This window comes from Amphiura filiformis, chromosome 9, assembly GCF_039555335.1.
Source record: "Amphiura filiformis chromosome 9, Afil_fr2py, whole genome shotgun sequence".
Lineage (NCBI taxonomy): Eukaryota > Metazoa > Echinodermata > Ophiuroidea > Amphilepidida > Amphiuridae > Amphiura > Amphiura filiformis.
Genome location: NC_092636.1, coordinates 34,113,629 through 34,343,099, shown reverse-complemented (window position 1 = coordinate 34,343,099; position 229,471 = coordinate 34,113,629). Strand labels below are relative to the sequence as shown.

Below are 229,471 nucleotides of genomic sequence, written 5' to 3'. Positions count from 1 at the left end.
TATGGTCACTGCATACCTTAGTGCACCTGTCGCAATATTTCTTTAAACCTCCTATGTCATGTATGCTCCATGAGTCACTCTTCAGTAAAGGCAGGACTTAAAAAATTCTGAAATAGGTTTCGCTAACTGGAGGCCATGCCTGGACCACAATGTGGATACTTTAATTAACTGACCCTCTGTCGTGGATGACAGCTTGATAAACCGAGAATAAGAACAGAACATAATCTGAGAACAGTTCAATTCCTACCACCAACCTTCTTTACCCTGTCTCAATTTTGCCATCAAAATTGTATGATATATGCCAATGATTACACTTTCATTTGACAAATGATCTGTCACCAAGACTCTCCCTGCATCTCTCAGAAAACAACGATGAAAACCTTCTACTAGACTGGAGTGATGATCCTCTTAGGGATGGGAGATCCAGGTGCTTCCCTGAATGGAATCATAATTCCAGTGATTAATGTATGTCTTATCACCTTTAGCTAAATATAAATGAAACTTGTCTCGGTCCTCATTCTAAGTGTATAGAAGGTGTGGGCCTGGTTATGTCAATTGGTATCAATTTTATGCATGAAGATTCTAAGACTCCCATCAAGAAGACACTCTGGAATACCTAAATGTTAATGGATTTATGTTGAAAATACTTTCATCAGAGTTGTTATATTGTTTGGCTTATTTGGTTCTTTATTCATTACCAATGCCACTATACCAGCACGTATATCATTAGTTCTGACGTCATCAAGTCTTTTGGACCTTGGATGATCTTCAAGAACGCTCATTCTATCCTTGAACTCTCATAACTCCGTAACCATACATGGTAGATAGGTCAAACTATACTTTTTCTGAATCCTGACTAGAGGAACCCCTTGCTTGTATTTTTAACCAAGTCCGAACAATTTTGAACTTGACCTCTGTGTAAAAATTCAACGACCTTTTCCCACCAAATAAAGGTGCTGTCGAAATGTCTCCATAACCTTATTAATCAGCGTTATAAGTACTCTATCTCTGTCAAATTCAGCATATTTAACATGATTTGCACGATTGTTTTTGTTTTTTTTGTTTGTTTTGTTACGGGAATTTGTTGGCTTTTGCACTATTCGCAGAACATTTAAAATACATACTAATTTTGAGATATCTTCAACGCAAGTAGCTTTTAGCGCTGTTTTTGTTTGGAATATAATATTTAAAAATAAATCTACTTCAAATAAAACATACCTATGTTAGTATAAACATTTTGTATCACAATTCAAAACAAAACATTGTATTATATGCCTCTTTAACTGTACCTATATCAAAGCTAGCATCACGAAAAAGTAAGAATTTGAGGGTAATTCATAAACTATTCTAATTATTTTCCCTATGAAAAAAACGAAGTCGCTTTGCAAAATACGGCACCCTGTAATAGATTCCGCAATCATCTTGGTGGTTTGACATCTTTGAGGAAAGGTACTTTCTATTTTTTTTAATGATACGCCGTCCAGCGCGATCTACACAAGATTGGATCAACCAAAACCAGTGGCGCTGTTGTTCATGAGAAATCCTATCAACGCCGTTCATTGACAGAAGGGACGATTCACCCTCGGAAATCAACTTCTAATCGACGTCTGTAGATCAGAAAAATTTCGCAGAAAACAATAAGAAAAAAAAAAAAAAATTGTCTCTAGGGGTCAATAGGGGTCTTTCTACTTATAACTCAAGAACGGTATGTCACAGATAGGTCAAACTATACCTTTTCTGAATCATTATGGCCAGAGGTCAGTTTTGACAAAATCTGAGCAATGATGAAATTTGAAACATGTTGCATGAAATTTGACACTTGTTGACACCTTTTGACATTTTTTTTATTTTTTTAGCTCGTCGTTTTCTACGCATTTTTATATGATCTACAGACACAGACGTTGATTAGAAGTTGATTTTTGAGGGTGAACGATAATGAACTGCGTTGATAGGATTTCTCATGATGCAGCGCCACTGGTTTAGGTTGATCCAATCTAGTGTAGATGGCGCTGTAAGACATTTCCAGAAAGGACGAAAGGACCTTTACGCAACTAAGATGTCAAACCTTCAAGATGATTGCGGAATCTATATATTACAGGGTGCTGTATATTGCAAATCGACTTCGCATTTTTCATATGGAAAATAACTAAAATAGTTTATGAATTACCCTCAAATTCTTACTTTTTCGTGATGCTAGCTCTGATATAGGATAAAGCTAAACCTCTTTGCCCATAATTTTAAATAATTAACTGAAATTGCCCAAAATTGATTGAATTGCCCCAAATATGACCTTCAACACGTTAACCAGGGTTCAGAAGCCTTCCGAGTTTTCAGGGAATTCACAATTGGATGATCTTCATTTCTTAACTGCTTTGAGTTTAATGAAACTTTTTTCAGCAGCTATAATTATGACTTAGTATTTATTAAACAATTACGTTTTTCCAGTCCAGCATGTCCATGAACAAACTGTCTGTCCAAAATAACGGATAGATGATGCTTGATACCCCACCCATTTCCAAAATTGAGTCAGTCACCATGATCAAATTCCCTGAGTAATTCTAAGGATTCCGCTTAAAGTTCAAGACGATCTATAGGGCGAAATCTATCTTTGATATGCCCCAAGCTCCCATAGATAGACGCTCGCATTGACATAGTATGAATAGTAAACACATTAATAACACGAGGCTTTTTGTTGGCTTGTCAATCGCTTCGAGTCCGATTTCTAAACTGTCGGGGCATTGCACATCATTAGGATTCGTCGGTTGGAACACTGATGGAATTTTGTCCAAGAAGCCTTTCATTATTTCCCTTTTTCTTTGCACTCGAGGATTCTTTAACTGGGGTTATGAGGTTGAAGCATGCCTTGCAGGACTGGCCCACTTCCCAAGTCCCACTAATACAGACTAATAACAAGTTTGAAAAGTGTATAACTCGGCTGAGCGATATACTATGCATTTCTTTGTTTACAAATTTGCACACTTTCAAGTGACAAATTCTACACTTTCAAGTTGTAGTTTGACACCATCAAACTAAGACCACACGGAGGTGAATGTCATGCAAAGGTGAATAGTTTTCTATTGTCATGACATCAAGTGATGATTTTGAAGTCGACATATTATACGTATTATTAAAGGCACCATCTGCAGTGTTCCCTATGAAAGTCTCAAAATATTTGAAATTATTTTTTTGTAGATATGGCTTAAAAGTGAATGATAAGTCAATTCTGAGCATAGGTCGTTTTACATATAGGCCTAGTAAATCGACAAAAAGGAGAGAAAAAGCAGTAATGTGCAGATATTGAGCTTTATTGCGTCTTTCTAATAAAGTGTTTGGTACGGACAGAGACCACCGATATTTTCCGAAATGTCAAATGATAATACTTATTAGGTCACTTTAAGTCTTATCACTTGCACGGTATGTTAGTCCCCCTCTGTCTCACAAAAATGCAAATATTTGATTTTTTTATGATTTTTTTTCCTGACCAGTGACAATGCTTTTAAACAAAATTACCATCTCACTTTGAAGAGACCGTAGTTCAAATCCGCATTGCATTATTTTGTAGCATATACCTTTGATATCTTACACTCTGTTATATATTATTGTATACCACACTACATCTTGCCTTCAGGGATTTCTATTCAAGACATTCTGACATCAACATTTGTGAATGTAACTTAATGTAAAAATTATCATCTAAAAAGAAGTCACGAATGAATTAAATTTCGCAATAAAGCTATTGGCAGTCAGTTTGCGCGGGAGACCTGTCATTGTCGATGTCACAACAGGTCACATAATAGGGTGGGTGAGTCAGCAATTTAGATGTTACTCACATACCAGCATCAAGAATGAGGAGAATTGTTCATCATCTGTGCATCCCACATCTCATTCATTTGGTATAGAGCATTGCACTATTTAACCGAGGCCACCAGTCTTTTTTCCAGAGTCACATTTTGGAACCATTTTTATGGTGTGGTTGGTGGAAATATGATATCTTTTTTTGTTCCATTTTGCGTCAGTTCGTTTGTTTGTTCTTTTTGAGAACATTATGAACAAAATATGAGTAAAGTATAGCAAGATAAAAATTCTGAATATTTCTCAACAGCTTCAAATTTCCCGGCTACCAAAAGTGCGGTAATTGTTATAAAATAGATGGCTATTCCATTCTATACACCCCATGGAAGACATGAGCTTAATCTTGCACACGGGGAATATGAATTTCAAATGGGGTTACCTGAATGGGTGACTTCATTTGAACTATACACCCCCTGGTGTGGGAGATTATGTCTCCATTCCATAGGGAGGTATGGATTTCAACTGGAATAGCCCAAAATATGCCACTCGTCGTTTGATCAATACAACACAACCTGTCGACGGATTTCTTTGTCGTTAATAAAATTAATTTTTCTGAGCAAAAATATATCAAAAACATTAAATTTCAGGCAGTTATCAACATGAAATCAAAAAAACCAAAAGAATAATTACCGAACACAATCAAGCTATACTTGCACATAAAACTCAACATTATACTTTTCGTTATTGAAATTATTATATTATTTCTTGAGTTGTAATATTGAATTTAAGAAAGCAAAATCATGATCTTAATCTCAAACATCATATGTTTATTGAGCTTGAACACCTGCAAAGGTCCACAGAAAGTTCAAAATATATATTTGACATTAAATATTTTCTCTTGTTTTTCTTTCAGATTATCTTGAACGCGATATATTTGAGTATTCAAAAAGAGCCAACGTATTCTTACCAAGATCAAGCTATTCTCTTATTGGTCTTTGTTAAATTGCATTATATTGCATAAATGCCCTATAACATAAAAAGCGGATTTAAATTTTTTATTTTTACAATCAAATCTGCGTGAAAATGCCGCACAGTGTTTTTTATTTTACTGTACCGTGTGGTTTGTCGTAAGCCAATTTCTTCACGGTGAAATTGCGCTCCTTTTCATGGAGTAGGGGTTTCCACAACATTAACGTGTTGACATTTTTTCCTGAGCGATTAACTTTTGTAGCTTTCCTTTTGATTTGACAATGACTTTTGCCGGCGGCATGAATTCGTTCTTGATTCCTTTTTATTTATGGGCGCACGAATCCAGTCTATTCTATCCTTTGTCGTCAACTAAAATTGAAAATATAAATATATGTTTCTCTCCACTGGCTTCGTTTGCAGAGTTCGTGTCCGCTTGCTGGCCTTGCTTATGTTTTTGTAACAACTCGTACGACAATACAAGATAATACTGAATTGTATGTTCCATCAGTCTAGGAAGGCAAATGCAATCTGCCTTGCTATAAAGTAAAGCTGATCCAGAGGGTAGTTTGAAGGTTATTCAATCGTATACCGCATTAATGCCAGTGTGATCTTATGCTGGAATGTTCTTAAATTAAACAAATTATACTTGTACTTTAGCGTCAAAAATTGCCAAAATTTGTATAAATTAAAATTGTATGAGTTGCGTTAGGATAATTCAAAACGTCATTTCTTTTTAACGTATACTGCTACACTTCACATACACAATCATTCCGTTGGAGGCATGGTAAAAGTTGAGATGTGGCCTTAATGCTCCATTTTCTTGAAATTCATGGTCAACTGAAAGAACAATTTTCAAAACCATTAATGACAAATGGCATGATGTTATAATCATCATCAAATCAGACATGGTCTTGAAAATTAAACGTTGCATTAAATGACTCATATGAATTCAAGATGAAACAAAACAACATACCCACTAATGCTATATGAACCAAGAAAGCTTAGGGGCAGTGCGGAAATATCGATCGAATGGTTGTAAACAGGGAATTGTACGTGTCTGCAATTTCACTCCGAAAATTGGTTATGAATATTTGCACTTTTTTCCATATAGTTCTTTGCCGTTCATAATGTAGTCCAAAAGGACGAATTAAGCAAGTCTCATTCACGTGTGAATTCCGGGGTGACGATGTCCTATGAGATGCAGTATAACAAACCTATTAGCTCAAAGTTAATTCAAAATAGTAACAGTCAGTCCCAAGAAAAAATCTCACTCTGTGTGAGGATCTATCAAGTTATACCACTTTGAAATCCCATTTAGACGAGATAAACGGTGAAGGATAATGAAGTATAAGTGCAATTGTGACATTTGTGACAGATTTGATGCCAATTGTTTTAGACAGATCTGGAATTGCAATCACATTTGTTAATTCGGTTATCTTTTGCTTTGAGACAGGGAAAAGAAAAGAACATTATTAAAAAAAAAAGTCTCCGGCAATCACAATATTATGCCTTATAAATATTTATGTTAAAAAAAAAATTATCAAGCACAAATCACATGGTTTTATTAAAAACAAACTCATATTGACCTTTAAAATAAATAAAAACAGCAGTCTCTCACCACGCGATATTCAAATTTCCCGGGTACCAAAATTGCCTAATGTGGCAATGACGTCCCAGTAACACAATGAAGGCTGATGACAATTGAGCACAAATAACCATGACGTCATTGCCCTTAGACAATTTCGGCGCAGGAATTTTGAAAATCGCGCATTGAGAGCCGGCTGTTTTTATGGTCAATATGGGTTTCTTTTTAAATAAAACCATGTGATTCGTGCTTGATAATTGTTTTTCTAATATGGCATAACGTTGTGATTGCTGGAGTGTTCCTTTAAAAATGACTTTTCAGGTTACACTTTAAGAGAGGATAGCGTGATACAGCAGTTAATATAGTTAATGTTTTTGGCGAATACGGTTCGGGTTCGATCCCCGGTTGAGCAAAATTCGCTCTGTCCAATACTGCATTTGAATAGTGAATAACCAAGATTTTGAAACCAGTTTTGATCAGGGTAACGGCATGGATGTTGGTACGCCCTTTGTGGGAGAACAGTGGCTGAAAAGTAAATGATCCACCCGGATGGATTAAGAAATCATCAACATCAACAACAACATCAACAACCGAACAACAAAGTTTTATTTTGGTGGGTTTCAATGGCATGCTTCCAAGAACAATGGATTTTTCTTGGAACACGTTTTAAGCGACTGGAATACAAGAAGATGTCCAAACAACTGGTATGGTACGCAGTTGTCTCGCTGGTTCCATGGGACGTAACAGGATCTTATGGAATAATGAAAAACACAGAACCATATAATTGTAATTTGGTGGAGCCCATTATGGCGCGAAGTTATGCATATTAAGCCTCAAGGATTGTCAGGATAGGAGCATCCATCCAAATCCATTGTCGATACAGCAAGTTTGTTAAAATACTTTTCATATTATATACGCCACTAACTAATTGTGTCTCCTACTCTTCTTACACACAAACACACCACAATACACCCCACACCCCGCATATCACACACATTTACATCCCACCCGCACAGCCCCATCACACACTTTTTTAAGCAATAGCAAGGTCTTATGTTATTATAGCAAATTATGTTAACCCAGTAACAGGAAAGACAACATTATTGGCAGCCTTGCATCTCACTTACATCATCACTACACATATAACTAAAATTACGCACGCACACAAAGTCTGACACCACTGCACATATGCCCATGTGCCCCGTATACACTCGCGAGTCTATTTAAGAAATAAAATTTTACGTTATTGACAAATTCTCCTTCAAGGTTAATCCAGTACAGCATTATTGGCGGTCTTGCATCTCACTTACATCATTACACCTAGGCATATACCACTAATATTACGCGCACAAACTCTTTCGCCACTCACACAACACGACCATCATACACCCCCCCCCACCCCACACAGATCCGTTTTCAGCAATAAAATTGTTTTACGTTATTAAACATTCTTTATCAAGGTTAACCCAGTAACTGGGAACACACCCCACCCCCATACATCAATAACACACACACCCACCCCACACCCACACACACCCCTTTAAGCAATAACATTGTATCATATTATTAACAAACTCATCTGTAAGGTTAACCCAGTAACAACATTATTGTCTGTCTTGCACCTCACATCATCACTACGCATACCACTTATATTTACGCACACAAAGTCTGTCGCCACTCTACATACTCCCATCCCCACACGTCAATCACACACCCCAACACCCCATCACAAACACCCGTTTAAGCAATAACATTGTATCATATTATTAACAAATTTATCTGTAAGGTTAACCCAGTAACCGGAAAGACAACATTATTAGCTGTCTTGCATCTCACTTGTAAACATCACCATATACTCCAATATACGTGCACCAACAAACACACCCCGTCGTCAGTGAACACATTGGTCTCATCGGTCTCACCCCACACAAACACATCCCACTAACACCCACATCCCCACCCACACACATCCACCCAACACACCCCCACCCAGCATTGGATTTGATAACCCATTTACACATGTTCCACCTACTGTGTGGGTTCGTTTATTGATTTCCTCATCCTCACTTACTGATTTACTGTTGAAAGCATAGCTCTTGTGCTAATAAGTTTGTACTTACCCACACGGCATATATCTTCTAAATGTATCTATATTTCTATATTTTTGTTTATCTCATTATTTTTAATACTGACCTTTGTAAAGGTGCCATAATAACACGCCCTGCGTTTTTGTGGCATCCTCATCATTTTCACCATTTTAACAGGTGTTTGTAATAGCTTTTTCATAACCACTGTAATTATTTGTATGGTTGGAATTTGATGAAATAAAACTGAAATAAACAGAACTGATCTGATCAAATACCCATGTATAAAAATATCACGACCTTGCAATTACGCCCAAAAATAATTGTTTTATTGGCGTAACCCGACCGACCCTAAAAATAGGCCCGACCCTAGAAAAATTAAAATAAAAAAAAAAAAAAAAAGTTCCAAGGCCTTTATCAAACGCAACTTACCATGTTTTCAGGTTTAAAAGTAAAAAAAAAATCTTCTATACACAGTTCGTTCGCAACAGGTAAGACACCATTTGCTATGGTTACGCCTCACTGCACAAATCAAAAATAATACGCACGCGCCCCTCCCGTCACTATACACACCTCATCCAATAATACACCACCCACCCATCATGCGCACACTTTACGTTAAAACAATAACGACGTTGTCTTACATTATTAGCCATTCTTGTTCAAGGTAAATCCAGTAACAGGAAAGATTACATTATTGGCTGACATCTCATATATATCGCTACACACATCACCAATATTTGCACACAAACAAGCACACCCCAGTGTACTCATCCACAACTTACCACTGACTAACACACCCACATGCCTCACACACACCCCACCCTCCACTACACATTCCCACTCGTGTTTTTAAATAACACGCTGTTACCGCTATCCAAGATTCTTCTTCAACGTCAGTCCAGTAACCGGAAAGGCAACATTATTGGCTGTCTTGCATCTCACATGCATCATTACACACGCCACTAATATTGCACACACACCCCAACAAACATTGATACCACTACACCCAAACCACCACGCACCCCCACCACCCCACGCACTCCCCACGCCCACACAAAACCACCCCGAATTTCCCAAAACAACAGCAACAACAACTAGATGCCACAGTAATGTGTTTTACCAAACACGAATATCTATGCCCGTGACCACACCTAACCCCCTTCCCCTATTCACAAACGAAAACTTGGTGAGCACCATGTGAAAGCACTTGTCTTAAGCTTGTAATGCTCATAACACTGGACTGGCCCACACTCTCTCTAATACCCTACCAAGCCTTCACTCTCTTGTATACCCCCATCAGACCATCACTCTCTCTAAACACCACCAGACTGCACCACACTCTCTCTCTCTTATACCCTATCAGACCCTCACTCTCTCTTATACTCCACCAGACCATCACTCTCTCTGAAACACCACAAGACTGGACCACACTCTCTCTAATACCCCACCAGACCCTCATTCTCTCTAATACCCCAGCAGACCCTCACTCTCTCTTATACTCCATCAGACACTCACTCGCTCTAAAAAAAACATCACCAGACTGACCCATACTCTCTCTAATACCCCACCAAGCCTTCACTCTCTCTTATACTCCACTATGCACACTCTCTAAAACACCAAGAGACTGAACCACACTCCCATCTCTAATACCCCACCAGACCCTCACTCTCACTTATACTCCACCAGACACTCACTCGCTCTAAAACACCACCAGACTGGCACACACTCTCTCTCTCTAATACCCTACCAAGCCTTCACTCACTCTTATACCCCATCAGACCCTCACTCTCTAAAACACCACCAAACTGGACCACACTCTCTCTAATATCCCACCCCTTAACCAACCACACCCCTTGTCCCATCATGACAACCTTTTGAGGTGGTCCAAGGAACCAAAATCAAAACGTCTACACATTCCCTTATAAGAGAGTTTTTGTCAAGTGATCAGTTTCCTTGACCTTTATCATTGCAAACATGATACAAAGGTAGCTAACAAAATACTACCTATTGCGCTACACTGTGTTAATATGTCGTACCTAGTTTTAAAGCCTTTAGACTTTGACCTCTGGGGATGCGGCTAACAAAGAATACATCTAGGGTCATGGGTCATCATTGTACTAAGTATGAACCATGATATACATGTAATGCTCATAACACTGGACTGGCCCACACTCTCTCTAATACCCTACCAAGCCTTCACTCTCTTTTATACCACCATCAGACCATCACTTCTAAAACACCACCAGATTGTACCACACTCTCTCTTGATACCCCATCAGACCCTCACTCTCTCTTATACTCCACTAGACCATCACTCTCTCTGAAACACCACAAGCCCGGACCACACTCTCTCTAATACCCCACCAGACCCTCACTCTCTCTAATACCCACCAGACCCTCACTCTCTTATACTCCATCAGACACTCACTCGCTCTAAAACATCACCAGACTGACCCATACTCTCTCTAATACCCCACGAAGCCTTCACTCTCTCTTATACTCCATCAGACACTCACTCGCTCTAAAGCATCACCAGACTGACCCATGCTCTCTCTAATACCCCACCAAGCCTTCACTCTCTCTTATACTCCACTATACACTTACACTCTCTAAAACACCACCAGACTGGACCACACTCTAATACCCCACCAGACCCTCACTCTCTCTTATACTCCACCAGACACTCACTCGCTCTAAAACACCACCAGACTGGAACGCACTCTCTAATACCCTACCAAGCCTTCACTCTCTCTTATACCCCATCAGACCCTCACTCTCTCTAAAATACCACCAGACTGGACCACGCTCTCTAATATCCCACCCCTTAACCAACCACACCCCTTGTCCCATCATGACAACCTTTTGAGGTGGTCTAAAATCAAAATCAAATGCCTAAACATTCCCTTTAAGGGTTTTGTTAAGTGATTAGTTTCCTTGACGTAAGATTCAGACCTTTATCATTGCAAACACGGGGAGCTATCATAATACTTCCTATTGCGCTACACTGTGTTAATAGGTCAAAATTACCTATTTTGCTTTTAAAGCCTTTAGACTTTGACTTCTGGGGATGCTGCTAATATAGAATACATCAAGGGTCATGGGTCATCATTGTACCAATTATGAACCGTGAGGGCGCTGTAGTTCTTGAGCTAGAGCTGTTTGAAATTTTACACATATTGCTCACTGTAGCCCATGACCTTTGACCTCTGGGGTCGATGTTACTGCAGGAAGTATCTAAGGGTCATGGGTCATCATTGTACCAAGCAAGAACCCTGAGGGCGCTATAGTTCTTGAGCTTAAGTGGTTTTAAAAATTTACACGTATTACCCCCTGTAGCCTGTGACATTTGACCTCTGGGGTCGTGGCTACCATAAGTTACTTCTAGGGGTCATGGGCCATGCAGTATACTAAGTATAAACCTTGAGGGCGCTATAGTTCTTGAGCTAGAGATGCTTCAAATTTACACATATTGCCCCCTTTGTAGCCCATGACCTTTGACCTCTGGGGTCGAGACTACCCTACGAAATTTTTAGGGTCATGGGCCATCATTATACTAAGTATGGGCCCCGAGGCTACTTTAGTTCTTGAGTTAGAGGAGTGCAAAGAAGTGGTCTTAAGAAGATGAAGGAGAAGGAGAAGAGTCCGAAGACTAAACACAACAAATACAATATCTATGCCCCGTTGCACGGGCATAGCACGGGGCATAGATAAGAAGGCGAAGAAGGAGAAAACTAAACGCAACGAATACAATATCTATGCCCCGTTGCACGGGCATAGATAACGAAGCACCACACTGTTATCTAACAGCAAATAACATGGGATGAGTGTATCACATTTGATCACTAATGAATAAAGGAGGCGGCCTAAATGCTTCATCCTGGCAGGGTGTAAGACAATGCGAGGATCGGAAATAAATGAAGCAAGCCCAAGGAATTATCATAAGTCCTGATTTTTTTCTGCTCTCTCAATAATTTATTATAGGTCAGTTTGCTCCAGCTTCATAAAGATTTTATTACTGATCACAAGTCTTACAAACCTCTTATATTAATATTTAAAGATTTGGTATAATAACGCACTTAGTTATTCTGTCTTTGATATACAACTAAATGCCCATTTAATGTTTGGTTATGTTTCGCGAATGAAATGTATAAAATATTACAGTTAATGTTCATACGTGTGGTAGTAGGTAGATGGTGTAAATAAAAACATATCCTTGTAAATGATTAAACGTATACGAGATCTTTCTTTCACTACCTTCCTGTAGCCTACCTGGTACAAAGATATCAATGTCAAAACAGCAGCACAGAAATTGATTAGGAGCACTTGGTTCCCTGACACTCCCATGAAGTGTAAAGCTGAATTTACAGCTTTGTTTTTAACCAATGAGATAGAGCGCTTTTTTGTTGCGTTTGGAAAACCGTGCTACATCATTGGTCAAATAGCAATCGCTCCTCGCCTAGCGATGGAGTATAAATTCGGCTGAAAAAAAACCTAACCCAATACTTACGCTATACGAACTGACTGACCTACTTTGCAAGTTTTGACCTTTAGCAACTTAATATTATTGACCAAACTGACCACAGCTCAGACCGAATTTGATATCCTTGATTGGAACATGAATAAAAGATTCATGTGCTGGCTGTCCTTTCAATTAATGAAAAGAAATCTTTTCCTACGGACTCTATATCTGCAATTGCAAGCTCGTTTCAAAATGATCAAACCCCCCCCCCCCCCAATCAAAAGTACAACTTTAAAAAGTAGACTACCACTGGCAACCTTTTGTTCTATCGATCAGATGAAAATTACAATCACAAGCCAAAATTAGCCATATTCGATTTATTGTACAACTTATATTCCTCGACTGCCGCTAGTCTCCATAAGCAGAGATAGTCAATTGCTAACCCTCTTGGGGCGACCGTCGAAATGCGCAAGATATACTTGCGTGCCCATCTTTTTAAATCAAATTTGAATGTTTACCTTCGGTTAACGTTTTAATCTTATATCTTGAAATGCGGATTGCAATTGGGAGCAAGTTTACGTATAAACATGGACAATATTAGACACAAAATGCGAGATATGTTGATGATTAGGAAGATAAATTTAACAAAAAAATGCACTTGATTTGTGTATGTTTGAACCGTATGGCCTCCAGTCTCCATAAATCTTTTCCGGGACAAGTAAAGTGGTTTTTCACCCATAAGCAGTAATCCATATTATCGTGATACATTACATGTATTTAGGGCTATACTTCAATGCTAAATATTAACCAGTAGCAAACAAACAAAACCATTTTGTTTCGTAAGGGAAGGATTGTGCGATAATTGTCATTGATTTCAAAGCTCTGATACTTAATGCTATCGCCCTCCAAACATGAAATTGTCATTTGTGCCGCCAGATTTGCGGAATGAATTATGGTTATTGTTATAGTGTTACATTAATTACATGTACGAAGGGTATCTACATCATGACATGAAAACATAAAACGTTGTCTTTTTCATTTTGCTGAATCACATTTTTGTTGTAAAAACACTGGAAGATAAGGCAAGAAAAGTTTGAACTATATATCTTGGATTGATTTCATTCAATGAACCAGATAAAAGAAACTTTGAAACAATTTTTCACAAAGTTTAGATAAACCAAAAATGTCGATTTCAAGCGATGCGCTTTTTGTTAATGTTCATACTTTGAAAAATGCTGAGATGTTTGTACAAGGGTTCAAATATATAGGATCCAGCCATAAATATAAATGCATTTAAGGAAGTTCAGAATTGGGTTGTATAATCATGCGTACACTGCCTCTTAAAGCTTAAATTGATACGGACGTATAATAAATAATAACGTAGAGTTTATGTTTATATTCTAAACATAAATATTTATTCTATTATGTGCAAGGCATCGTCCCTGATCAGTATATAATAATAATTACACGCTTATGGAATGCAACAGTACAGGGCATAAATCATACACATATTATGATAAAAGTTCATATATATTTATATGAACTTGTCTGTGCACGCGATCTGGGCACAAGAATCAACCTATCTTTACGGTACAATAAACAGTCTCTATTCTGTCAATAGTAGTCAAACATATGAATGTTACCTAATTTTGACGCAAAGGGTAGGCTTAATGAATTAGATGTCTATAATAATTTGCCAATATTACAATCACGAATCATCTGTCTTATCGTATACACGATTAAAAATTAATGTAGGCTAGCAAGGTAGTCGCCAATTAGGGTTCACTACACACGACACGGTTTGTAAGTGAACCAGTTCTACATTGCAGGTCTAATTGTCTTGTAACATGGAAATAAAATATCTTGGTATTTGATAGGAAATTAGCATACACCTGTAATTGAAACATAAATCTTCGCCATGAAAAATAGGTTTGTCAGTCATAAGATATGTTGCTCCTATTGTTGCTGTTGTTGCTACTGCTACTGCTCATGTATGTTTGCTTGTTTTTGTGTATCTCTGTTTTGTTTGATTACTGTCTGACCGTGCCTAAACACGCTTGGATCCTAATAGGACCAGACTCAATCAAAGCTTTGGCTTAAAATGCTTGCATACTTTGAAAGAGAAAGAGAGCAAAATTTAAAAAAGTATTAAACAGCGGGAGAAGTAGGTCGCTCTCAACAAACAAGCAAAAATGTAACAATTTTACTCTCAGCTTTTTTGGTCTAAAGTCTAAAGGAAAAATTCGTAATCCAGTCTCTATTGCCAGAGAGAGGGAGAGACGAGGAGAACGTGGCGTAATTATGATGATGATTGCCGGGATATTGACTTGGGAAAAAAATCCTGAAATTAATTGGCATTATCAGTAGATTAAATTCAGACTTCCGCTCTCCATCCATCATTTAGAACTGGGTAAATGAATCATGAAAGTCAGTACTCCGTCCTTCGGAGGGGATGCTAAGCCGTCGGCCACGGTGTTCAAAGAGCCTTACCTGTACACGTAACTCGTAGTCAGTTCCGAAAAGAGTAGAGTGTTAACTCCTGACTGTTCCCAACCCATCCCAGGTTTCAAATGGACTCCAATGGAAATAAGCTTAAGATTCTTCGGTTATCCAAGGTTGTCAAAACTGAACAAGTCAAATAAATAATTAAATACCCTCCCCCACCAAAAAAAACCCACAAACCACACACACACTAAAGATTACTTCAATTTATTGTTAAATATTTGTTTTGATTGTTGTTGTGTAACTGTTGCTGTTGTTTACTTATTATTGATGATGTGGATCATGGTTAAATGTATGATGAATGGTGTCTTCATGTGTTATAAATTGTGGTTGGGATAATGGGATAGTGGCAGTGACAGTGTTTTGGCGCATCTTAAAGAGTATGTGTGGGTGGGTGTTGATATATGAATATCATGTTTTGCTACACTTACATGATGACATTTACCCTAATTTACTTGTAACCATTTCTTTTGATCACCGATACCATTCCATTGCGTTCTGTATTTAACTTAATAACATTCTGCTTCTCATTTTACACATATCTGATAGTCAGTGATATTCAATAATAAAACGGAAACCATTTGTAATGTCCCTATTTTTGACGTAAACACACTTTTCTTTAGGCAATTTTCTGCCGTTATTTGTGCCATCATAATATCACTAAAAATACCTGGACTGGAAAGACTAACCTAATATAGTAGAATTCTCCTTCCGTTCAAATGACGTTATAGTCGTTGCTCGACACACTTACCTGGCCACGTGGCTCATTTAGATATCTGCAAAATGGCACACGACAAACAAAGTTGTTTTGATTAATTTTTCCATTACACTGAATCCTAGGTGAACTTGATGACAAAGAGCGAAAACAGGTTTGGTATAGCCAAATATAATTATGTGTGTGGAAATACCGCCATTGTACCGTACCGTGAAATCACTTAACTGTTGGCATCAATGAGCGACAGTGGGTGTTAATAAATAGGTAAAAGGCAAACTGGCAAAAAAGGGCAAAACTGTAATCTATTCCTACAAACCTGCAACATGTCGGCAGAACATTGTTTTGAGATAAATGCCTTTAAATGATACATACCATGAAATTGATTTGGACTTTTTTGATGTGATATACCTATATTACGTATCAAATCGAAAGAGTAACTGTAAAAATCGAAATGTATTATAGAGAAAAGTATGGTTATTTACATCACCAATTGCCTTTCGTCAATCTACATTCAGTACTGTGCAATTGGAAAAATTAATTGCTTCATTTCTCTACATTGACACTAATATCTACCGTTGACAAATTATACCATATCTTTAAAAGTACAGATAATACAATGGCATATTTAGTGTAATTTTCAACCATATTTCATAAACTTTACAGCTATATACAAAAATCATAAAAAGTGAAAATGGGCTATTCCAGTTGAAATCCACACTACCCCTGTGGAAGATTTTGAAAATACATGTATCTTTCACAGGGGGAGTTGACAAATGTAATTGGTTAGGGTTAATCATTTTGAAACCCATACTCCCCCTGTAGTATGGCTTTACCTATATCTTCCACAACTGGGGTGAGTATTTCAAAATGGAAGTTACCCAATTGTCTATTCTATTTAAAACTCATACTCCTCTGTAATAGCCCAATATGACCATGTTCCTGGTTTTGCGGGAATGGGTTGCAAATGCGTTCATACAGTGTATGGAAAAACAACTGTAAAAGTGTGAGAGGCCCGTGAAGTCTTAGACACAATACATTTGATAAAATCTAATGAACTTTCCTGCCAAATTTTGTTAATGCATTAGTATTCTGGATCTATATAGCAAATGACGAAACAATGTACCGATATTGCTGTCATGTTAAACTATAGGATTGGTAAAACGTGCTATACGATATAATAAACATTTAAGCTCCATTTTTGTCTAAATCTATTAAGAATGACAAGAAGTATGCAGATAACCCAATTGTGAGGTTCTTGTTTCATTACCAAGCACGAGGAGACACAATTGTGCTACGTTGAAAATGAAATAAATAAACACGAGGAAATTTGAGAGCAGACAGACCATTTTTAAGTAAATGGAAATTATAGTTTCTTTTAAAGATTTTTGTTTTGATTTAAAAACTATAACAGGCGCTGGCTGTCTACATTTCTATTTCCTTTTTTTGTGTTTATTATTCTTTCTCTCTCTCTCTCTCGCTTTCCTTCTCTCCTCTCTTTCTCTCTCTTGTTCTCATTGTCTCAGAGCAGAAATATTTTGAAAATAAATTGAAGATTGTTCTGTTTTGATTTTAAAACTCTAACACGATTTCTTCATTTCTCCCTCTCCATTTGTATTTTCCTTTAATTCTCTCTTTCTCTCACTATCCGAATCTATCGTTCTCTCTTTCCTTTCTTATCTCCCCATTTCCATCTATCCCTCTCTCTTCCCTTCTATCGCTACCTCCCCTATCTCTCTCCCTCACTCGCTCTCCCCCTCCCCTATATCTCTGTCCCTCTCTCTAATTATTCTCTTTCCATTTCACTTGAGTAAAATGTTCGATATATAAACCCACTGAGAATGATTTCAACTGTCGACCCAATTATTCAATGCTATGTTACTATAACATTGTGCTATGAGTATACATTGTTGGAAAGTGCATCTGAGGTTTAAGGGAATAGGACTGACTCGAGAGAAAATTAATTGTTAATGATGTCAACGAGGTGATGGGATGAACACCAACTATCTATAACCTATAAAGATATTGAATCATGCATAATATGGAACAGTATTCGCCACTTGCACGGTTCCGCCATTATGCACTATGTGCGGGGAGAGCCTCGAACTGGCAGCATACATGAATGGGAATCGAACCAGTCATATAACATTCTGTGTAAGGTTACGTAATTCTTCCTTTCATGTATGCTGCCAGTTCGAGGCTCTCCCCGCATATAGTGCATAATGGCGGAACCGTGCAAGTGGCGAATACACCAATCCGAGAGGCGTTTACTGTATCTGGCCCTCTATTGACGGCAACACAGATGTACCAGAGCGGGATATTTAATTCGTAATTCAATACTCATGATTGTGTATTGAATATCACTGCTGTGTATAATTCCCGGGTACAATTCTGTATAGCACACAATAAAAAATGGATGGAACCCCCGACCTCGGGACACCGCAGTTATACATCTGGGACACCGCAGTAATGGCGAAGTCGGATAGGTGTATACGTACCTGATAAAGAGCGTTCTGGATTCGTTCTGTCAGACCGCGGGGCGAGTGCGCGACGCATTGCTAAAGAGAAAGAACCTTTTAACCTTAATTTGACAGTTTTTTGAAACCGGGATTATCATCCACTTGGTTTCCATCGTGATCATGCCATTATTAAAAACATATTAAAAACTTTAGCGTGATGTGCACAAGTCTGCTAAATTTTGGCAATTGTCTGCGCTACTGTATATATTATTATTATTATTATTATTATTATTAAAGGACATTTCTATAGCGCTCTACAGATAACACAGCGCTTTTGCTCCAAAACAAAATACACAAGAAAAACTAAAAAAAACAACGAGAAATTACTGATTTGGAAAAAGATATGTCTTCAGAAGACGTTTAAAAGCAGCCACAGATTCCGCTTCTCTGACATAAACAGGGAGCTTGTTCCAGTGCTGGGGCCCGAAAACGGTGAAACAGCAATCCCCGGCTCTTTTACTGGAGCGAACTGTATAGAGCCTTGTTTTGTCAGATGTTGAGCGAAGCCTGCGACTGCTTCTAGATGAATCTGGATGATTATAAAACGTGACAAGATCTTGTAGATATGCCGGAGCAGTACCTGATATGCAGTTGTATGTGCAACATGATTTTGAAATTAATTCTTTCTTTCACCGGGAGCCAATGGAGGGTATTCAACAAATCGGCAGAGCACCTGTCTCGTCCACATGCAAAGATCAGCCTGGCAGCCTTATTTTGGAGACGCTGCAGCCGTTTTAGGTCCATTTCACGGGCACCATACATGAGGGAGTTGGCATAGTCTATGCGAGACAAGACATGCTGTAAGGCAAGGCTCCTTTACCAACCTCATTCATTCATGGAATGACTAATTTATATAACGTTTTTCTTGTATTGTACAATACTTTATGAACTGGTTGTCATTTTTAGTTGTTTGGAGTATTCTAGAGTATTCAGATTTTCTTTAAATAACATAATGAAGATGTTTTTGTTATTATTAACACAAGATCGTATTTTAATACATCTTTGCTTTTTAGTGTTAATAAATTAACACTCCTATACTTTATTGTACACTCCTTAGCCATTAACGTATTCTAGTGTTTATTAAGTATTGCTCTGCTGTTTGTGCAGTGTAGCTGTTGTTATTGTTGTTGTGACACAAGTAATATCTTCGATGTTGTTAATGAATTTTTATCGTCTATATTGTTATTGTTATTATTATCAATCAAAGTATTATTAATGACAGTTGTATTGTTAGTATCTTTTGTTTTGAATAGAATTTCCAAGATGTAAACTCACCTCATACGCGCCATTACCATTATTATTATTTCTCGGTGCGAGTATAAGAATTATTATAATTATAAAATAAATTTGAAGTGTCAAGTTTCATTAGAGAGCTACAGATAGTCATATATTTTTAATTTACACTATTACTTGTAGCTTGACAGCAGCGTTGTAGAACACAATTCCAAAAACCTCATATAAAAGCAGACTTATCAATACATTACACACAAGGTTATAGAAACAAAAGATAGAATGATGTTGCTGACGTGATGATAACAACTTTGGTACCCATTTTGAAGTAATATAGATCATGATTGGATTTTATTTTGTGAAACAAGAGAAGGTCGTTTTTGTTATCAAAATTATTTTTCAAAAGAAGTCGTTTCTAAGCATTTGTAATTAATTTTAAATGTTAATGCATATCTAAAGTTAAGAATGAATCAATTAAGAATTAAAATGAATGTCCAGGTCCTTGACAGTATTATGCGAATCTTTTTTAATAAACCATGCAAACCGTATTGTGTCTTTTGTTGTTGTATTTGTTTAATTTATTTTTTAATTTATTTGTGTGCTTGTTTTCGGGTTGTTGCTTTTTAGATCACATATTTGAAGTCTGTATTGCAGACGTAATATATCATGAAAATAAAACATTGTTGTTGCTTTTGGTTCTTTGTATCACTCCCATGTATTGCTGCCATTGCCTCCAGGCATTATTGGCTTTCACACGACACAAAAATAACAAAAATAACATTTGAAATGAAAAAGATAGACTTTACAGCTCAACACACATGTTATCCCGCTTCATTCTCTCAATACTTAAAAACATGGGAGTTAAAGTCAAATACATAATCTTCATGACACCCAATTATTTGGCAGTTATTTGTTACTTTATCCATGGAAGAAAGAGATAAGAAGGAACCACAACGAACGCATTCACTTTGTCCACTCCCTTTACCGACATTTAGTTGACATTGTTATTCATGAGGATTTACTTTGATCAATACCCCGCATTAAATAGGTGATTGGTATTGTATTCCATGTATTTGCATGTCTTCTGGAGCGTGTGTGAAGGATGTTTTGAACTAATGACCTTCCGTGCAAGCACCCTATAGGATTTTCTCTGGTGACGTGATCATCGGTCATTGATGGCCTACATCTTTTTCTTCCATTTTGCCAAATTTTTCCGAACTTTGATGACTTTTTTCTCAGAGTTGGCAGTCTTTGGCACTGAAACGAGTTAGCTAGTTACGATTATACACATATAAACTATTAAATTAAACAGGTTTTATGTACCGGACTCAACCGGAACATTGTGCATTATTTAAGAACATTTTACATCTATTTTTCATCGAAAAAGTCACCAAAATCTTACCTTATTTGCTAAAGATGAAACTCAGCAAAAAAACGGCCGATTTTGATTACCTTTTCGATGTTTTATAGGACATTTTCTACACAACACCATCAAGAAAACAGTTTGACTGCAGATCCCAAAACAAAGCTACTATACATGTTCAGAGCATCAGTGAAATTCCATAATCTTACTTCTGGGTAGCGTTTGTTTGTTCGTGGATGGGTTTGTTATAAATTTTTTTTTTAATGATTTCGCCAAGCATCGATGGCGGTAAATGGATCATACATGAAGGGAAGTACCATTGATAGCTTTTCTTTTCATGCGTCAATAGATAAGCGGATTAAAACTTGGCCGATCGAAGTCGTTGTGGTTCCTTCTCATCTCTTTCTTCCATGCTTTATCCCATTAGTGACGTTAATTATCCTGTATGCCACACGCAGATGAAATTAGTTTTAAAAGAAGTTGTTAAACCATGACCACGTTTTGTCGCCTGTTCCGTTGTTAGGATCATTTACTGCAAATTTCCTTCATGCATACTAGTAACACACAAAGGCAAGAGGTTTATATTGCTTCCTAAGTTGATTTTAAGTTCATATCTATAGAGAGATAGATATCCGGTATTCCACATGTGGGCAGGTGAGGAGGTTTGAGATCGACTAAACTAAGGATCATCTACACACGTACGTGGTCAACTGTCAATTTTGGTTCGTGAAGAAGATATATAGCAAAAAAACCCACTGAGTTACAGGTTATGAGTCAATGTATTTTGTGCTAATTGAATTACACAGTCAAATGAAAGGCTTTGTTGATTGTATCCTTGATTTCTGGTAGTTTTCGCATAGAGACGAACGACAAAATAACTAATTAGGCCTAATCACCGCTTGTGCTATAATACTGACTGTAGAGGGCGGTTTATCGATTGTCTTTTCATTTACATTTACATTTACATTTACATTTACATTTACATTTACATTTACATTTACATTTACATTTACATTTACATTTACATTTACATTTACAAGTAGTGATTCAGGTGACATTTCATTAGGGTTTGGGGGCAGGAGTCAGGAGCGGGATTTGTGATGATATCATAGTAGCGCCAAAATATTGAGATCCTGCTCTCTGATTGGTCAATTATAAGGTGCTGCACCCCCAAACAGTGGAATGACTCATGAATAAGGCAATTATGCAAATGAATTGCTCCTGAACAAATGCCCTCATTTTGGGGGTTGCTCCTTAAGGAGCAGCCCCCAGGAGCTAGCTTCCTGTCATGTAAGCCGTGAAAGGGGACCTATTTTTTTTAAATGTTGTATATAAATTATACACCAGCCTGCTTGATATAAGGTTGTACACTAATTTCAACATTGGGGTGAATATTGGAAGTACTGAGAACACATTTTGAATCGTTATTGGCAATTATCATGATTGTCAGTCTAGTAGATGATTTTGTTCAACCAGGAGCTACCAGGGGCGTTTCATGAAAGCTTGTTAATATTGGTATAGACTTATTAAGTATTTTGTGATGAAGGTGATGGGTTCTTGGAGTTTTTTTATTTTGCATGAAAGGATAAAAACCAAATTGCCACTCTTTTATATTCTTGTTAATAATAAAGGCATATATATGCAACATTTCAGATTAACGATATTACGTCTCTTTTTAGTGACACTATTTGTCTAGGTTCGTCTTCATTATGTTTGTCGTATACTGAATTTTCAGAGTATGGGTCTTGTCTTTTAAATAAATTTTCTTCGTCAGTACATTCTCATGTTCTTTCATCGCTTAATTGATATTTTTGCTTGGCCAAAAGATAAAACACACTAAGATTTAAAGAGACACAAAGATATGCTTGTACTATTTTCTTCAGTTCATTCGACAATAAATGTCAAAATGTTTTATTTATTTTGCATTTCCTTAATTGAGAAGAATTATAATGTTAAATACACATCATGAATTTAATGCAATAATAATCGTTGTGGATGTTATATAAAACACAAGTCATTTAAATACACATTATACCAATTTGTGGTCAAATATTTAAAGAGGGGTTACTAGTGCGGACAGTACTGTTGGGTATTGTAGCAAATGTTATATACTTTATATACTAACTTATGGGTATCTTGTTTGGTCGTAAATACACATATTATATATACACCTATATTTATCAATACATATTCTAAGCATAAAGAACTCCACGAGAAATAAAGTAGCAAGTAGAAATGTGTGGTACATTTTAAAAATCTTTTATTATAGACTTTCAGAGGCTATTTGTAAACATTACATGATGTTTCTTGCACATAATTTATAAGTATTAATTATACAGTTATACAAGTTGTGAATTATATGAATTTTACTTTAAATTTTGAAATCCTAATTTTTTTAACACATTTCTCATGTTTACACAGCATAACTTGAAATGTTAAGTACCCATTGGTTTAAAATCATATAGTTATGATAACGCTCCCCATTGTTTTTTCTTTTAAATGGTTATATCTTGACTGAAAGTGATATTAATATCATTTACAGTTGTTTTATGTGTTTTAAGACTAAAACGTGGCGGTGTTGGTAAATCAAAGTTTAGTTCCTATTTAAATGCCGTCTTCATTATTTATCAGCTTCCATTCCTTCATCAGCATCTTCATCATACAGGAACAGACCATCGAATTTGTCTTGATATTTAGCCACCACTCTTTTGATAGCTTTGTTAATATCCACGCCATTGTCCATTTTGTATTCAAGCTCTTCCGTGATTTCTTGATATAGGTCATCATCTTTCAAATGAGCATAACTCCATAAAAATGTGGTAAAATGTTTTAAAAAGACACGTTTAACAGCCCACAAGGTCTTCGTGTAAGCTGTTTCCTTAGCCTGCTCTTGGTCCAATCCCTCGGCAATGTACTTTTCATATTTTTTAGCTCTCATCTCTTCAGTGTCTTCCATGGCTTGTGCATACCATTCTTGATATGTACTATTGTCTTCCAATTCATCGCTTGTCTCTTCATCCGATGACTCCTCCTCAGATTCAGAATTATCTGCTTCAGAATCTTTGGATTCGTTGTTGTCATTTACTTGTGAATCATCCAAGTCCATATCATCTACTTCTGAATCACCTTCCTCCTTTTCAGACTCTTCTTCCTGATGTACATTTTTCTCATGTCGCGATAGATCATATTTGCGAGTGAACCCTCTATCACACAAGGAACACTGGTGACGTTTAGCAGCAAGAAAATTCATGTTGACCCTTTGATGGTTTGTGCACAAATGACGAGAAGATGGACTGACATTAGCATAAATGAACTCATGATTCAAGCCATGATAAAACTCATTTTGATGCACTATTAACACAGTGCAATGTTTTTAGATACACTATTGACGCTGCGTAACGCTTTTGAACGCACTATAGACGCTGCGTAACGCCTTTGAACGCACTATCGACGCTGTGTAACGCTTTTGAACGCACTATTGATGCTGCGTAACGCTTTTGAACGCACTATCGACGCTGCGTAACGCTTTTGAACGCACTATCGACGCTGCGTAACGCTTTTGAACACACTATCGACGCTGTGCAATGCTTTTGAACGCACTATCGACCAGTGTTGTAGGTCTCGAGACCAAGACCGAGACCAAGACCAAGACCAGGCTTAGCTGGTCTCGAGACCTACAAAACTGGTCGATAGTGCGTTCAGGAGCAATTTCCATTTGCATAATTGCCTTATTCGATGAAAGAACATGAGTCATTCCACTGTTTGGGGGTGCAACCTTATAATTGACCAATCAGAGAGCAGGATCTCAATATTTTGGCGCTACTATGATATCATCACAAATCCCGCTCCTGACTCCTGCCCCCAAACCCTAATGAAATGTCACCTGAATCACTACTTTTACATTTTACATTTACATTTACATTTACATTTACATTTACTTTCTTTATTTGTAAGCTGCCATACTTTGACTTGATATGTTGAGGAGACGAATCTCAATTTCAAAGGCATTTTGTTCTTTCATTTATCATAATTCAAGGTAATTGTAATAAATGGTGCAATCAGTGGTAGGATATTCTAAAGGAACTCCCAATAGTTATTATTGCACAAAGTACATCAATACGAACCTTGATGCAGGCGAACCATAATGCAAAAACGTGTAACGTTTCTATCTTGAAATAAGTTAGATATTTCCTCAGACATTTCACCTTGAACAGGTTACATATTGTTGTAATAAACCTTCTACAAAGCATGTTGTAAATGGCAATATTGCATCCCACCTCACAACTCGGCATACATAACTCGTTATCTCATACCACCCAAAACGTGTTCTGTTCATATCGGTCAGGTTTTATTTTGTTGATGTTGTCTTTTCTAGCGTTTATTAGTGTTACTTTATGCATCGCCTGTCCCTACCAATAAGGTATCATGGTATAGGTTGTTTGAAGAACCTTGTGCACTTTAATGCAACATTGTCTACTCCGGTGACATAAAAACCTTCACTTTCCTTATTTGTAAGCTGCCATACTTTGACTTGATATGTTGAGGAGACGAATCTCAATTTCAAAGGCATTTTGTTCTTTCATTTATCATAATTCAAGGTAATTGCAACAATTGGTGCAATCAGTGGTAGGGCATTCTAAAGGAATTCCCAATAGTTATTATTGCTTATTGTTGCTCAAAGTGCATCAATACTAAACCTTGATGTAGAGGAAGAAAACATGATGGTGCCGAAGAGAAGCAGACGGTGACGACGAAGAAGTAGAATAATATTAAGGGGTGGGGTATGAACGTTTGGACAGTATTTATTGTGGGACATAATAGAGCACATCAGACACATCGAATTGCATTCTGAATACGAAGAATGTCCTTCTGATATCAAATAATTTTGATTTTTTGAAATTCGCAATGTAATACACATTTTATGGCAAATGATTAAAATTGATATTTTTGACATTTAATAGTACTCGAAGTAAACTTGATAAATCTGATGATTTATACTTAAAGTGCATGTAGGTGGGATAAAAAGCCGACGATCAAATGAAAATTTTGACCTTTCGCATTGAAGATATGGATTTTGTTTCCTGAAACACCAAAAAAAAATTAGGTATTTTTAGAAAAAAATTATATCTTCAATATGAAAGGTCAAAATTTTCAATTGATCGTCGGCTTTTCCTCCCAGCTACATACACTTTAAGAATATGTCATTAGATTTATAAAATTTACTTCGAGGACTGTTATATATCAAAAATGTGAAAAATATAAAATTTTAATAATTTGTCATAAAATTTGTATTATATCGTGAATTTCAAAAAATGAAAATTATTTGATATCAGAAAGACATTCTTCGTATTCAGAATGCAATTCGATATGTCTGATGCGCTCTCATGTCCCACAAATAATACTGTCGAAACGCTCAAAACGCTCATTCCAGATCCCTTAAGAAAGAAATGGTATACTTTATGGCTATTAATCTTTGAAATACGTGTATATTCGCTAAGTTACGTGTGAGATTCATACATTCAATAATATAGTCGTTATAGCCCATTTTGAGTATAAGCTCAATAAATACTAATGCATGTCAAACTTTGATAGATTATAATATCGCTAAATGCGAACAATAATTGACTGCAATTCATCATTTGTTTCAAAGCATTTTGCCATAGTGTCATTATGTAATTGTTTGTAGGGCACAATTTGCTTTCAAAGAAGAGATATTAACACCCCCATGTTAAACGGTAAGAGAACAAGAGAGGAGAGAGGAAAGAGACATTTTTAACTACAATAGAAAAACGTATAACAAGCATAGGAAGAGACAAGTGAAGCAGAGGGATGAGACAGAAATATATGAGTGGTAAGAAAGGAGAATAAAGCAATATCATGATAAAGCGACGGCTTAGTGCCAGAGGTGGGTAAGTGCAAATAGCTGCGCTGTAAACATTTGGCAATTTGCACACAGTATATCGTGTCATCTAACACATGGTATCTACACATGGCAGCTACACTTACTCACTTCTGAGCATGAGGGAAGGAGGAGAGATAGTATGTGGAGTAGAAGGGGTGAAGAGAAAATTTCAATACAAATATTCAAATGCAAAGGATGACAGAGAAAAAGAGATTAGGCAAAGTATTAAATAAGCAGAACCCCTTTATTTCTTCAAGTAGTTGAAGAAATATGGAAGACAAATACTGTTGACTATTTGACAAATCTACGTGGTCTCGTGGTACGTGTTACATTTCACGAACCATTTATGCACAAAATTGCAACCTTTCTATCTTGAAATAAGTTAGATATTTCCTCAGACATTTCACCTTGAACAGGTTACATATTGTTGTAATAAAACTTCTACAATGCATGTTGTAAATGGCAATATTGCATCCCACCTCACAACTCGGCATACATAACTCGTTATCTCATACCACCCAAAACGTGTTCTGTTCATATCGGTCTGGTTTTATTTTGTTGATGTTGTCTTTTCTAGCGTTTATTAGTATTACTTTATGCATCGCTTGTCCCTACCAATAAGGTATAGGTTGTTTGAAGAACCTTGTGCACTTTTATGCAACATTGTCTACTCCGGTGTCATAAAATCCTCCACTTCCTTTATTTGTAAGCTGCCATACTTTGACTTGATATGTTGAGGAGATGAATCACAATTTCAAAGGTATTTTGTTCTTTCATTTATCATAGTTCAAGGTAATTACAATAATTGGTACATTCAGTGGTAGGGTATTCTAAAGGAATTCCAAATAGTTATTATTGCTTATTGTTGCTCAAAGTCCATCAATGGTAAACCTTGATGCAGGAGAAGAAGGCAGAGCATATTAAAATGATAGTGAAAAAGTAGTAGAAGAAACGGTAGGAGGAGGAAGAGGAAGAAGAAAGTGATGATGAAGAAATAGTAGAAGAAACTGAAGGAGCAGGAAGAAGAAGAAGAAGAAGAAGAAGATAAAGAAGGCAAAGGAGCAGAAATAGAAGAAGCAAAAAGAGAAAGATGAATATAGACGTTTCCTCAGACATTCGCCTTGAAGAAGCAGAAGTAGTTGAAGAAATAATGAAATACAAATACTGTTGACTATTTGACAAATCTACGTGGTCTCGTGGTAGGTGTTACATTTCACGAACCATAATGCACAAAAGTGTAACGTTTCTATCTTGAAATAAGTTAGATGTTTCACCAGACATTCACCTTGAACAGGTTACATATCGTTGCAATAAAACTTCTACAAAGCATGTTGTAAATGGCAATATTGCATCCCACCTCACAACTCGGCATACATAACTCGTTATCTTATACCACCCAAAACGTGTTCTGTTCATATCGGTCAGGTTTTATTTTGTTGATGTTGTCTTTTCTAGCGTTTATTAGTATTACTTTATGCATCGCTTGTCCCTACCAATAAGGTATAGGTTGTTTGAAGAACCTTGTGCACTTTTATGCAACATTGTCTACTCCGGTGTCATAAAAACCTTCACTTCCTTTATTTGTAAGCTGCCATACTTTGACTTGATATGTTGAGGAGACGAATATCAATTTCAAAGGTATTTTGTTCTTTCATTTATCATAATTCAAGGTAATTGCAATAATTGGTGCATTCAGTGGTAGGGCATCTTAAAGGAATTCGCAATATTTATTATTGCTTGTTGCTCAAAGTGCATCAATACTAAACCTTGATGTAAAAGAAGAATAAAGTGATGGTGCCGAAGAGAAGACGACGATGATGAAGGAGAATAAGAAGAAACAGAAGAAGGAGAATAATAAGAAGAAAGAAATGGTATGGTTATGGTTATTAATCTTTGAAATACGTGTATATTCGCTAAGTTACGTGTGAAAATCATACATTCAATAATATAGTCGTTATAGCCCATTTTGAGTATAAGCTCAATAAATAATAATGCATGTCAACGTTTGATTGATTATAATAAAACACAAGAAGACCCTATAGATATGATAAATAATACATTGTGAACAATAATTGACTGCAATTCATCATTTGTTTCAAAGCATTTTGCCATAGTGTCATTATGTAATTGTTTGTAGGGAACAATTTGCTTTCAAAGAAGAGATATTAACACCCCATGTTAAACAGTAAGAGAACAAGAGAGGTGAGAGGAAAGAGACATTTTAAACTACAATAGACAAACTTATAACAAGCATAGAAAGAGACAAATGAAGCAGAGGGATGAGACAGAAATATATGAGTGGTAAGAAAGGAGAATAAAGCAATATAGCGACGGCTAAGTGCCAGAAGTGGGTAAGTACAAATAGCTGCGCTGTAAACATTTGACAATTTACCCACAGTATATTGCACTCATCTATAACACATAGCAGCTATTTCACCTTCTTCTGGCATAAAGCAGTCACATAAGTGGGTAAGTGCAAATAGCTGCACCCTGTGAATATTGGGCAATTTACACACAATATATTGTACTCATCTAACACATGACAGCTACACATGGCAGCTATTTTACTTACTTACTTCTGGCACTAAGCAGATGAGAAGAAGGAGAGATAGTATGTGAAGAAGGGGTAAAGAGACAATTTCAATACAAATATTCAAATGCAAATGATGACAGAGAAACAAAGATTAAGCAGAGATTACATTGGCAGAGAGTAAAGACACACGGGGAGAGATGAGAGGAGAGAAACGGAGATATACCACATATCCTTGTAGCGATACAAGGGGAAGAGGGGAGGGAGGGAAAGGAGTGAGAGCTTACATAATATCCTTGTTGTGAAACAAGGGAGAGGGGAGGGGGTCAGGGAGAGTTTTTAGGGAGGGGGCGAGAGATAGAGAGAGATGGGACCGAGATGGGGTGAATACGGAGAGTGTATGAAAGAAGGGAAGAAGAGAGATACCACATATCCTTGTAAGTTGTAGCGGAGGGAGAGGGAGGAGGAGGGGGAGAATTATGACACAGAGATAACATGACTACGAGCAGATATGATAAAAGTGAAGAACGATCTTATTGGAGAGACAAAGGGACCGGGAAGGAGGGGAGAGATAGAGGGGAAGGGGGAAGAGATAGATCGCGAGAAATGAGAGAGACTTAGAGAGAGAGAGAGAGGGAGAGAGATAGAGATATAGAGAGGAGCAGAGACACACAGATATGCATATTCCACGTTGTTTTTGTAGTTTTGCTCATTTCCTTTTACAGTCTATGGGATTTACTGAAGATGTTGTGTAGATTTGTCACTTAAATTAAGCAAACACTTGCGTGGGAATTAACATGATTAGGAATTCATCAGTAGAGTCGGAAAATCTATGTTCGTCTCCGATGCAATGCTATTAAAGGATCTATGTTGTACATGACATTGTTAATGCTTGACATACGATGGCGCAGATGTTGAAGCATACTAAGAGATGTGATTTAAATGTTCACCTTGTTTTAAAGATTTCTTTAAAGGTAAGAATATTCAATTGATTCAAGCCATCTTATTGAATAAATGCAAGGCTTGGTGTGTGTACTTACTCAGATACATACCGTGTTAAATCGCAAATATCAAAACAATCAAACTAAATTTGCATTGTTTACATTTTCGTTCAAATTTCCCGTACCATTTGAGTAGATAGGGGGTTACATCATTAAATTATATCATGCGGAAAATGATGCTTAAAATTAAGGCACATTGTCATGGGTGGTGTTGGTAGATTTTACCGAAGTTACCAACATCTTCGAGGATTTAATGAGCTTAAAGACGGATTGGAATGCAAGTGTTACCTTTGGGAAATGGTATTAGTCGAAGCTATGTTATTTTATATGTTCTCAACATTACAGTGGAAAAACTGCGGATTCTTAATTTTAAGTTAACCTATGATTGAAAAGAGGTCATTGTACACAATGAACTTTCATACTGGTAAGTCTCCATTTAATCGACTTACCCCTTTTAATACCTTTGGACCATGACTTCTATTATCATGATTACTGCTACTTTTGTCAAAACTGCTCTTTTGCGTTACTATACTAGTACTAGTAACACCTTTATAAATACTAAATAATACTGTGAAGTTCACGACCTGAACTTGAACAGAAATGCCTTATAAACAACATAGGTTACCCTTTTGTTGTTTGTTTCCGCCAAGAAAAACATATGAACAAAAATACGTAAAAAATAAGAGTTATACCCGATGGCAAAGTTGTACTCCAATTCTCCCTCTCGTGCCGTTTTGTTTCCGATTTGTGCCGAATCATTGATTCTTTACATTTTAGTTTTGATATCAATAGGCTGATCTACGTTGTACAATTTTCTACCTGTTTCCGGAAAAATTTAAGGTCAATCACAGGAGAAAGTTCCTTTTCAATGATTGTGGTAGTTTATTACATACTCTAAAGTTAAATTAATCAATTAATAGTATTAATTACTGCGTAAAAGATCAATGGACTCTTGGAGACAAATAGTGGTGTCGTTCACTCTTTTATCATGTTTATTATCTGCATCTGTTCATTTTCAAAATTTAAATTTTCAGTTGCTCAATTAACATCATAAGGACAAGCTTTTCCTTACTTCGATTGCAAAAAAGCACAAAAGTTGGATAAAACAAGGAGAAGAGAAGAAAAACAATCGGGACAAAAAAAGCAAATGAAAGCGGAACTTGACACGCGTAAGTATGGTCACTGTGACACAACGAATTTCAATCAATTCACCTGATAGAATCAAGTTCTTATGAAAATAAAATATAATTATGTCTGTAGGCACGTCTTTTTTAATCCAATGGTGCTAATTTTTCTTAGATTGCTTTCGATAAATCTCATAAAATAAATTATTAAAAGAATTTATATCATTGTTACTTCCACTATAGTAAATCGTGACCACGATTAGAGACTCGGCAATAAGAATTCTACAAATTGGCGCTCTATTTAAGATGGATTCGCCGACGGGCCTTTGCTGTAAGCGTTGATATATAATTCTATTGAGTCAAGAAAAACAAAAGGTTAAAAGTAGAACAATCTAGGTAACAAATTATTTTCTTTGGCAATTTCAAGATATTGATTACCACACCTTACACAGACTTGACCCACTTCAACCTTGTATGTGGTTAAGAACAAAAAAGCACCTATTAATCTGAGATTGGATTTCATACACTCCGTATGCTCCTCCAGGTGTAAATAGTATAAGGTGGGAAAAGGAAAAGCGAAGTACCCAAGTTTACCAAAATATTGACACGATTTATAAGCCTTGTACATCTTATGGCTATGTACATATCGTCCATTCAAATAGAGACTTTTGCCAAAAGGTTATTTCAAAAGTTTCTACCTCAAGTCGCAATATGATAGTTTTCTACACACACAGGGGTACTAAAGGTATATCATATGCGTATGGAGATGTCGCCAGGCTTTAGAACTAGAACATTAGAAAATATAGAACAATTGGTTTTCATTGAAGGCAGAGTCTGGATCATTGAATGTTACTGCCCGTATTCATTCATCATTTATATGAAAGGTTACATAATATAGTTTTTCATACTTCATACTTTTTCATACTTTGTCGTATGTTTTCTGTCGTCTGCTCTCTTTATTACCAGACTTTTTACAGATCAGAATAATAATAATAATAATAATAATAATAATAATAATAATAATAATAATAATAATAATAATAATAATAATAATAATAATTATAAAGATAATAATAATAAAAGCTATACTATCTGAAAACAAATAAAAGAAACGTTCATGTATTTGACATCTATCACTTGAAATACAAATTGAAGCAAAAAATTGACTTTTGATATAAAAAAGAAATTTAATTGGTTGGTGATGTTATATTACAGATGCAAATCATTATTATAGTATGTGATTTAGCTCACCACATAAACCTTCTAAATCTTCACCGAGTTTGAATGCCTTACAATGATGATCAATGGTGGTCTCATCATTAAACAGTTAAACAAGCATACTTATGACCTCAAGTTGGGGAGTATGAATTTGGTACCCATTATGTCCAAAATGTTTATTAGATTAGATTACCATAAAAACGATACAGTAATCTTTATCGGGGTTCTATGTAAAAATTACATAGGTTTTTCATCATTTTTTGAGCGTTCATTTTCACTAAATTCAAAAAATATTGCGACGTATATAAAATTGAAATAAAATTCTCCGCCTCCTAAACAACACCAACTGTACCACAATTGGGTATCACGAATCGTTATACATGCTGTGCAGTTAATATTCATATATTCCTTTAAACATAGGATGCTTCAGTTTTTACACATAAAATATTTCAGCGAAATCCCGCCTACTCGGCTATTTCAAAAAGATAACCAGTCTTCCTTAGAATATGCAATAATTAGCATTAAAATCAAGTTGTTTTTTACGCATTTTAAAAACGCTTGGCCCGATCACGAATGCCACTGTGCTACAGTCAGTGTTACATTTACGGCATATGATAAAGTTGTATCGATTTTTATCAAATGTCACGTAAACAAACCCTCACAAATAGTTTGATTTGATAAGGTGACCTGACTTGAAAGAAAGTAAATTCAACAGGAAAATGGTTTGCAATATTATCCATTCTACTCAAAAACTCTACGCTGAGTAGATGAATGGATACGTCATATTGTGCCTGAATTCTATCAGATTGATCTAAAAAACCTTGGGTTTTTAGAATGTAAGTCAGTGTGTTCTTTAAGAAACCTAGCGTGTTATTAAGTTACGTTCTATTTTTCGGTTGACAAGATGCCGCCGCAAGAGTAAAACCGTGATCAAATGAAGACGCCAAAGGGGAACGCTCTGACAGATGACTTATTCAAAAAATACCAACAAAAGTCTTTCTATATGTACTATAACATCAAAGACCTGTGATTTATAGTAAAAGCATCCAAGACAATGTGTAGGTGACATGTCATATGTCGTACAAAAGGCAGGGAGAGGCCATTAGCCATGCTGGGAACTTGATTTGAGAGAAACTTGACTAAACAGCAACTGGTGATCACGATTAAAATGTCTTCCTACTCAGGAAATTTATGACTGAAGAATGGAAATACATTAGACATTCTTATATGACTGAAGTATTGAAATACATTAGACATTCTTAGTAACATTTTATTTGATACGCCTTAAAATGGTGTAAGTGAGTCGTATAACATTCAAAGTATTGGCTAAATGACAATTTGTATTATCCTTTTGATGACACGATATTTGATATTTTCACCTTTGTATTATTATACATGAAACAATGGTGGTGGTAATAGCATTCGTTCTTAGCGCTATCATACTTGTATAAATGATATGGACACGGATGTTACACTCACATTTAATAGGCTCAATAGCAATTTGAACATGGGCATGATGTATCATGTTACATTGACATTCTTTGCTTCATGTCAATCATGCTCTATAGTCGTTGTTGTGGTATCACTCTTGATTACAGGTGCATGAGTAAATGAGTTACATGCAAACTTAGTATAATTTTATTGTAAGTTTCTCGTACATGTTTGGCTCTGTACCATTACGTCTTGCTCATACTGAAAACGCTTATTCTATTGAATGTGCTTATAACGCTCTAGAAAAAAGTTCTTGGCAGAAGTAGAATCATCTGGAGAAAGGGATTCTTGAAAACTGTAAGAACCCCAAAATGGTTTGTAGAGCCATAAAAATTAATAAGGTTCTGTATTGTATACAGGACAGCTGCAGAACATTTTTAAGTTCTATGTAGAATACGTTTTCTAAGATTGCACCGATACTCCAGATGTTGCAGACAGAGTATAAGAGAACGGACAGTATAGACGCAGCTTTAGAATAGAACATTAGAATGAAAAAAAAACGTGGTTTAGTTGAAGGCACTATCTAGTTTCTAGGCTGTAACTAAAAGTTACTGTACGTAGTAATCTTTATTTATTTATATAAAAGGTTACAAAATGTAATATTGATGTTTTGTAGTTTTGTGATTAAAATATGTATCTGTTTTTGTCGTCTGCTGTCGTTATGCAGTGTTACAAAGCCAATATTGTTTTTCATATGCGCATAGTTTTGTGAATATTTAGAGATTGTCGTATGTTTACTGTCGTCTGCTGTCTTTATTACCAGTCTTTTTACAGATCAGAACGTGCGATGGAGTGAAATATCAGCACGATTCAGCAAAACAACGCAGACGCTTGTGGCAAGCAGATTAGAACTGAATTCTAAAAAAGTACTTTTGTTAATAAACATTAAAGTTGTTCTATCTTAAAACAAATAAAACCGAAAAGTTAGTGTGGTACTTAATGTTATTAGCGTTCGTTGAAAAAGTCAAATAACATCTGAAATACAAATTGAAGCAGACATTTGACTTTTTATGTACTGGAAAGAGATGCGAATATTTATAGTGAAATTAAATTAGGATAGGCCTATTGGTGTAATCACTCAGGCTACATCAACCTTCTAAATCTTCACCGAGTTTGAATGTCTTATTATGAACCACCATGACCACGGAGGACTCATTTCTAGTGGCACAGTTCGTTAAACAATAGGGTGTGGCAAAAACCCCCACTTTTGTGTCTCGGATCGACTTGGAACTGTCGGAGACTTTTACTGGGGTACACACTACTAAGTACTATGTGCTGAAATATCAGTTAAAAGGGCATTTCGTGATCCATAGCATCATCCCCCCCCCCCCCCACTTTTCTCAAAAAAAGTTGAGATTTTTATATCACTGGATACCTCTGGCTACATAATGTTTGTGTACAAAAAATTCTTGCAGATTAATTCGTTTAGCAAAGATATCGTGAAATTTTAATTTCGTTCTGGTATACCAGAACGAAATTACAACACATTGTGTATGGAGCAGTGTAGGCCCCTAATACACATAATCATGCATAACTCGCAAACGCAAAATCAGAATCAATTGAAATTTTGGGAATAGGCTTTTTTCGGGGATATCTACTGAAAAATGTCATAAAAAGAGGATGCTAGGATCACGAAATACTCCTTTAAGATCGAATCATGTTTCGCCCAGGCGGTAGATTTTCACAAAATCCCTACTTATTTGCTATTTCTTGGCTAAATTTAGCGGAAGGGTAGCATTATGAGCATTTCCCCAGTCAGAGGTCAAAAGGTCACATGGCCTTGAAAATTACGGAGAAATACGTTGTCACATGACCTTTTAACCCCTGGTCAAGTCAGAGCTGCTCTAAAATCATATTTCATAATATTTTTTGTGCTTCAAACTATGGCAATTGACTGGGTAAAATGGGAAAATACTCCATAATACTACCCCTACCATTTAATTTAGCAACTCTAATACTGTAGAGATATTTACCTACATACCTGTCCGACTGTCCGTAGTGAACACTAATTGTAGCCATATTTAGACTTTTTACTACCTGGTGAGGTTCTGGAGGATCCCAACAAACTATCCAAAGTGTTTAATATTGGTTATGTTGTCATATGAATGCCTACTTTTCCCAGGTTGTTCTCACAGACTTCTCTAGTTATACAGTAAGAAATAGCAAATGAGTAGGGGTTTTGTGAAAATCTACTGCCTGGGTAAAACATCTTACTATTATTTCAGCACAGTAGTAGTATGTACCCTAGTAAAATTATCTGCGAGTTCTAAGTCGATCCGAGGAAAAAGGTGTTTTTCGCCACAACCGGCATTGATTGGTCACCCCAGGTTAAATAAGAAATAAAATAAATAAATAAATAATAAAATAACCTGTGACAAGCATAGCTGAAAATACGACCTCAAATATATTGAGAATAAGGAACTGTGACTTGATAGATTGCCCTATTTGAGTAGTGTATGGATTGCAATACACCCAGCACTTGACAGATATTGGAACCAAGAACAATAGCACAGCACGAGTACCAGCGTATAGGTATCTTATTAATATACCCGTATCCATTTTAAATAAATAAACTGGGAAGCTAGATTACCTACAGATATCGTTTCCTTTACGGTGTATGATAAAATTATAGTAAAATTGTATCGATTTTTATCAAATGTCACGTAAACAAACCCTTACAAATAGTTTGATTTGATAAGGTGACCTGACTTGAAAGAAAGTAAATTCAACAAGAAAAGGGGTTTGCAATATTATCCATTCTACTCAAAAACTCTGCGCTGACTACATGAATGGAAACGTCATATTGTGCCTGAATTCTTTCAGCTTGATCTAAAAAACCTCGGGTTTTTCAAAGTGTAAGTCAGTGTGTTCTTTAAGAAACCTAGCGTGTTATTAAGTTACGTTCTATTTTCGGTTGACAAGATGCCGCCGCGAGAGAAAAAACGTGATCAAATGGAGACGCCAAAGGGGAACACTCTGACAGTTGAGTTATTCAAAAAAATGCCTAAAAATAAGAAAGTCTTCCTAACTTATGTAATATAACATCTAAGACCTGTGATTTATAGTAAAAGCATCCAAGATAACCAGATAATGTATATAGCTAGGTGCATGTGCCATTCAAAAGGTAAGGAAAGGCCATTAGCCATGTTGGGAAATTTGACTAAACTTGAACTGGTGATCATGATTGCAAATTGCGTTTCCGATTAAAATTGCTTACTACTCAGGGGAATTGGGAAATGGACATTCTCAGTGACGTTTTATTTGGTTGCCGCAGTGAAATGTCATCTAAATGAGTCTAACATTCAGGTATTGAGTGCTATTTTCTAAAAAATGTTATCATCTGTAGTTTGACACAAGTGATATTCTCACATTCGTACCATACCACATGAACACGTTGTAGTGATACAGAGGGTGACAATAGCATCCTCTCTCCACGTAAGCTGCGCTAAATGATACGGACGTTACGCTGGCATCCTATAGGTTCCATGGCAATTCGAGCATGGGCATGAGTTAGATACATGACGGGATTTTGAATCGATTCCACGTACATTCGAAGTCTTCATTGTTATACAGGCAGGTGGCGGTAACTAACATTCTTGGCTGTATGCCAACATAGTTACAACCATGGAGCTATCATATCCGTGGAGATAGATTACGTAACGCATTGTTCCTTTGTGCCAATTTGATTTACCGACAACCTATTCATCGAGAGGTACCTTTTGTTCAGGACAAACTAACCTGACAGCATATTAACGCTTTACCAGGTGAGCTACTGTCAATAGGTGATCAAAAGAGTGTCACGTAAAAGCGCCCACTTGTGTGAGAGGTACCTTTTGTTCTCATTCAACCCACGGGAATGGTTGAGTCTTTGTCAGCACACAAAAGCACACTTTACCGTCGTTGTACAACTATTTACCACCCATCTTAATTTAGGCGCCTCATTTGAATAAATTCAACAGAGTTGCTGATCGATTACCCGTTACAACGTGCCATTGCTGCCAGATATATAGGTCTATCTGTGTCACTTTCTATAATTAACTACTTCGCAGTATATTTTGTTATCATGGTTTTAAAAACCAGTGGAAAGAGTGGGAGTGAAGGAGGGGTTTAGGGGTGAAACGTGGAGAAGCGGATGGGTGGTCGAGATTGGAGGGGAGGGGAGGACCGTTTGCTATTACACAAAACGCTTCTACTTTAAACCGTTACCCAAGAGTGTACGGGTACCAGGTATAAATAGATGTTGTAGAGAGAATAATAAGAGAAATAGACTATCTACATGATCTAGACGCAGCTTTAGAATAGAACATTAGAATAGAAGAATTACTTTAATTGAAAGCACTACCTGGGCTCATTAAATGTTACTGTGCGTAATAATTCTTAGTAGTAATTTTGTAGTTTAGTGAATATTAAAATGTGTCTCTGTTTTTGTCGTCTGCTAGTCGTTATGCAATGTTACAAAGCCAATATTGTTTTTCATAGTGTTGTGAATATTTAGAGATTGTCGTATGTTTACTGTCGTCTGCTGTCTTTATTACCAGTCTTTTTACAGATCAGAACGTGCCGATGGAGTGAACTATCAGCACGATTCAGCAAAACAACGCAGACGCTTATGGCAAGCAGATTGGTACTCAATTCTAAATAAAGCAATTTCGACTCTCGCCAATAAATAATAACGTATAATTCTATGATCACCAACTTAACCCTATCAAAATGCAGATTTTGGTATCAGGTGAAAGTTCAAGTTCTCATTAACATATTGAAATTAGGAGTTCCAAATTGGTATATTTCCGAAGAAATCGTCCAAAAACTGTCAAATTAGTCTCAACTGTGGTATACCACGTTTTGGACTATTAATGCAGCAGTTTTTTGATGATATCTTCGGAAATACACCGATTTGGAACATTTACATGAACAAGGAACATTTACATGATCTTTTTCCATGAATGCTTGAAAGGGACAACATTTTATGTTATACATAAGTTTTAAAGAATTTGATTTTCCAAATATATCAGGTCACCTTCCTTTAAGCCGAGTGTGATTGCAGGGACCATATTTTTCCAGTTTTAATCATTTAACTAAAAAACTGCTTTGTATTTATTAACATAAATATTGATCTAATAGGAAATAAGTTAAGAAACCCCATTATCACACATATATATATTTCAATAGGTCTTGCCGTTCTTGAGTTACGGCCGATAATATAATCAAAACGAAACGAAAATTTTGGGTGTTTTCCTCCTCTCGAGAAAAATCATGCACATGGGGCTGAACTGACACCCTTAAGCCTATATCATGCATTGGAATCTCCTTTATAGAACACAAGCCATTCCTCTTGTGTGTCAACTTTATATTTCTCATTATGTGAGTGCAAATACCTATTGATCAGGCTCCCCTCTGACCCGCCTTAAAACAAATAAAGTAGAGAAAAATTATTTGGTACTCATATTATTAGCGTTCGTTAAAAAAATTCAGTATTTGATTTGTTATGCAAATTGAAGCAAAAAATTGACTTTCGATATTGCAATATTTTGTAAACGCATAATACAGTGAAATTAAATTTGGATATTGGTATAATCACACAGGTGCAAATCATAATAGTACGTGATTTAGCCCACATTAACCTTCTGAATCTTCACCGAGTTTGAATATCTTACTATGAACCATGGTGGGCTCATTTTCAATATAGTTCAATAACCTTCATTAAACAAGCATAGCTCGAAATATGACCTCAAGTTACGGAGCATGAGTTTTTGGACCGAATATGTTCAAATGTCATTCTTTGAGTGTACAAGTATATTGAGAATAAGGAACTGTGACTTGATAGATTGCCCTATTTGAGTAGTGTATGGATTGCAATACACCCAGCACTTGACAGATATTGGAACCAAGAACAATAGCACAGCACGAGTACCAGCGTATAGGTATCTTATTAATCATGTTAATATACCCGTATCCATTTTAAATAAATAAACTGGGAAGCTAGATTACTTACAGACATCGTTTCCTTTACGGTGTATGATAAATTTATAGTAAAATTGTATCGATTTTTATCAAATGTCACGTAAACAAACCCTTACAAATATTTTGATTTGATAAGGTGACCTGACTTGAAAGAAAATAAATTCAACAGGAAAATTGTTTGCAATCTTATCCATTCTACTCAAAAACTCTACGGTGACTACATGAATGGAAACGTCATCTTGTGCCTGAATTCTTTCAACTTGATCTAAAAAACCTTGGGTTTTTCAGAGTGTAAGTCAGTGTGTTCTTTAAGAAACCTAGCGTGTTATTAAGTTACGTTCTATTTTCGGTTGACAAGATGCCGCCGCAAGAGGAAAACGAGATCAAGCACCAAAGGGGAACACTCTGACAGATGCGTTATTCAAAAAATACCTAAAAAGTCTTCCTTTTTATGTAATATAACATCTGAGACCTGCGATCTGTAGTAAAAGCATTCTAGATAATGTATATCGACTGCTCGGTGCCAGAGGTGGCTAAGTGCAATAGCTGCCATGTGTAGCTGCCAGTGTAGATGAGCACAATAGTGTTTGTAAATTGCCAAATGTTCACAAGGCGGCTATTGCACTTACCCGCTTTTGGCACTGAGAAGTTGATATGTGACATGTGTCGTACAAAAGGTCTAAACCACAATTGGTGAGCACAATTGCAAATTGCGCAACCGATTTAAATTTCTCACTAATCAGAGAAATGTATAACTGAAGAAGACATTTTCTTCAGTGACATTTTAGTTGGTACGCCGTGAAATTTCATAAGCATGATAAGTAAGTCGTCTAACATTCAAAGTAGAGGCTACATGCCAACATGTGTTTCATCTTTGGCATCACATGTCAAGTGAAACACAATTTGTGCCACCCAGAAAATAATGTAGCTGGCGACAGGTGGTGACAAAACAAGCCAATGTAAGAATAAGGATTGCTGTTACAGGTGCTATAGACATTCTTGGCTGCATGATAACCGCGCATGCAGTCTAGTCTTCATTGTTATCAGTTATATAGACAGGTGGTGGCTACCCACATTCTTGGCTACATGCCAACATACTACTACAAAGTCAAGTGTACCAGATAGGCTATATCGCTTGTGCTCTTGAGAGGATAGCAGAGTTACACGTCGACATGAGTTATATGTCAACTCGCTACGATGCAGGTAACAAATGTTTCCCTCACCTGGTTTTAAGTAGGTATATCATGTACAGCCTGTCTAAAACAAATTGTGCAAAATAAAGGGCCATTTTCACTTGCACAATTTTTTTTTGAGACAGGCTGTATATCTTGTCACCAAAATAGAATAGAACATCTAGGAGCACTGTAGATAGAACAATTGGTTTAATTGAAGGCACCTGAGCTCATTGAATGTTGCTGCGCTTACTCATTCTTACTTTATGTGAAAGGTTACAAATGTAATATTGTTTTTCATATTTTTGTGAATATTTAGAGTATTTATTGGTAGGTTTCCTGTCGTCTGCTGTCGTTATTACTTAGCAGTCCTTTTACAGATATGACAGATCAGATCGTGCCGATGGAGTGAACTATCAGCACGATTCAGCAAAAGAAGATTGAATCTAAATTTTTCAAAAGGTCAGTTTATCGACTTTTTTGCGAATGAATATAAAGCTTTTTTACCTGAAAAAAAAATCAAATCGACAAGTTAACACGGGTAGATTTTTCTTATAAATTCATGTTGTTAACGTAAAAAGGTTCGATATTTACTTTTATTGTATAAAACAAATGAAATTTGTTGGTGTAAAGAGATGGTCCAATATTTTATGTAGTATTAAACTAAAATGTAAATGTTTAGTGGAATCATGCAGGTGACGTCCAAGTCATTATTTTACTATGTGATAACCCACACCAACCTTTACCTTTTAAATCTTCACCGAGTTGAATGTCTTCATTTCAATACATCCAGTTCTTGACAGATATTGAAACCAAGAATAATATCACTATCCACTATCAGTACGAGTTATAGCCTATAGGTATCTTATTAAAAATATCCGTATTCATTTTAGATTTATAAAATGGAAAACTATATTACTTACAGCCATCGTTTCTTTCACAACATAAGGATAAAATTATAATGGGAATGTATCGATGTTACAAAATGTCACATAAACACACCCATACAAATAGTTTATTTTGATAATATGACCTGACTTGAAAAGAACATAAATTCAACAGGAAAAGGGTTTGCAATATTATTCATTCTTCTCAAAAACCCTCCACTGTGTAGAAGAATGGAAACGTCATATTTTGCCTGAATTCTTTCAGCTTGTTCTAATGAAGATGTAAGCCAGTGTGTTTTTTAAGAAAGCTAGCGTGTTATTAAGTTACGTTCTATTTTCGGTTGACAAGATGCCGCCGTAAGAGTAAAAATGTGATCAAATGAAGACGCCAAAGGGGAACACTCTGACAGATGACTTATTCAAAAAATACCAAAAACGTCTTCCTATTTTATGTAATATAACATCCAAGACCTGTGATTTATAGTAAAAGCATCCAAGATAATGCATAGGTGACATGTGTCATACAAAAGGCAGGGAAAGGCCATTAGCCATGTTGCGAACTTGATTTCAAAGAAACTTGACTAAACTACAACTGGTGATCACGATTGCAAATTGTGCATCCAATTTAAATTTCTTACTACTCAGGGAAAATTATAACCGAGGAATGAACTACATGAGACAATTTCGGTGACATTTTAGTTGGTATGCCGTGAAATGCCATAAGTGAGTCGTCTAACATTCAAAGTATAGGCTACATGCCAACATTAGTTTCATCTTTGGCGTCACATGTAAGATGAAACACAATTTGTCCAACCAAAAAATAATGCAGCTGACGACAGGTGGTGACAAAAGAACACGATTCTTGGCTAGCGCTGGGAAACGTGTGTTAGTTGTGTCAGTGGTATGAATATGGACGTTTTACCTTCACATTCTTGGGTCCAAGCCAATGTAAGAATAGGCATGGCTGTTACACATGTACAGGTGTTATACACATTCTTGACTGTATGATAACCGCGCACACAGTTTTCATTGTCACATAGGCAGGAGGTGGTTACTCACATTCTTGGCTATACTACAAAGTCAAGGGTATCAGATATAGAGCTCGTGCTCTTGAGATAATAGCTACGATGCAGGTAACAAATGTTTCACTCACCTGGTTTTAAGTACACATAATTAAGGTATATCATTATCTTGTCGCCAAAATAGAATAGAACATCTAGGAGCACTGTAGATAGAACAATTGGTTTAATTGAAGGCACCTGAGCTCATTGTGTGACCCTTAAGGGTATCCGTAGGGAGAACACTTTGTTTTACGGCCAGGTCTGGCCAGGTGCATGTTTGTTCGCAGTCTACAGGTGTAACTAGGTTGTTGTATATTCTATAATTTTCCTGGTGTGTTAACTGTGATTACATCTAGACACCAGTTTATTTTTTATTTGAACGGGACCCTAATTTAATGAGAAAAACGCCCAAAAAGAGAGGCCCGGCAAAAGCCGATTTGCAGACAATTTTGTAGCTACAGACAGCTCGTATTCCATATAACAACTACGGAAACCAATCAGTGCCAGAAGTGTTGATTTATATTTCATCCACTTAGGTTTGGCTTAACCCACTAAAAGGTAAAACTTTAAGGCTGATCATTTTATTTATAAATGTAGTGTGTGTGTAAAAGTATATTTCTCAAAATGGAGGAGAGCGCCTATGACTATTGTCCGTTCTGTCTACATGGTCTATGATAATTATTTTCTTACCGAAATATATTCACTTAACACAGACCACGGTTGCCAAACAAATGAGGGCAAACCGCGGGTCAAATCATTGAAAAGTCGCCCAATATTTTTTTTATTAACCGTTGGTTTCTATGAGATAAAAAACTACCAGAAGTCGCGTAAGCCAATGTTGAGAAGTCATGCAATATTTTTCTTAACCATCAATTGGTGTCTATAGGACAGGAAATTGTCGCGAGGAAAATCTTCAAAACTCATCCTATTGCTAGGCCTATTACATCGCGGGTTTGGCAACCCTGCAATATATACAGTTATATAACATCGCACCGCATTGTGAGGTGAACGAACTGAATGTTGACATTCCCTCATTTCAAATATATAGTTTTGGTTTCTCTTTTGTTCAGAAACCAAAAATCAAGGGATTAAAAAGTAGAGCTGATCTGATCTGCAATCATAACACTATTATGCTGGGAGGACACAGTATAGGGTATATAACCAGAAGTATACAATAGCCTATTGTGCTATCATAATTATTATCATGATTGATATCGGAAATCTATCCCGCGGACGACAGTTGATGCTCTCTGTCGAAGGTAGGTGGCATATTACACTCACGAGTTCTAGGCCTAGAAATCATATACATGCGCGTATACTGAAGGATGGGGTGGGGTGGGGAATTTGTTTGTTTGTATGAAACATAAACGATGCATGGAGATGATTTGATTATGAATTAGTTTATTATCCCCGGAAGCACAACCCATACCTCTTTAAGAGGGGGCCCTCCCTATATAACCACCTCTTTCCTAAATTACCCCTTTCCCCTCCTCCTCCCCTACATTCGATATCTTCATCTCGAGCTCTCCTCCCCTTCTCTTTCACTTCCAATGCTCTCTCTCATATGTTTCTCTCTCTCCCGGCCCATATCCCCTTTCCTTCAACCCCCCCCACACACACACACACACAATCTTCTCCCCCTCTATCTTCTACTTTTTGCAGTAAAATTGCTTCTAGTAAAAGTCATTAGGTTATTAGAGGTCATATAATGGCCTTCCATCGATTCTGGTACATGGGATTAAGGACATGAATAGATTTTGTTTATAGCACCTATACAATTACAGTAGTGGCCCTTTTGTAATGTCGAATGCAAATATTTCGATGGTCTATATATTTTCACAGTGAAACCAGCTTAGGCTATTTCGTAGTCTCAAGCCAATGCTTTCAAACTAAATCAATGCTTTCAAATGTAGACTGTTTTGTTCGACTTCTCTGCTCGTGAATATTGCACTGCGAAATTTAAACATTTCTTTTGTATACTTAGATCAGGTAACTCGAAAATCCTGTAATTTTATTCGTCACACCACTTATAAGAAACTGAAACCAAAACCGAAACTACCTGTCACAAATGTTTAGTTTTAAACAAAAGGTAGAAACAAAGAGATCGATATCTTGTGATTCAAGTGGTTAGGCAGGACAATAGGAAACCACGTGACCAAAACCAAAACCAAAACTAAAACTATATATTTGAAATGAGGCATTGTATTCAGGATTTAAAACAAGAACTGTCTTTAACCAGACAATGCGGTTGGTATAAAACATAGCGTGTGATATCATGATATCAACTTCAAAATCTAAAAACAAAAGTAAAGAAATAATTTAGGGCGAAATAAATCAACAGCGTACAGCAGGTGCTATCTTGTCAATAATGATAAGAGGAACATGAAAAACCCAGCAGAGAGCATGCACCCCAGTAAAGAGTTAAATAAAGCAAGGAAAAATCATAATGTGCAGAAGGCCTACTTTTCGGATGATATTCACAGAAACAAAAATAAAGAACTAAAGATCTAAAAACAAAAGTAAAGAAAATGAGGGCGAAATAAATAAACAGCGTACAGCATGTGATGACTTGTCAATAACGATAAGAGGAGCATGTACCTCAATAAAGAGTTTAAATAAAACAAGGAAAATCATAATGTGTAGAGGCCTACTTTTCGGATGATATTCACTGAAACAGAAAAAAAGAAATAAGTTTAAAGAATTATATATTTTAAGATTAGATAATGAACAATCATACATAAAAATGTGACAGGTGTCTGATGATATTTATACACTTCGAGCAAAAAATAAAGAACTACTTAACACGCGACATAAATAAATAGCCATATTTTATGAACGAACTGAATGTTGACATTGCGGACCAGGATTTGAAACAAGAACTGTTTTCAAAAAGAAAACGCGGTTGGTATAAAAACATAGCGTGTGCTATCATGATATAAACTTCAAAATCTAAAAACACAAGTAAAGAAATAATTTAGGGCGAAATAAATAAACAGCGTACAGCAGGTGCTATCTTGTCAATAATGATAAGAGGAACATGAAAAAAACCAGCAGAGAGCATGCACCCCAGTAAAGAGTTAAATAAAGCAAGGCAAAATCATAATGTGCCGGAGGCCTACTTTTCGGATGATATTCACAGAAACAAAAATAAAGAACTACGTTAGTACGTTTAAAAAATTATATAATTTGATTAAATAATGCAAAATCATACATAAAAATGTGACATGTGTCTGATGATAATTATACACTTCGACCAAAAATTAAAAAAATACTTAACACGCGACATAAATAAACAGCCATCTATCAAGAATGACAAGAGGAACATGAAAAAAACCACCTAATATATGAGAGCATGCACCCCAATAAAGAATTGCTTTAAAATAAAACAATGAAAAATCATGACATGTGAAATGTATGTTGATACACTTATAAATAATACTCAAGGGTGAAATAAAAAACACCTTATCTACCGATATTTCCACAGTTAAACATACTCAGTGATCACTTGTACTAAAACAAAAATAAAGAAATACTTCACAAATGATAAGAGGAACACATAAAAAATAAATAAGCGAGCATGTCCCAAAAAAATTAGTAAAAGATAAAATAATGATAACACGTACAAGAAGGGGCAAAATATTTGTCGCAAAAACTTATTAAATGCTCATTTGCTCTAAGATATTTAATGTTTGCAATTTACTCCTAGTTTATCATTTATTTATTATTTATCTAGGCTTATATATCTTTTATTTATTTATCTATTAATTTATCTATTTATCAATTTATTTCAATATCATTATTATTAAGTGCCTATTTATAATGATATTTAAATCTATCAACATTATGCTTACGTCATCCAGGAGTTATTATCCCACTTGAAATCGCCATATAAACACAAATTAATAAAGAAATACCCAATGGGTGAAATAAAAAGCATGATCTATCTTTTCAAGAATGAAAAGAGGATATAAAAATATAACAGAGCATGTCCTATAAACATGATAAAGAATTATTTAAAATCATGCATTACATCATGACCAATTTTAGTTAGGCCAGAAATTGGCCTAACTCTCCATAGAATCCCGTGTTAAAAAGTTATCCGCAATCCAAAGTCAGTAGTCCACTTGGGAAGCTAACAAACAGAGGGCGTACGGTGACTGAAAAGATTAGATGTGAAAATCTATCAATTGTGCACAAATAATAATCAGAGTTTTAAGCTTAAATGCAATAGCCAGAAGCACAATTGGCAAGTGGAGTACGGAGAAGTCTAGCTACACCCTGGAAGGAAAAAAAACAGTATTTGAAACGAGGAAATGTGCAATATGACTTAATGTAATACATTAGAAAAGGCTTAAAAGGCAACTATTAGGCCCTGATTCATATTTAATCATCATTTAGGCCTGTAAATTAGATTGTCTGTGTAAATTTAAGCGAGCATGTCCCAAAAAAATTAGTAAAAGATAAAATAATGATAACACGTACAAGAAGGGGCAAAATATTTGTCGCAAAAACTTATTAAATGCTCATTTGCTCTAAGATATTTAATGTTTGCAATTTACTCCTAGTTTATCATTTATTTATTATTTATCTAGGCTTATATATCTTTTATTTATTTATCTATTAATTTATCTATTTATCAATTTATTTCAATATCATTATTATTAAGTGCCTATTTATAATGATATTTAAATCTATCAACATTATGCTTACGTCATCCAGGAGTTATTATCCCACTTGAAATCGCCATATAAACACAAATTAATAAAGAAATACCCAATGGGTGAAATAAAAAGCATGATCTATCTTTTCAAGAATGAAAAGAGGATATAAAAATATAACAGAGCATGTCCTATAAACATGATAAAGAATTATTTAAAATCATGCATTACATCATGACCAATTTTAGTTAGGCCAGAAATTGGCCTAACTCTCCATAGAATCCCGTGTTAAAAAGTTATCCGCAATCCAAAGTCAGTAGTCCACTTGGGAAGCTAACAAACAGAGGGCGTACGGTGACTGAAAATATTAGATGTGAAAATCTATCAATTGTGCACAAATAATAATCAGAGTTTTAAGCTTAAATGCAATAGCCAGAAGCACAATTGGCAAGTGGAGTACGGAGAAGTCTAGCTACACCCTGGAAGGGAAAAAACAGTATTTGAAACGAGGAAATGTGCAATATGACTTAATGTAATACATTAGAAAAGGCTTAAAAGGCAACTATTAGGCCCTGATTCATATTTAATCATCATTTAGGCCTGTAAATTAGATTGTCTGTGTAAATTTAGCAGGATCCGACTTTTTATGACGACTTTCAAAATGTGTTACATTTCAGAAACACCAAGCTGTTTGTGAGGTGGCGTTAGCTGTATGGGTTATAGGTTGAACTTTTTACAATATTTCTGGGGAAAAAAATCCTGAAATCCATATATTAATTTTTACAATGGATGTCGTCATCTGACCTTCTGCTTGCAGAAAGGGGAAGTTTTGAAGAACTGAGTTGTTTTCCCGGCCCCTGTCTGTACAGAAAGTCAGTGGGGTTATTTACTGGTGTGCACCCTAAAAGGCCCTTGTCATAACCAATGGTGGCGGCATGATTTTTCCCGTGCATGAGGGTTTAGGGAAAATTAAATTATATGTCTAAACTTGAGGTTGCATGTGTAAAACATGGTCTTTTTTAACGCATGTTTGGGGTATTGAAATGATATTTTTTTGTCTTGCACAATCATGGTAAAGATCCATGTCATACATAAGAGATTATAGGACATACAATACTTGGTAGGCCTAATGATAATGCGTAAACTTTGTACCTGTTAGGGAACTGAAATCAGACTGAAAACACAAACGTCATTCGAGGCTCTGTCTCACCAGTTGCATTTACAAGGCCCTTGTTATAACCAGTGGTGGCGGATGATTTTTTTCTGGGGGGGGGTCACACAAGGTTCTGAACAGAAACGTCACATACGGACCAACACACACTACCGAGAACCGCGAATGCCGAGAACCGCGAAAGCCGAGAACCGCTCTAGTTGAATGTTGCTGCGCGTACTCATTCTTACTTTACATATGAAAGGTTACAAATGTAATATTGTTTTTCATATTTTTGTGAATATTCAGAGTTTGTCGTATGTTTCCTGTCGTCTGCTGTCATTATTTAGCAGTCCCTTTACAGACATGGCGGATCAGAACGTGCCGATGGAGTGAACTATCAGCACAATTCAGCAAAACTTCGCAGATGCTAAAGGCAAGAAGATTGGAACTCAATTCTAAGAAAGTCAGTAAATCGACTTATTTTTTCCAATAAATATAAAGCTATTCTACCTGAAAACAAATCAAACAGACAAGTTAACATGGGTAGATATTATTTTCTTATAAATTCATGTTGTTAACGTAAAAAGGTCCAATATTGACTTTCATTTGGTGTAAAGTGATATTCCAATGTTTTATGTAGTGGTAAACTAAAATGTAAATATTTAGTGAAATTATGCTGATGACGTCCAAGTCATTATTGTAGTATGTGGTAACCCACACCAACCTTTAGCTTCTAAATCTTCACCGAGTTGAATGTCTTCATTTCAATACATCCAGTTCTTGGCAGATATTGAAACCAAGAATAATATCACAAGCGCGAGTTATAGCCTATAGCTATCTTATTAAAAATATCCGTATTCATTTTAGATTTATAAAATGGAAAACTATATTACTTACAGACATCGTTTCTGTCACAACATAAGGATAAAATTATAATGGGAATGTATCGATGTTTACAAAATGTCACATAAACATACACATACAAATAGTTTATTTTGATTATATGACCTGACTTCAATGAATGAAAATAAATTCAACAGGAAAAGGGTTTGCAATATTATCCATTTTACTCAAATACCCTACGCTGTGTTGATGAATGGGAACATCATATTGTGCCTGAATTCTGTCAGCTTGTTCTAAAGAACCTTCTTTTCAGAATGTAAGTCAGTGTGTTCTTTAAGAAACTTAGCGTGCACTGAAAACAAAAACTCGTATTATGTAAGCTGAACTAAGCTTTTGTTTAGTAGGACCACTAGTTTCCCCTGGTAAACTAGTTTTTAATGTCGAACTAAACGTCCATCTAGTATGCTTGGCTAGTACAGCATGCAGTGAGGGAAATTGTTAGTACGGACATGCCGAACTATGCCAAATTATGGTACTTTACTAATAAGTGAAAATTAGTTGTACCGCAAAAGTCGGTCCAACTAACTTTCCTGGCTTTACGAATTGGTAGAACGAATCATGGTTGTGGACCATACCAAGGGTTGTACTAAAGTTGAAATTACCGCCCTTTTGATCACATGACATGACTCTTATGACAAATAAAGCTAGTAGAGCACATGCAGCTGTAGACATAGCACATCTAGCTACATCTAGCGTCTTGAGATGGACATTTTAGCCCCGAATGCCCCCGATTCTAGCCCGTTAGAAATGGTCGAAGAAATGGAAAGGTATGTTTTATTGACATTTTTACCAAGCTTGTTTTTGAATAACTTACAAACCATTAGAATTTGAAATGAGATTATAAATCGGAACACAAATGTCATGATCATGGACCATGGGATTGTGCATGCATGGTTGAGGCTGCCATGGCTGCCGAATTCGTGGGAACATGTTCATTATGCCATGTGTAGTAGAAAACAGGGCTCGAAAAACGGGGCCAAATCTGTTTTTCAAATTCTAACCATGCTAAAACAGTTTGTAAGTTATTAAAAAATACAAGGTTGGGAAAAAAGGTCAATAAAACGTACCTTGCCATATCTTCGACCACTTCTACCGGGCTAGAATTGGGCTAGTTCCACAGACTAGTTCAGTCAGCTGAACTAGTCGAACATTAGTACAGAATGCCCTATTAAAAAAAATAGTCGTACTTGACATCGTTTTTGATAGTAGAGCCCATTAGTAGAACACCACAATATATTAGTAGAGTCCCTAGTAAGCTCTAGTAGGTCTAGTTGAACTAGTTTATTATATTACTAGGTCAAGGTTGAACTAGTATTTTGATAGTTAAGTCCCTAGTGTATCCTGACCTACTAACATATAGTTTAGTCCAGTCCAGCCATATTAGTTACAGGTTAGTCGTACTTGACATTGTTTTAACTAACTTTTCCTTAGTTAGTCACCCCAAGTTTCGTTTTCAGTGTGTTATTAAGTTACGTTCTATTTTCGGTTGCCAAGATGCCGCCGCGAGAGACAAAAACGTGATCAAATGAAGACGCCAAAGGGGAGCACTCTGACAGATGAGTTATTCAAGAAATACCTAAAACTCTGCCTATTTATGTAATATACCATGTAAGATCTGTGATTTATAGTAAAAGCATCCAAGATAATGTATAGGTGAGATGCACTGTACAAAAGGCAGGAAAAGGCCATTCGTTATGCTGGGAAATTGAGAAACTTGACTAAACTTCCAACTGGTGCATGATCATGATTACAAATTGTGCATCCCATTAATATTTCCTACTAATCAAGGAAATTTATGAGGAATGAAAATACATGAGACATTTCAGCATAAAGGGTTTGCAATATTATCCATTCTATTCAAAACCCTCCGCTGTGTAGATGAATGGAAACGTCATATTTTGCCTGAATTCTTTCAGCTTGTTCTAAAGAACCTTCTTTTTTTCAAAGTGTAAGTCAGTGTGTTTTTAAAATAACCTAGCGTGTTATTAAGTTACGTTCTATTTTCGGTTGACAAGATGCCGCCGTAAGAGTAAAAATGTGATCATATGAAGACGCCAAAGGGGAACACTCTGACATATGACTTATTCAAAAAATACCAAGAAACTCTGCCTATTTTATGTAATATAACATCTAAGACCTGTGATCTATAGTAAAAGCATCCAAGATAATGTATGGGTGACATGTCTCATACAAAAGGTAGGGAAAGGCTATTAGCCATGTTGGGAACTTGATTTCAAAGAAACTTGACTAAACTACAACTGGTGATCACGATTGCAAATTGCACATCCAATTTAAATTTCTTACTACTCAGGGAAATTTACAACTGAGGAATAAAACTATATGAGACATTGTCGGTGCCATTTTAGTTGGTATGCCGTGAAATGCCATAAGTGAGTCGTCTAACATTCAAAGTATAGGCTACATGCCAACATTTGTTTCATCTTTGGTGTCACATGTAAGATGGTGGTGACAAAAGAACACAATTCTTGGATAACGCTTGGAAACGTGTGTTAGTTGAGTCAGTGGTATAGACTGTATGGATATGGGCGTTTTACCTTCACATTCTTGGGTCCAAGCCAATGTAAGAATAGGCATGGCTGTTACACATATACAGGTGTTATACACATTCTTGGCTGTATGATAACCGCGCACACAGTTTTCATTGTTACAAAGGCAGGTGGTGGTTACTCACATTCTTGGCTATACCACAAAGTCAAGGGTATCAGATATAGAGCTCGTGCTCTTGAGATAATAGCTACGATGCAGGTAATAAATGTTTCACTCACCTGGTTTTAAGTACGCATAACTAAGGTATAATTATCATTATCTTGTCGCCAAAATAGAATAGAACATCTAGGAGTACCGCAAATAGAACAATTGGTTTAATTGAAGGCACCTGAGCTCATTGAATGTTGCTGCGCGTACTCATTCTTACTTTACATATGAAAGGTTACAAATGTAATATTGTTTTTCATATTTTTGTGAATATTCATAGTTTGTCGTATGTTTTCTGTCGTCTGCTGTCATTATTACTTAGCAGTCTTTTTACAGATATGGCAGATCAGATCGTGCCGATAGAGTGAACTATCAGCACGATTCAGCAAAAGAAGATTGAATCTAAATTTTTCAAAAGGTCAGTTTATCGACTTTTTTGCGAATGAATATAAAGCTTTTTTACCTGAAAAAAAAAATCAAATCGACAAGTTGACACGGGTAGATTTTTCTTATAAATTCATGTTGTTAACGTAAAAAGGTTCGATATTTACTTTTATTGTATAAAACAAATGAAATTTGTTGGTGTAAAGAGATGGTCCAATATTTTATGTAGTATTAAACTAAAATGTAAATGTTTAGTGGAATCATGCAGGTGACGTCCAAGTCATTATTTTACTATGTGATAACCCACACCAACCTTTACCTTTTAAATCTTCACCGAGTTGAATGTCTTCATTTCAATACATCCAGTTCTTGACAGATATTGAAACCAAGATCAATACCACTATCCACTATCAGTACGAGTTATAGCCTATAGGTATCTTATTAAAAATATCCGTATTCATTTTAGATTTATAAAATGGAAAACTATATTACTTACAGCCATCGTTTCTTTCACAACATAAGGATAAAATTATAATGGGAATGTATCGATGTTACAAAATGTCACATAAACACACCCATACAAATAGTTTATTTTGATAATATGACCTGACTTGAAAAGAAAAGAAATTCAACAGGAAAAGGGTTTGCAATATTATTCATTCTTCTCAAAAACCCTCCACTGTGTAGAAGAATGGTAACGTCATATTTTGCCTGAATTCTTTCAGCTTGTTCTAATGAAGATGTAAGCCAGTGTGTTTTTTAAGAAAGCTAGCGTGTTATTAAGTTACGTTCTATTTTCGGTTGACAAGATGCCGCCGTAAGAGTAAAAATGTGATCAAATGAAGACGCCAAAGGGGAACACTCTGACAGATGACTTATTCAAAAATACCAAAAACGTCTTCCTATTTTATGTAATATAACATCCAAGACCTGTGATTTATAGTAAAAGCATCCAAGATAATGCATAGGTGACATGTGTCATACAAAAGGCAGGGAAAGGCCATTAGCCATGTTGCGAACTTGATTTCAAAGAAACTTGACTAAACTACAACTGGTGATCACGATTGCAAATTGTGCATCCAATTTAAATTTCTTACTACTCAGGGAAAATTATAACCGAGGAATGAACTACATGAGACATTTTCGGTGACATTTTAGTTGGTATGCCGTTAAAAATGCCATAAGTGAGTCGTCTAACATTCAAAGTATAGGCTACATGCCAACATTTGTTTCATCTTTGGCGTCACATGTAAGATGAAACACAATTTGTGCAACCAAAAAATAATGCAGCTGACGACAGGTGGTGACAAAAGAACACGATTCTTGGCTAGCGCTGGGAAACGTGTGTTAGTTGTGTCAGTGGTATGAATATGGACGTTTTACCTTCACATTCTTGGGTCCAAGCCAATGTAAGAATAGGCATGGCTGTTACACATGTACAGGTGTTATACACATTCTTGACTGTATGATAACCGCGCACACAGTTTTCATTGTTACATAGGCAGGAGGTGGTTACTCACATTCTTGGCTATACTACAAAGTCAAGGGTATCAGATATAGAGCTCGTGCTCTTGAGATAATAGCTACGATGCAGGTAACAAATGTTCCACTCACCTGGTTTTAAGTACACATAATTAAGGTATAATTATCATTATCTTGTCGCCAAAATAGAATAGAACATCTAGGAGCACTGTAGATAGAACAATTGGTTTAATTGAAGGCACCTGAGCTCATTGAATATTGCTGCGCGTACTCATTCTTACTTTACAGCCTGTCTCAAAAAAAATTGTGCAAGTGAAAAGCGCCCTCGTTGGCAATTAGAAAATACAGTTGTGACATATTGCTTAAACCAACGTCAAGGGCATAGTCTTAGCTCTCTAATGCCGTTTAGTCTGTTCAATTTGCTTGTTTTAATCTCGAGATATGCTTACTTAACAACGAAAGGGTAAAATCACAATTGTGCCACTTTTGCTAGGGAATAGGGTTGTACATGTAAATCAATGATAGCATCAAGTTTATCAAGAGTTCCTTCGTGAAATCAAAAGAATGCATCAATTACACAACAATACAAAATTGTTTTTAGTGTTTTATCATGATAAATGTATAATGATTCTCTATTTCCACTTACGACAAATTAAATAATAAATGAATATTTCACATTCTGCTGTAAAATTAAATACATGTGCATGTCAATGATTTTACCATGGTAAATACTGTTCTCTTTGTCATTCAAGACATGTTAAAAGACAAACAAATATTGCACACTTATAGGTTAATGAACTTTGACAAGTTCATGAAATTTGACAAATTAATGAAATTAGACAAAATAATGCACGCGCGCTGGTGTTGATGCGTCTAATGCACGAGCCCCGAAGGAGGGAGTGCATTAGACGCATCAACATCAGCTATCATTGATTTACATGTACAGCCCTATTCCTATAGTTAAAGTGGCACAATTGTGATTTTACCCTTTCGTCGTTAAGTAAACATATCTCGAGGTTAAAAAGAGCAAATTGAACAGAACAAACGGTATTTGAGAGCTAATACTGTGCCCTTGACGTTGATGTAAGCATCATGTCACAACGGTATTTTCTAATTGCCAGAGAGGGCGCTTTTCACTTGCACAACTTTTTTTGAGACAGGCTGTATATATGAAAGGTTACAAATGTAATATTGTTTTTCATATTTTTGTGAATATTCAGAGTTTTTCGTATGTTTCCTGTCGTCTGCTGTCATTATTTAGCAGTCCCTTTACAGACATGGCGGATCAGAACGTGCCGATGGAGTGAACTATCAGCACGATTCAGCAAAACTTCGCAGATGCTAAAGGCAAGAAGATTGGAACTCAATTCTAAGAAAGTCAGTAAATCGACTTATTTTTTCCAATAAATATAAAGCTATTCTACCTGAAAACAAATCAAACAGACAAGTTAACATGGGTAGATATTATTTTATTATAAATTCATGTTGTTAACGTAAAAAGGTCCAATATTGACTTTTATCGCATGAAACAAATGACATTTGGTGTAAAGTGATATTTCAATATTTTATGTAGTTATAAACTAAAATGTAAATATTTAGAGGAATTATGCTGGTGACGTCCAAGTCATTATTGTAGCACGTGGTAACCCACACCAACCTTTACCTTCTAAATCTTCACCGAGTTGAATGTCTTCATTTCAATACATCCAGTTCTTGGCAGATATTGAAACCAAGAATAATATCACAAGCGCGAGTTATAGCCTATAGCTATCTTATTAAAAATATCCCTATTCCTTTTAGATTAATAAAATGGAAAGCTACATTACTTACAGACATCGTTTTTGTCATAACATAAGGATAAAATTATAATGGGAATATATCGATTTTTACAAAATGTCACATAAACATATTCATACAAATAGTTAATTTTGATGTGACCTGACTTGAAAATAAAATAAATTCAACAGGAAAAGGGCTTCCGATATTATCCATTTTATTCAAATACCATGCGCTGTGTTGATGAATGGAAACATCATATTGTGCCTGAATTCTTTCAGCTTGTTCTAAAGAACCTTCTTTTCAGAATGTAAGTCAGTGTGTTCTTTAAGAAACCTAGCATGTTATTAAGTTACGTTCTATTTTTGGTTGACAAGATGCCGCCGCGAGAGACAAAAACGTGATCAAATGAAGACGCCAAAGGGGAGCACTCTGACAGATGAGTTATTCAAAAAATACCTAAAACTCTGCCTATTTATGTAATATACAATGTAAGATATGTGATTTATAGTGAAAGCATCCAAGATAATGTATAGGTGAGATGCAATGTACAAAAGGCAGGAAAAGGCCATTCGTTATGCTGAGAAACTTGACTAAACTTCCATGGTGCATGATCACGATTACAAATTGTGCATCCCATTAATATTTCCTACTAATCAAGGAAATTTACGAGGAATGAAATTACATGAGACATTTTATGTGGCATTTTATTTGACTTTGTCAAAATGTGTATCATCTATAGACGAATCCAACGAGCCAATTGGGCAGTCACAACACCGGTTTGGTGCTGCGGGGACCCAGGATGTGGTCGGCCATTACTGGGTCCCCACAACACCAGTTTGACTGCCCAATTAGGTGGATTAAAGCCACTTAATATTCGATGTTAGATTCTTTTGTGTTGTAAACTGTCATCATTCTTTTGTCTACGTGTAACACGGGTGATAGAATGCAGTTAAAAATACCCTCCAAGGCCGTATCATTTCACATTTTAGGTGAGATGGAGCCGACGGGAACCCAGCTATGGTTGCCATTGAGGTGTAGGAATGCGTGAAATTGGATTCGTCTATATCTATAGTTTGATACAACAGGTGATATTCTCACATTTATACCACATGAAACAATGTAAAGTTACAGGTGTTGGCATAGTATTCTTTGTTAGTGTGGTCTCCAAAGTTAGAGGACATTTATATTATTGGCTCAATCAGGCCCATTACACTCTATCATACTGCAGTTACTGTTCATTTTCCTATACACAATACACAGTGCTCTCACCATTGAGGTGTGACTTCCACAAACAGTGAATGTTAGAAGTATATATAGGGCATTTCCTAGTTAACGTCACTGTGTGAAAAATAATCGGCCAATATTTATTGTACTCTCTGAAATTCTTGGAAATATAGTTTTGTAACATGTCCTAAATTTTTAGCCAATTTAGCTATTTGGAAATATTCGCACTTTGGTGTTTTAGTAAGTAGGGTGCGGCCTGGCCTGCAAAATTCCCTGTGTAAATCGAATGCAACTTTTAGTGAATGTCACTCACTTGTAGACCGCTCTCTTCCGGAGGGCATTAAAGCTAAACCACTTGACGGATATTTTTGTACTTCATGTCAATCAAGAATAATTAATGTATACATTACGTGTAGGCTAAAAACTGAAAAACTGCAAATGTTCATACCTCCCTGATATTAGTATGTAAATAACAGATAACAACAAAAACAGCTCCCATATCTGTCCATAACTTTGGTCAGTGCAGCGAGTCATAACATTTCAAGCGGGAGATTATTGATTGACAAAGTGCCATATTTGGGCATAAGTTCAGTCCACCATTCAATGTGGAGGATAGACTAGATTTTATCGATTGATTTTGCTGGAATAGTTTCCTGTTAACCAGGTTTAAGTACTGCAAAGGTCGAATCATGTTTGCTGTGCAGTATAACTGCACTATGTACAAACTTCCTATAGACGAATCCCACGAGCCAAGTGATGGTCAGAATTCATCTGGGTTCCCGGCGCACCAACCTGGTGTTGTGACTGCCCAATTGGGTGGATTAAAGCCGGTTAAAAACCGATGTTATGTTGTATTGTGTTGCAAACTTTCATCATTCTATTGTCTACGTGTAATACGGGTGATGAAATGCAGTTTAAAATCCCCGCCAAGGACACATCATTTCATATTTTAGGTGGAATATATCCGACGGGGACCCAGCTATGGCTGCCATTGAGGTGTAGGAATGCGTGAAATGGGATTCGTCTATACCGACTTGGATGATCTCACAAAAATGACCGATCGATAAACCGTCGCTCTGTTAGGTCTTCTACCTGCCGTTCAATGAGAAGAGACCATAGAGCCCTAAGGTTCAAGCTCTGTTGGAGAGACTAATACAGCGGTTCTGAATTTTGAGCAATTCTCGAGTCACAAAATGGCTTCTCAAGTTTTCTAATTTTTGTGTTCGGAATGATTAGTGATCAAAATGTTTAAAAATCTAAATAGGTATCCCTGCAACACATTTTATTTCTAAAAGGTAATATTAACAATCTATGAATGAGTTACGTAATAAGATTATCCAAAGAAAGTATACTCTGGTTGCTCTACGAAAAAGGTATAAAAATCACAACGACTAATCCCTGCAATTAGCCCCGGCTGATTTCCCATTATAGAGCTATCAACATAGTGTGAAAAGTGTGCCAACAGGTTTCATAATAACATTATTACATAACAAATTCTATCTTTTGGATTGTCTACTGTGGTTTATCATTGGGATGGGCTTGTCTAGCTGGGATTGAAATTGACCAAAGGGGGTAATTATCAGTAATTGGGCTTGGATTATTAATCCCTTTTTTCGTAGCAAATTACGATATTTGTTTAAATGTCGTCTGCCTTATTTTATACGTCATGCTTACCTTATTAGCATATAAGGCACTCTTGCACTGTCCAGGTCTTATACACAAGGTTCCACTCTTACGCTGTCCTCGGTTTTGCGATCGAAACGGCGTCTCTAATTGGGTACTCTCAGGCTCAATGCCACTTATAACATTGGCATGGTGGTAACAGATGTTACATTGGCATTCTTGGCTCCGTGCCAACCGCAGTCAACAATACCATGGCAATTAGCATAGTGGTGGTTCCTCACATTCTTCGCTACATACCAACATACATGTACTGCAAATGGTATGGTAACACTCTTGCACTCTTATCCATTACATATGGCTGGCTCATGCTACAGTAATGTTATCGTAACTATGGTAACAGGTGCATCACTCAAATTCTTGGCAATATGCCAAGTTGCAAACGCGTCAATTAGCTGATACACATTCATTCGTATGAACCTAAACACTTCAAACTTCTGTGAATATATTAATACGTGGAATATTTTGGCCACTTCAAAAGTTACTAAATCTACTAGCCGATTGTAGAAGACGTTGATTTAAGTTGTATTGAGTAGTTGTCGATAGGTAGACGACCGCATGATTACGACGAGTCGTATAAATAATGACTGTACATAGAACCGAAAATAAAACACGAAGGATGTCACGGGTATGAAGCAGTGAACAAACTCTTTTGCTTTTGCTACTTAATTTATCATTCTATAACTGTGAAAATGGCATACGCAGATGGGGGAATGTTCCCTCTGAGAAGTTGGAAAATTTTGAAAATTAAAAAAAATTTTACGCAGAATAGTTAACTAAAATTAGATAACATTTATCTATTATGTAATGATGCTTCTATTAAGTGACATTTCCACTGAGAAAAGGACACGCAGCAATGTAAGCGATACCTTAACTGTTAATGCATGTTAATAACAATGAACGTAATGTGATCGAGATTTTCTTTGTTAGCGATTGATAAACACAAAGACATTTAAAACAATTGGAACAGTTCTCTAACAGCTACCTATAAAGCACAATTGATACCTCTGCCCTCTGATTGGAACGCTCTGACAGATGACTTATTCAAAAAAAAATAACCAAAAAAGTCTTCCTATTTTATGTAATACGGTATAGGCCTAACATCTAAGACCTGTGATTTATAGTAAAAGCATCCCAGATAATGTATAGGTGACATGTGTCATACAAAAGGCAGGGAAAGGCCATTAGCCATGTTGCGAACTTGATTTCAAAGAAACTTGACTAAACTACAACTGGTGATCACAATTGCAAATTGCGCATCCAATTTAAATTTCTTACTACTCAGGGAAATTTATAACTGAGGAATGAACTACATGAGACATTTTCGGTGACATTTTAGTTGGTATGCTGTGAAATGCCATAAGTGAGTCGTCTAACATTCAAAGTATAGGCTACATGCCAACATTTGTTTCATCTGCCACATGTAAGATGAAACCCAATTTTTTCCATCAAAAACTAATGTAGCTGACGACAGGTGGTGACAAAAGAACACAATTCTTGGCTAGCGCTGGGAAACGTGTGTTACCTGTGTTAGTGGTATAGACTGTATGGATATGGACGTTTTACATTCACATTCTTGTGTCCAAGCCAATGTAAGAATAGGCATGGCTGTTACAGGTGTTATACACATTCTTGGCTGTATGATAACCGCGCATACAGTTTTCATTGTTACATAGGCAGGTGGTGGTTACTCACATTCTTGGCTATACTACAAAGTCAAGGGTATCAGATATAGAGCTCGTGCTCTTGAGATAATAGCTACGATGCAGGTAACAAATGTTTCACTCACCTCAGACTGACTCACCTGGTTTTAAGTACACATAACTAAGGTATATCATTATCTTGTCGCCAAAATAGAATGGAACATCTAGGAGCACTGTAGATAGAACAATTGGTTTAATTGAAGGCACCTGAGCTCATTGAATGTAGCTGCGCATACTCATTCTTATACTTTATATATGAAAGGTTATAAATGTAATATTGTTTTTCATATTTTTGTGAATATTCAGAGTTTGTCGTATGTTTCCTGTCGTCTGCTGTCGTTATTATTTAGCAGTCCTTCTACAGATATGGCAGATCAGAACGTGCCGATGGAGTGAACTATCAGCACGATTCAGCAAAACTTCGCAGATGCTAAAGGCAAGAAGATTGGAACTCAATTCTAAGAAAGTCAGTAAATCGACTTATTTTTTTCCAATAAATATAAAGCTATTCTACCTGAAAACAAATCAAACAGACAAGTTAACATGGGTAGATATTATTTTATTATAGATTCATGTTGTTAACGTAAAAAGGTCCAATATTGACTTTTATCGCATGAAACAAATGACATTTGGTGTAAAGTGATATTTCAATATTTTATGTAGTTATACACCTATCCGACTTCGCCATTACTGCGGTGTCCCCGATGTAAAACTGCGGTGTCCCGAGGTCGGGGGTTCTATCCATTATTTATTGTGTGCTATACAGAATTGTACCCGGGAATTGTACAAACAACAGTGATATTCAATACACAGTCATGAGTATTGAATTACGAATTAAATCTCCCGCTCTGGTACATCTGTGTTGCCGTCAATAGAGGGCCAAATACAGTAAACGCTTCTCGGATTGGTGTATAAACTAAAATGTAAATATTTAGTGGAATTATGCTGGTGACGTCCAAGTCATTATTGTAGTATGTGGTAACCCACACCAACCTTTACCTTCTAAATCTTCACCAAGTTGAATGTCTTCATTTCAATACATCTAGTTCTTGGCAGATATTGAAACCAAGAATAATATCACAAGCGCGAGTTATAGCCTATAGCTATCTTATTAAAAATATCCCTATTCCTTTTAGATTAATAAAATGGAAAGCTACATTACTTACAGACATCGTTTCTGTCATAACATAAGGATAAAATTATAATGGGAATATATCGATTTTTACAAAATGTCACATAAACATACACATACAAATAGTGTATTTTGATAATGTGACCTGACTTCAATGAATGAAAATAAATTCAACAGGAAAAGGGCTTGCAATATTATCCATTTTACTCAAATACCCTGCACTGTGTAGATGAATGGAAACATCATATTGTGCCTGAATTCTTTCAGCTTGTTCTAAAGAACCTTCTTTTCAGAATGTAAGTCAGTGTGTTCTTTAAGAAACCTAGCGTGTTATTAAGTTACGTTCTATTTTCGGTTGCCAAGATGCCGCCGCAAGAGACAAAAAACGTGATCAAATGAAGACGCCAAAGGGGAGCACTCTGACAGATGAGTTATTCAAAAAATACCTAAAACTCTGCCTATTTATGTAATATACCATGTAAGATCTGTGATTTATAGTAAAAGCATCCAAGATAATGTATAGGTGAGATGCACTGTACAAAAGGCAGGAAAGGCCATTCGTTATGCATGGAAATTGAGAACTTGACTAAACTTACAACTGGTGCATGATCACGATTACAAATTGTGCATTCCATTAATATTTCCTACTAATCAAGGAAATTTATGAGGAATGAAACTATATGAGATATTTTATGTGGCATTTTATTCGACTTTGTCAAAATTTGTATCATCTATAGTTTGATACGACAGGTGATATTCTCACATTTGTACCACACGAAACAATGTAAACTTACAGGTGTTGACATTATGACATAGCATTCTTTGTTAGCGCGTACACATGTGTGTTAGTGGTGTGGTAGCTACCAGACAGCATCATGCATTTCTGCACCTGCTGCCTGACATAGGAAAAACTTCCATATGGCACGGTCCTTGGTAGCAACTTCAGCTTCTTCCACAGACCACCTGGTGCCAAGTCTATCCAAGTCCCTTTGAATTAACATTCTTCCAAGTTGTCCAGGTCTTCTCTTTCCATAGGTGGGATTCCAGAAGTAGAGTTTTCTTGGAATGCGACTCTCATCCATCCTGAGCAGATGACCAAACCACTATAAGTGGCGCTTTCTAATGATGGTGGTGAGCTTCTGTCAGAGATCTAATGAAGTCGTTGGTGATAATTATGTTGAATCCATTTGATGCGGAGAATTTTCCGTTGGCAATCTAATCTGGGCTCATCTCTCTCAGTGAGAGACCAGAGCATACAGAAGGGTAGAAAGAACGCAGGCATTATAGAATTTCATCTTGGTGACTAAGTTGATATACCGGTCCTTCCACACCTTCTCAAGTTTTTTAAAAGGACCCGATGCTTTGCCAATCCTATGATTGAGCTCCTTGGCATTTGTTCCATCAGCACTACAGTACGCTCCCAGATACTTGAAGTGATCTACAACCTTAATGAGGCCTTCATCTCCAATTAGAACAGATGGTGCTGAGCTCAAACGACCAAGTGACATGACTTCCTATTTCTTCAAGCTCATTTAAGTTCCAACTTTTCGGCTGTTTCACGGATGCCTTCAGTTGTTTCTGTCATCTGGGCATCAGAATCTTCTAGGAGGGCTATATCGTCAGCATAGTCTAGATCAAACAGCTTTACTTCCGGGTACCTCGAGCCTCGGCCAGGTAGAAGGGTTATACCTTTCTTATTTTCATCTACGGCTGATTTCATTGCAAAGTCGATGGCAAGGCCAAAAGGCAGTGGCGGCCAAATGTCGCCCTGACTTACACCGGTGACTATACTGAAGAACTTGGAAAGGGAGCCCTCTGATTTGACCGCACATGCTGTGTCATGATAAGAATTACTTATGATGTTGATGATCTTCCTTGGGAATCCATAGATGTGCTTGGTTTTCCCCCATTCTTGTGTCAACGTCATCTTTTACTCTTAGAAGTAAGATTGTGGAGAAAACTTTACTGCAATGTCCAGTAGAGTGATACCACGGTTATTGCTACAGTAGGAAATGTCTCCCTTCTTTGGCAGTGTGTGGAAGGATAATGCCTTGTCCCCATTCTCTTGGTGGTGTCATCAGCGCTCTTGCTCATCCATGTCTTTTTGTCCTTTCTTAAGCAAGTTCTTGTCTGCCTGTTGAGTTCACGATAGCCACTATCCATTGCTGGTTTGGCAACCTTTCTTTTGTCAATAACCTCTTTTGTCTCAGTTGAGATCCAGTCTGTCTTCTTCATTCTGAATCCAAGGTGTACTGATGCTGCGTTGACGGTATCAACAAAAGCATTCCACTCTTCATCAACATCAGTGTTAGCATCTAGTTCAGCCAATGCATGGAACCTTCCACCAATTGTAGCATTAAAGCATGTCAAAACATCGCTCTCTAGCAGTTAACCGGTGTCATATTTTGGTTGTTTCTTCTGTTGTTTGTTAGCTGCTAGAGATACCTGGATGGTAGTGATTGCCAGGTTATGGTCGCTTCCAACATCAGCTCCTCTATACACTCTGACGTCTTTCAAGAAGTTACGCCATCTCCGATTGATTAAGGTATGGTCAATTTGGTTGACCGTCCTTCGGGAGAGTTGCAAGTTAACTTATGGATTTTCTTGTGTGGTAAGAGTTAAAGTGAAATTAGAGTGAAGAGCAAAAATGGGAAGACATGCAAGGAAAAATGCAGGAGTGGAATTAAACAAAGATGGAAAATAAAGAACAAAGTAAGCTGGAATTGCGCATCTACACCCGGCATCTACAAGCCATTTATACGTCATTCATAGCTTATTAGCATATAATGCACTCTTGCACTGTCCAGGTCTTACAAAAGGTTACGCTCTTACACTGTCCCAAGTTTTGCGATCGAAGTGGCGCCTCTTATTGGCTACTCTCAGACTCAATGCCAATTTTAACATTGGCATGGTGGTAACAGATGTTACACTGACATTCTTGGCTCCGTGCCAACAGCAGTCAACAATTAACATAGTGGTGGTTCCTCACATTCTTCGCTACATACCAACATACATGTACTGCAAATGGTATGGTAACACTCTCGCACTCTTATCCATTATTACAAATGGCCGGCTCATGCTACAGTAATGTTATCGTAACTATGGTAACAGGTGCACCATTCAAATTCTTGGCTATAATATGCCAAGTTACAAACACGTCAGTCAGCTGATACATATTCATTCATATGAACCTAAATACTTCAAACTTCTGTGAATATATTAATATGTGGAATATTTTGGCCACTTCAAAAGTTGCTAAATCTACTAGCCGATTGTAAAAGACGTTGATTTAAGTTGTATTGAGTAGTTGTCGATAGGTAGACGACCGCATGATTACGACGAGTCGTATAAATAATGACTGTACATAGAACCGAAAATAAAACATGAAGGATGTCACGGGTATGAAGCAGTGAACAAACTCTTTTGCTGTTGCTACTTAATTTATCATTCTATAACTGTACCCTTAAAAAACGACGCAGAACAGTTAACTAAAATTAGATAACATTTATCTATTATGTAATGATGCTTCTATTAAGTGACATTTCCACTGAGAAAAGGACACGCAGCAATGTAAGCGATACCTTAACTGTTAATGCAAGCTTACAACCTTGGCATGTTAATAACAATGAACGTAATGTGATAGAGATTTTCTTTGTTAGCGATTGATAAACACAAAGACATTTAAAAAAAATTGGAACAGTGCTCTAACAGCTACCTATAAAGCACATTTGGGTCTGACACAGTTTCCTACTGTTATATTATTTCTCTTATTTCAATCTTTATATATGTCTATTGTGTTATTTTAATATAATAATGCCTATTTATTTAAGTTATCCTCTACCATTGTCTAAAAGTAGAACGAAAAATGCACGGCATCGTAATTGGCACTGTCAAATAGACTTAGGAAGCCGCTTTTTATCACCATCGGCAAGGATCAGCAAATTATAGAAACAATCGGATTTAAACCTGCCATTTAGGGTTGTTAACGATACTTTTCACTGACGAGCGGGTCATGTTTATACAAAGTATCCATTACTATTCATCATTTTGATAAAACTATTACCTGTACCTGTCTAGATCAAATAGATTTCAATTTCCTTTAATTTTTTCTTGAAAGAAAACGATGTGACCTGCATCGACCCTGATAACCTGAGAATAATAGCCGACAAAGGTGTTACATATTCCTATTTTACGCCGCACGCGTCTATATTTAAGCTATCAAAAACTTCCCCGATTTTGGGTTCTAAATGAGCGCACAAGTTAATTATTTGCTTGGCATATATTACTGACATGACTAGACAGACCTGTGTGTGGAGGTCCTGAAAGGTTTGCGGAATTGCCACGGAGCTCTTTCTATAATTATCATATATTCTTGTGTATATTTGGCACAGTGATATTTGGTCATGAGGCTAAACTATTGAAAATTAAAATGTAATGTAAATTCCTAATCATGACCATTTTGCTCTTTCCTTCATGAGGATCAAATTATGTTAAATGGTTAAATAACTTCTTCACTGGATTTCATAATAATAAGTTACAGTATTTCTACGAGTACGCCGTCGGTTATCATAGTACCGGTGCAGCCGGTCCCTGTGTGAGTGGATGAGCTTTTGTCACATGTCTCTGACTTCATCAGTCTAATATGGAGTCAAAGACACATCTGAGGAAAACTCTACCACTCACACAGGGACCGGCTGCACCGGTACTATGATAACCGACGGTGTACTCGTAGAAATACTGTAACATATTATTATTATGTTAAATTGTCTTAATTTGAGTACACAAGTCAAGATCAATCCAATACTAACAGTAACTCTCCCCTCCCTCATTACGTCAGCTCTCTGAAAATTAAATCTGTCATATAGTTCCACATTATCTACTATTTGCTATATACATATGCTTTCTGTTGACATAATGATCATCATTTTGGTTAATTCTTTGCTACATTATTCACAGCAATGTTTATCTAATGTGCATTGTTCTGTGCACCAGTAAGACACCACTACACTTCCCCATCTGTTAGCTTCTGCTCGACACCACCAACGCAATATTCGCTGTACAACTACACACGCTGATGAAATTTCATCTTCCACTTTATGCTATTGAACAATCTAACTTCATCCCGTTCATATTTTTTCTATTTACTTTGATATACGCCAAGTTCTTTTACTTATCTTTGCCAATACTAAGATTGGATGAAATTTCATCTGCTGGAACTCTTCATCTTTATTCTGTTGCATTTCCTTCTCTTCCTTTCCATAAATCAAACTGAATATTCAGTTATTCTTCTTGACAAGTGACAAGGCGAAGCGGTTTTGTCTTGTTCTTCTTCTTTTACTCCAAACCTCTGCATGGCGAGATAGACCTATCTAAGAATTTGTTAATCTCGCTCTAAATGCCAAGTGCCAATGACATGTACATGTTAAAGCATTAACAATGATTACGATATCGGAGATTTGCAAACATCTAAAATTACCAGAATGTTAATGTCATTTCAATTCATATTATATGTATCGTAATAACTGTGAACTACGCCGTTAGGGTTGACATTTTATGGGACCAGATATAATCGTGTAGAGCTTTTTTGATAATAGAAACATATTGAATTATTATGACAGATATAGTGGGTTGTTAAACGAATTGCACTCAGAACATTTTAGTTTATCGACCAGATGCGAACGCATTTGGCTAAATTGAAACATTCCTTTAACATGTTTTCAGCAATGTTCTGTGTGCTATATGTATCTGTTGAAACTCGACAAATTTGTTGAGGCGTTCACGCTACAGTGTTAAATGAAATAGAATAAATTAGATAAAGATTATATTTTTAAGTCGATTAAGCTCTCTAAATTACGGCAGACATCATCAACCTATTAATATAACGATTCTATCGTTGCTACAAATTCAAACATTACATGTAGCAAATCCAAGGTGCTATAAAATGAAACATCACAAAAGTTTGATAAAAATGGATTTAAACCGACAATTGCAATCATTTTACCCAATGTCTGATATCTAGCAGCAACAACAAAGTGTGCAATGTGCCATTCTATTTGAAATACACACACCCCCTATGTAAACCATGACCTTAATCTCTCACACAGGGGGTATAGAATACAAATGGAGTAACCCAATCTGATTACCCCATTTGATATTCACATTCCCTTTGTGAAAGATTAAGGTCATGTCTTCCATAGGGGGTGTGTGGATTGTAACTAGAATAGCCCAATGCAGTCAATAATTAAATACAAATTGCAGAGCAATAAGCAAAATATGATACAATCAAATAAATGTACAAGTGCGGAGGTAATTAAAGAACCCCTTGAGAAGTATTTAAAGACTTTCTGCTCGATCCTACTTTTCTATCTATTCTGTTGAGGTATTTAAAGAACATTGTGTAGGGTACAATACCCAGGTGCATTTTAAATCCCATGTGATTCAGTTACTTATCGACAGTATCTGTTTTCTACTAAGTAGATATCTCTTGTTGCAAAGTGTACCTCTATTAGAATGTCAAGGGCTTGCAATAAGATAGGAACAAGTGTGTTTTAATACCATTGGAAAAGGTTGCTTAATTGTTGCAATCGGTATGCATCTTTTTCTATTCCATGCAATGGAAACTATCAGTTATATATACATGATTCAAATCTATATACACGAGTCTGTAATTTGAAAATGTACTGTCTGTCTTCTATTTCATTTCATGTTGCTATATTTTTTAATCTCATTCGCTGAAAGAATATTCTCAAATGATAACTAAAGACAAATGAATTGTTAATAATTTTTACGTCTGACTAGTATTGTACGCTCGTATTTCTGATTGAAATTCTTCTTGAACAAGAAAAAGAGGTAAGCTGATGTAACTCGCAGGACAACAATTATCAGAAATCAAGAATCTTTGGCAAATTTAAACTTAACATTAAGGTACATTATATTTATGTGTGTGGGTGACTGGGTGAGTTTTGATACGTGTATTATACACAAACTGGAACCAAAAGTAACTTAGACAGATAGAACAAAATAATAATATTAAAAGATATATTAAGTAGAAGCAAATATAGAAGTGGATACGGAGAGATGTTCCTATAACTTGAATATTATGTAAATGAGGGTCATTCTTAGACAAAGCCTTAATTATCATATTTTCAGATACTAAAACAAAGAAAAAATACAATTCACATGACTATAACTTGCGATTGTAACCTATAACTTTTATGAAATTTGCACCCGTATCAGTTGCCTTGAGTCAGTCAGGAAAAAGCTAAAACAAAAGCCTCCGCAGGTGGTCACACGAAAAATGCCTTATCTACCTTAACTTTTACACATGAACAATAAGCTCCCAATAAAACAATACAACTTAGTCTATGTGTGGCCGTGACTCTGACTTATTCTTGCGTTTCAAACCAATAGAGCAAAAAATAATACATGTTTCATACATATACAATGACAATATCCAATAAGCGCTGCGATCATAACATAATTTTAATAAGAATAGGCGGGTGGCAAGCAACTAGTGAGAGCTCGACACCACACGCCTGACGTGCTGTGTGTTTTTATTCACATACAGTTTCTGCCACTGTGCTACATTGAACTTCCACACTCTGCGCCAGAAGGATTATGTTGTACCAGAGTAAAGCCGTACATTTGAACAGCTAGTGGAATATAAACCAGTATTCTTCCAGAATTCACCAGAAAACGTCTTCTTGAATATTATCACTAAATTTTTATACAGGAGTCTTAATTTCTCACAATTTTTTGGATTGATAAAATGTAACGGAAGGACTCGGAAGCAGCAAACTGTGTCGCGTCGTTAATATAAACAAAACGGAGAGTGCGTCCAATGAACTTGTGGCACCAGAGTAAAGTTATACATCTGTGCAGTACGGACTTTTCAGGACAATTCAATTGCTTGTCAGAATATAACGTTTTAAAAGGTAAGTTCTTATTTAAATAAGCTTCAAGGAGTGGTTTATTCTTTAAATAAGAGTTCTAATAAGCTTTAGGTGTATATATAGAGTTCCTTCTTTCTTAAAAGCCTTTTAACAGATAATGTAAGCATTGCACATACGTTGCTTACTCCAGTATCAGAGTCACATCTGAACGAGATTAAAAATTTATTTCAATAACAGTGAGCTAGACACTATTTATTTACAGAAATAAAATGGTGGCCATATTGCTTACTAAACGTGCATATTATATTAATATGATGTTGTCTATTGCGGGCTAATTATTACAAAGCTTTTATAAACAGCGTTGCATGGTTATTAATAATTTTAAAAGACGCAACAATAGGCAACGTCCTTGTAGCATTTACAAGGCGAACTCAACCAACAACCTTTTGTACTTGGTGCCACGCGACTCGATGCCCACTTTCAATTAAACACTGTCAGTATTCCATACTTGTTTGACGTAAATTTTAATATATAAAATGGTTCATAATTCACGCTTTGTCGTTTTTGCCTAATGTTATTTGAAAAATGATGTTACTGTAGTAATGGGTTTTCTCGTAATATTGCGATAATAACCTTGTACGGATTATTAGACACACTTCTAAAGGATTAAAAGCTCTTTTTATTATGCTTTAACACCGTAGCTACACTACAATAATACTACTACTTTAAGGTTAATGTCACATTTATGCGGGCAATACTGTATTTATTGTCATGATCTTTTATAAAAAAAAATATTAATAACTACATCAAAATGATGTGCTTAACATATCACCGTACATATTTTAAGTTCTATATATCTATCTATCTATATATATCATTTTATTAAAGAGCTTCATGGTACATAAATACGTCTAATGAAGATGATGAAAGTTTCAGTTCAATAACTGGAACGTAAATGCACGCGATTACTTGTACATGACCAGCCAAGGTAAAATCCATATGTCTAATATTCTTCACAGGCTCTTGAAAAAAATGTTATGTTGCATGAACTTTAAGAAATCCAAGCCACTCTGCATTCAAAGCCAACCAAAATAATCATTTTGAACTTCTTGTAAAACCATTATTGGGAGATCGCTTTGTCCAAGAATTATAACTGACGCGGATTTAAGTTTTCCTTTTTCAATGCAATACCCATGCCAGACTGTATTTTTTACTTTACTATTATGTTTACTTCCATAAGTCTTTAACGCGCGCGTGAAATCAAAATGTGCAAATTGATATTTCAGATGATATTTTCATACAATATTATCTTTAAAATCCTGAAACTAAAATTTGACATTATTTCTAACGTGTGTATCCATTTCCATGCAGTGCAGTGCTTGTTAATTGCAAATATCTGTATGATATGTATGAATATACATTTTTTGACAAATCTGTCAAAAATTGGACCTGTCGTGGACAACCCATCTGCTTCTAAAGCGTTAATATATTCAAACTCTAGCTCAGCTGTTAACCCGCGGGTCGTAGTATCCGCATTTCACCCCCGTATTGTACGTTCTATAATCGTCATTTCCCACACTACAAGATCGAGAGTACAGATTTTTAATTCTCAGGATAAGGTTCCGCTCCTCGTCTTCAATTTCATAGTGTTCTGATTTCATACATGAAAGAAGTTCAAGTTTAATAGACAATTTCTTGCTTTGGTGTATTCCGGATATTTTCAACCAAGTGCGCTTTATTGCGATCTTTACAAAATGCATAAGTGCTTCATTTGATTTCAAACAGTACAGCAACATCACAACACGAACCAAATCAACCTTTTAAAAACCCAGCATGCTGATGGTCACTCAGCATGTTAGTTGGTTTGACCAGTCAATAATTGGTCAATTTTGGTCATTTGGACATGGGAAAACTAAAGCAATAGGCAACCTAATTAATTGGTTCGTGTACACAAATGTAACAATAGTGTTTTATTTATACGGATACATATTTGCACAGAAATTGAGTTGCAGTTTCAAAATAAATAATATGCTCTGTCTTAATTAGTATGTGGGTCATAATGTGTACATGTGTTCGCAACATGGTGAGATTATGTCTTGTGAGAAAGCAACATTCATTATTGCTACACGCCAAAAATAAAACAATTGCACGTACTGATAACATACTGCATAGGTACACCATATATTACACTCTGGGAATATCTTGTTTTTAGATGGAAGTGCAATCACACATAATTATGTTTACTCAAAAAATAATGAAAACATGAGTTTTAGCTTGTGAACCGAGATTGATGATTTTTGAAATTGAACATGTCAACAAATGTCAGCCGTACATTGTTTATGTACAAATCTTTGTATTTACAATGTATATTTGTAATTTATTTTGCCATAATCTTTATCATAATTCACAAAGCATATGAAGTCCATTTTAAGGCGTATTCTAAGATGATAGATGGTGGTATTAATTAAGATTATATCCGCCCATCATTGTAATTACTTAATATTATCCCATAGCCATATTTTGCCCCAAACCTTGAGTAATATACCATATTTTTGAGTAATAATTATGATATTTTAGTCATAATTCTAATTGATATGAAGAGCTATGATGCATGATGATTTCATCTGAGCAATTACACAGATGTTGTGAAAAATTATGCCTCTTATGGTGACCAGTTCGTGTAACCAGTCTGGTTTCAGTGAAATAATCGATTAATATCTCGATATGTACTTTCTCTTTTGTCTCTGAACTTAGGAGGGGTCGTCGTGGATAATTAATGCAAATATTTAGATACAAGATGATTTATTAGATTGGAATTTTTATTGCGATGATTGTAACATTCTACCGAAATAATAAAAGTATCCATTTGCTTTATTATTATTTGCTAAATGTGCTTATTCATCTCAGCAACACAAAACAAAATGAATTAAGGTATGTTCAATAAATATAGTACATAAACCTTTGCTATGATCGATCGTTCCATTATTTTAAATTGTTATTTGTCATAGTCAAGAATAAAAAATAAATGACAAGGATAACAGGAAACACATCTATCTTTTGTTCTTTTTTTTCAAATAATAAAACCAATAACCAAATAATTTGATCTGTACTTGTACACAATGTATTTTTGTCGGAACAAAACGTGATCAAAGTAACAAATTGAGACACTTTAGTCACAATAAATAACCCTGACCAGTATATAGATACAAATTTGGTTTATATATTTTTCCCATAACGACAAAAACGATGAGCAAAAAATATGGAATGATACACAATAACTTTAATTCGATAATGACTCTAAAATTTAATGATCTCTGCGTGGTATAATTAGCATTCTCACGCCTTATATAGCTCTGCATGACAGATCATGGGTAAAGCGTCATATCAATCTACTGAGGAAGTGGTTAACGCGTAGCTTCAGGTAACCATACAGAGTTCTATGGTCACTGAGCAATGATTCAATGCTTTACTACACTACCACTAATACCTGTCTAAATGAATCAATTAAAAGTTAAAAACAAAGTTGTTACATCGTATGTGTACCTTCTATAGTCCATTAACACGCTTTTTAATGAAGGCAATTGTTGCTTCAAAGCGCGCCTTTTTCTTATGTTTTTTTGGGCGGTTCACCTAATTATTTAATCCCTATTGTTTTTACTACGTGAAGAGCAAGTGATTGACGTACACTCCATATACAAAGAATCGTCTCTCGACCAAAATAAGGAAAAAATGAACCACAAAAATATACCTAGAATCATTTTTCACATCTTGTTGAACTTTTACAAAGTGCAGTGAACAAGCCTGGTAGTCCTAATTGACAGGCGTATTCAATGTGAAAAACAGTTTAAGAGCAACTGTTGTACTTCTCTCATTGACGATTCTTGACAACATTCCATTTAGGTGTTTAAGCTTTTCTCCACGCTTTCTTCCCTATTGTAGATTTTTCGTCACAAGTTAGCTAATTTGACACGCATTTGCCTTAAAATAAGCTTATTATAAAGTGTGTTAAGGGCATGATTAATGTTAAAGAACACACAATTCAGTTCCTAGGTAATACATCATGAGCAGATTCAGTACACCTAGTAATCTGAAATAATTGCAAGTTTACCGAATATGTAAGCTTGTTATTGGATTTTACGTATATAAATGCTATGAACACAAAAGTCAGTTCAGAGGTTTCTAATCTTTAAAAAACCAATGTCACTAGGTTCCTTTGTAACTTGTCCTATCACAACATTATTACGACGATTACAAGTTTAGCTTATTTTTGTAGGCGGTAATTTGAGACAATTTGTTGATTCAATTTGTTTCAAAACGTGTCCTTATATGGCGTGGTCTTCCGTTTTACAACGAACATACTGTACACCATGTACACAGTATGAGAACAAAGGGACATTAATATTTTCATATATAGTGTCGGGTTGTAGAAGATAACATCTCCTTTATAATGCAAATTGTTTACTAATATTATAATACCTCGAAAGTATTCTTTGTTAAAGGTGGGTAACCATGATGGTAACCTGGTTGATAGCCTCATCATACCCCTTCTTTACCCCATGAAAATGCAGGTGAAAGCTCATATTTTCCCCATTAACATACTGAATTTAGGCGTTCCAAATCGGTATATTTCCAAAGAAGTCATCAAAAAACTGTTGAATTAGTCTTAACTGTGGTATACTTTGGTATACCACTAGAGACTAATTCGACAGTTTTGTTGATGATATCTTCGGAAATACACCGATCTGGAACTCAATTTGTTAATGAGAAAAATAGGGTATCTCATTTGATATCAATTTATTACATGAATATCATTAATAAAAACACTGTAGACTATATTATCATGATTATTACGCTGCATAAGTAAATGTTAGTAATTCCATAAGGGATTAGTCCCATATCCCATTTACAAGAAACATTTACATATTCTTTTCGCATGAATGTTTGAAAGTGACGACATTTTATGTTATACATCAATTTTAAAGAATTACATTTCGCAAATATATCAGGTAATCTTCCTTTCAGTTGAAACATGTTGCATGCTGATATTTCTTGGTATTGTTCGTAATGTATACACACCACCTCTTTATTTTAGCACATGCACCCATTCATTACAAATGTTGATCTGTATATCACGTATTTTTACTTGCATAAAATGTAAATAGGTTAATAAGTGTGTACGGAGGGAATATTCGAGGTGTATTAATAAAATCATTAATATGTTCTATTAATACATCTATGTATATTGCCGGATGAAATTAAAACGGAGAATGCCATCTTCATGATCAATGTGCTTGTAGTCTTTATACACAAAATGTAAATGAAAACATGAAAGGAAGTACATCTTTTTGAAATATCTATGGTGTCATTGACATTGAATTATGTTTAGGATAGCGACGTACTTGAAAATAATGCTGTGAAAATTGTATAAAAGATACGTTCTCTCTATCATCCAGACTAGTATTATAGAGAAATAGAGAGTCAATACTAAGTAACAAATCTATGAGGGTTGTAATAGAATGATGCGATTTTGTACAGGTATCTCAATCCACAAATCAATTCTGCCCTTTAGATAAATATCAGATTCTTTTTAAAAAGTTTCAACAGCCTTCGCTTGTGGGCTATATAAGACTGTCAGCGAAACTAATGACATTTTCCGTTTAGATTCGTCCTACAAAGAGTATACTTTAAGCATTTCTCAGTACATATTTTATGATTTTGTAAACATACCTTGATTATTCCCCTTGTACTGTATTGTGTTACCCCGTTGTATAATTAACCCAGTTATTTTATGTATACATGAAACATGAAAGGAAACAGTCTGAGGTGCAAATTTCTATTTTAATAGTGTTGGATATAGCATGAAAGGTGCTATGTAATATACCACGTTACATCTAAACACACAAACAAAGTGAGTAACAAATACTCTATACTTTACATCAGTATTTTAATCATGTTAATGGGGTACCTGTGGGTGTCCTTGTATGCTCCAGATTACATACACACCCACCTCCAACGCACCCACCGTGGAACTGATCCCCACATGCACCCACACACCCCACCCACACACCTTCCAAAATTGCTATCAGTTGTATTATACCAAGAACAAAAACGAACTTGGAAAAAACAAAAAACAAGTTAAAATCTTCTTGGGATGTATTCCCGGCACTGGTAAGACTATAAACACAGACCGCGCAAAGATCAGTTAATGCAGCTACTTAAAGCGATATAAATACTATACATAATAATTTGCTCGTAATAATGTATTAAACAAAAATGTTATACCTTCTTTCGTGATTTTGAAAAACGATATAGTCTTAAAATACATGTATAAATATAAGGCATTATTGAACTGTTCAGTATAATTGTTTACAAAGTATCTCACTCGCTCTTGACCCTCTTCTAAAAAACAAGTGTCACAATTAATGTGCACGTGGTTATTCTCTTTGCAACAAAATATATGCGACGTCCATACTTCATTTACATAAATCACCTGATATACCTAAAACAATACACCCATTTTAGCTCTTAAATTCAATGAAAAAGACAAATGAACAACCACTTAGAATATATCTCTTATCCATAGGCAAGTTGAATTATTCATGACAGTTGATTAAAATGCAAAATTTTGGTATTTTTTTCCACTTTGTATCAATTTTAACAACGGTACTTGTTGCTAGTGACCGTTAAAATAACACCAAATAGCTCAAGGGGAAAATTTTGGAGAGTAATTAGTAAGACGAGTCTGCTCACGTTCTAAGGAAATCACAAATGAAGACTTAATGCCAACAAAACACGCACGGCAGTATTATCATGAATATATGCTTGATTTTTTCCAAAAATAATGTTAAAAGATAATATCTTTCAATTTAGGCTCGCCTTTGTTCCAGAAAGAGGCATATAGCCCATGTATTCGGGTTACAGTTTCATAATCTTAAAGTTATATACGAGTGCACAGTGTAATCATGTTAATATTATTATAATGCTTTGTGTGTTTATTTCTGATTTTGTATAGTAATGTTTTTGGAATAATTGAAACATTATTTTGTTAAAAATTAGTCTGCATTAGGACTGAAAATTTTATTAAAATTTCAAAAATATCCATTTTTTACCTAAAGCGGAGAAATTATGTCATACCTTCGAGGTTTGAGTCGTTATCCTACCGTATGTTGTGACTTGTTGTCTTTGACAAAACTATGACAAAACTATTTAAAGTTCACTTTGTAACTAATGTCGCATTCAAATTAAACTAAAAAGAATTATACCATTGTTACTTAAATGACAAAATCATTTAAGGTTCAATTTATAAATGATATTGCATTCAAATTAACACTATATATCGCTAACATTTCGATATTGCAGGACACTGAACCCTAATGTGTTGGTTGTGTATCACAACATAACATTTAAACACTTTACTCATATCTGAATGTAGTTTATTAAACTATGTGTCATTTGAAATGAGGCCATTTTGGCACATACTTAAAAGATTATTAGGAATGAGTCGATTTTGGCACATACTTAAAGTGTCCCCCAAACATAGATTATGCCCAAACCAATAGCAAAGATTTAATTAAAAAATGACACATGGTCTCGTTAACTGTTCCAAAGCTATGTTATCGTTATTATTGTAATGCGGAAAATGTCAATACAATGAAGAAAGCAAAATTTATCTTCTATGTACAATTTTAATTTCCACCTGCTCAGAATTCTAGATCATCGGACAGACGCACACAACATATCAAATATATCGGCCGGTCATTGTACGCTTACATCAACTTCATCAAATATAAAACAATTTTCAATGCGTGTTTAACGTAGCACTTGGTTTATTAAAATAGTTTGGTTTGTTGTTCGGAAAAGCTTGCCAATAAAATGAAAGTATTTATTTATTCATTTATTAACATTGTCTATATTGGTTTGACCAGGGTGAATCATTCAATGTTCAGAGCCATGGTGTAAGAATAGTCAGAGATTATCCCGATCGGAACTGTCTGCGAGGGTTTTGTCATGCATCTATCCCAATTCATATATGCAATTTATAGAGCAAGCGGATAATTATTACTGATTTTGCCTCCATCGGGAATTGAACCCAGAAAATTACGGAGTCACACTTTTCTCTATCAAGTATATACATATCTTCTCTGTACGCATGATTTTCTCGAACGTCATTTTATTCGTCAGAATTATGCACTCTTGCTCGAACTTTAACATCGTCAGAAATGTTGTTAAAAAATGAAGATTTAATTTTATTCTAAAAAGATATATTTATATATTTAACCTCATTCCAAATATAACCCATAGAGACCATAACAAAACAACCCGAGCAAAGATCTCGCTGGAATTCATTTTTGAAACATAAAAATTGAAATAACATTGGAATGTGAATTATTAAATACCAGTATATATGAAACCAATTTTATATTTCAAACTATATTGCATAAAGCCCTTGTAGTTTGCCTATTCTAGTAGAAAATCAATGTTAATCGATTTCATTCGCGTCTGGCTATGTTCTCTTTTCATTAATTGACAAAATATGAAAATTTAACGCCGAGAAAAACGCGGTCTGCCTGTCTCGTTCGTCTATATGAATTTGATATGTGTAGGAATTCCTATAGTATATTATTACCCCTGGAAAACCAACAAATGGGACGGAACATGCTTTATCCTATTGTTAAAATTTCTCTCGTATATAGATAATAATGTAATGCTCATTTTTCACTTTTGCCGCCTGTTGTGACATTTTGAATGTCTGACTGCAAAGCATGGCTGCTTTTTGCCTTTCGTCTGCTTGTTTTTTACGATGGTGCCGTGTATCTTGTCGCTCCACGTTGTCAAGACGCATGCTCAGTCCAACCAGAGTGATGGAATATGAAGTGTTTCGGGAACCAGCGAAGATGATGAAGAATATCGCCTGCTAACATAGCTGCTTTGAATTGACTGTTACTATTGTATTCTTATCACGTAATTGGAGGAGTAAATTGAAACTATTCCAGTCACTTTGTGATGATTAATTCAATTGATTTCATTCTAGGGATAATTTGAAGTCAGTTTTGTTATGTTGTGCACGCAATTTGCGCTTGAAGAACTAGAATCACTGACTCACTGCTATTAAGATATACTTCAACCACGCTTACGCCACAAAATAGCCTTTTCAAATAGTATAGGATTTGTTAAATTTCTTTTCACTAATCAGCGTTGTGCAGTTTGGATGAAGATAAGATTGCCCGTCAGATTGACAGAGATTCTCCATCATTTAGTATAAGTTTCGAAGAGTTTCATTAAGTAGGGGGCCTAGTAAAATTACTCATAGGATCGAAGATAAAAAGACCCTAAGACCACGATGATTCAGACCAGCATTATTACAGAGTACGGGTACTTGTACATTAGTCCGGTTCTCATACCCTTCCCAGTAGTGTTTGCCTTCATGAAAATGAATTAATTCGAAGGCAGCCATCAACTTGAAATATTTTCTTCCTTTACCCGTGTTCACCAGACGATTCCTATTTACGTGTGGTTGCCATGGTATTTGCTTTGTAAGTACTAAAACGAAGGAGGACCACTTGCATTAGATCATGGTAAATTGCAACTCAATGGACCATACTGTAATATAAGAGCTTGCCCAACATGGATTTGCTCCCTTTGGTCTTGTATTTGAAATACCACTTCTTCTTTTCACCGCTCAATATAAAGTACACGTGTCCGACTTGTTAGTACGGTGTGTTATGATCAATTGCGTTAAATGAAGAGAAATTAAAATGTGTATATACTTCCAGGCAGTGTGACAGTGTGTTGTCAGTTTCATTGTACCATCTACTCAATCATGAGACAAGATGCATAATGGTGTTTCATACAAGTATTGCCAAATTCCTCCTAAAACGCCCAAGTAATATCAAATTATGACGACCCTTATATATTTTCAGAGGGAGTATGTGCTTATAATTGAGTATTTTTCATGTCAATTGTAATGGTAAAAATAAACAACATTGAGAACATGACGGAAATATACAGTGATTTAAATCGTTGCTACAATCTATGAGGCATGTTTCGTGACTTTCGGCATTCTTGTTGCTTGCTGCTTTATTGTTATGATTTTGTTTATTACATTTTACCATACCACATGTCGATATCTCTATATACCATCGCGAGACACGTGAAATGAATTGTTTATGTTCAACTTGACATTTCATTTCTCTACAATACTTCTCGTATTCACTTCTGGCGGTTGACTTCAATAAAACACACCTTTCTTTAAAATTAATGGTTCTTGGAGATTAAATGTCTATTAAGTCAGAATTTTTCACTGGATTCGAGTTCAATGGACATGAAAGAAGCGTCAAGTGAGCGTATCGTCCTGCAAATCCTGGCTATTTATTACCCCTTTCCAAGCGAAACCGTGTGTGACACAATAGCTCCGTATTGTTTTTTATACACACAAAAAAAAAAGACTTTGATCTTTAAGTGCTACGTGAAATCAACTTACAATATTTTTATTTTCAATATTTGTAATTTAGTGTGGTACAGGTCAGATATTAAAGGGATTCTGCGTGTGGATGGTTACAGATGAGTCTTGATTTATAGGTGACATTTTGTATATACTACGAACCTAATAAAACTATAAGTATTTTAATAAACATGCCAGTAAATAATATGGTCTGTTAGTGACATGTGTCACACAATCGCGAGATATATTGAAAGAATTGCATGGTTTCATATTTCTATTATATGTGATACAATACGTATGATGGGTTTTAAAGATCGCTTGTGAACCCTCACGACCATGACAGTCCTATTAATGCCAAATCAACGTGAATGATAAGAAATTGGAGACTGGAAATAACCTGTTTTAACCATTAAAGTGACCACAGAGGTATAGTAACAAGTAAGAGGGAAGCTTAAGCGACGGAACTTGTTAAATGTCATACGGTTTCAACCGTTTCACTGTCGTAACATATTTCAAAGGAGGAAAATTGGACAAATGACACCGCCCTAAAACGAACCCACGACCTCAGGTTTTCGACACAAATGACTTTAAGAAAACAATATATGCACTTAAACGTGAATCGTTCGCTTTTTTTTTAACGCGTGTGGATTATTTTACATTCTTGTCTAATCCCCAGACTTTAAAAATGCAGAAGCTTCGGAAAATGCAATATAAGAAAAATAAAAAGAGATATTATTATTAATAATAAAATCTGCTGATGCGTTAGAGAGGTAATTAGTTGGAGTGTACCTTTACGAGAAAACTCTTGTCGGTTACTAACGAACGTCAAGAATAGTAAATGTAAAACGAAGGAAACGATTAAACATTGAAATCATAAAAACGTCTCTGTTTTGATGCATGCATATGAAACATAAAAAGATAGATAATATATTTATGCATTATTACTAACTTGATATAACTCTATATATGCATCCATGGATGTGTTTGCACTCTCAAAAAACAAGCATAATTATTTAAATTTGGTAACTTTGTGATATTCATGCTGTTTAAAGTAGTACTTATAAAACAAGTATCAATATAGATATTTCAATACAAACTTATCTTTGACAAATGCTTGATTCGTCCAGAGCACGAAATTGTATACGAGTTAATTTAATTCAATAGCATACTTCATCTCCGTTGAAATATGTTATATATTGCATAGCATACTTCATCCCGAATGAAATATGCTGTAAGTTTCATAGCATATTTCATCTCCGTTGGAATATGTTATACGTTCTATAGCATACTTCATCTCTATTGAAATATGTTATTAGTTCCATAGCATACATCATTTCCGTTGAAGTATACTTCATCTCCGTTGAAATATGCTATATAAATTACATAGCATACTTCATCCCCAATGAAATTTGCTGTAAGTTTCATAGCATATTTCATCTCCATTAAAATATGCTATTTGTTTCATAGAATATTTCTTCCTCATTGAGATATGTTATAAGATCCATAGGATACTTCATCTCAATAATTAGGCCTTTGATATATAAATAGCATTGTATAAACTATAAACATGCTATCGTATTGTATTAACATGCTATCTTCAATAGACAACATTGTATAACATGATATCTTCAGTAAATTGCATTGTATCAACATGCTATCTTCAGTAGATAGCACTGTAAAACATGCTATCTTCAGTAGACAACATTGTATTAACGTGCTATCTTCAGTTGAGAACATTGTATAACATGCTATCTTCAGTAGACAAAATTGTATTAACATGCTATCTTCAGTAGACAAAATTGTATTAACATGCTATCTTCAGTAGATAACATTGTATAAATTGCTATTTTCAGTAGACAAAATTGTATCAACATGCTATCTTCAGTAGATAGCATTGTATTAACATGCTATCTTCAGTAGATATCATTGTATTAACATGCTATCTTCAGTAGATAGCATTGTATTAACATGCTATCTTCAGTAGACAAAATTGTATTAACATGCTATCTTCAGTAGATAGCATTATATTAGCATGCTATCTTCAGTAGATAACATTGTATGAACATACTATCTTCAGTAGATAGCATTGTATTAACATGCTATCTTCAGTAGATAGCATTGTATTAACATACTATCTTCAGTAGATAGCATTGTATTAACATGCTATCTTCAGTTGAGAGCATTGTATAACATGCTATCTTCAGTAGACAAAATTAATTAAATAAGCTATCTTCAGTAACAAAATTGTATTAACATGCTCTTCAGTAGATAACATTGTATAAATTGTTTTTAGTAGACAAAATTGTATCAACATCTATCTTCAGTAGATAGCATTGTATTAACATGCTATCTTCAGTAGATATCATTGTATTAACATGTTATCTTCAGTAGATAGCATTGTATTAACATGCTATCTTCAGTAGACAAAATTGTATTAACATCTCTTCAGTAGATATATATTACATGTTCTTCAGTAGATAACATTGTATGAACATACTATCTTCAGTAGATAGCATTGTATTAACATGCTATCCTCAGTAGATAGCATTGTATTAACATACTATCTTCAGTAGATAGCATTGTATAACATGCTATAGATAACTTCATGCTATCTTCAGTAAATAAAATTGTATAACATGCTATCTTCAGTAGACGGTATTGTATTAACATGCTATCTTCAGTAGATATCGTTTAATTAAAATAAGTTCTATAACATAGTTCATCTCCATTGAAATATGTTATAAGTTTAATAGCATATACTTCAACTCCGTTGAAGTATATGCTATAATTTACATAGCATACTTCATCTCCGTTAAAGTATATGCATACTTCATTTCCGTTGAAATATGTTAAAAGTTTCATAGCATACTTGATCTCCGTTGAAGTATGTTCCATATAGCATACCTCATTTCCATTAAGATTTGTTATACAAGTTAATTAGCATATTTTACATTCATTGAAGCATGCTCCAGTTCCATAGCAAACTTCATCTCCATTTTGATACTTTTTGATACATTTTTATGTTAAAGATTCGCAGTACACTTCATAACAATGGAAAGTGTCATATATAGGTTGTCGGCACTCCCTTTGGTGCCCCTTTAAGTGAATATCAACCACTGCACCTTGCGTGTACTTTTAACATTATCATGTATTGGCGTAAAGTACTTTGATACTTTGCCTAATGTTGTCAACAGTGTTTCTGGATGTATTACTAAGTGCCAAATGTAATTTGTCAATAACAGGTGAATTATTATCACTCAGTTGCATTTTTCTCACAAAAAAATTACTTCAAAATTAAATTTTTGATATATGTTCTACACGAGAATTCCAAACACTCAATCACGTTCCCTTACAAAAAAGTTTACGATCAAAATCAAATATAAAATCGAATAAGAAATAAGCTTAGAATTCCAAGACATATATCAATCATAAATCATTATTTTGATTGAAATAATTATACCCTCCTCGAAGTAATGGAAGTAATTGTTGTGTTTGAACTGCCTAATAGAGCATGACATGGATGCGTGTGCTTAAATGAATTATATTTTTTTTACAAAAAGTAAAAAGTATGACAGGCTTTGTGTGACGTCTGCCAATATTTGAACACCTGAATTAAGCTCCAATTTTGCAATTTTACACAAGAAGCTCGGTTTACATTTATACTGCATGATTTGTCAATTTAAAATTATACAAAGAAAAAATATGTAAACGATGTCGTTTCGCTGATGGTAGTGAAACACAACTACATGATATTGAATTGTCTGACTGCGAGAATTTATTCTGATATTTATATTTCTCATGAACCTATGCCCTTTAAACAAGCAAACACATACATTATGAATTGAGCGCATCCTTGTTCCACCAGAATGCATTTTTTTCATATTTCTTTCAGGTTTCATTTATCATTAATACAACTTTATCCTCTTCTACAATGGATGCTTTCATGTTTATTGCTTTCATTTATATATCTATTGAAAATAAAGTACTAGTGTAACGGCTTTAATTCATACATTTATTAAAACAAAAGGCACTAGTAATTGATACTTGTTTGAAAAATCATTAGCGCTGCTTAACATTGCCGTGCGCAATTTGTTTCGAGTCATTAACTTGATCACTTTTTGCGTTCCTTCAAAAGATATATTTGCAATTAAGCTTAATGTTGATTCATAAAATATTGGTTCGTTTTCACAAACACAACGAGGGGAAGATTCAATACTCATCAAAATTTTGCCTTGTATATAACGATCGAAAAATTAGGCTAATGTAAACTGCAAAAGTGCACATGGCCGCGCGTTTCGCTATTATAATATGGATTTCTTGCAAACTGTCACTTCTTTTTAGTGGTTGCCTTGAGTCACGCGTCGTTAATTCACATCAAATTTATCTCCAAATTTTACAAAAACTATATCATACATTGAATATAGAAAGGCTTTCATTAGTAAACTAGTTATCTTTATTTCTATTACACAAGTTAAAAAGCTAAACTATCTGACTGTATTGAGACAAAAATACCAGTTGTACTCTAATATTATGGAAAACATCGGAAGAAGAATAGACATTTGGCAACCTCTCCCACACGAATTGGGCTATTCCTGTTGTAATTCATACACCCCTATATGCAGGGAAATATGTCCTTAATCTCCCACATAGGTGGTGTGGATTTCAAATGGATTTACCCATCCAGGTAACTCCATTTGAAATTCACACTCCCTGTGTGGAAAAATTAACGTTATGCCTTTAATAAGGGGTATAGATTTCAACTGGACTAGCCCATTCTAATTCTAATCACTATAATTTTCACATTCCAATTGCCGATTTTGGTACCAATGCCAATCCCATAATTATTTTTTCTTATTTTCTCATCAACTTTATGAACTATTGGAGCTGTAATAAGCAAGGGACATTCGTTATTCTTAAGTATATCCAAAGAGAAGCGATATTCAACGCAAAACTTCACAAGTGCAGAGAGAGATTCAAAGTTATTCAATTACGTAAATACGTGTGAGATTGGACCATCTTCAATCACAGTGATCTTTAATATTGATCATATTGATAGTGGAAGTTTAAGAAAAGTGTTTCTATTTGCTTTTTTATGAGCGACAAGTATCAGTTTTACGTATAAGATGTCAAAAATAGTACCTGTGACAGTGGAGGTACAAGGGTTCAATTGAAGTAGCCAAAAGACAAAATTGTTATCCAAAGCAAGTGTTCACAAACCCTAGCCAAAATCAATGGTAACATGAAGTAACCAACTAGCAAAGAGAAATAAATCCCAATTGAGTCTTGAGGTTCACTGAGCCTAAACCATATGATTCATTGAATGAGTGAGGCGGTGCGATGGTGCTTCGTCATCTTCAGTAGATAGCATCCAGCGACATGCCCATCAAGCAAGGCTTCTACATATCTATAGCGCATATTGTAAATCATTTATGATAATGGCCAAGGTCAGTACATTATTGCAATTAACTATTTAAAAGTAACATGCCTTTATTACTCTTTCTCACTAGCGTTCGCACGCTTTTTGAAGATGTAATATTAAGGGCACGCATTAATCTAATTCGAGTATCTTTTTTCGTCAAAACTGATAACATCAAAACTACCGAGTTCATCAATTGTATCTATTGCTTCTATAAACACATTCTTTAAATTATTGAAAGGGTTACGACTTCTAATAAAGTGCATTCAATTTCACAAATCTATTTTTGTGTCTTAATCCGTAACAGATAGAAGTCTCTCACGATTATTTACGCTACGATATGGAATCCTTATCTGTCGTTGGTAATTAAGCGAAGCAAAGTTGCATCTTAAACGATGAAACTTGTTCTAAAAGTGTGATTTGGATGAAATGGCCAGTAGGTTGTAAGAGGTTACAAAGTTTCACCGTTGCGCAATCCTGTAACCGTTTGTAGACTAATCACAATGTCAATCCCATAAACCGTAACCAAGTTTGATTCACGTAGGCGTAGTTCTAATGTATTATTACAAACCACAATTTTTATAAGGTCTGCCGTCAATACCAAAATCTGATTTGCTATTTAATTTCTTATCAAAAATGACGGAAACAATAGATGATCGATTGATACATTTATATCATATGATAACAAAAGTCCCCTTCAATTTGACGTAATGTTAACTTGTTCTACCACATACCGCCGGCGAGAGAGGAACAGCCCCAGGCAATTTGTTGAATTCATAAAGCATAACCTTCGTTATGAATATGGTTTGTTGCGCCCTGGTGAAGATAAAATATTGGCGTTTGTGCAATCCGAGGCGCGCGTGAGGACTATTGCCTCGAGGCATTCCTGTATACCTTTTTTTAGCCAAAGCCAATGTACATGCCAATGGTGTTTAATGCCTAAGTTCAGACTTGTTTGGCTGTTCTTTTTAACAGACTGACCGGCCGTCATCCCCATTGACCCTTAACGACAGTGGACTTTAGCAAGGAAATAATAGGGATTTCATCGAGAATCGAGTATGCCCATCCATTTCCGATAACGAAAATGAAGGAGATAAGCCTAGAGGGTGAGGTCTTGAATGAGCCAAGCCAGACAAAATAGATTACAAGTGGACCAGACGCAATTTATACACTCCAATTTATGCATTCGAAATACTATGCCATGTAGAGCTAGTTCATACACACTGTAAAATATTTTGTTTAATTTCCATACAATGAAAAATTGTAAATGTCTTTTAATAAACTGTATTGATTGATTATTGGGGAAATAAGTCGATGGATATATAAACTTGATGTTTTAATTAAACATGGAGGTGAAAATGTCAAAAAAGTGCAGGGTTACTTGATTTTATCTGGTATCAAATAATAATTAGGTCATACAATTAATAATAGGATATAAAGACTTGGTGATTTTTATTACAGGTCAAAAGAAGGAATTTAAGACCACCTGCAACGAATCGATGTTTCATGTCGTTGCATTAATATTCAAAATCTAACAAGTATAAATGATATGCTACAAGAATAATTTATGTAAAATAGACGCGATGTCACGTGCCTGTCTTGTGGCGGAGCTCATTGGTGCGAAGTTGATCGATGAGGACGATTAAATGAAACAATAGTGTCATTTAAAAACTTATGTAGAGAGGTCATTAATTCATTGTATAATATCACTTTTATCAAAGATAAGCAAATTTCGGAAATTATTACGGTTAGCTGGATCAATGATGGTGTTTCTTTGTTTATGAATGCGTGTCTTTTTGCAACAGCTGCAGTCTAGGGCAGCTCGTTTTGATGACCGGCCCCCAGGGCACGCGTACGGCTCCGTCTCCTTTGGGTTGAACTTGGTATTGTGCTCATCTATCCGATTCCGAGGTCTCATATACTCGACCTTAGAATAAACAGCAGCTAAACTGTTTGTTTCGACATAGAATACCCGTGAACTTGGGTGTGATGTTAATACCCAGAATGCACAATTTGATTATGGGTTATCATATTTAATAATCAATACGTAATGTGTCTCTGGCGATGAGAAGGGTTGAATTTCAGCTGCTTTATAATACATTTTGTCAAATAGCTATCTTCAGTAGATAGCAACATTGACAGGACTAATAGATTGATATGCAGCGGTAACCTGTGTATGGCGAGTGAGTCTCATAGTGTACAAACGAATAATCAAATTTCTGTCACTCATATACATTCCATTAATAATATGTCAAATATGAATGAATTCAGGTTATCATCGGTTTCAGGAATTGGAGATTTTGGTTATATATCAACATACATTTATATTTATACTTATATTATATTATTTTGTATTAATTTATATTACATTACTTTGCATTGCATTACATTACATTACATTACATTACATTACATTACATTACATTACATTACATTACATTACATTACATTGCATTGCATTGCATTGCATTGCATTACATTGCATTACATTACATTACATTACATTGCATTGCATTGCATTGCATTGTATTGTATTGTATTGTATTGTATCGTATTGTATTGTATTGTATCGTATCGTAGCGTATCGTAGCGTATCGCATCATATTATATTATATTATATTATATTATATTATATTATATTATATTATATTATATTATATTATATTGTAATTTGTATTGTATTGCATTGCATTATATTGTATCGTATTATTATATTATATTATATTATATTATATTATATATTCTTCTAACCTGTACAAAGGAAATAAAAACAAAAAAGCAAAGGAAGTTTATTTATTTATTTATTTATTTATTTATTTATTTATTTATTTATTTATTTATTTATTTATTTATTTATTTATTTATTTATTTATTTATTTATTTATTTATTTATTTATTTATTTATTTATTTATTTATTTATTTATTTATTTATTTATTTATTTATTTATTTATTTATTTATAGTACCTTTAATACATTATCAATATCTAGTATAGATATCGAACCGTATCTCGAGGAACGCATGACCAAAGAACACAGACGATTGACGTGGTTGAATTCAATTTCATACTCTAATTTAACCATTAGAAGCATCTTCCAAATATCAATGCCATTGAATTATGCCAGTAGTTACCATAGTTATTGATAATGCGTCCATATAATCTGTATGATGAAAAGGAAAAATCAAGTATTGGTTTGCTCAGTGGTTCACGTGTAGGGGTGTGGGAATAGGCTTGTTTGTGGGTGGGGTGTGTTTGGGGGTGTGCATGCAACCCAATTTGTGGGTGTAGTAATGTGAGATGAAAGTGCCAATAACATTTTAATAACGTAAAACAATGTTATTGCTTAAGGGCTCGGATAGCGACGTTTGCACAGTATTTTGTTGGGCATGAGAGCACATCAGACACAACACATTGCATTCTGAATATGAGAAATATCCTTCTTGATATCAGGACATTCCTCGTATTCAGAATGCAATTTGGTGTGTCTGATGTGTTCTCAGGCCCCATAAAAATACTGTGCAAAGGGGAAAGACGTCATTATTGTCTGCATTGCATCTCACTGACTTACAACACTAAACATACCACTAATATTACGCACACAAATTATGCCGCCATTGTATATACCCCCATCCCCACACGTCCATCACACACCCCTACCCGACACACCGCACACATTCGTATTCGTTTAATCAATAACATTGTCTTACATTATTACAAATAATTTTTCAAGGTTAACCCAGTAACAGGAAAGACAACATTACTGGCTGTCTTGCATATCACTTACATCACTACGCATACCACTCATATTACGCACACAAACTCTGTCACCACTGTACACATCCCCATTCCCACACGTCCACCGAACACCCCATCTCACACCCGTTTAAGGGTTCGGTCACCCATGTTAAGTAGAATTTTAATACTGTAAGACAATGTTATTGCTTAAACGGGTGTTTGTGATGCGGCGTTGGGGTGTGTGATTGACGTGTGGGTATGGTAGTATGTACAGTGGCGACAGACTTTGTGTGCGTATAATGAGTGGTATGCGTAGTGATGTAAGTGGTATGCAAGACAGCCAGTAATGTTGTCTTTCCTGTTACTGGGTTAACCTTGAAGAAGAATTTTTAATAATGTAAGACACAAACGGATCTGTGTGGGTTGTGTTGGGGTGCATGAGATGGACGTGTAGGGATGTAGTGTGTACAGTGGTGACAATGTATGTTTGCGCAATGTGTCGTGATGTAAATGATATGCAATACAGACAATAATGTTGTCTTTCCTAATACTGGATTAACCTTGAAGAAGAATTTATTAATAATGTAAGACAATTTATCGCTTAAACGGTGGGGTGTAGGGATGTGTGTGCCGATGGGGTCGTTTGGGTGAGTTGAGTGCTATCTTCACTTCAATAGACATAAAGAGAAATAAATATTTGTCTTTGGTGCATATATCTAAGGCGGTACCTATGTAGGTTTAGGGAGCGTGCGCGTGATGGAATAGGACCGCTATCTTCAGTAGACAAGAAGATAACAAAGAGTTTGTTGACAATAAACAGACCATCACCAGTTTGTCTTAACATGACCCACTGATCACATCAAAAGATAACTTTGACATGACCCATGACTACCGGATCACATACAGATTTGATGCGGCTTTTCATTCAATACATCTGGATATAAACGAGGCCATCAATATTGTTTTTAAAGATAACCTTTCAAATATGCTTGACTGCAAATTTAGCGGAAACGCGCATATTTTTGAGTGCAGCATTTGTGTTGTTAGATTCTGCAGATTTTCTTTAAACTAAATAACAATGATATGGCACATAGGAAGCGCTTCAGGCATGGCTGAATGCTTGGACGAAGATTTAACACACGAACCATACAACTTTAATCGTCCCATCTTTAATTGATATAATAGACCAGTTTACAGATTCAAAACATCATTATGCATAGGCATGTTTGTACTTGAACTTGTTTACCTGCATATTTTTAAGACAATTAAAATATTTGTGTGCTATGTAATATCTGGATTATACTGATCGTTTATGAGCTGGTATGATAATTGTTTTCCTGACAGATCATTAGTGATCAGATGGGTGCGTGAAAGGACTTTATTACGCCTGGATTGCGCTAATTTCCGCCGTCGAGTCATAAAAAAGGTCCTAAGCGCTGCCTAATTTTGTTTAACACTGGTCACGGTTTGCAACGTCTGGAATCCAGGCATTGAAGAGTAAATTCATGCTTCATTTGCAAGCTAGCTGTTTTTTCTGCGCAAGGTTGCCTATACTGTTGTAAACGTTATCCTATGGCGGTACATTAATGTATCTAAATGTGTAGAGAAATCTATGGAATCGATATGAGGAGAAAGGCTAGGGAATATAGCACAAAGTCAAAACTAGGACGTCAAACTGTTTTAAAGATACAACCGGTTAACTGAATCTATTGGTTTACCTGCTGAATCAGCGTGACCATTGAAACTTGTAAAACAATAATTACAGGACACAGTTAATTATGACAATTATGACTGATTGTATATGAATGGCATCACTGGATCATAAGAATTAAATTAACCAAGAATTGTTGAAAATAACAACTCAAAAACAATAACAATCTCGAAGACACAAAGGAACCATATTTAACCACTTTTCATACGTTTGGTCTGTGTGACGTTGAACTTTTGTCAATGTGCAATCACACAAATAAGATCGTTATCAAATGCTGTACTTTAACATACACTGTTAATACGCCGGGTAATTGTTGGGTGAACATGGTGAATAAACATAACATTGCAAATAATGAAATATTGTTGTCCAACAATAAAGATTTTCAGTCAGATAGTTGGACCAATATAGGGTAAAAAATACTCAGCGTTTTAACAGTGTAATTCAACCTACAGGAAAAATAGCTTCCCTTTCAACATATTCAAAACCTTACAAATAGTACAATATTGACAATCTCCACACGCGCCTTAGTATTGGAACATAATCCAACAAGTCTACGTCGCGATTTTGTGTTTAAATCCTAAACACATTGTTTTCACTATGCCAGAGGTCTCCGCCTTCAAAACAGTTTTTGATCCGAAATCTGCTTTTGACAAACAATGTAAACCCTTCCCAACCACATTTTGTTAACAGGTTAAAACGCCTGAAACATTTTGTTGTCAAGAATGTGCACTTTTACATGTTATTACACATGCGTTAGTAGAGATATTCAAGTAGATGGATTTATGGAGTTACTATCCGGCTGGACTTTTCCCCTTTGTATTTTGTTTCTTCAAAAATATCCGTTAAAGTAACGTAAATATTAGTTACAGTAACATAAGTCATAAATTGTATTTTTATGAATGTTTCAAAAGACTTGAATTTGCATTTCCATCATCAGTGAACATGTTGAACATGACCACCCTTGTTTTGCCATTATGAAATGCCGATCAGTTCAGTTTCAAAACAGTTTGATTGATTGTTTGGGACACACTGGCCATAAGGGTCATTACAAGATATGACATAAAAAAACCCATTTTATCAATCAAAAATGTATAAACAATCTGTGTTTGGCCTATTTGTAAAATGTTCGCTATATAGAATTAATAAATTTTACAATATAAATATCCTCGAATCTTTCCCAAGGATTATCAATCATGCCAAGTTGCCAACCGAAAATGCTGCCATTTTGATATGAAAATAACGAAAAAATATCCTGTTGCCTGCCCATACACGAATCGTAAACGTTAACGTCTAAAGCTATAGACATATAGAATATGGTCGCAGACGCAAAACCCGGATAATGATATTTTTGTAAGAATCCATTGGTGGCTTATAGGTATACAAGGTTTTCATAAAAACGACCTTTCACAAAATCTGATTTTGAAAAGCATCATAGTATATCCAGGTATGACCCAGATATCTCTTATACGAGCGAACGGCAGTTCTGGAGGGAACTTTGATTTTAGCTCTTTGCGCACAGATAGACGTCAGAAAACATGTCATTTTTTCCACTCACAATTTATGCATGAAAAAACCCAATTTTGTGCATTTTTATAACCTCATTTGGAAATAAGAATAAGTTCAAATAATATGAGAATATGTCTGGCATATATAACGCCTCTAGATGTTGATTTAGTTTTTCATGCTTTTAGAATAACATATGTATTGACTTTATTTTATATCTCATGATACCGCGCGCGACGAATTAAAGGTTTTAGTGGCATTTGACAAGTTCTGTCAGAGACGCCTTATTTTTTCGAAGTTGAATGCCGCACAAGGGAACATAGCCCTTAACATGTAATATCATGAATGTGGAGTTGACTTACGGCGATTACTATTCACGGGAATGGAACAAAATACTCTCAGCACAAGTGTCCACGTACCAAAATACATTACATGGAAAAAAATCTGTCTCTGTCAGGCTCCTCCATTCTTCCTTGTATTTTGTCTTATTGTCCATTAACTATTCCAGTTTATGCAATTTCCTCCTGGCTATACTTATGCTCTTCCTTTTCATCTTCCTGTTCCTAAGATTCCTTGACTCCTTCTCACCCTGTCCTCTCCGGTCTTCTATACTCCTTCATTTCCTATTTTCCCCTTTCACCCCTTCCTCATCCCACTCTTTTCCTCTTCCATTTTCCTCCTCTTTGTTCGACCCTTCTCTTCAACCCATCCACTTCCTCATTTAAATTCTAAGTCCTTTGCACATTATTTCACACCTTTAGTCATTCGGCAATCACCCCCCTGCGACTAGATTTCTTTCAGCTACTTTTTTTTATCCTTGTTTTCTCCGCTCTTTCTCAAGTACTGTTCTTCCCTTATTCATCTCAATTTAAAATCGAAAGTGCAGCGATACATTTTCCCACAGTTTCTGTTATTTGTCTTTTTTTTTTATCCACGTCGTGTTTTTTTTACCAAGAAGTATGACTAATGTCAGTTAAGAAGAGTCCATAAGACTCGGATTCCAGTGGTATAGCATTAAAAACATAAAGGTCATTCATGTAAGTCCATAACTATGCCATATCAGAAAGCTCAAAATACCTTAATCCGGTGGCTTTTAGCTCATATCAAACCCATAGATACTTCAGCGACATGAAGCATCAACATCAAGTGTGTATTCCGGAGATAGTGTCGATTATTTTAGGAATTCCTCGATTTGCCTCGGCCCATTTAGCATCAGTCCCTGAGGCGATTTCTAAGATGGGAAACAGGACGCCACCTTTTTCAAATGATGAGGTGTGAGTAGAGAAGCAAGTGGGACTGGGTCATCAAGAATTACATGTCTAAGCGTGAACACATTTTCTTCACTCTAAAACCTGGATTAAGTTTAGCAGAGTAAATCATATCAAATTGTTGAACACCTTGCACATTTGTAATACCTTATATGCGTCACTATGTCCCAACTTTGTCTCAAGTAATTTGATTCGGTGTTGATAAATGTGCATTATAACACTAAAGACATTGATATAAGCGTAGACAAATATGTTATTAAAATATCGATAAAAGTAATCTACATAATATCAACACACATTCTTAAGGTATCAGTAAATCTGTAAGCATAAATTGATAATCATTTCAGATTTGTTAAACTTTGAACAACTCCCTTGCCAGCATTACATGGTATAAAGCGTTAACGATTTAACCCTACTCGTAAACGTTTTGAATCTCCTAAAGTGTTTCTTGCACACACTCATGTGCCCTTACAAATCTCAGGTATAACACGATTCAATGCACTTATGTTTTTTGGTCTCTCTTGATTTTCACGAGAGATAAGACACAATGTGAGTCAATTCTTACAAAAAAGATTACAAAACCTATAGAAAGGTAACTTGATTCCTGCTAAAATGTAATATTAAGAAGTTTAGAACAGAAGCAGTTTTATTTCTACACTGCAGTGCCAGCCAATATCACGAGCTGATTGAATCTGATGTTTTACTCGTCGGCACCGTCTTTTGTCAAGTATATTTGATTTTTCAGAAGCGCGTTTGTAACTTTGTTCATTCTTAAACAAAATCGGAATTAACTCGAAGAGCTCGCTTATTAACTGTCAGTTTGCCATTATTAAATGTTCATTTTGAAATTTTTACCATAAAGCCATGTTTTTGGCAGCCGTGAATTCGCTTTAATAAAATACGTATTAGATGTGGTAACCCATGGTCCGCTTAAGCATTTGAATTATTTGACCTAACACGCTGAACAAGAAAATGATTTAAAAAACAATTAAACAATTAAATTTCATTTGCATATTTGCTGGAATTTGCTTCAATTATCTATTACAGCAGGTGACAGATGTACGCAATTAGAGGTATAAACGCCTCATTGTTGACCTCTGAATGTGCAAAATGACAATTTCAAGGCATATACAAGTCGATAATAAGCCTTTTCAATACGATCTGCGAAGCATCTATCACAAAAGTGCGATTGAAACTGCAAAGGAATCGTAGATTATTACTTTAAAACCTTCCGACTTCAATGACAGAACATTTTATTCTAAAGGATATAAAGTAAAGGTATTTTTCTGCCTTATTCGTCAGTCTCATTGCAACTTCTTTTCTGATATAACAGCGCCATCATAGGGTGAGGATCGACCAGGTTCAACAAGAATAATGATGATACTACAGATGGACTTGTGAAGTTGGTAATATAAAACAAATGTGGAGATACTTTCACTTAATTCTGACATATTTTCACAGTATTTTCATAATAGGTTCATCAAATTTTAACACTTTGATTTAATAAAAATGTGACTTTCTGAGTCACATTCTCACTTACAAAATACATCCACATGATGTGTTCTGACTCACTCATCTTGAACGCATAACTATGTGTTGTGCTGAACCATAAACTACCATATTGACATACATACTATTTCTTCACATTTGACACTTCTCCACCTGTTTCGTATCATATTAGAGGTTCATACAAACTGTCTTATCTTACCAATGTGTGTCCTGCTTACCAACATGTCTGCATGACAGTCAACCACGATTGGATGCAATTACTTAAACCTTACTCCGATTATATATGATCTAAACATACCCTCAAGTTAGCGAGTGATACACAAGTCCATTTTTTGCCTTTGCAAAGATTATTACATGATAATGTTTCCAAACATTATACTAGTTGATAAAGAACATTAATTACCTTAAGACTAACATGATATAGAGATGCGGTGTGATTTTACATCTAGGATGCTAAACCTTGTGAGTTGAATTTACTTACTAACCCACAAGATATAGTTACAACAACCATTTACGTGATGAAATATGTTCATTCTAAATTGACATTCCCATTTTCATGACAAAAACAATTGAATAATGTTGACAAGCTTTGTGGTTCAACTATATACACAACCAAAGCAGCAAAAAATGTTTCACTATTTATTAAATGACAACCATCATCTTTTTAAACTTTGATCTAAAGATATCAAAAATCGCACCTGGAATTGTGTAAGGGAAAGGAAGCCATATGCAGACAAAGAAAGTTGAAGAAATAGAAGACTTTTGCTATTTTCTTCCTAATCATCCCTATCCCGACATTTTAAATGGATCTGATCTAGGTCGAGTTCAAACTAGGGACTAGATCGGGTACACCAGAGGGCAATGGAGCGAGGAGTCGAAATCTTTCTTCGTTTTCTTCCTGAAAGTAGACATCATACTCCGTCCTGTAAGTTCCAGTAGTAGGCAATAATTTGCAACAAAGACTATTTCGTTTCATCACAAATTAAACTTGTCGTGTGTGTTACCAAACACAGATCTCGCATACAAACAACTTATGATGATAGTATGCCCTGCTTAGGGGGTTAATAAGACTAAGGAACCTTCCAGGTAACAATTTGTCAACATACTGAATCGAGTAAAGGGTTATTTTACTGTAAAAATCATGCCTCTTCAGCCTTTGTGCTCTGATCGCCACAAAACGGAAACCAAACAGTCACACCGAATATCGCATTCGTTTTTCTTTTTCTTATGGGTGAAAAAAGTAAAAGGCTGAAAGAATTAGTGCGAGGCACTCTTAATTATTATTTTGAAGCTAAGATGGAATACGTGCAAATCCTATTCGACAATACAAAATGACTTACTTTCTCGAGTGTACGACTGGTGAACCAAGCATAGAAACTTTCGTCTTCTTGCAAACAAGAATAGAAATACAGTTCACCTGGTAGCCAAACTACCAGGTGAACTGGTTTAACGTTTGCCAATCAAAACAGTTTTAACGTTTGCCAATACGAGAGTGCAGAAATCTGAAGTTTTGGTATTTTCTATTACTATTTCTATTTCTATTTAAATTTCTATTTCTATTTCTATTTCTATTTCTATTTCTATTTCTATTTCTATTTCTATTTCTATTTCTATTTCTATTTCTATTTCTATTTTCTGTTTCTGTTTCTATTTCTTTCTATTTCTATTTCTATTCTATTTCTATTTCTCGTATTTCTATTTCTATTCTATTTCTATTTCTCGTATTTCTATTTCTATTTATTTCTATTTCTATAACATATTAGGTAACATTACCTTACAGTTTATTTACAAACATCATAACATGGCCGTAGACGACCCTCCATTAGCACGTGACATCCCACGCAACAAACTAAGACTACATTAAGTATTAGATGTCCCTTATCGTATGATATTATGCTATCTCAATATCGCAAACCCAATAAGGAAAATCATATTAAAGGCTTCTAAACATGACCTTAAAGTTGGTTAACGGCACATTTTCCTTTTCATTATACAACATATCTCAACAGACAAGATGCAGCCCAGGCATTTGATCCTATCACTCAGTAAATATTCATGTTTCATATTTCCCCTTCCTGTATGTCCTTTTGCTAACCACATATATGCGAAAATCGACTTATGAAATATAACAAGTCCATTTCATGTACAAAGAATGATCACATAGAATCAAAATTTAACACAATGCTTCGATAAGCATAGAATATGATTGAAAATGTCCGTCCAAATTGTCTAGACTTTATAACAAATGGACTTCGAATAGCCCTTGGATAGCTGCAGAATAGGCTATACATCTTTAGAAAACTGACTTCTTATGGTAGTGATAATGCCATTGCCGCGCCATAGTATACAACGATTCCATCAGTAATACGCGATATCTTTGAGAACTTCATATGATGTGAATAAATTGCCCTTCTTATATATCATTCATAGGTCCCTAATTTAGTTTTCTCCCTGAGGTATCTAAATAAACATTCTTTTGATATCTACCTACATCACAATTGGAGTCTAAATTGAATATCTGTGAATTCATATACTTTCTTTGCAATTGGACGGCTAACACGTCACTATCTATACTAGTGTTCAGAACATGTGTTTACATATGTTTGGGTCAACATCGTACTTATGTAGTTGGTCAATATGTCGATAGGAGATTTATTTACTGTTGATTGGAATAATAAGGAAAAAGAAGTAAAAACAGCAAAGAAATATAGTGCGATGATTGATGAAAGTAAGATGGAGATATTCAAACAGATCTGGGGGAAATAGGAGCGAGAGCGAGATGGAGATAAAGAGGAATTCTAAAAATAAGTTGAAGCAAAATAAGAACAGCAAACGAGGTGTAAAACGGAGGTGGTGAAAAGAAGAAAACTGGGACAGAGAAAATAAAGAGCAAAATACTGAACCATAAAAGCACATGAAAAATCATGTCGCACAAACAACTGAAATATTAGGTGGGCTGCTGTTTGTCGGTATAGGAGAATAAACATTGTAAAAATCATTTATAATAATATGAATACCGCATGTACTGGTCAATACCTAGTTTCCGTCTTTCTACTCGGGAGAACGAGGGAATGAATGCGGAGAGATAATGAAAAAGAAAGGGATTCAAAATTATCATGAGTATAATATGCACGATGGGATGAAATATATCATGAATATTGACCCACCTGTGCGCAGCAAAAGAGGAAAACAGATTGCAGATAGTGAAATTGATGATATTCTTTACTTTGAGAATTGCAAATAATAAAAATCTTGATTTTAATTGAGAAATACATTATCCAAAGATTTTTTTATATTTTGTTTTTTATTTTTTCTCAATTTTTATTAACAGCTTGAAAAGAGGTGCCTCATCATTTGTACTTGCAGTTGAATGAAAACACTCCGACAAAGATTTATAAAGCAGGGTAAGTCATAATAGAATGCTCTAGGAAACTGCATTGGGCTATTGCAATTGAAATTCGCACTCAGTGTGCGGGAGCTTAAGGTAATGTCTTCCATAGGGGTGTATGGCTTTCAACTGGAATAGCCCATTTTTGGTATTTATGGAGATAAAAGAAATAAGTCCAAATAGAATTATTGATGCTGCGATATGAAATTCATATTTACCAGACGAGATAAATAAATAGATTTTAAAAACCCATGGAGAGGCTGGTTTTCATATGCAGCACTACAAAAGAAATATTTACCATCTTGTAGTATTTATATTTAAATATTCCTATATAATACGTTTACTTAGAATATACCGGCACCATAAAGGGGTCATTCGCAAAGAAGATATCTCTCTAACTAGGTTGATTTGCCTCGGATCAGCCTGGGGTCATTGCGTAGAATATACGTACTCATCATTCAGGTCATATTAAGTTATGCCCTTATAGATGGGTTTGCATAATTTAAGTCTTATTTTTGAACTTTGTTTCCCTCTTTCTAGTTGAGGTTAAAGCATTTACCATTTTACAAAATGAAATATACCATGTGGCTGGCGTCAGTTAATAATAATCCAATGTGAATAAATTGCCCCTCATAACTATCATTCATAGCTCCTAATTTAGATTCCACCCCTAGGTATATAATATAAATATACTTCACAATTGTACTATAGAATACGAATTGAATAACTACGATTTCCCATTTTGCCTTTGTGGACCGTGTGAACTGCACATATTGAATGTGTTGGAGTCGGAATGGATATCGCTTTTCATCACCTTTTAAAATGTTAATCTGATGTGCGACGAACAGAAGTGAGTGAAAGAAAAAAAATTAAAGATATAAAGAGAAAAGTTTTAAATGTTATTACGTGTCAATATATTGCAGAAAACTTTGATTGTTTATTTATAGATATATCTGAAGAGAGAGGGTGAAAGAAAGAAACAAACAAAAACAAAGGGGAGGGAGTGGGGAGGAAGAGAGAGAAAGGAAGAGATGAAAATGGCGGAGATGAGGAGAATGAGAGATGACTCAATGTACATTATTGTTTCCACCATTTATGTCCATAATAATTACGTTCCTTGTTTAAAAATATGACCTCTTATTATGTACAATATCATAAATCCCATTTTATTTCTTATTCTTAGTAACATATATTTAGTTTAAATGATTATTACAAATGCTTTTATGCTTCAGATGAATCGTTTTAAAAGGGGTGTATGCAACCCACCCATCCGAATGTGTCATCGCGTTATCTCATCATCCTCATTAGTATTGATTGCCAAGATTTAAAACAATACTTTACTGAAATACAATCTGCTGTAGCACCCAATTACACACATACGCCGCTAGTACTAAGTATAGCGTTGCTCTTTCATAGCTTAAACCTCTCACTAATGCACATTAATCATTAACTGTCAAAACTATTTAAGCATGTGTGTCCGTAATTATATTAATATTGATGACATATACCAATGATAAAGAACACTTTGTATATAGCAATATAATCAATGGAAAATGTTCAAAGTAATCAAACAAAAATGTTTTAGTGTAAATTGTAATTGAATTGAGGGTTTCATGCTATTGATTCGCCGAACCTCCTATTCAGGTTAGCTAATTATAGCATGATATAAACAATGATAACTGCAAATACAAAAGCGTAAACGTATTTATGTATTTTATTGAAACCTGTTTAAATTAAGCTTTTTGAAATATATAAATAGTTGCTATTTAAATATCTACAAAGATATTAAATGGATAAGAATGAAGGATAATTGCATTACAACGACATTTCTATATATTTTTTAGTTTGCTTGATTTCAATTATTGACACAACGACATTTTAATTTAAATTGACGAAACATAAAAGACGAAACATAATATCCGCTTGATTGTGTTAACCGTTTGATTACGTTATTTTAATATATAACTGTTGTACTTGATATATATTTATGATTCGTGAGCAAATTATATTGAATCTCACATGAACCATCAGTTAATTGTAGCACAAAATGCAAATATATGCAAGACATTTCCTATTTATTTCGTCTGCACATTACCATCCAAAATTCGTTCAAGATGGTGGAAACCTTTAATTAGCTGATATGCAAATGTATACAAGATATTCCCTATATATCATCTACACATACCATCCAAAATTCACGTTCAAGATGGTGGGGACCTTTAATTAGCTGAGCTTAAATATATTAAAATTTGTAAGCAATTAAATAATTAATCAATACAAAAGAAAACAATAATCAACGCAGTGTTGCTGCTGACCTCCAACCAGATGTGCATTACCATATTGCCTACCCAACCCGGGGGAGCCGCTTATATTATATTAAATATATAATGTGCGGATCGTATCAAAAACAAAATACTTGTTTAGTGTAAGTTTTCACACAGGGGAAAATACTTGCTTCGGTTGCATTTCTTGAATATTATATCCACCGTGAAATATAAGTGAACCGCGGCACCTAAACATTGAATTATATATAGGACATTATAATTTTTTCCGGATAAGGTCTGCTATGTTTACAGCATAATTATGCTTTTTGTGGACGGTGAAAAACAAAACGCTCGTTTTTAACACTATACAGCCTCATCCCAATGCCCAGTCCCAATGGCATAGTCCAATAATCATAGTGCAAAATTTGACCTCAAGTTGCAGAGTATGAGTTTTTGTACCTAAATTTTCAAAGGTCATTCAATGAATGTACAAATGTATTGGGGTTTAAGAACTGTGCCCTGATAGATGAGCGTGTTGTGTTTCCTAATGCATAGATCATCTATGCCTAATGTAACTACAAGCCTGGAACTGAACAAAGAGAGTCTCTTAATGTAAAAGAGTGAAAATTCACTCTTTTAGAATGACTCTAGGGACCAGTCCTTGAAGAGTGAAAATCACTCTTTGTAAAGAGTGAAAATATTTCACTCTCAAAAGAGTGCTTTCTCACTCTTAAAAAGACTGAAACCCACTCTCAAAAGAGTGGAAATGAAATGACTCTCACTCCAAAAAAAGTGGTAATTCACTCTTAATTGAGTGAAAACTAATCAATCTTTTTAGAGTGAATTATATTACTCTCTTGTCAATCGAATAGGAGCCAATTTTACTCGATAAGAGTGAAAATCAGTTCACTCTTGACTGGGAGTGAAAATTTCACTCTTTTACATTTGATTTGATAGCGCCCGCATTGTCCACTCTCTCCATAGAATTGCATTAGCTCCGATTTAAACACCGTTCTTACAAAAACGCCCAGTAATTAAAAATGAATGTTTTGTTTGTCATACAAATTGAACATTATATGCTTCAAAGATAGAGGTATGTCATGAAATAGTTCACTATTAAGACATTGTCTTTTAAATTACAAAATGTGTGCTTTGATGTATATAATAATGTCCGCTTGAAACGCATGTGCCCGGACCAAACAACTCACTGATGATTATCATGGTGATATTACTCAGCCCAAAGATATGCCATTATGATTAATGAACCTAGAAAACAAACACTTTCATGAAATAAACACGCCAGATTTGAGGAAAGCCGCTAAACTTTTGTTTTAGCAACTTTATTAATCAATGTCATTGACTTTATTTGCTTAGTGTTGAACTTAGACGCTTTCCGCCTCCTTAGTAGAAAAAGTCATCAAACATTGTCAAGATGGAGGTCAATGGTTTATGAAATTGAATTTGGTTCATGATCGTGATGATATTTGCTATCATTTGGCGGAAATGGTCCATAAAGGAGATTTCACACTGTGTTTATAACTTCATACCATGCATGGTTAGTAGAACTTGAATGTGACGATATGTCTCACAAGTTTGTCTTAATGATGCGTTTTTATGTTATATCTTTTGATGATCGTGATGATATTTTGCTATCGTTTGTAAATGGCAGGCTATATTAAAAATATATCACGTTTTGTTATTGCTATGCATGACTAGCAGAACTTTTAACTTAATGTGATAATTTGTCGTACAAGTTTGTCTCATGTATAATGAAGCGTCTTCAGGACAGATTTGAGAAGTTTTATGTTGGATGTTAGCAAGTATGAAAAGTACTAAAGGGTAGTCAGATTTTTCATATTCTGCTTCCTATCTTACGTTGAGACCTATACCAACAACCTGTTTCCAAATTTTGAGTTGTATTTCTCAAGCAATCTATGAGAAGCAAAAACATGTATGCCCTTTAGGATATGGTACAAATATCCGGTGGTAGACCACCAGCTTTAATCACGTATGTGTTAGCGAAACATATCTCAGACGCTAAATTTTTCTGGGGCAATGAGAAAAGTATGAGCTTTTCTTTTGATAGCAAAATCTCAGTTTTGATGGGGTAAAATGAGATAAGAGGCTGTCGATCTGGTCACACCTAGCTTTAATAATGGTATCTATTATTATTACGACAATTGTAAATCTTCGATCTAATATTTTGTTAAGACCAATTTTATCATGTGTGCTTTTCTCATGTTTAAGCAATGCGCATATTAGCCATTGACTGTAGATAGAAAAAAGTCCAATTTCCCACTGCTCATATTTGGTTAAGAAAGCAATTTTAAGACACCAACGTAGTCGGCTTGATGCATGTGCTTAATCATGTCTGTGGGATTTCGTACTATCTTTGTTTCAATTCAAAATTCACAGTGGTCTGATGTAAAGATATATTGGGATCTTTGTAAAAGCTCTATAGAATTTATCATTCTCCTCTTAACTGATTACCTCTTGTGCTTAATGCTTCTATATATATGTTACAACATATGTTATAAAACTCGTTTCGGTACGTACTATACTGACTTACTTAAGGGGGTACTACACTGCAAAAACAAGTGTTTATATTTAAACACCATATTGTGTTTATCAGAGCAACACTTAATAAACACATAATTCATGTTAATGGTCTAACACTAATTAATGGTTCTAACACTAATGTTCATAAATTAACACTTGGTGTTATATTACAAACATTAGTGTTTGTAATATAAAAAGTGTAATTTATGACATTAGCTGTTAGACCATAATAAATTATGGTTATGTATATTAATATGGTGTTTAAATATAAACACTTGTTTTTGCAGTGTACACCCCTGTGGTAAATTTGTGACTATTTTTGCATTTTTCTCAAAAAATAATATCACGCTGGTAATAAAAGTTATGTATATTATTGGGGCAAGGAATCCAATTACTACACTGAAATTTCAGTGTTTCAAGACAAGCGGTTCAGTATATATGATAGGAAACGAGGTACATCCTAGCGGTACCTTATTTCTATAACAAACCGCTTGTCTTGGGTCACTGAAATTCCAGTGTAGTAATTGGATTCCTTGCCCCTATAATATCCAAACCTTTGTTACCACTGTGTTATTGGTTTTTGAGAAAAATGCAAAAATAGACACAAATTTATTGAGGGGTGTAGTACCCCCTTAACATAATTCAAGCACCACAATATAATACTTTGAAACTGAGAATATACTACAAACAAAAAGTAATCCATGTAATGATGATATAGATTCCAGGACAGATTTCAGGTATAGTATACAATAGGTGACGTTTAGTTTTCAATCTTTATGATATTACTATTAGAATGTTAGAAACTGTGAAAAACCCCTCAATAAAGCTATTGATTAAATATAATGAATATGGGTATTATTGTCTACAATCATGACAATATGAAACCTTCAGGTTATGGAACTCATCCTGTGCAAATTGACCAAGACAACAAAGATATCTTGTTTTTTTGTTCTGTTAAGTGTTACCAAACTTGCAACTTCAAAGGATAGCGTATAAAAGGTATCACATCATGCACAGGACCTCAGGTATATAGCCTATACCTGTAAAAGCTTTATTCAACATGTACATAACTTGGGTGTTCTATTTGATGCAATTGCACTTTGAATACTCCAAAATTGATAGGTTATCTAAATAGACGACATTATGGGCAAGAGCACAGAGATTTCTTTCATTTTTTGATTCGATCTCCCGATAATAGCCACAAGAAAACAGACGTTGGTAAACCGATTGATGAGTGCTTACAAGTATACTTGCCATTGGCATAAATTAGCAGGGATGGTTTGCGTATATTATAGTGTCCAGATGCGAAGGCCATTTGACCAGCAGAGTTGACCATCCATTTGACCAGAGATGACCAGAAATGGCCTCTAGTATTCAGCATGGCACCCATTTCAAGGAACAGAGGTTTGTTTGTGATCATATCAGGAGTCAGCTGTCACCAAAAGCATCATGAGAAATAAATGGTTAAATTAATTGGACTTATATATTTACCACTTGACTCCTTGTTGTTCTTTAAGATGATCCGAAAAGCGATCACGCGTGTTTTTGACTCAGTTGTTATTTCACCGGTCTTTTTTAAATAACGCTGCTAATTTTTAGCCAGATATATTCCAAATTTTTCTTGTGTTTTGCCGTGATTTTAATCAATTCAAAAAATATATTTCTTTCAATATCCACATATTGTATGTCTCAATCTGATTAAAACGACAAAGATGATTAAAAAGATGATTAAACTCACACCTCGTGAAATTAAATTACCCTCAAGCCATTTGGATTTCACATTCCGTGTTTTCCTTGCTCATTTTCCCATAACAAAAATTCAAAGGTCGTTTCGACGTTAGCAATGAAACCAGCTAAATCGAACCCCTAATCTCGTAGTCTCTCTTTAGAGTGTATATAGTTGAAAAGTGGTTTTGCTTTGCTCGAAGCTGAGGGGTGTTTGACCGTAATGGAAGAGGTTCTGATAATATTGAGATCATTATGATTATACTTTTTTAAAAAGCATGATCTAATGGCAAAGAATGGTTACCACCCAAGGGAATAATTTTTGTCATTTGCTATAGCAAAGTCAATTTGTGATCAGATATTTGATGACTAAGATGATCTATGTTATGAGAATCAATTAAAAATTGCATGTGTAAAGCTCAAATGAGGTGTATCTGAAGTCGTTTGGTAGCGTGATGGTGTCATTATAATACAGCGAAAAGGTGATTAGTGAGAGGTTGTGGCTGGGACGTGGCTCATCACTTACATGAGATTTAAAATAGTTATACATATAAGCACACTCTAATTGTGACATAGATTACAGAATGGTTTCTATCAGTGTTACATAACCCTAACCCTTTTGTGAAATATATTTATATACTTGAAGATATATAGATAGATATATATAGAGAGATATAGATCGAAACAAGAAACTAAGTTAACATTATTTTTTGTCTTGTTATTGCTTTTTCACACCTTTGTTTCAAAATTACCCATATTATTCCAATTTACCAAATCTGTGTCAGTGAAGTTCATTTGGGCGCCCGCAAATATGGCAGAGTAGGCAAAGAAATAGAAGAAATGATGAAAACTGATAAAAAAAATCATGAAAATGTTTGATATTTAAACATTTTGATATTCAACACTTCACCCATTCCACGTGCCCTAAAACCTGCCCTACATTTGAGGTTGGCATTTGCCAGCTCATACAATGTTCCGAGCTAGCTAGCTAGGAAATAAAGAAAAAAAAGAGGAAGAAAACTATCACCCTACAGGCCAACATGTGCGCATGTCCTAAGGCAGAAATGAGCGTCGACGTTTCTTATATAAGCAGGTGTAGAGACCAAGTGGCGAACGAATTCCATTGTCTTACCTGAGGATAAAATGATGCCATATAGATTTACCCCCTTACACCTCATATAATATTTCCAACACATGAGCTCACAAACCCTTATCTAACACACTCAATGATTAATAAGGGGCCCTAGAGGTGAGGTGGCCGGCCGGGCAGTATATGTTAGGATGTTCTGACTCACTATTCGTGATTATATTTAGTTAATTTTGTTCCAATTTTTGCGGCAGAATGTCTAATGATCTGGAAACTTACATGTACATTTTTACCATTGAATATGGGGGTGCCTAAGATTAAAATAACAAAAATAATCATCAGATTAAATTAAAATGCAAAGATGAACACGTTAGCTATTCATTAAGTCAACATTTTGTCCTTTTTTTCATGGCTTTGTAAAGGCCAACTAAACTCTAATATGGCGCAAAGCTTGGATTTATTTTTGACGCATTGGATCTATGCATTTCACGGCCATAGTGATAGAGGTTCAATAAACTTGCATCAATTTATATTCATTACCACTTACTGTCGACTTTTATTTGTGAATATCCACTACTGATTTGATCCAACTTTGATACGCTCAATAGGACTAAAGTATTAAACTTCCACCAACCATGCATCATTGCTACCAGCTACGGACTAGCTAGCTGCCCTGGTGATATTTCAATCCATTTAGAAGTAAGCCCTCGCAATATTTTTCTTTATTTTTAGAATTAGAATTCGGTTCAGGTTTTGCCCTCCAAACTAAATTATCCTGATCGTAGGTAGGAGAATTGGCATCGATTTTGGCCGATATGTACATGTTCGCCATTTGTGAAAGTGACGATCCCGGTGGGACTAATTCAATCATGCGCACCCAAAACTCATGTTATTTGGTCTACAACAATCAATGTAGAACAAATGCAACGCTGCCAAACGAAAAAAGCTTCTACATCTAATCAATGCATCGATTTAACAATATGCAAAATAACTCGATAGATGGGGAGTGGTATATCTACTGTACCAAGCTGCTGGCTGTGGCTTTTTTCAAGCAAATATACACTAGCAGCCTAGCCTTTCAACTTGATAAATTGATAAATTCTAAAATGATTGAATAGTTAGAAAAATAGACACCGTAGAAGTGAACAAATTACCCTATGCTAATAAAACCTGATCGGAATAACATCTAACTATTACCCCATCGCCCTATATTTCCCTACATTGTTAGTTTATTTTGGCTGACGGATGAAATCCATTGATAATAAAATTACCGACGACGAAATTTAGTAACATAATACAAAACTCTTAGAATCATATGTTGTATTTAGTTACAAAGTCAAATTTCGACATATTCGAGCACCTTCTTCATGCTTCCTCAAATATTAAATCAGGCATATTGAAGCGTCTATTAAAATAAATGAAGATGCACACACACTATTAGAAAATATTCATTTTGGTTTGTTTATATTATCACGGTATGAAAGACAATTGCAGGATATTAAATCAAAACCCTCGTGCAGCCAATGAGTGTGAACGAGAAGCGAAACATAGTCATGTGTACAACGATAGATCGGATAAGTGGTGAAGCAACTCATATTAGATTACATCTCAGTCGCCAAAACCAAAATTTTCGAGTTGAGTATTCCAAGTTCTATATTTCCAGGCTTGCTGGCTTCCGCATACGTAATTATACTCTAGGTTAAAAAACCCTATGTACCTGATGTCTTACCACCGACCGTTGATTACGAGACAATAGAACACATAGAGATTATGCATTGAGATATTGGGTTATGTCATAGCGTTGTTTTTCCTGTCACGAAACACCTTTTATGAACAACACTATATGGCGCGTGGTAAGATTTAAAGTACAGAGTAAGTGTCAACACTTTTAAGCATGCCTTTAAAATACGGATATAAGGAGTTGAATAAAAATGGTATTTTGGTTAAGTAGGAACACGACATTTGTGTCCGATGGGGATTCTATATCCTTTGGCCACATTGGCTCACATACGTGTGGGAGGGGTCTCGCGGCTCCTCAGTCTTGTTTTAGGATAACGCTTTGTTCTTATGGATGATCCCAGTTTATACATATTAGCCGACAGGCAGATAAGAGACACTCTAAGGAATCGGATGCGACCGTCACGCCAACAGACTATATCACATTATTAAAGAGACGCAAGATTTCTTGTTATTAAAGTAGCCTATTGTCTTTGGAAGACATGGCATTGACAGTATATCAACATGATCAAAGGGCGAAGTGAAAATAGTGTTTACTCAACTATCGGAGCTGGGATACAATCTAATAATTAGTACGAACGTTTATAAATAGTTGCATGTCTTATACTCGTGGCTGGACGATTTATTAAATAGGCCTATATTTTTTAGCAATACAGTGACTTAAATTTTAACGCGATACGAAATCTATTAGGGATACCCTTGAGTTTTACCAAGTACTTTGGTAATCAGTTTGGGATGATAGATTTGGATCCAAAAAAGGTAAACAGAACACAAACTATACTCGTAAACTCCCCGGCGTTCTCTCGCTATTTCTGTTGCAGAAATCACAGAAGAAATTATATATTCAGAGTTTTGTAGGTGAAACCTGGCCTTAATCCATTCCCTAATTACAACGGAGTTTGTGTCAATGCAATTAAGGCTTAGTCTTGCTATGGTTTACAAAATTGCAATTTACAATGCAATAACAAGTTTCACAATAAGTATTAAGGAGCTAATTTGTAAGGATTATTGTGCCACAACATTGACTGGAACAACCCGTAAATTTTCATCACCCAATCAAATTCCGGTGCACCTTAGGGTTACACTTGGGCGCCACAATGTAATCATGCAAGTTACGCCCTGGACCATGCAAGCAAGGCCCTTGGGGGCCTGTCAACAGAACTTGCTATTCTCGTTTTGTACCTGTACTTTGAAGCTTACTAAAAAGTGAAAATAATGAAGTACAATGGGTATTCAGAAAAACAGAACTGTTTGGCCGAATTAAGCAAGGTCATGGCGGTACAACTGAGTAAGAGAATTTGTTGGACTATAATTGTATTTATGTCATTGTAACACCTGCATTACAACAGCGTGCTTTTGTGTACCTTGTCATTTGTCATTTAGAACGCTGTACATGTAGTTTAAGAGCTACTTTAATTAAAATTGACCGGATTTTGTTTTACACTTCCGCATGCACTACTACAGTTTGACAAATGTTGGCAAATAAGAAATATTTGTGCGAAAGTATATTTTTAGCATCAAATTTCAAACAATAAGAAAGCTCCTTGCTGTTAAGCCATCTGGTATAATAGTTTGCTTTAATAATGAAAGACTTTGTACATACGCCAATAATGTGTTAAAGACTCGGCAGCTATGCACTTGTATGGGAAGAATGCGGCTCTCAAATGTTCTTTAAGACTGCAATTTCCGATTTTCCATATAAATAATTCACATTTTTACTCTCGCAAAGGAGCACCAAAATTAGCTATACTTCAGGATGCACCACCATCAGCTGTTGTATGGGATTTATTCCAAACTATGCTCAGCTTAAAAATAATATGGTGAATCTTGTCAACAAAATCACATGAAATTCATCTTGACATAAAACTAAAATCTCATTTAAGAATTTGGGATTAATCAGATTGAGATAATCTCAACCCTGACATTTTCACACTAACGATAAAAGGTAAGTAATAGATCGAAGGGACTATATGAGTCAAAATTGTTCGCACTGCGATGTCGTGGTTTATTGACCCCCGTTTAAACAATCATAGTTCAACATTTCACCTCGTGAAATGGGTATGAGTTTTTGTACTCAAGACATATAAAGGTCATGTTATGAATGAGCAATGTACCAGGGTTAAAGAACGGCGTCGTAAACGATGAGCATGTTGAGAGGCCATGCCAGGTAATCATTCCTAATGATGTTTCGCCAAAAAGCTTACTCCACCTCTTCATATAATGCTATCACCATTGAACTAGATAATTCCATTTTATAAAATAGGGGTGGTGAAATGGAAAATATTTAGTTACAACTCAATTAATATTTTGATAAACTGGTATTGACGTTTTATGTTTTAAATATCTTGTATTATTGATAATTACATCACGGTTCTTTACACGTAATTATTACATTAGAAAGTTACTAACAGATGGGGAATGCACGAGGAAAAGATGCTAGTATTATAATGAATAAAATCTGTGCTATATGCTAAAAATAACAATTGAGAAAACTTGGTTAAGTGATGCATGATGATTAGAAATTGAAAAATGACATGTGAAAAGAAATGATATGTATGGATTACATGTTAATGTAAAACATGGCGGGATTGTCGCTAAAAAGGTCATACGTCATGGAATTGGTTTTATGGCTTATTGGCTTATAATCTTACAACATGTACAAGTAAACATAATATTATTTGCGAAGTTACATGACTTGACACAATTATGACATTTGAAGATATTGATATTAGTCCTTAATTGCAAATTTTCGGATAATATTAGTTACAGTCTGCACCGGGAGTCTGCATTTTTGATATTTTTATTTACCAACTATTTCAACATCAATATTATATTAATGTCATAATTCCACATTGCCATTTAAAGCCGCTTTTATCTATTTTATTATTCATTGAACTTCAACTCAGAGCAATACATTACTGTCACTTCCAAAATTGAAAGCCTCGCCTCATTCATTCTCAGAAGAGAGTCTAAGCCACAAGAGGTCAATTTGAAATTCAGGCAAATACCTATATAGTAGGTTGTTTAATGGGGAATGGGTTTTTAAACCCGATAGGGCAATTGTAAATATACCATGAGCCAAGATTGGCCAAGATGTGCGAATTGATAAGAATTAATGATAAAAGATGATGTACTTAATCAATTGATCATCAAAAGCTGAAGTCTAATTACAAAGCACGTTGACAATTAAAAGACAACCATGTCCACCTGATTCTACAGGTCAAAATTAAAAAGACCTTGCTTATATATTTATTATAATCACACAAATTGAATCCTATTTAAATATACCAACACAAATGCCAATACTGTGTAGTGAAAACAGTTATCAATTTATAACGTTAGCGGACTACGTAAGAGCAGATATTAAGTATTTAAGGATTTTGACACCTTGTCTATAGCTGTTTCGCATTGCTTCATTTCAACGCTTGCAAGGGTATCGTAGATGTAATATCAGACTTTAGAAATATAAGCAAAAATAAATAGATACGCCAGCATTAAATTGACATTGCCGTAGTTAGAAAAATAGATTAGATTTTCTTATGAATGTATGCATCTTTCTGTAAATAAGACATTCTTATTTATTTATGCACCTTCAACATGTAGTAAATATTCAACATTGTCAATTTCATCTTTATAAAATATTTAGTATGGTGTTTATTCTGTTTGTTTTTTCAATACAAGTACTAATTTGCTTTGCAGATTTCCTTACGTAAAGTGTAGCTTCAACGACAAGTACGAGGAACATCTCAATTGACAAGGCATTTCATGTGCTACAGTGCTATATATAAAATAGTTTATCAACATTTGAGCGTCATCGATTTTCCCCTATGTTTTATTCCTCTGTAGATATCTAAGTATAAATACAATTCTACCTTCTTGCTACATAATAAACTTGCACTTTTTTACAAGATGAGACTGTCTCCTAGTCTTGTACGCTCTTCCGCTTCATTAATATATTACGAGGATGATTTCGATTCTGAAGATATCAGGTGTATATTTTGCCCCTAAAGAATTGTGAAACCATGTAAGCACTGCGTGGTGGGTCAATAACACCTTGGCTTATACCCCCAGTGTAACCTTTGCCCTAGGGAGCCTTTTTGTCTATGGTAGTGAGTGAGTGAAAAAGGATGACGATGAGGACTTGGGGATGATGATGATGATGTGTGATAGCACTGGTGGTGGTAGATGATGACTATGTTGTGTTAAGCTACATGATGATGTTCAGATGTAACCTATGACCACTATGACGAGATGGGTAGTGTGATTTGGTTTTTAAGTACTTGGAGTAGGATACAGGCATACAATGGACACACCCCTCAGGACCCAACAGGCTTTCCTGTTCTGACATGCCTCATTTTAATTCCATCTACTTATGAAATTTTACTCAGGGAATCGATGATGTTACGATTATTACTTACTATCTATCAGAGTTAATTTAACACCCATCTTGTTTGACACGATTTTACTGTCACTCTAGTATCTTATTAGGTAAAATAATCTGCCTTGTTAATTATTGTTCTCGACACAGTTTATATATAGGTAATGTAAATTTACTCATATTTCATGTACTAGATATTTAAACCTTATCAAGCTTACTTATCAAAAGTATCATTGTAAGTACTTAATATCAATTTTTCTTAAGTTTGAAGTATTTCAAGGATCTACAAATATTGAAATATTTCAATCAATCTATTTGAGAATTCAACAAATAATGTCACAATTGACGTTTGTCAGTGTTTTATATTTACATCAGCACTATTACATGTAATTAGGACGACTTGAGAATTCATTTACATTACATGACAGCTTTATAATAACATTATACAATTACAACATACAAATCAAATCAACATAACACTACACAATATTCAACAAACAAATTTAAATCAAAGTACAAAACACATGGGTTGTATACACATGGTACAAACAAACCAAGTAAAGTGGCTGTAGTGACTGCTGTATTTCGTGAGTATTATTGTGTGACCCTTAAGGGTATCCGTAGGGAGAACACTTTGTTTTACGGCCAGGTCTGGCCAGGTGCATGTTTGTTCGCAGTCTACAGGTGTAACTAGGTTGTTGTATATTCTATAATTTTCCTGGTGTGTTAACTGTGATTACATCTAGACACCAGTTTATTTTTTATTTGAACGGGACCCTAATTTAATGAGAAAAACGCCGAAAAAGGAGAGGCCCGGCAAAAGCCGATTTGCAGACAATTTTGTAGCTACAGACAGCTCGTATTCCATATAACAACTACGGAAACCAATCAGTGCCAGAAGTGTTGATTTATATTTCATCCACTTAGGTTTGGCTTAACCCACTAAAAGGTAACACTTTAGGCTGATCATTTTAATTATAAATGTAGTGTGTGTGTAAAAGTATATTTCTCAAAATGGAGGAGAGCGCCTATGACTATTGTCCATTCTGTCTACATGGTCTATGATAATTATTTTCTTACCGAAATATATTCACTTAACACAGACCACGGTTGCCAAACAAATGAGGGCAAACCGCGGGTCAAATCATTGAAAAGTCGCCCAATATTTTTTTATCAACCGTTGGTTTCTATGAGATAAAAAACTACCAGAAGTCGCGTAAGCCAATGTTGAGAAGTCATGCAATATTTTTCTTAACCATCAATTGGTGTCTATAGGACAGGAAATTGTCGCGAGGAAAATCTTCAAAACTCATCCTATTGACCTAGGCCTATTACATCGCGGGTTTGGCAACCCTGCAATATATACAGTTATATAACATCGCACCGCATTGTGAGGTGAACGAACTGAATGTTGACATTGTATTCAGGATTTAAAACAAGAACTGTCTTTAACCAGACAATGCGGTTGGTATAAAACATAGCGTGTGATATCATGATATCAACTTCAAAATCTAAAAACAAAAGTAAAGAAATAATTTAGGGCGAAATAAATAAACAGCGTACAGCAGGTGCTATCTTGTCAATAATGATAAGAGGAACATGAAAAAACCAGCAGAGAGCATGCACCCCAGTAAAGAGTTAAATAAAGCAAGGAAAAATCATAATGTGCAGAAGGCCTACTTTTCGGATGATATTCACAGAAACAAAAATAAAGAACTAAAGATCTAAAAACAAAAGTAAAGAAAATGAGGGCGAAATAAATAAACAGCGTACAGCATGTGATGATAATTATACACTTCGACCAAAAATTAAAAAAATACTTAACACGCGACATAAATAAACAGCCATCTATCAAGAATGACAAGAGGAACATGAAAAAAAACCCACCTAATATATGAGAGCATGCACCCCAATAAAGAATTGCTTTAAAATAAAACAATGAAAAATCATGACATGTGAAATGTATGTTGATACACTTATAAATAATACTCAAGGGTGAAATAAAAACACCTTATCTACCGATATTTCCACAGTTAAACATACTCAGTGATCACTTGTACTAAAACAAAAATAAAGAAATACTTCACAAATGATAAGAGGAACACATAAAAAATAAATAAGCGAGCATGTCCCAAAAAAAATTAGTAAAAGATAAAATAATGATAAAACGTACAAGAAGGGGCAAAATATTTGTCGCAAAAACTTATTAAATGCTCATTTGCTCTAAGATATTTAATGTTTGCAATTTACTCCTAGTTTATCATTTATTTATTATTTATCTAGGCTTATATATCTTTTATTTATTTATCTATTAATTTATCTATTTATCAATTTATTTCAATATCATTATTATTAAGTGCCTATTTATAATGATATTTAAATCTATCAACATTATGCTTACGTCATCCAGGAGTTATTATCCCACTTGAAATCGCCATATAAACACAAATTAATAAAGAAATACCCAATGGGTGAAATAAAAGCATGATCTATCTTTTCAAGAATGAAAAGAGGATATAAAAATATAACAGAGCATGTCCTATAAACATGATAAAGAATTATTTAAAATCGTACAAATGTGAAACATGTAATATGACATATACTTAAGGGATCTGGAATGAGCGTTTTGAGCGTTTCGACAGTATTTTTTGTGGGAAATGAGAGCACATCAGACATATCGAATTGCATTCTGAATACGAAGAATGTCTTTCTCATATCAAATAATTTTCATTTTTTGAAATTCACGATATAATGCAAATTTTATGACAAATTATTAAAATTTGATATTTTTCAAATTTTTGATATATAACAGTCCTCAAGTAAATTTTATAAATCTAATGACATATTCTTAAAGTGTATGTAGCTGGGAGGAAAAGCCGACGATCAATTGAAAATTTTGACCTTTCATATTGACGATATGGATTTTATTTCCCAAAAGACCTTTTTTTTTTTGAAATCCATATCTTCAATACGAAAGCTCAAAATTTTCAATTGATCGTCGGCCTTTCCTCCCAGCTACATATATATATATAAAGAATGTATCATTAAATTTATAAAATTTACTTCGAGAGGACTGTTATATATCAAAAATATCAATTTTAATGATTTGTCATAAAATGTATTACATTGCGAATTTCAAAAAATCAAAATTATTTGATATCAGGACATTCTTAGTATTCAGAATGCAATTCGATATGTCTGATGTGCTCTAATGTCCCATAAATACTGTCCAAACGTTCATACCCCAGCCCTTAACATAAAACAAAATAAAACGGTCATGATAATATGACATTAAGGGCGAACACCACTAATGAAGCGTCTTGGTTGAAATGCACGTGAAAATTAATGTCTTTCTTTGCTCAATTTGAGGCCTTTTTGGCTCTCATAGTTGCCTGATGTACCCCGTTACATTTTATTAAGAAACAAGGTAGTATAGTTTCTCTCCATTGATTTTGCAATAGCGCCTCCAGGAGGGGGCTCAGAGGGCTTTCAGATTTATGCGGTGGGGGGGGCTTAATGGCTAAAATCGCCAAAAACCGCCTGATTTTACATATCCCTCTAGCGTTGGTTGTCAGTAGATTGCAGTCACTCCTCATCAAGTGTTGACAAAGACAACAGTGGTTGTTGAAACGTACACAGTAAGTGCATTTTCTTGGATCAGATACTACGAACTCTGGTTTACTAGTTTACTCTACCGGTCCTGATGAATTTGTTCAATCAATAACGATATCTGGGGGACCAATCACAAGCCAGATTCATTTAAAGATGCATTACATCATGACCAATTTTAGTTAGGCCAGAAATTGGCCTAACTCTCCATAGAATCCCGTGTTAAAAAGTTATCCGCAATCCAAAGTCAGTAGTCCTCTTGGGAAGCTAACAAACAGAGGGCGTACGGTGACTGAAAAGATTAGATGTGAAAATCTATCAATTGTGCACAAATAATAATCAGAGTTTTAAGCTAAATGCAATAGCCAGAAGCACAATTGGCAAGTGGAGTACGGAGAAGTCTAGCTACACCCTGGAAGGGACAAAAACAGTATTTGAAACGAGGAAATGTGCAATATGACTTAATGTAATACATTAGAAAAGGCTTAAAAGGCAACTATTAGGCCCTGATTCATATTTAATCATCATTTAGGCCTGTAAATTAGATTGTCTGTGTAAATTTAGCAGGATCCGACTTTTTATGACGACTTTCAAAATGTGTTACATTTCAGAAACACCAAGCTGTTTGTGAGGTGGCGTTAGCTGTATGGGTTATAGGTTGAACTTTTTACAATATTTCTGGAAAAAAATCCTGAAATCCATATATTAATTTTTACAATGGATGTCGTCATCTGACCGTCTGCTTGCAGAAAGGGGAAGTTTTGAAGAACTGAGTTGTTTTCCCGGCCCCTGTCTTTACAGAAAGTCAGTGAGGGTTATTTACTGGTGTGCACCCTAAAAGGCCCTTGTCATAACCAATGGTGGCGGCATGATTTTTCCCGTGCATGACGGTTTAGGGAAAATTAAATTATATGTCTAAACTTGAGGTTGCATGTGTAAAACATGGTCTTTTTTAACGCATGTTTGGGGTATTGAAATGATATTTTTTTGGCTTGCACAATCATGGTAAAGATCCATGTCATACATAAGAGATTATAGGACATACAATACTTGGTAGGCCTAATGATAATGCGTAAACTTTGTACCTGTTAGGGAACTGAAATCAGACTGAAAACACAAACGTCATTCGAGGCTCTGTCTCACCAGTTGCATTTACAAGGCCCTTGTTATAACCAGTGGTGGCGGATGATTTTTTTCTGGGGGAAGGGTCACACAAGGTTCTGAACAGAAACGTCACATACGGACCAACCCACACTACCGAGAACCGCGATACCGAGAACCGCGAAAGCCGAGAACCGCTCTAGTTTTTCTTTATTTTACAATTCGCTTTTTGAGACAAGCATATCAAAAAGGCTCCTTAAAAAGGATGAGATTGACTATTCACTCTTAGATAACCGATATCTCAGAATTGAACTTCATAGTTCAAATTACTTGTCAATCGTAAGGCAAACTGTACGGTACACCAAAATGGAGCATGACATACGTAAATAGTAATATGACGATTCCCAAACCTTCTATCAATATTTGCTTCTACTTAAATGTTTATGCTGATGTCTTAGATTTTGTTTGGGTCCATTGACACGGGTTTCCTCCCCTATTGACAAACAATGCTTCCGGTAATTCTAGAATAAGTGCTTATATGTGTATGTATGTAAGTGTACCTTATCAGCCTCTTTGGTTTGGTACGGCATGGTATTTAAGATTATTAGCTTTCTTTAAAGCTATAATGAAAGATAAATGCAAACGTTTGTTGGGTGAAGGGGGAGCGAGAACCACTTGCCTGGTTGCAGCCCCAATTCCATTCAATACAAGGGATAAAGTCTTCGATCGTTCGTTTACATTCACCCATCGTCAGGGTAACTCATTTGAGGCCAACGATATTAGAAAAAACCGAAGATGGATTGTGCTTAACTCCGTATTGCCGACCGACTGTAGACAACATTTCAGATTTTCACAAATTAGTCTGGTTAATATTGTAAATTTTCATCAAAAGGTGTAATACATTCATTCATTTATACTTATAGTCGAGTGCCCCATGCAGTTGAGACTTCTTGGCTTTGCAATCCTTTGTTTATAGGACAAGTGTTGCCTTTGGTACCTTTAGAGATGAAGTACCTCAAATCTGTTGATGAAAGCTATACAACAGCATAGAATGCATTAAGACGTTCTGTTGTGATTTCAATGTACTACTACATAATGCTATATCGTATAGGAAGGTAGAGTTAGGTGCTGGCCCCCGATTGGATTTAAGTAAAATAAATCCACTCTTAATGTATAGACAGGGATAATGCTTTAGTTTAAGGGCAAGGGAAAGTTAATAGATAACAGCGTTTCCTGCAATTGTGTTACATATAAATGCTGCGCATCTCCGGTATTAATCGGTGAGTAAATTTTAACTGATAGCGACTGGCCAAATGAGACTAGATTTGTGTAGAGGGAGCTAACTTTGTATGTTTTTTGAGCCTCGGAGGGAAACATTGACTGAATAGAACATTCACATCCATGTGGAAATCAACGTGTTTTTGAGAACAGCAATTCAACCCAGGTCTAATCACATAGGATTTCACATCATAACAAAGCAAAAACAAATCAATCGAGTTTGGTTTTTTTACACAAAATGACGCATCTTGAATGCGCGGGTCTGGGGGCGGAACACAATGTATGTTTTGAAGTTCATATGTTGCTAGATAGGTTAAAGTTCGAAACTTTATAAAGCGAGGTGCACCTCGAGTGAGCCGTGGGCTAGAAATACTAAATAGTCCCTGAAGAATAAGGCTTTAGCTCCGAGTTCCCGCCCTAATTGTCATGTCGTCTGCTACACCCTAGATATCCACTTCCCGTCATGCATCAAAAATTACGGTCAATTATGCCTCCAGTATTCACCATCATGCACCTCAAATATAGCTCGCGCGCTTTTTCTTGCGCTTCGTATCTTTTTACCCCTAGGTTCCGGTGCTTTGCTACACTACCGCAACACCTTCAACTTAAGCCTTCGATTTTTTTCGAGCGCATCTGGGTTTTTAAGCTCAGTGCTGCATATAACTAAAAAGAGACATTTCATTTTGTCTATTATATTACAAAGTGCAGTGTGGGTATCACATGGTGACATTTACTGGTTAAATGGTAAGATATAGTAGAACGCAAAAATAAAGAAGGCTATGGGTGAGCACTCCTCCAGCAAATTTTATTGAACCATTGTAACTTAATTAAATCTATCGCAGTGCATTATGGGTAACGTAGAAAATGTATGTTAGTAGCGCCCGTCTGCGGCACTGACGATGTGACTTCATCATTACCCCGGCCCATCGATCCTATCCGCCAGAAATAGTTCTCCTGGGTTCATCCCAGAAATGCCTTGCAGCATTTTGATTTTGAATTTGGCATGTTTGGTACAGAGGGAAGTCATTGCCTTCCGACCGGGAGAAGCTGAAAAGCCCAACTCTGAGAAATGCATTGCAGAGATGGTAACGAACTAAAAAAAGATAAAACCTAGCGGTCAGTTAGTGGATAATTCTTGGATTGCTTACACAATTTGGCCAATTTGTTACTTAGAGTTTGCCTGAAGATACTACTTGCATTATTTACCACAGTACTTATGATAAAGTTTCCCGACGGCTGCATTCGCTTTGCAGAAATTTACTCTCATTCATATTTTATATATTACCGACCGACCGAATTTCCTTACTGAATATAGTATTGAAGATAGTATAATGAAGTGACTTATCTACATTGAAATCAAAATGATGCTATCAGCAACTTGCAATCGGGAAAAATAATACAGTCTCACGACTACTTCCTCAACACTGCTTAATTCAGTGATGAAACTGAGATAATCAGTGTGTATGTCATCTCGTGGGGATGCTCGTAGGTAAGTCTACATTGCTTAATTAAATAATCTCTCATTCATACATTAAGTACAAATTCACTTAGTGTTCTGTTATCATATGTAACAACCCTGGTTTATTTTAAAATCCTTAAAAAAAATTGACCACATTTCAAAGCCATTATTCATTGTTATTTCAATGTAAATTTATGTTTCTAACATTATTAGCTTTATAAACAAAACGAGGAAGCGGCATACAGCCCGTTTGAGGTATATTTGAGAAGTGTTGTTTTTACTCTCGTGTTTCCAAAGTTCAGGAAAACATTTTCTATTTTTATCAAGTTACTTTGGAATCGGATAAAACAAGATCATGTTACATCAGAGAGTACTTGTCACAGAAATTGGGTATTTTTCTTTCAATTGAATATAAATTTGTCGTGTGTTTTTTACTCAGCTTACGCTTAACAGTTATACCATGATAAATGTGAACGAACGTACGATAACAGCCTTAGCTTAAAGGGCGCTACGGAGAATGCACATTAAAAGGTAATGTTTTGAGTATCTCAATCGAGTAAATTTTTAACCGTTTCAAAGTGACGAAGACGATACATGAAAAGGTCAATGCACATACTGTACTTTTATTTACTATATAATGCATTATTTCGGTACAGTAATTGTACTGCACATAATAGAGCTAAACAAAACAAAAACCTCAGGGTTTTTTAATTTGTTGAGACGAAACACAACGCTGTGTATGCCATGGGCGCTACTCTTCTCCCTATTCCCTCATCGACCGTATTACATTAATTGAAAAGTCCTGTACTTAATAACAAACAACATGCCGATACTACTTTTCTTTCTTAAGGGACATCAGTGTCAGGAAAGCCAAACTGGCCAGTGCTTAAGTTTACTTATGTCTTAAGAGAGGTTAAACATATATTTAGATATTACGCATGTCGGATTGTTTTTCATTTGGTCAGTTGGATTGCTCCAAATATTTTCAAGACAATATCGGTGCCTATGAGACCTTTGTGTTATATTACCAATGATTACACAGGTTTGTATTCAATAAGTGACATCATTGATTTTCAAGTTAAGTGTTATTATTAGTGATATATAAGCATTGTTGAGTGGAAACCACAGCATTGTTTTCGTAATGGATTAATATGTTGATCCATATGTAAATTTCTTTCTTCATTTTCTGTTCATATTTGTAAAATTGTTGAGCACGATTGAATAACTTAGAGATACTAGTAACCTGTACATCGTCTGAGTCATTTCAAGTGGTGGGTTGCAGAGAAAGGTAACCGAATGAGAAAATATTGATAGAAAGCTGACATCTAATCGGCCAGGTTGATTGACTGGCATATTTTCAATGTACAGGAAATACAACTCCTATGATGATAGATGATGACTTACATATATATATTTGGCTACATAACATTACGTGGAGAAATCTACGGTTGTGTGAGAACCGACCTAAATTGTAGTAGCCTAGTACTATAGAGTATGCAAGTTAGGGATGTGTGTTTGTGGGGACACATTAAAACATAAATAAAATATGTATTTTCTTTACCCACGGTGTACAAATTCTACGATTCTATAAAATAGAAATAAGCAACGATTTAATAACGGCAACACATTACCGAAAAGTCGCCACAAATGGATCTTAAACACGCGGACATTTCAAGGTCACGTATTTTTCACCTGAAAATAAAGTATCAAACCAACAGTTCAAAAGTTATAATGGGAATATCGTGGCTCAAATGATATAATAAATTAGAATTAAACTTGGACAAAGGTATATGCCTTTCAGCAGCCTTCAGAGTATTGGTAGATAAATTGATAAAAACAAAATGGCTACCGGCAATAATAACAATACACCTTTAACATGTTTAAGCATGACTTGGGTTTGTTTTGTATAGGGCATTCATGTCCATCATGGTTTCAATACGCACCTGAGTCGACGGTTGTCTTGAATTATTAAGTATATGTTTTATTCTCTTATTTCAACATATTGCATTACAAAATGAAACTCAGATAGATAATATTTATACTAACAGAGAGGATATGAATAAATGCAGTTTTTAATGACACAACACTTATGTCTGACATTGACCTTTGTAAAAAGAAATGTTACGGTACAATTTGAATAGAAAGTCGGTCGCATCTATCACCTTTTTATTTTGTATAAATAATGTATCTTAATGTGTGTGCATGTCCACTCCTACGAATTCTACCGCGTAAAATGCAAAGCTTTCCATTAGTATTTTAGTCTATCGTCATCTGAAAGGTGTTTAAAAATTCCAGAGAACGTTGAAGCACTCAATCTATCTACCTATCTACTATTGGATTGCATTGTTAGCAATTGGTTTGTTGCCAAATACCTCTGGACGCTCGATTTATTTTACACCAATACAAATTGAAGACATTATTCAACGTTAATAGCTATCATACATATGTAGTGACAATGGCGTTCCATTCAAAATCCATTAAGTATTAATTCACTTTCTGTGTCATTACCAATGTCGAATCTGTTGAATTTGACTAAACTTAAAGGCCATAATTTAGCAGAGGCAATGTATCAATAATTGTGACAGGGTGTTTTTAGTCAATATACTATACAGTATTGTGTGAAATGGTAACCCCAAAGTCAGCAATCTTTTTGTTAATTCAATATAGCATACAGCAATCCATTATTGGACAATTTGGCAATGGCATGTAAATATATCAAGTTTAATATATCTACTGGGTCCTGTTGTGAATCTGTCCGCTTAATTGGACCTATATAAATGGAATGATATAAAACAAGATGGAATTTTTAAAAGAGAGAATAGGTGTTTGGAAAATAAATGAGAAGAAGCCATGTATATAGCTTCAACGAATGGATCACCATTCACATAAAGTAATCTAACCCATTGATACTCTTTGTTCAGGTGTAGTTCAGTTATCATCAATCGTTGTCTTAGTTAGGAATTCTATGCCATGCTTAAATGACACAGGAGAGTGTGTTACGTTTGGGGATTGGGAATTATGTTCATGGAGATAAGTCTTACTGATGCAAAGGTATGTTAGAATATTAGATGCTTTTATTTATCGGGTTTAATGTAAAACGTGTAGGAGTGTCTTATTTGTGTTGGTAGTAAGACCGTCGTAGTGTATAATCATTTTTGCTTACACTGTTTCTTCATGTTGTTTTGAGTACCTATATGTGTTTGTGTTCGCTAATGGTTTATGTCTATAAGTTGTTTCAAGGTAGCGATAACAAGGCTACGTCAAACACCATTGGAATTAACATCATTTTCTTGGTATGTAAGGTGTGTGAATGTGTGGTGTGGGGTGGTGGTGGTGCTGTGTGTATGTCGGGTGTTGTATTACGTAAGAAGCAACCTGTCCCTACCTGTGCGTTTCAGGCGTGGGGGTGGGGGGAGGGTGTACGTGTGTTTTATGGGTATGCATCTGTAAATAATTGTGTGTCTCGTGCAGCAGTGAATAATAATCATGTTCACTTTATACAGTTTGGCAATCATGACAATAGCGTTGTCTTACCCGATTCAGGATTAACATTCATTTGTGAAAGCGATGGGAGGTAGCACATTGCAGGTGTGTGGGGGGGGGGCGTGTGTTCCATGTATGTGCATCTAAGTAAATTTGTGTATGTGTCGTGCGACATTGTATATAATAATCGTGTTCACTTTATACAGCTTAGGCAATTATGACACTAGTGCTGTCTTACCTGATTCAGGATTAACATTCATTTATGAAAGTGATGGGAGTGCATTGTAGGTGGGTGGGGTTTGATATGGGTGGTGCGGCGTACGTGTGTTTGGTAGGGATGTGCATCTAAGTAAATTGCTTATGTGTTGTATAATTAATCGTGTTCATTTTATTCTGCTTAGGCAATCCTGACAATAGCGTTATCTTACATGATTCAGGATTAACATTCAAGAAGATTTTCAATTCAAATCTATCATTATATAAAAACGCATTTCAAATAGGTGCGTGCATTGGGTGTGTATGTAGCGTGTGTGGGTGTAAGATATGGGGGTGTAGGGGTGGGGTGGGTGTGAGATGTTTGGGGTGTGGCTACACATTGCACGCAATCTAATGCGTATAAGCAGTTGTTTAGTTTCCCTTGTTTCAACAATCGCAGTGAAACAGGTAATGGGGATGTTTGTACGTGTGGAAATGCCTTTTTCTTGTGTGCGTATATATTTCAATATAATAACTACCTGTACACAGCTACCTTTAATTCCATCTGATAAATTTCATTTATGGCTTAACTTGGTTGTAACATCCCCATGAGTATATTTGAGCTGTAAAGACATAAATTATTGAATAGTCAAGTAACATTAAGATTCCCAATGAAGCTCCTAGCTAAGCAGTCGGGGCGAAAACCTATAAAGGATTTAATGCATAATGCACTAACTATTCCCCATAACCCAGTCATGTTAATTTCATCGTATCTTTTGTCTCTACCTGGCACACAATTTACCTGGCTGTCAATAGCTCGTTACAACCCCAAAACGTGTTATTAAGCCTTGTGTCTCATATAGTTGCCATCCACAACAATATCTACAGATTTCCACCTTGTCTGCGGGCTTCTAAGAATTGTGATAAGCCATTTCTACCTTTTCAATTCAATTAAAAAGGTTTTTACTTGTACATTTTGTTGTTTTCATACGAAATATACCATTGAACATTTAACATGTTTAAAATCAACGTACAAGTGAGCATTCACCCACTTGTGATGCCATTTATAATTAACAATTTGCTTAAGGTGGTATTTTAGTCGATGAACAATTGTGTACGGTTTTTTTTTCTTACTAACACTTCTCTTTGCTGTATTCCGATACATTTTCGGAAATGAAACTGGACATTTGCTGGCCTCTGCGATGGCCAAAGGTTAAGTAAGCCTTGACACACGATAAGTGCTACACCTATACCCGTGGTAATGGTGGCGTGAAAATTTAACGTGTTTAACATTGGTCTGGAGCGAAGCATTTAGAACTAGCAATTGAATTCACTTGGCGGTTCGTTTAAAGTTTCCCCTTTTTTTCCATTTGCACAATTTCGATCTGTTTCCCCTATGTGCAGCTACGTAGTGCGTACTGCTGCACACACGTCTAAATTGAGCATATTATTATTTCACGCAGTAACGATTGTATTCTTGTCGCTATTTTAAGTAAACAAAATTGGAATAAATAATTCATATCTTAATTATCAAATTATGAGTCTCGAAAATGGGTAATTCAAAGAAAACGAACAGTGTAAATGCGTTTGTTTTGAATTTTTAACCTAGTTTTTCAATGTGTGTAATTTCAAGGCCGTAGTAACCTATGTACTTAACAGTCTACCTCAACATGGACGCATCCAACCATCTACCTTGGCGATGACAATTATTTAACCTTCAACTTAAAAGTTCTAATGCATACAATGGAATTAGACGGAAGTAAAAACTACGTCTTGAATTTAAAATCGGTCAATGGAATTACAGGAAGGTAGCATCTTGGTGTTCATAAGTGTTTCCACAATTTTGTTAAAAGGGGTGCTTTATTTTGTACTTTTGGAAGTACAGAAGCATTTGGGTGTCTTCTGTTGCAACTGATAACAGTACGCTTCGACTATATTTATAAATACGCATTTATAAATACGCACGTGACCACCTCCGCGCTGCCATAACAGCTTGTAGACAGTAAGTCTCGAAGTGACCTTCTACATAGCGAGTGGTCTTCCAATACATTTGAATGCAAAGGCGGAAAACATGAGACTACTGTGCAGCAAAATTGTCCAATTTGTTTAACTTTGTGATTATATTGTAAAAGTTTCCGTCTTGAATATTTTTCCGTCGTCAAATACTTTCAAAATGTTGTTTTTGATAACATATTACAAATTCGGAATTTCCCCATGTGTAATAATTTTGCTATTCAATTAATACTTAAACTTGATGATATTTATCTACAGAGTTCATATCCTTTTCTGTATTGTATAGTTATCAATGCATGAGGATTTAGTCACGCTTGCTGGTCTTGGTATGTCGTGCCCATGGGTCATATGCGTATTTATAAATACGTATTTATAAATATAGTCGAAGCATACTGGATAAGATCGGTGACAAAAATCTACCCAAGCAAAACAACAACAACAACAAGAACACAACAACAACAACAACAACAACAACAACAACAACAACAACAATAACAACAACAATAACAACAACACACACCGGGAACAGAAAAATAGCTCCTGGGGAATTGAAAATTTGAGAAGGTATAACCAGTTGTTGAATTTGGATACATAATAAGAAGACATGGGCATTCTCAGTTATTCCTCCCATTTCATTACTAACATTTTATGATTCAAAATAGTCAGAGAATATCCGAAAAAATTTCACATAGAAATTCATTACTTTTTGGACCAAAAGAAAATGAATGTCTTGCTTTATATGGGATGCGTAAGTAACTCTTGGAATGACCCATCGAAGCTGAACACCAATGTTGTGTATTATAAGATTGTTTCTGTGTGAAAGATTTTCTCCTTATTGTGTTTATTGATATGTTGGACGCACGACAGTGTGGTAAGGCACAAAATGGGAATTCGTTTTAACTCGTTTCCTTCATTTACACATTGGCAACTTTGGCTGTATCTCCAACACTCAGTTTTAATTTCGAGGCGAATTGCTCTTTTAAGAGAATAAAACCGTCTTGTTTTGAGCTTTCATACAAACCTTACGGTAAGCATGTACAATGCAATAAATGAAATCGAGTAGAAAGAGCTTCTTACGCTTTTAAGATTGTCGCAAAATACATCGATAATTGCCTATCACTCAGATTTCAAGCTTTTTTTTTCTCTCGTCAAATAGAATATTTCGCCTTACCGCTTTGTGCTTACATGAAAGGGACGCTACAACAATCAAGTCGACAATTATTTAGACGTGTTTCGTGTTTTTGATATTTTTTTAACCATTGCTATTACTGTGTTTGTCTTAACGTAATCTTCGAGAAGCAAAACATAATAGTGTAATATTCTTGTCAATTGATTTACGTAATAACAAAACAATATTACCCAGGTTGGTCCGTAATCAATATTCTAATCCAAAATCCATGGATTTATTTTGCAAATTGGTCGTTCCAGCTCATAATAACAACAGACAAGCCTGGATAATAATACAAATTACTTTAGTTCCACTGATATATTAGCAAGGGACCCCAAAAGGAAAGAAAAATATATAATATCGTTGTTAAAAAAACTATTTGAAGGCTATCTATCAAACTAACCAATTGCAATATTTTCTTTCTTTTCTTTTATTAGGTTCACCATACCAAAACGCCTCAGTGTTCTGCTGACGATAATCGATAACGCTTCGATGTTGACAAAGTAAGTGTTTACTATTATTAGATTAGCTACAGCACTTTATTTCTCCTTTATAGAAGCGGTACTCGATACCACAAATTATGATATCATGTTGTTAGATGCGTTGCCAAGGTGAATTGATAGAATTTCGATACTACTGCTTAACAGCACTTCAAATATTCCTTTGTTTTATATTTTGACTGCATTGATTGGCTATGAGAAAGGAATTGTTAAAGGAATGTATACATTCTCCTCTCATGTCTATAATGTCTTATTTTCGTAAGTGTACCGATGATAGCTGGGTAGGTCATTGCCGTAGGTAAAACATGGTGGAAATACATGGCTGGCTGGTATAGTAATAGAAATTTAGGTGAGACGATACAAGTTATACCACCAAATATGGGCAATAGGCCTATCTTAGTAGCTTGTAGTACCTTTTAGCTGGACTTTTTGGGGTTAAGAGTGAAAGGTTCACATTGTGTCATCACTGTATATCTGTAGCGCTTAAAAAAAGAGTATGTCTACTTATGTTTCATTTTTTGGACATTTCTTCATGTTCTTACAAGCTGGCGACACTTACATATAATACATTTAAGTCTATAGCCTAAGGAATCCCACGTGATGTAATTTACCTTTACTTCAAAATACTATGTAAAAGTAAAAAGAACATTTCTTTTATCCATATGAAGAGTAGTGGCAGATGTACTAGCAGATAATAATAGTTCTATGAATCCTTTCAAAATGTTGCAGGTCACAATGCACAAATATACTTAAAAGTATATTAAATGAAAATGTCACTTTTTCATATAGAACCTTGGGTAATAATTTTCTGATCAACAGCTTTTATTTAAAAAATACGGCATACTACATTTTTTTTGGAACTTTTGTTGGTTACTTCTTCCTCTGCATGCACTGTATAGTCTTCATATCTAAATAGGGTGACCACTGAAAGGATGACTAAATGTGATACCGGTTTTCTGATATCACATATAAAACTCAACCCAACTCAGCTCAACCCAGTTCAACCAAACTCCACTCGATTCAACTCAACTCAATTCAATTCAACCCAACTCAACTCAATTCAACCTCAACAACTCAACTCAATTCAACTCAAATTCAATTCAACTCAACTCAACTCAACTCAACTCAACTCAACTCAACTCAACTCAACTCAACTCAACTCAATTTAACTCAACTCAACTCAACTCAACTCAACTCAACTCAACTCAACTCAACTCAATTCAACTCAACTCAATTCAAGTCAACCAACTCAACTCAACTCAACTCAACCAACTCAACTCAATTTAACTCAACTCAATTCAACTCAACCAACTCAACTCAACTCATTCAACTCAACTCAACTCAACTCAACTCAACTCAAGTCAACAAGTCAACCAACTCAACTCAACTCAACTCAACTCAATTTAACTCAACTCAATTCAACTCAACTCAATTCAATTCAACTCAACTCAATACAACCCAACTCAAATTCAACTCAACTCAACTCAACTCAACCAACTCAACCCAATTTAACCCAGCTCAATATCAACTCAACCAACTTTCAACTCAAATCAATTCAACTTCAACTTCTCAACTCAACCCTACTTAAGTCAACTCAACCCGACTCAATAACTCAACTCAATTTAACTCAAGTAATCAACTCAAAACCAACTCAACTCAATTCAAAAATAAACTCTTTTGGAATTCAAGTCAAAAACCTTTTACCCCAACTCCTTCTGTAAAACCAACTCAACTCAAAAATTTAACTCAACTCAATTCAACTCAACCAACTCAATTCAACTCAAATTCAATTCAACTCAACTCAACTCAACTCAATTCAACTCAACTCAACTCAAGTCAATCAACTCAACTCAACTCAACCAACTCAACTCGATGTCAACTCGGTTTGAACCAACTCAACTCAATTCAACTTTCAGCAGGTTCATCAATCATTCAATTAAGAGTAAGCTCGTGAGCTTAATTTCTTAATTAAATTAAAAATGCTCTTATATTGAATTCAACCAACTCAACTCAGTTCAATTCAATTCAACTCCAATTTGTTTACTTCAAACTCAATTCACCTTCCTTTGACAAGAGTTAACTATAACTCAAGGCTAACTCATGAAATCAATTAAATTAAATTAAATTAAATGGTCAACTCATGTTCTGGAACTCAGACTCAACTCAACTCAACTCAACATAACACAACTCAACTCAACTCAACTCGACCCAACCCGATACCCAACCAATATCACCCCAACCCAATTCAACTCAAATCAACTCAGTCACTTCACTTCTGTGAGCTCAACAGAACCCAACTCAATTCAACTCAACCCGACCCGACCCACTGCAACTATATCAAGTATATCAACGGGGGTATAAACTTGAAAATTTCTGTACTTTTTGGGTATGGAAAAATAAACACTTTTGGAATATATATGGATGAAAAAACCTTTTACCCCCATGGAAAATATAAGCCCTTCTGTAAAAAAATATCCCCGATTAAATCGTTGTCATCTACTACTTTTGTCCTCAAATTAAATGATCTGTTAAAGCAAAGAAATGTCAGAGTTGTCTTTGCAAGTCCAAAAATCATTATAAAATGTTTTGCACCCTATGTATACATTTGTCTCAAAACCAGTTATGACGGAATAAGTAAAATATGTGTGTCGATGTGCTCTAATTGGTTTCTATACCAACTCAAAAAGGTGACGATCAAAAATTTGTACTTTCAATATGGTTCATCAATCATCTTAAGCTTGTTTAAAGATCTTCTCGATCACCTCAAGGGATCATTGAAATGACAGATGAAAAAGAACCTCAACTCGTTTGTATTCCTGTATCCCCTGACTGACCGAGTGTCATCAGTCATGTCAGTGGATATCACGTCAGATAGGATCACACGTCTATTAGACATAGACAATGGTTTCATTGTGAACAAATGAAATTTGTTTATTTTGAGAACTAATTAAAAACGTATGCTAAGATTTAAACAAATTAAGTTTATTTTTTGCATTCAATTCAAACGTTCAGACTAAGCCTGAATTATGACAGTTTTACAGCCGCTGCTTATTTTTCAGTACAACATAGTTTCCAAGTGACAATTGCACATACTTTCATCTCAAGTGGCGCAGGATTTGAAATGGACTTACACTACGTGGGCTTAGCACCCTCAAAATACAAGCTTAGTAATAAATGTGGTATTAAATGACTCATATTTACAGAAAATCTGAGGGGATATCTCAAGGAATAATTGGATCTTTAACTGACTCTTTCATGTTTTTATTTATTTGATCCCATTGCCACCATAAACCAATATATGTGTCGAGCCTCCTCGCATAAGATTACCCCCATTCTCATAACTATCAGGAATAATTGGAGCCAGGTATGTATATAAGCACTACCGTGAGACAATATGCATAAAAAGGCATGATTTAGTAGTCTGCGTAGCCTCCTCTCTATCCCTCTCCTCCTCTGATGAGGAAGCTGTATGACAGAGACATGGATGCTAGTACGCTAACACAGAACCCATCACAGAATGGGGAAATGTTAGTCAATAGTTTCATGTTTTAGTCGATATATTGTCTCTGTTGTTGCCTGTAATTAGTTAATAACATGGGTCATGTAATAGATACAAAGCTGATTATGATAAAAATGATAATACGATATACGTTCAAGGGCACACGTATATATGCGCCCCATTTTTACTTACATCAGCACATTTAAGAATTCTGAGTATTATTCATACATATCTTTGGTAATATAAAAGGGTCTTAAATTATTTTGATCGTATCGGATGGAAAATCAAGCTGCAACTGTAGTAAAAATGTCGCACTGGAGTGACATTCACAAACGTAATTCCCCAATGCTGAAGTTATTATCGCGACTCAAAAACAACAGTATTGCTTTTCGTTGATGATTCTTTTCATTAATTAGCTAATGACATGAACGAGGGATGATATTTTAATTAGATCCCACCCAGGTTTAAATAATGTGATAGCAAAACAACGCAGGGGTAGGGTCTCAGACTTTGATATTGTGATACCTTAAAAGGGTCATATAACTCTCATATGTTATGCAGCCCTTCATTGAGCTCGAAAAATCTTACAATAACAATAATGGGATCTACCATATACTAGAAATAGTCTGGAAGATATCAGGAATCGGTTAAGATGTAGGTTCTTGAATCAAAATGGTCTCATTTCAATGGAACAGATTAATACAACACGCACAGATTAACCTCCATTCAACAATCATGTCTCAAATTAATTGTAGAGGATGAGTATGCAAAGGTCATTCGTAAATGTGTAAACATATTGGGGTTAAAGAATTGTGTCCTGATAGATGAACTTGTTTTGGAGAGAATGTCTATTCTCTGTCAGTATAGACGAATCCAATTTCACGCATTCCTACACCTTAATGGCTGCCAAAGTTGGGTCCCCGTCGGCTCCATCTCACCTAAAATGTGAAATGATGCGGCCTTGCAGGGTATTTTAAACTGCATTCTATCACCTGTGTTACACGTAGACAAAAGAATAATGACAGTGTAGGCCTACAACACAAAAGAATCTAACATCGAATTTTAAGCGGCTTTAATCCACCCAATTGGGCAGTCACTACACCAGTTTGGTGCATGCGGGGACCCGTCATGGCCAACCAAATCCTGACCATGACTTGGCTCGTTGGATTCGTCTATCATGTCTATAATCCATAAAAACTAATACAGATTACCAATGTGCCACTGTCACTTAATACAGGTATCAAACTTATCCGCCCGGTTCCTTTCGTCTTCACATTAACTGGTCAAAAATCGGTACCTCCTTTAAAGAAATTATGTCTTATCCGGAGGTTAAATTGAAGCTAAAACACTTTGGACAAGTGATGGACGGCAAAGACGGTAAGAATTCCATTCAGTGACATCATCTTACAAGCACAGAGTGTATCTTTTACTGTGTGTTTAACCAACATGTAGATTAAACTACGAGATAACGTACTCGAGAAAGTGAAATTGAGCTGGTTTATACACGGTGGGTGATTGACCACACAGAAAATAATACTTACCGAAGTTACTTCACCTTTGTATTGGCTTTTAGGGTATTACATAGGTACACATATTAAAGCAAATTAAAATTAGATGTTCAAACCATATACATGTAGTAAACCAACATGCTTTGACTTTCTTCGTTCAAAATATTGCTTATTATAATTATTATTATTATAGATAAATCGAAGTCTGCTTAAAGAGTATTCCTGCACCGGGTAAGATAACACTACTGCCACAGCACAAACCAAATCCGCACACACACCCCAATCACATACATATATCTCACAGTATACGCTTACGCACACCCCGACTAACCCCATCGCGCATGAATTCACTTCTTTCTAAATCTTCTTAACCCAAATTTACATGTATAAATATTGAGATAAATATTTTACCAATGAAGCAATTCACATTATTTTCCAACATTAATGATGGGATATAAATACCCTATAATCATCTGATCATGTTAATGTTAATTCAAAGGGTTAGGCCTGTAGCAGATGGTTATCCAATCTATTATGTTCATTAATAAATATTCCGGCTCATGCAAATTGTCGATAATGAACAGAAAATAATGATGAATATATGACTAAATGAGAACGAAGTCGCAAAAATTGTTTTTGAGTTTTTTAAAGCTGATTTGCCATTCAAATGCTTTTGCCATTCAAATACCAAATGTTTTCTTCTATATAACTATATATAATAATGCCTTTTCATGTTCACATTCTAATGACATTTACTAGTACATCAAATTGAAGCTGAGCAAAATTAATTTAATATCATGATTCAAAAATATGAAAATTTACTTTTCACTTATGGCACGCCACACCAGACATTAAACGCCGAGATTTAAAAAATAACACCCAGATTGAAAAAAAATGACACCGAGAATGAAGAGAATGAAAAAATGACGCCCAGAATGAAAAGATAACGTCATTTTATTCTCGACGTCATTTTTTAATTCTCGGCGTCATTTTTTTTAAACTGACGTTGTTTTTTAAAACTCAGCGTGTAATGTCTGGTGTGGCTCACGATATAACGACGTTTTCATTGGATTAATCGCCCATTTTGTTGACTCATAACCCATGATGAAGTTTTGACCATGTACGCAACAAAACAAAGACTATCGTTGTACGCAGCGTTCAGATACCACAAAAAGTCATCTGATCAACGATCTTGTTATTGTATTTAGTAATCCAAGAAATCTCACGTTTACCCATCTCACGCGAGGTATTTCTAATTCGCTTCGCTTTAATGATGACGCGCCTCACGCGTTCAATCTCTTTCGTTAGACCTCATGAGCCGAGCTGCTTCCTGCAAGTAGGCCTACTGATTTTCTTCCAATTTATGAAGGAAAACGGTCTGGAAATGTTATTTAAACTTGTAAACCCTTATTATTTTCATCTGTATTGAATTGCTAAGAATGTTGGGTATGTATGAACGGGGTACATTCATAGGATTTCGGGCATGATCGCTGTTTATGCCCAGAAATCCTATGAATGAACCGCCCTACTATTCCTGGTTTTGTTGAACTCGGCGTTTAATGTCTGGTGGGAGAAAGAATATTTAACTTTTGATCATTGATCCTCATTTCGCTGTAATCGGTTGATAAAATCTAAATATAACCCTGATGAAGTTTTGGAACTTTCTATTTGACAAATTGGCTAACAAAATGATTTGTGATATTTTCATCTTTTTGTTGTTATATCAGATCAAAATGGATTCTCTTCAAAATTAAATGGTAGATGATACAAAAACAGTCATCTGGTCATAGACAAAACCTAGCTGGGGTCTTGTTATTGTTTTAGTATCTCCAAGAAATGTTCGTGTTACCCTTCTACGTTGAGGTCATTTGAGTCTAATTCCTTCAGATGCTTTAATGAATATACACACATAACCTCATCCTCAATCTCTTTCTTATAAGATACCACATCAAATTTGGTATAATACCAAGAGGAACATACTCCCTAGGGATGATGTAAACTAACTGAAATTGTGATCGTCTGTCTGATTCGAAGCGAAACGTAGACAACATAATAAAAAAAGACGACAAAATACCCAGGTTGAAAAGAAACCTCTAGTTTTGTGTAACCCTGAATTGAGATCAGTGAGTTTGCAACCCTGTACGTGAGATGCGCCCTGGTGCATTTCTAAAATTCCTGGTTTTGTTGACTTTTGCCGACTGCTTTCCCTAATGAGCCTTCAGTTTGACCCTGGGATGTCCAAAAATATTTAACTTTTATCAGATCACCTGGTTCATCCCCTGTTTGTGTAAGGTATGATAAAAGCCGATCAACTGTAACAGCTTGAGACGATTTGTGGCAATACCTTTCTAATTTGACAAATTGGCCATCTTTAATATGATTTGTCCCAATATTTTCATCTTTTATAGCATACATTGTCATTTGAATGTAGATAAATATCAAAATTCCCTTCAAAATTAAATAAGTAGATGATACAAATTGAAAATAAACAAGGCTTGATTCGAACAACGAAGTTTTATCTTTGTGATAACAATGTTATAAGATCAAGTCTTTCTCATTGAATAACTAATCACCCTGCTAGTTAAACTTGCTGCATGAATGCTAAAGGCTTAAATTATTCAATACATATTTGATCATCTCAAAACATGACATTTGTTTTAACAATAAATGCTTAGTTTGTTTACCTTATTTATGTAAAATGTATTATTTACCGTACTCGGGTAAAATGTATTATTTAAAAATATTATTTAGAATAATACAATTTACAATCAGGTAAGCATGCATTGTGATCATTATGTCAATCAATCATCATAGACATAGACGCCATATCATGTCACAGAGGATAAACACGATACAGACCAAATGAGATAGCTAATAACAGTATTGAAAATCAATCAATCAATTAGGTCAAATTAAGGGCAAGCTGTTAAAACAGGCAAAATCCCAATTTCGACCGTGACACAAAAAACCAACAACTTCGATATGTAAATGTTATTAAAACATACTAATAAATGCAAATACGGACAATGATGAATGCATGTACATGTTGTCGTTAAAAGAAGATCGGACTATGCGATTAAGATGACTCACGCCAAATTAGGCTATGGTAAACCCATAAAACAATCGGCTAGTAAATCATAATACAATTTGTTCATATTAATGCTTAAAACAACCTGAGGACGTACAATTTAGGTCATGGAAAATGGTTCACCTATTATACATCCAATGGACCACAATGGCCTCATCCCAATGCCATAGTTCAATAACCTCAATTAAACAATCATAGAGCAAAATATGACCTCAAGTTGCAGAATATGATTTTGTGTACTCAAATTTTCAAAGGTCATTCAATGAATGTGCAACTGTATTAGGGTTAAAGAAATGTGCCCCGATAGATGAGCATGTTGTAGATCCTAGTGATTATAAATAGCCAGTGCAATAAGCAATACAAGTCGTAATTCAGTCAAGAAGGTGATTGGTAGTGTGTAGTGATCACCTACGGGGTAGTTACTGACGCGATTCGCGTGCCGACCATAAATTACACTAGAAATTGGTAGTAACCCTCTGTATGCCTCTCTGACAGAAATATCTACAGGAAGAGAAAACCTTCAATGTTACAAAATTGTGCCTTTGAAAAATATCTTTCATATTTCCACCTATGGATGTGGGTTCGTTACACAATGAACAAATTTGCCTCAAAGATGCTTGAAATTTGATGAAAACGCCTCCAAAATATTTACTGTCACTGTTTTTACATCAGGAACTCAGCTGAGCGCATGCAAAGCGGCGGTAAAATGATGAAAATTAGTAATCATGCCAATTGTCGAATTGTCAAATGCGGCTCTGTATTAACGGATGAAAGCCTTCCGATTAAAGCGCTTAGTTACTCGCAATTTGTAAATGATACTCACATGGGTCCCTTGCCAGGCAACAGAACAAGTATTAAAACACTGTGACCAGTGTCAAAGACATTTTAAATTAGACTCTTGTGCATGTTTTGTTATAATATCAGTGAATATATGAAGTTCTTTGAGGATGCTTCAAATATAGGCCTAGATATTAATGCCATAGTTTTGTCAGTTGGTAGTGTACATCAGAGACGAGTCAGTGTTACAATTAATTATACATGGGGACTGAGCCGGACTAATGAAAAACAACCTGGATGTGTTCTAACACGAGGCTTTGGTGCGAGGCCTCATTCAGAATTCTTCATCTCTCTGCTAATTTACCTAGATGTTATGTGTAATTTCTCGAGGAGTGATTAAAACACAGGCGTCAATTAATGAAAGTGAAGTCTCTGATACCTTACATTCCATCGTTGAGTTGGCTATACTCTGAAAACACGTGTAGGTAATTGAAAGAGGGACATACATAATCTTGAAATCTTGACTAGGCAATATGAATGAAATATTCTGTTTCGGGCCCAGAGGAGTAAGAAGAGAGCTGACACAATCCATCATATAAATTTTTAAAACAGATAAAGGTCGCAAATGTTAATGTTCAAATATAACCAGCTCATTCGCAACAAAAAAACAAACTTCCCAAAGGCATCACCTTTAACCGCCTTTCATGATACAATGTATTTTTGTCTTCTGTTTACTTCTAGGAGATTATTATCATATGAACTTCACAAAGATGACCGATGATACATGTTGCAAGTTTCTCATCCCTCAAGGGCTTGACATATTACTAACAATTGGTATATCAATATACATAGTTCCCATGATACTACAAGATCAAGTTTTCCGTATGGTTTGAACCTGAACTCGGCGGGAGGAAACTTCCGTCGCCTGAAAAACTTTCAGTGCCTCCCCGTGGACCGTAACCATACCGTGGCAGTGACAAATTGCTCCTCCATCTTGCACAATATTTAATTTTGTTTATTTCAAGACCCAAGCATATCAATTGAACTCGGTGGATGAAAAATATCCATCTGTTCAAGTGCAAATGATGAGTGTACGCACACTGGGTCGTCTCGTGGCTACCACGTCACAAAGTTCGCTATTTAAAAATAGGTAACATAGCTTGTTGTCCATTTGGTTGGTTGCTGAGCTACAGATGATATTAATGCTACAACATTGTTGGTTTAGTGTTGCATCTAATTAATGTGCAGTTGCTATTTAAGCTGGATAATTATATAGATTATAAGGGGTGTTATGTTAACAGGTTAAAGAAACTTAGTCGCGAGTTGTGAACCCTATTTTTTTTCTTTGAAGAAGTAATTGCAGAATTCTCAGCTACTTTATAAGCGATAATAAGCAAATATTTTACGTGATGGGAACGATATCCGCAACTTTAAATTGTATGAAGATGACATAGCTTGTAACGTAAAGAAGTTGCTCGAAACCATGAACTGTAGCTATATGTGAATAATTATTCTTACTATTTACATGAAGCGAGCCCACAAAATTTTTACAGCACAATGTACATGATATACCTCAAAATATAATCGATTCACCAGAATTGTTTGAATTTTATATGAAGTATATAAAACTTTGATTGAGTTTAGCAGCATTAGAAGGGGGCATATCAGTATTTTACTGATTATCCGAGGTTGAAAATGATAAGCCCAGGGCGACATTAATGGTGGGAATATTATTAATTCTTTTAACTCATCAATAATACTTAATGTCGGTGAACTAGGAAGGGGCAAACGACAATTGTTGTCAAAATCAATCTCTGAAATTAAAAAGGGTAGAAATATCGTTTTGAATTCAATGAGGTCAGGGAATGTGTGAGGTATATGCTCTTGGATTCCACAAATACGTCACAAAGTCGTACCTTAAAGTCGTACCTTTTCTGTAGGAGGAAAATATGGCGAGTAAGGCTCATCGGATTGGAGGTATGCAGGTATATGTTTGGTTATCATAATAGCCACACGTTAATTTAGCTGGAAATTGAAACAAGGCGTTGCACAATGACACAATAAACTTGACAAATATTTAATACATGTATACATAGAATTAATCACTTGTATATTGAAACAATTACTAATTGGTTTTGTCAGTGTAATCTGCCAGATTAATTAACCACAATGGTCAACTTTATTGAGATAACAATTAATACTAGTTTAGATTGAATCACCTGTTCGTGAACACTGGCTTTGTTTTCCTGAGAAAATATCAACCAATATTTGAAATTACTCAAGATCTTACTGTGGTAGATATGGTTTTGTTCGTAGCTTAGATGGGAGGAAACACTATTGGAGGAAGCTTACGTATGGGAGGATGTGACTGTAATTGCTAAGGCCAGTGGTTATTTTGTAACTCATTGGCTTACTTGTTGTTTTCATTTATTGCTTGCCCTTGGTCAAAGTTAACCTTTCAAAAATAATTTCCTGTGGCACAATTATTGTGATACTAGAATAGATATATGTTCGTCGGGCTATTGTAATTGTCACCATAGGTTAATATTAATAGAATTCACGGTTCAGCCTAGATTTGCACTTACAAGTAAAATAAACAGAAATATAAAGTAAGACTAAAACTATGCTAAACTTGCATTTTACCACGTTAATTAGTCAACAGTATTTTAAACTGATGGTTGACACCATCCAACCAACCAAATTATTTGATCAAGTATTACGGTCAGGAATTTCTTACAAGATTTTATACAAACTTTGAAATTCTTGCACACCAGTGTTATGACAAATGGACTATGAGGTAAACCCATTATCTTGAAATTGAATCTGGCAACCCACAGTGTTTTGTGAGCACTGTTGATAGGCCACTCACGGCTTGCCTAATTGTCTAAATCTAGGTTCAACATCAACTTAAACCTATAAGTCAAAATCACTCTTGATAGCGCCACTTAACTTCTCAACCCGAAGAAGAGTCATTTTTCAAGACATGTCAAAACATTGAGAATTATTAGCTCATAGCCGTACCTACATCATTGCTATTATGATAACCTCAAAGTCAGGAGTCACCAATGGCTGCGAGTAATAATGACAGTATAAAGTGTGTGTGTTTTTGTAACGAAAGTGATAAAATAGACTATAGCAGGGGGTTCAGTGTTGCTGATTGGACAGAGGATGAAATGCACCTGAATTTAACTGTGGCTTGTTTCCTTGCTTAAAGCTTATCTTGAAAAGCTCAAAGCATGTCCAAACGCACGAAAAGGGCACTTTGGGCTTCATTAAATCCCTTTGGTCATTTTTAAACACCGTGTGATACCTTTAAGAGTTTTAAAAGTATCAAATAAAAGTACGATTTGTCAAAAAACAATGCCCACGGTTAAAGATAGCATGCAAAGATTTGTTTCCATTAGTCCAAGCACGTGCGACTTGGATACTTTATACGCTTTATCGCAAAAATCTTGTTTCTTTCGTGGCACGCGCTCTTTAAGGGTGTAAAGGTCGATTGCGATCGGTTGGTCCATTTACTTGGATTATTTATGAATGAGTACCTAGGCAATATCCGAAGTATGTAAATTGATTTTACTAAATGATAAAGACCTTGGTAGATTTGATTAACTTAATCAGTAGTTTGAAACATTAATTAGTTGCCAGGGAGTCCTTGTTTTTAAATTAATGATTATTGCTAAATATATTGGAGACCGTGAATGTAATAATGGCATATTGGGGTCAATATTAGAAGATGGCGAAGAACAACGAATTCGAATCACGTAACTGTGTTTTCCGTTTATCAACATTTACGCGTAGTCAGTAGTTGTTAACACAATTTAATCACATAAAAATTACCACTTTTATTATCTTTTCTTTCTATTTTTATTCGAAATGATTTCTTAAGATCGCTTGTAATAACCGAATCGACCTATATTAAAAAGCCTTTTTATTACTTCTATATATTAAAAGGTGATTTTGTTTTATACATGTGCAAGGAAAACATTTGACAATAATTGAAAAGTGTAGAGTGTAACGTGGATTATTTTTAAATTACCCGGGTGCTTCAAAAAAGGTTAGGCCTACTTGATTTTTGAAATAAATCTTTTAACATGTACTAATATTTAATATTGAAATGTATATTTTTATGGGAATTATCTTTGTATCGGCCGTATACCCTTCTCAACTCTTATGTTTTTACTAGCACCTGCATCCGGGTCTGCATAACTCACATTCTTGGCCTGTTGCCAACATAAAACAGGTGGTGTGTACATGTAAATGTACATGTACACCATTACACATTACACCATGTACAATATACACCATGTACACTATTGTTTCTCATTTTAGGTTCATGTACAATGAAAAGTGAGCGTTTTTTACATTTTACCTGTACTAGGTTTGATTGCATTCGTATCTTAGGTATTTGTTAGATATAAACATGATCAACTTGGCAGAGATACTTGGCTGATATACAATAATTAACAGAGATGCAATTAATTCCTGAGAATATGGCTTCTTTACGTTGCACACAAATGTAACACACGACTATGTTCATGCATGTGCATTTTCTTGGACACTGCAAGAAAATGCAAACTATTAGGAACAGGTAGGCGAGGTCTGCTTGTTTTCTGTTGACAAGGGACAGTCTTCAGTGAACGGCTCTTTTCAGAGCAACCAAAACCTTCAAACTTAGCAGAGAGGCGAGATCTGATTGTTCTCTGTTGACAAGGGCAGTCTTCCGTGAACGGCTCTTTTCAGAGCCACCAAAACCATAAAATTTAGCAGATAGGCGAGATCGGCTTATATTCTGTTGACAAGGGGCAGTCTTTAGTGAACGGCTCTTTTCAGAGCCATCAGTAGGCAAGGGGCGGCTTACATGTCTCATTAAGCTCCCGTCGTAAAGACCTACCCCACAATTTATTGGGAACAAGCTTTTACGCGTTTATCAGTTTATGTCAGACCGAGGTAAAGGAATTTATTTCCCAACAATAGTGTTTATGTACGTTCAAGCTGAAAAATATTAGTCACTTACAAATGGCTAATTGGCTGAAATCCTTCATCCAATACATATGCTAGCAATTCATTTATAGCACTTGAGATAATTCGTGATAAACAAAACAATTCCTAACACTGACTTTGACACGTAATTGGACTGGACTGTTTGAATAGACCAAATCATAGGTTGATAAAAATCACGAAATCAAACATTGTGGCATAGCCAAGTACTTTACATCAAGATGTTCCGACAGTTCGCATTGATGTCCAACAAACACCCCATTCTATTCACGTATACTTGTAGAGTCGATGACCTTTATTTTGTAGAATTCTAGGACGGTATAGTAATGGTAATGACATGGTCATGAATTTCATTACGTCTTGGTCATCGTGAATTTTATCAATATTTATGTGCTTGCAATATATTGCTATTTTAATTGTATGTATTAACCTTGGGGTCCTTCTCAAGTATGAAGTAGATGCTTTAATAGCACTAGGATATATTAATAATATGCATTGTATTTTGTGTGCCGCTTAAATGATTAATTTTCATTCATGGACTCATTGGTTAAATTTGTAAAATTTACTATGGAAAATAATGAGATGACATGAAGAATGACCATCATAATGCATTTTCATTTTAGTTGATATTTATTCAGAATTATCATATTTCATATTATCATATAAATAATAATGGAAAAAAATAATAGTGCATTGCTCACATTACAGGCAGATTAGCTGTAAACACTTATGTACCAACACAGGCAATTTAAACGTTTAAAAACAATAAAATATAGTGCAGGTCAAGTGGTTGATAAACACAGAGGATAGCTCAAAATAACCTCTAAAATGCTTATTTCTATATGGGGTGTAATTCATAGCATGAAAGGCAGGAGAATATGAAACATTGTTGACTATGTTGAATTATGCAAATATATCAAGTCAACGTATTTATTTATGTTGATTGTATAAACAGAGATATAAATTGATATATTGGATAGCACATCACGTACATATAAATTGCATTGGAATGCTTTTGTGTGCAAATACAAAACAATGCTATTATTTAAACTAAATTCAATCTTAATTAACCTCAAACTCAAAATTGAATACATATTCACTATACACACGTATACATATATCTTATTTTGTTTTTGTTTTGTTGTGTATTGTTTTCTTATTCCCTTGGGTGGTTTACCTTTTCTTTCGATATATGATATGCTAATTAATGTGCTCTCCCGTTGAATCCCACTACTCAATCCGTGCATATCGGATAATATCACGTTTAACGGTGCAGTAACCCCCGGCTTAACCCTGGGCTCCTCTTCTTCCATGAGGTGTAATCAGTCATGTACAATTCGATTGTATTCTACGTAAAATATCATCTATTTCATGCCTTTGATGTACCACTGTTTGCTGCAGGCAATCAACAGCATGCATTTACAGTTTAGGGAATAATAAGAGTAAAGAACATTCAGAATTTGTTAAACATTTTTAAACATGTTAAAGTTGAGTTTACTGAACCTTATTTTCGTCTATTGATATGATAGATAATGTATTGATGATCTCTAAGATAATTTATAACAAGACCCGCGATGACATTATGACATGAAAGATAAAATTGATCATAAAAATGCCGGGAAGCGTAATGGAAAACTATAGTATGTTTTAATGTTATAATTGATAGCTTCTCGGTTCACTAAACTTTATGTGGGTTTAAATCGACATTTTTGGCAAGCAGGGAAGTCGTGTAGTATGAAAATTTTTAGAAATGTTTACAAGAAAAGTGCAATCATATTTTACACATTTTCACTCAAATGCATATCGATCCAGATTCATCGATCACTGAAATAGGAATGATAAATCACTTAAATAAAAACAATTGGAAAATATTTAAAATGTGGAAATTTTTTCTCAAAATTTGGAATTTTTTTCTCAAAATGTGTACTTTTTTGTCTCGTCTGCTGTAGCGCATCCATCTCGAGTTCGCATAAAGTATCAAGCATAAGGAACAGTTTGCAAAGGGGTTAACACGGTCCCAGTGGAGATTTGACAAAATGGCATAAGTCACGTTCTTGTCAGATAAAAATGAAGATATATCCCCACTTCTGCTCAGAAAGCCCACAAATTAGATTTTGTAACACCGTTTTCCTTTTCATGATAACCAAATTTGCTTTTATAATTGAAAAAAGAATGCATGTTTGTTTCTATTTCATTGTTGTTTTCGCGCTCTTGAATGTGCTTTTCAGTCTTCAATTTACGATTGCGTGATCAATTCTTTGTTACCCATGATATATAGTCTCATCCTTATGCATGACATAAATCTTCATATTTTCACATTCTGCATCATAAACATAGCCCGAAGGTAACAAGTATTTTGATCTGATGGAATGCAATGATAAAAGCACTTTCTTCAAACTATCTGGAATTATAATGATGAGGAATTAGAATTTTCACGTAAAAGGCGTCATGCTTTTATAATTGAAAAAGAATGCATGTTGTTTCTATGATTTATGTGCGTTTTCTTTTCAACAGAAGTTCATTGCTGTTTTCGCGCCTTGAATGTGCTAGGATTTCAGTCTTCAATTTACGATTGCGTGATCAATTCTTTGTTACCCATGATATATAGTCTCATCCTTATGCATGACAAATTATAGTAAATCTTCATATTTTCACATTTCTGCATCATAAACATAGCCCGAAGGTAACAAGTATTTTTGATCTGATGGAATGCAATGATAAAAGCACTTTCTTCAAACTATCTGGAATTATAATGATGAGGAATTAGAATTTTCACGTAAAAGGTGTCATGTTTTATATTCCTTGGAATTTTGACAATCAGTGAGAACATTTTCTGGCTGTGTTCACTCTTGAATATTGTATTTTTAAACAAAAAATGAAGTAAAGTTTGATTGAAATATGCTCATCTACAAGGACACAGTTCGTTAATCTATATATGTTTGCACATTCATCTACCAGGACACAGTTCGTTAATCTATATATGTTTGCACATTCATGGGATGGACTTTGAATATGTTCGGTACAAAAAACTCATACTCCAGTACTTGAAGTCAAATCGTGATATGCTTTTTGAATACAAGCTAATGAACTGAGTCATTGGAAATGCGACTGTGCTCATCACGCTCACAGACTCAATGCTATATAATTCCAGTGTACATAAATATATGTATATGTAATTAAGACTTTTACAAATTCATATACACGAAAGATGACTAATTGATCAGCTTAATGTACCCTTGACCATTATACACAAGGCGATGATTGACATTGTTCTAATTTGTCAAGTGATGACAGAGACAATGCCATGATTATAAACAATGAGGAAAATTCAAATAATGAAAATTTCAAGATCTGACAAAAAGAGACGTCTAATTCCAATTCATCCATGCGTTGAATCATAACGCAAACACGATTCCTTATGATTACAATCATTCATAAACTACATGGAACCAAGATATAATTACATTTCACCATGTTCACTAGAAGATGAAGAATATACTGAACATTGTAGTGTTTCCTGGTATCTATACATGTAGTATTATAATTTTGTTCTAGCAATAATCATGATATAAAACATGATAAGATCATGAGACGCGTATGCGAGGTATCTCTTCCTTTATGGTATTCCAGTGACTGGAAAGACAACATTACTCTCTCTTCCCTTACATATATTTGATTCGTATTATCACAAACAGACACACCCCTTAAGCACAAAAGACACCAACACCAACACCAACATTCAAACACCCCACCCCACTTTCGAATGCACATTAACATAATATAGATCCCATACATTGAATTAATTATCACATTTGTGTTTTACTTAATGTGATTGTTTTGATGTCGAAAAAAATCAAAGGAAAAAACCCAAAAAAACAAAATAAACACAAAAATTAAAAAAAACAAAAAACAAAAACAAACAAAAAATACAAAAAAGCAATCCAATTTAAGATGAAATAACCTTTCAATTCATTCGTTATTTATTCAGGTAGGGTATAATTCCTTTGATATAAAAATATGGGTCTCCTAGGAGGCACTGGTATTAAACATTACAAACACGTGATTAACAGTATATTGACTAAGACAATAAGACCATAAAGTCCATAATTACGTAAATTTTACGTGTTTCGTACATAATATTTTATTGTCAATCAAGAATATTGTAACAGTAAAAGTAATATTATGAAAATACAAATTGTAAAGCATACACAAAAGTGACAAAACAAACTACATTTGCAAGAACATAATCATGATAATTGTCTTAGGTTAGGTTTAGTCATCCGTTTAATATTCACCAATTATCTTGATTATTCTTTAGTAATGTGCCTATGTAACTTGTGTATGGTTGAAGTATAATTTCGGTTCCAGCTCAATTCTTATCAAAATTTCACACTTTAATCATGCTAATCATGGTAATAGAACCCCGAAAATGATTGGAAAAGTCGAATAATGAATGCGTCATATACTTATATACTGTACTTTAAGCATTTTTTATGATCAAGATTAACACACTGACTGTGTAATAACTATACAAAAAGTGCAAGAACACTCACATTTTACAAGATCTAACTATAATTCCCGCGAGAATTGTTACGAGATAGTTACGGTGTTAATGAAGTTCGTGGCACCACTGTCGGATTCTTACAAACACACGGGCAACGTTTTCTCTCGAATGTGCCATTAAAATTATCCATTTCTTTTCCCGCCAAAAAAAAAAGTTATTTCTGGAGAGAAATTTAAAGAAATATGCTTGTCGATTAGGAGTATCTTATGTCAGGTAACATAATTACAATATTTGCAGTCGTGAAACTTTATCATGGATGTTCTCTCAGCTGAAAACTTTATTAACCATGTTAACATTGGCTGATGACTTGAATATCACATTGATTCGGATCATATAATCAAACTAGCTTTTACACGTTTTATTTCTCTTCATTTTCCCTTTTTAAAGATTTTCATATGTAATGTAGTTCATTCATATTGTTTCATATTCATGACTATGCTGAAGTATACAGATATGATATCATAACAGAAGTGTTGATTTCGTTTGTGATGTGTTTTAACTGTGTTAATACTCGTATGTTAATGCTAGTATTTATTTCTGAAAAAGAAGGAAAGATAAAATCTTAATCACCCAGTTTTTACTGAACAACAGTACTTTGTTTTTGTTGTTGTTTTCTCTGTACGATAATGTTAAAGAATCTAAACTTAAAAATCAAAATTCTCATTAGAAAAATCAATCTCTTATGTAGGATTCTTAAGATCGTTTAAGTCAAACGCTTCAGAGTGTTTTAAGGCCTTTTAAGATCTTAAGATTGACTTTTAAAGGTTAAGTTTAAAATGCCTTTTAATATGCTTTTAAGTATCTAATAATTCTGAAAATATCCTTAAGTTCCAGAAATAGTTATTCTTTTAACCTCACGTACACAAATTCACGGCTGCACTATTTTCAGTGAATTTAATAAATACGAGTCTGGACCGCATAATAATTTTGTTGCTTCCCTTTATTCTATACATTAGTCATTCTAACCAAATGTATACTTCGTGCAGTATCTGGAAACTTAATACAACCCATACTTCCATTGATTAAAAAAACGCCGGATACTATGATAGTACACCATCAATAAAGAAGTATATAAAACCCAGCTTCGTTATCGTCTTCAGTTCCACTCTCTATACCTTAATCATTAAAAGATTGGTCTAAAATGTCGACATTTCACCACCACGGCTAATTTGCCGCCCGGTTTTGATTTTGCCGCCCGGTTTTGCCGCCTATTTATATGGACCTCAAACACGCTCATCTTTCATGGCAAAGTTCTTTTAACCTCGGTAACTTTGTCTTACAGAATGACCTTTGATTGCATGTGATGGCTATATACAAAATCTCAACCCCCCGGCTCAACGCACAGCTTGAGGTCAAATTTAGATGGAGGTTAACGAACTGCGCAACTGGAAATAGTGTGATACCATGAGTACAGCATACAAACTGTCCATTATTGTAGCTGAAACATACACACAGGTGAACAAACCTGACGAATTTGTTTCTAAACATTGAGGTGAAACGGCTTTAAGGGTAGCTCACGTATTACACCTTTTACTTAAGGGCACTGATTTATGCATATCAATTATGTTTGAATAAAATCTATGGACATATTAAAGGTTTGCCGAAGGCCGGATGAAAAAACAATTCAACAATGGATAACAATAAAAGCCAAGGGTGTTAATTAAGCATTGTATTTATAATTCAATCCGGTCAAAAGGTGACAAAAGAACTGGATCTATTAATGAATAGACTTACGGTCATGTCACAAGTGCATACACTATTGCCAGAGGCTCAATTGCCCAAGTCAAAATATTTTGACTCATAAGGTGTTCGTGTGGGTCCGAGTATGACCACTGAACAATTACAAATTGGTCAATATTGGTCGAGTCAAGAAAGGAGATGAAACATATACAGGTGTATTGGCTTTTCTGTTAAATATCCACACCCCCTACTTTTCAATAGATTCTGATTTGCAATGATACACTCGATCAAACCGTATTGTTGTCGGAATTGTCACAAAATAATGCGGAGCTTTGGCGGAAATTGGATGTGAAATCGAACCTGATCACTCTGCCAATTTATGAGAAACTTTATATTTCCGTATATTTTCAGTGTGCACGCGATAAATAATGAATTTCTTGAAAATATGCTCTTCTTTCACAATACACAATTCAGAACGGAACAAATGGAGTCCTTTTGATTCATAGAATAGCCAAATCTTTACACTAACCATCTTTTCATCCGAAAGTCAAGCAAACCTGTGTAAATGTTTCGTTAGCGTGGTTTGTTTACTGTGCAATTACCACTAAAATACAGCTCTTTAGTAGATATGGTATCCTAACACTATTCAACGACACTAACTCCACCAAGTAACCACGCAATAACCCATTATACGCGGAATACATATCAAGAATGTCACATGTTTGCATAATTTTGCAACAATGTACAAACATTATGAAAATAGTAAGTCAAAATAAATGATTACCATCGAGTATAAGCGATAGTCACTGGTTCTTATATTTGACATAAATCAGTGTTATCTTCAGAAGATAGCACCATGTTGAATATGCTGAACCACGAATAGTGTACGTAATTTCTTAAATGCGTCGTAGACTTTAATGTGTACCAAGTATCCAGGTATTTCCTCGAGCGCGTGGTGGTGTTGACATGGTCTGCAAACTTCCTAGTTTCAAATCAAACGTCATTATGTCATGGTGCGAAAACGGACAAATAACTACTGAAAAGAGAGAGAAAAAATGGTTACTTACAACTTTTACTATACCATCCAAGCTGAAAAATCAATTATGTCAATCAATACTCCATGTCGACGTCAATCATATCATATTATTAATCAAATTATCTATTTATGAATATTCAGGCTCCAGAAACCCGTTAGCGTCATAAAATATCTTTAAATATTAGTTCAAAACTGGCAAACCTTCGAGATGGTTGACGTTAGTTGAGCAAGTGAGAACATGTTGCATGTCAATCTGCTTCCTTCCTTTTTCCCGACTAACGATTCATATGTGGTATTATACATAGCCCTATATTGATATTACTTTTATCAATAATGCCTACTGCACTGAACTAGCATTGCCAAGTGCAGCGCGGTTTCGAAAACAAAACTGTCACGTATGTTTTACTAAAGCTTAGATTAACGTATGAGGCTATACAGGTTATATCAAACTAACACAAGTCAAACAGTTTATTAAACTGTCGATATCATGAACAATCTCATCGTGCAAGAACAGCCCCGTATTATAAAAACTAGGCATTTGTGTACCTTTTTCCTTATATAGCTATAGTTTTATTGAAATCGATGATAAGTGTCATCTTTTATCATCTTTTGATTTAAAAAGAATAACCTTTTGAGTTAGTTAGTATTCTCATATATGTGGATAAAAACACACGCTCCGGGACTTATCTTTACTGTGCTATATAGCAGCATCCTTACGGGGATCTGCGCGCCGGACGACTTTCAGTGTCATGACATATTCACACATAAAAACATTACATTTCATTTCACTAATAATAAACTTGGTTAGTAACAATTCATGCCATTTGCAATAATTATCGCTAGGAAATTGTTCACCAGCATCCCTCATTTTTTATAACACAATGTTCGATATATTCTGCCCTCCCGTCACAGCAGTGAGCGCCAGAATCGAGAAGAATGTGCAATTTTCTCTGTCTCTGGAGTTGATGAAAACACATTTTGTTTTCCCAACACTGCCGTAGGCGTTGTATATTATTTGTGCTCCTCTCGATTCCAACTTGGCACAGATGACGATACTTAGACATACTCAACGTGCACCAGAATCAATCTTCCATGTCCTCATCATCTTTTAAAATGCTATTTAGAATTCATTCAGATGTTTTAAGAAAAGTAACACATGTTACTTATACGATTAGCTCAAAAGATTAAAGACCTTGCAGCTGGTCATCAACAAGCTCAAGCTCTTTGTTGTAATTCATATTTTTCTGTCATTTACTATTTGTTTTGATCTTCATGGTCAGTAAGAGGAGAAGATCATGCCTTTGTCAGCGTTTGTACATGTAAATCTTCTCTTATCATACACATTTGATAAGAAATGGAGTAGATATTTTTTTTGTTAACGATGTCCAGATATTTTGATTCATCAATATCACCCTGTCCTACCACCATCGTCGTGTTTTGGGCTTATTTTAATTCTATAACAAATAATTTAGTTTCCTTCACCCCGCTCGACGGTCAAGCATTTATATCCCGAGTGCAATAGTGACAAAAGGGTGTCAAATCTTACACGATAACGCATAAAAGTCAAATCACCATTATTATAAAGTAATAAAATCTAACTGGAAAATATTTAATAGAATATAAATAACACGGTTTCTTTGATAGGAAGATCCACCACTTATGAGGTTACGATTTAACAGTCAAATTATTACGGGGTTTTGCACTCACAAGGACCTTTGTCCGTTCGACGAAAACAGCCACTCTAAAACACACTTACTTAACACTTCATTAAGAAATACTAAAGGAAGTCACATATTCTCACCTTTGTGAACTGAATGTAAGTAATGATTTCAGTAAACCAGTAATTTACAATTTATATATTCCCTCCTTGCATTTCCGATCGCACCGCTTGGTGTAAATCGTTCATTTTAAACAACGCCGTCAAACACCTCCCTCCGTAAATAATGGACTAACCCGCACTGAGTCAGTAACGAGTGAGGGTCCGTTCACTCCGTGTGTTTATATTTGGCATTTCGTATTCTGTTAACATCCAACTCACACGTCCATTCACAAACTCTGGACTCTTCTAGTGGTTCACAAGTGTTAAAACGGAATTCACAACTAAAATTCTGGAATACAACTGGGATCATTATTAACAGAATCAATTAATATTGCGAATTTTCAAGGAAATTGCTGTGTTGGAATTTATAGACGACTTGACAAACTCTGGAAATAATGAGGTGACATATATCTACCAGAAATACCACTCATCTGCACCGTGTGCGTTATGATGGTGATGATATTGATCGAGAAGTGATGATTTTATATATCGCTAATTTCTCTAGTCCTCCGTAAGTAATCTTTATACTCCATAAGCCTTTCCTCTCGTGTATTCATATAACCCCATACACATATCTTATTCTAGTACAATAATTTTGCCTTACGGAGTAACTTTTACTCATACACTTCACCTAAACCCGAGGTTGTCAGTTCTGATCTTTGTATTTGATGCGTTCATAGAGACTCTCATCATACGATGCGCCTCGGGAATGATCATGACTACTGTTGTGAAACAAGTAAAGTGATATTTAAGAAATCCTGTCCCTCAAGTCATCATTATTTCTTTATATTTATATATATGTATACGTTTAATTCAAACAAAATGATACCAAGGTCTTTTTTTAAGATATAACTTACTAGTACTATAGTTACATGTACCAAAGTTTGTTATTTTTCTTAATGCAATAGTTATCTATTCCGGGTTATATCAGGTTGTATAATATGTAAAGTAGTTTGTATTTTTGTATCTATTTATGTATGGGTGGCAGCAGGCTGGTTTGTCTAGGCTTTTTACTGTTACATTCATTAGCTACTCTCACAGTGCATCGACCCAAATGCCGCATTGCCTATCGTGTTCATCGATCGTATTCCTATCATTCCATTACTGAAACCATCTGTACCAATGGCAAAAACTGGCTACCAAGGCTGCTCCTCCGTCGATTCCACCTTCCTCATCACGAAACCAAGATAGATGCTTCTTCTCTCTGTGAAATTCATCCCATTTAAACAGCGATAGTTCAAGAACTATTGAAACAGTATTAATCTACTCAAGATTAGGCATGTTCATGTTATGCATAGGCACATATTCCGATAAAATGGCAACAATCCGTTAATCTTGAATAGCAGTTTACGACAGCGTATGTTAATGGCTTAAACTTATCTCCATACCTATAGTTCCTGTACCCAAAACTGCAAAAAACACACATTGTATCCTCGCCGCTGATACAATTTCCACTCAATATGTAGGCTAATAAATAGCACTAGTGTTAAGTACATGCACGTATTTAATACCATGTCAATTTGTTTGTCGTGTTTTGTCTTTTTTGGCGAACTTTAAACAGAACTTGAAGGGTTAAACGATGTTCAATCATCAAATGACTGATGCTTGTTATAGGTATGATCAGGAGCGTTTAGGCTAAATACCTTCATCAATTTCATTCTGGAAATAAACCTATGTTGTCAAACACGGCAAGGTGCGTGTTGCCATGCTCAAAATCTTCCCAGTATAACATTGATTAAGACATTTTGATGATTACATTCATCAAAGTGTCGAAAGAATGCTCTCATTTCGAACGTAGATCCTTAAGGATGTAAGCCCGGGATGTAAGTTCACAAGTCTTGCTACTAATACTATATACCATCCCGCATCATGCATGCATCACAACTAAAACACTTTCATTTTTTTACACCACAGTTAACTTTTGAACGCGATTGAAAAACAGTATCTCGGGTGCCAGCGGGCCTCATACGTAGTCCAAATGGTTGTGTTATTGTTGAATCCCTCTCCCAGCAGAATCTCAGCATGCCAGTGAAAACACACCTATCACTACCTATAAAAGAGATGGGGTTTACCTGTAACTCAAAATGATTCTTACATGACGTTGCTTGGGCTAGGTAGCAGCTCTATAAACACGTCAAAGAAATCTTTGGAGATAATGTAGCTAGGGAGTCAGTAGACTCTCCATCTAATTTAAGTTTTTGTGATGTTAGCATTGCTCTATCATGCTTTATACTATCTGCACACTCTCAGCACATAGAATTACTACTTTCTTAACTTATCACATATCAGTTACAAGACAACATCGCAAATGTATACGGAAAGGATATCTTCAGTTTTTGTTTGACTTGCTTCATGACAAAACGAAACCGCGCCATATGTCGTCACATTGTCGTGATTTATCGAACAAATATTTGCTTAATTATGATTAATAATTTCATATAAATTCCAAAGCTTTTAATTGTTTTGTGCAAATCATGCTAGCATTTTACTCCATTAATAATAGTAGTATCTGTTCTTCAGAGCAATCCCATTTAAAAGCTATCCATGGCCAAGTGTGATAAGCTGTGATAAAAGCACATGTCAGATTATCTAAAGTATGTATTTATATGTCTGAAAAAAATCACGCATTTGACCATGTTAACAATCTGATAAAGATAAATCCTTTCCGTTTTAAATATGTTAAAATCGGTATCGTTTTGAATACAAGTGGTATCGTTTTTGGTTTCTAAATCCCCGTGTTTATTGTTATACATTGTAGTCCTATCTTTGTTCCGCTACATTTCACAGTATTATAATTTTGATATAAATATGATCATTAAGCTACTAATTCTTGAGAGATTTAGTCGACACGAATAGGCCACCTATGGTTTAGACAACAGAAATCTGTACTTGGTCCGTGGAATGCTTTCATCATGTTCATGAGAACATCCATCAATCTCTCCATCTCATCCTACCAATTCAATATTTCAATATCTTACGGGCATCCTTCTTATCCACTTGACGCATTTGCGGCACAAAGCCGCATCATGTAATCCGCACACGATCGCTTTGTCCAGTATGGATTATCTTCTCATGTGCAATAGATTCGGGTGCTTTACTCATTGATCGCACGGCTAGTTTGGTGATGGATTGCTTTGTTTAGTTCTATGACATGTATGGCCATAATCAGATAACGGGACAAACTTCACAATGACCCATATTTTCGGAACGTTTAAGACTAATACAACTATAGTGAAAAGATTTGTATTGTTTATTTGAGGAAATTGGTTGTCAAAATAGCGCTCCACTTTAATCACTCATTAGCTCTAATTGATGTTCGAGGATAATTTTCTTATTTGTAGGCCAACGGTGCAAACTGTGGCGGCTTTAACGATTTTCTTAAATTAAAAACACTCTTTATTGTTCGTCTAATATGCCCAAGGTGTGTTGCAAACAGTTTTGTTGATTCGAAATTGTATTGAAAGGATAGGTAACAAATCAACATATCAACAATTTTACGACGCAATTTGTATCAAGTTGAAAACTATCACCGCAAACATGCATTATAGACAAGGCGGAATTTATTATAGTCTTTTAAGCTATCTTCGCAGTATAAAGAACCATTAATTTTCCCACTATGTGGATTTCAAAGCTGTATCCGTCACAATTGCCGACAATAATTATTTGTCAAATGTCGCATAGCAGTGATACAGTTTTGCTCGTCACATAACCAAACATATTTGATGTTTTATTAGTTATAGACAAACCCATCGGTGGTATTTGTTTTCCTTATTCAAATGCTAATCCCGCCTCGCTTTTGACACTTCTGCCCGATATAGAAACCTCACTTTATATTCTGTCGTGGCAACTCATAACCCTGAGACATTTTTGCTATGCCAATGCAACAAATGTATCTACAGGATGATATAGTGTTGTTCTGGATATGTCGCCAATGACTTCCTCCAAGAATATCTAATGTTTCGTAAATAAGGCTACTTCGTGTCAGCCCGATCTTGGTTGCTGTTCCTCTATTCTGCTGTTTAACATGTATTGAGGAGGTGCTTTTTAGAACCAATATGGCCGCCAAATATAATATTATAAGTTAAATGTTGTTGAAATTAGAATTTACTTAAAATGTATTAATGAAGTTGATGTCATCCGGACCTTTGCTGCTTTTCACGTATTTACTTTTTAATATATACAGCAGGCGAATCAGAGATGCTTACCAATATGGCCGCCAAATAATATTCTGACTTTAAAATGTTGGATTAATTTGATTCGGTTAGAAATAGAAACATTATATTAGAATGCTTTTATGTTATCCCGATTGGCGAATTCTACTCCCTAATTCTACTCTTTCCTGTTTTCAGTTTTTAATATGCACCGATCGAGCAAGCGTGTCAGAAGAGAGTAGCTTTTGGTAGAACCAACATGGCCGCCAAATAATATTCCAACTTATATGTTGGCTTGATACGAAACATGAGGTTAAAAACATTAGACAAGAATGATTTTATATCATGCAGATCTAAACCTAGCTGCTTTTCATATAATAACGTGCATTGTTCAAGCTTTCAAACATTACTAGGGATGCTTTTTTAGAACCAATATGGCCGCCAAATAATAAATTGTAGGATTTACTTAAAAATAATGATTTTATGTCTTCCCGATCTTTGCTGCATGCTTGGTGTTGTCTGCAGATAACACCAAACATGCCAAACAGCAAAGACCAGGGTGACATAAAATCATTATTTTTAAATAAATCCTACAATTTATTGGTATTCACTTTACATGTATACATTGTTGTGAAGAACATTTGTTTCTTCAGGTACAACATCAAGTCCGAGGTGTGTGTTTTTTAACGTGTAGCACAAATTAATATGATATCCTAAAGCATACATCATGCATGTGTACCATAGAAAAAATGAGATTTTGTGCTATATAACCAAATAATTATGTTCATTAATTAATTTATAGGAGAAATTTAGGCCTATCATTAAATTAAAATTTTTATCATTTATTATGATTTAATATGGGTTTTTTTTTTTTATTAAGAAACGTGTTTGAACTTTTTGTGTGGGTGTCAATGTTATCATGTAATTGAAATTTGGGATTATACCTACATACTATATGCTATAATCGTTTTAGAAACAAATATGACAAAATCCCATCTGCGTTTTTAACACGCACCTCATATGCATAATTATTATTGCCTCAGTATTCCTGGCGAATCAATTAAAAGTATCGCTCCCTCGGTTGAGTAAAAATGCCGACGAGGGAGAAATAAAATTTTACCCCCAGCACCAAACATGATTCTTTCTCCAAACCATTAATAAAGAAATATAAATTGTGGCCATGAAGCTAAATATTGCTTCCAAATTACACGACAAGTTTTAAAATATTCAATTCCATCTAATACTTGGTTAATTAATATCAGCGATGTCCATGCACGAATTGAAGCCGGCGGCTACGCCCATTTATTACGAGCTTGTGTCCGATAATTCACCGGTTTAGTTATTGATAGCTTTTGCTAGCTGAAGAAGAGGAAAAATCGTTGCTAAATATCACACTTCTCGTGTAAGTTTTAACTTTAACGTTGAGCGAACGGCTAGCTCATTTTATTCGACCTTCAATAGACGATCGATTAATTAAAATGGTTTCACTAGAGTACATCCGTAGTTTGGTCAAACTAAATCAGAGTCACACCTTGATATCAATAATTCAGAAAGAGATGAAATCCAACTTTAATCTCTAGTGAGTTGTGGGTTAACGATTTGAGCGCGCATCAATTGTACTGTACAGATCACCGCTATTTCACGACAATTGAAAGAAAACTGTATATATTTGAAGCAAAATTTAAATTAAGTAAAACATGTTAACTCGGAGATGTTATCATTGTAAATGCCTGGAGGTGTAGCGATAATTTCCAAACCAATAGGTCTACAATTTGTACAATATAGGTCGTTTGGTCTTGAATTGCCAATATTCATGATATTAGTCTGCACTGTAACACAACTGCACAAAACCATCCCCTGAGATTATTTCATGTGTGAAATGATATTATGAAATAATGAAAAAAATTAGTCGAAAACGCACGAAGAATTGCACTAAAATTAGTGTAAACTTCTAATTTGAGAACAGTCGGTACGCTTTTGAACTTAGCGATGAAGTAATTAAGGTATTTCTCAAAATAAACTAGTTTGTGGAATTCATTGGAGGGTTCTATGAGGTCGAATTAACCCTACACGTTCACAGTGATTTGAATATATGCAACGGAATCGGTGTCTGACCCGTGAAAATAATATATAAGACCGTCACGGCAAATCTCATGACCATTACTTCAGATTATTGAATTTATAACTACTACTTTTTTTTGCTACATCCGTATATTATCAAAAATATAACTATAAACGCTCCATAACTTCATGTAAATTATAGATTGCATGATGTTGTTCAGTTATCTAATTGAATCAAAAATATAATTTTTAGATTGCCTTTCAGTTAAATACAGCAATATTTATATTCATCTCACAAAGATGACCTATATGTTCTAGCATAATATAGTTAACCCGTACATGTAGCACTCTTATGTAATTCCCTTTGCACAATTGAAATCACGGTTTGGAAAAAGACAACCGTGGTTTAATTTGTTGGATTGTTTTTGAGATGAACATTGAAGTAAGCTCAATTGGAGGTTAATGCTAACTGAAGTAATTTCAATTATGCCCATAACTCTTACCAAGATGCATTAATGTACATATACGTCATCTGATGTCATTGATAATTAGGACATATATAGCGTAAAGGTCAATTTGACGTAAGGAACAGATACGAATATATTATTTCCACGATTATTACATTTCACAACGGAACTAGGTACCAGGGTAAAGCTATTTTTGTTGACTTGAGTATTTTGTGACATGGCATTCATTCAGTAAATGGCAAGTTTCAAACTTAACACTTTGACGCCATTTTGTGACGGAAATGCCATTCGAGCAATGTGTGATATTCGCATACCGTAGGTGATACTTTTGACGGATTGAATAAATCCTGTGTTTAAAGATTGAGAATGCCTATTAACATAAGGCATTAATAACGGTAAATATTTGAAGGATTTAGCAGAATAGGAAATGGTACCTATTTAAGTAGAGGCATATAGACAAATAAATGACAAAACTTGAATATTAAAGCCCTAGCACCAATATATATTCAAGTCAATATTAACCTGAGTACTTAGACACAAGTCAAATAGTTGAAATGAAACAAAGTTGCATATTTTATACTATTTATAGCACTTAAAATTTTCAAACTATTTTAGAGCATTAAAGATGCTTTTTGCATAAAATAGTTTGAGTGAGCACAAACATGCTGCATTTTCATCTTTGGACCATAATTTTAAAGATGATGACTTTATTCACGTTGTCACTTAAATATTAATGAAGCCTTATTCAGAAAGATAATTCTGCAGGAAGTGTTACGGATTGTTTCAATTCTGTGCTATCAAAGCAATAGCCAGGTGGTATCGTAGTTATCACGAATATCCAAGCAGCTTTGCAAGATGATCTATCACAGTTTCTCTTGCAGAAACTACGGATTTAAACTACCGTGGCAAACAATTTGCAACTTATCCTGTAAATTATAGTACATTGGTGGTCTAGAGGTGACCCCACACCTGCTAAAGCAAGTGTTTGGTCTTGAAAGAATAAAAAAAAACGGTCCAAAGCTTTTATTTTCATATAAACGTGACTGACAGAACAAGTCTCGACTCTATTCTCTTCCAACAAAATCTTGTCAAATCATATGATAACGGCCTGAAGCGATTCATCACCACAAATCACACCAAACCTGATTCTCAATTAAGTTTATTCAGTTGTTCGAGTTATCGTCTCTTTCACAGAGCTGACTATTTTTAATTTAACCATTGTTACCCGTGTACAAGTTAATACCATTGAACCTGTATCAGAGATGAGGTGTGCGTTTTTTTGCTGTTGGAATAAGCCCCCTATCATTTTTGATATCTTTGTATTATAGGTTTACCCAATGCGATATATTAGATTATTCCGCTGATCCCCCAAAGGTCAAAGTTGTCTGTAAGTTTATTATTTTGTAGCTTCGTTATAGAACAAACGCCATCCACCTTGGCGTAGCCTCAGTTTAATGTAAACACACAGCCAAATTGTGCTGAGGGCATAAATCATTTAAAATTTGCACAAAATGGTTTGTGCGTTACCTTACCTATATACCTTTCTATATCGGGTTGAAATTAAGCTCATCATCAAATGTGATAAATATTTAATGTTGTAATAGTAGTTTAGGGAATGTATTCGCTATATTTGAAAGTTGTATAATGTGAACATACGACAGACGGTGTCTGCTATATCCGTTAATCTACGGAAGATAGCAACCGTCAACTTTGCCCATTACAGTTGAATTAATCCTCCCCTGAAATGACAATAGCACTTGACGTACTCCGTACCATGCTGCTAAAACAAACACATTCGTACGATTTGAGTTGAAGCTGCAACATTTACCTAACATAATACGAGTTGATGAAAGGTGCTTGCACAAATAATAGAAAGAAAGGAAAAACCCGAATAGATTGAAATTGCCGTGAAACTTAATTTGAAAATCGTTAGATTGTGTGTTAATGTTTGACGATTACTTTCACTGTGTATACTGAATTTATAGACTGAAGGCAAGACAATTACTAAATTGAATAAACACACACGCAGACCTAGACACCCCTACATATAAGCCTGTAATGTAATAATACTGGCTTACCTAGTCTTAGAGACTGGTAGAGTTGAATTAAAAATCTTCCTCAAGATTAAACTAGGAACAGGTAAGACAACGCTATATTGTCTGGGGCTGGCTATAATGCAACTACAATTACATGTACACATGGTTGCCAAATGGTTACTACATGTAAAATTCTACTCGTATGAAAACACAGACACTAATCACCCCTTCACACACGCACCCCCACACACCCACCCCACCCACTCCCATCGTGAAACGTGCGCTTGCACAAACTAAAAATCTCTCCACATATTAATGGCGGGAATTGGCGGTAAAATTACCTCGACCCATGTAAACATGGTCGCCAAATGTATACTACATGTAAAATTCTACTCGTATGCAAACATAGACACCACTCACCCCTTCACACACCCACCCCGACACACCCATCCCACCCACCCCTACCGTGTAACGTGCGCTTGCACAAACTAAAAATCTCTCCATAATGGCGGGGATTGGCGGGACAATTACCCCGACCCACAAAATACAGATAAATGTAGTGGTACATGTCTGGCATCCAGCACCTCTATCAACAATGACTTAGATATAGCCTATGGGCTAATGAAATGACTCCAATTTTCATATATAACCGTAGTGCTTTTTAAGATTAATTATATTGTTCTGGTCAGTGCCATAATTAAAACATACGTCTGTAACAGAGTAAGTAATCCTACGCTGATCCGTACCCTATAACCTCATCCCTATAGGCTGTTTTACTTCAGTCTTTGCGCTGATCGACGGTAATTAAATACCATTGAGCGCTTCAAAATAATGAGACCGAGATAGAGAGATGGAGAGAGAGAGAAATATTTTCAATATATAGATTGTAATGACTAGAAAAGGAATTGGCTGAATTCTTGTTTGAGTAAGTCGGATACACTGTCTGCTAGTGCTTTCCCTTATAGAAATCGCAGACAGGCATACACAAAGGGGTATGTTTAGCTAAATTGTATACACGGGGGCTACTACTGATTCAAACACATTGACACTACTTAACTATTTCTCAGTGAACATGGTGAATTCCCTTTCAATATTAAGAGCAACGACCTTATATTCCCCCAATTCATTTTACCCATAATCCATGTTGATTTCCCATAAGGCAATTCAGCAGGGCATCTTTCAACGCATATGGTATATGTGCCTCAAGTGTTGCAGCATCCTGTGGAATGTTTTCATTTGTGCAGTGTCCATGTATTGAACAAAACTGATGGAAAATATCTCATGTAAAATACTTGCAAATGAAAGTAATGATCTGTTCAAGATCTTCAAAGTGGTTTTGCTTTTTACGGAATCTCTGGTCGTAAATGGTCATTGAGCACAATTAACTAACTACGTGGCTGCTTTATCTATGTGCGAAAAGACAAATAATGTGGTGGCGTGTAATTGGACCCAAAGACTCACTTCATGTAATGAATTACAATACACCTACTCCATCATGTAAGAGGCTGTACTTCAACTTAGAGGCCTCTTGGATTAGTTTGGTCGCACTTGTATGTGCGGATAGAATTTTCTGTTCGTATCAAATACGCCAGTCAGTCTGAAGGATGATATTTCAAGTTCAATGTGACCTAAAAGGACCACCAAACGTCGTTTTCACCTCAACCATTGTCAAACAATATTATAAGATATAATCTTAATGACTTCCAACTTTATCTTTATAACATTCTCCCACATTGCTTATAAGAGTCTCTTTGTAGCTTAATTAATTTGTGTTTTCTCTATTTCTTTCTTGCAGATTCGAAGTTTGGTAGCTGCACATTTGATTGAAGAGTTTACCAGTACCACACCAACAAAATGGGGTTTCCACCACAGCGCTTTCCACGATTACCCATCGCAAATGGGTCAATACCTCGTTTTTTACATACAGTCTTTATACTTTGTCTAGTCCATCTTGCCATCGCTCAAGAAATATCTTATGAAATAACAGAAGAAGAAGCGATAGGATATTTAGTTGGAAATCTTGTGGAGGATTTACAGCTTGAAGTGGACCCAGATACTAGATTTCAGTTCTTATCAACTCAGTTACCCAATGAAACTTATTTTGATTTGGATGAAGAAACGGGTGAACTAACAACATCGGCAAGAATAGATCGCGAAAACCCTATTCTATGTCCCGTGAACCGTGATGTGTGCACATACGATATGGAAATTTTGGTTCTTCCAGTTACATCATACAGATTTATCAATGTACATGTAATAATTTTAGATAAAAATGATCACACACCAATGTTTCCTGATCCTGTTATGTCAATTGAAGTCCCGGAATCAGTTGCAGTTGGAACCAGAATTCCAATGGATAATGCCATTGATCCGGACATTGGGAATAACACTATCCAAAATTATAAACTGTCAGATACAGATAATACCTTCGCTCTCGTTGTCACTAGAAATATTGATGATTCTTTTCTATAGAACTGGAGATTAAAAGCTCTCTTGATAGAGAGACGAGAGACATGTACGACTTGCTTCTTCTCGCTATTGACGGCGGTGTCACGCCTCTCACAGGATCTGCCAGATTAAATGTGACCGTTCTTGATTCTGATGATCACCGTCCACAGTTCGTACGAAAAGAATACACTGTTAGCATAGCAGAGAATTTGGATGTCGGAACGGAGATCTTAAAAGTGGAAGCACACGATCCTGATTTGGGGACCAACGGACAAATTATTTACGACTTTAGTAGATCTGTGGCGTTATTTGATATTGAATCGGATACTGGTGCTATACGCACTAAAGGCAGGGTGGACTATGAAACTGATACGTCTTTCCAACTTATTGTTAAATGCTCCAACAACGTCCCTAACCCAGTATCTGATTTTGCTTCAGTGACTATTAACATTATTGACGTCAATGATAACCGACCAACGCTAGAGGTGAATGCCATTGAAGGCAGTGGTAACTATATCCATATACCAGAGACATCGCCTCCTTCTACTCCCCTAGCTTTTGTAAAGGTCTCTGATCCTGACAGTGGAAGCAGCGGTGAAGTTCGCCTTCTACTCTCTGGACATTATGATCATTTTGAACTGCAGATGGTCAGTGCCACACGGTACTTCTTAGCAACCAAAACGGAACTAGATCGTGAAGATGTAGCAGTTTATAACATTACTATCATAGCGGAAGATAAAGGTGATCCTATACAATGGAGGCAACGTAAATTTGCTATTTTTCTTGACGACGTCAATGACAATGCCCCTTTCTTTTCGAAACCAATTTACTACACACAAATCGTAGAAAATAACGCACCAGACACCCGTATTGAAACCATCATAGCAACGGATTTAGATGAAGGTGAGAATGCCACTGTGGTGTACTCTTTACCAGGTAATCAACATGGTTTTGCCATAGATTCAGAGTCTGGTGAGCTTATAGCTACATCTGTGTTGGATCGTGAAGTTGCTTCTACAATAGCTGTCACAGTGTCGGCTTGTGATCAAGGAAGACCTCAACCTATGTGTAACAATGTCTCAGTTATGTTGACTGTCCTGGATGAGAATGACAATCCTCCTGAGTTTGTGCTTGGAACCTATGAGTTTGGAGTGTATGAAAACCAATTGGAAGGTACTTTAGTTGGTCAAGTGCAAGCTATAGATAAAGATATGGGTGATAATTCTCGAGTGACCTATGCCATTAAGACCGAAGGCGCTAGAGAGTATTTTCGTATCGATGGCTCTTCCGGGGAGATATTTACTAAAATTTCTTCTTTAGATCGTGAGGTACAGGCATCTTATGCAATGGTTGTGACTGCTACAGATGGCGGCGGTGTGAGAGCAGAACGAACCACTGGTGTTACCGTATTGATAACAGTGTTGGACAGGAATGACAATGCTCCAAGGATTGTATACCCTAACCCACAAGACGATGCGGTGTTCATACCATTACACGCTCAACCTGGGTTTGTTGTGTGTCAAATGGAAGCAGAAGACTACGACGATGGCGTCAATGCTCGATTATCTTACGGAATTCTTGATGGTAATATCTATGATATCTTTGGAATGAGAAAAGGTGGACAACTTGTAACGTCAAGATCGTTGAGGCCACAATGGGCTGGAGTCCACTTTCTAAATTTGCGCGTGAAAGATTCTGGAGCTTCTTCCATTGAAACCACTGCTCAATTAACTGTAGTCATAGCAGATATGAGCTTCAACGAATCAATTCGAGAAGATATGTTCTTTCAGTTATATAACATGACTGTAAATACTTTCTTAAAAATGGAAGCGGATACGGGACAGGCTCAAGGAGCTGCCAGTAAGTGGCCAGTTATAGCTGTTATAGCTCTAGGTTCTGTAGCATTTATTCTTCTAATGATATTCTTAATTGTTGCAACAAAATGCAGAGACAAAAACAAAAATCGCGAGAACCAATATGCGGCGCCACCAGCTAATACAACGGACGATATGAACACAGGTAGTAAACCACCATCAGAGAGAAAAACCTCTGGTACAAACTCTACCAATATATCCCTAGCAACATCACAATCCTCTATCCCATCCAAAAACATACAAAAATGGAAAAATGCTGAAAAGAATGGCTCCATTGATTCCAGATTAGGTAACAAGCAGATGACTACCTTTGGCAGTAATTCAGATGTGCATTCAGACAGCATGCAGTCTTTGCATTCCAACTCCAATAGAAGAACACCTGATCCAGATGCAGAGGTAATTGACAACTTTCTTTGTATTCAAATGACATTTTGTCAGGGTTTACACTGTTAAAAGTCTGGATAAATTTTACCCTACGTTGTGTCAACTTTGAATAAATCAACTGTTGGGTGAAATATCACATTGAATAACACAAAAGAATTACCCAACATCTGGGAAAATTTGCCCAGCGTATTAACAGTGTAAGCGTTCATAACTGGCACAACGTGTGATAAAAATTACCCAGCGTATTAACAGTGTAAGTGTATACTAGTGAAACAGCAGATTCTAAGTTCAAATTTCCAAGTCAATTTTATTCTGTATTACTTATTTTGCATCGACGTTTGGATTAGTTGTAATTGAGGACTATATTTGCCAACAATGTCCAACTTAAAAGTATCAGTTGCGTCAATGATTAGATAATACTGGTAAAAGGAGCTTATCTTAATGCAAAAAGTGACCAGTCAATAACAAATGCGCTTTTGGTGGAGGGAGTGTCACTAATCTTTGTTCTGTGTTAGATAAAAATGACTTTGCTGGCTCTTAAAGAAATTCCCACATGTAATGATGTAATAAGTTTCTTACAGCTTGAGAAACACTTTGATATGTGTGCTCTCCCTTTTAAGGGAGTTTGTTTTAGCACTGGCTGCCATTTGTTAACTCATGATTCATGATGTCTGAGACCCATTCACAAAACATAAACACAAAGTTAATGTTATTTGAAAACCTTACTCTTCACATCAAAATAATAACGCGATAATAATGACTAATGACTAATGACTAATTTGACTATTGAAAAATATCTAAAAATATTTTGTCGTCCCTTTGTTATTGTTAGTTTAGCCATTGTCCAATACATGTACGATCTATTTCTTCTTGTTGAAAAATATAAGTTGCATCTTCACATGCAATGTAAAATCTTAATACACAAAGAACTTACAAAATACAAAACACAAAAATCATTTATTGGATTTAGGGCGGATATGGATTTATGCCATGTATTTATCAATTTTTCTAGTTGACCAATACTTAATCACTACAATGGTGACGTAACCGGGTGATGTTTTTCTTTAAATATGTAACCAAGCACAGGTTGCCATTCGCGTGCTTGTCTGGAATGGTTTCAGCCGAGTAAAACAATTTCATGTTTTCAATTGACAACGGAACACCTCCCAATGAAAAGTAATTTCGATTTATGCCCCAATAATCGTTTGTGAATATGCAAATTTATTGATGAGCGGAAAGTATTGATGTATTTCGTAGAGGTTGAAGAGGAGTTGTATTGATTCGGTTAGTTGAAATCAATTTGTGACAGTGTCGTATATTAAAACATACAAGATGTTGCAGTAATTCTAAATGATCAAAACAGCAATACCACTCTAATTTAATAAGATAATCCAGATTATCCAGTTAAGGAACAAATCGGGTTTTTCTAATGCACATGTCATGACAGCCCTCATGTCGCATCATAAGCATTTAGAGCTATTTAGATACAACACGAATGTGTTGATGAAAAAAACATGTCAAATTGTCGGTGAAACAGGCCTAAACGCGTTTGAAAATAATTTGATTCTTAACTCCCCTAACTCATGAGGCCTTGGCTTCTTCCCTTGTTTTACATCCTTTTAACATGGTAACATTATAGGAATGTATATGAAAATGAAAAGTCATACTACCGAGCAGGTGAACCTAGTTCAAACTGAACATCATGTATAAAATGCTAAATAAATTGTCCTTTGGCAATTGGCAATTATTGGTGAGCGATGTTATACAAACAATAATGAAATTGGATATATATTATATAGATCTGTTAACTGTTACTCCCACATATCATCTGGTTTTCTTCTTCATGTTCTTGATATCTTAGCTTCCTCGGCATCATCTCTTCTCCTCTGTCATTTCTCTTAAGCATTGCAATTTAAGTTGCCAGTGTTTCCCTAGAAACTCCAATATAACTATATCGGTTTTGTTTACATTCATAGAGGTATTAATTAATGTAATCAAATTTTGGTTTGTTTAAATTTGGATGTTCCCATTTTAGCAAATGAGTTTCAACATGCTTAAATAAGCCGTTGATCAGGTTATACGATATACAAAAAGATACCTGGGGGTAGATTTAAAGGTATTCTGTCGCCATGTACGTATTTAATGCCTTTAAACTACTTATTTCTTATTGTGTTGGGCGTTTGCTCCATGAAAATTCTCATTGCTCCTTTAAAAAAAAGTGTTGTAAACCTATAATTTTCATGATCAATATAACAATACAACAACATAGGCTTTCTTACATCTTGTAGATATAAAGTATTGATATGAAGTCCTCTATACATCAGCTCAGGTGGTCGGTCGATCGACAATATGTACCTCCCCACTGAGTTGTCTTCTATTCTTCTTAAAATATCGGCCTCTATATATCTGGAGTTGTTAATACATATCTTACATTCCTAAGAATGAAATATTGGCAAAATGGTATAATATTTATACATAGACGTGTTAGGGCGGGTCTATGATCTGCCAAGCAGAAACCTGAGCAAATTTGGATCAACTTCATTCATGTCATTTAACCTAAAAAAATATATAAGAAACTTCTCGCGTCATCATATCATTTTATTTATCAAAATACAAGTCTCTGGAGTAGTTTCATTTAATCAATTTAAAAAGTCGACACGACTCATTAAGTAATATTTTGGACGTGCTTATTGCGAGCATCAACAATAATAATATTTCCCCGATGACAATTAGATGGAAATAGTCTCCGAGCCTCTCATTATTATGAAACCATAGACGATTGTCGATTTTCTTCACACCTTAGGCCGAGTTATAACCTTTAATTTCCAGACCATTAGTTACGGCTATTTTGCTGTGTTACAAAATCCTAAACCAATCCCTTCTCGTCAGAAAGTCCCCAGGATGGACTGATATTCTGTATCCCCCATGGCTCTTGTTTGGTCAGCTTTTAGCCATCCACTTTCACTATTCTAGAAGTCTGTTCATCATCAATAGGAAAAGTGGAATGGTAAACAAGAGGACAGGAATGAGCTTGATAGACTGAGGTATCCATCATCGGTCTTTGTTGCTCAATTAGCATTGTGACTTCTAAAAAGAATGCCCCAGGGTAAAACTTGGTAACGTTTTATTTTTAGCCTTCCTATTTTTAAGGACATCGCATGGTAAGGATCGGTTAATTGGGCGTTGCAATACACCTGATAATGCATTTAGACATTTCTCTCTTTAGCATTTGTAGGTCGTGTGATGGACGATCTCCAGTTGTGCTTATAAAGGTATTTGTTAGCCTTGATCTTCTTTCGGTCAACCAGGCTCGAATTTAAACCATATAAAACCACATCAGATTTGATTAAATCCAACGGAATTTAACCATAGGGTAAAACAAAAAGAAAATGTAAATCCACAACGTTGTAAGGTTGCAGCCTGGTTGATGTTAGTAAAGCCAAAGTAGAGACCGACCATGCCAACCGATCGTTGAATCTTAAACATGCTGAACGAATGCATTAACCATCCATGACCGACTATGATGAGAGAACAGGGATTACCGAGTAATAGCCCTAGTTTTTTATCTGTTTATTCATTTGATGAATGGAAATATTTATAATTGCAAGCAGATTGAAATTTGACTTTGAATCATTTTTGCTAAATGAGGCGATGAGAACACAAGGCACGAACGTGTAAGCAGGTTAAGAGCCTCTTTGCTTGTAGTAATTTGATATAATGTCGATATTATTAGATATTAAGTGTCCGACACGCGGGATTTTGGCGTATAGGACATTCGTGTTGCTAACAGTTTCTTGTCGAATCAATGGCCAGTACAAACACGACAACCCCCCCGGTAAAACGCGGACATGTCTCAACTCTTGTGTCCGGTTCACTGCCGAGTTAAGTTGATATGGACGGTTTGGTAGTAACGCTTGACATACGGGTGGCAACTTAAGACAAAGATGTAATTTTGAACGAAAAAAAAATTGAGCCTCCATTTTTAATCGTAGAAATGTTTGTTATAATGAACACTGTTAATTGTTCGTAGTTGAGACATGTCCGCGTTTTATCGAGGGGGTTGTTGTGTTTGTGCTGGTCATTGATTCGACAAGAAACTGTTAGCAACACGATTGTTCTATACGCCAATTCAAATTCAAAACTTCAAACAACAACAACAACAACAACAACAACAACCAACAACAACAACAACAACAACAACCAACAATAGCAGCAGCAGCAACAACAACAACAACGAGTTCATAAGAACAACAACAACGATGACAACAACAACAACTACGGCAATAACAACAACATCAACAAACAACAAAGTAATGGCACTTGAAGGAAACTGATTATCATGGTCACATATCGAATGCAATAATTCGCTATATATTATTATTGTCTTACATTTGATAATACAAAGAATATCAACTAGATGTTCCAATTATGAGAGTTTGGAGATGCAGGAAAACGCTTTCTCGCATGAGAAGTCTTCCTTAGCAACGCTCGTGGCAAAATTGTCTCCTATAAGCACGGAACAGTACAAGTACAGATTTGACGGAATAGGGACATGTTTTTGCATTAATTTTTAGCCTGAAATTAAAAAAACGGCAATGTTTTAACGGAAATGTTAATAAGAAGATATTAATATCGATTGATAGTCGTTATGATTATCGCTGGCACGTATTACCATATTTTATCACTGGCATACTCTCTATCTAGCCTATAACTAGCTCTTCTCTGGTTTCCTTTCCCTACTTCAAATCCCCTTCAGTTCATAACACAATTTCTTACTCTCGAAGGTAATTTAAATGTAAAGCATTTGCTAAGTTCTTCAATAATTAAACTTTCTTTCTCCTATTAATTTCATCACCTTGGTAAGCAAACTTTAGAATTGATGAGAAAGTGTATCGTTAGGGAAGAAGAAAGATTAAAAGTGCGTTTTCATTAGTGGCATTCTGAGCTGTTTTGTTTGCTTGGTCGTATTTGAACTGGAAAGTCTAATATAGTATATTGACTTGCTACCAGTTATTTCAATTGCAAATACTCGGTTATTTGATAGTGATTCAAAAGGCCTACCAGTAAAGAAGAAATAATCGCATACCTAATTTGCAGAAAAAAAGCGGAGATAAATGAAATTAGGAACCAAATTAGTGCGCATTAAAACATTGAAATTGAACCTTAGCTGTGGGTAAACTACGGCTCACAATTAAATGAAGAACATGGATGAACTGCTGCATTTGCACGGTATTTTTAGACACAAAATGAGTCTGTTATTGCATATGTACCCTTTGCATGCACTGGGACACTCCCAAATGGGTTTCCTTTGCAATAATTGATGAAAAATTATTAAGAAAGTATCATTTAGACACACTATAATAACAATTTGTTACATATTTTACGATAATTAAACATAATTGTGTTCCCGAGACAAATCAATTTAATATTCTCGGTATCTCAGTGTTCTCAACGTGGTATATTCATGTTACCAACCTACTTAACTCTGCGCCATTTTTAATTCACCTAATTGATTAATCATACGGTAGATAATGTTTTCTTAAATTGGTTATACATGTAGACTATCCCATAAAATAAACCGTGCACTTGAGTTCCCACGATTAGAGACAAATTAAAAATTGAAGGAAACCTTTTATGTTAAGCATCGGGACTCGGTGTAAAATTACACAACAAAAAGATTGTTTCTTTTGGAAATAAACCTATTGTAATAATCTTGTTCGACATGGAATTATGACAATAGCAATAAAAAGAGCAGTAGAATAGAGTATAGATCAGGGTCTTGTTAGAAACCAAAAAACTGATACAAGCAGTATTTATGGTATTGGAGAAGATAAATACAGTGGTGAAATTGATTAGAGTAGCAACCGCATCAGAAATTACTTAAAATAAGATGTTGATCTCAAGTGGGAGCCTTCGGGCTCGACTTGGAGTGTTGATCGAAGGGAGCATACATTACATCTCGAGAGGGGAAACGGTGACGGATTAAGCGAAAAACACTTGACAAACTTAAAAGACTACTTGGTGTACATAGCCAGCCTTTTAAAACGAGCACCAACATTACACACATCAGTCATTTTTGTACGTTTGTTCAGCTTAATGCTTTCAATACGTCTTGTCTGCTGAAACTAAAGCAATGAGTTCAATCCGTCTGAAAGAGCAGGTTCAACCAAATAGCGCATTGGTTCAACAACCACAGGTGGATTGGGGAGATATATTTCAAAATAACAACTAAGGCGGGAAATTGTATCTCAAAAATATTGATACTGACACTTTTTTACTTAATTTTCATATCTATTTCGAATATACTATTGGAATGTTACATTTTGACAGGTATTTGAAAAGGTTACCACACGAATAGTATAACAAAATTAGCAGACTACACTTTTAAAAACAGTATGCAATGGGTTAATGTTACTAATCAGTACAAATAATTAAAGCAAAGAACTAATGTTGTTGTTACAAGTCTGTATACCTGCTGGTCTGTTTAGGGTTCTAAGTGGGAGTTTACCTATAGTAACATACACTATACTTTTTTTCGATCCCTCTCAAGTAGGACAAAATGTGAATTTATTAGAATAACAATGAGGATCATTTGAAATTAAATACCTAGAAACTAGCTCCAATTTCGGAATCGTGTTTTAACCGATCCTGGGGAATCAAGGGGTTTAGATATCATGGATTTCTTGCAGACCACGACAAGACTATGTTATTGTTTGAGGATCGTATTTCAGGACAAAAGGCAAAACCAACAGAAACAAGTAAACAATACTAGGGGGCAAATATATTCATTTATGCCGAGTGTACCGAGTCGATGTTCAAGTAAAATTCCATTATGATCATAAATTGCTGGTTGTTTTAACCCTGTGTGTACGAGTGCAATTTTTGACTGATTTCGTGTCATGCAAAAAGAACTACGGCGACAGAATAAAAAAAAATACGGTCTTGATTTTAGCTAGCTGATTTATCTCAAATATAATAAATGTATCTCAAATTGCTTTATAGTTGCAACATCATCAAAATGGTTTCCCGTTCTGTAGAATGTTTCTTTTTTAGAAAAATGTCAAAGCCCTTTAATTTGGGCTCAGAGTAAATTCCTAAAGCGTGCGCACATCTTCTTCGTATTTACCATAAGTCTATATTTAATGTGAACAAATTCTTGTTGAAGTCGCACCATGCACATAAAGTATCAAGAATTCTGTCTCAATGACTACCAAATTCTAGTTTCAATACTGAAGTGTCTGTGAAATTATTTATTCTTTTCGCTTTTGAAAAGCTGCCGATTCGAAAAATTGATGAGGCGGAAATGGGAATGATATAGTCGAAAATGTGATTGATGTCGCAGGAAAAGTAGACGTGAAAAGAATAGCAAAACGTGCAGGGGATACTGACGGTTCAATGTACAAGTAATACCACAAACATGTATTTGTGATGATCGGGATGATGATGACGAGTATGAGTGTTAAATAATTCATAAATGATAGTGTTGAAGACATCTGTTTTTTGTCCAAAAATGATGAGGAAATTATCTCACTTTTTTGTTATTCTTAAAACGTACGTCAAATGTCATCAGGATGTCAAAAAATTCTATGAATTTTCGAACAATGTGACAAATGAAAAGATGCTTTCATCTATATACAACTGTGACTAGCCGCGCTGAAACATATTAATAAACAGACGGTCATATTTATATGATATTTTCTTAAGGGAGCACAACAGTAGGTTGTTTACTCTTAAAAGCAGGAAATATTCGTTTTATTTTGGAGAAAATATTCATTCTCAAAACAATGTCTCTTGTGTTTCGTAATTGCCTAAAATTCATAGAATATTCGGAAGAGAAGCTCGATGCACAAATTGAAGTGATCTCAATCAAAATATTCACCGTAAAAGTTCATTTACAGACATGGATTAAATCTAGCAACCACACTTTGGGTCTTGAATTTTAAGCTTCATTCATCGATGTTTTCATCAGGTTACCTTTTTGGCGGGAGGAGTATTCTACTTAAAAGTGATACCTGTTCCTTCTGATCAATATTCTGTCCTATATACTCATGATACTATCTCAAACTCGATGTTACACTTTGCTCGTGTATCTTAAATCGTACCCAGGGGGCAGAGGTCAATAATTTATAGAAGATTGTTGAGTATAAGGTCGTTGAACCGAACACACGAGTGTAAAATTTGGGTGGAAAGTGAATGTAAAGTTTGGCAAGAGTAAAGTTTTTACCAAGCGTGTCAGATTTGGGCGGAAAGTGAATGTGATTTTGTGTCAACAATGGCAACAGGGAACAGCCAAATCCATGGACCTTAATGGGTTGCTCCTTGGTTTCCGTTCTCGATACCTCTTAGTACGTACTTTATCACTTTAAGGACACGTTTGAACACTTTTGTCATTTCTATAGCATCCATACATATTTACGGTTTGAATAGTTGGAGTGGATTATTTTCAGAACAGTTTGACCTCTTAACTACTTCTTAAAACCCGAGTTTTTTGTGGCCTGTGTTTGAATTAGTTCAATTTGAGAGTAAATTAGGTGAAGTCACTGCATCAAACTAGTGATAAAATGCGATTAAACTAGCCTTTGCAAAATTTACGATGTAAATTTGGACTCAAATTTCGTATAAATATTCAATAGGAACAAATGAAAATTCAACCACATTCATTTACTCACCAAAAATTTAATTACCATGAATAATTTTTCGAGACCTAGGCCTACTTTTCGCTGTTCAACTTAATTGTTGGCACTATTGTATTAACAGTGGTGTTGGTTTCGAGTTTCTAGCTGAAAAACTCAATGTTTAGTACTAAGAAAGTATTAAAAAATTGAGGCACATTGACTCCATTATCAAAAAGAACCAAATCGATAACACAAAGTACAATAATGAGCAAAGAAATGTTATCTATCCTATTCCATCCTCGATATTTTGACGTGCATTAAAATTACGCCTCAAACAAAACATACACCCGTCTCTAAGCAGAAAAAATAACATTTAGAAACATCTTTAATGTATCAAAATTATACTGGAAAAATACCGTTCTGGTGAGCACTGTTGAACTTTAATTTTCTCTCCAAAATTTAAGTGGCACACAAAATGTAAAAAAATATAGACTTATCGACACTTCTGTCACGAGATTTCGCACCGAAAAAAAAATGAGTGCAAAAGCCTTTAGGGGAAATTGATTCAGCTTAAAAGCATTTATAGATGAAAATTGATATTATTTCAAAATATTAAAACTGATTTTCCTGCCCAATTTTTTTTTCTGAAGCTAATAATTCATGTTGCACATATATAATAATCAGTGGATTATTTATATCTAAAGTGCCTGAAGGGTTGAAATAATAATGAAAATAATAAACATAATGATGGTAATAATATTCATAACATGCAGTTTATATGACATGTCAGAATTTTGTCATTAAATTGCGTCGAATTTGCCCAAAGGGAGTACAGTTTTGCTGTATTCGATTAGTGATTTTGCGCGCTGGTCTTTTGTGAAATATTATTCTACTTGCTATATATACGAATGTTGATGTCTGATTATTTTTATTAGGCTAAACATTCTTCAGAATCATTGTATGTCAACTGATACTTGATAGTAATAACATACTTCACGTTATAACGTTAAGTAAATACAGAATAGGATTGTCTTTTATTATGTCTGTCGCTGCCAACTATTCCCACTACTATACACTGCGTAATGTAATTACATTTTTTGGTTTGATTTGTTTATTTATACTCTTTGGTAATTTGGGGAATCTGTTGATTGAAGATCAAACAGCGTACGTGAAACCATTGGGTTCTCTGTACATTAATGAATTGTTTTATTCCAAAAAACATCCTTGTGAGTGGTATAATTTGAATATCTAAACACGAATAATGATGTTTACTCATTTTGTTGTAAGCAAGCAACATCTATAATCTCCAGTAGTGTTTTTATCTTACATTTAGTTCTAGAAACACTCTTTCTAAGCAAACATAAATGCAATGCAGACATATCATGTCAAAACATGGACACGTTAAACATGGTTAAATTGCCTTCCCCCTCTTAGATACCTCCGTCATTTTCCAGTTATGACAGTCCTTACCAAGATACCGATAAAGGTAGCTAATAGATAAAATATTATATAGTTACCTTTAGGTCAAAACCTACTTCTGTCATTTTGTTTCTTAGACGACTTTGTTAGTATGGTTTAAAGTCCCGTAGGTCAGTATTAGTACAGCTTGATAGAACCGTGTAGACTCACAATTAACTCTCCTGACTGATGTTCATATTTTAGATTGAGTATCTTTCCCCCTCTCTTACAAGATTAATTTCACGAGTGACCTTAAGAGGACTGACCATTACTAGCACATACCCTCTAGCCAAACTCTGCATGTACTGAAAATTTCGTCGTAAGAAACAATTATGTCAGATTTATATATGGTTGTTACTTATGAAGCTATTTCAGATAAACCATGAGACTGTGGCAAATGTGCTGTAGTGATTGCAATTTCTCGATTGAGCCTTATTTCTCGATTGATTCTGATTTCTCGATATGAGTCTAATTTCTTGATTGAGTCTGATTCTCGATTGAGTCTGATTTCTCGATTAAGTCACTAAAATATACATTTCTCGATTGACTCTCTCTGAAGATTGTTTTCATCTCTTCCTATTCCGCACCCATCATTCCTTCCTTAACATTTGCTCCTCCTCACTCTGATTTCTTCTGTCTTCACACTAGTTATCCAGCTGCCTCTGACGCATGACTAGACTGGGAATCGAACCCTACCCCAATCCCTCCTTTCAATCCTAAAGTCTGCTCCCCTCCCAAGGTTCGAATCCGTAACGCAATTCAAAACCTTGTAATGTCTTGCCAAGAATCTAGTAGTAGATGTAGCACTCGCTCTCCTCCTCCTGTTTTATCAACCTCTCTGTAACCAATTACTAACTATATTAACTATCTTTAACAACCCAATGTGCAATAACAATTATTAATACAAAAAACTATTTTGTGATATGAATGTATACTACTTTTTGTACACCAACCCCAAATACCTTCCTTAATTTACCTAATGTATTAGGTGCAGAAGTTACTCAACAAACTGCGACACCAGGAAGGTGGTGACGCCGCTGATGACTTTTCTCATAGTAGTTGCGACAGTGGACATGGCGACAGCGACCGGGACACGCGAGAGTCTAATGGCACAAACAGTATGTCACCTGATATCAACGAGTTGCAGAATGGAAGAGCACAGTCCTACCCCAGATTAGCACCATTGGCACAAATAAGTGGGAGAAGTAGGTATTCGAGCATGACAAGTGAATATATACTCCATTGCTTAGCGACGAGTGATTGGTTTTTAGCAAATGACGTAGAGCGATTTTTGTTGCGATGGGAAAAGCGCGCTACCTGATTGGTCAAAAATATCAATTGCTCGTCACTCAGCGATGGAGTATAAATTAAGTTTTAGAGGTAGCGATTTCTTACGCTATAAGGCTTATTTCGACGCGTACGCCAGGCTACTCAATTGTACAAGAGTGATTTTGAATTACTTGGCGTTCGCATTGTAATCTGCGTTCGCGTAATGACTCTCACTAGAGAGATTGCGATTTCCAAACGTACGTATCGAACGTACGTGGAATCTATTCAAAATCACTCTCCTGTGACGGGATTTGGAATAGATTCCACGTAGGTTCGATGCTACGTTTGGAAATCGCAATCTCACTAGAGAGATTTCGATTTCCAAACGTACTTATCGAACGTACGTAGAATCTATTCAAAATCACTCTCCTGTGACGGGATTTTGAATAGATTCCACGTAGGTTCGATGCTACGTTTGGAAATCGCAATTTCACTAATATCTGGACTTGATATAACGCCATATATAGCACAATTGAATAAAGATACTTATTCTAAACATGACAAGACGTGGATGACTTTGCAATTACGTATTTGATCTTCAACCATGCAAAGATCCTCCCATAGGGACTATGTAATCGAGAGAGTTTCCGTTAGAACCCCTTTCCCGCGAGCACAAACGTAATAAACTTGAAGGTTTATTTAATTATGTTTCGTCTTCAAACATTAGTGAGATTTCATAGGATCTGGTCGTGGACCTCATTTACACAGGCTCATTCATCTCTGTGTCCAACTTACACCCGAGGCGTACATGTAAGCATGATCTATACATAAGTACCGGTGCCCCTTTTCCACAAGCACAAACGTATATAACTTTGCATCATCTTCAAACATTCGGACCTCATTACTCTTCAGTTAATTCTCTCTTTTTTAACTTATACCGGAGGCGTATAAGTACGGCCCATATACTTTTCCAGCAGAACCCCTTTTCCCACAAGCACAAACATATCCAAATTGACGTCTTGTTTAACATTACATCGTCTCCAAACATTAATGAGGTTCCCCAGGACCCCATTCTGGGCCCCATTTACGCTTCACTCTATTTCCAACATACAATTCCAACTCGGCGCATGCATGTAACCATGGTCTAGCGACAATTCTGTTTACACTCCAGTTGACACGACCAGTTGTTAATGAATAAAACAGCAACTCGCTAAATGTGTTGAAAAGTTTCAAAGTATCTCAAAGAGTTCTTCATGTACACACTCAGCATATACGTTGATGATAAGCCACACATACTTACAAACCCCTTTAGGTCTTGTTATTTTAAAGCGCCGCATTGGACCCCTTCTTACACATCGATGCTGTAAGGTGGTTAGCACGCTCTGTTACCTTAACGATCAAACAGCCGTATGGAGGCAGACTGATGCAGGGCACTACTGGCTCAATTTGTCTTAACATTTCTTTCTTGATAGCACATTAACTACCACTGGCACTATCGTATAACCTATTTGAGATATTTTCCAAAACAAACACACATAACCAGTATTGGTAGAGTGGTTCTTGAAAGATGCCAGATTCTTGTCTTAGTAATGTTACCATGGTTATGTACGTAGTATCCAAAGTGGAACACCCTGTGAAACATCTTGTTCCTCAATGTTCAGGTAGTACGCCTCTAAGTATGCTACCTTAAGATAAACAGGAAAAGGTCAAACGGCTATAGACCTAATTGTGCTTGAGGAGAACGGTGGCGTAATTGGATGCTTTTAGTTGCAACTTAAAGAGACAACATATTTCTAGTAGTATCGAAAGGAGAGCGGTTAAGTGTCTCCCTTATATTACCACAATGAATATGTCTTTATGTATTATGGTTTATGATATGAATTCAATGTTTTGCTCTGATCTCAATCTAAAGCTAACCCATTTACCACGACTCAGACATTTCTTATTCACATTCTGGTGGAAAAATTAGAACACACCATCACATTTGTACAAATTAATCTAATAATTTTAACCCTTTGAGTGCGAACCAAAAGGAACTACATTTGAAAGGTTATTCAACTCATACATCACTAGGACATGTCAGGATATAGATATTTAAACCTAACATGCATTTCCATAAACAGAACGACCTTTGATTGTTTTGGATTTTGGGTACAAAAACTCATTCTCCCACACCTTGAGGTCAAATTTTCAGCAATTATTATTAAGGGGGAGGGTAAGCCTTGTGTCATCGACAATAAGGCAATTTTGGTGCACAATGGTTTCAGTTGAGACAACTCAAATTACTTTATGTAAAATTTCCGTTTTTTGGTGTTACAGGTTTGATGAACGCAGGAGGAGAACGTGGGAGCTACGCGGCAAGTAGTCTATGCACCCCAGAATGTCGTACTCTAGGACATTCAGACCTCTGTTGGAGTCAAAATACCATCAATGGAAGACCAAAGGCAGATAGTTTCTCAGGTGCATCATCGAGTCAATCTCGTACCCTTCCATCAGCGGGACGATCAGCAGCTCGACATCAAGATCACGCTGGTGATCCTAGACTGCGATCGTCTGGTGTTGGTAGAGAGTCTCCGTCCCGTCAATCTTCTAATTCACGAGAATCTCCCAACCAACTTAGTGTTCCTAGTGCAAGAATGGGAGCACATACAGCAGTAGCCTCTCCTAATCACAATCAAAACAGCGGTCAAAGAAGCGGGCAAAGCACCGATCGTAATGCATCTAGTCCGTCCAAAACTGACGCTGGAGCAGGGCGAGGAGGAGGTGCAAACACACCTGGTGCAGGACCTTTGACCCCTATTAGTGAACACCCCGAAGATAACCCATTTGATCATCGAGGTAGGACTCATAGAGGGGATAAATCTTCGCGGGGTCGCGGTGGGAAACCTCGAGCTCAAACTGATCATGGGCGTATCAATAATAACTATCAACCAGATGATAGGCAACAAAGAACTCCAACTAATGTTACATTTAAAGATGACAGAACATCAACTAATCCTAATGGATCCTATTCAACGAATAGATCCAGTCATAGACATGCTCCTTCACCATTATCAAACAATATCAGAAATAATGTACAGCATGGTATGATAGTGGAAGCCAGTGGCTATGGTTCTCATTCTAGCGTATCAAGTGAATCGAGCAGTGAAGTGAACTCTCACGGTGGGTATTCATTAGACGATTTAGATGGTGTTTTAGAAAGATGTGATATTCCAGGTATGGATGCAACAATTACTATGGACAAATCTGACCAGGTGCCTTTTACAGACTGGGTGTAGCACCCCCTGGTGTTGTACTTAGAATAGATGAATTAATATTAATTTTATCGGGTGTAGCTCTCCCTGGTGGAGTTTATGCTATATAAGTTGATGTAATTGTCGACTTCAGTCTATGCAACTGATGATTATCAACGCTTGTGCACGCGGACCATTTACATGCAGACGACATAATTTGACAACATTTGTGAATATTTAAAACGATTTTTATGTTCCACATTTAGCAAAATTGTATCAAAATTAAATTGTATTGATAAAAAAGCCTAATATTTTGTCCGTGGTTCTTGAGATCAAACAATTGCTGTGTAAAAAATACCTCAATAACCACTAAGTGACTTTAAAAATGTTGTCTTGTATCTATAAATGTCCGCGTGCGCCAAGCGTTAAAAGATGAAATCTGCCGATGGCGATTTCCGCGCGTAAATTGTGTTGTCTGCAAGTGGTCTGATGTTAAAAAGCATGACTGTCTTGACATGATTGTTGAACTAGATATAATATGATAAAACAATCATTTCTAACGTGAGGGATCACGTAGTTTAGTTTATCGTCTGCCTGAAATGGGCTATTCCATTTGAAATCCATACCCCTGTGGAAGATTTTGTTGGAAACATGTTCCACAGAGGGAGTATGAATTTTGAATGGAATTAGCACATTAGGCAACTTTATCTGAATTTCATACACTCTCTGAGAAAGATTCAACCTGAATCTTCCACAGAGGCAGGGCGAGTTACAAATGAAGCTGCCTAATGTTCTAATTCTATTCGAAACTCATACTCCCGCTGTGGAAGATATTTCCAAAATCTTCCACAGGGGTAGTGTGGACTCAAATGTAATAGCCCAGTTTGCCATCTTGACATATCAAGCATGGCGGGTATTGGTAAAAGTGACATCAGTCTAAATATGAAATAACAGAAGTGTCGTAGCGGAAAGAGCCATTGACAAACACAAAAAGGGTACTTCACACAAAGTATATAGAAATGTTAACCTTTCGTGAAGGAGGCAAATGTTTTTAAAATGAATTGTGATTTGAAGTGATAGGTATTGTCTATATTATTATGCAAAATGCTATGATAATTACTTTTATATTGTGTATAATGTTATCATACAGACAAGCTCCCAACCAAGTTGGGCGTAACTAGGTTTTTTAGCTGTGTTATTTATTGAACAAGTACTCCGTGATGTGAAATTTATATACACTTGTTCAAAAGATGTTGGTCAACCTTTTATATAAGGCAGACCATCTTCATAATGTGAGTGGTTCATGCCCTTGCTGGCTAGAGGCCTATAGATGTCATTGTCTAAGCTTGGATGTCAATAGCGATACTAGATTATATCATCATAACACCTTCATGTCGCCGTGACAGAAATGGATGGACACTTGGCTGTCAAAACCCTTTCTTTTAGCACTTCGTAAGCGAGATTATTATCACTCACTGGCTTTTACTTGAAGATACTTGCTAAAAATGTAAACAGACGTTTATTTATGAATTATCACTATATTATGAATACAATGATACAATAATACAAATTAAACTCAATATTATTTTGTCAGATTTTGCCGCATTTATTTTTGTCGAAAAGGTGTTATACACTTTAAACGTGTTATTTCACCATGTAAGCAGTATACCTGTTACGTTTTCATGCAAAGTCATGCCGAGAGTTACAAAGATACCTCTTCAAATCAGGTCATCTTAAGGGTCCTCTTTGATCCTGGCTCGGGCATTATTATCAAGCCTATAATACTGCCACATATTATTTACCCTTTTGTAGCGATACAGCCTGGCGAAACTAAAAATACTAGTAATCAGTAATCACACACTTTTAACTTATAGAACTCGACAATGTGTGTAAAATGTTGGCTTAGCACGCTTTAAATCATAATTAAAGATTTAACACATGCCTTTTAATTTCCTGTTTTACAGCCCATATTCGATCAAGAATGTAGCATATTTTGACATTTTGCGGGTAAAAATGTGGCAATGTTTATTGTGCTGAAGAACAAACGACATATTTTGCATAAGTCGTTTTAAATAATATGCATATTATGCAAAATATAATTATGCATAATTATCAACATATGATATTCAAATGCTGCATAATTATAGTAATGCATTTTATACCTTGTAATGTAATGGATTATCTCTTGCTGGCGAAAAAAGACATACCAAAGAATATATACAAAAAAAAAGCAAGGCAGAGTGAGTTTCAGCAGTCACGTGGTTAAATGATAGGATTGGCGCTTTATTTTCCCGCGTAAAAAGTTGGCCTGATCTATTTGATAAGGCACACTGGTTAACAGCCTTAGCGTCAATTCTCAATCGTTGTACTCTGCTGTTATCGATTGTTCAGCGTACTATATACACCCAACACTTGCATGGACACGCTAGTGGCCCGTTTTTCATCACTTAAAAGGAAGTATGTTGAATAAAAGCTCAGCAATTAAAGGGAAAAGTGACTTTCCACCGTATATTGAAACATCCTAAGATTTTTTTACAAATATGGTGAAGTAAGAGAAGCTTCTATACATAGCAAACTCAGCTTTGAACTAACAAAATGAAGGGGTAGAGTTACACGATTGAGAGTTAACTCCTTTAGCAATAATTTCCTTTCATTGGTCTTACAGAGAGAAGGGTGTATAAAAGCGTCCGTTTAGAATTCACTATAATACCTTATCAGAATAGAGGCCGCTTCTTCTGACATGTCCCAGCCCTGCCCTTCTTTTCTTCCTCATAATAAATTGAATCATTTCATATGCAACGCGTATGACGCAAACCTCTGCTCTTGGGGTTTGGTGATTTTCACGTTTTAGTTTTCCTCAGGAGAGAGTGGTGTCGAAAATGATTGGTGCAAGAAACCCTAGCCGAATTCGATAGCGAACAAATTGCTTTCAGTGTTGATGCGTGGCCGACCCATATTCTTAGCAAACCCCACTTTATCCATCGCACCACAATACTGTCTTTTTGACGCGAGACTCGCTTATCATTACGTGCCCAAGATTTCACTCCGCTCATTACAACCAAACTCCATTTAATGTATATGAAATACTTCCACGAGTTAGGTATGAATTTAAAACGATACAAATCAAATTTAGGTAAAGTGTGGTGTTAGCAATCTTACTGGTTCCGATTGAAAGTGCCAAAAGTGGTCACGTTTTTCCTTTACAAGTACTCTGTGTGTAAATGTCAAAAGCGTTTGGGTATGGACAAATAGTTATTAAGCCATCAATCGCAACTTGACTCGCCCCAAACAAATAATGACAATGCTTTAGAACTTTAAAAACTTAACTTGGCTACACATGTCTTTCTATATACTTCATTTTACTTTGCATTCCATTTTTTTGTGTGTCAATAAGAAATTAAGAACTATTTACGCTATCCATATCTGTCTTCATTTCTGGATAATTAGTATTAAGTGCGTGTAACAGTCTGTATGGACTATAATAGACCCTACAGACATTTTTTAATTACCAATAAGAACCACACAGGAACACCAGCCTGACAAAAGACTGGCAGCTCTAAATAGAAATGCAAAGCACGTAATGAAAGTGTGGCGCATCTAAGTTTTATTTCCTTCTTAATGTTGGTTCCTTGTAACTTTCTACAGTCACTTGTAACTATGACAACGTCACAACTGTCATGACTGTTGCTTCCAACTTAGCAGTGTAATAATTGTCAAAGTTGGAGTCATGGAAGTGACAATGAAACAAGACTAAAATAAAGTGAAAGTAACTTAGGTGTGGCTTCTGCTTCATCGGGCTATCATTCTATTAAAGTGACCTTTAAACCACAATAGTAGAAAAATAATACCGTACCTTCATCACAAAATATACTTACAAAATTTATAATAATCATACCTAAAATTAGTTTGCCAAGCCTTTGGTTATGTTGGTTAATGCATTAGGCCTACATATCATCAGAGTATACAGATTATACTCGTACATGTCGTATGAACCCTTCCCAAGAAATAGTCGCTGATAGATACAGAGTATAGTTCTAATGTCTAATGTGGTGCACGTGCTTCAAACACAAACACTAATTTTTGCCTCTTTCATTGTGGATAGAACTAATGAATTGTTAAATTTGTCTCTTAGGCTCATGTAGGAGGTACGCGACGACATCACAGTGCAAAGTAGCGACACCAGTTTGTCCCATATTGTGCTCATTTGACTCACAAAAACAATTCACGGCGCATTATTTTCATTTTTCATTTCTGCTTGTCTACAAAATCATATTTTTCTTGCATAATCCTCACTGTCTGCGATTATAGATTCATGCACAACAACACTTGGATTCGGTAATTGCCTAAAGCGTAAAACAATTGTGTTATAAGGCCAAATTTACATGATTGATTGAATCTAGTATGGTAGCTATATTGTACTTACATTATTTGTGCGCTGTTAGCATCCAGAAATCGCTGCTGCCAAACTCATTGCAAAAACCCGTCCTCATCATATTAACGCACATTTATGCTATTCCAGTCGAAATCCATACACCCCATATGGAAGACATGATCTTAATCTCCCACACATGGGGTGTAGATTTCAAATGAAGTCATTCAGGTTGAAATTTACACTCCCTGATGTGTGAAGGATTAAAAGGTCATGTCTTCCATAGGGGGTATGGATTTCAACAGGAATAGCCTATTAGTGATCTTTTTGAACAAATACGTGCCAAGTTTTACCTATATATTGTCCTACAGAATGAATGCATTTAGAATTTATTTGTGGAAATTTCAATAATTGTTTGACATTTGAGGGATGAATGACTTCAAAACTTTACGAGTTCACGAAATCTTGAAACTATGCATGTGATGGAATACCGTAAAACCCCGTCTACAAGCATTTAGAGTGCGTCTATTGAAAGCTCAATTAATCCAGGCGCCATTGTGGAGTTTGAGCAAATAAATTACAGATCCAAGCATTTACAAACAAGTATTATTGTAAGACCAATCTATTGTATTGGCATATTCACGCCTGTTTCATATTAATTGAGCTTTCATCAAAAACGCTATATATGCTTGTAGACGAGGTTTTACGGTATTGTTTGAAATATCAACCCGTATCTATAGGATTGGTAACCATTCAGATTCAAGTGATACAAGACAAGACTGTCACGTCTAAAATTTTGATCTTTTTATAATTACCTCTTGTGTTGTTGAATGTAATTGAAATGATAAAACTATAAATACCGCTGGTATTTCAAGTACATCCAATATTGCTTTTGGAAGAGCCAATAATGTAGAAAAGTGACATGTATACCAATCGTTCTTAAAACAGGTTGTAAGCTATCACCAACAAAGGTTAAGGTCTATGATAATGGTTGGAGTTAGGAACTGAGCAGTTCAAAATAGTGTGTCCAAATGTTGTGTACACAGGGCATTTATACATGACTGCCATTTTTTGTACATAACATTATAATAAAGGTATATTATGATGTACATACAGTGCAATTTTTGTGTATAAAAGTGTATTACAGGAAGCAATATGTTGCCGTACATTTTAGACGAGTTTTCCCAACCCTGTACTCATTGGTAATGTACACCATATATGTCAGTGTAAAATGTTTTTTCATATATTTTGACAACTGCATAGTCGCTTTATACATTTTAAATTAATTTCAGCTTTTTAGCCTCGACATATAGGTATATAGAGATAAATGGATGACAAGTTTGAAAGGCTTTAAGGGGCCGCTAAATTCACGGCTATTTTGTTTTTCTATTGCTGAGGACACATAAGCGCTTTATTACTACTTTCCAATCAATTTCTTTGCAATGCTGAAGACTGACCTTGGTGATCTTGATCAATGTTCTGGTTGTGAACAATCAAACATATATGCACAATTATGTCGGTCTTATTTTCTTCTTCTTTCCTTATGCTATGACATAGACAAAAACACGATGGTTTTCTGAAACATGGAGAATATATACCTTTGTTGATTTTAATAACTTTAAACATCACAAAGACGAATAAAATGAAGTAGAAAATGAAATAAATAGAAGAGAAACGAGAGATAAAGACAAGAGAGAATAAGAGAGGACGATAAAGAGAAAATGACATAAATCGTACATGATGAGTGATAGGCAAAGAATTAAGAGTGAAAGAAAAGAGCATGCGAGGGGAGGGAGAGAGAGAAAGAGAGTGAGTGAGAGAGAGAGAAATAATGCATACTAACTTACAGGAAAAAAGGCTACCATGCCGTTCCCTTAAAGTCAATAATAGTTGTTCTCGAAATAAACCCGCACATTAACCCTCGAAGCGTGAACTTGGAATTTTCTTACTGTAAAGATGAAATGTGTCGCCATCTTGCAACATCAGTTCAGTTTGCGCAATTTGCTCTCAGCCTTTGGCAAACTTCTAGAAAGAACTACGTGCATGGGTCTCAAAAATATTCACTGCCAAAATGTTCCATATCTATATTGTTTTGTAAGATGCAAAGTGAAGTTTGAAAAAATATGTGGAAAGTAAAAAATGGAATTATCTGAGGACAGTGCCATTTTGCACTTGGCGTACATTAATTTAAAGAAACTGGCGCGTTGTATCGGGTATTTTATGTCTTCTTTGATAATGAAACCGTAGTACACTAAAGCCAGGTGCTAGATGCAATTTGAGCAAAACGAGGGGTACACCGAACTCTTATATGCTCTCTAGATACAGCTACCCATGTCATGTTGAGTAAGTTGCATGCACTTTCATACAATTCAATAATACTTTCATCATCAATTGTTAATGGAATGGAATAGCCTCACTGAATTGCTTCATGAAAGAAAAGAAAAAAAGGAAAAGATACTGTACATTTTGTATTTCTCCGTAGAGAGAGAGACGTGTTTGCTTTATCTACATGTAGTACTGCATCTTCATATATCCCTTGTGGGATTTATCGTGAAATTCGTGATCTATTTATTTGTATGAGGTACTCCCGTGTACAATGAAAAAACATGATGTAATTCGCTCAGGTTGGCGCGCAAAAGTTGGCGAATCTACCAATTCGCCATTTCCATGCATCGTTATACATGTACTGTAACATGATGAACATAATATTTGTGTGTATTTTTGTTGACCAATATTTTTAACGTGTCAAGAATATTATGAGCTATTTATTTGATCCATGTATAGCAACTATATATAAACAGAGGAGCATAAAGGCCGTACTTCAAATGTTGTGCATGAACCGAGTTACCTCATAGCCCATGCAGCACATCTGAAGCATGTCTGCATTTCTGTTCATCTTGTTCATTCACCTATTCGACTTAAGGCTATCCGAATCCGACTACTTGCATTGGGTATCGCATATAATAAGTTGGAGCTAGCTTGATAAGCCTCACGTTCAACGTATAGCTTTAGACCCTTTCTTTTTCCGGGCAAAACTGTAATCTCAACCCCCACAACATGGTTCTTTGACCTTTCATTTACTACTATATAAAGAACATGACCCCAAGTGATGTTAGAAGAGCACTACTTCATACCCATACAGGCCCCTTGTGCATTTCTTTCAATAACTACGTGAGGGGCATTGAACCTATGTAACGGAATCATAGGAAACATAATGGCTTGTAAAGTGACATAAAAGACACGATTGAGAACCTAATTGCTCTAGGGGTAAATATACTCAAATGATTAAAAAACAAGAAGAAAGGTCCCCTATTTTATCCAACTTACTGAATGGGTTAATGCTGCGGTGTAAGATAATACGGTCTTAAGAGGAGTTGCACAAGTAAGAGCCAAGATAGAGATCATTGCTATGGGGTAGCCAATACTCTAGTGCAGAAAAAAGTACCCCTTCCTTGTTTCACATTCAACGAGGGTATCCTATATAATGTATAGTATTCACCTTCTTGTAATCAACACAAACCCCATGTAAAAGATGGGTATCCTTTTTGTTAGAAAACCCTAAAGGATCAAGTAAATTTAATGGAAAGGTTGCTGAAAATAGAAATTAAAAGCGCCATCTGTTGCGTTTCGGCAAAATGTGTATGCGCCCAAAGTATTATCGCTTAAACTTGGGTTTTATTTTCATGTTTAATGCTTTATTTACCACGATCCTCAAAGCACCGTTTTCATCTTGGATGATGAAGTGCTAGAAACGTTTAAAGCAGTTTTATCAATATTCAACAAAATCATCCGGCTATTTTATTACAGTTTGAGTCCCTTTAATTCCTTTTTTAATCAGTTAAAAAATGCACGCCTTTGAAAAACACGTCTTTTTTAACTTGGGAGTTTTATTAAGGGGGTTCTCAACGCTAAGGTGTGCTACCATGAATTATAAATACGTGAGTGTTGGTGCATTCTCACCATAAACCGAATTACCTAGCTTTGCTACCAAATTAGCTATTCCTCTAGTAAAGGATAAAAGCAATTCCTAATTTTCTGTGAATTATAGATATTTTTATTCGGTAGTTACTTTGGGGAACAGGAGACATGTGTTTCCTACTATCCCCTAGCCCTTTGGCCACTGTGTCGGCATCGACAGAAACACCAAGGTTGAATGCCAATATTAGCATTTCTACTTGTCTCGGGCTTCACTCGTGCAGATATTAGTCATGATGTTGTGCCAGGAGTTGAATTACCTCAATAATAAATTTGTTTTGTTTTCATGTACAAAAATATCACCGACCAAAGATTAGGGGATTTTTCAACTCTGATAATGATCACGTATTTATGCCATAGAACTGAAATTAGGTTGATTTTATTCTATTATTGATTTTATTCCATTTTAATTTTAAAATGATATGTATTAAACGTTCAAAACTATATCTTTAAAGGCTACTCCTTTAAAATCGACCTTGTACACTTTTTAACATGCAAAAACGGTAAACAAGGGGAAGCGAGTTCATGAGCTTCTCTTTTTATAGATCAGAAAGAAAGAAAATCGTGTGTATCACAACAAAATATTAAAGTGCCCTGTGGCATAAACGGTGTGATCGTTCAACCATCATAGGATATCTGAATGTTGAAATAATGTTATCACATTTTGCCCGTGTATTGATGTAGACAATGAAAACTAAAGAAGATATTATTATATCCTTATTGACATGTCTGGTGAAACCAGAATTATAATTAATGATGATTTAATCAAACTCGTTAAGTGTATAGCAATTTTACTTGCTGCTGTAAGTTATAGCAGCATTATGATGTACCCTACTGTATTGTATAATTATTATTTTTATTATCAATGTGTTTGTAAACTTTGTATTTATTACCAGAATATTATTAATAAATAATGTCTATGAAGAAACAATTGAATTGAAAATTGTGACATTTTGTGATGATATGTGTTGTCTAACTTGGTATACACTACTGTCAATAATTATCTAATTAATCATACCACACACACCTGTTACCTGACAAATTAAATTTGCGCTGATGACGTAATGTACTATCAACAAGAGGAAGATGATGAACTAGCATCACTTAAAACAAGAAAGTACATTGCATAGAAATAGTTATATGAAGGAAACGAGTGAAAGGCCGTATAATACCCATTTCCTAACGTCCAAATATTAATAAGCCAGGAAACTGGATTACGCTGTACGTTATTGCTTTCAGCTGCAGTATATTACGTGTTGTCATTACTAAGTAGTTGATGAAATCATGTGGTTATATAGCTGATATGTATTATGCTATCGTCAGTAGATAGTTGATGAAGTGTGCTACAAGCAGTAGATATTGATGAAGCAATATAAACGACGAACTGCTATCAGCAGTAGGTACATGCCATTGACGAGGTAGTGTGCAATACGTAGAAGACTATTGATGAAGTTGAGTGTTTGTCAGTAGATAGCTGATGGAGTAGTGAGGCATCAGAGAGGTAGATCTGAGATAGTTGATTACGCCAGTCGGATACCAGCTGCAAATAGTTGATGAATCAGTGTGCTACCAGCACTAGGTCGTTGATGAAGTATTATGCTATCAGCAGTAGATAGTTGATGAAGTAGTGTGTTTTCCGCAGTATGTAGTTAATGAAGTAGTGTGCTATAGTGGATAGTGGATGAAGTAGTGTGCTATCAACAGTGGATAGCTGATAAAATAGTATATGCTATCAGCAGTAGATAGTTGATGAAGTAATGTGCTTTCAGCAGTAGATAGTTGATTGTGATGAAGTAGCATGCTATCAGAAGTAGATAGTTGATGACGTAGTTTGCTATCAGCAGTAGATAGTGGATGAAGATGCAGTAATAGTTGATGAAGTAGTATTTCAGCAGCAATAGTTGATGAAATAATAACAGCTATCGAGCTATCGGCAGTAGAGAACGATGTAGTGAGATATGCTATCAGCACTAGATAACTGATGAAGTAGTGTGCTATCAGCAGTAGATAGTTGATGAAGTAATGTGCTATCAGCAGTAGATCGTTGATGAAGTAGTGTGCTATCAGCAGTAGATAGTTGATGAAGTAATGTGCTATCAGCAGTAGATAGTTGATGAAGTAATGTGCTATCAGCAGTAGATCGTTGATGAAGTAGTGTGCTATCAGCAGTAGATAGTTGATGAAGTAATGTGCTATCAGCAGTAGATAGTTGATGAAGTAATGTGCTATCAGCAGTAGATAGTTGATGAAGTAATGTGCTATCAACAGTAGATCGTTGATGAAGTAGTGTGCTATCGTCAGTAGATAGTTGATGAAGTAATGTACTATCAGCAGTAGATAGTTGATGAAGTAATGTGCTATCAGCAGTAGATAGTTGATGAAGCAGTGTATTATCAGAATAAACGATGAAGTAGAGTGCTATCAGCAGTAGATATATGTCATTGATGAAGTTGTGTGCAATACGTAGAAGACAATTGATGAAGTCGAGTGTTTGTCAGTAAATTAAAGTAGTATGCTATCAGCAGTAGATAGTTGATGAAGTAATGTGCTATCAGCAGTAGATAGTTGATGAAATAGTGTGCTATCAGCAGTATAGTTGATGAAGTAGTGTGCTATCAGCAGTAGATAGTTGATGAAGTAATGTGCTATCAGCAGTAGATAGTTGATGAAGTAATGTGCTATCAGCAGTAGATAGTTGATGAAGTAGTGTACTATCAGCAGTAGATAGTTGATGAAGTAGTATGCTATCAGCAGTAGATAGTTGATGAAGTAGTGTACTATCAGCAGTAGTTAGTTGATGAAGTAGTGTGCTTTCAGCAGTAGATAGTTGATGAAGTACTAAGTAGTATGCTATCAGCAATGTGCTATATGTGCTACCAGTATGCTATAAGAAGTAGATAGTTGATGAAGTATTTGTGCTGTCAGCATTAGATCGTTGATGAAGTAGTATGCTATCAGCAGTAGGTAGTTGATGAAGTAATGTGCTATCTGTGCTACCAGCAGTAGATAGTATATAGATGAAATAGTATGATATCAGAAGTAGATAGTTGATGAAGTATTGTGCTATCAGCAGTAGATAGTTGATGAAGTAGTTGTGTGATATCAACCGAAGATAGGTGATGAAGTAATGTGCTATTAGCAGTACTGAAATAGTTGATAAGAAAAGTGTACTATCATCAGTAGATCGTTGATGAAGTAGTGATCAGCAGTGAATAGTTGATTAAGTAGTTAGCTATCAGCAGTATATAGATGTAGTTGGCTATCATCAATAGATAGTTGACGAACCAATGCACTATCAGCAGTAGATAGTTGATGAAGCCGTGTAATATTAGTTGATTAGTTGATGAATTAGTTAAGCTGTAGATGCGGTTTTGTTTTATTTTACGTCTACAGACATTTGCCTTCAATAAAATTAAAATAAAAAACATTTTAATAATTATTGATAAGGTCTAGAATATCTTTAGAAACAATTACACAATCAACAAAAAACACACATATATACAAAGAACATTCGTAAGATTTTAGGGACGTTATCATGGTTATTTTCGAAATATTGAGGAAATGCATATCAATATCTAAAGTGTCATCTAAATTCTTCAGACATATTATTATTAATTCTTAAGTGAAAGTAAACGCAATATGAGAAATATGTCCAGTCGAAGCATGATTATGAGTTGCGCAAAGGTTTCAATATTATGAGCGTCTCTATAGCTCGAAGTTGACTTGATGTAATTTGCAAGTCCAGCAAGGTGCGTTTCTGTAGGCACATGAAATGTACAGGAGATTAATTCATTTAACGGCGTAAGCGAAGTTAAACATTGTAGAAATAATTCAATAACAATAAATCATAATAAGCGAAAGCAATTGCTATGAGGGAATGTCTGAAATACGGGATACATGGCTAGTTATAATTTTAATTAAAAAAAATGCACATATAAAGCTGTAAAGGTCTGGCTGAGTCAGTTAACAGTAAATTAATATTATACCTTGTATGAAATAAATATACCATCTAAAGTATACACAATAATATCACAAATTATATAGCAATGATGCATAAGAGAATGTCTCACATTGAATTGTAAGAAAATGGACACAAAACAGTAATCATAAATGGGATGATAATTGGATTTTCGGTGTCAAAGTTTGGGATTATGGTACTTGTTTTAAGAAATACAGAGGGCACGTGTTTTAGACGAAAATTAAGGTAGATATACTAGAAAATTTATAAAGATAAAATGAAGACCCAAACAATCGTGTAATTTAAATATGAGTTCTTCCACAATTTGATACCAATTTAATCAAAATCGGAGAATATTGTCTGTTTGACCCGTGTGGAGCTCAAATGTTGATCTTCGACCTTTTCGCTAATTAATACCGTAATTAAAAAATGATAAGTCAAAGTATATAATTTAAAATAGATTTTAACCAAATCTGAATAATTTTGAATTTTGACCCTTCTGTAAATTTTGACCCTGGATATCTCGGAATGCCCAAGGGTGATCACTGGGCACCTGTTACATAATATATTCTTATTCTATACACCTCAGACATCATATATAAAAGAAAAAATATTAGTCATACCTGTACCTAAATTTACACTCAAAATCAAGTTCTACCAGACTATGTAAAGTTTTAACAAACATTTTGCAAACATTGAACATAGAAAAATTCTAAGCAAGTAGCGTAATTTTCGTTGACCAAAGGCTACCAGAGTCATAACATAAACTAAACATCGCTGTGTATTGTTTTAAACACCTATTTTAACATTTACAGTGCATTCATAACAATACTGACATTAGAAGAATTTTTTGACTTCAACACTACTTAAAATTTGATCGCTTACCGGGAGCGCTTTCACAGTACCAACTGCGTCCTCAGCCGGATGTTATGGCTCTGATGGTTTATGGCTTGATTTTAACCAACCTTCGATGACGTCAATAAAAAAGAGCACTAGAAGAAGATGCCGTCAAAATACCTTGTCCTCGTCCAACTGGTGGTCTTGGGTACTGAAATAAAGGTTGTCCCAAACTGGATCTAAATACTGACATTGTTGCGAATCAGGTTCATGCAATGATTGTTTTATATGGTGTCTGTTAGTAAATTGATATTACTAATTAGATCTCGATTTGGATCAAATAAAGGCCATCAATTGAATGGATGTCCCCCGTATACCTACGGGCAAAATTACATTGAACAATTCTTCACCTCGGACTTGTATTCCCCCTTATGGCATGGAAAATGTTAGAACAATCACAAGTTTCATGTTTATTTTAGGTCAGAACTGTTGGTTTGTGATGTGCAGGTATCGAATTCTTGTTTCTTTAACCTAATGCATCGTGTACAATTTTTAAGCAAATTTGATCAACATCTGCAAGTACAAGCATGTACCCTTGAATTGCTACCAGCTTTCTAAACCATCATGGGAAATTATTTTTGGAAAGAAGAAGAAATTACATAATTTTTTATTGTACATACAAGGAAACAGAAAACGAAGAAAAAAGGTTTGACATCAAATTGGAATTTCATTTTCAATTGCCATTGAATGTTTTAGAAAGGAAACGCAGGCCAAGAGAGAAGGAAATTTAATTAAGGCAGTTCAAACATAAGTAAGACATTACAGGTGGTGAATTTCAAAAGATTGGTGATAAGTATAAACAAAATGCCATATGTATGCACTTGGTGCGCAATTATTTACATGTTTTCGATATCCACCTACTCGACCTGCTTCTATAAGCAACATGAAACCTGTCCTTCATTTGGACAAGAATGTAAACGTCTCTTATTAAAAATACCACAGTGGTAAATGCAAATATTATAGATACCACTGTGGTATCGGTAAATACCAACGGCAAAAAGGGTCGCCAATATACTATTATGCCAAGACTCTACATATTTGGACGCATTTTTATACACTACAACGTCCTGACCTAAAGTGTTAAGATGAAACGTTACTATCTTTCAATTTAATAAAATGGAAGACTTTGATGCTGTCTAGAGATCTGCAACAAGAATGATACTTTGAGGGTTAATAACGGATGGTGGTAACTTAATCTTCAAATTGTTACGTTAAATTTTATGGCAAGTGGAATATGGGTGATATGAGTTATACAGTGAATGCCATTTAGAGTTTCGTTTTTGACATTCTGATTTAATACGTATCAATGAAATAGAGCATTTTATTTTTTCCATATGGCTGACATTTATTCAATATTTCAGCAACGAAATGATAGAAATATTTTCGTTTTGATCAAGACATTATATGCTGATAGGATTTCATTTTGCCAAGTATTAGAAGAATTGATGAAAGTATGTTCCACTTTCGCTTTTCTGATTGTTACAATATTCAATCACGATAGATGCATGAGAGATATTCTTTCAGCTCATGTTCAATGTAAGCGGTCAAACAACTAACACACCTGTATTAATAAATGGGTATAGGGTGTATTATACACTGCAAAAATATTTTACTCAACATTGAGTAAAAAGGTGACAACTCAACATTTGAGTAAAAAATATTGAGCTCATATAGGTCACATCTCAACAAATGAGTAAAAACATTGAGCTCATGTTCAGTAACTTTTTACTCATTTGTTGAATCTTTGGGTGAGAGCTCAATACAGCGCCAATTGAATACTCAACTGTTGAGTTGTGACCTTTTTACTCAATGTTGAGTAAAATATTTTTTTGCAGTGTAGGTATTTGTAACATTATTGATAATACCGCTTTATCCGCTATCTAAAGCTGGACACTAGCATATCATTAATAATGTATTGCTTATAACACACTTTGTCACCAGTTATTAACCGCTGCTACACTTTTAAAACATTTTTGCTTCACACGATTTTCAAACCATGTTTTACCAACTTTACTCAATTCAGGTAAAAATACACCCCTTTAATAATATTGCTGCTAACACATTAGGTATCAACTTCTTACTTGTGATAGCTTTCTACTTCATCAACTGTCTACTAATGACAGCTCAGTACTTCGTCAACATCTACTGTTGATCGCACAAAACTTCATCAGCTACAGCTATCTAATGCTGATAGCTTACTACTTCATCAGCTATATAATGTTGATTCTACTATCTACTGCTAATATAGCACAATATTTAATAAAATATATATTGTTGGTAGCATACTACCTTATAAACTACAATATTTATGGCCGGCTAATATCTCACTACTACATCAACTATTTACTGAGGATATCTCTACATTACTGCTAGTAGCAAACTACATTTTGTATCTCATCAACTATCTTATATATAATACTAATAACAGAGTACTGCACTGATAGCATACTGCTGCATCAACTATCTACGCTGCTGATGGCGCTGCACCTCATCAACTACCTAACCATGATAGCAGACTACTTTACCAGCTATCTACTGCTAATATCTCATAACTTCAGCAACTATCTACTGCACTATCTAAACTGAGCTAAAAAAAAAGAAAATTTTTCACAACTTGTGAATCACAAGGTCATATCTTAAAATCCTGTCAATCAAAATGAACCAAAATTACAAACAAGATTACTTTAATACTCTACACAAAACACATGTCAGTAACCAAGCAGTTGTCCAACTGACACAGCAGCAAAAAGCACTGACACGGAACAGCTTCCTGGACAACTTTCACAGCCCAATGTTTGGCACCCAGCACAAAAATGCATACAAGATCCTGACACAGAGGATGAAACGGTGCTTCTTGCTGCTTTTCACACACTTTCTTCAAGAAACAGGTCTTGTTTAACACTATTCCACTTACTCCTTGGGAATTATCACCTGTGCAAGGATCTTTAACTTATTCTCACATATTTCTTGTGCTGGGTGCCAATTATTGGGCTGTGAATGTGGTCCAGGAAGCTGTCCCATGTCAGTGCATTTTGCTGTTGTGTCACTTGGATAACAGCTTAGTTACTGACATGTGTTTAGAGTAGACTATTGAAGTAACCCTGTGTGTAATTCTGGTTCATGTTGATGGACAGGATTTTAAGATATGACCTTGTGAAAAATTATAAGTTTCTTTTTGAGCTCAGTTTATGTTGATAGCGCACTGTTTCATCAGCTACTAAAGTATCTATTGCCGATAAACACTAGTTCATCATCTGTTTACTGCTGGTAGTACATTAACATCTGCTTCAACTATTACGCTGCTGATGCGCTGTAAGCATAAACTATCTCAGTTATCTATACCAGATAGCAGCATCTACTGTTAATATCTCATAACTTCAGCAACTATCTACTGCGCGGCGCGATAGCTCTAAGATCTCACTTACCTGATATCACTGATCAACTATCTACTGATATTACGTTACTTCATATCTACTGTTGATAATTCTGATCTATTTACTGCAGATCAACCTACTTCATCAACTATCAACAGCTGGTAGCAAATAAAAATAGATGGAATATTGCTTCATCAAATATCTACTGCTGAAATCTCATTATTTTATCAACTATCTGCTGCAGGTAGCACACTATTTCATTAACCATCTACTGTTGATAGTTAACTGCATCATCAACTTATTATTGATGAGAGTACACTGGAATGTCTATATTAAATATTGCGAATCGCCTCTTAAAAAATGAATGTGGTCTACATGCGCATGCATGACTTTCACGGAATCGACGATGACCTAAAAGATCATTCTCACAGTCATTTGCCAATTAAAATGTACTACAGGGAGAGCATAAGTCTGAACTTAATATGTGAAAGTTTGCACTTAAATTCATTTCCAATCCAATATCCTAATAATTTTTACAACCTCCGGGAAGAGAACCCGTGACCTCAAGCACCATAGGAGAGTTGAGTACCCTAACCACGGCGCCACGCTCGAATTTGATAGCGACAAGCTATCAATGATAGCGACAAGCTATCAATGATATCGACAAGCTATCAATATGCGATGAAATAAAAATGATTTGCTTGGTCAACTTCACCTTCGCCTTTTCAGATGCATATATCATCACATTTCTATTTGAATAACACTACTATCCCACAGGGATGACTTTGGTCAGTGTCAATAGCTTACAACATAAATGTTATACTTGAGACAAAACGTGACATCTATGCAAATCACATGATAGCCAGCCTGAGTATAACACGCCTTGCAAATCAATCTCACCACTCTCCCAAACCACCACTTTAACGCTGTGAAATTCATGAGAAGGATATGACAAGATTCATGATTTCACGTTGCGGACGGGCGGACTTTAGGTAAAATATTACTAGAGTCGTAAACGATGTGTGTTGTTTTTTTAAACTGTTTGTTTTGGGAGTTTAAAAGCACGATGTCTGCATACATCACGTCCTCACAAGTAAAAGCTGTCATACACACGTATGGTTTAATCTGAACCTGTATGTTAACCGTACATGTGAGTAAAAAGTAACAAGTACTGCCGGAAAACTGAAGGGAATTTCCATTTATCCACAGTATATTATTTTAGCTAGCAGCCGGATTGGCTATCTGCTGCTGATAACACTTTAATTGTCAGTTTACTTACAAGTGACAGTCTAACTAGTCTACAACTGATATACTGTTCCATCAGTAGTCTGGTTGTAATATTTGTTTAACAATTCGGGCAGGTGGTACACTGTCAAGTACTTCATGAAATGTATTGCTTAGATGCATTGGACATTGGCATTGGCATAGCACATTACATTAATTTGCTGCCTTTGTTGGAGAAAGAGGGAAAGTAGAGACAGAAGATGAAGTAGTTTACTATCAGCAGTAGATAGTTGATGAATTAATGTGATTTCAGAGGTAGATAGTTGATGAAGTAAATTAGTGAATGTTCTTTGTCATCCAGTAGTTTCAAACAGAGTTTTGGAATTAAATCTAATACTTGAACTTACTTTTTACAATTATCCGTTGCGTTTGGAACCACCAGACTTCATCAGTCAACCGACCCATTGGACTGGTCACGTGATAGACGGCTAGGTTGTGTGTGGTGACACCGATTGCTCAGCGGCTTATGTTGGAGAAACCAAACAGGCGCTAAAAACCCGTATTGGTCAACATAGGAGACCAAGTACCAACGAAGCGCAAAACTTCGCTATTTACCTCCATTTGAAGGACACTGGACACTCAATTAAGAACGAGGAAGTAAAAGAAGCCATTTGGGAACGCATTGAGCAACCATCACTAAACAAGAAAGGGGACCGGGACTTTGCTTTAACTTATCTCATGGATGAGACCGGGCCATCGGGACGATACCTAGCCGTCTATCATGTGACCAGTCCAACGGGTCAGTTGCCTGATGAAGTCTGGTGGTTCCAGACGCAACGTATTAATAGTTGCAAAAAGTAAGTTCCAGTATTAGATTTAATTCCAAAACTCAGTTGATGAAGTCTTTGTTCGCTATCAGCAGTAGATAGTTGATGAAGTATTTTGCTATCTTCAGTAGATAGTTGACGAAGTAGTGTGCTATCAGCAGTAGATCGCTGATGAAGTAGTATGCTATCAGCAGTAAATAGTTGATGAAGTAATGTGCTATCTGTACAACCAGCAGTAGATAGTTGATGAAATAGTATGCCATCAGAAGTAGATAATTGATGAAGTATTGTGCTATCAGCAGTAGATAGTTGATGAAGTAGTATGCCATCAGAAGTAGATAATTGATGAAGTATTGTGCTATCAGCAGTAGATAGTTGATAATGTAAGTAGTATGCTATCAGCAGTAGATAGTTGATGAAGTAGTTGTGTGATATCAACCGAAGATAGGTAATGAAGTAATGTGCTATTAGCAGTAAATACTTGATGGAATAGTGTACAGTGTACTATCACCAGTAGATAGTTGATGAAGTAGTGATCAGCAGTGAATAGTTGATTAAGTAGTTAGCTATCATCAACTATCATCAGTAGATAGTTGATGAAGTAGTGACCAGCAGTGAATAGGTGATTAAGTAGTTAGTTATCAGAAGTAGATAGTTGATTAAGTAGTAAACTTTGACCCTGGATATATGGGAATGCCTAAGGGTGCTCACTGACTGGGCACCTGTTACATTATATTCAGTTTTTTCTTAATCTATACACCTCAGACATCAACATAAAAATATTAGTCATACCTGTACCTAAAATTCACACTCAAAATCAAGTTCTACCAGAAAGTTTGTTAAAACATTCAACAGGTAGCGTATTAGAAATTAGCGTCAATTTTCAACAAGTAGCGTAATTTTTGTTGAATAAAAGCTACTGGAGGAATGGCCTAAACTGAATTGGTCTGCACATAAAGTAAACATCGCTGTGTAATGTTTTAAACACCTGTTCTAATTATTATATAACTGACATTGGTGCAAATCAGTTGTCATGTAATGATTGTTTTATATGGTGTCTGTTAGTAAATTGATATAACTAATTAGATCTCGATTTGGACCAAATAAAAGCCTTCAATTGAATTGATGCCCCCCAAATACCTACGGGCAAAAGCACATCGAACAATTCTTCACCTCGGACTTGCATTCTCCTTATGGCATGGAAAATGCTACAACAGTCACAAGTTTCATGTTTATTTTAGGTCAGAACTGTTGGTTTGTGATGTGCAGGTATCGAATTCGTGTTTCTTTAACCTAATGCATCGTGTACAATTTTTAAGCAAATTTGATCAACATCTGCAAGTACAAGCATGTACCCTTGAATTGCTACCAGCTTTCTAAACCATCATGGGAAATTATTTTTAGAAAGAAGAAGAAATTACATAATTTTTATTGCACATACAAGGAAAAAAAAACGAAGAAAAAATCTTTTCGTGAGGTTTTGACATCAAATTGGAATTTCATTTTCATTTGGCATTGAATGTTTTATAAAGGAAACGCGGGCCAAGAAAGAAGGAAATTAAATTAAGGCAGTTCAAACATAAGTAAGACATTACAGGTGGTGAATTTCAAAAGATTGGTGATAAGTATAAACAAAATGCCATATGTATGCACTTGGTGCGCAATTATTTACATGTTTTCGATATCCACCTACTCGACCTGCTTCTATAAGCAACATGAAACCTGTCCTTCATTTGGACACGAATGTAGACGTCTCTTATTAAAAATACCACAGTGGTAAATGCAAATAGATACCACTGGGGTATCGGTAAATATCAACGGCAAAAAGGGTCGCCAATATACTATTATGCCAAGACTCTACATATTTGGACGCATTTTTATACACTACAACGTCCTGCCCTAAATGTTAAGATGAAACGTTACTATCTTTCAATTTAATAAAATGGAAGAGTTTGATGCTGTCTGGAGATCTGCAACAAGAGTGATACTTTGCGGGTTAATAACGGATGGTGGTAACTTAATCTTCAAATTGTTACGTTAAATTTATGGCAAGTGGAATATGGGTGATATGAGTTACCGTGAATGCCATTTAGAGTCTAGTTTTTGACATTCTGATTTAATACGCATCACTGAAATAGAGCATTTTATTTTTTCCATATGGCTGACATTTATTCAATATTTCAGCAAAGAAAGGATAGAGATATTTTCGTTTTGATCAAGACATTATATGCTGATAGGATTTCATTTTCCAAGTATCAGAAAAATTGATGAAAGTATGTTCCACTTTCGCTTTTCTGGTACTTACAATATTCAGTCACGATAGATGCATGAGAGCTATTCTTTCAGCTCATGTTTACTGTAAGCGGTCAAACAACTAACACACCTGTATTTAGAAAAGGGTATAGGGTGTACTATAGGTATTTGCAACCCGGGGGGGGGGGCACTGCCATTTGAAATGGATATAGGTGTAGGGCTGGCACTTTCGCACTAAGGGGCATTCGGTGAGAGCAAAATGTAAAAAATATGGGGTCATTGGGTGAGAACATGGCCTTTTTTAAATTGAATCTTTGGGTGAGAGCCGAAACAGCGCCACAGAATCCTCGAAAATCGAATTTCTAGCTCTAAATGGCTTCAAATTTCTTTGTTTTTCAAAATAAGTAACAAAATCAGTGATAAATGAAAGTTGCTGTTCAAATTGAACTTGTAAGGGTCTTTGGGTGACAGATCAAATGGAAAAATAGGGGTCTTCGGGTGACAGAGCATGTGTTCGTAAAAAATATGGGGTCTTTGGGTGACAGCGATGCTGAAAAAGGGGGTCTTAACAGCCCTACATACGCGTCACCTCCAAAGTTGGAGTGCCCCCCCGGGTTTGCAACATCATTGATAATGCCACTTTATCCGCCGTGGCGGCGCCATGGGGGGCGGCAAATACCCCCAGTCAGAACTCTTGCCCCCTGTTGCCCCCAGAAAAAATTACGAAAATTTCCACTTTTTGCGGTAATTTTGCGCAAAATTGATTGATTTTGCCCCCCCTGAAATTTCCTTTGCCTCCCCCTAATGCCCCCTCCCGAAAAAATTCCTGACACCGCCACTGTTTATCCGCTATCTAAAGCTGGACACTAGCATATTATTAATAACGTATAACTTATAACATACTTTGTTAACAGCTATTAACTGCTGCTACACTTTTAAAACATTCTTGCTTCACACGATTTTCAAGCCATACGGTATTTGACCGACTTGACTAAATTAAGGTAAAATACACTCTCTTAAAATATTGCTGCCAACACATTAGATATCAACATCTTACTTCTGATAGCTTTCTACTTCATCAACTGTCTACTAATGACAGCTCAGTACTTCGTCAACTATCTACTGTTGATCGCACACAACTTCATCAGCTACAGCTATCTAATGCTGATAGCTTCCTACTTCATCAACTATATAATGCTGATAGTAGCTTCCTACTTCATCAAAACTCTATTCCTGATATCAAACTATCACCAACTATCTACTGATAATATAGCACAATATTTAATAATATATATATTGTTGGTAGCATACTCCCTTATCAACTGATCAACCACAATATTTATGGCCGGCTAATATCTCATTACTACATTAACTATTTACTGCGGATATCTCTACATTACTGCTAGTAGCAAACTACATTTTATATTTCATCAACTATTTTATACTACTAATAACAGAGTACTGCACTGATAGCATACTGCTGCATCAATTATCTACGCTGCTGATGGCGCTGTACCTCATAAACTATCTAACCAGAAACCAGCTATCTACTGTTAATATCTCATAACTTCAGCAACTATCTACTGCGCGTCACGGATAGCTTACAAGATCATCATCATTACTGCTGATAAGCCTGATATCACCCTACTTCATCAACTATCTACTGCTGATAGTACACTACATTCTGATATATTTACTGCAGATACCTAACTACTTCATCAAGTAACAACTGTTGGTAGCAAATAAAAATAGATAGAATATTGCTTCATGAAACATGCTGAAATCTCATTGTTTCATCAACTATTTGCTGCTGATATATATATAGCACATTATTTCGTCGCCCACAAGACATAGTGGCGTATCACTGAAAATAGCCATTTTGAGATAATTGCATCTGAAGTTTTTGCAACTTTCAACCGTTTGTCATACATTGTTCGATTAAAATGTCCCTTTTCTTGAATGGATATAAAATATAAATACTTAACGACATTTAATTATAAAATACATTGCTGTCATTCACCAATTAATTGTAATTAGTCATTAAACTTATACGCCAGTATGTCAAATTGTTTGAAAAATTATTCTCCATTCAAAATTGACATACGACATGTGATACGCCAGTATGTCGAATAATAGTTGAATTCATATCCATATTGGCCACACAGCCGCGATATACCAAAATAGTGGTGTATGTCACATATTTGTGACATAGTGGCGTATGTCACGGATACGCCATTATGTCGTCCAAAACAAGGGGAATGTTGTACACAATAATTCCATTGAGTGAGATACGCCAAACAACATAAACCTAATTAGTGATAATACTTAATTAATTAATAACATGTATCTCTTGAACATTTGTCAGAATGTACAGCTTTATACATAGATTATGAAACTGATCTTATCTCATTTTGTCAAAAATTGATACGCCACTATGTCTTGCGAGCGACGATTTCATCAACCATCTACTGTTGATAGTTAACTGCATCATCAACTAATTACTGATGAGAGTACACTGGTTTCTATATTAGATATTGCGAATCACACTACTCTCTTAAACATGTTAAAAATGAATGTGGTTTACATGTGCATGCATGACTTTCACGGAATCGACGATGAAAGATCATTCTCACAGTTCTTTGCCAATTAAAATGTACCATAGGAGAGCACAAGTCTGAACTGAATACATATTAAACTTGCAATTAAATTCAGCCTCTTTCCGATCCAATACCCTAATAATTTTTACAACCTCCGGGAAGAGAACCCATGACATCAATCACCATAGGAGAGTATAGAGGACCCTAACCACGGCGCCAAGCTCGAATTTGATAGTGACAAGCTATCAATATGCGATGAAATAAAAATGATTTGCTTGGTCAACTTCACCTTCGCCTTTTCAGATGCATATATCATCACATTTCTATTTGAATAACACTACTATCACACAGGGATGACTTTGGTCAGTGTCAATAGCTATAACATAAATGTTATACTTGAAACAAAACGTGACATCTATGCAAATCACATGATAGCCAGCCTGCGTATAACACGCCTTGCAAATCTATCTCACCACTCTCCCAAACCACCACTTTAACGCTGTGAAATTCATGAGAAGGATATGACAAGATTCATGATTTCACGTTGCGGACGGGTTTTAGGTAAAATATTACTAGAGCCGTAAACGATATGTGTTTCTTTTTTAAACTGTTTGTTTTGGGAGATGTTTCTACATATCACGTCCTCCTACTTCACCACGTAAAGCTGTCATACACACGTACGGTTTTATCTGAACTTGTATGTATTAATTCGCCTGTCGTGTCATTCTTCAGTCTTGGAACCTCTCCATGAGGACCTTCTATTGGATTCTGACCTGCCCCTTCTTAGTAAGCGTCGTGATGTTGCTTCTCTGTGTCACTTATTTAAAATCTTTGCCAATCTTTGTTCTTCTCCCAACCCTTTCCAGCCTCATCCCAGACCTGGTCTACGAAACCTCAATTCCCGCGCTGTTCAAGTTCCTTTCCACCGACTTTCATTGTCCCAGAGATCATTTTATCCGTTTGCCTCCTCCATCTGGAATTATCTCCTGAAGCTATGTCAATGCTTCTTCCTCCAGGCCTTCAAATTGGCCATCCAGTCCCACCTCCTCTAACCAGTTCACACAATTTATGTTTTGTTTTATTTTATTCTGTATACTTTGTTAACAGCTATTAACTGCTGCTACACTTTTAAAACATTCTTGCTTCACACGATTTTCAAGCCATACGGTATTTGACCGACTTGACTAAATTAAGGTAAAATACACTCTCTTAAAATATTGCTGCCAACACATTAGATATCAACATCTTACTTCTGATAGCTTTCTACTTCATCAACTGTCTACTAATGACAGCTCAGTACTTCGTCAACTATCTACTGTTGATCGCACACAACTTCATCAGCTACAGCTATCTAATGCTGATAGCTTCCTACTTCATCAACTATATAATGCTGATAGTAGCTTCCTACTTCATCAAAACTCTATTCCTGATATCAAACTATCACCAACTATCTACTGATAATATAGCACAATATTTAATAATATATATATTGTTGGTAGCATACTCCCTTATCAACTGATCAACCACAATATTTATGGCCGGCTAATATCTCACTACTACATTAACTATTTACTGCGGATATCTCTACATTACTGCTAGTAGCAAACTACATTTTATATTTCATCAACTATTTTATACTACTAATAACAGAGTACTGCACTGATAGCATACTGCTGCATCAATTATCTACGCTGCTGATGGCGCTGTACCTCATAAACTATCTAACCAGAAACCAGCTATCTACTGTTAATATCTCATAACTTCAGCAACTATCTACTGCGCGGCGCGGATAGCTCACAAGATCATCATCATTACTGCTGATAAGCCTGATATCACCCTACTTCATCAACTATCTACTGCTGATAGTACACTACATTCTGATATATTTACTGCAGATACCTAACTACTTCATCAAGTAACAACTGTTGGTAGCAAATAAAAATAGATAGAATATTGCTTCATGAAACATGCTGAAATCTCATTGTTTCATCAACTATTTGCTGCTGATATATATATAGCACATTATTTCGTCGCCCACAAGACATAGTGGCGTATCACGAAAATGGCCATTTTGAGATAATTGCATCTGAAGTTTTTGCAACTTTCAACCGTTTGTCATACATTGCTTCGATTAAAATGTCCCCTTTTCTTGAATGGATATGAAAATATAAATATTTAAGTTACATTTAATGTATAAAATACATTGCTGTCATTCACCAATTAATTGTAATTAGTCATTAAACTTATACGCCAGTATGTCAAATTGTTTGAAAAATTATTCTCCATTCAAAATTGACATACGACATGTGATACGCCAGTATGTCGAATAATAGTTGAATTCATATCCATATTGGCCACACAGCCGCGATATACCAAAATAGTGGTGTATGTCACATATTTGTGACATAGTGGCGTATGTCACGGATACGCCATTATGTCGTCCAAAACAAGGGGAATGTTGTACACAATAATTCCATTGAGTGAGATACGCCAAACCTAATTAGTGATAATACTTAATTAATTAATAACATGTATGTCTTGAAAATTTGTCAGAATGTAGAGCTTTATACATAGATTATGAAACTGATCTTATCTCATTTTGTCAAAAATGGCTGATACGCCACTATGTCTTGTGAGCGACGATTTCATCAACCATCTACTGTTGATAGTTAACTGCATCATCAACTAATTACTGATGAGAGTACACTGGAATTTCTATATTAGATATTGCGAATCACACTACTCTCTTAAACATGTTAAAAATGAATGTGGTTTACATGTGCATGCATGACTTTCACGGAATCGACGATGAAAGATCATTCTCACAGTTCTTTTGCCAATTAAAATGTACCATAGGAAGAGCACAAGTCTGAACTGAATACATATTAAACTTTGCAATTAAATTCAAAATTCTTTCCGATCCAATACCCTAATAATTTTTACAACCTCCGGGAAGAGAACCCATGACCTCAAGCACCATAGGAGAGTATAGAGTACCCTAACCACGGCGCCAAGCTCGAATTTGATAGTGACAAGCTATCAATATGCGATGAAATAAAAATGATTTGCTTGGTCAACTTCACCTTCGCCTTTTCAGATGCATATATCATCACATTTCTATTTGAATAACACTACTATCACACAGGGATGACTTTGGTCAGTGTCAATAGCTATAACATAAATGTTATACTTGAAACAAAACGTGCATCTATGCAAATCACATGATAGCCAGCCTGCGTATAACACGCCTTGCAAATCTATCTCACCACTCTCCCAAACCACCACTTTAACGCTGTGAAATTCATGAGAAGGATATGACAAGATTCATGATTTCACGTTGCGGACGGGTTTTTAGGTAAAATATTACTAGAGCCGTAAACGATATGTGTTTCTTTTTTAAACTGTTTGTTTTGGGAGATGTTTCTACATATCACGTCCTCCTACTTCACCACGTAAAAGCTGTCATACACACGTACGGTTTTATCTGAACTTGTATGTTAATTCGCCTGTCGTGTCATTCTTCAGTCTTGGAACCTCTCCCATGAGGACCTTCTATTGGATTCCGACCTGCCCCTTCTTAGTAAGCGTCGTGATGTTGCTTCTCTGTGTCACTTATTTAAAATCTTTGCCAATCTTTGTTCTTCTCCCAACCCTTTCCAGCCTCATCCCAGACCTGGTCTACGAAACCTCAATTCCCGCGCTGTTCAAGTTCCTTTCCGCCGGCTTTCATTGTCCCAGAGATCATTTTATCCGTTTGCCTCCTCCATCTGGAATTATCTCCCTGAAGCTATTGTCAATGCTTCTTCCCTCCAGGCCTTCAAATTGGCCATCCAGTCCCACCTCCTCTAACCAGTTCACACAATTTATGTTTTGTTTTATTTTATTCTGTATTGATTATATGTATTTTCTAGTAATGTTTCTGATTTTAATGTAAGGGCAATCCTTCAATTTATTGTGTAATCAATATTGGATCTGCCTGGCCTTGTGCCAAATGTTATAAATAAATAAAAATAAATAAATACATGTGAGTAAAAAGTAACAAGGACTGGCGGAAAACTGAAGGGAATTTCCATTTATCCACGTGACAGTATTATATTATTTTATCTAGCAGCCTAATTGGCTATATACCTCTGATAACACTTAAATCGTCAGTTTACTTACAAGTGACAGTCTAACTAGTCTACAACTGATATATTGTTCCATCAGTAGTCTGGTTGTAATATTTGTTTAACAATTCGGGCAGGTGGTACACTGTCAAGTACTTCATGAAATGTATTGCTTAGATGCATTGGACATTGGCATTGGCATAGCACATTACATCAATTTGCTGCCTTTGTTGGAGAAAGAGGAAAGTAGAGACAGATGAAGAGCATGGCAGAATTGGGAGAAAAAGAGAAGTGAAAGTTGCACTGACGTAACTGAGTAATCTATACAGGTCTATGGCTAAAAATCCATACAGTCGGGTCGACCGTGAGTAGGCCGGTCATTATTTTAGGGAGTGATTGAAATTATGTGAGCCATAGGCCAAAGAGGAGGTAAAATAATTTCGGGTCCGAAAGTCAGTATCAAAGTCAGTATTAAATATAGACTCAATGCTGACTTCAACATCAACCCAAGACTTTACCTGTTGGTGATCACATGAGCCTGTCAGTGGATCATTGTAACATTTAAAGTTTTGCACATTGAGTCGGACCCGTGAAAATTGATGAGGATCCGTTATCCGTTGTCAAACCCACACGCCTGAACGGCCTTTGAAGATTTGGGTTTATTACAAGCAATGAAATATAGTCGACTACATTGCTTTTTTAACACCGTTAGTTTTAGATATAAAAAGTGACTGTTGTTGCTTCTATTTTAGCTAAACCTTTTGATCTTTTTTCATATTTTAACCACTTTGTTTTTTAATTTGGACCTATAACCCTTCTAGATCCGCCACTGCTGCAAGATTACAACATTTGCTTTGCCTGAAATGATATATTAATCTGAGATTGGTAGCAAAATAATTTGAGACTGAGACCGTTTTAAATAATAGCTAATACAATACTTGAACAAGAAGTTAATTTCAGTACTGTCTTTTAAAACGTTATTATAACCAAATCACTTTATTACGCAAAGTTATATTTGCGTTCGTGGTTAACTTGACAACATTATATAATCAAACATATCTGAGTCTCTTTTGTATGTTAGTAGAAATAGACAGTACGAGACAAGTATCAGTAAGTGCTTCTAGCTAGGTAAATTCCCATGTTAGCTGGCTCTCTATACTATCCCTAGGCTAAGCCTTGCCATTTGAAAGGTAGTCAAGGTATCGGGATGTGACCATAAATCCCTTATCCACATTTTCAGAAATGAAATAACAAAGTCGCTGAAACTGAGTCTTCTTTGAGGTACTTAACCTGCCTTATAGTAGGGCCAACAGTCCAAACAGTGCTGCATACAAACATTGACACGATAATAGGCTTTCTTTCACTAGCTAACATATTACTGATTAGACCGTGTATCTCAATGTTTTGGAAGTTTATAATTGTTGCGATTATGGCTGGTATTTATGAAGGTTAATTGTTTGACCCATTCTCGAGCAAGTTTTCATGTAAATTGAGAAAAACAACAGAAGCTTTGTAGGTTCACACAATGCTGCGTGTGCTATCAGCAGAAAATAACTGATGAATAAATACCGCAATGGCGAGTGGAGGGGGAAGTGTGATCTTTGTAGCAATGGAGTTCATAGAACTGTGTTTTGAGTATCAGCAGGAGATAGTGGATGGCGTAGGGTGATATCAGCATATAGTTGATGAAGTAACGCATTATCAGCAGTTGATGATTGATGACGTAGTTTACTATCTGAGTTAGATACTTGAGGAAGTAGTATGCTTTCAGCATTAGATATATAATCGATGAAGTAGTGGGCTAGCAGCAGTAGATAGTTGATCAGTAGATAATTGATGAACGAAGACGTAGTGTACTATCAACAGTAGCTAGTTGATGAAGTAATGTACTATTAGCAGTAGATAGTTTTATCAAGTATTGTGTTATCAGCTGAAGACAACTGACGAAGTAGTGTGTTATCAGGAGCATGTAGTTTATGAAGTAGTGTGCTATCAGCTATAGACAGTATCAGCAGTAGATAGATGATGAAGTATTTTGCTATCAGCAGTGTATAATCGATGAAGTGGTTAACAATTAGCAGTAGAAAGTTGATGAAGAAGTGTGCTATCAGCAGTAGATAGTTGATGAAGTAGTGTGCTATCAGCAGTAGATAGTTGATGAAGAAGTGTGCTATCAGCAGTAGGTAGTTGATGAAGTAGTGTGCTATCAGCAGTGAATAGTTGATGAAGTAGTTGCTATCAGCAGTAGATAGTTGATGAAGTAGTGTGCTATCAGCAGTAGATAGTTGATGAAGAAGTGTGCTAGTAGGTAGTTGATGAAGTATCTATCAGCAGTGAATAGTTGATGAAGTAGTGTGCTATCAGCAGTAGATAGTTGATGAAGTAGTGTGCTATCAGCAGTAGATAGTTGATGAAGTAGGGGCTTCACACAGCAGTGGGTGAAACAGCCTGATGATTGAGAGAGTGAGTGAAGTAGTGTGCTATCAGGTAAAGATTACTTGTAGAGGCATTTGCCTTAAAACATAGAATGAAACAATTAATTTAAGCTTCACACAAGGTCACTCTTAGAATTTAGACCATATACTATTTTATATACCTTAAAATATTCACAAAATGTTTGTCAAAGTGAATCAAATTTGATCCTTTTGACCCATATGTTTTTTTAAACAAAGAGCAGAATTCAAAAATATAAAACCTTTAAAGCATAAAAAGCAGAAGTTTTTATGATAGACGAAATAAATTGACTCTATAGTTGGATTCCTTGCATCATTTCCTTTCTGAACATTTATACTTTTATGTACCTATCATCCGTACTTTTAAAGATACATCACAAATATATGCCTAAAATATCCCCCTTAGATTGACCCTGCCTAACTCCATTACATGATTTGTGGGTTGTTAGTTTCGTTGAGGTAATGCATATCTCAATCTAAAGTGTTATCTAAAGTTTTCAGACGCATCAGATCTTAAGTGAAACTTAACGCAGTAAATATAAGAGTGACCCCATATACCCACAGAAAAAATTAGTAAAATTCTTCACCTCGAACTTATTGTAATCTCCTGTATGGCATGCAAAATGTACAACATTCACAAGTTTCATGTTTATTTTAGGCCAGAACTGCTGGGTTATATCGAATTCATATTTCTTTTACCTAAATGCATCGTGTACGAATTTTAAACAAATTTGATCAACATCTGCAAGTACAAGCATGCATCTTTGAATTACTACCAGCTTTCCAAACCATCAAGGGAAATTATTTTTCGGGAAGAGGAAGAGCTTACATAATTTTTATTGCACACACAAAGGAAAATTGATTCGATTACGCGGAGAGAAAGAAACAACGAAGAAAAAGGGTTTTGACACCAAATTGAAAATTCATTTTCATTTGCAGTTACATGTTGTATAAAGGAAACGCGGGCCAAGAGAGAAGGAAATTAAATTAAGCCAGTTCAAACATAAGTAAGACATTACAGGTGGTGAATTTCAAAAGATTGGTGATAAGTACAAACAAAATGCCATATGTATGCACTTGGTGCACAATTATTTACATGTTTTCGATATCCACCTACTCGACCTGCTTCTATAAGGCACATGAAACCTGTCCTTCATTTGGACAAGAATGTAGACTTTTCTTATTACAAATGCCACAGTAGTATCTGTACTTGTCAACTACAAAAAAGGTTTTAAAAAAATACCATTACGAGCTATTACTCCAAGACTGTTATCTCAAAATTCTACTACGCCAAGCCTGTTTCTCAAGGCAAGACTATATATGTTTGGACGCATCTTTATACACCTCGACTGAAAATGTTAAATAAAATATTTTACTTTCTTTATTAATAAAATGAAATACTGTCTAGAGATCTACAACAAGATTGTTATATTGAGGGTTAATAACCGATGGTGGTAACTTAATCTCAATAATATTTTGTAACGTTAAATTTATGGCATGTGTATTATGGGTGATATGATTTACCGTGAATGCCATTTAGAATCTAGTTTTTGACATTCTGATTTAATACGCATCAACAAAATAGAGCATGTTATTTTTTTCCTTATGGTTGACATTTACTCAATATTTCAGTAACTTAATGATAGAGATGGAATTTTATTTTTGATCAAGCTATAAAATGCTTATAGGATTTCATTTTGTGAAGTATTAGAAGGTCTGTCCCACTTGCGTTTTTCAAATCCTGGTCGTTTGATGTGATTATTTATCACACGTCTACGACTCGCTGCTAAACCAATCAAGAACCTGTGGGAATGAGACTATCAAGTCCCCGGGATCAAGTCCCATGGCGGGAAGTGCAGTGAGCCTGGACAGCTGTGATCAAGATAATATAACCGGTCATCGAAAGCTCAGAAAGTGAGTGCAATTTTACTGGATCAGCAATAGATAATTTATTAGTTTTCTTCCAAAACATCATATAATTTTAATTCTAGACTTGGCCAACACCATATGCACAGATAATTGTTAGCTTTTTTTAACATTAAGTTTCGTTTCTTTATAAAAGATCATTCACCTTTTCTGCTTTTTTTGCATAAGTTTTTATTCCATAAACTGTATACTGTCTAAAATTGAGGACGCTATTTATATATATTTTAAATTTAATTTAGCTAATTAATATGAGTCACTCCTTTCATTTCATGATAAAAAGTTTTTAGAAAATTTCCCCGTTTTTTCATATTCAGTTTTCTGATGTGTTAATGGAAGTATACAAGTAAAAATAAGATTTAAGATAAATAGCGCCATCAGTGTTACCATTTAGTTAAAATTTTCTCTAACTACTGTCATGCATCAAACAACCCTGATATTCAGTCACGAGAGACTCAGTCGTTCAGCTCAGGTTAATGTAAGCGATCAAGTAATCGACACACATGTATGATTTATAAATTAGAAACGGGTATAACTTTTATCATAGGCATTCGTATTTCTGGTTAAATATAAAAAGTTATGAAAGAAGCAGTCCAGAGCACAGCAAAGAAGTACATCCCCAGAAAGAAGAAACGGAAACATCCGTGGATCTCTCAGCAGACCTTAAACCGGGCACGCTTAAACAAAGAGGTCTCCAAAAGTGTTAAGGAGGACAAAAGAAACTACATCGAAAGGAAGTGCGTGGAAATGGAAAGATGTAAGGGTGACTCAAAAATAGCTTTTGGTATTGCCAAAGAACTTACTAAGAAGTGGACCTCTAGGATGGATGTTATAAATGATGAGAAATGTAACACTCTTACCGAAAGTGAAGACATCAAGAGGCGATGGGTTCAGTATAGTTCCCAGGCACAAGATGATATGGTGTATGTACAGTGTGAAACGAGTGAGGAAAAACCTCCACCATTGAGATCTGAAGTTGAGCTTGCCATGGAACAAATGAAAAATGCTAAGTCACCTGGCATTGATAATGTAGCTTCTGAGTTGTGGAAGGCAACTGGGAAAGAAGGGATAGACCTAATGTGGCGTCTATGTGGTATCATCTGGAAAAAGAAGAAATGGCCGAGAGACTGGTGCAGGGCAGTATTTATTCCACTGCTAAAGAAGGGAAATTTGAAAGAGTGTGCCAATCACCGGACCATTAGCCTGATTTGTCATGCAAGTAAAGTGCTTCTGAAGATCATCATCAAGAGAATGAAGAACAAAATGGAGCAAGAAATATCTGATGAGCAGGCATGATTTCGTGAAGGACTATGGACCAAATTGTCAATATCAGGAACGTGATTGAGAAATGCAGAGAGCATAGACTTCCTCTTTACATGTGCTTCATTACAGTAAAGCTTTTCACTGTGTTAGCCACCCTCAGATGTGGGAAACTATGAAAAAGATGGGTTTCCCAAGTCATCGTGTGGATCTGATCAGCTGCTTATATGAAGACCAAGAATCGGCAGTCAGAACAAGTAGTGGGGACACAGATTGGTTCAAGATTGGAAGAGGCTTACGACTGGGCTGTGTGCTATCACTAAACCTATTTAACATCTACTCTTAAGACATAATGAGAACAGCTTTGGAGGGGTTTGAAGGTGGAGTGAAGTTTGGCGGTACAAGAATTACTAACCTGAGGTACGCCGATGATACCACTCTTATTTATAGCAGCAGAGTAGAGCTTATTGATCTTTGAAGCGCATCAAAGAGGCCAGCGAAGAAAAACACTTTCTCCTGAACACAAAGAAGACAAAAATAATGGTTGTAGACAGAGAGCGGAAAAGTGATGAGTTTGTGATAGATGGACAGCAGATTGAGGAGGTGAAGCAATTTGAATATCTGGGTTCAATGATTAACAACAGTGGTGACAGCACAACTGAAATTATGCAAGGACAACTGTGCAGGGCATGTCAAGCATATGGAAAAGCAGAGGCCTATCGACCTCAAGGTACGCCTACTTCGTGCAACTGTGTTTTCCATTGCCACTTACGGATGCGAATCTTGAGCTATGACCAAGAATGATAGGAAAAGAGTAGATGCTTTTGAGATATGGTGCTACAGGAGGCGTCTACAAGTGACATGGAAAGACAGGAAAACACATTCCTGGATCCTCGACAAGATTGGTACAAGCGGCATAATGGAGAGAAAGCTGAAGTACTTTGGCCATATTGTCAGGAAACACGGAGGTGTAGAAACACAGATTTTGCAAGGGGCTATGGAAGATGGAAGGCCGAAGAGGAAGAGGACGTCCACCAACATCTTGGACTAATGACATGAAGCTGGTTTCTAACCAACGAATGCAAGGTGCAACGCACTTGGCATCAGATCGAGTGAGATGGCGTACTCTTGTGAAGACCACAGCAGCACTACCTGACACAGAGAGAGATTAAATGTTAAATCATAAGAGGCAAGAAAGTTTTTTTGTAAAAGAGCAGTTAATAGCTGGTGAAAAGGTATGTCATAATTGATCATATGGAAAGCAATAAGCTGTATATTAACAGTATAGCAAATATCAGTGTTACGAATGCATATGCTTAATTTATACACATATCTTAATTGTAATCTTCTGATACTTTACAAAATGAAATCCTGTAAGCATTTTTAAGCAAAAACAAAATGTCTCTATCATTTCATTGCTGATTATTGAAAGCCATGTGGAAAACATAAAATGGTCTATTTCGATGATGCGTATTAAATAAGAACACTATACAATGTACTCAAAATGCGTTCACGGTAGCTCATATCATGCCATAAATTTAACGTAACAATTTTAGATTAAGTTACCACCATCCGTTATTAACCCTCAATGTATCACTCTTAATGTTGCAGATCTCATTTAGACAACAACAAAGTGTATCACTTTCTGTTGAGACATTGAAGTGTATAAAATGGAATCCAAACATATCCAGTCTTTGTCCAAGTTTTTACTTTAACAAACCTTTTTGCTGTTAATATTGACAGATACCGCATTGGCATCTGCAGATATTTATAGATACCACGGTGACAAAAAGACGCTCACATTCTTGTCCAAATGAAGGGCAAGTTTCATGTTGCTTATATAAGCAGGTCGAGTAGGTGGATATCTAAAACATGTAAATAATTGCGCACCAAGTGCATACATATGGCATTTTGTTTATACTTATCACCAATCTTTTGAAATTCACCACCTGTAATGTCTTACTTATGTTTGAACTGCCTTAATTTAATTTCCTTCTCTCGTGGCCCGCATTTCCTTTATACAACATGTAACGGCAAATGAAAATGAATTTCCAATTTGGTGTCAAAACCCTTATTCTTCGTTGTTTCTTTCTCTCCGCGTAATCGAATCAATTTTTCTTTGTGTGTGCAATAAAAATTATGTAAGCTCTTCCTCTTCCCAAAAAATAATTTCCCTTGATGGTTTAGAAAGCTGGTAGTGGTTCAAAGATGCATGCTTGTACTTGTAGATGTTGATCAAATTTGCTTAAAATTCGTGCAATAGGGTAAAGTAACATGAGTTCGACACCTGTACATTACACACCATCAATTCTGACCTAAAATAAACACGAAACCTGTGATTGTTGTAACATTTTGCATGTCATATGGGAGAATATGAATTCGAGATGAAGAATTTTACGATGTAATTTTGCCTGTGGGTATGTGGGGATACTGATCGTTGCATAACTGATCCGAACCAATGTTAGTTATATAATATCTGCATACATTGATAAACGTGTGTATAAAACATTACACAGTGATTGCTTTATGAATAGATAAGTCAGTTCAATATACCTCATTATATTCGCATAGTAATTGTTGGTTAAGATATTGCACTTCTTTTGTTTAATTTTACCTAACATTTTCAATCATTACACAATAAAAGAGATTGATTGATGATTGAGTTAAAGACATTATACTATGTAATAAAGGTTTTTCTGCATTTTGTATTCAAAGTGTCTGTTTTCAATATATAATAACTTTTTCCCGTGTCATTGCAAGAGATAACAATGTAAGCAATGGAAGCAAAACAATCCACAATCCCTCCCTGAGTCTTTTAAAAGACACAGGTAAGATAATAATGCCACGAATTCCTGGTGTGAAAATTATTTGAGCACAATATTTTGGGTGTATTGTAATGTTATCTTTATAGTACACTTTCATGTCTATTTGTTAACACAGCGTACCTTAATATTCGACACCTCAAATTCCATTATCAAATTCATTTATCACTATAACCATTATACTTTTACAAATCTTTTTATACAATTCAATATGATAAATTCTCTTATCCATCATTTCTTTATAATATGACATAATATTATGAATTTAAAATGTCAACGATATATTTATTTTCATACTAAGTATATTCATCTACTGTTGGCTAACTCAGCCAGACCTTTACTGCTTTATATGCGCATTCTAATCAGTACTAGCCATGTATCCCGTATTTCAGACATTCCCTCATAGCAATTGCTTTCGCTTATTATGATTTATTGTTATTGAATTATTTCTACAATGTTTAACTTCGCTTACGCCGTTAAATGAATTAATCTCCTGCGAGTTTGATGTGCTTACGGAAACACACCTTGCTCGACTTGCAAATTAGATCAAGTCAACTTCGAGCTATAGAGACGCTCATAATTGAAACCTTTGCGCAACTCCAAACCATGATTCGACTGGACATTTCTCATAATTACTGCCTCTACTCTCACTTAAGAATTGACGTGTCTGAAGAATTTAGATGACATTTTAGATTATGATATGCATTTCCTCACACGTTTACGAAAATAAAAGCTCTGAAATTCATTAGGTTAATGATGTCCTTTGTTAATGCTTTTTTGTTGTTGAGTGGATGGATGTTTCTGAAGAAAGATATAGACCTTATCATTTATCAATCATTGAATTGTTGTTGTTTTTTTAGGTTTATTTTATTTGCGATTGCTTCCAGACGTAAACACGTCTAGCTCTTAATAACATTTCTTTAAGGCAATGCGGACAACATTGGTTTTGTTATGAAAGATGACAATTTAAACATAATTTTGGTTGCGGTTAGACTATAGTTGTTTCTGTCTGGCAAAGCTTGTTCCCGATAGGCTAAACAAAGGAAAGCAAAAAAAAAACCTTAAAAACCAAAAAAAAAACAACAAAAAAACAACAACAAAAACAAAAAACAAAACAAAAACAAAACAACAAAAAAACACATACAAAAACAACAACTTATCAACAACAAGAAAATTAAACACTGGTGGTATCATAGTTTTAATAAGTTGATTTACGTTTTATAGGCACCGGTTCCCTGCATTTTTTAACTTAAGTATTTGAATCAGGAAGGATTTTGATAGTCATGAGGAAACACCTCTTCTTTTCTTTTCAAAATTGAGTATGATCTACATTCGCTTGTATGGCATTCTATAACAACCGATGATGGCGTAACGGATAACTCTCTTGATTTATCTGCCCAATTCAAATATAACATGAGGCGAACGGAAATGTATCTGATATGTATCCAATTCAATTCAGTTTCTTTTTGATCCAATATCTATGACAAATTAGGGAGTTTGGCGAATTTGTAACGCTAAAAATCTTTTACAGTTTACATTATTTTGGAAAACGGATTTTTGGGATATGAAGAATAAGGCTGTTAGTACCCAATAAAACATCAAATCGTGTTTTTGTTTACGTTGAGGGTGTTAAATGCAGTTAATTAGATGTTATTTAAAGGAGACATGTTATACCGTCAAGTCGTATGAAGGGGGGTTGGCTCTTTTTACTTTTTTACTGCCTGTTGTCATCCGAGGTTGTCATATATTGATATTTTTGTTCTTGTAATGTGCAATCCTACATAATATAGTCCTACTGGGAGACAAGTTTTGCCTTGCAGTCCTATAGTAGTTTTTCCACGGAGTCATATAACAATGGGAGGAGTAAAAGTAGGTCTACAGGGCAAAGTTGTACTAATGCATAGACTACGGTGAGGGAGGGGTCGTTTTTTCTTTTTTATTGACAGTGTTGTCTATTATCAAATTATTTTACTGCGTAGTCCTACGGGAGAGGAATTAACAGTACTTAGTCCTATTTTGTAGTTACTGTTTAGATTTACGGGGGATTTTAATCTTTACAGGTGGCTTACTCCCCTGAGCCTTTAGCATTATTCTCTAATGGTCACAACATGCAAATATTTCATGTATTCAAAACTTCCCAACAATCAAATCCAAACTCTATGCATTTATAAGCCGCGAAAGAAGGATGATCTGCTAGTCCTAGTCCTATTATCTCCTAGTCCAAAGTTTATCCACCGCCGGGAATTGAGCCCGGGACCTCTTGCACAAGAGGAGAGTATACCACATACACTCTATCACGATCGAATATTTGATGGTGACAAGCAGTTAAAAAATGTTATCAAAATGTTATTGTAAAATGATTTTGGGATATTTTGTCAACTCTTAAATGCTGGAATGTTTGGCATCAAGTTTTCAAAAATGTTTTGGAACGTTATTAAAACGGTTTATACCCGTACTACTGTACTCTCCCACAGGGATGACTTTGGTCAGTGTCAATAGCTTATATAACATGTTAGACTTGAAACAAAACGTGGCATCAATGCAAAACAAACACCTGATAGCCAGTCTATAACCACCTTGCAAATCACTCTCGCCACATATTCTCTCCCAAACCACCACTTTAACGCTGTGAAATTCATGAGAAGGATATGACAAGATTAAGATTCATGATTTCACGTTGCGGTCGGGTAGACTATCAAAGGTAAAATATTACCAGAGACGTAAACGATGTGTGTTGTATTTTGAAACTGTTTGTTTTGGGAGTTTAAAAGCTCGCTGTTTCCACATATCATGTCCTCCTACTTCACGTAAACACTGTCATACACACGTACGGTTTAATCCGAACCTGTATGTCAATCGTACCCGTGAATAAAATGTAACCAGGACTGGTGGTCAACTAAAAGCATTTTGCATTTATCCACAGCATTATACTATTTTTAAAGCTAGTAGCTTCATTGGCTATCTACTGCCGATAACACTTTTAATCGTCAGTTTATTATACAAGTGAGTGTACATTAATTAATTATCTAACTAGTGTACAGCTGATATATTTTTTCATCAGTTATCTGGTTGTAATATTGGTTAACTACGTTATCAACTGATTAAAACTACATTATCTACTGCTGATAACACTTTGTATTGCTATTGCCATCTACTACAGACAGACAGGACAGGAAAAAGAGAACGGGGAAAAGGAGAGAAAGAGACGAGAAAGTTGGACAGAGAAAAAAATTCACGGGTACGATTGACATGATGCACAATTTCTAAGCTAAAACAGTATTTAAACAAAAAGCTAATTTCAGGGCGGTCTTTTAAAACGCTATTATAACCAAATAACTTTATTACCAACCTAAATCAAACACATTAAATCCAACTTATATTTGAGTTCGTGGTTAAATTGACAACAAACATAATCAAACATATCTTAGTCTCTTTTGTACATTAGTAGAAGAGAGACAGTACGAGACAAGTATCAGCCAGAGTCAGTGCTTCTAGCTAGGTAAGTTTCCATGTTAGCTTGGCTCTCTATACTATCCCTGGGCTAAGCCATTTGAAGGGTAGTCAAAGTGTCGGGATGTGACGGCAAATCCCTTATCCACATTTTAAGAAATGAAATAACAAAGTCGCTAAAACTGAGTCTTCTTTGAGGCACTTAACCTGCCTCCGAGTAGGGCCAACAGTCCAATCGCATGCTGCATACAAACACGATATATCTTCTTTCATTAGTTAACATAACAAACCCTGTATCTAAATGTTTTTAGATTTTATAACATTATATACATCATATCTTTAAATCGTTTCGTAAATGCGTAATATTTCTGCAATAATGGCTGGTGTTTGTGTTTAGTATATTGTGATGGGTTAATTGTTTGACCCTTTCTTGACAATGTTATCATGTAAAAAGAGCACAGCTTGGTAGGTTCAGATAATGCTGCGTGTGCTACCAGCAGAAAATAATTGATGAAGATATACGTGACAACAACAGCAATGACGTGGGGAATTTTGCAGCAACGGGTACAAGCGGCCATCAAACTGAAATTTCGAGTACAGCTATACTATAGTATCAGCAGTAGATAGTTGATGATTAGTAATTAGCTATCATCAGTAGATAGTTGTTAAAGTAGTGAACTATCTGCAGTATATAGTTCATGATTAGTAATTAGCTATCATCAGTAGATAGTTGTTAAAGTAGTGAACTATCTGCAGTATATAGTTCATGAAGTAGTGAACTATCTGCAGTGGATAGTTGTTAAAGTAGTGAACTATCTGCAGTGGATAGTTGTTAAAGTAGTGAACTATCTGCAGTAGATAGTTGTTAAAATAGTGAACTATCTGCAGTAGATAGTTGTTGAACTATCTGCAGTAGATAGTTGTTAAAGTAGTGAACTGTTAACAGTAGATAGGTGATGAAGAATTCAGATAGAATCAGCAGTAGATAGCTGATGAAGTATAGTTGATGAAGTAGTGAGCTACCAGCAGTAGATAGTTGATGAAGTAGTGAGCTATCAGCAGTAGATAGTTGATGAAGTAGTGAGCTATCAGCAGTAGATAGTTGATGAAGTAGTGAGCTATCAGCAGTAGATAGTTGATGAAGTAGTGTTCTATCAGCAGTAGATAGTTGATGAAGCAGTGTTCTATCAGCAGTAGATAGTTGATGAAGTAGTGAGCTATCAGCAGTAGATAGTTGATGAAGTAGTGAGCTATCAGCAGTAGATAGTTGATGAAGTAGTGAGCTATCAGCAGTAGATAGTTGATGAAGTAGTGAGCTATCAGCAGTAGATAGTTGATGAAGTAGTGAGCTATCAGCAGTAGATAGTTGATGAAGTTGTGAGCTATCAGTTGAGGATAATTAATGAGCTAGGGCCCAGGTGCCTGTTCTGGGTGTTCAGTTTGTACCTATGGCATAACAAAGCTAATGACAGGATCAGTAGCATATCTCATTGAATCTATGCAACTGCGAGTGTTTTATTTATTTTTTTATTTTTTTATTTGTTGTTGTTGTTGTTGTTGTTGCTTTTGTTTGTTTGTCTCATCTTTAGCCGGTCGTTCAATACGAGAATAAACTTGGTCCTGATGGGGCTAACATCAAGCAAATTACTGTTTAAATTAAATTTAACTCAAGGAAACCAATGATCCAGTTACTCGCACCGCGTAACATGATTCTTTTAAAAGCAACATAGATTTAAAAAAAAATCAACGTCTAAAGGCATTTGCCTTAATAAAATTTAAAAAATAATTGAGCACTTGGTGAGGTTTATATATCTTTAGAAACATACAAAGAACATTCAACGCAAAGGACTCGAGGGTTGTTATTTTCGGCGAGGAAATGCATATCATAATCTAAAGTGTCATCTAAATTCTTCAGACACATCAATTCTTAAGTGAAAGTAAGCGCAGTAAATATGAGGAATGTCCAGTCGAATCATGATTATGTGTTGTGCAAAGGTTTCAATTATGAGCGTCTCTATAGCTCGAAGTTGACTTGATCTAATTTGTAAGTCGAGCAAGGTGTGTTATAGGCACATGAAATGCGCAGAAGATTAATTCATTTAACGGCGTAAGTGAAGTTAAACATTGTAGAAATAATTCAATAACAATAAGCGAAAGCAATTGCTATGAGGGAATGTCTGAAATACAGGATACATGGCTGTATATTAACGTGGCTGTGCACTCTAAACGTTGTTTCTTTCAAGATATTAAGCTTTCTAATACGTATGTACCCAGCAAACACAAAACATTTTCGACATCATTCGCAAAATGTTAGAAAAGGTTGCCAGAAAACGTTTAAATGTCGGGTTATATAAAGGGTATATAAAGGGTATAAAATGTTTTCATAACATTCAAAAACGTTTTGTGATAATTTACTGCAAATATTCTAACATAATGTTATTTAAGTGTTGACAAAATATTTGGCAAAAAATGTATGCAAAAAAATGTTTTACAATAACATTTTGAAAACATTTTGAAAATATTTTTGTAGTGTGTTTTCATAAAAAAATGTTTTAAAGCGTTTTCTTGACCTTTATATAACCCGACATATAATGTCATTAAAACATTTTTACCAAAACAAAAAATCTAAAATTTAACCATGTAAACTAAAAGCATTTTAAAAACGTTTTGTGTTTGCTAGGTACTTTTTTTTAAATATATATAAATACAAACAAAGAAAATTCAGATTTGTAAACCACACACGCAAAACGCATCGCGTTGCGCAGTTGCTCAATTTGCTGACTCGCGGATGCGCTACACCTACGTAACCATTATCTCTACATGCGCGTCGCAACCTATGGAAGCACTGTTCTCACAAGAATATGGTAGTCCAATGGTTCCGTTTTAGCTGACAAAATGTTTTCTTTTAAAGTCCCTTCGTCTGCTTTAAATATCAAGTGATGAATGGTAATCTTCTCATGGAGCTGTAGATAGATTTACCCGATGTTCCACTTTCAACTTCAACGGCCATTATTTCAATGTTCATTTTCTCGGCGAAATGACGATAAGGTAACTAAGTAATTATGTTCGTCGTAAAACAAGATCGGCTTCAAAAACGGTTTTGTCATTAAAAAAAAGTTGTTGGTCTATTTCCGACTTTAAGCATCATTTTACACAGATTGGCGTGTGTGAATGTGTAAACGTTCACTTTGTTGCCTTATATGGTCAATATCTCAAAAAATAAAGCCAATATCAAAAGGTAAAAGTTGATTTTGGCCTTGATTCATTACGGCTCGTAACAATATTACTTGCAATTTTAGGTATTTCGTATTCAAAGCATCTATGTTTTTAATATAATACCTTTTTCTCAATGTCATTGCAAGAGAGAATAAATATTGTGAACAATAATTGATGCAAAATAATCACTCCCAGAGTCTTGAAAAATACTCAGGTATGGGTGATTATGCCACACATTCATGGTGTTAAGATTACGTGAGCACAATATTGAGGGTATTATTGTAATGTTATCTTTGTTATATAAATGTTTCATGACTTTCATTCAAACCACGTGCTCTTTTTTATTTGTTAAAAACAACGTATCCTTAATCCAATCTTCGCCACGGCAAATTCCATTATCAAATTCATTTATGACTGTAACCATTATCTTTTGAAAAAATATTTTTATACAATTCAATATGATATATATCCTTATCCATCATTGCTTTTTAATATGTCATATTATTATGCACTTAAAATGCCAACAGTATATTTATTTTCATACTGAGTACATGTATATTCATTTACTGTTGACTAACTCAGCTAGACCTTTACAGCTTTATACGCGCATTCATTTAATTATTACCGGCCATGTATCCCGTATTTCAGACATTCCCTTATAGCAATTGTTTTCGCCTTTTATGATCTATTGTTATTGAATTATTTCTACAATGTTTAACTTCGCTTACGCCGTTAAATGAAATAATCTCCTGTGCTTACAGAAACACACCTTGCTCGACTTCTAAATTATATAGATCAAGTCAACTTGGAGCTATAGAAACGCTCATAATTGAAACCTTTGCGCAGCTCATAATCATGATTCGACTGGACAGTTCTCATATTTAGTGCGTTTACTTTTTACTTAAGAATTGATGTGTCTGAAGAATTTAGATGACACTCTAGATTGTGATGTGTATTTCCTCAACGTTTACGAAAATGCAAGCCCTGAAATTCTTTAGGTTAATGATGTTCTTTGTATGTGCTCTTTTTTTGTTGATTGGTAGATGAATGTTTCTAAAGATATATAGACCTTATCAATCATTGAATTGTTTTTCTTAGTTTTATTTTATTTGATGGCAAATGCTTCTAGACGTAAAATAAACAAAAACACATCTACCTTTTAATACATCTCTGGAAAGCAATGTGGGCAACTGGATTCGATGAGATAAATGTTTGTGCCCGTACAGAACGACTGGCTAAACAAATGAAAAGCACAACAAAAAATCACACCTCAACAACAAGCCAATGAAGTAAGTTGATTCAAATAATAATAGGGACCGGGGCCCTGAATATTCCAAATTAAATATATAATTTGTATCAGGTCAGATTTGAATAGCCATTAGGTAACACCCTACTCTTTTCGAAAGTGTCTGTGATATATGCGCATGTATGGTTTCTATACACAACATTGATGATGACTTAACGGATTACTCTCATGGATCATTTGCCCAATTCCAATGTACTATAATTGAAGACTGAATTAAAAAGACTAGTTTGCGTCTGACGTCAGGGCAAAAGCGCGCTGTGATTGGTTGCTGACCTGCGTAGCACGGCATTTGTGGTCTGGTTGACAGGACGTCATACGCAAATTAGTCTTTTTAATTCGGTCTTCAATAATGTGGAAAACGGATGTCTGAAAAATCACTGTCCTTGTGAGCCAATATTTTATTATATAATAATTATATAATAATTTTAACCACCACCGGGAATTAAACCTGAGACCCAGTGCACCTGATGAGAGTACCGTTACTACTGTACCACGCTCGAATTCGATAGCGAATAGCAGTTATCAATACTCGACGAAATAAATGGTTTTGTTTGTTCTCCTTCACCTTCGCCTTTAAAATTGCATACACCATCACATTGTTATTTGAATAACACTACTTTACTCTCTCACAGGGATGACTTTGGTCAGTGTCAATAGCTTATATAACATAAATATTATACTTGAAACAAAACGTGGCATCAATGCAAAACAAACACCTGATAGCCAGCCAATATTAGTCTATAAAACACCTTGCAAACCACTCTCGCCATATATGCCATGCTCTCCCATACTACTACTTTAACGCTGTGAAATTCATGAGAAGGATATGACAGATTCATGATTTCACGTTGTGGATGGGCGGACTATAGGTAAATAGTACCAGGGACGTAAACGATGTGTGCTGTATTTTGAAACTGTTTGTTTTGGGAGTTTAAAAGCACGATTTTTCCACATATCACGTCCTCCTACTTCACGTAAAAGCTGTCATACACACGTATGGTTTAATCCGAACATGTATGTTAATAGTACCCGTGAGCAAAAAGTAACCAGGACTGGCGGTAAACTAAAGGGAATTTATATTTATCCACCGTATTATACTACACTGTACATTAGCTAGCAGTCTCATCGGCTATCTACCGATGATAACACTTTAATCGTCAGTTTATATACAAGTGACAGTACATTAATTTATTAGATAACTCGTCTGCAGCTGATATCAATTATCTGGTTGTATTATTTGTTAGCTGACAACTTTAAGTAGATGGTATAACATGCTGTATATGTTAGTAAAATCTATTTATCAGTAAAATCAAACTCATTAAATCTCAAGTTATATTTGTGATCGAGGTTAAGTTGACAACAATCTGCATCTATATACAGTAAAATAATTTTCTTTTGCACAAAACCAAAATATTTTACTCACTTGACGGTTTCGCCTATCATGGTCGATAGGCATCATCAGAATGATGTTGGATGATCCTCTTCCGGTAGGACGTATCCCGACTGTAGAGGGTGTATTTACAGCCAGGAGAGGATCATACACGTGACTAAGGTAGTGGGCCCCCTTGTCTCTATTCATGACATTGGGTCCTCGTCTCCTGATCCATATTGATTCTTTGACATATCTGGCATTTGCATCACACTCCTTGCTAAGAATTTTGGCATTGTCCCAATTGATGATATGATTTTGTTGCCCTGCGTGGTCTGTTATAGCTGACTTGGATTGTTCACTTGATTGTTTTCGGGTTTGCCGGGTGTAATTTGATTTGGTTTTTGACACCCTGTCTGTCTCTTTTCTGGTGTTCTTTTAGACGAGTCTCAAATTTTCTTCCCGTTTCACCAACATATGAGTGATTACAACTTGCGCATGGTATTTCATAAACGCAGTCAGTTGTGCTAAGTGGGTCTATTTTGTCTTTGGGATGAACCAGCATTTTTCGGAGCGTGGTGTTAGGTTTCATAGCAGTGGCAATTCCGTGTTTTCGGAAGATCCTATTGGCTTTGTCTGCGAGACCCTCTACGTACGGGATCACGACAAATCCCTTGGTCCGATCGCTACTATCTTTCTTGGTGTTGGGCTTGCTCTGTTTGTTAACCATTTTTTCTTTCACTTTCTTAAAGGTCCAATTAGGATAGCCACAACGCCCGAAAGCGCCTGCTTGATCTTCTCTTCTTCTTGTTTTCTGTCCTCGTCTTCCGTTACGACACTGTTCATTCTGTCTAACAGAGTGCGAATTACACCTAGTTTGTGGTGTATGGGATGGTGCGAGTCGAAATTTAGGTACTGGTCAGTGTGGGTGACCTTTCTATAGACTAACAGCTTGACCGAGCCATCTGCTTTTTTGACTATTAGAGTGTCCAAAAATGGAATGGTGCCCTCATGCTCTTTTTCATACGTGAATTTTATGCTACCTGTTGGATCGCTCTGGTTTAGGTGACTGGTAAGGTTATCGACCTGGTCTTCCTTAACAATTTCCAATATGTCGTCGACGTATCTTTTCCAGAGTCTAGGTCTACAATCTAGCGGAGCTGTGGCTAAGGCATGCTGTTCTAAAAACTCTAAATATAAATTAGCCACCACCGGGGAAACCGGACTGCCCATGGCAGCGCCGAACCGCTGTTTATAAATTTTCCCGCGGAACAAAAAATACGTAGTAGTGAGGATAAACCGAAGCAATGTCATCACATCTGTAGCCGAGAGTAGAGTTCTTTCTTTCAAGGTGGTGTCATTTTCTAGCCGGGTTTTAATGACTTCAAGGGATTTGTCTATGGGAGTGTTCGTGAACAACGAAACAACATCGTGTGAGTTAAAAATCTCCCCTTCTTCGATCATTACTTCTACCATATCTTCAGCTAAATGTTTTGAATTGCGTACATGGTGCTCCGTACCACCTACTAAGGGAGCCAAAATATCAGCTAAAGCACGCGATGTCTGGTAACCGATAGAGCCGGTGTAATCGACTATCGGGCGAACTTTGTTACCCGGCTTGTGAATTTTGGGGTACCATAAATTCGGGGTATATTTTCAGCCGTAGGATAGAGGAGATCATACTGAGATCTTGTAATTTTTTCCTCTTTCTTAAGCTTACTCAAAGTAGCCACTAGCTCTCTTTTGTACTTTTGAGTAGGGTCAGCAGGGAGTTGTTCATAGGTTCTTTCATCATTCAACAACTCAGATAATTTGTCCTCATATTCAGACACTTCCATAATAACAGTGGCTTTACCTTTGTCTGCAGGGAGTACAAGCAATGATTCATCTTTTTTGAGCTCATTGATAGCACGTCTTTCCTCCCTGGTGATATTAGATTTAGGGGGTTTCGAACTACGCATGGCCCCGGCCATTTCAGATCTAAGCAAGGTAGCTTCATTTTTGGGTAACTTACGGCACGCTAGCTCTGTAGCAACGATGTAATCTTCGTAAGGAAGCTTAGCCGGAGTCGGCGCAAAATTCAGTCCTTTAGCCAAAACACTCTCTTGTGGCTTGGTAAGCTCTTTCTTAGAAAGGTTGACCTTGATCGTGTATGATCCTCTCCTGGCTGTAAATACACCCTCTACAGTCGGGATACGTCCTACCGGAAGTAAGGATCATCCAACATCATTCTGATGATGCCTATCGACCATGATAGGCGAAACCGTCAAGTGAGTAAAATATTTTGGTTTTGTGCAAAAGAAAATTATTTTACTGTATATCTACAAACCTGATGAATCTATTTAGTGCATCTATATAGTTTCTACATCATTAGACAGAGACAGTCAAGCATCAATCAGTGATTCTAGCTAGGTAAGTTTCCAAGTTACTCGGCTCTCTATACCGTCCCTAGTTGAAGTTTAGTCAAAGTGTCGGGATGTGACGGCAAATCCCATAACCACATAGAAATGAAAATAACAAAGTCGCTAACGTGCCTCCAAGTAGGACCAATAGTCCAAACCCGTGCTGCATACATCGATATATCTTCTTGCATTTAACATCACAGACCCTGTATCAATGGTCTTGGATTTTATAACATACATCAGATGTTAAATCGTAATGCGTAATATCTGACCCTTCCTCGACAAGGTTTTCAGGTAAAACAGCACGGAGACGAAAGCTTTGCAGGTTCATGTCATGATGCGTGTGCTATCAGCAGAAAATAACTGATGAAGAAATAGGTGACAACAACAGCAATGGCGAAGGGGAGGAGCTGTTAACTTTTGAAGCAACGAGTACAAGCGGCAACCGCCCTGACATTCCGGGTGATAACAAGAAACTTTAAAAAGGATCCAATTACAAAGAAATGGAAATGTGTCAGTGCATAAATAAATAAAATAAAGAACTGGAGAATCAGCGGTAGATAGTTGATGGAAAACTATCAGCAATAGATAGTTGATGAAGTCATGTACTATCAGTAGTATTGATAGATACTGTATTTGACAAAGTAGAGAGCTATGAGCAGTAGATAGTTGATGAAGCGATGTGTTATCAGCAGTAGATAGATAATTGATGAAGTAGACGGCTATGATCAGTAGATAGCTGATGAAATAGTGAGCTGGCAACAGTAGATAAATAATAAAGTAGTGAGCTATCAGCAATACATAGTTGAAATAGACAGCTATCAGCAGTAGAAAGTTGACTAATTATAAGCGTTGGCATATCACCTCAAAAATAATCGCAGCAGAAACACGTTATTTAATGTTTCTACATGAATGTGCTTTATTAAAGCAACAAAGATATAAAAAAACGAAATTGAAATCGGTCAATGTATTGTGATGTAGTGTCAATTTTAAGATGCTCGTATAAAAATGGAATGAAAACCTGCCACAAATGGCTATAATGACTAAATTGGCACATTTCGAGATTTTGAAGGTTTATTTGGACGCTTGCTTGAAAAAGCAGCATTAATTTAAGTATCTCAGGTTAAATGCTTATCTTTCCTGACTTCGTTAAAGAAAATGAAATTTAAAAAAAATTATCATTGAATAATTATAATAAATTACCCAAATATACTACTTTAGCAATTCCGGCCAATCTGCAGACAAATTAAAGCTGAAAAAATGAGTAAGTTCAGCTAATTAATATGCAAAATTGATGCCAATAGAAAACAGAACATAATATCAGGGTGTGGTTTTTTTGCACACATATGTATACAAAGTTCTTTCAATTGATAACAAAATTCATGATATTAATACTTAACTTAAAAATGCCAACAATATATTTAGTTTCGTATATTCATTTACTGAAGTCTTAAAAGAATTGATGTGTCTGAAGAATTTAGATGACACTCTAGATTGTGATGTGTATTTCCTCAACGTTTACGAAAATGCAAGCCCTGAAATTATTTAGGTTAGTGATGTTTTTTTTTTGTTTTTTTGTTGTTGGTTGGTAGATGAATGTTTCTAAAGATATGTAGATCTTTCAATCACTGATTTGTTTTGTTTTAGTTTTATTTTATTTTATTTGATGGTAAATGCTTCAAGACGTAAAATAAACAAAAACACATCTAGCAACTGGATTCGTTGAGATAAATATAAATTTAAACAGCAATTTGCTTGAGGTTACCAAGTTTGTGCCCGTACAGAACGATCGGCTAAACAAAGTAAATGCAAAACAACAACAACAACAACAACAAAAAACTCAATAACAAGCAAATGAAACACTCGTAAGTTGATTCAAATAATAATAGGAATCGAGATAGTCATTAGTTAACATCCTACTCGTTTTGAAAGTGTCTGTGATATATGAGCATGTATGGCTTTCTATACACAAAATTGATGATAACTTTTTAAAACGGATGTCTGACAATTCACCGTCCTTGTGAGCCAATATCTTATTATTATAATAATTTGACCCACCACCGGGAATTAAACCAGGGACCCAGTGCACCTGAGGAGCGTACCGTTACTATGGTGCCACGCTCGAATTTGATAGCGAACAGCAGCTATAAATACTCGACGAAATAAACGATTTTGTTTGTTCTCCTTCACCTTTTAAATTGCATACATCATCACATGTCTATTTGAATAAAAAATACTTTACTCTCTCACAAGGATGACTTTGGTCAGTGTCAATAGCTTATATAACATAAATATTATACTTGAAACAAAACGTGACATCAATGCAAAACTAACACCTGATAGCCAGCCCATATTAGTCTGTAACACACCTTGCAAATCACTCTTGCCATATATGCCATGCTCTCCCAAACTACTACTTTAACGCTGTGAAATTCATGAGAAGGATATGACAGATTCATGATTTGACGTTGTGGATGGGCGGACTATAAGTAAATACTAAGGGACGTAAACGATATGTGCTGTATTTTGAAACTGTTTGTTTTGGGAGTTTAAAAGCACGATTTTTCCATATATCACGTCCTCCTACTTCACGTAAAAGCTGTCATACACACGTATGGTTTAATCCGAACATGTATGTTAATAGTACCCGTGAGCAAAAAGTAACCAGGACTGGCGGTAAACTAAAGGGAATTTATATTTATCCACCGTATTATACTACACTGTACATTAGCTAGCAGTCTCATCGGCTATCTACTGATGATAACACTTTAATCGTCAGTTTATATACAAGTGACAGACCATTAATTTATTAGCTAACTCGTCTGCAGCTGATATCAATTATCTGGTTGTATTATTTGTTAGCTGACAACTTCAAGTAGATGGTATAACATGCTGTATATGTTAGTAAAATCTATTTATCAGTAAAA

At 35.5% G+C, this 229,471-nt stretch overlaps 2 protein-coding genes across 3 annotated transcripts; one reads left to right on the top strand and one right to left on the bottom strand.

Annotated features, from left to right (window-relative positions):
* The first annotated feature begins 69,987 nt into the window (after positions 1 to 69,987).
* On the top strand, positions 69,988 to 184,041 carry LOC140160908 (protocadherin-1-like). Of its 2 annotated transcripts, XM_072184243.1 has the most exons (6): positions 69,988 to 70,312; positions 99,186 to 99,258; positions 127,736 to 127,801; positions 161,278 to 164,200; positions 175,250 to 175,466; positions 177,850 to 184,041. In XM_072184243.1, exons 4-6 carry the CDS (start codon positions 161,996 to 161,998, stop codon positions 178,806 to 178,808), a joined length of 3,381 nt encoding a protein of 1,126 aa, XP_072040344.1. In that variant the 5' UTR covers positions 69,988 to 70,312; positions 99,186 to 99,258; positions 127,736 to 127,801; positions 161,278 to 161,995; the 3' UTR covers positions 178,809 to 184,041. The 2 variants fall into 2 exon arrangements, with proteins under 2 accessions (XP_072040344.1, XP_072040343.1); XM_072184242.1 differs by lacking the exons at positions 69,988 to 70,312; positions 99,186 to 99,258; positions 127,736 to 127,801 and adding an exon at positions 150,938 to 151,278.
* A 40,839-nt stretch (positions 184,042 to 224,880) lies between these two features.
* Positions 224,881 to 225,375, bottom strand: LOC140160053 (uncharacterized). The gene has a single exon (XM_072183323.1). It carries the CDS (start codon positions 225,373 to 225,375, stop codon positions 224,881 to 224,883), a length of 495 nt encoding a protein of 164 aa, XP_072039424.1.
* Between the last annotated feature and the right edge of the window lie 4,096 nt (positions 225,376 to 229,471).

Excerpts from the sequence above, each read along its gene's own strand:
- LOC140160053 (XM_072183323.1), bottom strand. The coding sequence starts at position 225,375 with ATGGGCAGTCCGGTTTCCCCGGTGGTGGCTAATTTATATTTAGAGTTT.
- LOC140160908 (XM_072184243.1), top strand. The coding sequence starts at position 161,996 with ATGTACGACTTGCTTCTTCTCGCTATTGACGGCGGTGTCACGCCTCTC. Across the intron at positions 164,201-175,249 it reads CACCTGATCCAGATGCAGAG|GTGCAGAAGTTACTCAACAA; the intron begins GTAATTGACAAC and ends CTAATGTATTAG. Across the intron at positions 175,467-177,849 it reads GGCACAAATAAGTGGGAGAA|GTTTGATGAACGCAGGAGGA; the intron begins GTAGGTATTCGA and ends TTGGTGTTACAG.